General features: G+C 41.9%; 4 protein-coding genes and 3 long non-coding RNA genes across 7 annotated transcripts; 4 read left to right on the top strand and 3 right to left on the bottom strand.

Moving 5' to 3' along the window:
• Positions 1-61,378: 61,378 nt before the first annotated feature.
• CA12 (carbonic anhydrase 12) lies at positions 61,379-82,544 on the bottom strand. Its single transcript, XM_066328053.1, has 10 exons — positions 82,382-82,544; positions 80,355-80,375; positions 73,755-73,934; positions 71,979-72,121; positions 70,568-70,663; positions 68,436-68,499; positions 67,824-67,981; positions 66,646-66,772; positions 62,280-62,364; positions 61,379-61,608 (listed from the first exon to the last, which is right to left on the bottom strand). The coding sequence occupies exons 1-10, from the start codon at positions 82,542-82,544 to the stop codon at positions 61,524-61,526; spliced, it is 1,122 nt and encodes a 373-aa protein (XP_066184150.1). The 3' UTR covers positions 61,379-61,523.
• On the bottom strand, positions 69,210-69,613 carry LOC136366810 (uncharacterized). Its single transcript, XR_010744591.1, has 2 exons — positions 69,387-69,613; positions 69,210-69,342 (listed from the first exon to the last, which is right to left on the bottom strand). It is a non-coding gene; the product is annotated as an uncharacterized lncRNA (long non-coding RNA).
• A 14,798-nt stretch (positions 82,545-97,342) lies between the features above and the next one.
• USP3 (ubiquitin specific peptidase 3) lies at positions 97,343-137,869 on the top strand. Its single transcript, XM_066328794.1, is given in 16 exon segments — positions 97,343-97,540; positions 115,199-115,259; positions 116,963-117,094; positions 122,677-122,760; positions 124,331-124,412; positions 126,515-126,597; positions 127,160-127,273; positions 127,934-127,977; positions 127,980-128,046; positions 133,285-133,431; positions 135,240-135,346; positions 135,518-135,598; positions 136,263-136,381; positions 136,516-136,629; positions 136,739-136,806; positions 137,597-137,869. Coding segments are annotated over 16 exon segments (1,560 nt in total). The 5' UTR covers positions 97,343-97,449; the 3' UTR covers positions 137,763-137,869.
• A 3,875-nt stretch (positions 137,870-141,744) lies between these two features.
• On the top strand, positions 141,745-146,078 carry FBXL22 (F-box and leucine rich repeat protein 22). The gene is made up of 2 exons (XM_066328793.1): positions 141,745-143,657; positions 145,627-146,078. The coding sequence occupies exons 1-2, from the start codon at positions 143,323-143,325 to the stop codon at positions 145,970-145,972; spliced, it is 681 nt and encodes a 226-aa protein (XP_066184890.1). The 5' UTR covers positions 141,745-143,322; the 3' UTR covers positions 145,973-146,078.
• A 3,694-nt stretch (positions 146,079-149,772) lies between these two features.
• On the bottom strand, positions 149,773-232,977 carry HERC1 (HECT and RLD domain containing E3 ubiquitin protein ligase family member 1). Its single transcript, XM_066328792.1, is given in 80 exon segments — positions 149,773-150,431; positions 151,296-151,601; positions 152,536-152,688; positions 152,920-153,172; positions 153,599-153,675; positions 153,961-154,126; positions 154,297-154,466; positions 154,835-155,004; positions 155,298-155,436; positions 156,592-156,761; positions 157,428-157,530; positions 158,123-158,245; positions 158,752-158,907; positions 159,519-159,700; positions 160,162-160,300; positions 160,728-160,853; positions 160,975-161,040; positions 161,718-162,011; positions 162,314-162,487; positions 162,609-162,710; positions 163,221-163,367; positions 163,915-164,029; positions 164,512-164,711; positions 165,656-165,786; positions 166,605-166,805; positions 167,357-167,484; positions 168,743-168,870; positions 169,450-169,655; positions 170,445-170,658; positions 171,025-171,295; positions 171,487-171,661; positions 172,279-172,479; positions 173,685-173,737; positions 174,243-174,511; positions 175,693-175,913; positions 176,175-176,299; positions 177,021-177,252; positions 177,434-177,550; positions 179,116-179,276; positions 180,166-180,364; positions 181,043-181,818; positions 183,363-183,883; positions 184,361-184,444; positions 184,636-184,875; positions 185,518-185,694; positions 185,776-185,886; positions 186,119-186,225; positions 186,450-186,605; positions 187,550-187,743; positions 188,655-188,892; positions 189,440-189,560; positions 189,650-189,865; positions 190,180-190,451; positions 196,259-196,310; positions 196,581-196,701; positions 197,786-198,092; positions 200,049-200,220; positions 201,573-201,693; positions 201,790-201,904; positions 203,148-203,321; positions 204,161-204,382; positions 204,894-205,085; positions 205,611-205,743; positions 205,920-206,072; positions 207,386-207,607; positions 208,396-208,521; positions 209,069-209,234; positions 209,999-210,133; positions 211,223-211,394; positions 211,489-211,633; positions 212,446-212,573; positions 213,132-213,275; positions 214,854-214,950; positions 215,513-215,824; positions 217,462-217,656; positions 217,976-218,071; positions 219,267-219,670; positions 219,673-219,900; positions 219,903-220,220; positions 232,811-232,977. Coding segments are annotated over 79 exon segments (14,586 nt in total). The 5' UTR covers positions 220,195-220,220; positions 232,811-232,977; the 3' UTR covers positions 149,773-150,245.
• A 381-nt stretch (positions 232,978-233,358) lies between these two features.
• LOC136367253 (uncharacterized) lies at positions 233,359-237,904 on the top strand. Its single transcript, XR_010744655.1, has 2 exons — positions 233,359-233,474; positions 235,698-237,904. It is a non-coding gene; the product is annotated as an uncharacterized lncRNA (long non-coding RNA).
• A 489-nt stretch (positions 237,905-238,393) lies between these two features.
• LOC136367254 (uncharacterized) lies at positions 238,394-241,973 on the top strand. The gene is made up of 2 exons (XR_010744656.1): positions 238,394-239,804; positions 240,689-241,973. It is a non-coding gene; the product is annotated as an uncharacterized lncRNA (long non-coding RNA).
• Positions 241,974-263,421: the final 21,448 nt, after the last annotated feature.

Raw genomic sequence — 263,421 nt, 5'->3', positions numbered from 1 at the left:
CCGGCTCCGGGCACGGCGTCGTGCGTTTGAACAGTGGCCCTTTGCCCTGGAAAACCAAACCCGCTCCCACTGGTTCCTGGTGTCAGTTTGCAGGAGACCTTTTGCACTCCGAGGCCAGTCAGGATTCCCATCGGTGGTACCTTGGGTACGGGTGAAACCTGTATCGTCCCTGAATTCTGGCAGGCAGAAGTCTAGCAACGGACACGGCGTCTTGGATATGAATGGCGGCCCTTTTCCCTGGGAAACCGAACCCGCCCTCCCAGGTTCCTGGTGTCATTTTGCAAGAGACCTTTGGAACTTCCAGGCCAGTCAAGATTCCCATGGGTGGTACCTTGGCTCTGGGAGAGACCCTGATCCATCTGGAATTCTGGCCGGCGGAAGGCTGGCACCGGACACGGCGTCTTGTTTACGAATGGTGGCACTTTTGCACTGGGGAACCGAACCCGCCCATCCAGGTTCCTGGTGTCATTTTGCAGGAGACCTTTGGCACTCCCAGGCAAGCCAGGATTCCCATGGGTGGTACCTTGCATCTGGGAGAAACCCTGATCCGTCTTGAATTCTGTCCGGTGGAAGTCCGTCCGTGCACACATGGTATTGGGCACAATCTGCAGCCCTTTTCCCTGGGAAACCAAACCCGCCCCCCAAGGTTCCTGGTGTCATTTTGCAGGAGACCTTTGACAATTCTAGGACAGCCAGGATTCCCATGGGTGGTACCTTGGGTCTGGGAGAAACCCTGATCCGGCTCGAATTCTGTCTGGCAGAAGGCCAGTACCAGGCACGCCGCTTTGGGCATGATCTGCAGCCCTTTAACCTTGCAAACCAAACACCGCCCCCCCAGGTACCTGGTGTCATTTTGCAGGAGACCTTTGGCACTCCCAGGCCAGCCAGGATTCCCATGGGTGGTACCTTGGGTCTTGGAGAAACCCTGATCGGTCTCGAATTCAGGCCGGCAGAAGGCCGGCCGCTTGCACGGCATCTTGGGTACAAACGGCAGACTTTTTCCCTGAGAAATGGTGCCCGGCTTCCAAGGTTCATGGTGTCATTTTGCAGGAGACCTTTGGCACTCCCAGGCCAGCCAGGATTCCCATGGGTGTTACCTTGGGTCTTGGAGAAACCTGTATGGTTCTTGAATTCCGGCAGGCAGAAGTCTAGCAACGGACACGGCGTCTTGGATATGAATGGCGGCCCTTTTCCCTGGGAAACCGAACCCGCCCTCCCAGGTTCCTGGTGTCGTTTTGCAAGAGACCTTTGGCACTTCCAGGCCAGCAAGGATTCCCATGGGTGGTACCTTGGCTCTGGGAGAGACCCTGATCCATCTGGAATTCTGGCCGGCGGAAGGCCAGCCCCGGGCACGGCATCTTGGGTCTGAGCAGGGGACTTTTTCCATGGGAAACCAAACCCTGCCCATTAGGGTCTTGGTGTCATTTTGCAGGAGACCTTTTGCACTCCCACGCCAGAAAATTGTTCCATGGGTGGTACTTTGGGTCTGGGAGAAATCCTCATCCGTCTTAAAATCTGGCAGGTGGAAGGCCGGCCCCGGGCACAGTGTCTTGTGTACGAACCGTGGCCCTTTTACCTAGGCAACCCAACCTGCCCCCCCAGGTTCCTGGAGTCATTTTGCTGGAGACCTTTGGCACGCCCAGTCCAGCCAATAATCCCATCGGTGGTACCTTGGGCCTGGGAGAAACCCTGATCGGTCTCGAATTCTGGCCAGCAGAAGGCCGTTCTCAGGTACAGCGTATTGGGCACGATCTGCGGCCCTTATCCCTGGTAAACTGAACCCGCCACCCAGTTACATGGTGTCATTTTGCAGGGGATCTTTGGAACTTCCAAACATGTTCCATCATTTCCCATAATATCCCATCATGAACCATAAAATCCCAACATCGCCCATCGTCTCCAAACATCTCCCATCATCTCCCAATATCTCCCATCATTTCCCAGAGTCTCCCACTTTCTCCCAACCTCGCCCATCATCTCCCAAAATCTCCCATCATCTCTCAATATCTCCCATCATATCCCAATGTCTCATGTCTCATCAGATCCCAACATCTCCCATCAGCTCCCAACAACATTTCCCATCATCTCCCATCATCTCGCAGCATCCCCCATCATCTCCCATGATCTCTCAACATCACCCATCATCTCCAAACATTTCCCAATATATCTCATTATCTCCCAACATTTCCAATCATCTCCCAAGAACTCCCATCATCTACCAACATCTCCCATCGTCTGCCAGCATCTTCCATCATCTCCCAACATCTCCCATCAAATCCCAACATCGCACATCGTCTACCAACATCTCCCAACATCTCCCAACATCTCCCCTCATCTCCCATCGTGTTCCACACTCTCCGAACATCTCCCATAATTTTACATCATCTCCTAACATCTCCTGTGGACTCCCAACATCTCCCATCATCTCCCAATATTTCCCAACACCTGCCAACATCTCCAAATATCTCCCAAAGTCTCCAAATATCTCTCAACATCTCCCATCATCAGACAACATCATTCATAATCTCCCAATACCCCTCATCGTCTCCCAACATTAAATGTCCCATGATCTCCCAACATCTCCTATCAACTCCCAACATCTACCATTATCTCCCAAGATCTCCCAGAATCTCCCAACATCTCCCACCAGCTCCCAGTTCGCATCATCTCCCAACATCTCCCATTATCTCCCAACATCTCCCAGAATCTCCCAACATCACTAAATATCTCCGAACATCTCCCATCAACTCCGAATATCTCCGAACATCTCCCATCCTCTCCCATGAACTCCCATCATCCCCCATCATCACCCATCATCTCACAACAGCTCCCAACACCTCTCAACATCTCCCATCAACTCCCAACATCTCAGATCATCACCGATCATCATCTCCTATCATCTCCCAACATCTCCCAACATCTCCCTAACTCTCCCATCATATTCCAAAATCTCCCATCATCTCCGAACATCTCCCATCATCTCCCAACAACTCCCATCATCTCCCAATATCACCCATCATCTCCCAACATCTCATCTCCCATCATCTCCCAACATCTCCCATCATCCCCCAGCATCTCCCATCATATCCCAACATCTCCCATCATCTCCCAACATCTAATCACTCATCATTTCACAGCATCTCCTATCCTCTCCCAACAATATCTCTCATCATCTCCAAACCTCTCCCATCATCTCCCAACCTCTCACATCTTCTCCCAGCATTACCCATCATCTTCCAACATCTCATTACCCATCATCTCCAAAAATCTCCCATAATCTCAGAACATCTTCCATCATCCCCCAACATCTTCCATCATCTCTCATTATCTCCCATCATCTCCCATCATCTCCCAACACTTCCCAACATCTCCCAATATTTCCCATCATCTCCCAATATCTCCCATCATCTCCAAACATCTCCCATCATCTCTCAACACCTCCTATCATCTCCCAACATCTCATGTCCCATCATCTCCCAACACCTCCCATCATCTCCCAACATCTCATGTCCCATCATCTCCCAACATCTCCCATCTTCTCCCAATATCATCTCCCATCATGTATAAAAAACATCTCCCATCATCTTCCAACATCATTTCCAATCATCTCCCTACATCTCATGTTCCATCATATCCCAAAATCTCCCATCATGTCCCAACAACTCCCAGCATCTCCCAAGCTCTCCCATCATCTCCCAACATCTCTGCGGGTGATTTTGGCTCCCTAGAAGCCCAGAAAGCTGTGTAGTGTAGCTCGTGCCTCTAGCGTCCCGGGAAGAGGGAGAATGCTGCAAGCCGGTTTGGCTGTGCTCAGAAGGGGTTTCTACGGCTTAGCTCGAAACAGGATCTCTGCGGGTGAATGTCGCTCTCTAGCAGCCCAGAAAGCTGTGTAGGGTAGCTCGTGCCTCTAGCGTCCCGGGAAGAGGGAGAATGCTGCAAGCCGTTTTGGCTGTGCTCAGAAGGGGTTTCTACGGCTTAGCTCAAAACAGGATCTCTGCGGGTGCTTTTTGCTCTCTAGCAGCTCAGAAAGCTGTGTAGTGTAGCTCGTACCTCTAGCGTCCCGGGAAGAGGGAGAATGCTGCAAGCCAGTTTGGCTGTGCTCAGAAGGGATTTCTACGGCTTAGCTCGAAACAGCATCTCTGAGGGTGCTTTTTGCTCTGTAGTGGCCCAGAAAGCTGTGTAGTGTAGCTCGTGCCTCTAGCGTCCTGGGAAGAGGGAGAATGCTGCAAGCCGGTTTGGCTGTGCTCAGAAGGGGTTTCTACGGCTTAGCTCGAAACAGGATCTCTGCGAGTGAATGTCGCTCTCTAGAAGCCCAGAAAGCTGTGTAGTGTAGCTCGTGCCTCTAGCGTCCCGGGAAGAGGGAGAATGCTGCAAGCCGGTTTGGCTGTGCTCAGAAGGGGTTTTTACGGCTTAGCTCGAAACAGGATCTCTGCGGGTGCTTTTTGCTCTCTAGGAGCAGAAAAGGCTGTGGCCTGTAGCTCGTGCCTCTAGCGTCCCGGGAAGAGGGAGAACGCTGCAAGCCGGTTTGGCTGTGCTCAGAAGGGATTTCTACGGCGTAGCTCGAAACAGGATCTCTGCGTGTGAATTTCGCTCTCTGGCAGCCCAGAAAGCTGTGTAGTGTAGCTCGTGCCTCTAGTGTCCGGGGAAGAGGGAGAATGCTGCTAGCAGATTTGGATGTGCTCAGAAGGGGTTTCTACGGCTTAGCTCAAAACAGCATCTCTTAAGGTGATTTTCGCTCTTTAGCAGCCCAGAAAACTGTGTAGTGTAGCTCGTGCCTCTAGCGTCCCGGGAAGAGTGAGAATGCTGCAAGCCGGTTTGGATGTGCTCAGAAGGGATTTCTATGGCTTAGCTCGAAAGAGCATCTCTGAGGGTGCTTTTTGCTCTCTAGCTGCCCAGAAAGCTGTGTAGTGTAGCTCGTGCCTCTAGCGTCCCTGGAAGACGGAGAATGCTGCTAGCAGATTTGGATGTGCTCAGAAGGGGTTTCTACGGCTTAGCTCGAAACAGCATCTCTGCGGGTGCATTTTCCTCCCTAGCAGCCCAGAAAGCTGTGTAGTGTAGCTCGTGCCTCTAGCGTCCCAGGAAGAGGGAGAATGCTGCAAGCCGGTTTGGCTGTGCTCAGAAGGGGTTTCTACGGCTTAGCTCGAAACAGGATCTCTGGGGGTGAATTTCGCTCTCTAGCAGCCCAGAAAGCTGTGTAGTGTAGCTCGTGCCTCTAGCGTCCCGGGAAGAGGGAGAATGCTGCAAGCCGGTTTGGCTATGCTCAGAAGGGGTTTCTACGGCTTAGCTGAAAACAGCATCTCTGTGGGTGGTTTTTGCTCTCTAGCAGCTCAAAAAGCTGTGTAGTGTAGCTCGTGCCTCTAGTGTCCCGGGAAGACGGAGAATGCTGCATGCCGGTTTGGCTGTGATGAGAAGGGGTTTCTACGGCTTAGCTCGAAACAGGATCTCTGCAGGTGCTTTTTGCTCTCTAGGAGCAGAAAAGGCTGTGGACTGTAGCTCGTGCCTCTCGCGTCCCGGGAAGAGGGAGAATGCTGCAAGACGGTTTGGCTGTGCTCAGATGGGGTTTCTATGGCTTAACTCGAAACAGGATCTCTGAGGCGCGCAGGCCGCCTGTACCCTTTGCCCTGGGAGACAGAACGGTCCCCCCCATGTTCCCGGTGTAATTTTGCAGGAGACGTTTCGATCACCCAGGCCAGTCAGGATTCTCATGGGTAGTACCTTGGGTCTGAGGGAAACCATGATCCGTCTCGAAATCTTGCCAACGGATGGCCCGCCCCGGGCACGGTGTCTTTGGCACAATCAATGGCCCTTTTCTCTGTCAAACCTAACCCGCTCACCCATGTTTCTGGTGTCATTTTGCAGGAGACCTTTGGCTTTCCCAGGCCAGCCAGGATTTCCATAAGTGGTACATTGTGTAGGCGAGAAACAGTGATCCGTCTTGAATTCTGGCCCGCGAAAGGCCGGCCCTGGGCATGGTGTCTTGGGTACAAACGGCGGACCTTTTCTATGTAAAACGAAACTTGCCCCAGCGAGTACCTGGTGTCTGTTTTCAGGAGACCTTTGTTACTCCCAGGCCAGCCAGGATTCCCATGGGTGGTACCTTGGGTCTGGGAGAAACCCTGATCTGTCCCGAATTACGCTGCGCAGAAGTCTGGCCTTGGGCACGGCATCTTGGTTACAAACGACAGCCAATTTCCCTGGGAAAATAAAGCCGCCCCACTGATTTCTGGTGTCATTTTGCAGTAGACCTTGCGCAGTCTCAGGCCAGATAATTATCCCATGGGTGGTACCATGGGTCTGGGAGAAACGCTGATCCGTCTTGAATTTTGGCCGGCGGAATGCTGGCCCACGGCACTACGTCTTGGGTACGTACTGTGGCCCTTTTGCCTGGGAAACCGAACTTGCCCCCCTAGGTTCCTGGTGTCATTTTGCAGGAGACCTTTGGCACTCCCAGGTTAGCCAGGATTCCCAAGGATGGTACCTTGGGTCTTGGAGAAACCCTCATCCGTCTCGAATTCTCGCTGGCAGAAGACCGTCCTCGTGCAAGAAGTCTAGGATATGAACGGCGGACTTCTCCTCTGAGAAATGGCACCAGGCCCCCTAAGTTCCTTTTGTCATTTTGCAGGAGACCTTTGGCACTCCCAGGCCTGCCAGTTTTCCCATGGTTGGTACTTTAGATCTGTGAGAAACCCTGATACGTCTCGAATTCTGGCCAGCGGACTTCGGGCCCAGGCACGACTTCTTGGGTATGAACGGTGGCCTTATTCCCGTGGAAACCGAACCGCCCCCCCACGTTCCTGCTGTCATTTTGCAGGAGACCTTTGGCACTCCCAGGCTAGCCAGGATTCCTGTGAGTGGTACCTTGGGTCGGAGAGAAACCCTGATCCATCTCGAATTCTGGCCGGTGGAAGGCTGGCCGCACGCACATAGTACTAGGCAAAATCAGCAGCCCTTTTCCCAAGGAAAACAAACTGGCACCCTTAGATTCCTGGTGTCATTTTGCAGAAGACCTTTGGCACTCCCAGGCCAGCTAGGATTCCGATTAGTGCTACCTTGGTTCTGGGCGAAGCCATGATTCGTCTCGAATTCTGTCTGGCGGAAGGCCGCTCCCAGGCACGCCGTATTGGGCACGTTCTGCAGCCCTTTTCCCTGGGAAACCAAACCCGCCCCCCCAGGTACCTGGTGTCATTTTGCAGGAGACCTTTGGCACTTCCAGGCCAGTCAGGATTCCCATGGGGGGTACCTTGGCTCTGGGAGAAACCCTGGTCCTTCTCAAATTCTGGCTGGCGAAAGGCCGAACCAGGACACGGCATCTTGGGTAAGAATGGTGGACCTTTTCCTTGAAAAACCAAAGCCGCTTCAACAGGTTCCTGGTGTCATTTTGCAGGAGACCTTTAGCACTCCCAGGCCAGCCAATTTTCTAATGGGTGGTACCTTGATTCTGGGAGAAACCCTGACTTTTCTCGAGTTCTGGCCGGCGGAAGGCCGGTCTCGGGTACGGCGTATTGGCCACGATCTGCGGCCCTTTTCCCTGGCAAGCCAAGCCCGTCCCCCCCAGGTACATGATGTCATTTTGCAGGAGATCTTTGGTACTTCCAGGCCAGCCAGAATTCCCATTGGGTGGTACCTTGGGTGTGGGAGAAACCCAGAGCTGTCTCGAATTCTGGCAGGTGGAGTGCGGGCCCAGGGCACGGCATCTTGGGTACGAACGGCGGACCTTTTCCCTGGAAAGCCGAACCCGCCGCCCCAGGTTCCTGGTGTCATTTTGCAGCTCACCTTTGGCACTCCCAGGCCAGACAATTATCCCATGAGTGGTACCTTGGGTCTGGGAGAAACCCTGATCCATCTTGATATTCTGGCCGGCGGTAGGCTGCACCCGGACACAGCGTCTTGGGTACGAATGGCGGCACTTTCCCTGGTAAACCGAACCCGCCTATCCAGGTTCTTGGTGTCACTTTGCAGGAGACCTTTGGCACTCCCAGGCCAGACAGGATTTCCTTGTGTTGTACCTTGGGTCTGAGAAAAACCCTGATCTGTCTTGAATTCTGCCTGGCAGAAGGACGGCCCCGAACACGGCATCTTGCGTTCGTTCCGTGGCCCTTTTGCTCGACATAGAACTTGCCCCCGTAGGATCCTGGTGTCATTTTGCAGGAGACCTTTGCACTCCCAGGCCAGACAATGGTCCCATGGGTTGTAGCTTGGGCCAGGGAGAAACCCTGATCCGTCTTGAATTATAGCACGTGGAAGGCTGGCCCCGGGCATGGCTTCTTGGATACAAACTGTGGCCCTTTTCCCTGGGAAGACAAAGCCGCCCTCTCAGGTTCCTGGTGTCATTTTGCAGGAGACCTTTGGCACTCCCAGGCCAGAAAAATGTTCTATGAGTGGTACCTTGCGTCTGTGAGAAACCCTGATCCGTCTCGAATTCTGGAAGGCGGAAGGCCGGCCCTGGGTATGTTGTCTTGGGTACTAACTGCGAGTTTTTTACCTAGGAAATCGAACCTTCCCTTCCAGGTTGCTGGTGTCATTTTGCAGGAGATCTTTGGCACTCCCAGGCCAGCCAGGATTCCCATGGGTGGTAGCTTGGGTCTGGGAGAAAGCCTGGTCCATCTCGAATTCTGGCCGGCGAAAGGCCGGCCCAGGGCACGGCATCTTGGGTAAGAATGGTGGACCTTTTCCTTGAAAAACCAAAGCCGCTTCAACAGGTTCCTGGTGTCATTTTGCAGGAGACCTTTAGCACTCCCAGGCCAGCCAATTTTCTAATGGGTGGTACCTTGATTCTGGGAGAAACCCTGACTTTTCTCGAGTTCTGGCCGGCGGAAGGCCGGTCTCGGGTACGGCGTATTGGCCACGATCTGCGGCCCTTTTCCCTGGCAAGCCAAGCCCGTCCCCCCCAGGTACATGATGTCATTTTGCAGGAGATCTTTGGTACTTCCAGGCCAGCCAGAATTCCCATTGGGTGGTACCTTGGGTGTGGGAGAAACCCAGAGCTGTCTCGAATTCTGGCAGGTGGAGTGCGGGCCCAGGGCACGGCATCTTGGGTACGAACGGCGGACCTTTTCCCTGGAAAGCCGAACCCGCCGCCCCAGGTTCCTGGTGTCATTTTGCAGCTCACCTTTGGCACTCCCAGGCCAGACAATTATCCCATGAGTGGTACCTTGGGTCTGGGAGAAACCCTGATCCATCTTGATATTCTGGCCGGCGGTAGGCTGCACCCGGACACAGCGTCTTGGGTACGAATGGCGGCACTTTCCCTGGTAAACCGAACCCGCCTATCCAGGTTCTTGGTGTCACTTTGCAGGAGACCTTTGGCACTCCCAGGCCAGACAGGATTTCCTTGTGTTGTACCTTGGGTCTGAGAAAAACCCTGATCTGTCTTGAATTCTGCCTGGCAGAAGGACGGCCCCGAACACGGCATCTTGCGTTCGTTCCGTGGCCCTTTTGCTCGACATAGAACTTGCCCCCGTAGGATCCTGGTGTCATTTTGCAGGAGACCTTTGCACTCCCAGGCCAGACAATGGTCCCATGGGTTGTAGCTTGGGCCAGGGAGAAACCCTGATCCGTCTTGAATTATAGCACGTGGAAGGCTGGCCCCGGGCATGGCTTCTTGGATACAAACTGTGGCCCTTTTCCCTGGGAAGACAAAGCCGCCCTCTCAGGTTCCTGGTGTCATTTTGCAGGAGACCTTTGGCACTCCCAGGCCAGAAAAATGTTCTATGAGTGGTACCTTGCGTCTGTGAGAAACCCTGATCCGTCTCGAATTCTGGAAGGCGGAAGGCCGGCCCTGGGTATGTTGTCTTGGGTACTAACTGCGAGTTTTTTACCTAGGAAATCGAACCTTCCCTTCCAGGTTGCTGGTGTCATTTTGCAGGAGATCTTTGGCACTCCCAGGCCAGCCAGGATTCCCATGGGTGGTAGCTTGGGTCTGGGAGAAAGCCTGGTCCATCTCGAATTCTGGCCGGCGAAAGGCCGGCCCAGGGCACGGCATCTTGGGTACGAACGGCGGACCTTTTCCCTGGAAAACCAAACCCGCCCATCCAGGTTCCTGGTGTCATTTTGCACGAGACCTTTGGCACTCCCAGGTTAGCCAGGATTCCCAAGGGTGGTACCTTGGGTCTTGGAGAAACCCTGATCTGTCTCGAAATCTCGCCGTTGGAAAGCAGGCTATGGGCACAGCGTCTTGGGTACAAACGGCAGCCCTTTTCCCTAGGAAACCGAACCTGCCCCCCCAGATTCCTGGTGTCATTTTGCAGGAGACCTTTGGCACTCCCAGGCCTGCCAGGATTTCCTTGTGTTGTACCTGGGGTCTTAGAAAAACCCTGATCCGTCTTGAATTCTGGCAGGCGAAAGGCTGGCCCTGAACATGGGGTTTTGGGTACGTGCCGTGGCCCTTTTGCTGGACACCGAACTTGCCCCCCAAGGTTCCTGGTGTCATTTTGCAGGAGACATTTGGCACTCGCAGGTCAGCCAATTTTCTCATGGGTGGTACCTTGGGTCTGGGAGATAACGTGATCCATCTTGAATTCTGGCCGGTGGAAGGCTGGCCTCGGGCATGGCTTCTTGGATACGAACTGTGGCCCTTTTCCCTGGGAAACCAAACCTGCCCCCCCAGGTTCCTCGTGTCATTTTGCAGGAGACCTTTGGCACTCCCAGGCCTGCCAGGATTTCCTTTTGTTGTGCCTGGTGTCTGAGAGAAACCCTGATCAGTCTCGAATTCTCGCCAGCGGAAGGCCAGGCCCGAACACGGCGTCTTGGGTATATGCCGTGCACTCTGCTTGACACCGAACTTGCCCCCCTAGGGTATTGGTGTCATTTTGCAGGAGATCTTTGGAACTCCCATGCCAGCCAATTTTGTCATGGGTGGTACCTTGGGTCTGGAGGATATCGTGATCCATCTTGAATTCTGGCTGGTGGAAGGCCGGCCCTGGGCATGTTGTCTTGGGTAAGAACTGCGTCTTTTTTACCTAGGAAACCGAACCTTCACCCTCAGGTTCCTGGTGTCATTTTGCAGGAGACCTTTGGCACTCCCAGGCCAGCCAGGATTCATATCGGTGGTACCTTGGGTCTGGGAGAAACCCTGGTCCGTCTCGAATTCTGGCTGTTGAAAGGCCGGCCCATGGCACGGCGTCTTTGATACGAACGGCGGCCCTTTACCCTGGGAACTGAACCTGCAACCCCGGTTCCTGGCGTCATTTTGCAAGAGATCCTTTTGAGGTCTCTAGGAGCAGAGAAAGCCCCCGGCTGTAGTTCGTGCCTCTCGTTTCACGGGAAGAGGAGAATGCTGCAGGCCGGTTTGCGTGTGCCCCGAAGGGGGTTCTTTGGCTTAGCTGGAAACAAGAGCTTGCCATGCCTTCTGTGGTCTCCAACAGGAGACAAAGCTGTGGACCTTCCGTTTTACATGTAGTGGCATGTGATGAGCGTGTATTTTTAAAGTCAGTTGCGGTGGCCTCAGACTGTGTCTTTTGTGGATTTGCTCCAAACACGAGCCCTGCATGTATTTAGTGCTCCCTAGGAGCAGAGAAAGCTGTGTAGTTTAGCTCGTGCCTCTAGTGTCACGACAAGTGGGAGAATGCTGCAAGCCGGTTTGCGCGGTCTCAGAAGGGGACTCCCTTGCTTTGCTCAAAACAGGAGCTCGCCGTTCTATCTGCGCTTTACAAGAGCAGAGAATGCTGGGAACCATCGATCATGCCTCTCGTGTCACAAGAAGAGGGAGAATGCTGCAAGCCGGTTTAAGTGGTTTTCGAGGGGAGTTTTCAGGATTTGCTCGAAACTGGAGCTCTGTGTACATTTTGAGCTCTCTAGGAGCAGAGAAATCTCTGGACTGTAGTTCCTGCCTCTCGTGTCAAGGGAAGAGGGAGAATGCTGCAAGCCGTTTTGCGTGTGCTCAGAAGTGGTCTACCTTGCTTTGCTCGAAACAGGAGTTCGCCGTTATTTCTGCGCTTTACAAGAGCAGAGAAAGCTGGGGACCATCGATCATGCCTCTCGGGTCACGAGAAGAAAAAGAATCCTGCAAGCCGGTTTGGGTGGCTTTCGAGGGGAGTTTTGCAGATTTGCTCGAAACAGGAGCCTTGTGTGTATTTTGTGCTCCCTAGGAGCAGAAATGGCTGTGGACTCTAGTTCGTGCCTCTAGTGTCACGAGAAGTGGGAGAATGCTGCAAGCCGGTTTGGGTGTGCTCCAAAACGGGTTCTTTGGCTTAGCTGGAAACAAGAGCTTGCCATGCCTTCTGTGCTCTCCAACAGCAGACAAAGCTGTGGACCTTCCGTTTTACATGTAGTGGCATGCGATGAGCGTGAATTCTGAAAGCCAGTTGCGGTGGCCTCAGAGTCGGTCTTTTGTGGATTTGCTCCAAACAGGAGCCCTGCATGTATTTAGTGCTCCCTAGGATCAGAGAAAGTTGTGGACTGTAGTTCATGCCTCAAGAGTCTCGGGAAGAGGGAGAATGCTGCAAGCCGGTTTGGGTGTGCTCAGAAGGGGTTTCTATGGCTTAGCTTGAAAGTGGAGCTCTGTGTTTATTTTGTGCTCTCTAGGAGCAGAGAAACCTGTGGACTGTAGTTCGTGCCTCTGGTCTCACGCGAAGAGGGAGAATGCTGCAAGCTGGTTTGGGTGTGCTCAGAAAAGGGCTCCCTTGCTTTGCTCGAAACAGGAGCTCGACGTTCTTTCTGCGCTTTACAAGAGCAGAGAAAGCTCGGGACCATTGATCATGCCTCCCATGTCACGAGAAGAGGGAGAATGCTGTAGGCAGGTTTCGGTTTGCTCAGAAGGGGATTTGTGGCTTAGCTTGAAAGTGGAGCTCTGCGTGTATTTTGTGCTCTCTAGGAGCAGAGAAGGCTGCGGTCTGTAGTTGGTGCCTCTCGTGTCACGAGAAGAGGGAGAATGCTGCAAGCCGGTTTGGGTGGCTTTCACGGGGAGTTTGGTGGATTTGCTCGAAACAGGAGCCCTGCGTGTATTTTGTGCTCTCTAGGAGCAAGGAAAGCTGTGGACTGTAGTTCTTGCCTCTAGCGTCTCTGGAAGAGGGAGAATGCTCGCCCTTCTTTCTGCGGTTTTACAAGAGCAGAGTAAGCTGGGGCCAGGCAACCCCTCGAGTTCCCCCTTGAAAGAGCTGACTAATAAAGCCTTTCAAAGGAGCAGGTCTCCTGGCCCATTTTGAACAGTTTTGGGGACTCGTCCAGGATATAACCACGCCCAGAAGAGGACCCGGATGGGAAGGTGCAGCCCAGCCTCGGGCCTCTTGGACAGCTGGACATCCTAGACCAGAGGACGATGCTCGCTAGCCTCGTGGGACACCACGGAGCAGTATCGGTAAGAACAACTGGTGACGGGAGTGGAGACGAGCGAGTGTGGAGTGAATGAGAGAGGGCCCGGCAGCTCGGACCCCCCAAGCGAGTTTGGACTGCTGAGTACCACGTTTCCACACCCCCGCGAGGGGGCCGGCCGGGAAAAGCAGGAAGCGAGTGGACTGGGAGTGACTGAGGCGTTTCCAGGGGCGTAGGGGCCCCCTCCGGACGTGCAGAGGAATTTAGAGAGTGAGTGGCACGTCAAGGACGTGTGTGGCAGGACTGGTGTCCCCCCCCCCATTCTAATAGGCTTGGGCCAACTTCAAGAGTGCAAAATAGCTCGAGCAGGGTGAGGCACACACCGCACTGGCTGAGGTTATAGCCCGGGGTGTCACAAGCGACTAACGCTGGCTGGGGTAGCAGCTGGAACCCTAAGGGCAGGTTGCCCACACTACTTTCGGGGCTTGTGAGTGGACACTGACTGGGATAACCACCGGGGTGTGGGGAGAGAAAGAGAGCACTGGCTGAAGCTACGGCCTGGGGTGTCTGAGTACCGGCTGGGGTAGCAAGGATAGGCTGCTTTCGGTGTGCTTTGGATGCTCGCTGGGGTAGCTGTCGGGGTGCTGGGATAAAAGAGTCTGCATTGGTCGGAGGTATCTTGGGTACGCTTTCTGGGTTCGAGGGTGTCATATTGGTCGGGGGTGCCTAGGGAAGAGGTACGCTGTCCAGGTACAGAGAGGTAGAACTGGTCGGGGGTGCCCAAGAGGACGCTGTCTGGGTGCAGAGGAGTGAGAGTTAGGGAAGTTCCAAAGTGCGAGGGACTTAACAATAGGGTGAGTGAGTAAGTCGTACACTGTATGTCTGAGTCTTGGCCACTTACGGGGATTTGCCCGACGTACAGGAGAGAAAAGGAGTGCTGGCTAAGGGGTAGTGGCTGAGGCCCTAAGGGCGGGTCACGAGGCTACCTGTGGGGCATTCCGAGCACTGGCAGGGGTAGTGCCCAAACCCTGAGAGAGGTTCCCTGGGGCTACTTATGAGTGTTCAAAGAGTGAGTGAGAGTTAAAATTTGGGTTGCCCATCTTTAAATTTACATTTGTGTAGGGGCACCTTAAGGAAGTTTAGTTAAAACAAGGTCAGATAATTTTGCTTTGTGTTACCCTGAAGTAAAGTTTCCATTAGGGTAAGAGCACCGTAGTTTTTATTTGAGACCCAGTGAAAATGGGGGCATACATAAGTAAGCTGAGGCCAGTTGAAGAGGAAAGAGAGAAACAAAGGAATGAAAAGGAGAAGGGGAACCAAGAATAAGCTAGCCATAATTGGGACCCCTTAGGACATTTGCCTCCTCCTCCAGTTTATCCTGAAGTACCACAAACTATCCCTACTAATCCTCCAACCTCACCTGAAAATCATACTCCACCTTCCCAAACTGTGATCCCTGTTCCTTCCCCAACTCGCCCCCCTCCAGCTTATACCCCAACAAAACAATCCTTAATGATTACATCCCTCTTATCTAACCCCTCTTACCCTCTGCTGTTTCCTAACACTGGTCTAGCCTCCTCTCCTTCACTATCCACAATCCCTGCACCTCCTCACAGCTGGGAGCTGGGTCTGTCACCTAACAGTGCATCCTGTCAGGCAATAGAAAACCCAGAAGGACCTTGCAGTAACCCCAGGTCAAAAACCAAACTCTTTCCCCTAAGGGAGGTCCCGATAGGTGGGGCAATTGGAGGAATAGGGTTTGTCAATGCACCTTTAGCAATGTCAGAAGTCAGAAATTTTAAAAAAGAGCTGGGGAATCTAGTTGAAAACCCAGTGGGAATTGCCAACCAGATTGACCAGTTTGTAGGCCTGAATATTTATACATGGGGGAAACTAAACTCCATCTTAAATATACTCTTCAATCCAGACGAGGTTCAGCTGGTTAGGACAGCGTGGATGCGCATCTGGGAAAGAGAAAACCGAATGGGCCCCCCCGGTCACCAGAAGTTGCCAGTAGCTGACCCAGGGCGGGACCCAAACAGAGGAGAAGGGAGGAGACATATGGAAGACTATAGAAACCTGGTAATAAGAAGCATTAAAGAATCAGTTCCCTGGAGTAGTAACACCAAATTAGCCTTTGACAGGGCCCAAGAGAAAGATGAAACCCCAGCAGCCTGGCTGAGCAGGCTCAGACAGAATTTCCAGCAATATTCTAATTTGGATCCAGATAGCCCAGAGGGACAGATATTATTAAAATTAGTTTGTCACAAAATCCTGGCTGGATATCAGGAGAAAACTTGAAAAGATGGAGGACTGGCAAGACCGAGAAATAAATGAGTTATTAAGGGAAGCCCTAAGAGTATACGTTAGGAGGGAAGAAGAAAAAGCAAAGGCAAAAACCAGGATTATGGTAGCCGTGGCTAGGGAGAGTGTTAGGGATCTCAAAGAGGATACAAAGTGTGAAGGAAACACAAAATCTTTACCAGGAAAGGGAAGAGGAAAGAACCCACCACCTTGGGGTACTCCTCAGAGACCAGGAGAGACCCGAGCCTCTTATTATTGTGGAGAAACAGGACACTTAAAGAAACATTGAAAAAAAGTGTCATTTGATGAAGCTGTCATGAGGGAGCAGGAGGCATTAGAAAAATTATTGAAGGGAGAGGTCAAGGAGGATTAGGGGTGTCATGGGCCTAATGCGTTAGGGGACCCCATGAAACCTCAGGAAGGGCCCATAGTAAATTTTGAAGTAGGTCCCCAACATGAAGAGTTTGAAGTTTTAGTAGATACTAGTGCAGATAAATCATGTATCAACCGACTTCCAGTTGGAATTGCGATTGGAAAAAAAACATATGAAGTCCTAGGAGCAGAAGGGGAGTCTTTCAGAGCTTCAGTTATAGAAAATGTGGAAATTAAAGGAAATTCCAGAAGATGTGTCACTGATTTAGTATATCTATCCAAAGTAGACAATAACCTGCTGGGAAGAGACCTGCAGTTCAGTTGGGAGTAGGGATTCTTCCTAGAAAAGGACAATTTAAAAGTTATAGAAAAAGAAAAACTACCCCCAAACTGGTCTGCCCATTGTTGTGAAGTCCATGCCCTCAAGAGGGGATTAGATTTATTAGAACAAGACCGAGGTACAATCTACAAGACTCGCGATATGCATTTGGAATAGTACACATATTTAGAAAGATCTGGGAAAAAAGAGGCTATCTAAATTCAAAAGGGAAAGATCTGATACATAAAGAATTAATTAAATTGGTATTAGAATCTCTTACGAAGCCCCAAGAAACAGCAATTGTACATGTCAAGGGACATCAAAAAGGGGACACATTTGAAGGAAGGGGCAACCAAATAGCAGATCAAGCAGCCAAACTAGCAGCTCAAAAGCTGGGGGAACCAATAAAAATTCTTACCTTGAATTATATACCAGCTGACAAAGTAGGAAAACCAATGTATGATGAGAATGAATTAAAAGAAATAAAGAAGTTAGGTTTACACCAAGGGAAGCAAGGGGAATGGCTGACCCCAGATGGAAGAAAATTCCTAAATAAGGCAATAGCTCGAAAGATACTGGCAGAAATACACAACTTAACTCACTGGGGCACCAAAGGGTTGTGTGATCATTTCCTGAGAGAACACCTATGTATTGGAGTCTATAACCTGGCTAAAGCAGTTACTGAAGGATGCCTAATTTGTCAGAAAGTAAATCAAAAAGTAATGAGAAAGCCCACACCAGGGGGAAGACAAATAGCATTAAGACCCTTTCAGAGTATACAAATAGACTTCACAGAAATGCCTCCAGTACAAGGGTACAAACATCTATTGGTTATAATTGATCACTTAATGCACTGGGTGGAAGCTTTCCCTACAAAAAGGGAAACAGCACAAGTGGTAATAAAGATACTACTAGAACACATCATCCCCCGGTATGGACTGGTAAATAACATCCATTCAGACAGAGGCTCCCACTTTGTAGCACAAGTCCTGCATGGTGTTGTTAAAGCCTTGGGAATTAGGTGGCGGTTACATACACCCTGGCATCCTCAAAGCTCAGGGAGAGTTGAGAGGATGAATAAAACCCTCAAAAATGTATTAACTAAATTAGTAACAGAAACTGGAATGATTTGGCTAAAATGTCTGCCCCTAGCACTCTTGAGAATCCGAGTTAGACCAAGGTCTGACATAGGGGCTTCACCATATGAAATGATGTTTGAACTCCCTTTCTTACTAACTCCTTACAGCACTGGAGATTATTTAGAAGGGAAGGCAGCCACTCAAGAATATATAAAAACAATTGGAAAAACATTGGCCGGTCGTAAAAAATAAGGGTATCTTCCTCAAACCTCTCCCTTGGACACAGATGTACACCAAAAAAAGCCAGGAGACTGGGTCCTGATTAAATCTGATTAAATTAGAACACTGCCCCACTAACCCCCAAATTCGAAGGTCTGTTCCAGGTCATGCTCACAACCCACACTGCAGTGAGAACCCAAGAAAAGGACTGAACACACATATCCCGAGTAAAAAGACCATTGCCACTTCCCAGTGACTCTGTTACCCCAGCAAGGACTCCCTCCGAATGGACTACCATTAGACCCAGACACACTTAAAATAACCTTCAAGAGACAACCAAAGCCCAATTAAGAACGAAAGAAAACCCATTGTTTAAAATCTTTCCAAGTTATTATCAAAAGTTGTCATAAAAAATGTTCTCTGTAAGTTGTTGTTCTAAGTTATCATGAAGTGTTAAGCTGTTTTAAAGAGTTGTGATAATAATATCATTACAGATCTCTCACAGGGCACAACACAGAAGGGCTAATCAAAAACTGAAAAAGAAGTGGGAACACACTGAAAGGAACTCCATAAGGCCAGCTAGATAACTTCCCCAACCCAAGAGGCAAGACCAGGTGAGATCGAGACAGTGGTTCATACTGAACTCTTGGGAGGACTAATCATAGTCCTATTAATGAACAAACACACTGAAAGAGCTTGCTCTAAGAGCTACTATCCCACTTCCCCAACCCAAGAGGTAAGACCAGGTGAGATCGAGATAATGGTTCATACTGGACTCTTGGAAGGACTAATCATAGTCCTATTAATGAGCAAACACACCATCCCATCTATGACGGGGAGAATCTGCAGTCCCTTATAAGAGTTCACGCTCATGTGAATCCCACATGTTTTGATATAAAGCAATACTGGATTGCAAGAAATGCTGCAACATTTAAGCAGCGCCTAACTGGAGAGTGCCCTATAAGAGAATTGTTTTGCTTTGAAAAGTTGGACAATCCAGAGGGAGTTACAGATTTAACATGAACCCACTCAGTAAAAACTTACCTATTGATTAGAACCCCAAACTGAAGAACTAAGTGAAAAATATACTTCCATGAATCAGAAACTGCCAATTGATGCGGGCAAAGGCCAAATCAAAGAAATAGAGGGGGAACTGAAATGAATAAAATGTAAGAAACTCCCATTTTTGACACAGTCTGTCCTTTGTTAGGAAGGTTATGCTGTTTAAAATGTTATGCCAGTTGTACCCTGTCTGCTAAAAAATGTTCTGCTGTTTGTACCAAGATTTGTACCTTCAAAACCTTATTCCAAGTTGTATACCCCCTCTAAAACCCCGGGTTCCCTTCCCCTTCCGTCGGGCTAGCCATTCCCCGCCGGCTCCTCGAACTGCTGGCCCCGCCTAATAGGAAAATCCAAGGACTCCCATGGTGCACCGCTCCAAACCGAAGTGCAGTTGCTGGCAAAAGGACCCAAAAGCTGCAACCCAGCACAAAATCCAGATAAAAGGGAAACACTACAACACCGAGAAGACCCTTAGCTACCTAGGGACTGATTCTGCTTCTGCCGCCTTGCCATGACCACAAAAAGATTGAGCAAAGGTGACAACCCTAGACAACACAAGCCCAGTCGAGTTCCTGGGGATTCCCACGAGGCTGGAACTCCCGACTCTGCGGCAAGAGCAGCAGATTCGTCTGACACCTCATCCTCAGCGGCGGCCCAAACGAGAACGGCAGTAGGGGCGAGAAGAGCGAGAACGGCAACAGGAGCGGCAACGGCGCAGGCAACCCCTCGAGTTCCCCCTTGAAAGAGCTGACTAATAAAGGCCTTTCAAAGGAGCAGGTCTCCTGGCCCATTTTTAACAGCCATGATACTCAGCTTTGCAGTTTTGGACAAGAAGATGCTGATACCCAGCCCCATCACCCTGCAGCTGGTTCGGGTGCTTCTGCCACTCTTTGACCACATAAGGCTGCGTGCCCCCAGCCACAGCTACAGGGTGCCTACCAAACGCTTGGTGCCCTGTGGGTTTTTGCAGGCTCATGCCCAGCTGAGCCCTGAGCAGCCGATCTTCCTTCCTTTCATACAGGATAATGGCCAGGTGCAGCTGTTGTCCTTGCTCTTCTGAAAATTGGTGACTGTTCTAGTGGAAAAGAATAAAAAGGCCTTGAAGACACACGTGTGCAGAAGCCTGCTCCTGCTGTACTTCCACTGTCATGATGAGAATTGGCTTCTGGCAGAGGTGAGGATTCATGTGCTGCTGGTGTGTCCCTCTGGCTCAGATGCCTCCTGCCCTGGTGCCTTGCAGGCTTGCAGCTCCCTCCAGGCCTGTACACAGCCATGTGCCCTGAACTGGGGATCCATCTACACATCTCTGCTGCTCTCCAGGCCTCTCGGATAATGCTGATTTGTCTGGCCAAGTTCCTGAAGAGGAGAAATCTTAAGAACCTGCTGAAGAAGAAGAAGCTGTGGATGTTTCCTGAGTGCCTGGTAAAGACAGCCTGGAAGTGCCTCAGACTGGAGAAGCCCCCTGCCCCTAGTGCTCAGTGTGTGGGGCTGGCAGCTGTGCCCCTGCTCACTACTGCACTTCTGCCCTGATCCTGGCCAGTCTACTGCGGCCACTCTTTGAAAACATAAGACTCTGTTGCCGCTAGTCACAGGCACTGGCTGCGGCCCAGAAACATTGTGCTTGGTGGATTTTCCTGCCTTTCTCCATGTGGGTTGGAGAAGTATGTGCTTAGGTCATTTCCTCCTTCTTTCCTACAGGACAACAGCCATGTGCAGCTCCTCTCCGTTCAACTTCTTCAGAAAGTGATGGAGTTGGTAGTGGGCGAGGGGAAAAAGCCCCTGGAGAGAATTGTGAGCCAGAGCCTGCTCCCTCTCTTCTTGCACTGCCATGATGAGAACCGGGACATGGCAAAGGTGAGGTTTTGTGTGATGCTGGTGCATCCCTGGAGGGGGCTCGGCTGCCTCCTGCCCTGGTGCCTCCCAGGCTGCAGCCTCCCTCTGGCCTCGGCACAGGGATGAAAGTCCTGCGTCATGGACAGTGGTGCCATCTCGGCATTTCTGCTGCTCTCCAGGCCTCTCGGGAAACATTGCATTGTGCGACCAAGTTCTTGATGAAGACGGATCTCCAGGAGGTGCTGAAGAAAGAGCAGACATTGAAAATCACTGAGTGTTTGGTAAGGATGGCCTGGAGAGTATGCCTGCCCCTGGCGCTCAGTGTGTGGGGCTGGCAGCTGTGGCCCCTTACCCAGCACTGCAGCCAGGGGCTCCAGCCTGTGCCCCACACGCCGCTCCCTTCCCCGGGCCGCGCGGGCTCTTCTCCAGGCTCCGGCGGCCCCGAGCCGGGTGCCCGTGGAGCCCCGGCCCAGCGGGGCTGCAGGGCGGGGCGGCCCCGCGGCTCCCCGGGCAGCACTCGGCCCTGTGCCCGCTGCAGAGCCCGGCGCCGGCGGCTGCTGCCCGGGCCTCGGGGCTGTGCGGGCAGGGGAGGCCGGGGCCGGGCGCGGCGAGAGCCCGGCCGAGGGGCAGAGCCCGCGCCGACCCTTCCCTGCTGCCGCTCTCTGCAGCTGACAGACGACAGGAGCCGAGCGGCCGAGACCCTGCGCCAGGCCCTGCCGTACCTGGAGAGCCCACAGGAGCCCCTGCGAGAGGCGGCCCTCAGGTTCATCGGTGAGCCACGGGCCCGGGCTCCCTCCCCGGCCCGCCGCAGCTCGGCCCCCACCCCGACCCCGGCCGCTGCCCCGGCTGCGGCGGCGGCCGGGCCCGGCGCCGTGGAGCCCCGCCCGGCCTCGGGGCCGCCGCCGCCCTCTGGCAGCCGTGCCCTGGGGCGGCAGCGTGCGGCAAGGGCCCGGGCTGAGCCCTGCCGGGGCAGGAAGCCGTGTGGCCACAGGCTCTGTGGTCTTCTCAGGGATCGCTGGGCGGCACCTCAGGGGACGCAAACCAGACCTCCAGCGCGTCTGTCAGGGTGAACGCGGGCAGAGGGGTGCTGCAGGGGGCATAGGGGCAGAGGAGGAGCTGCAATCCGTGCCCCGGCTGCCGAGGGCTCTGCTCCCTGTGTGCGCTAGTGGTTTGTTAAAAAAATATGGATATTGATTTAATACCAATATTTAACTATGATGGACAAAGACTCTCTAACAGTTTGAAGTTAGAAAGTGTATGTTTGTTATGACGCCGGGCAGCGTGCGGGATAGCTCCCAAATACACACGCGCAATTTACAGATGCTCACAGGGTCTTTTTATGTACAAAAGTGTTGAATACCCAAAACACAAATGTATATTCATAACTCTGGTCCATCCCATTCCCTGCTTCATATGGTAATTAGCCAAAAAGCAATTAAGCATGTGTAGTTTGTTCTTTGAAATGGGTCGGTGGTCCTTCTTATGGGGTGGGGTCTCAAAATGATGGAGTAAGATGTGTCTTCCTCGCTTTGACTTTTTAACCTTTTAGTGTTGGTGACACCTGGATCCTGTTTTCTCAAGACTATCTGATTTATGATCACATTGTGTTCTTGGAGTCTATTGATTAAGTTGACAGGTCTCCTGATTTATCATTTCCTTAAATCCGGCTTATGTTAAAAAAAAAGGGAAGCTTACCTCAACAATGTCTAGTTAGGGAAGTCTACGTCAGCAATATTTAGTTTAACTAGATATTTAGTTTAACTTTAGTTTAACTAAAGTCCTTTATTCTTCAAAATGTAAAGGGAAATCTATGTCAGCAATATCTAGTTTAACTAAAGTCCTTAATTCTTCAAAATTAATATCTCATTCCCCACTTCTTCTTTAAAGTGAGTAAATTCCTTTACTCAGTATAGAGAGTCTTCTTCATCTATCCAAGCCGCACAGCTGGTGTCTCTCAAGACTAAGCCATATGCTTTTGATAGTGAGGTTAAGGTGGCTACTCGTCGTAGCATCCTCCAATTCCAAACAAGTATTGCAACAGATAAAATTAAACTTATACTAACTAAAATAAGCAACACAACTATGGGGTGGACTAAGGTGTTTAGTATACCAGTTGCTGTTGGAGACCACCCAAAAAGAACATCCCACCAATGATGAGACAAATGTTCTTCAAACCTTTTAAAAACTCCTTTGATGGTCTCTGTATCATGGTGAATTGTAATTAATGTCTTTTTGCCCCCTTCTCTAATTTCCTTTAAGATTTCTCTCAGTTCGGGGTGTTTCATCAATTGAGCAACTAGAGTCAAATTCATCCCTATGGGCACAGGCAGTATCCTCTGCACAGTAGTTAGGTTAGTCTTTATATATTGTTGTGCTCGATAGTTGTTGTACTGCAGGTGCTCGATAGGAAAAATCACATCCCTTAATTCTGACAAAATTGCAAACACACAAGTTGAATTTGGTCTCCCTTACAATTTGGCTGTTTATCCTTATGATGGGGCACGCTGTCCTTTGACAGACACAACCTTGTCCTGTATATACCAGTGAAGTTTTCTGTTCGCCTGGATGCATTTCAAAGTGACAAATATTTTGATCTGTATCTAAGCAAGTGTCTTTGACACCTTCTAATGTCCCCTCACATATGTATCCTAGTTGTCTCCTTGCAGTGCAGGGCTCTAGATTAACCGTTTGCCATTTTCCTTCAATTTCTTGACACCTATTTATCTCGGTCACATTGTACCTGCGTGGTACTGCATTGACTCTCGTTATGGTTAAGGGAATTACTGCAATAATTACAACTTTCCACATAATGTCCATACTGTTAATACATCTGTCCATGATTCCGAGTGAGCTTCAGCTTCAGTTCATTATCGCCTGGTGTGATCTTCCAGATTCCTTCTGGGGCTTTCTTCACTCGGGAGTGATGGATTCAGGCCTTCTGTTCCTTGACCTTGATTGCAGTGAAGGTAGTAAGAAGCACCTGGAATGGTCCTTCCCACTGTGGTTTCAAGGTCTTTTCTGCAAAAGACTTAATATATACATAATCCCCAGGTTGTATATCATGTACTGGCCCATCTAATTCCCTGTTTTGAGCTCCAGCCACATGTTTCTCAGTTTCTCTGAATTGTCTATTTAGTGCCACCTTATATCTATGTAGGGTTTCTTCCCCTACTTGCATGGGTGTTGTTCCATCTTGAACTGCATATGGCCTTCCATATAATATTTCAAACGGGCTCAGTTTCTCTTTTGCCCTTGGTTTTGTTCGAATTCGCAGTAATGCCAATGGGAGAGCCTGGGGCCAGGGCAAATTTGCTTCTTGCCCCAGTCTCACTATTTGTTGTTTAATCAAGTGGTTCATTTTTTCCACTTGGCCACTAGATTGAGGGTGATATGGGGTATGTAATTCCCAGTCTATTCCCAGATGGTTGCTTATTTGCTGTACAATTTTTGAAATAAAGTGTGGTCCTCTATCTGAGGATATGGTGGCTGGAACTCCAAAACGAGGTATTATTTCTTGCAACAGTGCTTTGGTTACCTCTCGGGCCTTAGCTGTTTTGGCAGGAAAGGCTTCTGGCCATCCTGAAAAAGTATCAGTTAACCTTACCAATAGGTAACGATATCCCATCTTCCTGGGCAGCTCTGTAAAGTCAATTTGCCATTGTTGCTTAGGTCAACAGCCTTTCTCAATTTGTCCCACTTTAGGCTTTGGGGTGTTTTTGGGATTAGTTCGGAGGCAAAGACTACACTGACGAGTTACTTGTATCACTGTACCCTGCAATTTCCTGGCCATGATTCTTTCTTTTAAATGGTTATACAGGGCATCTATTCCCCAGTGTGTTTTCTCATGTTCCCTCTGTACTAATGACCACAACAAATAGGAGGGTACTACAAGTTTTCTTTCTTCTGTCACAGTCCATTCCTCCTGGTTATAACTTGCCTTTTCTGCCTTAATAAGTGTCTTATTTTTTTTTATTGTATATTGGCTTACCTTCAATAGAAATTTTTCTATCTGGGATTAATGCTGCTTCAATTGTTTCATCAGTTGTTTCGCTTTTTGCTGCTTCTTTTGCCTCTCTATCCGCTAGCATGTTCCCCTCTTCCAACTCCGAGCTCACTTTCTGGTGTGCCTTGATGTGCATGATGGCTACTTTTTTAGGCAGTTGCACTGCATCTAACAGTCTCAATATTTCTTGTGCGTGTTTAATGTTCTTCCCTTGTGAGTTTAACAGTCTTCTCTCTTTCCAAATGGCTCCATGTGCATGAACTACTCCAAATGCATACCTTGAGTCCGTATAGATGTTAATTCTTTTTCCTTTTGCCAGCTCCAGAGCTCGAATTAAGGCAATTATTTCAGCCTTCAGTCCAGAGGATTTCTCCCTTCCCCCCCCCCTTTTTGCTCGGGCCACCCGATTTTTGTCATCACGCTGGGTGGTCCCGCGCTCTCCCTCTAGTTTTTTTGATGCCTTGTCGGGCAGCTACAACCCCCCCCTTTTCCCTTCCCGTCCCTGAACTTGTCAAATTCTTGCTTTAGGGGGCATTGCTGACACCAATGTCCCCCTTTCCCGCACAATGCACAAGGCCTATCAGCGGCTCCCCGAAAGGAGCGCTTCCTCTGAGCCAGGGTGCGGGAAGCCGACGGAACAGCCGATGGTCGGGCATCAGTAGCAACAGCGGCAGCAGCAGCAGGAGGTCTCTCCTTCCTTTGATCTCCTGAGGGCCCAATGAGTGGAACTCTTCGCTCGCAGACCTCGAGCATATCGTCCAGTGTAGGAGGAGGATTCAGCGGCAATGTAAGGATTGCAGCTTTGCACTTCTCGTTGGCATTTGCGAATGCCAACTGCTCCAACACCTCCTCTCGAGTCGCCTCTCGCCGAACCTGGATTTCGACAGCCTTGGTGAGATGCTCGACAAAGTGAATGAACGGCTCAGATGGACCCTGAAAAATCTTTGAATGATGCGGGAGGGGACCCGCAGGCTGCATTTTTAAAAATGCCTTTTCCACGGCCTCTGTGATTCTTTCTAGGACGGGGGGTGGGATGTCAGAAGCCTGCACCCTCGCATCTGCCCACCGGCCCTCACCGCTTAGGTGTTCAAGGGTGAGATCAAGCCCTTTCTCATCTGTCGCTGTAGTAGGATCTTCTAACAGACTCAGGAGGGAGTCCTGTAAAATACGCTTCCACGATCTCTCCCAAACCTTATATTCTGTAGCGTTCAGGATAGACCTGAAAAGGTACTTTAGGTCGTATGGGACTACTACACTCCCGGTCAATTGGGCATTTAACACTCCTCTAAAATACGGACTATCCCGCCCGTATTCTTTGAGGGCCTTGCACAGATCCTGTACTACCTTGGGCGACAGCGGTTGCCAGGATGGGGTGGTACTATTCCCTCCTCTTGACCGCCGGTATGTGACTGGAGCAAGCGAAGGGATTAGATCCTGGCCCGGGCCTTCCAGTTCCGGCTCATCCTCGTCCGAGCTCCAACCGTGGGAACCGGAAGAGAGAGCGTGGGAACTGGGAGGGGGAGCGTGGGAACCAGGAGATGGGCGTGGCCTTGGGCACTCAGGGGGAGTGGTCTGACACCCTGATGATGTCACCCGAGGGGCAGGTCTATGGGAGGAGCGCAAGGGAGGAGACTGCCAAGGAGGAGGAGCTCGGGGAGAGGGAGGGGTTCCGGAAAGGAAGGGGTTAGTCGGGGAACGAAAAGGGTTCTGGGAAGGAGAGGGGGTAAAGGCGGGAAAAGAATGCAAGGAGGACGACCGTGCCATGCGGTCGCCGCCATTTTGTGGCATCTCCCCCCCTGCCAAACTGAACCGAACACGGGGTTTGTCACTGGGGAAAGAACGGGGAAAGGAAAAATCCTGAGCAGCCTGGCCAGGGCTGCCGCAGGAATCCCGAGCAGTCCGGCCAAGACTACCCGAGCGAGGGGACTCCGGTATTCTAGGGGAGCCAGGGTTGGCGGGAGAAGGCTTCTGCCTTCCTGCCGCTCCCTTAAGAATACCTGCTTTGGGGTAGAGGGATTTGGGACTGGGGTGAGGAGAAACCGAACTGGGGGAAACAACATTATCTCGAGAGGGCTGCCTTTTCTCCACTCCCTTAATCACCAAAAGCGCAGATCGGATCTGCGTCGGCCAAAACATCATTTTTACAACTTGAACATCTCCCGATCGCGCCAATTGATCAAATTTTTCAATCACTGAGTCCCAATATTGGATTTCAGTGACAATCTCAGGAGATGTCTGTGGGAAGTGGAGGAAAAGCCGTCTGACAAACCGCTTCAGCTCACCCTTCGAGAATTTAACATTAGAAACTGACAGAACACCAGAAACTGTATAAAAAACCTCTTTCTGGGCGGTGGAGAGCCTGGCACCCATTATGGCTCGATGTAATTTCACCGCTCACCAACACAACCGGACAAACGAAAAATTAAAATCAAAAACCAGCGCCCCCAAGACACACTTAAAACCGGAGGGGACACCCAGAAATCCACACCCCCGGGGTGCCGCGCACAAACAAAAAGAGAGTCAGCAGCAAAACCACAAACCAACCACTTGTTGGAAAGGGTACTCACCCATAAAATCAAAAGCAAATATCAAACTAAAACGAACACAAATTTTCCCGGAGTAATTTCTCGGGAGAGGGCAGAAACAGTCTTTCCCCCCCCCGGGACTGCGCAGTCCAAAGCAGGCTCAAACGGAGCTGCTTTCCCAGATGAGGCGTAAAGCCTCCAGGCTCGAAGCCTTTACCAAGTGCGCCCCGTCAGGGGCTGACCACTTACCGCTCCGGGATGGGATCTTCAAAGCCGGCGGTGTTGGTCCTCTCCGCCTGGGGAAGACTTCTCTGGGTGCAGGAGAAGCTACCTTCCCCTCCTACCAGGAGCGCACCCAGGAAGGGCTGCTACGACTGGTAGGTGCGTGGCGTGCCGAAAGCCCCTGCAGTTCCGCAGGAATAAATTCCAGCGATCCAGGTATGCAATCCACGGGGTCCGGAGATGTCCTCGGGCCAACCGCGTCGGTCACCACGCTACTGCCTCGTGGTCAGCGGCCTCAAAAGGGCTCCACGTGATGGGCGCCAGCTGTACCGTTGTCGCGGCTGTTCCTGCCCTGGCTAACCCTGACACCGCTGCAGGAAAGGTACTCTCCAGTGACCGGGTCACCTTCGAGATCCTGTGGGTCCTGGCTGGCCCTTGGCTGGAGGCAGTGATGGCGCGAGAGAGAAAGGGGGGACGCTGTCGAGGGTCAACCAAACTGGGTTTATTTGCCCAGGGCGTCTGCCTCGACAGAGTCCAGAGTCATCCTTTGTGCAGTAACTTTTATCCCGGGGGTGGTACAGAGGGATGGGTTCTGTGTGGGTCCAATCAGAGGTAACTCAGGCGTGGCTCAAGACACAATAGACACACAGGGGAACAAACCAAGGTGGGGAAGGAGGGGAAATCTGGAATCCTGTCCTATCCCTCGAGGCTCTCCCTAGAACTTTCCAGAGGTAAGGAGAGGCCTCGAGGTGATAGGCAGGGCCCCTGGGTTACATAACAAAGGATTGACAGAAAACAGTGACTGGGGTAAACCAAGCGGGGAATAACCAAAGGGATACATGGAACAAACCATTATAAATAACTTCAAATAATAAAAACCATACATAACCAAAACACACTACCACACATGATGGCTACTTTTTTAGGCAGTTGCACTGCATCTAACAGTCTCAATATTTCTTGTGCGTGTTTAATGTTCTTCCCTTGTGAGTTTAACAGTCTTCTCTCTTTCCAAATGGCTCCATGTGCATGAACTACTCCAAATGCATACCTTGAGTCCGTATAGATGTTAATTCTTTTTCCTTTTGCCAGCTCCAGAGCTCGAATTAAGGCAATTATTTCAGCCTTTTGTGCAGAGGTATTTGTTGGTAATGGTTTGGACTCTATTACCTCTCTGCTTGTGGTAACTGCATACCCAGCATGTCTCTTTCCACTGATGACATAGCTGCTCCCATCAGTAAACCAAGTCTCGACATTTTCAAGCGGGGTATCTTTCAGATCCAGGCGACTGGAGTAGGTGGCTTCAATGGTCTCCAGGCAATCATGGATCACTGGTTCTCCCATACTGCCACTGAGGAAGGAAGCTGGGTTCACAATGTTAGTTACCACAATCTCAACATCATCTTGTTCCACCAGTATAGCTTGGTACTTCAGGAATCTCTGTGGGGAGAGCCAGTGCCCCCCTTTCGTTTCCAGGACTGTAGACACTGTGTGAGACACTAGCACTGTCATCTTCTGACCCAGGGTGAACTTGCATGCCTCTTGGATGTTCACTGCCACTGCTGCGATGGCTCTGAGGCACCCTGGCCACCCCTTAGCTGCCGTATCCAGCTGTTTAGAGAGGTAGGCAACTACCCTTCGATATGGACCTAGATTTTGTGCTAGTATCCCTAAAGCAATCCCTTGCTTCTCATGAGAAAACAAAAAGAATGGCCTACTCACATCTGGAAGTCCAAAGGCTGGTGCTCACATGAGGGCCTTTTTTAGCTGGTCAAAAGCTTGAGCTGCTTCTTTTGTCATTGAAGCTCTCTGCTTCCTTCCGTGATCAAGGCATACAGAGGTTTAACAAGTAATCCATAATTATAAATCCACAGTCTGCACCATCCTGTCATACCTAAGAAGGTTCTCAGTTCCTTCATTGTCTGAGGCTTTGGGGTCTGGCTTATTGCCTCTTTGCCATCTTGCCCTAGGGTTCTTTGTCTAGCACTCACTTCATAGCCCAGGTAAATTACTGTTTGCTTCACTATTTGGGCTTTCTTTTGAGATACTCAATACCCCTGCAGGCCCAAAAAGTTTACGAGGCTTACCGTCTAGTCCACGCATGTTTCCTGGGTCTGGGTGGCTATTAGGAGGTCATCCACATACTGGAGCAACTGTCCTTCTCCTGGTGGAGGTACCCAAGACTCTAAGTCCTTTGCAAGCTGCTCCCCAAATATAGTGGGTGGATTCTTGTACCCCTGGGGAAGCACACACTATGTGAGCTGGTTCTTCCATCCCGTTTTGGGGTTCTCCCACTCAAATGCAAAGATTTTCTGGCTGGCTTCATGGAGTATTCCAGCTGGTGGATGGGGTCCACCGCTTGGGACCCAGAGAGCCACAGCAACCCCAAAGGATGTCTCACTAGAAACAGCTCCTTAGGGGGTCAGAGCGCTCCTCAGCTGGCAGAGGGGCTTCTCAGCAGTGGGCAGAGCAGTGATTTTTCAGCTCAGTGATTTCAGCTTTCCGTGATTTCAGCTCAGTGCTCTCAGCTCATGCCCTTGTGAGTTAGCCCCTCTTTTAGCCGGCCGTGGTGAGAGAGAGAGAGGTCTCGTATGGAATTTCCTCAGGTGGTACTTTATTGAAAGGGTACCAGCGAAAGGGATCCAGGGACGAGGAACCTCTGCCGACCAGAGGAAACCCAGGGGTTTTTATGGGACACCAGGGTGGGAGGAAAAAGGGTACAGAACCAATCAATTGTAACAGATCTACATAAAATCCCGAGGGGGCTTGTGGGTCTCCAGACAGGTCACCATGGCTAGAAGGTTTGTCTTTGTCTTAGGGGCTCTGGGTGAAGTTGCGAAATTCTTCCTTGACTCCTCAGCTTGGCTCCCTCCAGGGCAAAGCAGCTGGGGCTCCGCCCACCCCCACAACTCCTCCTTTTATATTTAGTAAAAAAGCCTCACCAGCCGTTCTTTTAAAGCCGCATAGGAGGCATGAGAACATAAGCAATACGATAACAATCACAATGAAAATCCATAAAACACTTTTAACCAAAGAGGCCACCCATCCTGTCAATCCCCATTGTCCAAAGAGGTTGTCGATCCAGTCCAGAGACTTTTCTGTTTTTATGTCTTTTACCAATCCTTCTAGTTTCTGTATGTTCGCATGGATGGATGTTGAGTGTGAAGAAAGGTTGAAACAGCACATTCCATCAAAGTCCTGGCATCCGTGTCCATTGACAAGCAGCAGATAATCAATCGCTGCGCGGTTTTGGAGGGTTGCTTGTCTGGTAGTCTCTTCATCCTTTAAAAGATCACTTAAGACAGCAGATGTGGCATTGGCTTGCTTACTGAGCCAGCACCCCAGGTGATCTATATCACCAAGGGCTTTAAGCGCAGCTAACCAAGGGGTGAACACAGAAACTGCAACTCGCTCTACCCAGTGTATGTTGTAAATATGACTGTCACAGTTTGCATCATACTCTGAAAAGGATCTCTTTTGGCATGTGGATACCTTTGCTTTCCTTCAGTTATGTAGTAGTGTAATATTTGGAGTGAGAGTAGAAAGCTTTCTAAGGCTACAGGGGCCCCTTTGGAGGCGTGAGGGAATCCCAGCCCATATTCTGTCACCACAGATAAAAAACATCCTTTTGGGTAGCACTTTGGGGTGGAGAGTGGACATAGAAAGCATGTGACTGGTATAGTTGCACCAATCATGATTATTGTAGGCTTTATTAATTGGTGATATGTCTCTTCTGTAAGTGTTTTTAGCCTGGTCAATTCCTGGCCAGTGTTGATTTTTGTGTCTGAAATAGAATTTGATACAATATGTTGCCTTAGAGGACCCCAACAGGTTTAATTCTTGGGGTTCATCTTTGGCATCTGGCAGAATTTTGGTCCACTCATCCTAAGTATCTACTGAGTTGGGTCTCTTACCTGTGGTGCGGAGGATTTCTGAGTTAGTGATGGGCCAGTCATCTGCTACAAAGGGAATTCCTACCAGACATGTGGAAAGTGTTATCTACGCTTCCCATAGACAGGCACAGATTGTCTTGTTGGAGTGTTTTTGCTAGGGTTACCCAAACGTTGTGGCTAGGCTGTGGGACAACCCAGCTGCAGGCATGAGGCAAGGTGGAGAGCATCCAGGCAGCGATGAGGACAGCATCAGCGCAGATAGATTTCATCTTTGAAACAGGGATGGGGCTTCTGAGAGGGAATATAAGCAAGAGCAATTAGCTTTGTGGTGAGAGGGGGAGGGAGGTTTGGCAGGGGTTGAGGGAAGGGAATAATTTGGGGTGACAAAAAGGGGTGTTAAACACATAAACTGATGATCAACTTTTGGTCAGACTATTTCTGGCCTATGCGAAATTACCTGGGCAGGATCGTTACTAGAACACAGCGAAAGCTGGTCCAGGAGGTAGCACTCGAATCAGCTGTTTTCAGCTGTCAAAGGGGCGCAGCTTCTCCACTGGAATGCAGGGGGATCAGAATCCAGAGGTGGTTCGGGCGCCAGATATTCCAGCTGGTGGATGGGGTCCGCCGCTTGGGACCCAGAGAGCCACAGCAACCCCAAAGGATGTCTCACTAGAAACAGCTCCTTAGGGGGTCAGGGCGCTCCTCAGCTGACAGAGGGGCTTCTCAGCAGCGGGCAGAGCAGTGATTTTTCAGCTCAGTGATTTCAGCTTTCCGTGATTTCAGCTCAGTGCTCTCAGCTCATGCCCTTGTGAGTTAGCCCCTCTTTTAGCCGGCCGTGGTGAGAGAGAGAGAGGTCTCGTATGGAATTTCCTCAGGTGGTACTTTATTGAAAGAGTACCAGTGAAAGGGATCCAAGGACGAAGTGCCTCTGCCGACCAGAGGAAACCCAGGGGTTTTTATGGGACACCAGGGTGGGAGGAAAAGGGTACAGAACCAATCAATTGTAACAGATCTACATAAATCCCGAGGGGACTTTTGGGTCTCCGGACAGGTTGCCGTAGCTAAGAAGTTTGTCTTTGTCTTAGGGGCTCTGGGTGAAGTTGCGAAATTCTTCCTTGACTCCTCAGCTTGGCTCCCTCCAAGGCAAAGCAACTAGGGCTCCGCCCACCCCCACAATGGAGAGGGAGGCAAAAGAAAGCATCCTCCAAATCTAAAACAGTAAACCAGGTTAGTTTAGGAGTTAAACGATTCAACAAGGTATAAGGATTAGCAACTACTGGATACAAGTCCTCAGTTATCTTGTTAACAGCCCTTAAGTCCTGTACTAGCCTGTATGAGCCGTGGGGCTTCTTCACTGGCAGGATAGGACTGTTGAAATCAGACTGACACTCCCTCAGTAGTCCTATCTTCAGAAAGTTTTCAATAATTGGACTAATCCCTTCTCTCTCTTCTTTCTTTAGGGGGTATTGTTTGACTCTTACTGGCTGTTCTCCTTCTTTAAGTTTGATTTGTACTGGTAGTGCATTCTTTGCCCTGCCTGGTATGTCAGAAACCCACACTCCAGGAAACACCTGATCTATTACTTTCCTGAAATTCTCTTCCTTATTTGCAACTTCAATTTCTTTGGTTATCGTCATTAAACCTAACAGTTCTATATATTGTTGATCTTTTACCTCCAAAATAATTTCCCCATTCTTAAATATTATCTTTGCCTCCAGCTGCTCTAGCAGATCTCTGCCCAACAGTGCAGATGGAGCTCCAGGCATATATAAAAATCGATGAATTCCCCATTGTTTCCTCAATTTATACTTCAATGGTTTACAAAAATAAGCTCTTTCAGATTGGCCAGTTGCTCCTTTTACCATAACATCGTCATTGGTTACAGGTATTAGGGCCTTATTTAACACTGAAAATGTTGCCCCGGTGTCTGCTAGGAATTTTACTTCTTCTTCTCTTTTCCCTAGTTTGACTATAACCAGAGGGTCCTCTAGGGTAGGGCCCTCCAGTCTTCCTCAGTCTTCTTCTATATGAGCCACCACCTTTTCCCCTTTTTGACCACTTTTTCTATGTTTATTACCCTTTCTTAATTCTGGACATTGGTTTTTCCAGTGCCCAAATTTCTTGCAGAATGCACGCTGGTCTTTTCCCAGTTGGGGTGGCCCCTGTTTCGGTGGACCTTGCCCCTGTTTTTCTTTTTCTCTCTCTCTTACTTCTGCTACTAATTTCTTCATCCCCTGTTTATATCCTTCTTCCCTGTTACTAAAAACTCTCTAGGCTTGCATCCAGTAAAACTTCTAAATTCTGCATGTCTGGACCCCGGATCTTCTGGAGTTTCCACCTGATGTCTCTTGTAGACTGTCTTAAAAATAAATTTATTAATTGCTGTGTCCCTTCATTAGATCCAGGATCCAGGGTGGTGTGTCGGCGCATCATATCTCCCAGGTGATCTAGAAATTCACAAGGTGTTTGGGAAGGGCCTTGTTTGACAGCATATAGTGCTGACCAATTTATGGTTTTGGGGATTGCTCTTTCTAGCCCTTTTACTATTAATTCCTGGTATCTCTTTAACCGTCCCAACCCCTCATCATTATTAGGATCCCAGCCTGGGTCTTGAAGGGGAAACACATCTTTAACATCTTCCTGTGTTGTTCTACAGTCATCCTCGGCTAGGTGTTTAGCCACTTTCAAAACTAATTGCTTTTCAGTTTCTGTTAAGGCATCAAGCAGCAATTGGAGGTCTGCCCAATCAGGTAAATGCTGCTTAATTATAAACTTCATTTTCTTAGCAACCCCTATTGGATCACTTCGATAACCCTTAGCACTCTTTTCCCAGATCTCTAAATCAATTGAGGAAAAGGGAACTTTAATCAGTTTTGTTTCTCCATCAGAGGTCATTGCTTGTCTTAGAGGTGCTTGTATGACCCCTGTGGTTTGTTTTTGGGTCCTGGATGCTATAGGCCCTTGTGGAGGTAGTTTGGGGGCTGACGGGGGAGGTTCAGGTTCATCCCACTCACTGTCACTGCTAGGCAGTGGTGGGTATGGTTCAGGAGTGGGTGGAGAAACCCCTACCTTAGTTGCTGTCCTTCCAAGGGAAGATGAAGTTAGAGATGAAGCAGGGGAGGCTGGGGTTAATGGTGGTTCTGAATCTGCATTTCCCCCCACCCTCCCCCTTTCCTGTCTTTTTGGAGGTGGTTTAAGTATGTCTTCTGTCTCCTATTCCAAAGCCTCTACTTGGTATACCTTGTCGGGATGTGTGCACCTCTGATTTATAGAGCAGGTGCTGCAGCAACGTTTGGGCTTCCCTTAAGTAGCTTTATTGTTCTTTTCAAGGGCCAGTACTAAAGGATCAGATGGAGGCTTCATTTCACAATGCCTTTGCCACTCAGGGTGATTTCGAAGGCTGAAAAATGTATCTGCATAACTCACTTCTGACCACCTTTGTTCCCGATAGAGGGAAAGCATTAACTGTAATAGTGTCTCATAGTCCAGTGTACCATTTGCTGGCCACTTCACTCCCTCATCAAGTTTATAGAGTGGCCACCACTGTGTACATAACTTGACCTCCTGGTTTCTGTACCATCACAACCCACCAGCTCTTTCCAGTGTGTTAAAATGCACCCCAAAAGGCTTCCTCTGGCAATCTCTTTGCTTTCATTTGCCCCCATATTCAGGATCCTATTTTTCCCAATGCCTTTTGACACACAAAAAAGAAAAAAAGAAAAGAAAGAAAAAAAAAATTCTCTTTAAAAAAACCACTACACAATCAGCCAGGCACTTGACCCAAATTGCTGGTTATTAATCACTTATTAAACCGGGTCTTCTGTTATGCCTTGCCTTGCGTATATTACTACTAAAATAATTAAAATTAACAAATGTGAACTTTGCAGAGTATCAACCGAGTTCTCACAGGAATCCAACAATTCTACTAAAATCCCTCAGCCACCTCAGCTGGCACTAGGCTTTCCGTTCTCTGCACACAATCAAAAGCTGCTAGACCGAGTTTCCCTTTTCTGCAGGGACCTGGCTTCAAACACCAACAGTTTTAGGCTCACAAAAGAAACAGCTGGGGTCCCTTGCGACCCTAAACACATTCAATCAAAAAAAATTTAACAAGGTTTCGCCAAATTCTCACAGATTTCAGCCGGGACGTAGCACAGACCCTTCCACAGGAAAGCGGGGAAGCGGGGGTGGGGGGGGGGATGGGGGACACTTTGATCTTACACTGCTTTTCTGCTCCTCTGTGGTTGAGGACTAAGCCACCAGCACTTTAAGATACTACCACACACTGGCAACTGCAAACCTCACAAATAGATAAGAATATTTCTTTTTAACTAAAACATCCACTCGCCAAAACCTCTCCGCGTTTTACAAAGAGCTGCGCAAGCCTAGATTCCTCTGCGGTTACCAGGGAAACAAATCACCCCCAATCACCGCCGCTGTGTCGGGCATTCATTTTGAAAAGGAAAACCCCTTACCCTTGCTTGGGGTTTTTTTTGTTTGTTAAGCACTCAAATCTCTCCGCTTTCTGAAAGGTATTCTTCTGCGGATTGGCGGGAGTTTTAAAATCTCTTATAAACTTGCAAAACTTCCAAAAACACTCACAAAGGTTAGTAACACGCAGCAAAATCACACAAACCAAAACGTGTACCACACAAGTTTCACAAACCACAACACATACAGTACACGAATGATTCTTTTCCTCAGCTAAGCGCACACAAACACAGACACGGATCCGTCAATACACACACCTTCGGCGCAGGACCACGACCCAAGACGGCACCTCCCGCGCCCCAAAACATGGACTAGCCTTTCAGATTATGGATCACCAAGGCGCACCTTTAAACTACAAGCCGAAATCGAAGCCACCGCTGTTCCCAAAACCAACAAAACCTGCAGCCCTGGGGCCGCCACTGCCCTCCCCTCCATGGGACGGAGCCACAAGTTACCAGCTCTACCTGGAACACAACCAACCATTTACAAGACTCTGCAGAGTTTCCAAAACCCAGTCAGGCTTCTGCTTTGCATAAGACGTCTCTTATGACTTATAAGCTGCCTCTATTCAAAGGTACCTGTTCCCAATATTTTAAACATACCTTTTGTCCGTAGTTCCAGCAGGCTCTGGTCTTTCCCCGGAGCTGTCAGCGGGGCCACGGGACCCCTCTTCCCAGGAAATTCTGGGCGGGCGCCCCGAGGGGTCCCAGACCCCGATGGCCCCCTTGGCCAGAAAGAGCAGTGTCCTGCCGCGGTCGCGAAAATGATTTGTTAAAAAAATATGGATATTGATCTAATACAAATATTTAACTATGACGGGCAAAGACTCTCTAACAGTTTGAAGTTAGAAAGTGTATGTTTATTACGACGCCGGGCAGCGTGCGGGATAGCTCCCAAATACACACGCGCAATTTACAGATGCTCACAGGGTCTTTTTATGTACAAAAGTGTTGAATACCCAAAACACAAATGCATATTCATAACTCTGGTCCATCCCATTCCCTGCTTCATATGGTAATTAGCCAAAAAGCAATTAAGCATGCGTAGTTTGTTCTTTGAAATGGGTCGGTGGTCCTTCTTATGGGGTGGGGTCTCAAAATGATGGAGTAAGATGCGTCTTCCTCGCTTTGACTTTTTAACCTTTTAGTGTTGGTGACACCTGGATCCTGTTTTCTCAAGACTATCTGATTTATGATCACATTGTGTTCTTGGAGTCTATTGATTAAGTTGACAGGTCTCCTGATTTATCATTTCCTTAAATCCGGCTTATGTTAAAAAAAAAGGGAAGTTTACCTCAACAATGTCTAGTTAGGGAAGTCTACGTCAGCAATATCTAGTTTAACTAAAGTCCTTTATTCTTCAAAATGTAAAGGGAAATCTATGTCAGCAATATCTAGTTTAACTAAAGTCCTTAATTCTTCAAAATTAATATCTCACTAGGGCTGGCGCTGCCACAGCACACACAGAGATTTCAGGGCCACCTGTGGCAATAGTGTCCAGTGGGTTCGGCCTCATCCCCGTGAGCCCTCCTGGCCATGGCCAGAGCCCGCAGGGATGGCCCTGGCACGGGTGTCTCTTTGGGTCCCCGCGGATGCGGGGTCTGACCACGGCCCTGTTCTCTCGCTTGCAGCCCTCAAAGAGATGGCATATGACATCAGCCCTGCAGTCAGAAGCCTGGCTCTCGGAACAGCCTTTGTCTTGCAGGCCATAGAGAGAGCTCCGCGCTCCATCCTGCAGATGCTGCAAGATCAATTCCGTAGGGCCCGCAAGAGACAGTCTTGTCTGTGGGGCCGTGGCCTGCTCTGCAGCTGGAGCTCTGAGGAGAGCTGATTTGAGAGGCTCTCTGTCTGCTGGGGCCACCTGAGCCAGTGGGAATTTTTCTTTTCTTTAAGATTGTTTTTATTTCCCTTTGATTTTCTTTTTTAGGACATATAGCGTATGTAGTCTATATATATATATGTAGAAATACAGAGTCTGTTATAATCGCCAGAGTCCCAGGAGCTTTCTTTTGGTGCCCAGGGTCTGCAGGGCACAGGGGAAGAGGGGAAAATGGCTCCTCGTGCTCAGCAAGCTGCCCAGACATGCAGTGGGGAAGGGAAAATGGCCAGAAGCCCCTTGGCCTTTGGTGCTTCTGCTGAAGCCTTAATGCTGCCGACAGAGCGGCTGGGCAGGGGCCGGAGCCTCGGCCGTCCCTGCGGGACTGGTGCCTGGAGACGGGCACGAGCCCCCTCCCAGCCAGGAAGTGCCATCTGTGTCCTCCTGCCTGTGTACTGCTGGCTGGATTGCTGAGGGCTCTCAGGTGCCTCTCGATGCGGCTCCTCTGGAGCTCCGTCGGGGCTGCGCCACTGCCTGGCAGGTTGGCCGGGGCTGGGGGAGACCCTGAGGGGACGGGGCGGTGGGAGGCCGCGAAGGGATGAGGTGCTGTGGAGGCCCTGATGGGACAGGGCAGCGGAAAGGCACGAGGGCCATGTGGGAGGGAATAAGTGGCAGGAGGACACTCCAAGGGGACAGGAGGCCCCTGAGGGGCTGGCCTGGTGAGAATTCCCGAGCAGTTGGGTGTCAGCAGCCATGAGCAGCCCCCCCAGCACCCACCTTGTTCCTGCCACCTGGCTGCTCTGGCTCTTCCCCAGAGAGCCTCCCACGCCTGTGGCAGAAGCCCTCGAGGCTGGGCCTCAGCAGAAGGCTGGGCACAGCTCCAAGGTGCCCAGGCTGGGCTGGCTGGGAACAAGGAAGACAAGGGGGCCCTGCCAGGGCACGGCCACCGGGTGCTGCCAGGGCAGTGGGCAGAGGCAGAGCTGGCAGCCAGCCGGGGCCCCTGCGGCTGCCCAGGCCACGGTGCCGAGACCAAGGCCCGCTGACACAGATGTTATAAATGGTAAGAAGGCAATTCAAAATAACAGAATTTATTTAGCAAATTTCAAAAAAAAAACAATTAAAAGCCACAATAAATTCGGACAACATCGATCGAATGCTGGGTGGGCAGAGTGACAGTAACAACGGTACCATCCAACCTCAGCCACACACTCTAGGTCCTGGTGTAAGGTTTTTTATATGGCTTATTTCTCCTGAGGCTAAGTCCATTCAAAGTCCAAATATTCATGTATCTCTTTATTTCCAAGCAAGGTCTTGAAAGGGGTTCCTGTAAGTATGAAAAGACGTTGATAGTCTTCCCAGATCTCGTCTTTGGGGTGCTGATTTGATCATCCTCTGGATCCCCTATCAAGATTGATATCAGATGTCGAGCAGCTGTGAAGTGGAAGCCCATCATTGATGAATGGGCCATCTCCAGTCCAGCTATGTCATTTCTGTTGCAAATGTTGTGGTTTTGCAGCTTGCACCACAGGTCTTGGAATCTCAGAGATGCCCTGGAGTAGCTTTTTAATAGACCAAATCTTTGATACACGAATTTATCCGTTACATTTACCACACAGAACTCTGGGCCCACAGAGCCTCTGCCTCATGGGGAGGGCGGCGATGTCTCCTTAAGCATGGAGGCCGAGTCACTGCTGCCCTGGTGCCCCTGGAGGCCACAGAAACAGCGCCAGGGCGTGCACAGGAACAGCAGCAGCCCCAAAGCTGGCACCTGCTCGCCAAGGGGTCCACACCAGCCGCGATGCCAAAAGGGGGCACGCTACGGGCACCACTGCGTGTGGTTTAGCAAAAGACTTCAGCAGAATTGGCCACAATGGCTTTTTTTTTACTTGCCAGCCTCACAGCTGCAGATGGGCCTTTGGCCCTGACTGACTTCAAGAGCTGTGCTCAAGGGCAGACTCACCTTCTGTCATCCTGATCTTTTTCAGCCTTCTGATGTTTGCATTTTTGAAGTGGAGTTTCTCACAGATTTTCATGTAAACAAAGTGATGTTACGGTAAAATGTCCTTTTTGTTTATCATTCCTCTCTTGAGGAGGGACAATTGATGAACTTCTAGCTTGACCAGTGGGTTGGAGAAGGTGGCAACCTTATCCTCCAATCCCTGGTTGGTGTCCAAAATCTATATAAATTGAAGTAGGAAAATAAACTCCCCTCTTTTTGCCCTGATGACCTGACTGTGAGTGTCGTTCATTTCCTGTCCTATAGCGACAGCCTTCCGCGGGCAGGTGTCCCAAGGCAGCGGCACTGGTGCCATCGTGAGAGGGACAAGAGGCCTGCGCTGCAGCTGCTGCCCCTCTGCTCCATGCAGGCACCTTAAAGACAAGTGCTTGAGCATCCAAACTAAATCCTGGACTGGCTTGGAACAAAGGAAGGAGCAGCAGGCGCTGAAGAAAAGCAGGCACATGTGGTCAATGTTCAGGGCTGGAGGGAAGCACTTTGGTGTCTGCTGAGGCGATGGTCCACTTCATGACCTCAGGCTTTGCTGCTAGAAGGTCCCGATTTGCTCCTGCTGGAGCCTATTCCCCACCCGTGCAGGGCCCTCGATTGTTCCTGGATCAAGTCTGGTGGACCTGTGGCAACGAGTCTGTTCCGTGTGCATCTGACAGCACAAAAGGGCAGCACTCGTCTGCTTCCAGCACTTGTCTTGGCTGCTCCTTCAGGGGCCTGGCACTGTCATCAGAGACACAGAAGAGCTTCTCTACCCAGAGTGATCCCTATGGTCTGCACTCCCCCAGGTGTCTGCCTTGATGTTCCGTGGGGACCTCCCTGTTTGTGGCAGTCCACTGCCATACTCAGCAGGCACCCGGTTGTGTTTGGACATGAGCTGCCACAGGCAGACAGACAGCAACTGGAGTGCCGAATAGCAGAGGCTGGGCCAATTCTTTTTTTTCAGAATGGAAGCACCTCCGTTGGCCTGCCCTCTTCTTGCTTTGGGCCACACAAGCTCTTTCCCAAGCATCTGGGGCTTGCTTCCAGCCCCAGCTGGGCTCATTGCTGGCAGCAGGGGCCCACTGTGCCAGCATGTGCCAGCCTGGGGGCACAGGGAACAGCACTCAGGTTCCACATAGGATTGACAATGGTGCTTCCTTCTCTTCAAGGACTGACCAATAATATGGCCATTTATATATGTTTTATTAGTGTTTTATTTTAAAATATATTAGTTAGTTATTAGTGTTTTATTTTAAAATATATTTTTGGGGTACTGTTTATAGATAGGTCCTTGTACTGTATTATTTTTCACGAATTTTTGTTATTGTAAGGATTCTCACACTATTATGGGAGAGAGATACATATCTTTTTAGGTAAGAAACAATTTATTGTATACTGAATATTGATTTTTATAGAGACCAGTATTGAAATTACTTTAACAAATTTGTGTTTTAGTGACTTTGTCTACTTAGTCTTTTCATCTTCTGTCTTTAGCTGAATTTATTTCTAGTTAAGGGATATCTTCTTCCTAATAAAGTAAGATGGGGATGAGAGAGAAGAGGGAGTATCTAACCTCCCAGGATTAGACTTGGATGAATGTTTTACCCTTGTGGTAAGGAAGGCAGCTATACACTTGAAGTTTAAGTCAAAGGAGTATTGTTTTACCTAAAGGAGCCTTGGAAGTATTTTATAATGGGAGATGAATTAGATGTCTAAGTAAGGAATTAGAATAATAAAATAGTAAATTGAATATCACAAGCAGCACAAAGGCATGTGAAAGGCTTGAAATGTCATCAGGAGGTTAGCATGACAAAGGTGATGATGGTGAAGTAGGAGTAGACATCCCTGTGATCCCTCCTCAAGATCACCATAAAAGAACATTAGATGGCAATATTGCTTCACAGAAAAACTGCAAGAAGAAACATGATACACCTGTATCTGAGGAAATCATAGGCTGAACTCAGCAGACCGGGAGTAAAAATTGTAGTTTGCATAAACCCCTGAAATCTTTGTTTCATAGGCATCCTTGGTGAATAAATGACTGCTTGTGTCCAATACTGACCAGCATTGATAACAGGGTTTTTCTTCAACAACACCCAAGGTGCTGAAGTTTGAACCTTTTGGGTCTCTCCTTTGATTCAGTTCATATGTTCTGTAGTTCGTTGTTGCTGCTCTTCTATAAGTAAATTGTCCTTGTTTGTCACACCCCAACTCTCTTTGATACTCCTTTGGGCACAGGCGGCATTTGCAGAGCTTGCAGAGAGCCTGGGCCAGGATTCCTTCCCCCTGTTCCAAACGAGGGGTTGAGATCACACAAAAAAATCCCCAGCAAGGGGATCAGTAAAACCCCAGCTTTGATATTTAGCACTAGCCCAACAAAGTTCATTCGCAAGATTCACTATGCTACTGGGAAGATGGTTAAGACATACCAGGGGATAAAAAGCAACCATAAACAAAATCCAGTCCATCCAAACAGAAGTGAACTGAGAACTTTCCGTATGTGTTGAGTATGTGTGTGTGTTCAGGTCTGTGTGACAAAGGGATGGTGAGGGCAAGGATAAAAACCAACATGGCCACAAGGCTTAATAGCACTCAAATTGAACAGGCCTTAAAATTCACTGCAACCTTAAGATTTAACCAAGGAACAACAGGTAACAGCAGTTTGTGACTGCTCGGTGCGTTTCTCAGGGTTTTCTCCTGTGCTCCCTGGCTAGTGCTCCCTTGGGCACCGAGTTTGCAGTAGTGGTACGATTCAGTGTTCTGAAACACATCCTCGATCCAGTAGGTCCTTGCCGCAGCAGCAGCATGAACAGTGCAAGGAATAAAGGAATGGAACTTCAGTAAGAGACTTAAACTGGGTTTTATTAAATTCAAGTGACTTATTTCCATCCAGGAGTCAGCCTGCCTAAATCAACTGGACTTGCTGGTTTTCACCTTAAATATGTGAATGGGGAAATGGGGAGGATACAGCTTGGAACCAATCCAGAATGGGAAGGGAGTGACCCCGAACCTAAATGACAATCCATAGAACAAATCAAGAAACAAAGCAGGGAGGAGAACACGGACCTTAGCAATCAGCTTCCTCAACTTCCTCACAAGAACCTTCTGGACACTAGGACGAGGCTGTGGAGTGATGACAAGACCCTTAATTGTGAGTAACATCTGACAATCACTGAGGCAGACCAAAAGGGGTTTAACATGGGGGTACAGGGAGAAACCGTTGTGAAACAGTATAAAACAGGGAACAAACACAGAAAGAAGGTAAAACCTCAGAATACACCACAGCAGTTAACTAACTTTTAATAGAACTGATTGGGGTATCCAAGGTACTTAAACATCCAAGAGAGCAGCATTTCTCCCCGCTTTGCCAGAGCACAGGCATACCTCTGTGTGTGCACAGAGGGGAAGAGTCAGGGCACGGTGCCTGGGAGAAATTCCTCTTGGAGGCAGTGAAATGCTCACTCTGGATGCTTTTGCATCTCCCCAAGGGACCAAGGGTTCATCCTCGAGCAGTGGGGGATTGGCCCCAGATCCATCGTTGTTTGGGGCTCCCCCAAATGCAGCAAGCAGGAGAGTTCCCAGCTTGGAGAGGTCCCACTGCAAGGGAGCTTGTTGGGTACCGCTGCAGCCCAGGAGAGCTCCAAGGGGCTCCCTTGGGACCACTGCTTATAGGGTCAGAAGAGATGGGCTTTAGTCAAAACAGTGTTTTGTCCTGGCCACAAACTAGCTCAGAAACTTTCTCTCCAAGTGTGAGAACAGGGATGTTGTGCCATTCAGGCAAGAAAAATAGTTTCCAAGGCAGGAAACAAACAGGAGCCCTGCGTGTTTTCTGTGTTCTCCAGTAGCAGAGAAAGTTGTGGAACATCATTTGTGGCTCTAGTGGCACGGGAAGAGGAAGAATGCTGCAAGACAATTGGGGTGTCCTCAGAGGGGGATTCTGTGGCTTTCCTCGAAACAGGAGCCTGTCGTGCTTTCCATGCTTTCCAGGAGCAGAGAAGGCTGCGGACCATCGTTCATGATTCCTGTGGCTCAGGAAGCAAGAGAATGCTGCAAGCCAGTTTGGGTAGCCTCAGAGGAGGGTTCTGTGACTTTGCTGGAAACAGAAGCCCTGCATGCTTTCTGTGCTCTCCAGGAGCAGAGAAGGCTGCGGACTATCGTTCATGCTTCCTGTGGCACGGAAAGGGGGAGAATGCTTCAACCCAGTTTGGGCGTCCTCATAGGAGGGTTCTGTGGCTTTGCTCGGAAGAGAAGTCCTGTGTGCTTTCTGTGTTCTCCAAGAGCAGAGAAGGCTGCGAGCCATTGTGTGTGGTTCTAGTGGCACGGGAAGCAGGAGAATGCTGCAAGCCAGTTTGGGTGTCCTCATAGTGGGGTTCTGTGGCTTTGCTCGAAACGGGAGCCCGACGTGGTTGCTGTGCTTTCCAAGAGCAGAGAAAGCTCTGGGCCATCGTTCATGCCTCTAGTGACACTGGAAGCGGGAGAATGCTGCAAGTCAGTTTTGGTGCTCTTAAAGGGGGGTTCTGTGGCTTAGCTCGAAACAGAAACCCTGTGTGTTTTCTGTGCTCTCCAGGAGCAGAGAAAGGTTTGGACCATCATTCCTGCCCTCAGTGGCATGGGAAGAGGGAGAATTCTGCAAGCCAGTTTGAGTGGCCTCAGAGGGGGCTTCTGTGGCCTTCCTTGAAACAGGAGCCCTGTGTGTTTTCTGTGCTCTCCAGGAGCAGAGAAAGCTGTGGACCATGGTTCATGCCTCTAGTGGGACAGGAAGAGGGAGAATGCTGCAAGCCAGTTTGGGTGGCCTCAGATGGCGGTCCTGTGACTTTGCCAGAAACAAGAACCCAGCATGCTTTTGTGCTCCCCAGGAGCAGAACAAGCTGTGGACCATTGTTTGTGCCTCCAGTGGCATGGGAACAACGAGAATGCTTCAATCCACTTTGGGTGGTCTCATAGCGGGTTTCTGTGTCTTTGTTCGAATCAGGAGTCCTGTGTGCTTTCTGTGCTCTCGAGAAGCAGAGGAAGATTTGTACCATCGTTCATACTTCCAGTGGCACGAGAAGTGGGAGAATGCTGCAAGCCGGTTTGGGTGGCCTCAGAGGAGGGTTCGGAGGCTTCACTCCACACGGGACGCCAGGGTGCTTTCTGTGCTCTCCACGAGAAGAGAAGCCCGTGGGGTATCGCCGCCACCTCTAGGACACCGGCAAGACCGAGAGTGCGGCAAGCCGGGTCGGGTGGCCTCGGAGGGGGATTCAGTGGCTTTGCTCCACACAGGACACCCGGGTGAATTCTGACCTCTCCATGAGCCAACAAACCGTGAGGCAGCGTCTGAGCCTGCAAGACCACAGCAACAGGGAGAGTGCGGCAAGCCAGGTCTGGTGGCCTCGGAGGGGGGTTCAATGTCTTTGCTCAACACAGGACGCCTAAGAGCTTTCTGTGCTCTCCACAAGCCGACAAGCCCGTGGAGCAGCGCCAGCACCGGTAGGACCGTGGTAAGCGTGCAAGTGCGGCAAGCTGGTTCGGGTGGCCTCGGAGGGGGTTCGGTGGCTTCGATCGACATGGGACACCCGGGTGATTTCTGAGCTCTCCACAAACTGACAAGTCTGTGGGATAGCACCTGAGAATGCAAGACCACAGTGTCTTGGTTTGGAAAAGACAAGTATCTGCCAGGGAAAGCTGGAGCTTCCCTTGGAATGGAGAATGTAAACCACCACTACCATTCTTTTTCCCAATTATAATTTTTTCAGTTAAAAGCTTTGAGGCAAAGGATTTTGGAAATAGAAATAGCAGTTCTTTACTAATATATAACAAAGCAAACAAACAAACAAACAAAAACAACTACAGCACTGATAACCAAAACAGTACCAAGAACTTCGAGGGCTTTGCTTCACAAAAACCCAGGGCAGTTTGGTCTCGGTGCCTTTGTAGGATCCTCAGAGCACCAAGCTGGGAGCAGTGGACAAAGAGTCTCGGTAGCTGTGAAGTGGCAGAAATGTCTCGGCAAGGCAGAGGGATGCAGGATTGCTGTAGCAAGAGGAGCAGCACTGATGGAACCACGACGGCGGGGCAGGGCTGTCCCAGCTCTCACAGGGTGGCAGAGAAGCTCAGAATTCCATGGTGAGCAGATGATGGCAGATTTCCCAAGACTGGACTGCAGTGAAATCCTCCAGCAGGAGCACCAACCCAGCCGTGCTTTCTTCCGGAACGCCGAAAACCAGAGAGAGTGGCTACCTGAAGCTTTGCCCTTTACCTGTCTCAAACTCTGACCCCCCTCTGAGCTTCGACCACCGCTTTGTTTTGTTAAATAGTCTTAAGTATGACATTTAGTCTCCTTGGTAACTTATGGGGAAAAAATTCTTTGGAGTAAAAAGAAACAAAACCTAACCCCCAACACAAGGCAAGAGGAAGAGTGTGGCAAGCCAAGTCAGATGGCCTCGGAAGTGGGTTTGGTGACTGTGCTTGACACGGGATGCCTGGATGCTTTCTGTGCTTTCCACTTGCAGAGAAGCCAGTGGGACAATGCCCGTATCTCCAGGAGCACAGCAACAGCGTAGATAGTGCCAGCTGCTTCGTGTGCCTCAGAGGGGATCTCCATGGCTTTCCCCGACATAGGACACCTGGGTGCTTTATGTGCTCTGCACGAGCATATAACCCTCTGGAGCAGCATCGGTGGCCCCAGGAGCACGGCAAAAGAGAGAGTGCTCCCAGTCAGTTCGGGTGACCTCGGAGAGCGGTTCAGTGGCTTTGCTCGACACAGGGTGTCTGGGTGGTACCTGTGCTATCCACTAGCAGAGAAGCCTGTGGGGCAGAGCCGGTGCCTCCAGGGGCACTTCAACAAGGAGAGTCCTGCTAGCCTCTTCAGGTGGCCTCGGATGAGAGTTCAGTGGCTTTCCTCTACACAGGATGCCTGGGTGCTTTCTGTGCTCTCCACTTGAGAAGCCTCTGGGGCAACACCGGTGCCTCCAAGGGCTCTGCAAAAGAGACAGTGCTTCCAGCCTCTTTGGGTAGCCTCGGAGTGGTCTTGGTGGCTTTGCTTGACACAGGACACCTGGGTCCTTCCTTTGCTCTCCAAAAGCTGAGAATCCTGTGGGGCACTGCCTGTGCCTCCAGGAGCACGACAGCAGAGGGAATGTTTTTAGCCGGTTGGGGTGGCCTCGAAGGGGGGTTTGGTGACTTTGCTCGAGACAGGACGCCTGGGTCATTCCAATGCTCTCCTTGAGAAGAGAAGCCTGTGGGGACGCACCGATGCCTCCAAGGGCACTGTAAAAGAGGGAGTGCAGCCAGCCATTTCAGGTGGCTTTGGAGGGGTGTTGGGTGGCTTCCCCTTGTCCCGTGACACAGGACACCTGGGTGCTTTCTGTTCTCTCCACGAGCAGAGAAGCCTGTGGGGAAGTGCCGGTGCCTCCAGGAGCACGGCAACAGTGATAGTGCTGAGATCTGATTCAGATGGCCTGGGAGGAGTGTTCAGTGCCTTTGCTCAACACAGGACACCTGGGTGCTTTCTGTGCTCTCCACAAGCAGAGAAGCCTGTGGGGCAGTGCCAGTACCTCCAGGAGCACAGCAACAGGGAGAGTGGTGCAAGCCAGTTTTGGGGGCCTCCGAGGTGGGTTCTGTAGCTTTGCTTGAAGGAGAGGCCCCTTGTGTTTTCTTTGCTTTCCAGAATCATAGAAACTTTGGCAAGAGCACTGTTGCCTGTAAGACCTTGGGAAGTGGGAGAATGCTTCAAGCTGGTTTGGGTGGCCTCGGGGTGTGGTTCTGTGGCTTTGCTCGACACAGGGTGCCTGGGTGTTTTCTTTGCTCTCCACGAGCAGAGAGGCCTGTGAGGCAGCGCCGGTTTCTCTAGGGGCACGGCAACAGGGATAGTGCTGCCAGCTGGTTCCGGATGCCTTGGAGGGGGGTTCGGTGGCTTTTCTTGAAAGAGAGGCCCTTTGTGTTTTCTTTTTTTCCATAGAATCATAGAAACTTGGGCAGCAGTGCTCATGCCTGTAGGACAACTGGAAGTGGGAGAATGCTTCTAGCCGGTTTGGGTGGCCTTGGAGGGGGGGTTCTGTGGCTTTGCTTCAAACAGGAGCCCTGTGTGTTTTCTGTGCTGTCTATGAGCAAGAAGCCTGTGGAGCAGTGCTCATGCCTGTAAGAGCATGGGAACAGGGCAAACACTGTAAGGCAGTTTGGATGTCCTCAGAGGGGTTTCTCTGGCTTTGCTTGTGGCAGGATGCCTGTGTTCTTTCTGTGCTCTCCACAGGCAGAGAAGCCTGTGTAGCATCACTCGTGCCACTGCCAGCCCTGGAACAGAGAGAACACTGCGGGCAGATCTGGTTGCCTCATTGGGGTGTTTTGTGGTTTTGCTTGGAGCAGGAGTCCTTTTTGTTTTCTGTGCTCTTCAAAAGCAGAGAATCTTTTGTAGTGCCACTCGTGCCTCTGGCAGCCCTTGAACCGGGAGAACGTTGCATGTGAGATCTCAGACATCCTCATGGTCTCCTGCTCCAAATCTCAGCTCAGGGAACTTGGTCTTGGTGTTACTGCTAGTTTGTCAGTGTTTTTTTGTGTTTTTTCTGTCTCCTATGTGCAGTTGATCAGGGCCATTCTGAGGATCCCCTCTTGAGCAGTGATGGCACAAAGCCTTTTCCATCTGCCTCCCTCACCTACCCTGTTCCTCAGCACTACAATATTTACTCATGTGAAGCCCTCCTACATCTCCTCCCCATCCTTGGATCTGGCACTGTCAGTTCTGTACTCGGTGGAGCATTCAGCCCTGAACCCCCTCATCTACAGCCCGAAGTACCAGGAACTCAAGGCTGCAGTGTGGAGACTGATGACTGAGTGGTTTTCTGGAACATTAAACTGCTTTCTAATTTCTGCAGATCACTTGTAGTAAAAGTAATTTTTGATACTTCTTACTGGTTTATTTTTGAGGTTCTTTTACTTTGTTTTAGTTGTTTAGTATTGTCATTCTTTGTGCCAATTCTCATTTCTTTCTCTCCACCTTCACTGTGGCCGCAGACTGTCAATGAGGAGCTGCTCTCTTGGTGGCTTTAAATGAACTAAAGGATTTCCCAGTCAAGTTTTCTGCAGAGATCCTTCTTTTGTTGCCTTCTCTGGCGCTGCAGCAGCAATGTCTGTGTGCAAAGCTGGGGGCAGATCAGTGCTGGCAAAGCAACTCTGCCAAGGAGCCTTTGGTGTTCCCAGCAGAGAAAACCTCTGTGAACAACCCCAGGGTTGCCGTGGGCAGGGTGGGAGGAAACAGCATTGCTGGTGCTCTGCAAGGTCTGGGGAAGACAGGAAGGTGTAGCCCTGAATCATGCCTGACGTATTTTGGTTTTCTGAAATTCCTTTCACAAGGAATTTTCTGTAAACAAGAAGCATGCTTTGGTAAGTGCAAATCTATTTACATTTTTTCCCTAAGAGGCACTTCTTCTTGATGTCCCTCTGGTCTGAGAAATATGATTAAAGAGTTTTGTCTTTGCTTCACCAATCAAATTGGTCTGTGTAGAATAGTATTTTAAAAGAGACACATCCCACCAATAAAGAAAACATTTTCAGCCTTCTGAAGTCAAAGTCTTTGTGTCATTGTAGTGTACAACAGTGTCAGGAAGGAGCAGTAGAGCAGGGGTTGATCCATCCCCACTGCGCTGGACACCCCAGGGCAGCGTCCCAGAGCGTCCTCATGCACCTGCCAACAACATCCCCCCTTCTGCAGCCCTGGCCTCTCCCCCAGCTCACACAGGGGCCCCATCCTTGCAGGCACAGACACGGCAGCACTGGCTCAGGAGCCCCTGTTTGCACTGCCCAGAGCAGGCCTGAGCACCCCCATGGTGTTGGTGTGGGGAGATGAACCTGAGGGAGCACAAATGCCATCAGCCGCTGGGGCCAGGAAGGGGCTGGGGGACAGGAGGGAAACCACTCAGCTTTGTCGTGGCCTCTGAAGTCAGCCAGAAAGTTTGCTCCTGTGACATGTGAGTTTCTTGTCCCACTGCAGATGTTGTTGCTCAGAGCCAGAACTGCCTGGCAGCCACCCCCAGATTGCCCTGAGCATTTCCTTTGCTTTAGCTTTGCTTCCTTTGCTCTTCCCTGATACAAATATCTTCCTATTGCCCACCCCTGTTCCCTCCCCAGCAAACAGCCCATCCCTGTTGGCCCTTTTCTCTTTGGCCTCACTGCCCATTTCAGTTCCTGAGTTGGCACCATGGGAATGTCCCCTGGGGAGCAGGATCATCCTACAAGTGTTTCACAAATTTTCTGCAGCGTCCTACTGTGCCTTGTATTGCTCCCTTGACAGAGACCCCACAGGCCAGGGGGGCACATCTGGGCTGCTGTGTCTGGCTGTGGGGCTCCCTGTTCTGGGCCATGAGGAGGAGCTGCAGAGGCTCTGCAGGACTGACAGGATGGGCTTTGGGGCTGTGAGGAGAAGCTGAGGGACCTGGGCTGCTGCACCTTCTGAAGAGGAGGCCCAGGGCTCATCCTGCAACTGCTCCAAGGGTGGTTTCAGAGAATCACAGAATCAGCAAGATTGTAAAAGACCTTGGAGATCTTCAAGTCTAACCTGTGTTCTGACACTGCTTTGTCTCCTCTGAGCCTCCTCTTCTCCAGGATAAACATCACCAGTTCCCTCAGCAGCTCCTCACAGGACTTGTGCTCCAGACCCCTCACCAGCCTTGTTGCCCTTCTCTGGACACGCTCCAGCCCCTCCATGTCCTTCCTAAATTGGGAGGCCCAGAACTGGACACAGTATTCGAGGTGCTGCCCAACCAGTGCCAAGCACAGGGGAAAAGTCATGGCCCTGGTCCTTCTGGCCACACCATTCCTGATCCAGGCCAGGAGCTACTAGCTTTCTTGGCCACCTGGGCACACTGCTGCCTCATGTCCAGTCTGCTGTCTTCAGTTCCTGCAGGTCCCTTTCTGCCTGTCTGCTGTCCAGCAACACTTGTCCCGAGCCTGTAGCACTGCAGGGGTTGTTGTGGACCAAGTGCAGGACTTAGCACTTGGACTTGTTAAACCTCACATTGTTGGATTTTGCCCCTGAATCCAGCCTGTCCAGGTCCCTGTGCAGAGCCCTCCTACCCTCCAGCAGATCAACACTTAGCCAACTTGGTGTCATTACGGTTCCATGAGGCTCCAGAGTGTCACAATGACATGCATGATTCCATGAGGCCTCTCAATGTCACAATGTCCCTTTGCTTCCGTGGGACCCCATGGTGTCACAAAGTCCCTTGGATCCTTGGGCCCTGCAGTGTCACAAGGGTGCCTTGGTTCCCCAAGGCCCTGCAGTGTCACAATATCCCTTTGCTTCCATGGGACCCCATGGTGTCACAAAGTCCCTTGGATCCTTGGGCCCTGCAGTGTCACAAGGGTGCCTTGGTTCCCCAAGGCCCTGCAGTGTCACAATAGATTCTTGGTTACATGAGGTCTGGCAGTGCAGCCAATGGTCTTCTTGGTTGCACAGTGTCATGTCACAATGATCTTGTGGTCACATGGGGCACCATGGTGTCACATGTTTCCTTCATTCCATGAGTCCCTGAAGAGCAACACTGGCCCCTTGGTTCCACGGGGCTCTGCAGTGTCACAGTGGCCTCATCATTACACGAGGTCTTGCTCTGTCTCAGTTCTCTGCATGGTGCCACAAGACCCTGCAGTGTCACAGTGGTCTCTTGGCTTCAGAGTGCCATAATGAACTCCTTAGTGCTGCAGTGTCACCATAGAGCCCTGGTTACACAGGGTCCTGCAGTGTCACGAGATACCCTTGATTCCATGGGGCACCACAGCGCCCCATGTTCCCTTAATTACAAGAGTCCCTGTAGTATGAAGGGACAGTGTGAAGTTTAAGTTTAGCAAATTTCTGTAAAATTTGGTCTAATGTACCCCCTGTTAAATTTTGTTACGGTTTGGTCTACCATACCCCCTCTTAAAACCCCTCAGTCTTTCCCTGGTGGTGAGTTTTGTCAATCACCCTCTAATCCTTCCCAGAAACCTGGAAAATTCTGGTAGGGCGGCACTGTGATTTGGCAAGGTCTCTGTTACCACTCCCTGTATTATGTATAAGATGTCCTGCTAATTGTCTTCTTGTTCTGGTCACTCCCATTCTATCTGGGATTGGTTCTAGATTGCCCCCTGCCCCTTTCCACACCCCCTGTACTTAAACTGAAACCCAAAGCCCAGGACCCCACTTTTCACGTGGGCCTTCTGGGTGCAATAAAGCCTAGTTGAATCCTATGTGAGAGTCCACCTTTATTGCACACTGATTGCCACGCTTCTGCTTGAGGTTCAGACTCACTGAACCTAAAAGGAACAAAGCTGTACCCCTGTGAGCTATCCGGTAAGCAGTTCTGGACACCTGCATAAGTCCTTGCAATGGAACAATGGCCCCTTTGATTCCATTGGGTCCCAGAGTCTCACAAGGGTCTCCTTGGTTCACAGTGGCTCAATGGCCCCTTGGTTCAAAAAGGCCCCAGAGTATCACAGTGGCCTCTGTGGTTCCACCAGGACCCAGACTGTCACCATGGACTCCTTGCTTCCATTTAGCCCCACAGTGTCACAATGGCCCCTCGCTTCCCCAGGGCCCTGCAGTGTCACCACCATCAGAGAATTAACCAGGTTGGAAAAGACCTCTGAGAGCATCAAGTCCAGCCAGTCACCTAACACCACTTCATCACCCAGACCATGGCACTGAGTGCCACATTCAGTCCTTCCTTTAATACTTCCAGGGACAATGACTCACCCACCTCCCTGGGCAGCCCATTCCAATGCCCAATCACCCTTTTTTGGGGAAGAATATTTCCTAATGCTCAGCCTAAATCTTCTCTGGTGCAGCTTAAAACTGTATCCTCCATCTCATCACTGTTCCCTGGGAATAGAGCCCAACCCCCACCTGGCTGTACCTTCCTATCAGGGAGTTGTAGAGAGTGATGAGGTCTTCCCTGAGCCTCCTCTTCTCCAGGATAAACATCCCCAGCTCCCTCAGCTCCTCACAGGACTTGTGCTCCAGACCCCTCACCAACCTCGTTGCCCTTCTCTGGACACGTTCCAGCACCTCCGTGTCCTTCCTAAATTGGGGGTCCAGAACTGGACACAGCACTCGAGGTGCTGCCCAGCCAGTGCTGAGCACAGGGGAAGAATCCCTGCCCTGCTCCTGCTGGCCACACCATTCCTGATCCATAGGAGTCCTAGGGGTTGAATGAGGGAAATAATTGGGAGGGGGTGGGGACAAAGTCTGATTGATTGTCAGCTGTCGCCGACCGCCCAGTTCCCTAGCTGGGATGGCCTGGGTGCCGCGACCTTCCCAAGTGAGTCGCCCACGGGGAGGCGGCCTCAGCTCAGGCGGCACAGGCACTCCTATAGAGTGATCAGCTCTTTTTGTGAGATCGCCACAGCGATCAAGCCTGTCAGCTCTATCCAGGCTACAGCTGCTGATGCAGCTGTCTTCTAGGCAGGGGTGACCCAGGTGGCGCGGGAGAAATCACAGGAGCCGGGGTCTTCTCCAGGAGCCTTCTTTATTCCTTGCCGACTCTCCGAAGAAGGACCCGAAGGTCCGGAGAGCCCGGTTTTTATTCATAACTTAGGGGGTGGGGTTTGCTAAACCAACCAATAGGGATGCGGATTGAAAAACTATCCAATAAGGGCGCGGATTGAAAAGTTAACCAATGGGGCTGCAGATTGAAAAGTTAACCAATAGGAGAAAGGATCCAAAACGGACCAATCAGGGTACAGAGTTGAGGAGAAAACACAACCACCAATCAGGGGTAAGGTAACCAACATATCAGGAAGTAAACTTCAAACTGTACAGGGTCAAACAACTTGGATAGAGAAACTCAAGGGTTAGGCTCCCTCCATGGGAGTGCCTGGAGCGTTGCTCCCTCCGCATAGTCCTTAGGAGCCTCCACAGTCAGCCATGAAGGGTCTTGATTTTAATTCAGACTGCATTAGAAGATGCTGGGGTGCGATATCAATTGGATATTGCGGATATCAATCTATAAACAGGAAAACAAAACAGGACAAAACAGTTCTCTCTGCACTGTTTTCAAGATAGTATATTCACTTTGAATACACTTCTGAAATCTGTCAAATTAACCACAAAAGAATTGAAAACTTAAATTATTCCCAGGGGCCTTTCTTGTTCAAGTGTTTTAAACAAATGTTTATGAGTTTTTCTCACTGAATTTCTGAATCTAAGAGCTCAAGAAAGAAGAGACCCTTGGAGTAGGAATTCATCAGCAACTTCCAAGTGGCTGAGGATTCATCCTCATCAGAGTAGGAATGAACAGAAATGGGCACAGCTTTCTGGATACTCCAGCTTTGGGATGGGCTCTGTGACTGGAGCAGGAACAGTTCTTGAGGGCCCCAAGGTCAGGGCTTTACCCTGTGCCTTTGTCCCTTCAGGTTGTCATCACTCCCCGGGTGTACCACTTGGCTGGCCCCCTCCTTTGCTGACAGCTATGCATCCTGCCTGGCACCTTCTTCAAAGACATGCTCCATGCCCAATTTTCTGGTGAGTCCACAGCCAGGGGGATGCTCCCAGATCTGGGCATGGCAGGGCCTGGCTGGGCACCAAAGGTTCCCCCCTTTGCTGGGGCGGATGCAACAAGTTCTTCATTTGGCTGTCAAGGTGCTTTTTTGGCTCTGGGCAGCTGCTGAGCATCTGGATCTGCCGTGGCTGGCTGCAGGCTGCAGGCTGGGTCCTGCCCTCCTGCTCTGCTGCCAAGGGCAGCAATGATGGGCAGCTTTGGGCCCCACTCTGGGCACGGCCAGCATGGCCTGGGCATTGAAGGTGGCTTGGACAAGGGCACAGGAGCCTTCAGCTGATGGGTGGTTTCTGGTTTCTGTCCTTGCAGCCAGGCCCTGCGGGTGCTGAGGCTGCTCTTGGCTCTGCCAGGTAGTTTTGATAATTGAAAATAAAATTATTGCAGTCTTAAATAATAAAATTTAGGAATGGTAATTTGAAAATTTGTTTCTTTGGTGCATATTGAAGATCAAACGTAAATAATAGGGTTAACTCTATTAACCCTATTAGTTAACCCATTAACTTTTTTTCATAGGAAAGGCTACCTTTTGTTAAGAAAAAGAATTTAAAACAAAGTTATATTTCATTTATCTCTAATGCTGTAATTTCAATAGACTCCACTTTTTAGGGTGAGACACCCTAAAAATTTAGAGTTGTGAGATTTGCTAGAGGCCTAACTTTTTCTAGCAAAGCAAAAAACTGTTCTTTCTATTTATTAAATACATATGGAAAGCAAAGAGCAGAAGAGGAAACTGGTGAAAATTGTCTGTGCCACCTCTTTTGCTCTTTCACTTTTTGTGTAGCAATTCCAAAAGGAAAAGCCCTCGACAGTCCTCTAGAGGGGACATGACCTTGGGTTGAGTGAAAGGTTACTAGTGTTTTGTTCCATATATTCCTTCAAGAAAATCACAGAGGTAAAAAAATATAAAACCTAGAAAATATTTTGCTTTTGTCTATATTTTTCTAGTGGATGAATTCTTGGGAGATTTAGTAAGACCTGCAGTCTGTCCAGAAGTAGTTAAAATTTAGCTTTATATGAATAGCTCAGAAATATTCTGTGCTGGCAGTCTTTAGGCAATTCACTGTATAAGTGAAGCAGTGAACATAAACTCATAGGATCAGGGTGCCTGTGCAAATATGAGATATGATTATTAATTGAAGAGAACAAGCTGCTATTTGAATTTATCAGTAAAAAATAAGATGCATCCAAAGAGACTCAATTTTTATTCACAAGTTTTGACAACTGTGTATTACTAATTGATAGAAGTCTCTTTAGTAAGCTATTCTTGCTGTTGCTTAAAAAGCATTTGGTGTTCCTGGGAAGATACTTGGGTCAATAGTAAGTAGTAAATTTATGTTGTATGTGCCTCCAAGAATATTTTATATTTTTATTTTTCCTTGTTTAGGATAAATTTGGAAGGAAACCTCCGAATAGGGGCCCTTTGGGAGGCAAAGCCAAATGGCCCCTCCTCCAACCAGTGCAAGAGAAAATCTCCTCAGAGAAAAGCGGAAAAAACTATTTATTTAACAAACAAAGTGCCCAGAAGCATAAAAAAGGAATAATATGAAACAATGAAACCTCTCACCTTTCTGAAGAGAGAAATTGAGAAAGTCCTTGCCGTGGGTGTAGCTCAGCTTGCTCAGTCTCTTATCAGTTCCTCCAGCACTGGAAAATGCCATCCTGGGCCCCGGTGGGCTGCAGGTGTGAGCTCCCAGCGCTCTTCTCGGTGTTTCAGTCCAGAGCAGGTTTAAACAGCCCCAAGAAAAAGAGAAAAAAAACCAGTCCAGGGAACCTCTCTGCCTCAGCTAGCTAAACTAACTAAAAGCAAGGGAGATCTCTGTCCTGCTGAGTGTCCATACTTCAGACGAGCACAGTCCAGGACAGAAATGTGTAGGAGTGAATGCAGTTTCTCAAACTCCGTGCGTCTCCTTCTCCCTGCTTCGCTCTCAGAACCAGTCTTAGGGGTACAGAACACAATATCCAACATAAACAGAGCAGATGATTGGTAATACAAGGATCATAAAGTCACCCTAGGACATATACTAAAGACCATAGATACCTAGTTTGGTAGAAAAATAATCTTTGAGTATAACACTTGACTTTCAATTCTTTGTTCCATGGTAAGTGTTCTGGCATTCACATTTATTTTTACATTTCCTTTTGCTATTGTTTCCAAACTTGACTGTATGGTGTTGAGAGGAAGTGAAAGAAGTAACAACTTTTCTGACTTTCTCATGTGTCAGTCACCAGATGGTGCCATTTAACTTCTCTGGAATCAGAAACTGTCTTACATATTTTTAGTCGCAGTTGCTGGTTGTATTTTTAAAAGAAAACAATTGATCACCTGAGTTCTTTTTTTGAAACTATTGCTCCTTTTTTTTTTCCTGATGTAGCTATGTACTTGGATAACTTAGGCCATTCTCTGTACCAGCCAAACTGTTTGTAGATAAGGAGACACCTGCAGTCTTGTTTTCCAGAGTTCTCAGGAATTCATCAAGGCTACTGGAACAACAACAGGTCTAAAATAAGGATGAAGAGCCTGAGAAACTGTCTACAAAAAATGCAAAACTTGGATAGAGGACACACACCGTGATGATGGACATTTGACCAATTAAGCGCCCTGAAGGATGTGTGCCTGTCTGATGGACAAGTGGCTTAGCCAATCAAGAGACACCTGTACGCGTGAACAGTAGTGCTAGAAACTATAACTGTGGCTTAATGTAACCAAAAAATCAGCTTCCGTTGGAATCATATTGATTCATTTATTCAAGGGTGCATTTCCCCCCTGCATCCTCGGACTATGCAATATAGATGTTTTGACTGAATCAAACTAATGTATTAATGAACATGTGCAAAAATTTTAAGTTCTGTTCTTTTAAATGTTCATAAACTTTCAGTTTTATATTTGTTTACATGTCTTACTGATGTAACAATGAGACTAGATTTGACAAAAATACATGTTTTAAATATAGAATTGTTTGAGGGTCTTTAAGTATCTGCAGCTTATGTGAATTTCAATTCACCTGCTTCTTCGGTTGAGGCATAGTGGTTTTCATCCACTTACAGCTATGCATTTCTCTTTGTACTGAGAACTGAAAAGAGCAGAGTTAAAAGTGGTCCATTTATATCTCTTGTTGCATTCCTGTATTTCTGTATTCACAGAAACCACTTAGTGCAGTTTCATGTAACATGCTAGAAGTTGTTTGGGGAACTGTTATTTCATAATTTCACATAGAAAATGTATGTCACACAATATGCTGACTAGCCAAGGTACAAGTTATGGATCTTATTTTCAAGTTTAACCACTAAATTTCCTGTTTAGCAGGTCAGAAATAGAGAGGCTTTCAATACCATTTTTGCAAAATGGCTTGGACGGCTTTTTTGTGAGAATGGCAAAGTAGAACTTTACATTCACAGTAATGCTCATTAATAGTAAAATTAATTATTTTGAGAGATCTTAACAGTGGGTTTGACTTGCTGGCCATCAATTTTTTCTCAGTGAGAAATGATGCTATGAAACTGTAGCTGCCATGTTATGGTTGAAAGTGTTTTACAATTAGACAAGGTGCAGTGTGTGAGGTTTGTTATGGAACAACTTTTTCAGTTTGAAAAGCAACAGTGAATGCTTAAGTTGTGTAAAGCTGTGTTCAGTCAGTGCGTTACAGTTCTGAGTTGGAACATGGGCAGAGCCTCTGAAACTTTTACCATAACCAAGCAATCTAAAACTACCAAAAGTTCTGACTGGTTGTGTGAGTTGTTTGGTTTCCTGAGGCTTCCAATCACAGACTCTTTGTTCCCTCCTGTATATTTTGTGAAGAGCCAAGCACATCCTAAACATGCGTGGTAAAGAAATGGAGACTTCAGCATGTCCTGGAGCTAGATCCTTTTGTTGAGTCAGCCTGCATGTTCTGGCAGTTGGACACCTCTCCGCCAAGGGTCGCACAGCCCTGTAGGGCCATCCAGAAAATCACTCATGGTTTTTATCCACTCTGAAAGATGGACATGGTGACAGATTTTGTGTGTGTGTTACAGTCTCCTTTTGCTTTTGTTGGGCTTAATTAAAGTACAGGGAATTTGAAATCTGTCTGTAAACATTTCCTGCTGAATATATGGCCAAAACTGAAACAAGGTGTCAGATTTTACTTTTTAGTAATGTTTCTGATTATCTGACATTTTTGAAATGTAGAATATATAAATATTGCCTGCTTTTAAAAGTCTGTATGGAAGGTTAAGCTCCAATCTATGTTTCCTAGTGATTTTCTAGGCTTCTTTAAAATGGTGCCTTTTCATTTCAGCTCTCCAGCTCTTTGACACCAGCCATCTCTTCTCATGTGAAGAGCTTTGGATGTTACTTACATTCCTAGTACCTGGTTCAGCTATCTTTATTTTTTTAAATATCAGTATTTTTTTACTTTTTAAATTGGCTTTTGTCAGGCAGCAGTGTGAAATGCACAGTTCGAACATCCCATGGGTACCCCACATCTGGGCATCTTAATTGTTCAGTTGTTGCTTTCTCCCGTAAAAAGATAAATGATTCAACAATACATTTATGTGTTTGATTAAGGGTAACAGATTTAAAAATGAGGTCTTAAACTCAGTTAAGAATTAGTGTATTGATCTTGCTACAGAATTAATGAAAATAATTTTTTACTTCAACACATTAAGCTTTGCAGTAGCAAAGTTACACTGTTTTCTTTTCACCATTTTAGCTGAGGTTGAAAAGGCTTTTTGTCCCCTAAAGTTTCTATATCTAATATGGTTTTTCAAAATCTGCTTTTGTTCGGCAATAATTTTCAGTGGTATATATTAAAAGTAATCTTTTGAGGTTTGTTTTCATACATTAGAGATGATACTTGAGGAATTTTTTGTGACTCAATATTTCCTTGGCAAATTTTGAAACATATTTAGTTATCCAAGATGTGTTGTACTCTTACACTCTTCATAGTGGAGAAGGTGTGAAAATATCATGTTATATATCATGATCCCACTGCACACTGTTAGCAGAGTAGTCTTGAGACTGGTCAGCCAGTTCTGACAAAGTTCTACCAAGTTGACTTTAAACTTTGTTATATAAACTACGATAGGATATCCTGGACTAAGCTCTCCTTTCTGAACTAAGACAGAAAACTTGGTCGCTACTGTTTTGATAACCTCTTCCTGAGAGAAGGAATTCTTGCCAGAACCAGGAAGTGGAACAGTCAGTAAAGCACCTCTGTGAGGATATTTGTATTTCCTGACAGGAAGTGATTACTCTGAGGTTACACAATCATGCCCTGAGGGTGTTGTCACACATAAGAAATGGAAAGAGAACTTTACATACCTTGTAGAGCCTTCTACTTCACTGGCCCAACTTATTTAGCCTTCATTTCTGCTACTGGAATCTCAGAAATGGGTCATTCAATTTAAAAAAGAAGTGAATTGAGATTTTTTAAAATGTGGTTTAGTTTATTATGGTAAGATGTTAGCTACATCTGTCCATCTGATTATGCTTGACATTTTTCCTGGACATATTGTGCATGTAAGAATGACAAAAGAAATCTGCTGGAAACTATTTTAAAAAATCTGATCCTTCAATAGGTTTATTAAATGACAGTGGCTTCAGAGACCAGAAAACCTACGGGCTTAGATTCTTTCAGCTTAGACACCACTGGCAGTGCAAACTGATAATACAATATTAAAGAAAAACAGTAATTCCCATATGCTTGCATTTTCAAAGGCAGCATAGATTTTATAGGAGGCCTCTGTGCAATTTGAGAGTGTTACAAGTGGGAGTAGCAGGAAAATTATTTGTGTGAATTCCTCTTCAGTTTGCTCTTCTGCTTAGGAAACAATTCTGAAGGAGACATTTTCTGCCCAATGTGTAATATATTTAATATGTTTGCTGGTACTCTAACAGTAAGCATGTAGTGCTTGGCTGAGGTTTTTATGCTTTTTACAGGTATAAAGGATGCTACATGAAAAAGAGAGTGATTGATGGATGTTTCTAATCAGCTGAGGTAAAGATTAAAATACACAGTTAAATGTTACTTTTGTAAAAGAAACAAGAGAAACCAAAGAAACAGCAAAAAATTATTATGTCATTTTGTCTTTAAACACCTTTATTCAAAGAGTAAGTTATGTTCCCTGTAGCACACAAATGCTGGCTTTTAAGTAATTTCAAACCATTCAGCAAGATTATCTTTATGGTGCTTGTTTATGTGGGGTAAAAATGCTGGCATATGCAGTGTACTCAGTCACAAGATTGTGCTCCTCAATTTCATATACAGTTAGTATTAATAAGTTATTTCTTCTTGCTCTCAAAAGCCTGCTTTTGACATCACACAATTTTCTTGGGGATGGAAGACGAAGAATCTAAAGCACTCTATGCTAAAACAGTCTGAATCTTCCATCTTGAAAGGAGGAAAGCACATAGGATAAGAGTTTATTTCTTTAAAATCACAGATATGGTGGTGCTGCAATTGACTATAAAAGGGATCTAAATATAAAGTTCAAATTGAATTTTCCCCAGTAGCGCTTAGCAGCATTCAGACCTGAAATTATTTTAGGTATAATCCTGTGGTCTGTCACCTCCAGTGTGCATACTGAAGTATATTTCATATTTGCACTGTAGATGTGAGATTTAAGAAGAATTCTGTATGCATCAGGGTAGGCTGGATACACCCTTTTCTTCCTGAAGTCAATGACATTCCACAGTGTCTGCAGTGGAATCAGGTTTATTCTTCTCACTTCCAAAAATGCATAATGAAACTCTGACTATCTAGCTTTTGAGGTCTGGAAAGGTAATTTAGATTTCTTTCTAGGAATTAGATTACTAAGAGAAGTAAATCAGAAAAAAAAAAAGTCTACTGTGTAATTGCAGCTGTAATATATACTGTAAAATCTATCCGGATTTTGTGGTTAAATGTCAAGTTTGCTTAAAAGCAGCAGCAACTACATTATCTTCACATCACTCATACACACTATAAATAAGACCAGGATAATAGGACAATATTCTTCTCTAATTCGTGTGCCAATGAGAGGCTGACTTTCCTAACAGATTTGGAGGCTGTTTAATAGTTGGAAAGTGAGCTGTTTCTCTAGTAGTAGTGTTTTCTTAGCACTGAGTTCCTGGGCTTGAACCCTATTAATAATCCATGTGGCTTTCATTGCATTTACACTTTTCCTCTAATATCACAATTCCATTGGTGAATACAGTGGCATCATGTCCTGTGCTTTTCAAAACTGTATCTGCTGAACAACCCAGTTCAAATACTGATGTCAAATACAGTTTGCCCTTTATCTTGTTTATATTCATGCTGCTAAAACCAATACCTTGTTTTAGCAGGGAAGACTGTTTGTAGCATGATGAGTGTCTTCAGGTTTGAATGCCTGTGGGAAAATCTGTGCTGACCAAACCATAAAACTGGAATTTAGGATTAACTATAGAATGAATTAAAACACCCAGACTCAGTAAGCAGCAGACATGAAAAGAATGTGACTAGGAATTCAGCTCAGGGGGATTCACCAATCACATCTCTCTGGAAAACAAGAGCTACAGAAAATTTTTGGCTGGTATGTGTTTTTAAAACTCTCTTGAGGGTCATCATTAGCCAAGGACAAGAGATGTGTTTCACCAATCCAAAATAAATCAGTGTTATGAATGACAAGGGGCTTTAGTGACAAAGCAGGACATTAAATTTTGGAGATGTCTTCTTCCTCCTTGTACATGCCTGGTTTGTAGACGACTCCTCTGTTGTTTTCACCTCCTTTTTTGCAGCTAAAATAAAACATATTAAATAATTGTAATGCCAATGAAGGAAAAGCACAGTTAGTTACTTAAAGTTGTCCATTATGCATGTATGAGATTATTTTTCTCTGTACTGGTGCAAACGTCACAGTAGCTTATTGTTTCAAATATTTCAGAACACATTTTGTATGCAAGGTCAATGCTGAATGCAAAAGGAATAAGGCAGTAGGAAAATTTGTAATCTTAGATTTTTTCCAGGATTTGTCTTTGTTGGCAAACAGTGGCTTAAGGATCTTTTGGCAGTACATATTTCTTCCTCTAAAATGTTACAACCTTTGGGAGAGGTTTTCTTAAAATTCTGTCCTCCTTGTTTCACTTACACTTCCAGGAAAAAATGGAAGGATCCAAAAAGCAATTAGGAGCAGCAGTGCTAGCAAAAAAAACAAGAAAAGAACAAATGGCATTTGAGAAACAGAAAAACTGGGTAAGCCTCTTATTGACCCAGCCTAATATGACACAGAGGAAATAATGTATACAGTTACAAAAACAAATGAGCTTTTGTAGGAAGATACTATGTATTACAAAAGATCAAACCTTACCACTATAAGAAATGTGCAAAGTTTTGGACGTACAAGCACTTCTCTGCATCAGAGGAAAAATATGATTTGAATTTTTTGTGATGTTATAGCCAGATATCTTACCTTTTCTTCTTCAGTAGCCAGAAGGTTACTGCAAGAATGATGAGAACTCCAAGAATGCAGGCTATCACAATAGAAACCACAAAACCTAGGAAAAGAGGGAAAACATGCACAACTGGTAATATTATTGCCTTGAGTGGAGAAGGAGAGTCTCTGGCCTATCATAACGTTTGCATTCTGCATCTGCAACCTTTTTACAGTGTGGTCACACCACTTCGTGACTATGAATGGGTAACTTTGCATAGATGTTCTCTGTAATGTCCCGATTCCACAGCAGGATCCACACACAATTCACAGTGCTGTGACATGGGACACATGCTGAAGTCACAAAGCCATTGTGGAGGCACAGGCACAGCAGGTCATAGCAGGAGTATGATTTTTATGCTATAATAAATTAGACATCATAAACAAACCCAAAGAATTAAACCTAGGCAATCCAGGATATTAAATTCAACACCTTTTGTTTTCTCAAAGAGAGCATCACTGAATGTGGACAGCTGAAGTATGATATGCTTTGCTGTTGAGAACATTGCTTAAAGGCACTAAAGAAGGCAAAAATTAATTCACAATATTAGCACAAAGAATTGAGTGATCTTTTGTTTGCACAAAGATTTAAGGATTATCATGCTATAGTTGTTAGTGAGTTTAATGCACATTTTTGGCAATGGAAGTATTTTTTATTTATTTTGGCCTCCACAAAGATCCTGGAGGTGACTTCCCTTTTCTTAACTGCATTTTCTTAATTTACACTTTTTTTTAAAAATATTTTATCAAATGATTGTTTCTCTCTAAGCAACATCAGAGCTCTTTCAGAGTCAAACTGATGGGTTTCATGTATTCCATCTAAATATTTTCTCCTATTAAATCAGCTGTTGATAAAGCACAAATGTAAAACGTGGAGTTCAACCATATTTGACCCATTAATTTGAAATCCAGCTGAATGGAAGAAGCTCACAATCCAAGGAATTGAAGAAGAGCTGTTTTACAAAAGGTGAGTTTTGTTATAGTAAAGGTGTGTCAGATGGACAAAAAAATATAACACCAAGGAGATAACTGTAGAAAAAGAACTTGTCTTTCGAAGAGGAAGGCTAGACAGCATTTCTGTCTGATGAGAGCATCTTCTCAGGAAATTTAGCTGGGTAGTATTTCAGCATGGTACCCTAATCAAAGCTAGACATGAGTTCCTGTTTAATTTGTGGGCAGTGGGTGGTTTGAACATCATAGCAAATTCCAGCTGTATGCATGTGAAGATGATGTAATTTGAATAAATTACTGATAGACAAAATATATTATAAACATATGTGAGTTTTGCTGTGTAATCCTTAAAGATTAGAAGCTTTTTGAAATGTGTTTCTTTTGAAATAGTGAGAATGAATTTAGGATGACTGAACACCTCAGTCATTTTCAATTCTGATACAAAATACAGGCTAGTGGCCTCATCTTGTGTCTGTGCTCAAGTGAAAGTGGCAGCTCTCAGGCTTGTCAGTGATGAGGCAGAAAAGTTGCTCTGAAACCTGCTTAGTAGGGGCCTAGGTGTGCACAACAGGATTTCTTTTACAAATTCCAGTGGCTGCCTGGTCCAACCCTTGACTCTGCGCATGGCCTTTCTTTCTGTTCCTAACAGGTGTGCTCCATTCCTTTTTGAGGTGCAGCTGACTGCATCAGGCTGGGCACTTGCAGCACCCAATTGTACTTCACTGGACTTTGACAGGACTCTTTTTTTCTTATTTTTCTTTTTTTTTTTCTTTCCTTTTTTTGCCCTTTAAGGTGAGGGGCTGCACCTGTGAGGGAGCTTTTGTGACTGAAGTAAGTAGAAGGTGGGATTACAGGGGTAATGAATACCCTTTTTGAAATTTTGATCATTTTTTCTATGGTTCACTGATAGAGTCAATGAGCTTTTGTAATTAAATGTACTCAGATTGAATATTCATTTAATATTTCTATTAAAGTAGCACTGAAAGCAATGTCTTTCATAGCCATAGAGACCGGTTCTGGAGTGTGAACAGCAGGATGGGCAATAACCCCTACAGCTTAACTGTGCTAAGTCATGCCAGCTTTAAAGATACATTGAAAACGCTTTTATGGCTGGTGTCATCTCTGCATGGGAACCAATAATGGGGCTTAGCAGAGGGAGAACCAAATGTTATTATTTGATTTGGCTCTGGTTCACAGCAATAATTTTGAGTAAGTCACATCTGGGTCAAATTTTCCCCATAGATGGGAATAAGAATGCTTACACTATTTCTGTGAAGTGTTTGGAAGATTCCTGGATGAAAAGTATAATGTCAGATTTTCAGTTATTGGGATCATGGGTTGCAGCTCTCTGCCTTCTATGATTAAGCACTGAGTGTGATATAGAGAGAGATATAGTCAGGTGCTGAAAGATCAGCTTAAGAAAGAGATGCAAAACTGCATTTCTCATTTCTGACTGACCACTCAGACTCAGCAGATCAATGGCTATTTGTGGTTAGGAATTGACAACATACACTTACCAAGCCCACCAGTAGTGAATTTTGATAGATAGAGGATGAGGGTATAAAATATAAAAGCTGAATCGCTAGGTGAACCTGTCATGGTGACCCTGTCATAATCACAAGGGAGCTGCTCACTCTGCAACTTCCCGTACTTTCAGGAAATATTCCTGCAGTGGCATTGCTATAGTAGATTGTTTGTGCAGGGATTTAAGATCTGCAGAGGAAGCTTTAGTCTCAGAAGCATAGAAGCTGTATTGCAAATTCTGCTGGTTGAAATCATTGCACATAATCTGCCTTGAGCAGAGATTTGAAGAGGTTTATTAAAATAGCCATTCTGTAGCCAACTAGCTCTCTAGTCCGCAACCAGTGTTTGAGACCAGAGATCTGAGAAGGAAGTTTTAACCTCTTTGTGGTCATATAAGAATGACATGGGGGGACATTCTTCTGGTTGGCCAATCCATAAAAGCAGAAAAAAAGGCTGGCATACTCTAGTTCTTTCCCTCTTTTACTATTCAGTCATCTTTTCATTTGCTCAATATATTGTTAAGCAACTAGTATCAGTTCATATATTAATCACAGAGGGGTTAAAGACTGCTGCTAATTTGGTAAACTTGTAGTCTTCTTAGGTATTATGTTTAGAATCTAGCAACAAGAGAACTTCAAGTGTAATTCTCATTTTAAGAGATCAGCCAACTTTTGACAACAAATCTAAATCATCTCTGACTTCAGAGATATTTTGCCCAGTATTTGTTTTCACTGATCTGTAATTTTCACTTTTCTCCTTTATAGCTTTCTATTAGAAGAGATATGTTATGAAAGGATCTGTCTGCAGAGGGAAATGGCAAGAACAGCTACTGCAGTGTGCCTGCAGGGAACTGTTTCTGTTGTGTGAAAGTGTTCAAGAGTGTTGTGCTCTTTCATCTAAACGGTGAAGAAAATGGCAGACAAAGTTGAAATTATATGCTAATACATTTTATTAATTTGAAAGTTTACTGCTTGGCTAATCTTTCTGGTGAAATCTGTTTTTTCTTTTAGAAATCTTTTAATTTCAAATAGTGTAGTGCCTTGCCTAGATTCACGTGCCTTGATTGTACATGCCAACTTCACAGATCCTTAAGAGTACTTGTTTGCTAGACAACAAAAGTTGGAACAATACATTTTGCACAAACAGCGTACTCAAAGGCCTTTCTGTGGGATACAGCTCAGCTTCTCACTACAGATGCAGACTTTTGTGCAAAGTCCGCCACCAACTTATGTGCCGTCATTGTGTAACACTGCAGAGTTAACCTTTTGAATCAGTTCTTCCTCATAAAATGGTGTTGACTTTTTTTTTGTAACACTGAATCAGACAATCCAGTGTTATTAATTATATTTATCTGCCAAATTTAAATTCCTCAAGGACCTCTTCTGATTCTGTGTAAAAAACTCTGCCCCTGAAAGGCAAGATCAAGCATAAGATCAAGCCTGGCCTTGATGAGAACCAGCAAATGTCACTGGTGAGACAAGGCCACCTTAAGCACTTACACTGGTTGAAAGGGCTTAGCTGTGGAGCTGTTTAGTATTTACAGTGACAGCAAATACTTCTGCCAAGCATGACAAGGCCAACCATATCTTCTTTCTTTTATCTCCTTGCCTTTGATCAGAAGGGTTGCAGGGCTTGACTGATACCCAATGTGGAAAAAAAATCTTACCTACCCTGGGAATACCTTATTCTCATACAGTTGCCCATGCACCAATGCAATATGAGAAGAAAAGGCAACAAAGTGAACTGCAGGGAAAGGTGACAGTTGTGTTTTTGTAGTGGTACAGTGCAGTAGGACTGCCATTCCAGCTCTTCATGCTTACACAGATCACTGTGCAGTGTTTCTTTGCACAGGAGCATTTATGCAACTCACCTTCATGGAAGGAGATAAAAACCAGCCTTTTATGGAATTCCTGAATGTTTCTGAAGTTATCCACCATTTCCAGGGGTTCTGGGTCATCACTCTCTGTGCAGTACATGGCTGTTTCCAATGCCAGTAACTATAAAGGAAAGCACCTGTTCAGCTCCCAGAATACAGAGAAAGCAGTGCCAGTGTGTGATTGCTGGGAGTGTTTGAAAAAAAAAAAAAAAGGTGCAGTCAAAGGAGAGGAGATATATTAAGTAATAACTAAGTCTCATGTGGCCTGTGAACCCAAATACAAAATAATGTGTTAAGACTGTGATATCTCCAAGTCGATACCTGTATTTTGTTTTCCTTCATGATAAAACTACTGCTTGCTATTAGATTATCTGCCAGGAAAACTGGATGGGAGGAAACATAGACTTTTCCAGCATGCTCTTCTTGGCACAGTCTAACTCCTAAGCAGTATTAAAGGCTACTTTTTGAAAGAACTCTGTCTTGGAAGAGACATGGTCTGACAGAAAAGACAAAGGTAAGAATGTATTTTCAATGAAGAAATAATAATACTATAATAATAGTAATAATAATATTGATAATAATATTTCCCTCGATGTCTATAATTAGGTAAATCAGAAGATACTGATTGTGAGTTTGTAGTCTAGGTACGAGTTTAGGTAATGAGCAAAAGAAGTTAATTAGATGAACACAAAAAAAGTAATTGGGAGAAAAGTTAGGGAATTCATGATGGATACACAAGTTTTTAGAAATTTTCCAACCCACCCGTGTCCATCAGGATAAAAGTAGCACTAAAATACTTGGTGAATAATGTTCAGACATGAACAATAATCTTCAGGTAACTCATGGAAAGACTTAGAACAGGGAATAAGTACATAATGAAAAATCAAAATTCTTCTCACTTGACTGGGATTTTTTTCAAGTTGATACTGTACCAATTGCTGTGCAGCTGTCTCTCCTTTTTTCTGGTCAACTGAGAATTATTGTGCTAACAACAAATAGAATGGGATATTGATTTATCAGTCAGTTCTGTGCTGTTCTTTCCACTTCAAGGATTTTAGCAATGGTCACCTTTCAGTTTTACAGGAACATAAGAGAAATTCAGGAAACGAGAATATGTATTTACTCTTCTTTAGCAGACACCAGTCAGGGAAATGTGCTCTGTTGGAACTTGCCTGTTCTTGAGAAATTTTAATGGGGTGTCGGAAAACTGTCCAGAGAACACTCGGGTAGCAGGGAGGAGTAGTCAGGGATCCTTCGTAGCGATAATACTCATCCAGTCTGTTAGGCAGCAGTTCTTGAATATTGAAACCGGGAACCAGGACCTTCTGATCTAAAAAAGGGGGTTCGTGTTAAATATTGCATCATGACTACACAGGTAGTGTATCAGTGAAGTGAATTTGCTTTTTGGTAAGTTGGATATTTTCAGTGTCATATCACTAGGATAAGAAAAATACCTTTGAGTAGAGATGATCCCAGTTTAATAAGGACTACAGATTTTTAAGTTTCATATGTACAAATCTTTTCTGAGACACCAAATCAGAGTCCTCTAAGATAAACTGTGACCATATTAACTAAAAAACAACATGTGGAAGAAATTGATTAGTTAGAATCATAGGGGGCATGCTAGCCATAGGCTCTTCCCAGGAATGCACTGCATTTGAAAGCCTTTCACAGTTTGTGGCAGATTTGCCTGGGATCTCTGGACTGTTTCTTCAGCCAGCTCAATCCCTCTCAGGATGACATCTGATACTCTCAGACATTCTCAGTCTGACTTAGCCACTCACCCTTGTATTTCACATTCCAGAAGTGCCTGAAGATCTTTTCATAGGATGGGTTGAAGGGTCCAATCTGCAATGATCATATTATCAACAGCTGTGCAAATCATCAGTCTGAATATGGGTCTGGGCTTCTAAAGCAAGAACCTCCACTGTCCAGATATTCATGTACTAGAATGGCGTAAGTATTCTATAACTGAAAACATGCTCTCTGTCCTTAGAGCCTTGATAATATTCCTGCTCCAGGCCTATTAGAGCTGCTGTGTTTTATTGCTGCCTTTACAACTGCAGCGCAGACCTTTTGTATGCATTAAGCCTATTGCCCTTGCCTGCCCCAGAGTGTTCTGCAAGTGAAGAGAAGTCCTTTCCTCTAAGAGCATTGCAGGCAGAAGTCCTCAGCTGCCAGGCTTCTCAGATCATCCCTGGGTTCCCAGTCAAAGCCACACTTTTCCATTCATAAGCATTTTTAATCTGCTGCTCCTCACAGTCCAGAGAGGCAAAGAATGACACTGTTGAGTACCACAGGGCCACAACTCAACTATCTGGCAAAGGCTATAACTCATCTATCACACAAGACCGTGTTTTTCAACTGCTACCAGCAGATTTTCAGTCTAATAATCAATGCCTTTTTTATGAATTCTTCAGAGCTGGTGCTTAGCAACTCCTCTAACAACCAGACATAATAAACTGGTGTCCTTACATTAAGTGTGACAACCTCCAGCTGTCCGAAAGGATTTCCAAGACATAATCTCCATTGTTCACTTATTTGATTTTCAAACACCATTGTGTTACATTAGGGTTACAGTTTTGGAGACAGGCACATGACTGAATACACCGAAGGTCATGCGACAGCAGCCAAGGTTTATTGATGGTTGCCCTCCTTTACAGAGGGTTCAAAATTCCTGTGCTTGAACACCTGATTGGTCGAGGACTCAGCACAAAATTCCTGTGCTTGAACACCTGATTGGTCAAGGACTCAGCACAACCCGGTTCCCTGGCCAATGATATGTCTGCATTCAGGATTGAATGGGATTGGCTGGGGTCCCCTCTTTGAGTTCAAATCCAACCTCTCATTGTCATACCCAGGGACTTATTTACTTCTGCTCTTGAACGAGGTAGGCTAGTCGAGTTGGGTTTGGTTATGGCCAAATTTATCTGTGCAGCTTCAGACCAGCTGCAGCTGTCACACCATTGCTTAGAAATAACCAGAATCCCAGTATTATTCCCTAACATAATATACAATATTTTGACACGTTTCACAGCTACAACTTCCAAATGAACTGAAATTTAACACAAAATTACTTTCAAAATCCTAGAGATGTTAGGAAGTGAGCTTGGGTAATATTAATAAGAGCTTTGTTTGCTAACAGGAACATTATACTTTTTGATAGAAATATGGAAACTTGTGGTTTCAGTTTCTTATGCTGGAGAAAATCCTCTCATTTAAAAATTATCTTTACAGTTATCCTATTGAGGAGTTTTAATCCTCAAGAAAAAGAAGAATTATATATATACAAGCTACTAAATATTTTTCTTTTTGTTTAACATTTATATTATCTTCATATGTGGGACTTAAGAGAGGAAAATTGGAAAACTGTCCTGGCATCTTAATATGTCACTGAATGTATTCGTTTTCTGTAATCTATGATTCAAAGAATCTGGGAAGTTAGCAGGGAGAAAACTGTGGTTAAATCCTAATTACATACAGTGGTCAAAGGCAGGGTTGTGGTTGTGTGTGCCTCTCTGATGCGTTCAAACTGTTTCATGCTACACTAGGCAGCTTTGAGTAAATGAGCTTGAAATTCACTATTGTCTCTTGTTCAATAAACACTACCAGTCATTAGTTTGTAAATGAATTCAAAAATGGATTTAACATAGCTGAAGTTAATTTACTAAAAGACGTGAGGAAATACTCAGAATTCCTATTTTTGTAACATTTGCTCCTGGTTTGGTATATGCTGCTAGAATCTAACCCTTTTGGGGTTTGTTTATTTTTTTGTGAAAGAGGAAAGGAAGAAACTTTATTCAGCTACTGTATTGTTAAATAATGTAGGTAATTTTGTACAATAAAGGTCTTTCATAACTGAATGATTGAAAGCATATTCTAAACAAACAGAAAAATAAAAGATTCTGCATCCTACCTCAAGGAGAACAGCCAAAACAGCCAGTCCGTCTGGTTTGTCCATTGCTGCTGTTATATCTGGGTATTTCTCAGAGTTGTAATGTACAATATGCAGCTACAACGGAGGAGATACTTTGTTACAATAACATTTGGGTCATACTCACATTTATGCTTCACAGTTAAAAAGGACCATGCAGCCACCTCAGAATAAGACAATGCAGGAGGGTCCTTCAGTGATTTCTGGCTGCAGCAGTAAGGTTTCTTTTTTGAGAAAGGCAGAAGATCCTGGGACTCACAGCCCTGCTGTAGCTGAGTTACACACAGCCCACACAACCCCTCATAATGAGGGGAGAAAGAGGAATCATGACTTCAGCACTTCAAGGCATCTTGACTGGGGTACTAGTAATTTTTTCTGAAAAAATAACAACTTAACACTCTGTCCTGGGTTGTAGTTTAGGATGTATTCTATCACCATCTTCAGTTAATGGCCCATCAATGCCTTTTGCATGACTCAGAGAAAACTCCCTCTGGGAGTTATCTCTCTCTTTAATGGGCCATCAAGGCTCTCTTCCATGACTCATCATCCCACTGTGAGATGCTCTGCCCGTGAAGAAGAGCCAAGCATTCTCACCTGGATATAAACTGAGATTTGGGACAGTAGAAGCAGCCCTCACCCACTGGATTCCCAGAGGACTGGAGCTACCAGACCTTTCTACAAGATTTCTGTTTCAGGAAGACCACCTTGTCTGGACTGTTTCCATCACCCTGATCAGGTTGTATTCTGACTCTGTCAGTGGTTTTTCTTTTTATATTTATTTTATTTTATTTTATTTTATTCTATTTTCCTTTTCTTCTCATTAAATTTTATTTCTGACTTAGAGCCTCTCACTTGGTTTTTTTTCAAAACCACAACACACTCCAATATTTGGAATGTAAACCCCAAAGTGCTAAATATAACTCAAGAAGAAATGGATTCCTAAAGTGCTGTTATGCAAGCAAATTATTTGGACTAGTTTTTTAAATAATTTTGAGGTAAATACCTGATTGGTACTGCTTATCAAAATCTATTCCTAAATCCATTATTTAGAAATTAGAAAAGATAAGCAGTTCATCACTGTAGAGAAGAAAGTGAGTAAAGGTAAACAGAGCAGCAGTGTCATCCAGCTAAAAGTTACCTCAAGTAACCTGGTGCCAGTTCTGAGTTTAGAACCTAAATTCCAGGTCCCTGACTTAGCATATCTGAATCCATCTTTTTTTGTGGTGCACAACCCATTTTTTTATATGCCCAGATCATAAATACTTGGCTTATGTCAAGAACCTTAGAACCTTACAGCCTTTTACAGTCATTTACCCAAGAGACAGATCCCACTTTGACACAATGGGACCTGCCCAACCTTCTTTGCTTCTTTCTCTGATCTGGCCTGCCTTACCTCTGCTGCAAAATGCCTCCCACTGACAGTGTGCTCAGAGCCTTCAGATTTGTTTCTGTTTCCCCAGTGCAGGTGAAGTTGAGACGCAGTGTATTCAAACGGGAGGTTTCTGATGGACATAGCTGGTGACAGATACATTTTCACTGTAAGCAGACCAAAACCAGATAGGAACAAATGATACCACAGATCTCAAGAACAAGTCAAATAAAAATACCATCCCTAAGAATATTATATATAGAACATGAAAAAAGCAGATTATTAATTCAAATCCATCTCAGTCTGTGTAAGAGATAAACACTTCTGTTCTCTTTAAGCCTTTCTTGGTAGATCAGGATTTAGAACACAACCATTTCTATTTTCCTAAATATGTGAATTGAATGTGACAATTGTTACTAGTGGAAATCTTTCTTCTCTCTGAAGAATGCGAATTAATCTCAGAGATAAGTCAAAGCAAAATTTAGCCTTGTGTACCTTCTTTCAATCCCCTTATAATGGTTGAAAATGGCTTAATAACTTTTAATATTTCCCATGGTAATTTATATCTTCTGTTATATTGAACTGTGCTGCCTCTTAATCTTCTTTTAGGGGAACATGACAAAACCAAATAAACTCCCCCCTTTCCTTGCTGCTCCCAAAACCCAGAACACTGATGTCAAGCAGCAAGATAATCCCAGACCTTAAGAATGAGCATTTCCTCTCTTGACACGCTTGAGGAAGACCTTTGCTTGAATGACCCTCCCTTCTGCTCACTAAGGCTCTCTGGTGGGAAAGGCAGGCTGGCTTGTTGGGGCTTTTTTGGTGTAGAAATTACAGTACTAATTCTCAACCCAGCATAAACTTCTCAGATGTTCACTTGGAGCATTTGGTACTTCATAAAGCAATGGCTTATGTCAAGATGGGTTTCTTTTCAATTTATTCGTATTATTTTCCAGAATTAATACAGTTTGTTTCTGGACTGTCCTGAACATGTTTTTCAGGAGAAAGAAGGCTCAAAACCATAGTGAAGTAACAGTTATGACCCTATGTATTTTAAGCTTCTACTGAAGAGGGTTTTTTGAGCTCTACTGTTTTCAGTCTAGCTGAAGTAAGTGATTGTGTCTGGATGAACTGGCTGGTGAAAGAACATCAATTACATATACAGAAATTACTTGACAGCTCAATACTAAGCATTCTACTGGCTTCTTATAGCTGAAAGAGAAGGTAGCAGCAGATGGTATAATGATCAGTCCAACGGAGGCTAATTTTTTGTTACTCAGAGGTAAATTAATTTGTATCTAAGTGAGTAGGATGCATCTCTACTGCTTTCCAGGAGGGCACTGACCTTGGAAATGAATTCCCATTTTCTTGAGATGGTTATATCTTTGTCTCGGCTTTCTTTAAGAAATAATAACCCTTCATAGTTTAGGGGTGAGATCTGACAGTTGTAGGACAGGTTCTCCAAGGAATTTGCTTTTACCTGTGTGACTGTTTTGGGAGGAACAGGCTCTCAGTGCTGTTCTTTTGGCTCCTTCTGCACTCTGGCACCCTTAAAGTACACAATGACAAGATATGCTTCTCTACCTATTGCCTGTCACTTACATCAGCCTGGTGCATTCAACTGTGACAGTCCAGTCTTTCACTCAGGACCAAGAAGGACTTTAGGAAAAGAAGGCTTGCAAGGAAAGGAAAGCTTAATTTCATCTAATAATCAAAGTAGTCCAGCCATGAATTAAAAAACCACTGAGTTCTTGAAACTCTTTTGTTTTACCATTCCTTGCTGTCTGTGAGCTGCCTTACCTGAATGGCCATTATTGATCAGTGTAAACTGGTCAGTGGAGGGTACGTTATAGCCTATGAATTCTAAAGGCAAGAGATTAGAATCATACTGGAGAATATCTTTGTGGAAATCAATTGGTGATTGGAATACTCCTCCACAAAATGGGTATTTCTTTGGCCAAGCCTTCTCTCCATTAGGACCTGTGTGAATTAACAGAGTCACATTTGTCAAATTTTTAGTATGCAATTAACATAGAAATTCTTCCATGTCGGCCTTCACACAAAATTTGGAAAAGAAGCCTTTTCTAAATTTTTAAGACTTTTTTTTTTTTTAAGGACCTCATTAAAGCAGAGGTAATGAAGGCTATGATCATTTTTCTGAGGGTCTTGTGACCTAGAGACAGGTCTGATTATATCAGACTCTCAGACTTTTCCTTACTGTACAAACTGTCTGATAGTACAAACTGTCTGATAGTATAAACTGTCTAACAGGATTGCATAGTCCACAGTGAAAAGCTAACTTGCAAAAAATTGAAGGTGTTGTGGTAATTTGATCTACAATAATTTGCTCAAACTCTGGTGAAACTTTTTTTCATCACAGCTTTTTACCTGCGGTAAGATCTGCAAAGAATAGATAATATCAAGAGAGATTTAATTTTGCCTTTGATTTAATTACACATTAACAGCTAGTAGCTGTTTGCAAACTGTAAGATAAGATTATTTGGATTCAAATACCAGAAGAGGTACTTGCAACTTGTGTTTCTCCTTGTCTTTGAACATTCATCATGATTCTTTCCAAGGCAGGAAGGTCCTTAGGGATCATCCAGCCTGGTCTATGTAACACAGGACATTGGGCCTCCCTGGATCAATTTCTACTTCCATGAGGCATTTCTTTCAGAAGAGAATAAACATCTACTCTTCCTTTAAGCATTACAGATAAAAGATACTTCATTAGTGCCCAATGGATAATTACTTGGCATTTTGCTTTTCACTGTGCGCCTGCTGTTCCCATACTTTTGCTCCTCACTGAAGCACTTATAGAGGATATTGTTTCTCACTTCTCTTAAACTACATAGACAGAGTCCCTTGAGGCTTTGGTTAGAAGGCTTCTTTTCCAAAACTAATATTCCCAATGATTCTTTGAAGATCAGGTCATCAGTAGCAAAGCAAGTTCACATATTTTCTGAAGGAAAATAATCACTTTATTTACATGAAAGACAATTGCCAGGTAAATGAATAGTGGGGGTGAATCTGGCTTAAACACAGTGCATGTGACAGAATCAACAAGATCAATTCTGGTGCCTAAAGACAGACTTACTTCCTTGGTAAAGCTGTTTAAGATTATTCAAGGCAGGTTAGCAGGTAACATTGTAGTCTGAATACTCAGGCTCAATCAGTGCTTTTCAGCATAAATAGGCCTTACTGTTGTTGTGACTTAAATTTTTGACTCCGGTTCACTGACAATCACATCAATTTCTTTCTTCTTACCTCTTTGTGATACTACCCTTAAGTTGCTGCAATTCATTTAAAAAGCGAATAAATCTAAATGCTGACATTATAGAAGCCTCTCCTCTACCTATTTTTGGCAAATAACAAATACATCCAGAAGAGCATAAATTCCATACTATGGGAATACATAATGAATATTTCCCAGGAAAGTATGCATTAGGATATACCAAGAAATAACAGTTTCTTAGGTTCAAACTTGCTGTGCAAGACAATGACACTGAAGTTCAACACTTTACAAGAAGCTAAGATTACAGCAATGTCAGAAAATTGGTGAGAAGCCTTTATTGTAAAAAGACTTCAATAATTTTAAAAAGTTTGATAAGGTACTGAGTTTTCAAGAAGATTTTGATATATTACAAATCATAGCTTTGGAGACCTGATAATTAAATAGGTGATTGGTGTATAAAATAGAAGTCTAGTCCCAGCCAGGGAGTCATGAAGAACCAATAATTTTTTCCAGTACTGTGTTTGTGTGACTTGAATGTCTGGAAGAGCTGGCAACAGAATATGGGAACTTCACACCTACGTTGCCAGTTCAGAAGGAAAACTTTTGTCTTTTCTATAAAATGATGCAGTTCTCACAGTCTTCATGTACCTTCACCTTTACTAGCAGTTATCCATTTTTTGGCATAAATCTGCAACTCCACTCACAGGCCTTTAAGCTACAGAATGTTTTGCTTATTTCTCATTCCTGCTCAATTGAAAAAACCCAACAGAACCAAACAAGACTTCTCCTTTGGTATGAACCCAGTTTTTATAGAAATTCTGTCTTTTGTCATGTACTCTTTCTACTTTCAGTGCCTCAAAACTCCTGTCTCAAAGAGCTGAGCTAACTGCAGCTTAATTTTGCATGTGAAGCTGGGATTTCCAAGGTAGATAATCCACACAACTGGAAGGCATTTCTCCGTGAGGTTTGCTGAAAAAGAATGATTGATTGTGAACCAGATTTTCCTTTTACTGTGCCAGTACACTCAGATAAATTCAGTAGAAATCACATTGTGTTTACAACGGCTTTGTCTGATCACCACTAAATAAAGAACAGCATGTGCATGTAAGATTGGCCTGTGTTACATGTCCCAAAAGATACTAAGGTAAGAAGTATTGTAAAATTATCTTCAAAGTTAATTTCCTTATTGTGTGATGTGTTTGTGGCCTGGGCATTTCAGAAGTATTTGCTGCCATGAGGATCCCATCAGGCCTGTGACAGCAGAGCGCTCGTGTCATGGGCCTGTTCTACCCCCTCAACACAATAATTCAAGTGTTGGAGTGAGCATGTTAAGGTAGGGAGCTGCCAGCATCAGTGGAAGTAGGACTGTTCCTGCTGCCACTGCTCCCAGTGCTGCCAAGAACACTCCTTGCCCTAGGGAGTGCAAACTCCAGCTGCTCAAATCCAGCTTGTGGACTGCTTTGCTAGACACAAGTGTGCAGGACCGTGTTCCCTTACCACTCAAAAAATATCTCTGAGCCTGACTGTGTCCTCACAGCTTTTTCATAAAAGATGTCTGAAAATAAAGCAGGAGTGTCTGGCTGCCCACTGCCCAGTGAACTGAGCAAAACATCCTCAGCACCAAAGCTGCACATGCCCATCATACCATCTCCTTTGACTGCTTTGTACTTTCCAGCCAGCCCCACAGCAATGGTGCTGCTGGGCAATGCAGTACAGATGTTCCTTCATGAACAGTGGTGTTTGCTCTCAGGATGTACACATTGGCCCATTTAAAATAAGGAGAAAACTGCCCTGTGAGACATCAGTGGTACCAACAGACTGTTGCTCTGGTGATCAATTAATATTCATGTTGCTCCAGCTTCTCACACTCTGAGCAAGTTCTCTCGATCTGAAGTAATGTAGTAAAATGCATTGGGTCAGTAACACAGGGAATGCCTGTGGAATTTTTGCAGCCAGGCAGTGAAACAAACCCCCACAGGCCCCCGGGGCTAGCTCAATTTCTTGGGAGGCTTTGGGGGAATATTTCAAGGACAAGACAGATGATCCAAAAGAGGCTCTTACCCCCAGGGTTGATCCAAGATGTTTATTCCAGGAGGGGAAGGGAGGGGAGAGGTCCAGAGGGCAAGAAGGCTGGAGGGCAAGAGGGCTGGAGCCTTGGAGGGCTGGAGAGCAAGAGGAAGAAAGAGGAAGAACATGGCCATATCAAGGCTCCTGCTCAGGAGAGATGGCTGGACCTCAGCCAATTGGGTCAAGAAAGGAAGGAAGGGTCAAACTACATGGTTACAGGCTCCAGGGGTCCTGGGGAAAATCCATTCCCCAGAGAAATACAAAAAGGCAGAGCACTTTGCCCTGTTTTCAGCCAGCTGGAAACTGAAAAGCTGCTGTTTGCCCAGGGCTGAGGTGGTGGTGAAGGCTGAGTCTAGGCTCCGTGCCATGGTTATGTGACCATGTGGTTTCCATTTTGCTTAGTGCTCAGTAATACCTTTCTGTGCACACAGAGCCAATACGTGTGTATCTTCCACACGTCCAGAGGGACACTTGTGAGATAGAGCAATTGCCAAGGGCTGTAGCTGTCGCTGTTACAGCATTCAAGTGCTGTATGAGAAGTATGGGGCACGTTCTAGTGTGTTCACTAAAGCTGGCATTTCTGAAGGGGAAGTGGAAGGGTCTTAGCACAGGTTCTCAGCACCTCACTGAATGGGATTATTCAGGCAACAGCAGAATAAAAGATTTTTTCAAGTACAATTAGCCAGATGTCTGTTGCCATCAGCTCTTGCGTCTTCACTGCAGCATGAAGTTGTCTCTTCACACACTAAAGTACATTAATAATTCTGTTTGCACTATTACTGCTAAAGCATGTTAATATTTCTGCTATTTTTTTAGCACTATTACCTTAAACTTGTCTGCAAAGCTAGTTTTCTCCACTGTAGCTGCTTGTCCACTCTGGAGGGATCATTCTGGTACTCTGATTTCATTCCAGCCCACTTAAACTACAGACCCAGAACCCAAAGAATTAAAGCCTAACATCCACTTATACCAGTTTTTTTCTGGGAGAGAAGACTTCAGCCTGCACCACAGCCACACAGCAGCATTGCCAAAAGCTGCCTGCACGTGCTGTCCTGAGGTGTGGGGCATTGGAACCACTCTTTTAGTTCTTTTACTGAAAGTACTTTCCTTATGATACTCTCAATCTACTCTGTCCATGTTACAGAAGGTGGAGCTGCCCTTCAGAGAATACAAAGCAAACCTGTGTCACCGAGGGTGGAGGGCTCAGGCCTCATTGCTGTGTGGTGTTTCTTCCAGGCACTTTTTCTTGAGTTATGTACAAGGGTAGTGAAAACAGGAAGAACAAATAGCATTGCTGCAGTTTGGCTGAGGAAGAAGCAATCATAGGAGAGATTTAGCCTTTATATTTGATGTATCTAATGCAGTAGTTTTGATTATAAGCAAGGCAAACTCACATTTCTTTGGAAAGCCTGTTCTGAATAGATAAGGCCAGATCACATATGGTGTCATCTTGCTTTGCCACTATGGCCTGAGGTACTAACACTGCATCAATGTTCAATTTCACGTATTGTAAAATATGTTAAATACTCAACAAATAGAAATCTCTGACAATGAACACTCAGATTTCTCCTCCACCCTTAATCTTGTACCTTGACCCTCATCTTGATATCAGTCTGCAGTGTGGTTATAATGGCTTGAATTCCTTTCCATTCCTGTTGACCTAATTTCAGTGAGAAGCACTGCAAGGTGTTTTAGGGGCAAAGGTACACAGTGGAAGATTTAGGATGCCATAAAGAACCAGTATCAGTAGAAGAGTATGGTGGTGCTCTTCCCTGGCTTAGCACAGTCTCTCTAATAGCTATTTTTCTCTGTAAATGCTCTACCTCTGCTTTTCTGTACTATTCTGTACAAGTTCAGTTGCCATTTCAGTTCCTTGAAGTTGCTTTTTTATATTTTCTTTTATATGTTTTTCTAGATATGTTTTGAAATTAGTAGTTGAAGGAAAAAGATAATCTGTTTTGTGGACCTTCTCTCTATCCTCCATACATTTAGAATGTAGAAATCAGACTGCAGTATGGAAGAGCTTAACAGGAGTTGATGAAGTTGGGCACTGAGAATAACACACTTCTAAATCAACACTAGTACCCAAATTCCTAGGAAGGGAGACGTAACTAATTTAAGCAAGGATTACCTTGGGAAGGAGGGCAAAACTCCTTCTTTCATGGTAGTAAAAAAGTCTTGTTTTCATTACCCAGCAGGGTTACATTTATTTGATGGCTGCTGTCGAAGTGGAAAACCCAGGCTTTTATTAAAGCTGTGCCAAGCTTTTTCCCTTCTGGAATGTGAGGTTTATTTATGGACACTGGCAGACAGACATGCAGCTGACAGTTCTCCATCTGCTTATATGAAGCAAGTCAGGTAAACTAGAGCACAGCCAAAGGGTGGAGTTCCTAGCAGCAAGTTCAGTCTCAGAGGTTCTTTGTGTTGTCTTGGAGCAGCATCAAAACTTAAGAACAAGGATTTTTTTCTGAGATTCTCCGTACTGTGTGGGTATTTGGCATGTAAAATGCTGCTCTGAATGAGGAAACACCTGGCTAAAGCATTTGATCAATTAAAAGAAAAATGCTCGATTTTTTTTTTTTTCCTGAGCAGGCACCAGGTCCTTCTGAGTTAGTAGATGACTAAAAGGATTAGTTACAATTTAACAATGCTTTCCTAAAGATGATTTATTCTGCTTTGCCACTGCGGGGATCTTCAGGGACCTGAGCCTCCAGAAACAGAATACAGGTGACTTGCTGAACTCTGATTCTACTTGAAGAAGAGGACTCGTGTGGGTAGGGAGAGAATGCTCTTTGGAGAACTAAGCTGGAATGTGCTGCTGGTCCATGACTACTGAGGAAACAGAGGGCTTCAGAGACCCTCTGCAGTTGCAGGGCCAGTTTTATTCTGCTGAAACGTTTATCATTCCAGAAGGAAATTTAGAATTCAGTAACTGATTCTCAGTCACCTAGATATGAAACTTGGTAGATGAATAACAGATTTCAAGAAAATTGACCAGATTCAAACCTGGGTAAGGATTGTGACTGGAATACATTTGGCACGTTGTCCTTAAAGTGCAGAAGACAGTCATAACTTTGTATGTATGAATTAGTACTTACCAATGTAAGACCAATTGGACCCTGTTTAAAGACAAAGGAAATATTAATGTATTTGAAATTGATATTACTTTGTAAAGAAACAAATTGCTACTTAAACCAATGCATTTAATGTTGCAATACTTTTGTCTTTCTAGTCCCAGCTGTTGAGAAAAACATAGCAAAACACAGACACTTTCAAACTTTTTGACACTATGAATCTTTCTCACTCAAATTGTAACTATAATTATCCCTGTGATCCTGCCCATAGGGGTGAATTTCTTGTGGTCACTTAAATCTTGGGGCAAAACTGCTCTCAGTAATTTTTTTTTTATTATTATTTTTTTAATTATAATATCCACTGACTTTGTCTGTAGGTATACCCCTGGGATTTTTCTCTGGTTAGGAAGCCAAGGAATATAACTGGAATGTAACTACGGGTCCTCCTATGCCTTGCTGAGGAGTTTGACAAATTGCCAGTTGCTACACTGAGAAGCGATGGACAGAAATTAACAAATGGACCTTGAAAAAAGGGAGTATGACACATGAATGCATATAACTCAGAGAATCCCAGGGAGGGTGAGTGAGTGTTCAAATGATCAATAGTCATCCACTGCTTAAGGGACTGAACTTGGGACAGTATCTCTGCATGGTTTTGGAAATGTCTTGACTTACTAAATGCTCTTTTTAATAATTCTTTCCTGGTCCTACCTGAGCAAAGTGGTTTTTTTTTTATTCTGCCAGATAATGAAGTGAGAGTCAGGCAGATTATCACACGGTGTCAAATTGGAGGATTCACAACTAGAAGTGAACAATCAACAGCTCTGTGTCTGTGAACGCTGTCCTAGCTCTTTGTTCCTGTTAGAATGAGTATTGATGAGTGACAAAGTTACATGGCCATGCATGGCAAAAGAGGCTTCTAGAGCCAGTGTACCTGCATTTGACTGATCAACATCCAGGGAGAAAATACATTTCCAGTGTCACTTGAGAGCTGTGAATGGTTGTAAGTGTGATAATCTACTTGGAAAGATGTCTGAGACAGGCACATACTCTAGCTCTTGCTATTTCTTGGTACTAGGTTCCTGAGACAGGCAGTCTCCAGAATTTTCCTCAGGATGTATCATATCTTTTCAACACATCCTTTCAATTCCAAACCTTCTATCTGGTCACAGAAAGCACCTGGAAAGCATCAAGCTTTATTTATTCTGTTGTTCTGGAAAGCATCAAGCTCTAGGAACCTCTGTCTTTCAGGTGGGATATTCTGATATAGAATATAGGCATTTTTCAGAGGACATATGCACAAAATAAGAAGACAACCTTAAAATTTTGAATTCCATGCCTTTTGCTGATCAATGCAAAAAACCTGGTAAAATGCTTGTCCTGACAGATCTCTGCAGGAATCAACATCTCTGGATTATGTTTGAACCTCCTGGATTTTCATCCCATGAATATACATGCTGAGTAAGTGCTCTCACACATAACTTTACAACAATTCCCCTCATATCCTATAATAACACTGGGTAGATTATAATTAGTTTGAAAAAATGAAAATTGACTATAATCAGTTTGAATAGATGAACACTGACCCCTAGAAAGAGGGTGAGGAGTGCCAACCTCCTGAAACTAATCTTGTTTCAATATAAGAGAATGACTTCTAGTGTATGGGCTGCTTTACAGAGGTTGCTTTTTTTCTCTCTGGTTTAAAAATAAATAGGCAAAGGGAAAGGTGTGATGCTTATGCTAACTCTGAAATGGCCAGTCTCTGCTTCATTTTATGAGAAATAAAAAGATCACAAAGCAAAGTATATTGAGCATGCAAGAAGTCTGTAATGCCTTCTAAATCACAGGACACATTTCTCTTCCCTGTACATGTCAGAATACTTATTCTGAGAACTAGAAATAAGGATAATAAATCTAAACAACGTCAGACTGCAACAATATACAACTTTGAGCATGATATTGAATAGTAATAATGAAAGGATGCCATTTTCTGCATAAATAGCTGCCCTAAGGTAAAAAAGACAATAAAATAGAAAGCTGAAAGACTTTACCATTCAACGGCACTTGCATTGAGAGCTGTATCTTTAGGAAGAAAATAAGCACAGTAGCCACTGTGACTATATTGAAGCTCTTGGCTGACATCTCAAGGAAAGTCTTATAATATTCCAGTAGTTCACAGGTTTCTTTGCACTGAAGAAATTCCCTTGTAGACATGTGGCAAATAGCAGAATGCACATATACAGAGCTTCTGCTAATGAGTTATTGCCCTCTTCTCTCTCCTTGCTGTTGGGACTGCTTTTTATAAAGCTCCTGAGACTCAATCCCATAGAAATGATGTAATCAGATCTGCCTCTATGTCACAACACCCTCAGAAAACTGATCATATCCTCAGTACGTCAGTTTTAGTGAGATCCTCACAGGGCAGACTCCAGCACTTGGAGAGGGAATTTAAACATGGAACTTGAGACATTATTTTAGAGACAAAAATGCTTTAAAAAGTTATAGTCCTATGGGCTATACCACAGTAGAGTTTTTCTAGCCTGTTTCATAGATCCTCCCTCAGCTCCCATTTTTGATCAGTTGGATGTAGTATAATGGTCCACTGTGAGGACAGGGGGGAAGGGAGGAGAAGTGAGGCTCTGTGTGGGACTGGTAATAACTCAAAGGGACGATGGACACTTCCCATGAAAACCATCCAACTTCTCAGGAACAGATTTTTTTTGAGCTGAAGGCTATTGGAACCAGGAGGACACATGAAGTAGGGAGGACTGAACATTCATGAAGCAATAGTCCCAGAATCTGATATTATTCAGGACATTATGAAGAGGTGGAAAGAGGAGCACAGGGTATAAGTTAATGTCCTCTTCTGTCAGTGATTGAGGAATAAGCTCTTAAAATGAGGATAGCTGAGGAGCAGAAGGTGGGATTGAAGAGACTATTTGCTTTATTTGAGTACATTATTATTTATAATTGTTATTAACTGCTTGCTACATTATCAGTAACAGCTTTGTCATGTATTAGTATTGATCGGTCAAACTTTATTTTCAACATATTTATCAACTACTGTGTAATTGCTCAATGCTATTAGACATGATTATTTTTTCCTACCATTTATGAGTTGATAAGGGGAAAGGAAAGTTGACTGGAGCATGACTCACTTCTGCCTAGATCCCAGGCAGGGCTGTACAGCATGGTCTATTGCTGCTGTTCATATCTAGCCCAGTCCTCTCAGTCTAAGTAGAGAGAGTCTGCAGGGAGCAGCAGCAACTAATTAATGTCTTGTAGCCTTTTAAGAAGCAGCTGTTGTTGAGAACACTTCCTCTCATACTTCTCCTTAGCATTTTGTAAACCTAGATCGTAATTCTGCTTGTTTTGGTCCAGACAGATGTAATCAAGAGGAAGAGGGTATAAGCTATAGAGAAAATGTTTTTAACATGACTTTGCAAGTGCCATTATCAAAAGCAAGACACTATCTACCACATGGTAGTATTGGTACAAAAGGCATGCTGAATGTGCCCAGCATGAGAGCTGTCAGCACACAGCTGTTGCTGCATGCAGGACCTTCCTAACCTGATGGAAATTTGGAAAAATATTCTATAGGTTTCTGTAGAATTAATGGTTTTGTCATCAGCCTTCACATAGCTGGCAGCCTGTCTGACAAGCTGCTAAGGTTGGTATCAAGAGCTAAAAATTACTCGCTCTACAAAAAGACTGTGTTGTGTAGGTGGATATGGACTGAGCTATCTGCCAAACTGTGGTTTTTTTATCTCCTTCCTTCATCTTTTCTGCCAGTGTTCTTGAGACATTCACCATGGTGAAGTATACTCTGATTCTTAGAATCTCCCTCAGACCATTTTTGTGTTTTCACACTCTGTAACTCTCCTCCCCCAGTTTTTGCTATAGCAGAAGCCATTTTGGCTTCACATCTATGAGAAGAGTTCCAGGCAGTGCTTGTGTTTTCAATGCCTGATGAAGAGAAAGCTGTTGCTTCCAAAATATAAGCCATGGGAGAAAAAAACCTGACACAGTTACCTGCCTGTGTTCTGCACAAACCACATAGGGATTGCATTTTATGTTGAATTTAAGAAATTTTAGTTTGCTAGCAGTCAATTTTATTTCTGCACCAGGCCAAGGCAGAGACAGAGCAGCATTTTCATGGACTGTGAGGGCTGATAAGAAGTAGTAGATTTGCATCCCGAGTATGAAGGTTCAAGCTGAAATTCTGCAGTGTGGGTTTATCAGTCTTTAACTTGCACTGTCCCCTAATCTTAGTGGTGCTTTGCCAAGGCAGTAGTCATGCAAACACAAAGATGTGATAGTGTAAAGTGTACAGGAAAAATTCAAGACAAATGGGTGAGATGAGGCATTCTCATTAGAGAGTACATTTCGAGTTTTTACTTGCGAATTCTGTGAGCATTTGACTGACCACACTCACTCCCTCTTCCTGATGTGTTTAACTTAAGAGATGAAGCTCTAATAAAACAGAAAATAAGGTCCTCTTGCCCGCCATTCAGGTGCTGGGTGGGGCTTCCTGCGGCCCTCACGGTGTGATTCAAAGAAGGCTCTAGGGTGTGCAGTGGCCTGGGGCATGGCACATCTTTGAGAGCTTGGCACATGTGAGAGCATGGCATGTCTTTGAAGGCATGGTACACCTTTGAGGGTGTGGCATGGCAGCTCGCACAGCAGTTCACTTAAGCAAGGTTGCAGTCACCCTCTTGCTAGTGGATTTTTGTATTTTGTGTTGGGGTTTCATTGGTTGGTTGGTTTTGGGTTTTCTCCAGCAATGGTCTCCCCATAATCAAAAGCTATAGCTAGTAAAAATGTACCAACCCAAGCAGAAGCCACCAAGAAGGATGCATCTGTCCAGAGACCTTCCTGTAAGGAGTGTTTGAGCCTGTCACTAGCACCAGGGGACAGTGTAAAAGACTCCTGCCTGTGGTGAGAACAGGTGAATAATCTGCTCTGTCTGGTGGCCGAGCTTAAGGATTAGGTAGAAAGACTAGGAGGTATTAGGGAAAGTGAAGGAAATAGGCCGGTGAAATTTCACCCTTCCATCCCTTAGAGAAGCCCACCAGGAGTCAGAGGACCCCCATGCCTCCCTCAATCAAGCAGGAGGAGGAGACCTAATAGATGGAGAGTGGAAACGGGTCCCTCCTCAGGGAGGTAATGAAAATTCCCCTTGACCCCCATCACCCATCCAGGTGCCACTACAGAATAGCGTATGAGGCCCTGAATCCAGAGGGTCAGCCAAATGACACAGAAGAAAATAATCTGCCCAGAGAGCCTCCCAATTTCACATCGTCTGTCAGACAGATTACTACCTCTATCATTAGAAACAAAAGAATGGTAGTGGTAATAGGTGACTCCCTTCTGAGGGGAACAGAGGGCCCATATGTCAACCAGACCAAACCCACAGGGAGATCTGCCCCTGGGGCTCGGGGACAAGATATTACCGAGAGACTCCATGGGCTGATCCAGCCCTATGATTATTACCCACTGCTGACAGGGGGTCCAGCCACATGGGCTCCAGCTATCTATTAAGGGCAAAAGGATTCTAGCCCATGAATTGGCCCAACTCATTGAGAGGGCTTTAAACTAAGTTCAAAGGGGAAAGAGGATGCAACCATGCTCTCCAGGAACAAGCCTAAGGATGATAAGCCAGAGTCAGGGGTGAAATCAGCAGCCCAGATGAAGTGTAAATACACTTAAGCACTCAACATGAGTAACAAAGGCTACACCTTGAATGTTGTGTCCAGCTGTGCCCCTCAGTTAAGAAAGGATGTTGAGATGCTTGAACCCATCCAGAGGAGGGCAGCAAGGCTGGTGAGGGGCTTGGAACACAAGCCCTATGAGGAACAACTATGGGAGCTGGGGTTGTTTAGCTGGGAGAAAAGGAGGCTCAGGGGTGACCTTATCACCCTCTACAACTCCCTGAAAGGTGGTTGCAGTCAGGTGGGGTCAGGCTCTTCTCCCAGGCAACCGCTGACAGAATGAGAGGACCCAGTCTTAAGCTTCACCACAGGACAGTTAGGTTAGAAAAAAATTCTTCACTGAAGGAGTGGTTGGGGAATGGAACTGTCTACCCAGGGAGGTGGTGGAATCACCTTCCCTGGATGTGTTTAAAAAAACGACAGGACATGGCACTCAGTGCCATGGTTTAGTTGATGAGGAGGTGTTAGGTCATAGGTTGGACTTGATGATCTCAAAGGTCTTTTCTAGCCTAGTTCATTCTGTAATTCTGTATTCTGTTCTGATGTGAACAGTGTCAAAGGTTGGAGGAGACGCTGATATTGCATTTCTTTAAAAAAACTTTTAGCAAACATATGGATAAATGGCTATAACAAACAGACTATGGAGCCCCTTGTATACTGTAAACAGAAAGCAAAGAGGGTCCATTGGATCCAAAAGAAGCAATTACCTCACTATCTGCAGTAACTAAAATCAATTTGGGTCATAGGGCCATCTCATGGGCTCTTACCAGCTCCCTACTTTAGGAGGCTGGTGAGTGTTGGGGGTACTGCTGGCAATGGGGCCCAGTGAGAGTGCTTGGATGCCGGGCTCAAATAATACAAACCCATGGGACTGCTGTATGTAAGCAAAAAGTGTAACCCCAGAGCTGTCTGAGGAAGGACACAGCACTGACAGACAGATGTAGCACAGTTGTCTCAGAAACCCCAAAAGTGCTTGAAGAGTCTTGGGTGTCAGGCAGTTTGCATGAGGGACACCAAGAGCCTTATAATTGAGCCCTGCTTTCACATTTGAACTGTGCTGGAATATAAGCTTTGATGTCTATGTTTGAAATGTCAGTGCATGCTGCCATTTAATCTATTCTCTTGGAGTCTTTAATTGTGTACATAAAATATAAATAAAATACATTGTTCAGAGCTGCAGTATTTGTTGTCTTTTTTTTGACACTGGTTCACTTAGAAAGTTCAACCTATTGTTAAACTAGCCATTTCCAAATTACGGATTTTTATTATTTGTATCTCAAGCAAATTCCTTGTTTCCTTGACATGATTATCCTTCAAGCCTTTCAGTCTTCCAAACAACATTTCTAAGGTACTGTGAAATTCAGGAAATTGTCCAGTATCTTTGCTTATTCACATCTTGAATGTGCATCCTGAGGTGCATAATGGTAGATATTTTTCTGCTGTGTTTTCATTTTGGTTTTGCCTCATTTTCATTACATCTGCAAGTTTTCAAGATAAGAACTGCTTTTTAAGAAGAAAATATTCATAATGCAGATGATGCACAAAACCAAGATACTGTTCCCTGGTCATCGCAAGCTATAGAGTTAGAGCAGAGCAAGAATTCATAAATCCAGTGCTCTGCCCTCTAAATTATTCTACCTGTTGGAATTTCCTATATGTTAGCAATTTCCCATCTGCCCTCCCCAAAATATTATGCCCTTCTGCAAGAAGTTTCTGCTGTGGCAGAGTAGCCCAATGAAGCCATATTCAAGAGTTCTTGCATGTCCTGAAGTAAATGCTAAATGAGCTGGGAACTGGTACGCTGAGCAGAGCAGCACTCCAGGATTTTCTGTAAGAGGTCAGGCACTCTTGTTTGTGATCACTTGCACAAATTCAAACCAATTTCCCCAACATTTTTTCTCTGTTCAAACTAATATTCAGATTTAGTGCTTGTCTTCCCTGAAGTCAGCTCTCAAACAGATTTACAGGAGCATGTAAGATCACATTAAGCACAGACCTAAAGCTCCCTCTAAATGCATATATTGATTCTGTTCAGTGTATGTCTTCAGAAGGATTAATTTCTCTTGCATTTCTGAAATGAAGTTAACCTATTACAGTAAAACATGACTGTAAAGCAACTTGACTTCAGCTCCCAGCTGTTGGGAAAATCCAACTTGTGTTTAAACAGTAGACTAAACTATGATGTTTAGAATAGGTTAAACAGCACCCATAAAAGAAGCAGACTGTATTTACAGTGTCTGTGACTACTACCAGTTAGAAATATTGCAAATCTTGGCATGCAGGTGAGTCCAAACTACAAATATATTCCCAGTTAATTTCAAGGCAGTACATTCAATTTCTGAGAAAAAGACCTGTTAAATATCTGCTTAGTTGCATGTGGGGAATGTATGTAGTAAATAACAAACTGATTACAGACAAAGTTAATTAAGCTTTTTGATGCTGATAGATATGGCTTAACAGAGGTTCTCAGTCATAGGGATGAGGTGGATATGCTGCTTTGGCCTGTAGGGCATGGTGGCTGCACGCTCTGCAATGGCATGGCTCATTCTCTGAATGAGTGCAGGAGGGTCACCTTAGATGTGTGTTCCTGAGGCCCACACAGGGGACTGGGCTGTGTTGTTCATAGTGATGGCTATGAATGTTATGCAAGAAGATTCGTTGTCTAAAATAGGCTCCAACAAATTTCCTTGTCACCAACCAGGATGGTGACCCTGGCACCACATGACAAGCACAAATGGTATCCTATGTTAGGAAAGGTTACCTAGGAAAGTTGCCTATGACATAAGAATTTCAAAGACAAAATGTTTTTTGTGGTCACTGCTGTGACTAACATGGCTTCTATGTAGTAATTTCAAGCTGAGGATTTGCCTGTGTGGAGGGGATGAGAAAGGATCCTTGCAAGGTGGCAACAGCCCAGAACAAATTTCCAGCAAACCTAAAATGTGAATTCATGGTGTGCTCAGGTGGGCTTTATATAACAACTAAATAATAGGTATATGCTTGTAAGTAACTATATTTGTCCTGTCTGTACACACTGAAAAGCCCAAAAGTGTGGTTAAAAAAGGGCTCAAGCAAACAAGTCACAAAACAGAGTACAGCAGAGTGAGGCATTCTGCTAAAGATGGAACACAGCTTTCTCCTCACTGCTTTGCGCCCCTGGATCCTTCCAAAATATGCCTCAGAATAACAGGATCGTTTTTGTTGCTGGCCTCTGCTGTCTGCTTCATTCACACACTATGGTCATGGTGTTGGCTTGAGCTAGAGGTAGCCAGGCTAAAGCCTTGCTGTAGAGAAGACAAAGGCATTACACTGGCTTTTGTCTTGGTTCTAAGCTGGCTACAGGCTAGAAGAGAGTGAGCTGGGCAGGGTGCTGGGAGTTCCCATGATGGCAGTCACTTTCTGATTCTGGGAAATTAGTTCCTCTGCTTAATTTCTGTTTCCTACATGTCTGTGAGTATCTGTAGGTGCTGCATGCCTTCAAACATTGCAGACAGCCAGGCCCATAACGGAATATGAACCGAGGCAGTGTGGAAAAATGGCCAGTTTCCTCCTTCCAGTTGTGCCCTTTGCTCTGAGCATTGAGGTTCACTGCAGTTGCTGCTGCACAGGATACAGAGGCTCCTCATCACTACTCTACCAGCTCCATCAACACAGGATGGCTGGCTAGAGTCCAACCAGAAGTCCTTCCATTTGTCTTGGAGTGTGTGTCACAGAGGGAGGGTTCTGTGCTTCATTAACTCCTAGTTTTTCTACTACAAAAAAAAGCCCAAATAACAAACCCAAGTCTGCTTGTGACTGGAAAAGAAAGGAAAAAAAAAAAAAAAAAAAAAAAAAAAAAGCAAGGAAACAAATGCCAAAACCTCACTTTACATCTTTTTCCAAAATACCTTTAATTGTCTGGAGTGACTCACTGACTCTGCTACACATTAAGAGATCTTAAAGGTATATTTTAAAATAAAACTAGAGAGATGAATATTAATTCTGCTTCAGCCTCAGCTCCAAATGTATTTATGGCTTAGTGTTCTGGGTTGAGCCTGTTCTAACCAACATGAGAACCTATGCTTAAGAAACTACAGGATGATTAAAATAGCAATCTCTTTGCTGTGGAGCTTCAAATGCAGAAACTCAAGGCAGGCTGTGCTCCAAGCACTATTTTTTTATCTTTGAAGACATAAAAAGCTTGCTTGGTTTGTCTGGCTGGTAAACACTGCTAGTCATATGTTGGCTTTAAAAGCTAATGTGAAAGAAGTCAGTGTTGTAGTTTCCAGAAATGTAAATCCTTCATAGTGACTGCAAGCCAGGGAGTTAGGAATGAGGAGAGAGAAATGGGGGGCCATCTTTTTGCATGAAGGCATGAAAAAGTTTTAAATTAAATGTATTCTGCTAACACTTTTAATCATATGTCCCAAAAATCCTATCAAAAATATTAATCATCATCTAGGAATGCAGAGTCCCCATCTACTGGCCTGTGTTCCCTTTGAGAAGGCAGGGCACCAGTGGTGCAGCTGCTGGTTTGAAACCTCCCCACAAGGAGCTTTTTCAGGCTTTTTCCTGGAACATGGAGCTGTTGGAGTTGTCTCACCAGCTTGTTTGCTGCAGCAGTTTTGTGGCCAGAGCTGCAATGTGATATTTCATGCACAGTAATAACCGCGTTATCATAGTAGATAGGGTCAAAGGGACCAGCATAGCCCAGCACTGTAGAGTGAGAACACTGATAGAGTGAGGCTATCACTGAATATCCACTCCTATTATAGAACCAAGAAATGCTGCAGCTGTTTGCTTACAGAGGTGAATGGGAATGATATCTGCACTGACAGCAATTCATGAAGTTTTCCCACATTATCTGCATTTCCACATTTTCCACAAATCTGTCCAGATGATGGCAAATCAGATGGATTCTTTAACTTCACTTTTAATTTCAACCCTTAGTAATGCATCTTCACAACACCTGACATCTTGTAGTCAGCTGAGTAAATATAATCTCAAACTACTGAAATGCTTGTAGGTGTCTCTGAGAACAGAATAACTTGTAAACACTGTAATCAGCATGTGCCAACAACAGATACAAAAGGTACACAATGCACATCCTTGCAGGAAGACCTTTGCACGTAGTCCTAAATCTTACCTTCCTTGCACAGAGGTACCTTGTGGTTTAATATTGCTAATGCTTATACAGCACCATCAACAGTATGTGCTCCTTTTCCCATGACAAGGTGATGGACAGCTCTCTCTGTAGGAACACCAGGCGTAACTCTGGGCATTGGCAAAACGAGCTGCCTTGAACAGCAGCCTGCTGGCAGCACAAGTGCCAGTGCCCCAACCCCAGCCAGCTAGGCTGGCTCTGGTTATCGGTGGTGTTCAGGCAGAAGGAGGGAAGTATGGCAGGATGGATGTGGCAAAACTTGGGGTCAGCATGATCAGCGGCTCAGTAACTTGGGAGTGTTTGGAGATTGGCAAGACCACTTTCAAAGTTTTAGTTCTACTTACAGGATGTCCCGACAGCTTCTTATTTCAGAACAAGCTGAATATCCCCCTTTCCATTGAGATTTTGCCATCTAAAGTTTCAAGGTCCAGCTAGAGCAGAAACATTTCAGAAGGCCTTGTTCAGTCCTTGAATTCACAGATGCTAAGTGAAGGGAGTGAGGAAAGGATCTCTGGGCCAATGGTCTCCTATTTCACAATTCAGATTGCTACTCAACACCGTGAAAAACTGGGCCTGAAGAGTAACATAATAATAAATAATGTAATCCTAGTGACATGGCGAGAAAATTCCTGTTTCCCGGAAATGAGCTGTTCTCCAAACAGGATAAAATGTGGCCTTTTGCAAACACAAGTCTCATTCAACTTAGTTTATCAGTGAAGTACGCATACTGTATTTATGTATGCTGACAAGTTTATCCAGGGATACTTTGCTTTGGAGTGAAAACACTTCAAAACCAAAATGCTCTGAGATGCTGGCACATTTTGTGTTAGCATTTACAGTTCTTTGTGGACAGTAAAGTAGGACCAAGATCTAATATGTGTGCAGTACAGTACAAAATTCCTTGTACAAAACTGGAAGCAAATGCATGCAACAGAGAGACAGGTGGGATGCCTTTGTAGCTTAGAGTAAACAAGCCAAGCAGAAATAGCTTGTACAGTGTTTTGACTATTTTTTTAAATATACTTGTATTTCCCTCATTTGCCAAAAATTAATGAGTAAGTCATGTTCAGTTGTGATGAAGAGAAATTAGTTCTCTTGGCTATAGAATGTTCTATTCTGCTGGGAAGAAATAAACTCTGTTCATCTTTAAAGAAGTTTAAGCGGAAGTACAGAATCATTATTTTCAAGACTGCCTTTGGGAATAATGTAATATAAAGTTTGTATAACAAATACAGTAAAAGCTAAATGCCAATGACATGAATTAGTACTTCTGGATGTCACCTTGATGCACTTGCATTACTGAGCTGGCTCTGCAGGACAGCAAACAATTGATGAAGCTGGTGTGGAAAGCTGCCTGACACATGAGAATTTGTTTAAAGGCATTTGTTTAAAACACAAATTAAAAATAACTCTCTCTGTACGAATAATACCTTATGTGAAAATCATTAAGTTTATTTGTACCATTTGCTCATCACATCTTCATTGGTTTGTTCAAAAACACCTACCACAGAGATTACTCACATTCACTTTTAGTTATCCCTGTACATTGTGCCCAAGCTGGGATACTGCACAACAGGCAAGTTTAGGGCAGAACTAAAGCACTGCCTTTTTTTTGTTCAATGAGATGCTTCTGGATCCTTGGAAGTGATGTAAATTAGTGTAGGCTCTTAGAAATTAAAGAAATTAGATCTCAGATATATATTTGAATTATACTTTAAAAAATAAACACAAACTTCTCTTCCAATGTAATCTGTATCAGCCCAATGCCAAAGTCAATCTTATTTCCCACAGGGAACAACTCATTAAGAAATTAGGGATGCCTCCATATTACTAGAGAGATACCATGACTCCATGGCAGCAGATGTCCCGGGAATTCTTGCAGTGCCGGTGGAGTAGGGAGAGTGCAGAACTTGCTCTTCGGCCCCTGGTACTTTGCTCAATGCCTTGTGTCACACCGCCCTCAAGGGGTGTGCTCAGCAGTGTTCTGGGCGTGATGGGAACCATTTACACGCTTCAATCCCAGGCTCTGAATTCTGTCACAGATGCTTGCTCTGGGCATTTGCCTACTTTTAAATTGTTTGTCCTTTACCTTGGAGATCTCACACTTCAGAGAAGAATCTTGAACCTTGTAAAGGGAGGTGCTTGTGTTCTTACGATCAAACACTGAAAAAGTGTTTGAGCTTTATTTTCAGAGGCCATACAGGAAATGGGAATATATTTGTTAATGAGACAATGTGCCAGCAGAAATGTGCTTGTGGTACTTAATGTGTTCTAGTGTAGTTTCATACACAGCTGCCTGCAGCTAAACTTCTGTCCACTGCAGACAGCATAGAACTCACAGAGCTGCTTGGCCAACTTCAGCAGAGATTTTATTAAGCTGAGACCTTGTGTTATCACTCACCTATATTCTGAAGCTTTCTATTGATATTTTGCCTACCAACATCTGCCTCAGTGCTGCATCTGCAGCAAGTAAAGGAGTCCCTTATGCTGGGCTTTTGTGGTCTCCATCACTATTGCCATCATACCTGAATGTTTCAGTGCCATACCTTTGGGAAATCAGAGGTGAAAGCCCAATCTATCAAGTTGCTACGAGGTCTGGATTGGCATCTGGTGTGTTCAGAATAGTCACTGTGAGAGGTTGTGTGGAGCTTAGTTACCACTTCGGGTTAAATCCAGTGCTCAGAGCAAAAGGCTTGCTAATATTAATTTCAGTTGAGTGCTCAGAGCATTAGCCAATCTCCCTCATTCTGAATGAAAAGAAACATGCCATGGGAGATATTCTTTCTATCTTTATGCATTTAATCTAGAAGTGGAGGATGGATGTGTATCCATAGAGATAGGAAAAGTCCAATGTGTGTGCTTGGAACAGAGCTGGCCTCTATTCAAAGCTGTAGTTGAGAAGGATATTAGTCTTCAAACAAGCAAACAGGTCTACTTTTTAAAGTAGAGGATGTTGTGTGAAATATCTCTGTTGTAGGAAAGATGATGATGTGCTATACAAAATAGAAAATTCTAATATACAGTGCTAAATTACAAGCTCCTGTTCTGCACTGATTATGAGCATGCCTGTAGGATTTATATTAGCTACCATCTAAAGTACTCTGATCTGAGGAAGGATGAGAGCAAGAGATGAGACTCTGGTTCCAAATCAAGTGATTTGTACTGAAGAAATCTTACTGTAAAAAAAAAAGGAAAATTATATAATATATTATATTATAAAATTATAGCCAGAGCTCCTACTCCAGTTTTCCTCTACACTCAACATGAACACCTCACTGCAAGCCACTTAAAACTACCCTTGTTGTAAGCAAAGCTCTTGAGATTTGAGTGCTGAGAGTTGCATTAGTGATCAATTATTTTTCAGCAGGCAAAGAGGCTGGATTACAAACATGGTTATACTGATCCTTATGCATCCTTACATGCATTATGACTCCTTAACAGATAAAATCATCCTTACTTATCTTGGCACCTAGAGATTAAAAAAAATTAAGAGCTACCACATTTACCGTGGGCATGGCAACTAAAACAAAGAAATGAGCACATTTTTGCACAGAATTACACTGTTCAAAGATTAATTGAATGACTATCAACCCACAAATGAAAAAAAAGAAAGAAAACTCCATTATTATCTTGCAAAGGAACAAGGTGTAAAGTCGGTAATAGCAGTGCTAAAGTGAAAGTAGACAACCAAAAGCATATAAACTTGATTATTTTACTATATTTAATCTTGCAAATATATTGTTTTCTTACTTTGAAAGATTAAATATACTGCTAACATAATCCACACAGAGGTAAGAACGGACTGTTTTGGTTAAACTGTTTAGATTTATACAGTATAAATGCTGGTTTATACTGCTTGGAGAAGGCCAAGTGATGCTGGTACAAGAAGAAAGTGAGAAGAGCAGACCTAATTGAAGTTTCTTACTTATTGTTTGTGTGTAAGGATGGGTGGAGCACAATACGAGGATTAAATGTATGTACTCTTTGGTTAGAAAAGACAACAACTGTACTCAAACTGCTTCTTGAATTTAATGTATTGTCAACATTGCATTGTGCAAAGGATGCAAAGTAAACAAGAGGACCCTCTGGCTAATGAAAAACATGCTAACATGATCACCTTTTTAAAAGTTCCTTTAATTTGTATAAGTAATTCTTCTATGTATATCAAGGTTTGTATATTGTAGGAAACAGATTTAAATATTGTTTTCAAAGTTAACTTTTTCTCTACTTGTATCCACTTGTTCAAAAAGTATATAAATATATGCTTGCGACTGCTGTTAGGTGCATGAAAGGATGAAGCAGGCAGCAGGAGATCAAGCAGGAAAGCTCTACTTTATTTTTCTGACTCCATATATATACAATTTTACAAACAGGCCAAGATTGGCTACACAGGTAGCCACCTCTTTGACCTCGTTGGTGAACATCACCATCAATCATCTTTCTCCTCCCAGAGGAGAGGAATGTAAACAAAGATATAATTTCTAAAAACATGCATAGTTTACTTGAAGCTGTGTGAGAACATAATACAAATAGTGAAAAGCAGACAAACTTGAGGCAACATACGCTTTCTGTATAACCTGTGAAATTCATGGTGGGAATGTTACTTACCTAACAGATCAAATATTATAAGCTTGAAGGGTGGTGGATATGTGAGGAAGATCTATGGTTTTGTGTCAAGGTAACATTTTCAGCCATTTAATTCACAGTTGGGTATCTATGACCTAATGCTGCTTCTAGCTACACACCTAGAAATGCAAACTAATTCCACGGAGTGTACTCCAAGTAGTTTGTGATGCTGTGAAGAATTGGATCTTTCATGCTCTGAATTTTTCCCCCTTGTGTAAACAGGGTAAAAAAGAATAAAGGGTAAAAATAGCATTTTGCCAAGGAGATTAGTGACCACCAGGACATCTTTGATATGAATATTTAAAGTATCTCATCTGAAAATCCATACAGAACTATCAGTTTCTAAAATATTCATCCATGAAACAGTGCAGTGCCACATAAAATACATTGAGATAGATGCTTTCCATGCCTACACAAAGGTCACACAACAGGCAAAACCAGTGACAAAACTGTTTCTCACATTAGTTATGGTAAGAGAAAGGGTCTAAAAGTCCTAAGATGCAGCCATTGTCACAGTTCCTTAGACTAAAAAAATCCCCATTTGTATGCTGGTGGACTCCATTTTCTCTATTTGAAAAGGAACTGCATATTGGTATTGCAAATTGCTAAGTGATAGAACAGTTATTTTGCATTGTCTGGTAAAGCTGCAACACAACATCAGTACTTTTATTACCACTTAAAGGTCACAATCACAGAGTAGGAAATTCAGTAACAAGCTAAATTTGAGAGCAGGTAACCCTTTAAAAAAAACCAGATGGCACATGCCTCAGGCAGTGCTTCTTACAGAACAAAACATTGGTTAATAGGATGGACATGAGCTGGCAATCAGTGCACGCAGCCCAGAAAAGCAGATGTGTCCTGGGCTGCAGGGGAAGGGGGATTCTGCCCAAACTCAGGCGAGAGCTCACCCTCAGAGCTGCCTCCAGCTCTGGGGGCCTAGCACTGGAAGGATATGGAGCTGCTGGAGTGAGTCCGGAGGGGGCCACCAAGTTGATCAGAGAGCAGCTCTGCTGTGAGGAAAGGCTAAAAGAATTAGGGGTTGTTCAGCCAGGAGAAGACAAGCTTTGGGGTGACCTAACTATGGCCTTCCAGTACCTCAAGGGAACTTAAAGGAAAGATGGGGCAGGACTATATGGCAGAGCATAAAGTGATAGAGGACAAGGGGGAACGGGATCCGATTGACAGAGAGCAGGTTTAGATTAGCTATTAGGATATTCTTTACTGCGAGGGTGATGAAGCACTGTCAAAGGTAGCCCAGAGAAGCTGTGGATGCCCCATCCCTGGAAGAGTTCAAGGCCAGGTTGGATGGGGCCTAGAGGAACCTGTTCCAGTGGAAGAGGGTGGAAGCGGATGCTCTCCAAAGGTGGTTCCAGCCCACAGCAGTCCCGGTCTCCGGAGGCAGGCCGGGCCCAGGCCGCTCCCCGCCGGCCTGCGGCGGCCGGCTGCCCGCAAAGCCCGGGGGGTGGGGACCGCGCGCGGAGTGGACGGGAAGGAGGGCGGCTGTCCGCAAAGCCCGGCCCGGCCGAACGCGACGCGGAGCGGGAGGCCGTCCTTAAGATGGCTGTTGTGCGCAGAGCGTCACCGCTGTAGCGCCGCGAGGAGCCGCCCGCCCGCCCCGGCCCGGTCCGCCGTGCCCGCCATGGAGTGTCCACACCTCGGCTCTAGCGTCTGCATTGCGCCCGACTCGGCCAAGTTCCCGCAGGGCTCGCCCTCCTCCTGGTGCTGTAGCGGTGAGTGCGGCCTGCGCTGCATGGTCCTCTCGGCCCGAGGTGGTCCGGCCGTTCCTTTGTTCTCGCTGCCCGGGGGTAGGAGGGCGTCTCGCGGACGGGGGAGGGCCTGGGGGCGCAGCGGAGGATCTGCCCCGGCCGCCACCCGCCGGGGCCGCCCCGCGGGACCCTCTAACGGGGGCTGCATCTTCCAGCCGCCGCCGCGCCCGCGGGGGAGCCGCGTGTGGAGGCAGGAGCAGGGGCTGCTCTTCTACCCCCGGACCTGACCCGAGCTCCCGGCGCAGCGCTGTCCGGCCCGGGTCGGGCAGCGGACTTTGTCCCGGCGGCGCTCTGCGGGGCTGCGCTCCGCGCTCCTTTTGTCTGCCGGAGGAGCTGCGTGCTCGGCGCTGCCCCGGGACCGGGGCTGAGGGGAAGAGCAGCCGCCAGCAACTGCAGGGTCAGTGTTTTCTTCAAATCAGTCTGAGGTTACTTTCCTCTTTTTCTTTTTAACATACATTTTTGGAAGGACTTTAGAGAGTGTAGTTTTAATACGACTGTTGCGGCTGAAGGCGTCGCTTGGGACCCCCGTTCAGGCCAAGGAGCGTCTCAGTGAAGGTAGTCTTTGGGGGTTTGATAGTTACGCTCACCTTCCCGTGAGTCGGTAGGAGTATAGAGGTCGTCTTTTTTTAGTACTTTGCTCTTTGACTTAATAATGCAAATAACCTGTCGTCTCTGCTGTCCCTCGCATAATCTGGTTTGTTCAGGGGCATTCCCTTTAACTGTGCCATGCACCAGGTGTTTTAAATTTAGCTCTCTACACAGATAGCCCCCGATGTTTGCTGTTGTTGTTTGTTTTCTGTAGCTGCGTTCAGTTGTGCTCCGTACGAAAGCAGATAGAACCACATCGGTTTAACGGGGGAAGTAGGCCTCGCTTAGAGTAGCAGCGGGACTTGTGCCTGTGGGCAGTGGACAGGAGAGAAAGCCTCCTTTGGGAATGACCGACCGAGGAGCACTGAAGGGCTGGATGTATTTTAAGGTGTTAATTTATTTTTTTTTTTTTTTTCCTGAAGAAGCATGGTTCTCCTTTGTCTTGTAGTTTCAGTGCCTTCGTGTGGGTAGGCTGCTGCTTGCTTAACTTCTTCCCTGATTGCAATTTCCGGGAGCCAAGGTGTGGTAGTGTTACTGCTTCCTTTTGCAAAACCGGTTATTTTTCTCTGTAATGCGTTTGATTTAGAGGGTGTATGCTTTACAGTGGAGTCATGTGGAGAAATGATTAGAAGGAAAGGAATACAGGAAAAATTGTTGTCCCTAATGTTTTTTTCACACACACACACACAAAAAAAAAAAAACAAACCAAAAAAAAACCAAAACCAAACCAAAAAAAAAAAAAAAACCAAAAAAAATCCCAGCCCACAAAATAAATTGTCAAGAAGTTGTTATCTTCAGAATATCAAGAGTAAACGGAGTTGTCGACAAGGAGCATATGGCAGTAGGGAACCACCCTTCAGAGAACTTCAAAAAGTACCAAAACTAAAAATATATGCTGAGGTATTAATACAACTTCCTAGGTTAAAATAATAGCCAGTTTATGGCTACCCTCTTACTCATTCTGCTTCTCAACAAAGAAGTTTAGCAGTTAGAATAAACCTTTCTTTATTGTTCAGAGGAGTTTCTCCTAAACCTGCACTTACAGGGAGAGCCAGCTGCTTCGCAGTCACCTGAGTTATTTTACAGCACTGAGGCAGGAGGAAGGTGTAAGGGCTCTTTGGGAACTGAATAATGATGGCATCGTATCTAGGGGAGTTTTTTGTTTGTAATGCTTTTTAAGAAAATAAAGATAAGTCATACAGTACTCACAGAGATGACTGTTGAAGTCTTAACAAGTGGCTAGAGGAAAAAAGCTAGATACATTCAATTTAAAACAGTCCAGTGAACAAACAGGAGGCTCTTGTTAATTTAAAGCAAATGAAATTGTGGCTTTTTTTTTTTAAATAAATGTTGCATTTCTACTAGTATAGTAAAGCTGTAGTGCCTCAGTTCTCACTTCCAGCTAGTAGTATGTGAGTATTGTTACATTAACTCTCTAATAAGTATGTAGGGTACTGTCTTCTTGTTTGTACTTATTTTGGTGGCCTAAGTTTTTTTTTAAAGATATGTAATACTGATTTATGTCAAGTCACAGTAGATACTATGTCTTATTTGCTGGGTTTGTTTGATGTAACTTTGTAATATAAAATTAAACAGAAAATGCTGCATGTAAATTAATACCTTGTCAAAATTTAGTGCGTTTACTACTGCTTTTGATGCTGTTTTCTAAGACTGTGTGGTTTTAGTTCTATGTGGTGGTGGTGTCCCACTTACAGAAAAATGGAAGGCAGTTTTCTGCAGTCTGTAATTACAGGGCATCTCTCATAAAGTACATTGTCTTAAACTAAATCAGAACTTGTCAGTCCTGTTCATAGTTGCTGCTGACCTTTCCAGAAAAGGATAGTGATCCAGGAAACTTTCTGGCAGCTACCTGATGTGTGAGTGATAACAGAATGTTGCAGAATAGGTTGGAGAGGGAGTTTTAGTTCAGACTGCCCGTAGCTATTTTTATCTTATCTGGTGTTCTAGAGATTTGTGGAGCTGTAGTTACTATGCTGAGTAATGTACACTGGTTAAGTATCTTTTCCTTGTCTCTGCACAAAAACTCTTTATTGCAACAATAACTTCACAAGGTAATAGGTAGGAGGCACTTTTGAATATTATTACTTGGTCCCGAATATTGTGTCACTGTAGTGGAGGAGTGTTTCATTTGGTGCTAATATTTGGAAGCCAGCCTTACTGATGGCAACAGATTGGTTAGAGGAGCATGTACATCAGCCTAAGCTGCTCTGTTGGCCTGAATGATTTTCTGTTGAAAGCTTCCTACCGGAGTTACTTTGGGGGCCTTGTGATGAAGGAAGATTCCTAAAAAAACACTGAGAGGAAGCATTGACAGCAAGGGTGTGATCCAAATATCAATGGGCTTGTGTCGGATTATACCTTTTTCTGACCCAGAGATGGGGCAACTGAGAGGCATTTTAAAAACTTTTATTCTATTTTCAGTCTCATGTGAAGGGTCAGACAATATAGATGTTATAATTCAGGCCATCACAATCAGAAGCCAAACTGTTTCTTAATTACAATACGTTATAAGCGTTTCTTGGCCTATCAGCTTTTGCCACAAAATGCTGTTAATGCCTTAAAGCAAATCATTTGAAATTGCCATTCATGGGTCCTACTACAGTGTACCTTTCATAGTTTTATTTCTCTGAAGTATCTAGTCTTATTTGTAAGGCTGCCATTTGAAACTTTTTTCTAGTTCCATTTCTCTCAACAATATCTGTCCTATTTCGTAAAATTTCTATGTCAGCATTTTCTATCTTGAAGTTTGCATACAGATGCATACTAGCATACAGATACATACTATGTGAGCCTTCTGTCAGGCTTTGAGAATTCTCTACAAATCCATTTCCCGCATTTCCCCCTCTCTCAAACAGAAAAAATTGTAATGCAGTATGTTCATTTTTAAGTGTCTCTATATCTTCTGTTATGTTCCTGGTTAGGTAGTTTGGAAGTCAGAGAGTTTAAGGCCCTCCCGTTCAGAAAGTGGTGTGCTTTCCCCTGGGTATTTAATCCAGTTAGGCCTGCTCTGTGAAGTAAGCAGTGCAGAAAGCACCATGTATTTGCTTTGAGAAGTTTCAAGATTATTAAAAGAAAGTGCAGAATGTTTGTTTTTTGGTTTTTTGCAGGTCTGTAGGCAGTTTGTTCTTGTAATTGGGCGTTTAGAAGGAGATACGTATGTAAAGTAGAAATGGAATAGAAACTGAAAATGGCTTTCAATTAGTACTGTCATGTGAAATAATGTGGGTAGATGCCTGCTATTTCCAGTTGGAGTGCATCTTTTAACGCGCTTTAATTTCTGAAACTCGAAGTTGGAAGCAGAGTAGCTGGAGGCATTTGCAGTACTGCGTCACAGACTGAAGCTGTTGCCTTAGTATGATGTGCCACACCTTCAGCATTGTTGCGCAAATGTAATTATGAAAAGTACTCTGGAACAGCTCAGTTGTGGTATTTTCCAACAGCTTTCCATAGACTCATCAAACCACGGTGAGCCCTGTCTCACCTAAGTGAGATTGCAATCTTCTAGGCACACCTGTGGAAGTCTGGAGAGGTTGGTTTTTCTACTTTTTTCTGTGTGGTTGAGGATTCATTAATTGTTCTCACTGGGCTTATAGGTTGTTCAGTGTAGAATTTGAAGTCCTGTCTTTAGAAGAACAACTGTGGATTGCATCTGCTGAAGTAGAGATTCTGTGATTTTTGGTTTTTTTAAAGGGGAATTGCACTTGTGAAGGATGCTTAAAACATGCTTTTCAGATCACTGTCAGTTTAATACTTCCCCCCCAATAACATAATTTTGTTAGGTATTGAAGAGCAGTTCTGGCCATAGACTGGTTTTTCTTGTAAAAGCTGAATGTACATGCCTGGCATTAGTGTTTTGCATTCTGATTTCTGTTGTCTAAGAGTTGTAATTGCATCAGTGGTCAAAAACATTTTGTACATTGTGGGATTTGGAAATGACACTGGGAATATCAAAGACAAGAGAGCCAGCACGAGCAAGCTGTTTGTGATCAGTGATTATGATGGAAATCCACATGCTGAGTTAATGACTTTTTGTGTGTGTGTTAAAATTACTAAAATATTTGTTAAATTCAGTTTGTTCAGAATAAGCCCAGCTATCCCTGAGTGCTTATTTAGATTTGAGATCAAATGTTTTGGGCTGAGTAGAACTTTCACAAACATGACTGCACTGGGTCATGCTGTTCTTGATGGGTTTTTCTTGTTTGCTGCTTCCCCACCCACTCCCCATCAGGTTTTGTTTTCTCACTTAAATTAGTTGCGCTGTTCTGCTTTCACTGGGGTAGGTAACACCATTTTGCTTCACTGTAATTTTTGGCTTCGGACCGTGGCAGTCAGTGCCAAAACAAGTACAATGTAAAAGCACAGGTACAGACTTTACCCTCTTGGCTTTCTTTTTTATCCCAGCTGCTTCTTAGTGTTGCTTCTCCGTTTCCGTAAGTATTTGTGTCTCTGTCTGCTTTTCCAGTTTTATTACTAGAGGTCCTGATTTCTTTTGTCTTTTCACAATTACTGTAATATAGGAGGAGGGAAAACTTGCTGAACTGGAGAGGGGTAGGTAGGACCTTATTCCTAGGAAAACTTCAGTTCTTTGCATGTAAACTCAGGGTAAGATCATGTACCTAATGGTCTGTGTTGCACGTGATATGGTTATTTGTCACCCTACATCTGGAAAATTAATTTGGCCTGGAAATTGCCAGATTTGTTCTGAAATTTAAATGACAAAGTAAATGTATTTTTAAAATTACCCCTTTTTATTCTGTCATTTTAATTTCAGAGTTGGGTATTCTTTCACCTTTTCATTTCTCTGGGTCACTGCTGTACAAGAATGCTTGTTTGTAACTCTATAGGCTGTTACATCTCCCTAGATTCATTCCCTGGCTGTTGTTTTAAGTTAGCTTGTTAGATTTGGGTTTTTTCAGACTTAGTCTTGTTTTCCTTAAAATTGGTTGGTTGGTGGTTTTCTGTGTATTTGTTTTGTTTTTGGGGTTTTTTTTCCTGTTTGAATTGGTTACTGATGTGTGAACTGACCATGGGGTCAGCAGCCTGTGACACAGAGCACACTGCTTTGGAACCAGTTGTTAGAAGATGCATATTTATTGAGATAGGATAAAAGTCTTAATTTTGGTCTCATAAGTTAGTTGGAAATATAATGGGGAAAAAAAAAGCGAGTCTGTCCTTTCAGATGCTTAGAATCTTTTAAAAGTCAGTAGATTTAAGTTGTTGGTGATTTATATTTTCTAGATTTTCTTTTCAAAAATTTGTTTATACTCTACTCAGTAATCATAATCTATCACAAAATCTGGACATTACCTTGGGGAAGAGATGCTTTAGAGGAAAGAAGTAGACATTTAATACGTTGCATTTGAGAAACTAGATCTAATCTTCCTGATGATTTTGAAGATCAACTTTGAAGGGCAAATTTTATTACTGACTGTTGTAAGTATTCAGTGCTTTGAAATGACTCTTCTAAGTGTGCCATGTAAAGAGACAGGATTGTCTGATCCATTGTGGAAGCAGGATGAGACACTCGTGTGAATGGCAGACTCTTGATTTACCTCAGATTAGGGCAAATCTCATTACAACTGGTTTTAACATAAACAGGATAATTTTCACTTGCCTTTCCCAAGCTCTTCAGGGTATGCAGGAGTTAAACAGTATCAGTGCATTAGGCTTTGTTTATCTGATCATGTCAAGGTGCTTAGGCTGACACACTTAGACTCGTTAAATTTTTTTTTTTTTTTTTTGTCATGAGTGTCTGAGGTTGACAGAGAAAGTTTGAGACCCAATATTTAGATTGAAATTAAGCTTTGAGCCATTTCTCATTTGATTGGTTTGATCATCCTTCATTTAGTAACCTATTTGTGCTTTGCTTTCTATTTTAACTAATATTCCTTGCCTAGATAAAAAGTGATTAAGGCCATTAAGCAAAATATTCCATGAAGATTAGAAAGCGCCATTTAATCAAAAATGTGGATCTGAAAACTAGTTAAGGTTGTTCTGATCTATACTTCAGTATTGTTGGAGGAAACAGATTTTACTGCAAAGTGAATTGAAATTGCTCTATGGTGCCCTTGTTATGGGAGTAGCGTAAGATTTTGTCCTTAAAAATCCTTTTCCTCGATTATAAGAGGATATGTTAAATGGTACTTGACATGATGAGTACACTTGGCATTTAGCAGTCTTATCTGGTATGTCAAAGCAATCCTCTGGGGTTACCCCCTTTGGAATATCTTGCATAATTTTGGATCTTGTAAACGTAGTTTGAGATTTCTGTGGCAGATTTAATTACCCAGGTGAATCTAATCCCAATACCTCCAAGCAGCCTGGCAGAACAAGGTGGTGGTTCTGGAAGTTGGCCTGCCCCTGGGTGGTGCAAGCAGAAGGCTTTTTGCTTGTGAAGCAAGGTGATACCCTCAGGTTTGGGTGATACCCCAACCATGGGAATTGAATGTCCTTATCAATATCAAACAGGGAAATACTAATTTTTCTAGATAATTCTTAGATTGGAATATGAGCATCTGCTTGTCTGTGCCAAAATAGGTGTATTTTCTCAAAATTGCCTTGAACCTTTTAATTTTGTAGGGTTTTACCCTTCAGTTCATGTTTTAATTTGGTAATGTTTTCATCCACTAGGCATTTCTTTCTCTCTCTCTCTCTCTTTCTCTTTCTTCTTTTTTTTTTTTCCTTTTTTTTTGTCGCAGGGATGGTTTAGTGTGTCTTTGCTAGTATCGGGCAAGTAGGAATGTAATAGTGGCAGCTACAAACAGATTATTATTACATGTAAATAAAGCAAGAAGACTTCTTTCTGTCTTTTCCCTCATTTCCCTCCTGTTAACAAACGACCAGGGCAGGAGATGATATTAACTCCTTAAATGCCTTTATTTAAGAAGGGGAAGCTCGAGGGGTGGCCTACGCCACTGCTGCTCCACCGAGGAGGAGGTCCGGGTCAGTCCTGCCACTGCCCTCGTTGTTGCAGAGCCGCTGCAGGGCCGGGAGTTCGCCCTCACGGGTGTTCTCTGGAACTGAATTTGGCACGTCTGGTCTAAGGTCGTCACCTTTGCTCAGTTCTCCTTTGGTCATGGCGAGAAGGCAGAATCAGTCCTCCGGTAGCTGAGGGTCCTCTCGGTGTTGTAGTGTCTTTCTTTCATTTGGATTTTGTGTTGGGTTGCAGCTTTTGGACCATTTTGCCAGCAACTCCACTTCCTCTTGGAGCGGAGCTTCATGGGAGTCCTTGGGTTTTCCATAAGGGTGGCAACAGCAGTTTGATGGGCAGGCCGGGCACTGGCAGGGAACAGGAAGTGGAGCAGGCAGAGGGCAGGTGGGAGGAGCAGCAGAGGGCAGGGGGTGTACAATACAAGGGGTAAGGAACTAGGGTCTGGGATACAAACTTTCCAGAGAAGGTAAGGGGCATGCAAGTTGCTGTGGATACCAGTGCACTCAACAGTAACAAGTAACAGTAACCAAGCTTCTAACACTTGAACAACTGGGAGTCCCTTAATTTTATTCACTTCACCTCCTATTTCCGGCTTGAATATTTTGACCTGCTATTAATTGCTGACTTACTCAAAATGACATTACACTGCTGGCTTTGCTGTTTTTTTCTGGCTGCTGTCTGAAAATGAGCACTTATGTGTCTTACTCTAACAGAAAGATTGACTAACCTTTTTTTTTATTTGCAGATGCTAGTGCTACACTGAGGAACAATATTTGTCTTTCTGTGACGGCTAAAAGCAGTCAATTTTAAACTATGTGTATTTAAATTTGTATGCTAATTAGTTATCAAAGTAGCCAAACAACTGAAAAATGGTTTTAGCGTGTAAAGGAGAAATAAAGGCAGTATTTTTTAAAAAAATGTTTTTGGCCATGCCTGCTAAGATCAGGCTGCCTCTTAATATTTTCTCTGTCTGTCTTCCCATACTTTTCACTTTGCTTTCAGGCAAGATGTGATTTTTGTGATATATGCAGGAAGATCAACTGCTGACATGTCTGCCTTGTCCTGAAGTTTGGCTGGACTTGTAGAAAGATTAAATTCTCAGAAGAAATGGTGGTGATGTAGCCTGGGAGCCGAATGTCTGTGTGTGACTGGCAGCGCTGATTCTGTCGCTCCTTCCCTTACCCAGAGAAGTAGTGTAGTGAACTCGAGGTGTCTCTGTAGCGCTGCTGGGAGTGACCTGACTTTGGTTTGGCACCTCCTTCCCCCCAGTTTGTTCAGCCGCTTCCTGGGTCCTGTTTACACGGCCTAGAAGTTTTCCTGACCTCACTGTCTGCTTTTCCATCACTGCACTGAGAATACAAGCAAACAAAAAATGCCTGCGTTTTTGTAACATCACCGTTTCTCAAAGTGGAATTCTGATTACATAATCAGAATACCAAACTGAAGCCAGTGTGGTTGAGTTTAGGAGAGGGGAATTCCATGCAGATGAAGCTGATTGTGTTGTTCTATGACATCCTTCAGCGTTAGGAATGTGTTGAGCACTTCAGTGAGCTACTTATTCTGTGAAAAGTTGTGCACCTATCCCTGGTTTATATTGTCACTCAGGTGTTGTTTAGTATATCTAAATTATGTATGGTTTTCCACTGTAAATGGGAATGGTTCGCTGTAGCCATCTGTGAAATTTCTTCTATGAGACTAAGCAATGCTTTTATTTACCACGAGGGGGAAACTGCATTGATGCATATCACTAAATGATTTGTCTTCTTGCTAGAGACCCAATCTTTCTGATTTTGGTTGAAAGATAAAGACAGAGGAAGCAACTTGGGGTTTTTCCCATAGCTGCAAGTGAGGGTTATTTGTATCTTTCTTTAAACATTCTTTGGAGTTTTATTTTAATTCCTTTGCATTTGAATGTGATTTGAGTCTGCCTAGGTCTTGATACTGTTGAGACTTTTCTTCATTGTGAAAGAAGGCTTTAACATTTTTATGTGTTTAGTAATGCTTACCAGGAGACTTGCTTCCTTGTGAAATCTCTGGCTTTGATATAAATGCAACTGAAATTTCCTTAATCTTTCCTTAACTTTTACTTTAGTTATCTGCTTGTTAGCTCATTTTAAAATAAAGCATTTTAAATAGTGTAATTGAAAACCTTTTTGCCCTTCTGTCTAATTTCGTTTTGACTAGAATGCTCTTTTTCTAAAATATGCAGTAAAGATGTCTTACAAATGAAAGTTATATAACACATTGTTAAATAGATTTATTTTTTTTCTTACGGTTTAGAGTTTAGAGCAAATTCAATGAATGTGTGTGAACTTTTTTTAATGGGTTAGAGGGAAGCAGAGAAAGAAACCAGCTGGTTTTACTCTCCAGGTTTTAAAGAATACTCCCATTTGTTTTCAAACTTAATTTCAAAAAGTTTTTCTAAGTGTAGAACATGTCTCTAGTTTTACAAAAGCCTCTAATGTTCCTTTTCCCTTTGTTTAGAATGGGGCTTTTGTCTGGTCAGAGGTTAAAAAAATACTGCTGCAATATTTACTTCCTTTTTCAGTCACCTGACTTTCATTACAGTTATTTACCTGGAACTGACTGGTCTTCTTAAATGTTGAGCAGATGCTTTTCCCAAATGCATATAAGCTTTAAACATTCCCCACCCAAACAAAAAACCCACAGTTATCAAACCCTGCACATTTAACTCTGTCTTTAACTTCTAAGAACCTATTCCTAGATTATAAGATAGTTGTAGTGCTTCTGCACTTACTGCACTTCTGGGTATGTTAAGGCCTGTCCTGTCGTTTTTGATACTTTTGATTCCTTGTGAATGTAATCATACAATAGGGTCAGATAATAATAAAGCTTGTGTGTACTCTTGAAGGAACTGCCATTTAAAATACACAAGTAAACGTCAGAAGCTGAGAACATGATCTTCACAGCAAAGTTGTGTTGGTGTATTTGTACTTTATAGTAAGGAACTTACATTGCCTGTTGGGGATTTTTACATGCTGCTGGTAAAATTACTGATGTGCCTTGGAGGATGTCTATATTCTTTAAGACTTCTTTGTTTCTGGCAATAAAATGTTTTTTTTCATGCCAAAGTGTCTGATTCTGCACATATCCACATACCCTGCAGTCTTGACTGATGTTCTGTGATGAAGACGAGATGTAATTGTTGCCTTGAGATGCCGTTTATTGTGTAAGCTGGTTTATTAACTGAGTTTGTGGGCCAGGAGGAAAAAATGCATATGGATCTCAAATGTTCTGTTGGGGGTTAGGTTTGTTCCTTTTTACTCTAAAGAATTTTTCCCCATAAGTTACCAAGGAGACTAAATGTTGTACTTAAGACTATTTAACAAAACAAAGCGGTGGTCGAAGCTCAGAGGAGGGTCAGGGTTTGAGACAGGTAAAGGGCAAAGCTTCAGGTAGCCACTCTCTCTGGTTTTCGGCGTTCCGGAAGAAAGCACGGCTGGGTTGGTGCTCCTGCTGGAGGATTTCACTGCAGTCCAGTCTTGGGAAATCTGTCATCATCTGCTCACCATGGAATTCTGAGCTTCTCTGCCACCCTGTGAGAGCTGGGACAGCCCTGCCCCGCCGTCGTGGTTCCATCAGTGCTGCTCCTCTTGCTACAGCAATCCTGCATCCCTCTGCCTTGCCGAGACATTTCTGCCACTTCACAGCTACCGAGACTCTTTGTCCACTGCTCCCAGCTTGGTGCTCTGAGGATCCTACAAAGGCACCGAGACCAAACTGCCCTGGGTTTTTGTGAAGCAAAGCCCTCGAAGTTCTTGGTACTGTTTTGGTTATCAGTGCTGTAGTTGTGTTTGTTTGTTTGTTTGTTTGCTTTGTTATATATTAGTAAAGAACTGCTATTTCTATTTCCAAAATCCTTTGCCTCAAAGCTTTTAACTGAAAAAATTATAATTGGGAAAAAGAATGGTAGTGGTGGTTTATATTCTCCATTCCAAGGGAAGCTCCAGCTTTCCCTGGCAGATACATGTCTTCGCAAACCAAGACATGTTCTGATTTGGTCCATTCATCTTGGTGGGAAATTCTTGGTTCTAGTATCAATTTTAACAACTGAGTGCTTCATGTACTGGATTTTGAATGTAGAGTGCATGGATGTTCCTTGCAGTGGAACCTGCAGCCTAGCTGAAAGCTGCAGCTGCTAGTCTGGGTGAAAGTTTCACTCTACCTCTTGCTTTGTCTCACTGTTCCCCTGAAGAAGTACTTATTTGTGGGAAGGAATTGTTGGGCCTCCCTCAGCACTTAGAAGTTGTCTGTAAAGAAGATCTTGCAAGGGTAGGAAATGCATGCATTAAACTTGAGTTGTTCACATCTTGATTTAAAGAGGATTTTGTGGAGAAAACTCCTCTGCTGATTTATTTGGTCTTTGAAGAGACTTGTGCCAGCATCCAAAGGGAGTTCCAGAGCTGTGAATTCCAGCAGTGGGCAGAACCTTTTTGCAGCTCTAGCATGTAAGCCCAGAGGAGGGACCATATCCAATGCGTTTGTCTCCTTGATGTTTCTCATAGATTAATAACTTGAGGGATTCCCTACTTAGAACACCAGCTTTCATGGGTGACTCTCAGACACATGTCTGTTGTATATTGTGTATGCGAAGTTTCATGTGTTCAAATCAGAGCTGTTCTGGCAAATCACGTTACAAATTTTGTGTAGAGTAATGGCTTTTGAGATATCTTCCCCTTGGCTCCAATTACAATTATTTAAATGACTAAGGTGTATGGGCTAGTAGGCTCAGTTCTGATCTATGCTGGTAAAATTCTTTCGGTAAATGGTAAATTTTGGTAAATCTCTTGTTTTCATCTGTGAAATAGAAATGGGCTTTCAGAGGAGTGCTCTGAATCCTGTAAATCTGTAAGAGATGTAAAGACTGAAAATCTTTCTGTTTGAATTGCTATTACTAAAGCGATTTTTATAAATTTGATAATACTTGTATAGAATTTTGTGTTGTCACCAGGATTTTTGCTTGCAAATTTCTCCCACCTTTACTTCCAGATTCTTGGAAAAGATAGCTTCTGGTCTGATTCCTTAGGCCTGACCTGTTGCAGGAGAAGGGTCATGTTTTACAAAGAAAGGTTTTCTCATTTTGGTGTGTGGATTGTTGCTGTTTTTTATTTTGCATGCTTTTTTTTTTTCTTTGCATGTTGGTAGTGGAGATTGCCCAGCTCTCTTTTGCTGCAATTGTCAGGTTCTTTAAGGAGCCAAATGGGAGTTCCGCTACTAAATCGTAATTAAACAGGACACTGAGAGATTTTTAGGGAAAAATTAAGGCAGAGGTATGGGAAATGAAAAGTAGTCCATTTCTTGTAACAGTATTGTGGGTCTTTTGGATAGGCATGTGCCTGTCACATGATACAGCATGCTGCATTTATGTAGCATAAGTATGTGTTTGTCACCAAATGCTCGTGTTTGTGGGATGATTTCCTCAGCACAGTGTCAGTGTACCACTGGCACCACAAGTTTATATTAAATATGTTGTTCCTTCTTCCTATATTCCTATATTTAGTTCCTGTATTTCATATATTGTTCCTTCTTCCTGAGCGGAGCAACAGTGGGGGGTTTTTATTCAGTTCAGCTTGTTTCAGTATAGCTGATCCATTGTGTGAACCCAAATGAACTGACCAGAGGTCAGTTAGTCTGGAGATGTTTCTGTGCAGGTCACTGTGTTATTGAGGTGTATAATTGGGCCAGGAACATGGGAGTGCTGCTACAGATCCTTTTGAGAGCTTAGCCCAGGCTGTCTGGTCAAGGCTGTGGAGACTATTTGGAATAGTTTAGTGACCCTAATCGTGTTTGTATTCAATGTGCTGTTAACAGAAGGACCAAAGTATTGCTCTTAATGTGCTGATGTTTGGTGACCTTTTCTTTAGTGTAGCAATGAAGGGCTATTTTAAACCCTGACTGTAAGCACAGTTCTCTAGCAGCTCTGGCCAGGGGTCATTTGCACTGCGTCGATCGAACGGCTGCTGCCAGATCTCTAGTGGACACTGCATCTTGCAGGTTTCTGAACTTGGCTGCTTTACAAAAACTGCTTCTTGTTTGTCTCTTCCTCTTCCTACTGCTCTTTTCTATTACCAGTTTCTCAGCTATACAGTGTGGTGTTTAAACAAACCCATTCGTTCCACGTGTCTGTTGTATACTTTTACATAGCTGTAACTTTCCTACAGTGATAGTCTGCATCTTTGCTGTGTAAGAAATGCAGCGTTTGTCAGGAGCAGTCGTGCATCACACGAGTGCACTTGGAGTCAGTTTTCAGTACAAAAAGAAAGTCAAGTTTGAGAAGTACATATTTGCATGATCATGGGGGTAGGATGGGGTGGGGACCCTGTGGTGAGAACTGTGGTTAGCTGTGTCTTGCTCATTCTACTTGGCATAACTCAGTGAACCTTATCTGGGTGATTTGCAAAAAGTGGAAGCTGCGTAGACGTCTCTGAGTCTTTCCCAAAGCTGCGTATGAATCTTTGCTCACTTGGGGATAGATGGATATTCCTCTTGATTTAGAGAGGGCTTTACAGACTGTGTAACACATCACTATTCAGATTTTACTTAGATAAATAATTCTGTAAAAGAATTCTTCCCATTACACGATGAAAAATTGTGTTTCTAAGCTTCTGAATTAAGATGATTTTGATGTAAAGTGGCAAATGGCCTCAGATAAGATTGTGACATTGCAGCTTTGCTTTCCCTTTTCTTTTGACGTAATAGTGTTGTCTTTGCCTGACTACTTGAATCTGTTCTAAAAATACTCAAATTGAGGCAATTGGTGACTTTCAGTAGCCAAACTTTCATTCAAGCTGAGAAAGCAGCCAGTTTTCCTTGGTCTGTATACCACTAAATAAGACATAATTGTTTTAATGTGGTTACAATGTTTGAACATAATTTAAATCCAAAGTAAGGGATGCTAATGTAATGCTCCCCTTTCTTTTTAAAGTAGTGCTAAAAGAAAAACAATCCAAACACCCAAATCCCAATTGAAAAACTGATTTTGGAGCAGATATATCTGTACCTTTACAAAAATGGTTTGAAAGTAATTTCTTATGATTTAGTGTAAGTGTCTGACCTGAAAGTCCAGAACACCCAAGTCTGTTTTGGGGGTCAACTTCTGGGGCTGTGTAATGTTCTTCAAATTGAAAAGGGATTTGCTATGGATCTCTCCCTCTCACTTGTGGTCTACTTTGAATCTTACTGCATTCATGTCAGTACCCATCTGAAAGGAATAATGTGAAGTGTCTTTACACATGAAGCCAAACTGTCTACCTCTAGTTTAGATTATAAGTAGTTCTGGACAGGGACTGTGATTTTGCTGTGCATTCCATGGATAGAATCCTGATTAATGCTGGAAGCTTCCAGCCTAATGTAATTTATAACGTAGCAAGATTGTAACTGCTTCAAGATCTGAACAGAGGAATGCCTGGAGATCCAGGCTTTAATGCGACTATCTGCTGAGCCAACCTCAGAGAAATACAGAATGCAATCTCCAGCAATGTGTTAAAAAATCAGTTGGGTAATTCTCTGAGAACAGAGCAATTGGAGGTCACAGATTTAATGCTGCATTCTGTGTTTATTCTTAGTGGGAGTCACTGCCGTGTGTTGTGAGTTCTTTGTGGGTGGAGATGTTTGTGGAGAAGATAAACTACACATTTCTGATGTGATGCAATTGGAGCAAAGTTCTTCCTAAAAGTTAAAGTAAACAAATGAACCATCTTTTCCTATTCCCTGATACGAATGACAGAAAATTTTAGTGTATGCGATTTTTTTTGTGTTGTGCAGCAAGTTGGACTTTTTTGCTGGCTTTGTGCAGATCCATTAAACCTGAAGAATGAGCACTCCTTCAGTATAATTTAACACTTGACAAACAAGCAGTACAGGTATTTAAAGTAGCTGAATGTGAAATTGCAGTTGTCTGGTAGGGGCGGGAAGTAGGAGTAATGGTTTCCATCATAGTGCTTTGACCTACTGGTTGAGAACTGGTTCCACGCATAGATGATAACATAGTGAAAGCAAACATGTTATTGCACAGTAGGATATTTCTGCTAGGATTTTAATCTAGGAAGACCTTTTTATGTTCCTGGCGTGGAAAGTGCAGGGTAGTGCTTTCTTCACACAGCACTTAAACACAGATTAAGTGCATGAATGGTTTTGGCTTCTTTTTCTTTCCTTACAGTTAATACATTGCGTTGCAATTTGTAAAAAATATAATAAGCAAATAATATTGTACCAGGCTAGAGAAGTGTTTCCTTTAGCCCATTTTTAATTGATAATGGCTGTGTAAGAATCTTCCCTTTCTCTTCTGTTTGCCAGTTGTGAATTTTGGATTTCTTGGTAACATTTTGGTCAAATTAGACAAACTTCTTCCACCTTCCTGAGTTGAAATGTAAATCAAAACAGCTCTACCTGAGTGCCCTCTATCTATTGCAAGTTGACCACCACAGCTGTTGGAATAAGCAGCTTTAGAAATAGAAAAATTGGGTTTTGCAGAATAACTGAGACGTGAGAAAATCTGTTTCTCAAGTAAAGTAGCTAAAGAAAGCAGTTCTGGAGTCTGGACTAAAGAGTTTGAAGAAATTATTTCATAAAATATTTCTGGAGAATCTGCCTTTTTTCTCCCCACGTAACATGGCAGCATTCTCATTTTAATCATGCTTTGGATTTAGCTTTTGAGTTGAAATACAGCACCTATTTGTAATAATGAATTCAAATGCAAAAAACAATTGTTTAAAAAGCTGTGTACTCTTTCTTTCCTTAACCAATTGAAATCAAAAAGGTAAAATCTGGTAGTGGAAAAATATATTAGCTCTTCTAAATAGCTAAGCTTGTCAGTTCTCTGCAGAATCAAAATTGATCCTTTTTAATGAACGTTTAATTTTATAAACAAACTGCTTTTCTTAGCTTGGTTTTCTCTGGTAGTCTTGGATCTTAACAGTTTGCTATGTACCATGGAGCTTGGTGGACTGTATTTTGAGTGTTGCTACAAGTCCTGAATTAGCCTGCTTAGATGATCCTACCCTGGAGCAGCTTCTGTGCTGCTTCAGTTCTTGTTTTAAGATGTGACTCCAGAAGGAGAGGGCTCTTCTCAAACTTTCCCACAATAAATAACAATATAAGTAATTTACATGTAAAACCAGGGTCAGTCCTCTTCTCTTTGTCTTTCTTCCCTCTGGCCTCACAGACCCCCATGTTCCCAATGCCTTTTTTTTTCCTCTGTGACTCTCTACACTGGCTGCTCCGAGCAGCAGAAATTCATGGTGTATAAAATTTATGGGTCTGGTATCATACCCTTTTGTATTTTGGGGATAATCTAAGTTGTATTGTATTTTTGTTTTCTGCCATCATAGCAGTGCACTTAGCATTTTATTTTAATTTTCTCATCATATTAGTTGGGTATTTGTAAGTGCAATACCATTTTTGTAAATTCTGTGGTAATGGCTAGTTGTTAACAAGTTTATTTCATTTAAATCTAAGTGTTGTATTTCATTGCATCCCTCTTTCAGTGACCTGCTGGGTTGGAATTAGAGTTGGAATATCCCATTTCTATGGCTCTACCCTGGGATGGTGTTTCATCTTTTTTTAGTGTTTGCCTTTTGTTTTGTTTTGTTTAAGCCCTTTAGCTTAAAGCATCCATATTTTAAATTTAATAGACTTAAAATCTGACAGTCAAAAACTCAGATAACCTCTTCTGATGTCTTGAGTAGATTGTGAAGCACAGCACTGGTGTTGCATTTTAACCTTCCAGCTGCTTGTTCAGGACTGAGGATAAAGTCATTATGGATAAATTTTATCAGCACTGCAGTGTAGGAATACACATATAAATGGTGTGTATTATCATGCATTGCATAGTAATTTATTCTGCGTGCTTTCTTGCAATACCTTATTTTAAATGGTTTCTTGTAGAACAAGTTTTGTGGAAAGTAAGTGCTAGTAGCTTTTGTCCTGTGTTCACTGGGCTGTTATTAAAAGCCAAAAGTAAAAACTGGAAGGTTTACCAGTGTTTTTGTCCTTTTGGTATTGTATTTTAAGATCAAGTAGACTTCATTCATTTGACACTTTTTTCCCTAAATCTTTTATAGTGTGCCGGTCAAATAAAAGTCCCTGGGTCTGTCTGACATGTTCGAGTGTCCATTGTGGAAGGTGGGTACAGTGTTAGTGTGCAAATCTTTTAATCAGACCTACATCTTTCTCCTTTCTTGTTTGACTCTCTTCATTCAAAATTTCCCTGAAATAAACCTTTCATTATCTCATTTAGTGTTATGATTAACATGGTTCTTTGCTACTTTGTGAGAGTCTGGAGATTATATTCAAGATATGGGGGGTTTATTTCATTATTTTTTTTGAGTAAAGTGGACAGTAAATGTGATTGCGCTGTTCAAAAAGTGTGCGGAGAACTGATAATTTAGTAGGTTATTGTGAAGTACCATTCTGTAGAAGAGGTTTCTTTTGTGATAAGATAAACACAATAAGAATTGTGGCAAAGCCACAAGTTGGCACAGTTTATTTTGAGAGAAACAGCAACTATTCAGCTGAGACTGAAAATAGCTTAAATGTACTGCAGTGTAGTTTTGGACCTGAAGCCATAGCATGTAAGAAATAGCTGCCATCAGAATTCCTTGAGGTGTCACTTTGATGTGAGTATTAATTGAAGTACACCAAATAAATTGTAGAGGATTTATACAGTCAATGCTGTTATTTGTATGTCAGGATAATTGTAGAAAATGTGCTTCTGCATAAATGTTTGAGATGCACATATGAGTGGAATGCAGTTAGTGTTGACATTTAGTATCTGAGATGTGAACAGGTTTTCATCTGTTGAGTAACATCTGTGCTGGTGTGCTTTTATTCTGGGAAAGCATCATTAAACTTAGTGACTTTTTTCTTTTTAAATGGATTGAATGAACTTCAGGTTTTTGTTTGATCTGGTTAGCACTAAGTGCCACAGTTTTAATAATGTGTCTTATTAAGAGTTTTTAACACCAACCCTTTTCCTATCTCTTTATTTAAGAAATTTATATTTGGTGAGAGCTTGGTGAGAGGGGGAGATATTGCACACTATTGCATACCATGAAGTAAAGAATTGGAACATTTTGATTGTTACTAATCTTAAAAAATTACTACTGTCTGCAAATGGCCTTTCTTATGTCTAATTGGTAGACGTTGAGTCAGTTATTTATGCGGTTTGTTTTGTCTTTCCAAATTGCTCCCATCCTTAGAATGGGAAATAATTAAATGAGAAGATAAAATATACCTTAGGGCTCTTCCATTTATAATGACTTTTTTTTTATTATTAAAGGTGCTTAATTTCCTATATCTCAAACTTTGAGCATGAAAATGCTCATTGTGTTAGCAAAAGAGCTGCAGGATTTTAGACTACTTATTCTCTTATGTAACCACAAGCTCCAGAGCCCTTCAAGTTCATGAACTCAACTGTAACATTAAATCTTGCTGCAGAATGGGAAAGCTGAAAATGGGGGTCAGCACTCTGTTAAAGGGATCCCAAACACAAATGCTGGGGGGAAAAAGGTAGAGCTGTAAGAAGAGAAAAAGCAGTACAGACAACTAACTGCACTACAGGTATGGAAAAAGGGAGTTTAGGATTTTCTCAGGCATGGAAGTGCATTTAAGAGCACAGATCCTGGTCAAGGAAATGGAGGGGCTAATTTGGACCACAGGAGAGAGTAAAGGGAGAAAACATTGGAAAATTTAGCCAGTGTTTTCATACAAGTGAATTGTCTTTTTTTAATTCTGGTGTAAATATTGCCTTTTTATTCCTGTTGTTTTTAATGATTGTTGATTAGCTGCTTAGAAATATAAACTTCTTTCTTTTACATTTATTTTAGATATGTGAATGGCCATGCAAAAAAGCATTACGAAGATGCACAGATTCCTATGACAAATCATAAGAAAACAGAAAAACAGGAGAAAGTTCAGCATACTGTGTGTATGGATTGCAGTAGTTACAGTACATACTGGTAAGGGTTTAAACATTGTAACTTGACAGCTTTTTATATAGAAGGTGAAAACATCAGACTCTTGTGCAGCATTATATTACACACATTTCTGAGCATTTTATCTTTTGATTTCCAGACCTGTCTTTTTGGAACACTGCTTTTTCATATGTGTTGTAGCACTGGCTGTAACTAAACTCTCACATGTCAAATGTCTTAAACAAAAGAAACTTTTTGAAATAAGTGCTATGGGGTTTGGAGTTGCTTCTGTTTGCTTTGGGGTATGTGGAGACCCAAACCTCTTAATTGCAAAAGCTGTTTGGTTGTCATTACTCCTTCCATCAACCTGGTAAGCCTTTCACGTATCCTTTATTTGTCAGGATTCAGAATGTAAACCATTATTACACTGTAGTTCCTGCTGAAGAGACTCTGAACTCGAGTTGCTTGTGTGTGTACCTTCTGTGAGTCTGGGAAAGCGACAAATCCTCTTGGGAAGCAGCCTCAAGTCTCTGGCAAGAGTAAGGAAAAGAATCAGAAATGTTTCTTTAAACAGTACACTGGCCTCTGCTGATTACTTCTGTGGGGTTCTTGCAGTGTGATAAGCACTGTTTAAGGAAACTTAATATCAGTGTTGCTAATGTTGGATTTCCCACTGTCCTTGTTCCCCAGAGGGCAAAGACTGGGAGTCAATGCCAATCACTGCTTTTTGCCTCAGCATCCTCCATCCTCTTGCCCCTTAAGCAAACCTGTTGACAGGTGGTTCCCCATTTGCAGCTGCTCATTGGTTTCTCATGTGTGTTGTTACTTGTGCAGTGTGGCAGTGCATATTTGAGCAGCGTAAATCTCAGGAAAATCCTTGTTATGGTCTTGTAAAATTACTGGATATATGGCTCCTTTAATGGGTATTTTGTTCAAATAGTTGGGTGTCTTTTGGGGTAGTTCATTAGGGAAAAAATCTGTTTGATGAAGTTTGGGTATCCAGTTTTTTGAGGAATGCTTCTGCAACAAATATTTTTATCCCCTGCAAGTAAAACCCCAGTTACATGATTTCACCTGAAGAAATGTTGTTCGGAGCATCTCAGAAACTGCTCAGATGGCGCAAGCAGCTGTAGGCATTTAAGCATAGAAGAAAAGCTTGAGTAGCTTTGCGATGTAGCGGAATTTTGCTTTTATTTGCATTTTATTTTAATGACCAGCATTTTTATATGCTCCTATGTGAATACATGTGAAAACAGTCAAGTTTTCTAAGAGATATATATGCACAGGTTATCAGCCTTGCAACAGGAGTGAGAAACTAGTTTCACTTTCCCAATTAATACTGGTAACAGCTGAGTTCTGTATTGTGGCTTTTTGTTTTGTTTGAATTATGCCCTGTCTTCCAGTCATTTTGAAGGTAATAATCTGCAGAGGAATTTTAGCAGGGTATTTGAAGTCTTTGGTTTTATCTCCATTATTACAAATAGTGTTCGCAGCTTGCTGAGGCTTTATGAGTTAAAGCAGCAAGTCTGAGCACCCTGCTGACCTTATTCCAAACCCTATGTGGGCCTTGCAAAATGCCAGCAGCCAGATTGGGGGCTGTGGGATCTGTTACTAACCCTAGCTGTGCTGGGGAGGGCGGGCAGACTTGCTCCTGGGGAGGTGCAGGTTTGTGGGAGCCCAGAAGGGAAAGCAGTTCAGCATGTGATGTCTTTTCTGCTGTAGTCGAGGGCTGAGTCATCTCTGGATGAACTGGAACTAATTGTTCAACAAAAAATGATATAAGCTCCCTAAGCTTTGCCTTAGGGAGTTCCTGCTGTGGGTAATTCACTAGCAAATTATAACTCCTGTGCTAATGTGAAGCTGAACAAGTTTCAGAAGCAGTTTATCTTTGTTTTCATTTAGGATATTTCAGGGTTTTCCCACCTGTTAATCAAGGAAAGATACTTGAATTTGTTACTTCACCCAACTGAAATGAGCACAGAAGTTTAAAGATGAGGCAGAAGGCATCCAGATCAACTTTTCCCTCTTTATTTTGGACAGTACTGTGAAGGCTGCCATCAAATAGTGGTGCCAGTTAAAGCAAATAGTTGGGTAAATTTGAGACATAATTAGCTATTGTGGAGAATGAATAGGTTTTCAATACCTTTGAAAGGCTATTTGTGAGCTGCAGTGTAGACATGAATCCAGTAGACAGTGCTAAGTTTATGCCATGGTAGTTCTTTAAAGTGAGCTTTTATGTAAAGATCAATATTTTATGCTACTGGTGTGGGCTGCCTCAGTAATTTGAAAGTGAATAAAATACCATCCTAAGACTTAATTGAATTTTACTTCTACTTTTAAAATAATGCAGATATTATGATGCAGTGCTGGCTTTTATATTTTTGCAGTTCTGTTTACTGCACAGTCGAGTAGGATGCTCTTACTCCATTTTTGTCCTATGGATCCTAATTTACTGTGTTCCTTGGCTCACATGATAGTAGCAGTGAATGGGCCTGTATGGGCTTTCTAAGAAGGCTGCATTTGATAATTTGCTTTCCGTTGTCTGTGCCATAACTGTCAGGCAGTCTTTCCCAGAGGGTTTTGTTGTTGGCTTACTCAGTCCTCCTATTCAATTGCTCAGTCTTACCAGGGGAAAAGTTGAGCGAATTTTTAAATATTTTATTTATTATGAGAATACAGATCTCTTCTTGAATCTTTGGTCATTTTTGAGACAATAGATGCCATACTAAACCTCAGACTAAATTACGTTTGAGACCTTAACTCCTGAGGAGAGTCCTGAATCACACTTTCTGCAGATAATCAGTCTTTAAGTTAGTTCAAAAGTACTACACACAAAGAGTTTCCAAGAAGTACAGATCTTTTTTGTCTTCAAACTGTCATCGGGTGCTTTCTCATTCTGTGGTTGTTTTTTGTGTATGAGAAGTAAAATGGTAAGTGTAAGAACCCTGCTTTCCTGAAAGAGGACTCTTGTAAATTGGTTTTCTCTGTGCTATTACACAGACAGTTGGCATGGAAGAAGAGAGACTCGCCTGTTTATAAATTTGCATAATATGTTTCCTGTGTTCATTTAATCTCAGACACAGTTTGCACGTCAGATTTCTTACCCTTTACTCTCCTTGTTATCCCTTAAAGGGGCACAGTTGTGTCAGGGGCCTGTGTGTTTTCCTGGCTGGTGTAAAAATAACCAAGTGTCAAGGAAATATTCTTTTTTTTGTCAATGTGAAGATGGTTCTCTTTAAAAAACAAACCAGACTTACTGTGCTGGTGCCACGAGCATTGGAAAATGAGATTGCTTAGTACTATTATTTTGCATTCTACAGTCAGTGAAAATAAGAAGTAAAAAAGAGTAAAAGTAAAAGCCTTTTATCCAGACAGTAAAACTTGAGGTCTTTATTTACTCATACAGGATGTTGGCATAACTAAGGAAATGTGGGATTTCTTAATCTTTCCTATCCTTCAAATTCTTCACATCTAGTCAGGGCTTTTAAATACAGCAGGAAGTTCTGTCCCTCCTAAGCACTGTAACAGCACTAAGTGCTGGTGTTCCCAGAGCAGTGCATACAATCACTGGCTCAGTGCCATTTTAGAAGCAAATGAGGCCAGGCCTTGGAGGCAGCAGAGGTACTAAAAATAGAGTGTATAGAGGAAAATACTGTGTTAAGTCATATAAGGGACCCTCTGCAAGGTATAGAATTTGTTCTGTGTTATTGCTGTTAAAGCATATTGTAGAGCTGCTGTATCCAAAAAAGGTGTTTGTTAGTTTGCAAGAATCCTGAGCATCACAAATTAAGCAGCTGTTTTGAATGCCAGCTTCACATATAGGATGTAATTTCTCATCAGTTTACCCTTAAGGTGTATGGGCTTAGCAAAGTTAAGTTACTAAAACAAAAACTGCTTCTAAATCTGTTTACTTGGTTTATTCATAATAGATTGGAAGTAATGCTGTTATTTCTAATAGTAATGCTGAATCCTCAGTGTTGCAGGAGAGGTAGCTTAAAAAACCTACCAGTTAAAAAGAGAAATAGAAGTTTGTCTTGATTCTAAGAGAAACTTACAATTACTTTTCCAGGATTGGGAGGAACTTGACATTTAATGATGTATTTGGTTTTATTCTTCTGTCTTGGGGCAAGTGCTAAACTGGTATGTAAAAAGAAGGTTAATGTGATCTTCAGGGCATGGGAGCAATGAAATCATCTTTCAGTCTTAAGTTTTCATAGAGGCTTTCACTGAGTTCATATCTGCTTCCATCCTCTGATTTCTCAACAGTAGCTACTCCAGCATTAGTAGCAGTGTGACTGCACTGGTGCAGCGGGGGTGACCCTGCTCAGGAGTCCCATGCTGGCTGGGCTCCTGTGCTCTGAGTGTTTACCTGGGAGTGGCAAATGCAGGAGCACCTCATTAGGTCTTTGTAGATGACTGAAAAAGTTGACAAGGACTACTGAAGATATGGCTGAATAATAAGCACATTATTACTGACTTCTTCCCCCTCCCAAACTAACTTGGCCTATGGCCATCTTTAAAAATGTTTAAAAAAAAAAAAGGAAAAAAAACGGTAGTCTTACTAATTCCCAGATCTTGTGTAAGTACCCATAACTGCTGCGTGCATTGTTTGGATGTCATCAGAGTCATGCTATTTTTTCTTCTTAGAGGCAAAAAATCAGAGGTCCTGAGCACACTGATCTTAGGGACTCCATTCAGTGGCAAGGAGCTTTACCTTCTCAACTCTGTAGCCTTTTCAAGAATGTAGTGTTTGAAGTTGTGCTGGCAATACTGCAGATTTATGCGATAAAGAATGTTGTGAATTCCAGTTGTGCCTGAAGTCAGTAGCTTCATTAAATTAGGAAGCAAATGTGGATCTGCTCCAGCAGAGGAATAGTGTGAGGTGATGATGATGTATTTTGCATTTGAGTCATTCTTGTGCCAAAGGGAAAGGAGAGACATAGCTACAGTTCTGTTATTAAACATATCCAAACTTAGTTTTCCTCACAGGACAAGTTTACTTGCCTGCCAAAATTTGAAGCTGTAATTTGACACTTCACAGTATGTACAGAAACTGATGAGTGATGGAATGATATTTGTGGTTAAGCACGAGGTCCAAGTTGCCACAGACTTCTTGCCTGACTTTGGAAAACTCAAGTGATCTCTTAGTTCATCTTCCCTGGTGTTTTTTCAGTAGCACAGACTGTTATGTTTTGTACGTATCTGTTCAGTACTTCAGGTTTCAGTGATAACTTTACAATGTTAAAATAGTTTAAAAATTAATAAAAGCTTTGTTTCCTGTTTACCAGGCCTTTTCTGATGAATGGGTGGATAGACTGCTGAGTCTGGTTTTGGTTACACTATTTCAGTTTTTCTTGGACTGGAATTCTGGCTTGTGCGAGGGAGTCCATGATGCTTTTGATTTCCAATAAAGAACTAAACTAGAAGAAAACCTGTGTAATAAGATGGTTCCTGTACCCTCTTCTGCTGGAGGGGGGTTCTCGGAGGGAACCAAGCTCAGTGTGAGATGTCAGTTCTTCTCATAGTCTTTCACTGTATCCCTTTGGTGCTTCCCACATCTAGGCTTTTGCGGTTTGATCTGCTTCACTGAGGTGCTTTGCATATCCTGAAAAATGTTTTTCTTGCAGTTATCGCTGTGATGATTTTGTAGTCAATGATACCAAGCTGGGCCTGGTACAGAAGGTCAGAGAGCATCTACAGAACTTGGAAAAGTAAGTAGTTTGTTTGCATCCGGTCTGCCTTGGGCAGACTTATAATAGTGCATCATTTAACTGGTATTTGTTTCATATGTGTATATGTATCTAATTACATGTATCTTAATCCTTCTATGTGTCTGACACCATGTTTAAAAACCTTCTCATCACTGAGCAGAGATGCAGAACAAACAGATTTGATTCATCATGATCATATGTCTTGTTTTTTATACAGTGAATCTTGCAGAAGGAGGAATTTCTACCTAAATGAAAATTCCTGTCTTTTTCCATATAAGTGAGAGAGATTTTTGAGAATGAAACAAATAGTGTTGTCAGAGCTTTGTCAAAGAAACAGAATAAGCTGCTTTTTATCACAGAAATTCAACAAGTGCCAATGGAAATAGTCGTCATATTAACTGTACAGATTGATTTGCTAGTAAAAAAGATTAAGAAGCCTTATGAACTTGGAACTGCACAGAAGAGACATTTTTTTCCTTTGCCTCTGTCTGGTGCTGCTCCACTGGAAAGCAGATAATCTGATCTGGGTGATGTATGTGCCGTGGCCAGTCCTAGAAAGCAAAGAGTGCTTGCACAGTTGGCCTGAAAATCTTACCTAATGCCAAGCAGAAATACGTGTGCATTCAGTGCTTCCAAATACATCAGAATGCCCCTGAGTTCACACAGGACTCCTGCTAAGCAATGGCTGTGATCTGGGGAAATGTCTGGATCCTCCCTGAGTTAAGTGTATTGATTACTTGGTAGGTTATATTAATATTTTCATTATTTTCCATCCTCTTTTGATGACCTTGTCAGGTACATAATGAGATGTAAAAGTGTTTAAACATAATGAGAAATTAATTGGAAATATCCAAGCAATCTAATTTCTTGGGAGGTAAAAGATACACTGCAGGCATCCATTCTGTGTAGAGGTGGTTTTTGAATGCTAGGACAGCTTTTTAATAAAAAAGAAGGAAAAACCTACCGACCAAACCCTGAAACAAGCTATAATTTCATGATCAAATTAGAGAGATATCATCAACTTGTTTAATTGAGGGGGCATTAATTTCCATTGATGTGTGAAAGACTAAGTGATTATTTTTGTAACTTAGTATTACACAAATGTTTAAATTTCATGTGTTTTTATTTAAGTAAGAGAGGCCAACTATAATATGCAAGTGCTAACATTCCACGTATTCTTGATTGTTGGTAACTTAACCTGGTCGTGATTTTTTTGGAGTAAAAGCCTAGATGATTCTCCTGACAGAAGTATTTAATTTCTTTGACTTAAGAAAAGGATGAATGTTTTAGATGACAAGGAACTGTTAATAAGGCCATTGTTGAGGGCACACATCTCTAGGCAGAACATCCTGCATTGGACCTATGGACCTACATTGGGCTATGGGGCTGTACCCCCAGGGAGGTGCAGGCAATTTCAGACTGCAGCAATGGGGAGAGAACCTGTTTGCTGTCAGTGACAACTGGTGACAGATGGAATCACACTCTCAAACATGAGTTGATTTTCTCTGGTCCATTCCACACAATACGTTGTTTTTGTGGTAAATAACCGCTTTTAATTGCTTTCCAACAGTTCAGCCTTTACATCAGACAGACATAGGAAAAGAAAACTGTTGGAAAACTCATCTCTGAACAGCAAGTTATTGAAAGTAAATGTAAGTACAACAGATATGGTAGAGTGAGTTTAAAGGGTTTTTGTAAATCTACTGAGGTTTATAGTTGGCCTAGACCTGAATTCTGCTTGGTGCACTTAGCATCATCTGGCCATACACCTTCACACACAAGCATGACTCATACTCTGCTGCATTTCTGTTGATGTAAACTGAGCTTTCCTGGGCTTTAGAAGGGTTTCATTTCAAGATGGAGCTGTGCTTTTCTAAGCAGGCAAGGGGCTTTTGGTTTTTTTATTCTCCCAGAAGGCGAAGGAGGAGGTGCACTCTTTTGAGGAAGGCTAAGAGTAATTGTTAGTAAAAAGTGAAAAAAATTACAAGTCTTTTAAAAGCGTTAAGTAAAACTTGCTTTCAAGAGGAACTATGGACTTCTTTTCTTCTCCTCATTTCATCTTCTGCTATTTTAACTTCAGATGAGGATAGCACCCAGGAGAGGCAGATCCAGCTGTAGCTAGATGGCTAAAGGGCTGCATTGTTTCTTCCAAACAAAGAATGTCCCAAGTCATATGTCTCATTTGCACAGATTGGAATCAGGGAGTTTCTCATTTTCATAATTTCTCCCAGAATTTGTGGGGAGGGTAGATACTGACCCAGCTGTATTCAGCTTCTCCATTTTCACCCTTGGAAAAATGGGGGAGACATGGAGCAAAACTCTTGGGCTGTGGGACAGCAGTGTCATCAAAGGGAGCTAGAGCAGCAGCTCCTTCAGCCATAGGAACAACTGCCTGAGAGAATGGGAATAAGCGCCTGGGATGGAGCAAAGCAGTTGTTTGCTGTTTGGCAAAGTCTGGAGGGATTTAGTTCCTTTAAAAAATCCACTACTACGGTCAGTTTAGGGTTTTCTGAATGTGCTGTCTGCCCTTCCTGTACTGTCCAAATCTTGCAGAGATTGAGGAAGCCTGGGAGAAATAGTGGGGCTTTCTTGCTGTGGCGGTACACAGCATCATGCTCTGGAAAACTCACAGCCAGTAAAAACCAGAAGAAAAATTCCAGGCAACATTTAGATAAGGACAAGACAGAATTAGAAAGCATGAACTAAATGCTTATTCTTCCTACTCTGCTGTTTTGCCAGTTTTATTAATACTTCAGTATTGCCTCTAACAACAGATTATCTTTATTGTCAGCATCTTGAATCTTCTCTTGAACTGCAGGGGCAACGCTGTGTGCATTAGTGCTGTGCTGTGACACTTGGAGCAAGAGTGAGAAACAAATGTGCTCAGGACACTGTGATGTTTCACTTTGAGATACTAAAAGATAGCCCAGCTTTTAAATTCTGTTAGAACAATGAAGAATGCCCAGACATTTGATGAACTTCCAGTGTGGTATTTTGTAGACAATGGAATGTCTCCAAGAGTTGCAGATTCTAGAGTCGTAATTGCGATGCTGTCCACATTTTTCTTCCCTTTCCTCCCCACCCACCCCGGAGATAATTTGACAAAAAGCAAGCTTGTCTGTGGGTTCATTGTTCTAGGCTGTAAATGGTGTGTATTTTGCTTCTCTTTTTCAAAGTCTTCGCCTTTTCTTTGCACAGTCCAACTTGACTGTTTATTTCCCAAATAAATGCTGTTGTCTTTTTCAAAAACCATTCTGGCCACCACAGAACTCCGCTGAGACTTAGACTAATGCTCGTGACTTAAAAATGGAGGTGGCCAGACTGTGCATTTTAGACATGGGAAGTGATGGATGAGGATTGGTACTTTAACTTTTCATTTTGCAAAGGCACTGCAGGGAAATTGCTGTCCAGTTCTCATTGAACACTACCTGGAGTGTGATTATTTAACATATATACACACAAATCCTTGGCCTGTGATTAACTCTGTGTTGTCCTATTCTAGATTTATTTGCACAGGAAAAGATGTAGTATAATTTTCTCTTGACAAAAATGAGTAAGAAACAGTTTTCACGTCAAGATGAAGCTTCAGGGCAGTTTGAACTGCTGAGGTGGTTGCTTTGGCTTTGCAGCTGCACTCAGTGAAGTTGGTTACTGTTCAGATCTGTGCTGATCAACAGTGATGACCCTGGACTGGAGAGGGGGAAGTGGTGGAGCAAGGATAAAACTTTCTTTAACCCAACTGTTCTCATTCTAGGGAAGCACCAATGCCCTTTGTGCCACAGGCCTTCGGAACTTGGGGAACACTTGTTTCATGAACGCAATCCTTCAGTCGCTCAGGTAACTTCTGCAGCTCTCCCACCCTTCTCAGGAAGCTTGTGTGCTGTAGCATTGGGCAGGTGAATTTGGCAGGTTTCCACAGGACAGAAGTGTTCCTGAATTTGCAGGAGTGGGTGTGTGTGGGTCAATGAAGTTGTTTCATGGCGTGAGGCACATTCTGTGGTGCAGCATTCTAGAAGAAACCTGCCATGTTCTGGGCAGAAGGGCAGGACATGGCCGTGCCTCTTTCACTGCCAAGGCCAGTGAAATATGTTTTCCTCAGCAAATGCAGGTCTGGGTTGTAGGAAATGATAGCTCAGTCTGGCGGGGTATCTCTTAGTCAAAGCAGAGCCAAAATGTAATTACTTTAGGAAGCTGGGATGCCAGTGATATTTGCAGATCTGCTTAGTTACTGACAAAAGGTATTTGCTAGAGTATTTTTTGTCTCTTGAACTGTTTGTGATTGCCATCCTGTATCACTGTATGAAGTGGTGTTTATGCATTTCAAAGAACAACCTCCAGAATACATAATACCCTTCTTCTCTGCCCTTTAATGATTTCATTCTTATTTCCTTTTTCCTAGTAACATTCAGCAGTTTTGCTGTTACTTCAAAGAGTTGCCTGCAGTGGAGCTGAGGAACGGGAAGACGGCAGGGCGGCGAACTTACCACACCAGGAGCCAGGGGGACAACAATGTGTAAGCTGTGTGGGCCTTGTGAGCTCTGAGCTGTGTGGGAAACTGCAGGTTTGGGCTGCTAGGGCCACTGGATACTTTTGATATTGCACAATTCACAGGGGACAGAGGCACAGAACAATGTAATTGTCTACAAAGAAAGAAACTCCTATCACTTGCAGCTTGCTGTTAAAGGTCTGATGCTCCAGGAAGAGGCAGTAAGATACATCAGGTAGTGCTGGAATGTGGCATGTTACATCATGTTAAGTCCTCCTGACACATGCTCAGACATTATGCTACTGATTCCAGCTAAAATAGGGTCATGAGGATGTGATTGCAAGTCAGCCTACTACAGAAAATTCAGGAGTAAGTGATTAACCATCTGTAGGTTGTTTGAGCAAGTGTTAAAGGGATGGTGTTACCAGAGTCTGCACTAAAATGGCAAACAGTGCATAGTGTTCACAGTGAGTCCTGAACATTTGAAATAGTTTTCCGAAGCTGTGTGTTACAGCATTATGGGGTAGGTATTTGCACAAAAGTCTTTGAAGCTACGGAAAGGGATATTTACCCAGTCGTTATAGTCTTAACCAAGCTAATTTCTGCTACCTGTACTGTTGAATAAGTAGACCTCTAAGGGTTATAAACACAAACCCAAATTAACACCAGCTCTTACTTTCTTTACAGTTCACTTGTGGAAGAATTCAGAAAGACACTCTGTGCTTTGTGGCAAGTAGTCAAACTGCGTTTAGTCCAGAGTCTTTATTTTACGTTGTTTGGAAAATAATGCCAAATTTTAGGTAAGTTTTTTAAAAAATAACAGTATTCTTGATTGCGATCACATATTGCTGGTGTCCTACTCTAAAATGAGCTGCATCCACAGGATGCACTCTATGCAGCTTTCCATATGCCTACAGATGTGCTTTTAAAAGGATCTTTGCTTTGGTCAACAGCTTTCTGTTCATCAGTAGTGCTCACTTTTTCCTTCTGCCCTTCTACCCCATGTAGCAATGTCAGAGAGGACAGAGATGTAAATGAGAAGCTGTGGTAGTTGTACCTTTGAGCTAGTGCTCTGAAAGAATCAAGCTGGTAGGTGAGTGCCAAGTGCAGGGTCTTGGCAGAACCCAATCTTGGCTGCAATAAGAAAATTATGCAGTCATATTGAAAAAGATATAGTACCTACAGGCCTAAATGTAAACATAGTGACTGAAACTTCCTTGATTCTCTCAAAATATATTAGTTACCAGCTGGACGTGATATAAGGGCTGTAAGAGAAAAATCCTGTGGATAATAAGCATTTTGGGCCCATACTGACAAAACAGACGAAGAGAAAGGGGAAAAAGGTTACCCAAGTAAACCCAAGTATTGTTCCTCTCTAAGGTCTCCCTGTCCTGGCCCCCGAACCTCTTTCAAAGGAGCACTGAAACCTGTTAAGATATATTGTGATAAAGGTAAGTTGCTGTCATAGTTTAACATAGTTTGGTTTTTAGTTAAGGAAAAAAATCCAGCTATAAAAACCTTAACAGTTTCCTTTGGACCTGACAAAACCAATTAGCTAGCTGATTTGAAATACTGACACCCTGTTAAGCCACTTAAAAAAGCTAAATATGCCTCTGTGAAATTGCCATAAACATTTAGAAAATCCCATTCAGAAGCACAGAAACAGCTGAAATCACCACTGCAAGCCCCCACAGCCACTGCCTGGCAGAAATCATGTGACCAACAAGAAAAAGCCATTTCCTAATCCAAAGCCCAAATAAAATTAACTCTTTCAGTGCTATAAAATTCCATTTTAAAACAAACCTACAAACATCGAGGGAAAAAAACAGCCAAAGCCCAAATGAGGGGAAAAAAAAAAGGCACCTTAGTCTTAAGCTAAAATTTTCTTATAAAGCTAGGATGAACATACAATTAATACTTCAGACTCTTTTTCCCTATAACTCAGAAAATGCATTGGAGAGCTGTAGCATGCTAGCCACAGCCATGAGCAGAAGCACCAATACTGGTGATTTGATGAAAAGCTTAAATGGAGAGAGAGAATGGAAGAGATGAAAACCTCGCCCCACAGATAAAAGACAACCTCTGTTTCCCAAAATAGATGAAGAAACTTTTGTCTCTATATTAGAACAGCCATCCTTAAAATTTCACCCATTTCAGTTTTGAAATGACCCATGGTGATAGTCGTGAAAATACTACCAAGCATAGGAGAGACTTCACAATTGTAAATATCCAGCGCAGCTGCTATTCATGAAATTAAAACAACAAAGAACTGTTTCATGTGAAAAAGTCTCCATGACATGACAGGAAAAGACTCCTCTCCCTAAGTAAACTGAAGGGAGATTATTTTAAAAGTAATAAACTGACTGAAAATACCGAAATTTGTCTCTTTACACTGTCAGAGAAAAAAGAAAGAAGAGTTAGAGGGAGAAGTGTTCTGAAGGTTTATTTTTTCTTTTTTTCTTTTCATTCTGTTAATAAAGTTTTGTTGACACCTTTGAAAGTTTCGAGCCTGCTTTGCTCTCCTCCTAATCCTTAGCTTGCAGCAAAAAAATGAATAAATAATTCTGCTGAGTACACTGGAATTTGGCCAGTGCTAAACTCACTACATCAGTTGGTGCATTAACTGAAAAACTTAGATTGGTGAACCAAAACCACTACAGTTGCTCCATATTCTCAGATACTTAAGATGTTCTCTTACCTGTTATATCTCCAGCAGTGCTGAAAAGATGCAGTGAAAACATCTGCTCAAGGAATAACCCAAACAACATAAATCTGTTCACATAAATCTGAATCTTCTTCACACTGCCACTTACATTTCATTTGGCTTACGAGAATCAAGGAAGTTTAATACCAGTGCCTGCAAGTAGTGACCAAAACATTATAGGCAAACAAACATAATCTGTTATGTCTGTGGCCAGTTTCCCTATTACAGTCTTCTCTAATTTTTGTTAGACAAAGCAAGGAACCTGTTCCCTAAAGTTCCTCAAGCAAATTTTCAGCACTGTGTATTCTACCACAGCTTTTAAAAGAAAAGTACTGTTGTTGGGTTCTCCCTCTTCCCTTTTTATTCCCAGTTTTAGGGAAGCATGTCTGCTCATAAAATCAAAAGGACAATACAGTCAGCTGCTTTTAGCAGGTCCCCACTCCCAGGTGTCCATGGAGAAAATTGTTCAGTGCTTACTTGAACCTTGTAAAAGCTAACAATGTTGAAATTACAGTTGTGTCTTGTGTGCTCCCTGGGAGATGGGGAGAAGAAGGCAGATGGATGGATGTGTGGAAGAAAGATAGAGCTAGCAGCACACCAGACACTTTGGAGTGTGCTAATGGAGTTTGAAGTAGTGGGGCAGGGGAGGAGCAGCCTAAAGATGGTTCAGTTGTTTTGTTTCAATGAGATTTTGGCTGTTAAAGTGGAGGACTGTGAGTGCTGCTCTCCCTGAGGAGGATTATAGAAGAAGCTGCTGCTGCCCTCTGTATTCCTCTGCCTCACACTGCAGCAGGGAGTAGAGAATGCCATTTGTAGTTAATAGAGGCACACCTGGAGGGTCTCTGGGCTCTTCTGCTGCTGTCAGCAACAAGTCCTGCTGCTCCCTGGCTGCTGTTGTGCTGTGTGCCAGGGCAGTTCTGCAGCCACATGCCAAGTTGCAAGATGTGCGTTTTGCTGATTTACTGCTGTATAAATAGTGTGCTCTATTTTCCTGGTAACTGATCCTCTTTATATCCTATCCTCTTGCCACTGGGATAAAGAATGTTGAAGGTGGGCTTTAATTCAATTGCTTCTGGTGACTGGACATCAGTTTTGTTATACAAGCAGACTATCAGAATAATAGTCTCTGCTATTTTGCTGAAGGGCTTTAATGTAATTTATTTTAAACAGTGCATTGTCCATATCATTGTGTCCTTTTAAAGATCTGTATCTATAGTTATGCTTCTTAACAAATCCAATGAATTTTCCATATATAATTAACATACTTACATGCAATGATAAATACATGCACCAGGAGCACAGCCAACAATGTGGAACAATTCCAGAGGTTTATTTGTTGCAGAGCAAGTGTGCCAAGATCTTTTATGAGAAATTTCACATCAAAAAGGTGTCTGAAGCAAAGACTTTCCATACATTTAATCTTTGGCTGTTTGATGTGGTTGCTTATGTGGTTATTGAAGAAATCTGTATTCAGTAAACTAAGCAAACCCTGTGGTACCTTAGCAACTTCAAAGCCATGCACAATTAACATGCAGCTTTGAAGCAGAATTCAGTTTTTACTACTTTGTGTTATCAAATGTATAATTACTTTGCAACTTTGGGACAAAAAGTCATATTTTTGGCTGTACAGGACTGTGGCCTGTTGAAGCACAGCAGTGTTTCTGTGTGCTGGGTTTTCTCTTGTAAAAGGTAGGCAGTGCTGCCCATGTGTCTATATCCTTTATTTTAATGCTGCTGGTTTGGAAGAAAGCATCCTACAAGGAGAAAATTTTAATTTTTATTCTGTTAGGAGAAAATTTTAATTTTTATTCTGTTAGCTCTTAGCAGTACTCTCATAGGACACATCTGTGTTCCTCACTAAACACATCAGCCTCACATTGCATATTTGCATTGAGTCCATTTGCATTTCTCTCCACATCTGGGTACTCTGCTATGAGTCTCACAGGATTTTCCCTCCCCTGAGCACTCGCATTAAAAACCCATTCGCGCTTCTCTCCCAGACATTCCTACCTAAAAGTTATTGCCAGCACTTAGGTGAGGTAGTGAGGTGGAAAAGGGGAGGCCTGATAAAACAGCATGTGAGAATGGACAGAAGATGGAAGGGAAGCCAGCTCTTGCTGTGTAGGGATCTCTGTAGCTTAGGCCTATGATGACCTGCACATGCATGTGTCAGTGTTGCACAAAGCTTTCAGTGTTTCACTATGTATCCTGTCCTGCTTTGTCTCAGTTTGCAGCTTAATGGCAAGGGAACAGCAGTTATTTGTTGAATTTGATGCATGATTTAGCTTAAATAACTTAAAAAGCATGTTTTAACCTGATGGCTTCTCTTGTTCTTTTCGGTAAGGTTTGTTAGTAGTGAAATAATGGTGATTGAGCAGCATTACTGCTGATGGAACAACATATATGAGACTGCCCTGTCCTACCAAATCCAAATGCTCAAGAGATGCTCTGAGTACCCCACCATTACCTCCCTCTCCCGGAAAATGAGTTATGCAGGAGAGGTGTGCAACTCCAAGCATGGCTCATCCTAGAAGAAATGGTGCTCTCATCCTAATTATTTTAGACTTCATATTGATGCTGAAAGATGCACGTGGAAAAGAAACCTAGAGACTAAATTCCTGTCTTTGGTGAGGAGGGGACTAAACACATAAACAGTTCTACCTGCCAAAGTGAGTGGGATCAGTGACTAAATGAGCACCACTCAGAAATAATGACTCCGCAGCCCACATGAAGAATACATTTTGTGGTGTCTTTCTTTTGAATCTTACCAGGTTTGAGATTACAATATATTGACCCTAATCTGTGGCCAATTCAAAGTAGGGACAAATAGTGCCCTGTCTGAATGAGATTCTAAGCAGTTCTGCTGAGGCACAAATCATAGTCAGTACCAAAGATGACAGAGGAGAAGCTACTGCTGCCATCCATTGTGTGTTTCAGTTAACAGGGACCCAGTCCTGGGGTGCCCCTTACACAGGTGGGGCTGGTGAGGCCAGATAACAGTGTGGCAGCTCCATTAGGCTCAGTGTGTGAGCACATGGCAAGGTGTCTGCTGCTCCCTGCTGCTTTCTCTTCTATCTGAATTGTATATTCTTAAAAGTTTCCCCAGTCTCACAAGAGGCATGCAGAAAGCACGAGCTGCAAAGTCAAAATCACGTAATTTGTCAGGACATTGCCACACCTTTCCAAAGGCTACTTGGAAAACTTTCTTGGTACCAAGCACATATGGAAAGTCTGCTTAGTATGATTAAACAAGCAAAGGTTTTTTCCTGCGACCCTGGTGCTTGCTATGTGTTGTCTCTAAAGCAATTTTGTTGTTGTTTCCTTTTCTCTTAAGGGGATACCAGCAACAAGATGCCCATGAGTTCATGCGTTACCTTTTGGACCATCTACACCTGGAACTCCAGGGTGGCTTCAACGGTGTTTCACGTTCTGTAATCTTGCAAGAAAGTTCTACCCTGTCTGCAAGCAACAAATGTTGCATGTAAGAAGTGGTTTTTAGTTTCTTCGAAGCCTTCATGCCTTAGCATGGGTCTGCGTGTAGTGGCTCTGAAATTTCAGATTCAGGGTTCCTTGTTTTAAGTGTTCTTCAGTGCTTCTAACTTCAGGCAGTGCAAAACTGCAGGTTATAAAGATGAGCATTCTGTAGGATCTGTGTCCCTTCAGAAGGAAGTGTCTTACTTAGGTCAGCAGTTTTCACAGGTGTGAGTGAGCATACAGGCTAAGCTGTAAAGACATTTTAATTCACTAGTCTTTCAAAAATAAAGAACTGTATATTCTATACCCCATAAAATTCTTTCTTCTCTCCAGACAGTATCATTTTCTTAGAGTGACAGACTGAATGGTGCAGGAGCAAAAACAACCATTTTGATGTTTGAATTATCAGCAGACCTCCTGGATTAGTGACTGAGTAGTGAAGTTAGAGCTTGAAGTCACTTTTCCTGCAGATGATCTCATCACTTGACACGTGGTGCTTTTTTATCTGCATAATTTTGATTTTAATGCTACTGTGTACCTTGAAACAGGTGTTTCACTCCTCTTTCTCTACTTCTCAAAATACTGTTTTTTCTGACCTCTGTCCCAGCTGTGTTTTCTCTCAGATTGAAACTCTCGTAAGAGAGAAAACCATTTGGTCCCTAAGTCATTGATTCCCCACACTGAACTTAAGTTTTCCCTTCTATACTGATTAGGACAGAGTAAGCAGGCCTGACAATGCAGGGTTTTATAGATGCTTTATTAGGGAAAGTGTAGAGTTCAGACTGTGCTCTTAACTGCATTTGTATTGTGTTGCTCGTGCTTAAAAATCCCCCAGAACAATCCTAAAATATTTGTAGAATTGACATGTATTTGATACCTAAACTGATTTTACTTTGTCATTATTTTGGATGTCAGAATCCAAGGAGAATTTAATCTTTGTTCACCTATCTACTGTAAATTTGTCTTGAGAAGGGCTGTTCAAATGTATAGTGAGATGGTTGGTAAGCTGCCCTACTGGTGAGGGCACTTTAATGCTTCCAGTAAAGTAATAAATAGGCTGTGAATGCTCTCTTCTTGTGCACCTGTCCTTTTGAGTAGCTATTTTCTCCTGCTCAGGAAGCGTTCAGATTAGCTGTAAAGCTGTAGGTGGAGTACAGGCAAGGAACACAGGCCTCTGCAAGCCTTAGTGTTGTATAATGTAACTTAAAATTTGTTTGATGTATTTTTTAAATTGGAGTATGAAAAGCAGGCCCTTTACATAATCTACTAAAAAAATTCAGTCATATGAAAGCTTAGAGAATAGTGCTGAAGTTGCACATTGTTTATCATGTCTTAATGCAACTTAAGCTTTTGTTGGCAGTGAAGTGCAGAAATGTGCTGAAAGAAATTAAAAGCACATGTAAGAAAGGGTGTAGAGCTAAAACAAAAATATGCTTGACTTACCTAAGAAGAAAGAATTTTTGTTTCAGATAAAGTCTTAATTACAGGGCTAAAATCCTGGACCCGTGTGAGGGTCAGGTACAGCTCCACTATAGAAATGCACCCAACTGCACCACAACATAGACAGTTTGAGCATCTGCTTAGGGGCCCCCAGTTCACCCTTTTTTAGGTCCAAGATAAAGCAGTATAGGATCACACACACACGTGTGATGTACCCCTGGGCGGCTGTAGTGCCTGTTCTGCCTGGAGCACCCAGTCCCTTTTCCATGGGCTTGGCTGGACACTGGGAGGTATGAGCACCAAACATAGGACAGGTGTTGGGAATTCAGCTCAGGCTTTCTGGCTGACTGTACTTCTCTGATGTGGTTTGTCTAGAAATGGAGCGTCTACTGTTGTCACTGCCATTTTTGGAGGTATTCTTCAAAATGAAGTCAACTGCCTAATATGTGGGACTGAATCTAGAAAGTTTGACCCATTCCTAGGTAAGGTGCTGCCTCTTGTGTTCCAAATACCGTGTGACTTAGAGCAGAAAATTAAATCTCAAGCTTGATAAATTTAGATGTCAAGAGGACAGACCTGGAGTTTCAGCCTGAAAAGACCAGACATTGTTCTATTCAGCTCTAATTTTGTTTTTTAAATCATTGCTTTTCTAGACCTTTCGTTAGATATTCCCAGTCAGTTCAGAAATAAACGTACTAAAAACCAAGAGAGTGGACCAATGTGCACACTACGAGGTAAGAGTGCCTGGCTAATCGAATCATACCACACCTAAGAGGATTTTCTTTCTAGTCAGAGCATTTCTAATGTAGTTCACTCTTCCAGCCACTGATCTGCAGTGTTGCCTGTGGGTATTTGCTGGGGCTCTGTCCTTTAAAGTATGTGCCCATGCCCATGGCTCTGGGGGGTTCTGCATTTAAACCGCATCAATGCAGTCCAGCAGGTTGGCCAGCAGTGCTGTTACTGACCTCGGTTTATACAGGATGTTAGTTTTTACAGATATGTGAACAGAATTGTTGAAAATCATGGAATATCTAAGAAAACCATGGCTGTTGTGTCTGTTCACTTTGTATCTAAAGCCAAACAAGCTTTAAAAGTTGAATATTCTATGTTAGAAAGTAATTTGTCTTTGTTTGAAAGCAGTTGTGCTTGAATGTTGGATGGAATCTTGTTTGCAAGATGGGGATTTTGTGAATGCCTGTTTTTTCTTTCAAACTACTTCTAGCAGCTTTCAGGAACGGGGAAGATTGCATGTTACAACATGTTCTATTAAAACATTATTACACAGCTTTTTTGCTGCTCAGATGGATAATATAACTAGAATGACTGCAGCAGATGAACACACCTATATTGTTGTACTTTCATGTTAAAAAAATCACTTAATGCATCTGCTTTTCCTAGATTGTCTTCGCAGTTTTACAGACCTGGAAGAACTTGATGAGACAGAGCTATACATGTGTCACAAATGCAAAAAGAAACAGAAGTCCACAAAAAAATTCTGGATTCAGAAACTACCAAAGGTTTGTATAAGCATGGGAAATGACAAAATCTCAAAGGAAATAATGGTTCAACCAAGGGCTCCTCCTTCCATGGCTACTGCAGTGTCCAGCATCAAGTTCAGCCTAACACACCTTTTGTAACTGTCCCCCTGTAGGTGCTATGCTTACACTTGAAACGCTTTCACTGGACAGCATATCTGAGAAATAAAGTTGATACATATGTTGAGTTTCCCTTGCGAGGCCTAGACATGAAATGCTACTTGTTAGAGGTAAGAAGACCTACCATGACATGATTTTTTTCCATGACATCTGTCTTTATTACAAATTACAATGGGTACTATTAAGATTTGAGTTGTTTTCTGGTTTTTCCTACCACAGCCTGAAAACAGTGGCCCAGAGAGCTGCCTGTATGACCTCGTAGCTGTGGTTGTGCATCATGGCTCAGGGTGAGTACATGGAACCAGCCTGTCCTCCTGGCACACACCTTCTTGCACTAAGGTACATGTGGAGTTAATGAAGAAGTTTCCATCCCTAGGACATGTATTTTAATTGGGGGAAATAAGCTGTAGTTTGTAAATCAGCAGGAAGCCAAACTGAATTTATTTAGATAGAGCCAACAGAGTTAGGCTTGTGAATGTCCCCTGGCAGTCTTTGGGGTTAATGACTGCGTGTGTGAGATGAAAATACTCTAGTGCCTCTACAAATGAAAAGCCCTTAACCAAGAGCAGGAGTCAGGGGGCCTTCCAGAAATTAATGCCTCATTTTGAATTCTTACTACAAGATAGGACTATTTTTTCCTCTTTTTTTTCATTGGAAGGTATGTTTTCATTTATGTTAATGGAAGTGTGTGAGCATGCTTGGAACAACTGCACCCCAAAGATGTGTATGGTGAAAGAGATCATCACCATTACCTTTCCTGCTATAGCAGTGAAGGCTTATAGGCACACCCCAGAGCTGGCGTTGGGCATATTTTGAAGTAAAGTTACTGGGAGTCTTTTAACTTTTCCCAGCCCTGGACAGATTATTGAGAGTAACAGTAGAAGGGACAAGATAATATGTTCTTGTAAAACTTTAATTTGGAGAACTTTGAGCCTCACAGCTCAAGAAGAGAAGCATCTGCTCTGCAGGGCTGTGAGTACCTTCCTTCCTTAGGCTGCTGGCAGTCCCTTAGAGAGAAGGTGCCTCCCTTAGGAGTGAGGTGTGTTGCTGACTGTTGTCCCTCTGCCTGCCCCACAGCGTTGGCTCTGGCCACTACACAGCGTACGCGGCGCACGAGGGCCGCTGGTTCCACTTCAATGACAGTACCGTAACCCTGACCGACGAGGAGACCGTGGGTAAGGCCAAGGCCTACATCCTCTTCTATGTGGAGCGCCAAGCCAAGCCTGGAGCAGAGAAACTTTAATACCTCCTTTGCATTCTTACTTATCAAGTCCACCGGACAAACATTTCCATTTTTCCATAAATACTTGATCCAAGACTTATTAATTTCATTGTGCACTTTGCAATTTCCTCTTGTGGGTTTTTGTTTTGTTGTGTCAATGGTAGCATTTGAATTACTGAACTTGGACACAAACTAACTTTTTTTTAGTTATACCAGAAAACCTCAGCAGATTTTAATTTGCTGCTTTAGTTGTGATAACTCAATTTTTTTATATATATATATATATATATATATATATGTATATATATATATATATGTATATATGTATATATAGTTTCATGAAATAGTTATTTGACTTTTTTATATTAATGTTTTCAGTTCTCACTTTCTAAAGGCACATTTACATCAAAAAACCTCTGTCCTCCATATAAGCAAGATAAATGTGCTTTTGATCATGAAGAGCAATACAACTTCGTGCTGTTTTCAGTCCTGATTATGTAGATATGATTTAATCTCTTTAAATCAAGGAATTGTTTGCACGTACTGTTTTCCCTCGTGCAAGAAACTGAAACAGTGACCTCTGACCAATGTTGTTTGCCTGCAAAAGAGAGGTGATGTGGCATCATTGAACAGACCAGGTAATTGCTGCTATATTGGTGTGTATTCAGGCTAGTGAAGTCCAGGAATCATTGTAAATAAATAGTTGGTCCAGTTGTATCAATACTGCAACTGAATACTGCTCTGCCCCCGCCCTGCATATTTGAAACAATGATCTTAAATGTACCTGTCTAAATTACATTTAGGTTGGTTTTTTTTTAACTGAACCTGAAGTGCATTAGACATCTCTTGGTTTAGACTGTCATCTTGAAATTTGATCTTGAACACTTACGTGCTTGAAAATTGGGGCAACTTCCTGGTAGTAGAACCCCAAGTAGAGAACTCTTTAGTTCCTGGTGGGAATTGGAAGTACAGCTAGGCTGGGGTTTGTGAGAACAGGGATAGGTCTAAATTTTACTCTGCTCAGTGGCTACACTAGGAAGCAGGAAGCGACAGATGGTGTTGCAGGTGCTTTGCATGGAATTGCTCTATCAGTTCAAATGCAAATTCAATGAAGGATGCTCAGTTTCTCACAGCAGAGCCCTCAGAGGGGAGGTGCTGAGCCGCGTGTGCATGTGACTGGAGCAAGCTTAGGGAGCCTGAGCTCGGGCAGTTCCTGTGGCATTTACACACTGGCCCAGGGTGGCATTTTTGTTCAGTCTGTAGGTGAACATCAGAGGCATGGTGCAGTTTCTAAAACCTGCCTATGTAATGGAGAAAGACTATGCTAAAAAAACCCAAACTGGTCTTAGCTCTACTGTTGATGAGTAAAAATCAGCTACTATGATGGGAAAGGCAGACAGGAAAACCACTATTGCAAAAGCCAGGAATCTGACAGAAAATATGAAATTTGAGAAATGTTGCATTTCTGTTTCCTCAGTTTACTCTTTCTGGCTTTGGCTAGACCTTAGGCTCCCTTGTCCCAAAGAGCTGGACACTCCTGAAAGCTCATTAAGAGGACCATACAGTTCACAGAGAGTCCCACCACCAAACAGCAGCTCTTAGTTGTGTTAACAGAAAATGCAGTTGTCTGAAAACACACAAGAACTCCAACTGTGAGTCCTATTTTAGTTATTGCCCCTGAAGGACATGGGGGAGCAAGGGTGGCTGGAGTGGAGCCCAGAGCAGCCTGCAGCACAGGGAGTGCACAGCATTGCCTTGCCTTGGGGTCTTGCTGGCTGTACACAAGCCAGGGAAAGGACAAATCACATTCAGGCGCTTGGTACAGGGCCATTCTTGAGAGCTTTGTTACAACATCTTAAACCAGGAAAGGGAAAAATTAACTTCATCCAAAACTGCAGAAATCGTTCAGTATAGCTAATGGGTTTTAAATATGTACAGAGGTTAAGACTCTAGAGTAATCTGACACAGTGACACAGTTATAAGGATGTTGTCTCCTACTTAAGATGAACAATAAATACAACTTGTCATTGCTTTAAACTGTAGATAGTCACCTTCCCTTTCTTACTGGCAGAGCCTTTCTTCTAATAAACAAGATTAAGTTGCTGATACTTACACTTACACAGGCAGAAAACAGGAAAGCTAAAGCATTGTACCACATTCCTGCCCTTCCTGCTGCTCACAGGGAGCTGTGCAGATGCCACCTCTAGCTGTGTTTTCTCTGCATGCTGCTTGGACCAGATTTCTTTAGAATTTACCTTCACAACTATCTCTGGGCCAGCAGCAGTTGAACTTAAAATAGTCAGGTGTATGCAGTGTTCTTGCTAAACAGTGATGTAAATGTGCCTTTCTGTATTTTTAGAAATTTAAATTTCTCATCTTCAGCAACATTCACTTATTTTTATCAACTTCTACTTGACAGCAATTGTTTGGGTCAGAGTTGTGTTCTCAGCTGAGTATTTTCTTTCAGTTTCATTTGCTGTGTCCTACGCAGCTCCTGGGTAGTGGTGTCTCCAGGAGGGCCATGTGCGGCCAGCCTGGGAACATGATGCAATCACAGCAGGTTATCCTTGCAGCAGGTGCTGCTCAGGACTCAGCCATATGCTTTGCTGGAACAAGTACATTGTAAATTCTTTCCTAATTTAACTTTCTCCCACTGCAAACCCTGATGGACAGTATGAACAGTTTGTTGTGGCAACACAAGTATTTCTCTTCCTGGTGGAGAACTTTGCTTATCCACTGTATTCTATTCAGTGTGGTGTCTGAAAAAAAAGAAAAGTAACTAAGCACTGAACCAGTAACATATACTGCACCTGGCCTAGTATTACCTTTTTAACCTAGCTTGTATATCCTATATTTATCTACTAGCTTGGGGGTGGGGGGGAAATACTTCTTTCATTTAAGCCAAATGTTTCTTTTCTACTTACCGCTCATCATACTACACACTAGCTGGCAAGAATTTTTTTTCTTGCTTAAGCGAGACTGCTCTGCAAGCAGCATCTGTTCTCTACATTTCAAAGACTTGCATCTTTTTCACCAAAATGTGTCCAATCAAAGCCTGTTCTTTTGTTAGTGATCGTTTAGCCACGTATACAACTGGAGCCAAGATTTATGTCAATCAAAACTGCAGAATGTCCAGCTCCTAAATGTCAGCAAGAGAGTTTAAAAGTTTGAGACAGGCAGGGACAGTGGACTTGTATCAAAAGCAGGAGGCCATTTATGAAGATTTTACTAAATCAGTGGGAAGTGTAACATGTGGTGTTCAGAAGTTCCTCCAGCAATGTTTCATTACTGATATGTCTGTGTCTTACTGATGAGGTAATGGGCACCTTGACAGCTGATTAAAACATGCTTTAGGATATTCTGAAGTACTGTAGTGCCATAGTTGTAATTGTTTACCATTAAAATCTCGTGTGTAATTTTCAGAGAGGATTACTGACTCTGCTCATCTTGTGTGTTTTCACAAGCATTTCCAGGATGAATGGGAATTACATCTCATCACACAGTGTGTTTATGGAAAATGTGCCATTAAAGTCTTTCCCTTCCTTAGAAAACGAAACTTCTTTTGTCCTTCTACAGGCTTGCAGAACATTGATGTATGTCTTCTGAACACAAAAGACAGAGTACTGTACCTTGCTCTGGGAAAATATAACAAAATAAAGCAATTGCAGTGTTCCTAACTCCATAACACCTCTACCAAACTTAGCACCTAACCCTGAAGAGGACATCCCATTCCATTTTAAATGCCTTGTCACCCAACTGCTGTAAATTTTTATGTCACATTGTGGTGTGTCCCCTCTGTCTGCCAAGAGTCCATCCTAACATCCTTGTCATTCAACTTTGCTGGATTGTTAATTTGGGGGATTTTTTTAAATTAGTATTTTTAAAAATAGTATTCCTGTATTGAGAAGTCTCAACTGTTTAAACCTGCTCAAAACCAAAGGTAAGTTCTTGAGAATGAGGAACAACATGTGCAGGCACCCCTTTTAAGCTGCTGTTTTCCAGTGAACTGCATTACCTGGTATGTGCAATCTTGTCCTTTTTGTGGCACTGACCAGAGCTGTTCCTGAGGGGGGAGGGGGAACAGCAATCTCCTTATCATTTCAAAGAAAAGATTAAATGACAAAGCATATAAAAGCAAGTTGTTAAACACAGCTTACTGTATATAGTAGAAAGTTACTAACTGAAGAACGAAGCAGAAAGAATTGCCATTTCTTTGTGTACACCAGCTGTGTTTCAGACACACACATTACTCAAGCACTTCTCAAGCTATGATTGTTGTGAACTACAAACAAATTTCAGATCTTGTTCTTCAGAGTTGAATTTTAAACTGCATTCTCGGGGTAAGAAGGAAGAGGTAAAACTGGGTCCCACTCAAACTTGTCTTGTATTAAAACACTCCTAATTAAAAAGCCAGAGGTGCATTAATTCTCCCAGCTACTATTTGTGTGCAGGCCACTTGAAAAACTTCCCCAGTGCTCTTTGCTGTAACTTTTTATGGATTTGTTGAATATATTGATTCTCATTTATTTACCAGGCAGAAGATGACTAAAAAATACCATAAGCATTTTTGATTCACAAGCAAAGTTAAAGGGATGCTTATTGCTTTTAATTCCAACTTGCCCTTGTAGCTTTATTTTTCTTCTAGAATCAACTTTCTGCTACACTTTCTTCAATTACTGTACGACAGATACTTTTACCTGGAAAACCACTTTCGTATCTCCTTTTTCCACCAAAGGGTGGAAAACAGGTTTCTGTGGTAATGGAAATAAACCTACAAAAACAAGACAGCCAAACTTGCAAAATGCACGCCAACAGAAGACATCTATTAAAAGCACATGCCCACAAGGAACTAAACATAGCCTTGCTGTTTCCATGTGTGGCTGCCTCTGTGTCATTGCTTCCCTCCTGCAGAAGGTGGGGACACAGCCAGCTTTGTACATAGAATCGCAGCTCAGCCTCAAATAACTGGGCAGGAAACTGCCCTTGCCTCTGAGGCTTGTAAACTGAACTGCAGACTGTGTGTGTGCTTCAAGGCCACAGAATGTTTCAGCTCCTTCTAAAAAACAGTTCATGAAAGTTCCATTATCCATATAACAGTCCTTGAACATGAATCAAATGTGCAACCTCAGAAAAATCAAAGAACAAATTGATTTTGCAGTGTGCAACACTTCTACTCTTTAAGTGCTGTTCAGAAAGCCAAGTCTCCCGAATGAGAAACGCTGGCAAAGATAATATGCCTGGCAGCTGTAGCTACAGCTCCACCCCACTCCAGTAACTCAGCTCAAGAACTTTGCTGAACCTCAGGAGAGTCTACAAGGGGGGAAAAAAAGATCCCTTTTAAGGAAGCATTTCAGGACAGTCAAATTGTACATGCTCATTCCATTTCCTTGGACAAAGGAAGCACAAGCTGCATATATGGTTCTTTTCCTTTCCCTGTTCTGAGCTTCTGCACCAGTTGTTAGCCAAAAATAAACCCCATTCCACAACCATATATGTGCAATAGGCTCCTGGAGAGTGCAAGTTCCCTCCAGCACTGCTGTTACTCCACAAGGCTAAGACACTCTGCCACTGCTGCCAGGCAATGCACATAACTCAGCTCAATCGGGAATGCCTTGTACATCTCTTCTCTTTTCTGGACAAAAACAGTAGGAAAAATCTAGCAAAAACATGTCACAAGTTGCTAGAAGTATTTCAGGATCCTTTACTGTGGTCTTTGTTGAACTTTTATTCTCCAGTGGAACTAAAGAAGGATAATTTTCTCCTGGGACCTGCTTTAAAACACTTATCCATTTGCTGGTATTCAGAGAGAGTCAAGGTGTGTAACACTGAGGACTGGATGAAAAACAGTTTCCAGAAAGACTTCTGTAAGAGGCATGAGAACACTGTCAGTGATTTTTTACTAGACGTTTGCAACAGGTATGTTCTGTGGGTGTGAGTGTGCAGTAACTGCCTTGAGATGAGTGAAGTGAGAGTTATTTTAAATACTCTCTAGTCCCTGCCTGAAATGGAGCATGAAGTACATGACTGCTTTGCCTTTACAACTTTAATGTAATATAATTTCATTTTACAGTGGCAATAGTGTATACTTCATATAGATTTCTCTTAAGTCTACATTTTCCTTCTTTATTTCTAAGAATTGGTTATTATTATGGGAAGGTGCACTCCTGCCTCCCACACTTGCTGCTCAGCTGAACTGCACCATTCTGGCAGAGTCTGGGGGTGTGCCTGGAGCAGAGTCCTGATTTCACTCATCACAACCAAGTTCAATTAACATGTTACTAAGTGTCAGCTTTAGTTCAGTCAAAGAAATAAATATTGCCATTATACTAAAGTTTAAATTTCTACCTGCTTCTAAACTGCAGTGAGGGAAGAGAAATGCCACCATGGAAAAGCAACTCTGGGTGCACAGCTTTTTCTTCACAGCTCTGCTGCTGCAAGGCAGCTCCGAGGACACAGCAGAGCAATGATAGGAAGAGGCTCATGGGGTAGAGCCAGTCCCACTGTGTGTGGGTTGGCTTGGTCCCAAAGAAGAGCCAAGGGCCCATAGCAGTGCCTCCCTGACACAGTGCACCTGTGCCGCAGCCAGCCCTCAGCTTTGGAACAACTGAAAAAAGCCAATAAATTATGGGATAGTGACAGGACAGAATGTGTTGGTGAGGGCCAGCAGCAGTCCTATCTCAAAACAAGAACTGAAAAGCAGCTTCAAAAAAGGGATTAAATTGCAAGTGCCAGATTTCTGAAGTAAATGTTCTAGAACAGTTGATAAAAATATGGGTTAATTAAGGAGGAATGAGGATACGTATGCCTAGGAAGGATAATGCAAGGTCCTGCCCCTTTTTGCTGCAACCCATTGAAAGCACTACCAGTCAAAATTCCTAGCACTGTGTAGAAAGAAAAATGCAGATTAAGTATCAAGCATTAAGTAGCTTTTCTTCCTGAGTTTGAAGTAATTTTATTCTGTTAGAGCCTTTCTTGGCTGCTGCCAGCTTTTTCCTTCAACTACTCCTAACAGAAAAGAGTTAAAAGAAAAAAAATATCTTTCTAGAGTTCTTATGAGAGTAACATTAATACAGACCTGTGTGTGATGCTCTGTTTAGCTAAACAGGTGGATGCTGAACTGCTACTGCCTGGAGAGAGGACTGAACCAGTAGCCAGTTTGCAGGCTGCTGCAAAGGGCCCTGCTCAGCACAGCAGCTGCTCCAGGACAGCTCCTGTACAGCATGAATAGGATATATATAATATACAGTGGGGATAGGCCTTTCCTGTACTTCCCCAGGCCTACTCATGCAGCAAGAAAAAGCTTTTTTATTTGTTTATAACAAAAAAGTTACCAGTTTCACTGACTCAAAGGAAAGTTTAAGAGCTGTGTGGGGTTTGAACATCAGCACTCTTTAGGAAGCACCTATTCAGTAAATCCAAGGAGATAAAATATATCTGTAATTCCTGAAAATGAAGAGTGGGAGGGCCTTACTTGCTCACACTCAGCATGTCTGCACAGCAATCTCTTCTCTCAATTGTCCTCCACTTCATCCTGAAATAAATCTTCTCTCTACTGGATCTCCTGTCTGTACCTAGAGAAGCACAGCACCATCCAGCTCCTTAAGCAAAAATGGTGCAGCTGGAGTTTAAATATCTTTCCACATTCCCCTGTGCCAGCTGAGCTAGAGATGTTGCTACCAACAGAAACAGCAAAGGAGACAAGCTTTGCCTTTAGTTAGGCTGAACATTAGGACTCACATGTGCGCTCACCTACTTGTGCCTCTTTGCCCCTCCTGATGAAGAGAATGCATTTTTCCAGCCTTCATAATTTATTCTTGATGCTGTTTGCTTCTGCAAGCTCTGTGATTTATTTCTCCCATCTCACCTGTCCCCATCCTACTTTCAGATGCCCTAATCTGCTGTCTCTGACCCTCTCAGGATGTGGCCATGTTACAGACAACTGCATTTTGCAGCTTCTCAAGAACTGCCCAAACCTGAAGAGCCTCAAACTGGAGAACTGTGTGCGGATCACGGACCACACCCTAAAGGCAGTGACCCTCCATGGGGCATCACTGCGAACGCTCCATGTGGATTTCTGCCGCAATGTAACACAAGCTGGGCTAGACAGAGTCAGGGAAAAGTGTCCTTCAGTAATGCTGAGAGCAGAGAGAAGTGCTAACATGATCCCAGACAGTAAGCCAGAAAAAAAGCTGATGCTTGAAAAAGCATCAAGAAAATTGGTTCAGTTTTAAATGCAGCAAAATAATCAGTGTGGTATTTTACCTCACTCAGGTGGCTACTTCTGTGGACTCTGGTCAAGTCCAAACAAATGGTTGCTTTGTAAAGAGTGTACTGGGAAAATGCTTTGTAAAGAGTGTACTGGGAAAATGCATGCATCTCTTGGATGGGCTTCAGGAAAAAACTGTTTGCTGTTGTTCCTTGAAACTGGAAAACACTGCATTGCTGTCACAAAATGCCAGAACTGCTGTTTTGGTACCCTCCTGCTGCAGACAGACCTCACTAAGAAGAGGGAAGCAGCATTGAGTTTATTAAGGCCAGATAATTTGATGGAGTTCAATAAATTTTATGGACTTTTAAGAAAAAGTTTAACAGTAGTTTAACATGGTGCAGTAAGTTTGATGGCAAGGTTCCCTGACTGCGTGGAGGAAACAGAGTGTGCTGAGGCAGAATGAGTCACACAGGGACTTGAAAACGCAACATTAAGGAAGAGCCACCCACTGGGTCACAAGGTTCAGACTGGACCCTGCACTTTCAAAACTCCTTATGTAATGGGCAAGGGCAAAAAGTCACAGCAGAGAGCCTGAGTGACTTGGATTTTCACAAATTTCAGGGCAAAAATGATTAACAAACTTCTGTTAAAGGGTATATCCAGACAGTTGTTCCATCCGCTAAGGAGGATAACCACTACCTGAAAGGTCTTTATAGCAAAAGCTAGATGACCAGAACTTCCTCAATGATTAAGTGGCAGCTGATTTAGCAGGCTTTTTTATTTAATGAGGGAAGCATGGATTCAAGGCACACAAAACACAGTTTGACCCTCTGCATGATGTACTTTTATAAGCAACCAAGTTATATACACCATTTTTTAAAGCTGACATTAGAAGTGCCATATGAACAAGTGCTAGTTCAGAGAACTAACCCCCAAGAAAAGACAGGGACTAATAGCCTGTAGTTTTAAATGCTAAATTAGGAACACACTACAGATCAGCTCCATATAAACACCCATTTCTAACAGTAAAGTACAAAACCAGGCGCTATTTTCATCCTAAAGCACAAGGCTGTCCCTTTCCTGCACAGCGTACTGCTACCTGGAAGTGAAACTTTTTTTACGTGCTTTTGCAACTACGCCACCGTCTACAAAACTTGACACCAAAGAAGACTTCACAGCTCTCAACATAACTGAATGTACTTACTTCTTCCAATCCTGGTTAAGTGATCCACAGATATCCTTGGTATTCTCTAATTTGGCTGAGCTAAGAAATAAATCACAGCATTGCAGCAACTTAAGTCACACAATGCTGCAATTCTAGAGAAATACTTAATCTGTATGAGCATCTGTATTACACTCACTCAGAAAACCAATAAGGAAAATACATTATTGCATCTTCATTACTTAGAGATATTTAACAGCATGGACACTGTAAAACTGGTATTTTATTAGCTCCTTCCTAGACTTTAAGTAAGGCCCTTACACACCACCATCTAAGGAAGAAAACTGAAGTGTGGACAGGGACAAACAGCAATCCCCACCCAGCACTGATAGCTACAAAAGGAATTGCTGAGCTGAACAATTTTACTGTGATGTGAAATTGGGAAGCTGACACAACTTTTACCTTAGATACGCAACAGCAGTTCCACACACTGCTAACAAGCCAAAGCAAGGTATGAATTTATACAGTCACGGCAGCAAGCAAACACCTCCTTGTGGCACCAGCTCTCCCAGCACGCTGTGGTGAAAGACATGTCTCTGTAGGTGTAATAGGAACAGATTTTCAAGCAGCTACAAGATGTGAAAGCACACTTGCATCTGTCTACACATTACTTAAGCCTTTTTGCCCATTTTCGACCAGGACTAAGGAGGGAGTGGGTTGACAGGGTATTTTGTGGGGCTTGTGGTCTGTTTTGGTTTTTTAGTTTTCTTTTATAGAGCTAAAAAGGTTCTTCAAACACTCTCCACTTGATTTCTTTGCCTATTTGTATAAAAATGCTCTAACTTAACTACTTTGTTCTTCCCCTCCTTGAATAGGGATATTTGTTTGTGACATGGTAAAATCTGAACACCATTGTATTGATACATTTTTTCAGCATCAACAATGAATTTTCTTACTTCACAATCCAATTTAAAAATTGAGCATAGAAAACAATGACATTTTAATTTAGGGTTTTATGGAGGATGGAAAAATGTATATGGTTTTCTTTAGTTCCAAGCCATTGAAGTTCCATCAAACACAAACCTTTAATCAACATCCCCTCTGATATTACTGTAAACTGCCTCAAAAAAGATCTTCATTATCCAGAAAACCAACTGCACAGTCCATATAAAACTGTCATTTTTAGGCACAGTTCTATTACTTTCTGTGCTGATTGAAACAGGCTGAGAAATCAGTGCCACTAAGTCAGACAGACTGATGAGGTGTAGAAGGCAATAATACAGGACTTAATAGAATAGTTTCCGCATTTATTTAAATACTGTATTTTATACCTATTAAACCTACACATTTAGGCCAAGATGTGACTATACATCCTCACAACACAGTGATGAGACCCCAGCATCTCCGTCTAATTTGAAACCTAATACACAGTGAGGCAGGAAGCCAAATCTGCATGACTTCAGAGCCCCAAGACCCTCCTTCCCCCAACTCCTGATCACCCTCAGATGTTTCACTGCAGTGTGGTCTTTGATCATAGCAAGGCTTGTGCCTTTTTTAAGAGCCAACAAATAGTCCTGAGAGAACTTCACCAGATAAAACCCAGATTTGCAAATTTTTACAGTTTACCAAGCCCTCCCTTTGAGCACTGGCAGCTAGCAGCAATACACCAGCTCAGTCTTGGACAACCAGGAAATTTCCCAATCAATCTTTGCTAATGCACAACAGACACATGAGAGCAAACAACAGGAATTTCTATCCTACACTCCAGATGGGGATCAGTCTTGCCCCCAGGTGAGATGACAATAATAAACGTTTTCACCAGCCCTCAGTCCCAACAGAATCTTCCCAAGGAGGTGAGGAAGGAAGAGGCTGGGGGAAATGGGCAGCAGACCAGCTCTGACTGACCTGGGGACAGCCTCTCCACTTTTTCTCCCCAACGTCCATCCTGCTCTGAACACCCAGCAGTGTTTGTAGCTTGACATCAGCATTGTCTCTTACAGAGACAATGGGCAATTACCTATTGCCCAGCACTTTCCTAAGGCACAGAGCAGAGACCTCCTTGTGCAGTACACACTGCTGTCCTAACCAAACAGGAACATCAATCACTGTGTAAGCCAAACCATGCTGATTACAATAGTTACAGTTTCAACAAAATGAGACCAAAGGCAGAACCAAAAATGTGAATAAAATCCACAGCCTTGACTACTACCCTGTCCCTTTAATTATAATTTTTGTGTACCCTGAGCAGGAATCAACTACATTAATGTGTCCATTAAAAATACTATTATTTTTTTCAAAATATTTCAAGTTTTCTGAATCAAGGAGGCAGCATGCTGTTACTGTCAACAACTACTCTGGAGGAGCAAAATGTTTAAACAAAAAGCAAGAAGGAACCAAGCACAACATGAACTTGTACTGCAGCACAAGGAATGAACAGCTGACCAGCATGAGGAATGAACAGCAGGACCAATACACCTGACCAGCCAGGGCCTCAGGCCAGGAGAAGGCAAAGTACAGGGCTGTACAGCACAGTCCAGCAGGGTAAACTTTTTAAGATACTTCAAATGTCATACCCTGTCTCAACACTGTGAGATATAATTTCCTGAGACAAAATATAAAAGTATGAAGCTTGAGTAAACCAACCAGAGTTCACAAATGCATACAAGCAACCGAGTCTTGAATTTACTTTATTTTTCTCTGCAGAAAGAACCCTGCACAGGCAATTCAAATCAAAATAAATATGTGAATATTCATGTAAAACTGTCCTGGCTAATGAACAATTATACACAATGTACAACTCTTCATGTTCACTGGGAGGGCTTACAAATGTACTATTCTCAACAAAAATGCACCAAAATGTCTCCATGCAAACTTATCAAAAGTGACCAAAAAAGGAGAAAATACTTACTGATCATACTTTTTTGTTTTTCCTTTTTTCTTTTTACAATCACAAAAAAATAAAAAACATCTAATTTTTTGTTACATTTAGAGTAACTAAAATGTGGCCACCATCTAGTAAGATCTGGTTTTTATACTCCTAGAACATCTATGGTTACTGTAAAATTATGTCAACGATGAATTGGACTTAGGGCAATATTTGTAGTAAAAGGAAGATGATTTTGTTCACAGAACGTTAATAATCTGTGTCTGAGCCCTCTGCATTGTCCACATTCCGGGAGAGCATGTAATTGTCCATGTCTATAGACCTGCAATTATTGATTGCATAGCGCAAACGCTCTGTCATGATTAGTTGACTGGAGTAAGGTGGGAGCCTCAGTTGAAAGAAACAAGTCTGTGAGGTAGGCAAGCTGTCGTAAGGCTGTGGAAATGGATAAAAGGTGGGACACTGGTAAGTTGTGAATGAAGTTAAAAATGCAACATATCCACATTTCATTGCTCCTTGCCTCTATCATTTTCACATTCAATCTCAAATTCCTTTTAAGAAGCAGATTGACCTCCCTTGTTTACAGCATTGGTTCAATCCTTAAATATGTCCAAAACCACTGTAGCACCTACTCTGCAAGTACCTCAACCCACTGCTGAATTCAGCCTTTTGAATGACTAGTATGACCACACTGCTGTTTAGCAGCCCACTGCAAGACACCAAACAATGTTCAAATTACATACCACAGGTGTGCCTTAGCACAAGGCAATCTGAGAGACACCTAACCAAAGATGACAAACCCCTGTTAGCTGAGATTTTGTCAAGTTTTTGGTTTGTGTTGTTCACAGAGAATGTGCTTTCACTGCAAAAAAACCCAAAGTAATTCCAAATAAATGCATCCTGTATGTAAAACAGTACAATATAAACTCCTTGCAGTGGTTTTAAAACATTTAGAGTTCACTAGTGGTCATATGTTGCCACTTTCACAAAATTAAAACTTAAAAACAGAAAGAAAATTACTAAATGAACAGAGATTGGAACAGTTACAGTAGACAAAGGTTTGTGTCTTGTCTTGATCTCCAATAACCAATTGCACCAATTAAATTAAGATGCAATCCATGAAGCTATGTCCTTCTACACAACAAAAATGTCTGAGTTTATTAACTTAGAGCACACCCCATCCCATACTTTTTCTGTAAATTTATAATTATGGAAATTGTCTCCTAGTGCCAAACCACAGACTATAATAAAGAGGAAACAGTAATAACAACAACAATAATAATAATGCCAGTGTCTTACCCTATCAACCTTCATTATTTGGAATCGCTGAGAGATATCAGCTGTGTTGGCTGGCAATCGAGATCTTCCTGACACAAATCTCATGAAAAGGACTCTCTCCTCATTCGAAAATTCTTCCAGGGTATGCCAGAACCACTGCACCAGCTGATGCTGCTCATCAACTTCTCTGTATCGCACAACCTTCTTCAGAACCTCAACTGATATTTCTGGCATTCCACAGACCATCTGCTCCAGCTGCTTGGCAGTCAGAAGGGACAGCAAAGGAACGGGAATAATCCAAGACATTCCTTCCCTGACAGCAGCCACCTATTGGCCAAAAACAGGAGAGATGTTTGAAGTGCAACTGTCTGATCTCTGCCACTTCCTGGACCATCCAAACACAAAAGTAACTTCTCAGCTAAGAAATGGCATTGAGAGACAGAATTACCAATGTCTTCCACACACACAGTTACAGCAAGGGCTGTACTGTTTCTCAAAATCAAGGAGATTATTACAGATATTTTTAATTGCAACTCCACATTAAAGAACACCTGATCCAAAACAGAACTATTTAAAAAATTACAAGTTGGCAGCACAAAAAACAGTGGCCAAACCAAGCAACCATGTTAATACAATAAAGACTTTGTTCCAGCTCAGGTGTATGGTGAGAATGCTGTACTTGTTCTGCAAGACTTGGGATCTGGTACCTCGGAGGAGGAGGCTATTTTCTAATGCAGATAATATCACACAGATATTTTTACCTTATAATTAGAATACTGCTTTCACAAGGGTCCCTATACAAATGACAAAAAACACAGAACTATGCAAATACATAATGAGCGCTTCCCAAAACATACCACGAAATATTTTTGCTGGATTTGTGTTATACCAAAAGAGAAATGGCTCCAAATTAAACAAATGTTTGTAAATAAAATTTACTTTAGCCAGTCCCTGTGTTGTTCACATGTCCAGTTAGGGTACCAGCATGCAAAACTGCAGGGTTTTTTCTCAAACTGGGACACTCAAATGGAAGACCAGCTCTGATTTCTAACACTCTTTTGCCAACTGAGCAATTACTGAGAGAAAACAAGACTTAATTTTAAAGAAGGGCCAAAACAGTTTGTGAGGAAGAAAAAAACACAGAGACCCAGAAAGATGCAGAAAGTCAAGCTTTCCTTATCACTGAATAAAATGTAATGGAAATAGGCACAAATTCTCTGTTCCCACTAACAATGGGGCCAGGTCACAATGAAGTTCTTACCTGCCGGTCCATTTCATGGAGTCTGTACTCAATTGCCCTCTCCACATACTCTTTTCTGTTTGAAAAGGTAAGTGGGATACTGTTCCCTCCAGGGATTATGGGAACCATTTTACCATCAGCACTTTGACCAACAAAAGAATCTAAAGGAATCATCTGTTAAGCAAAACAAGAAAAGCGTAAGTCACTCCAGCAATCCAAGTATAGCATTTTACTACAAGTCATCTAGAACTACATAAAGTAAGATCACAAACTATTCTAAATGTACACAAAGTGCTTGTTACCCCAAAAATGGAGATGGAAATTATAGGAATACTGATGTGAAGGTCATGCTGATAAAGTAACTGCTTTCAGAATAAATCTAAAAGCGCCAACTTTCTATCTTACCTCATGGAAATTTTCTTCAGTAATCCCACTGTCTTCAATGTGAAGAATGCTGTTGAGGGTCTGCACATAGAGCAGATCTACCTCCTCCAAATCCTCCAAGATGAGTGGGATACAACAAAGTTGCTTCCAGACCATTGGAGCCAAATGAAGATCTAATGGCTTTTTTGTACGAATAGCTACACCCATGAGAATGCCCAAGAACTTAAACTGCATCAGATGTTCATCTAAACATGCTGAAGGGTTAAAGAGAAACCTGAAAGGACAAAGAAGCAGTGAAAAGAGTATTATTTCTGTGCTACTTCACTATAAGTAAAAGGGAAAACCCTTCTAAGTACAGCACAGTAACTACCAGCACACTTAGAAGCAAGATTATTGTTATCTTTATAAAATAAGATTATTGTTATCTTTAGCTGTTAAAACATTGGAGGCTGAGGGAGGCAGAAGTTCTGAGCACAAAGTCTGGCATCTTGGTATTACTCTGAATTCTGCCATCAGCAATCCAGCAAGCCCATATTAAAGCCATGCCCTGGCTCCACAATGAAGTGACAACATACCCTGAAGGAAAAAAACACACTAGAGACAGTCATGAAGTCTCATCATTTGGTATATAACAGTCAATAGAAGATTTGGATTTTCACCCACTACCATCTGCAATAAAAGCAAGTCCTGGACAACTTACCTATCCCTGTTGTAGCCTACTTCAGCTGTAGCATTTGGGGAAGGAATTAGTAGGTCTACTATTCCGGTTTCCAGTTCCTTAAAAATCAACAAAAAAGCCTTCTTAGAAAGAGGGAAAGAAAACTTATGACAGAACTATTCTGACATAGCATTACAAGTCAGAATATCTCACTTCAGTGATGATTACTCCTTACAAATTAATATGAAACACTGAGAGAAAGTAAACATGGTAGGATGATTTTAAGTAGTAAAGACATGTTTATTTCAAGACCTGTATTTATGCCAGGCTACAGTATTTTTTTTCCTGTGACTACACTGTGATACATTCCCCATTACACATTTCCAAAATATTCACAGATGTACCTGACACATTTCTGTAATGGTGTCATCAAACACTCCACCTGCATCATCAGCTCCCTCTCCAACTAGTTTCACTTTCCAGGCACGAGAGGGTAAGCGAAGATCTGACGCATTCAGCTTTACCACTTGCCTTGCTATCTGGACAAAAATGGGCTTGCACTTCCGACCCCTTGAGGGAAAGAGACAGCCACAAATATAACTCACAATCATGTAAAGACTCTGAGTCACCCAATCAACAAAGCTGTCCAGAGAGAGCTCAGAATGCCAAAAGAGAAGGCAATGTATGAATCTCAGTATGTACTCAACGTGTAACCCAAGGCCTGTGAGAGCAGCACTGACCTGGTGGAGATCCTTTTCACAGTGATCTGGGGCCCGTAGTTCTTGCCCTGCACCATGGTTTTGCCAATGGAGCGCACCATGGGCAGGGTGTACACCCGTGGTGCCAGCAAGGGCCTCAGCTGTCCCTGCACGATCCCCCATGTTCCAGCATTATAATGAGATGTACTGTTCTGCAATAAAGCATGAATGAGAATAAATGTATCAATAAACGATATAATTCCATTTTTTACAGAATAAAACCCTGACTAGCACTTCAGTGTTTCAGGAAACAGGCCAGCATTTTTTGGTTTTAGCTTTGAGGCTAGCAAACTTTTGGAAACTAGAACATTGACTTGTCAGTGATAGCGTAAGTGAAAATATAGAGCAATACCTTCACAAAGTTTGCATTATTCCAGAATTATTTATTTTTAAGTTGTTTTTTTTTCACCAGGAAATTACAGTGCCTATTACTAAGGTCCACCTGGATCTGGTCAGAAACTCTCTGGCAAAATAACACAGCCAAGCCGTGTTTTTTCAGTTTTTTCAAATGGAATTTTACCTGGTTATTGGGACTGAGGTTAAGTAATCGCCATGAAGAGTACATGAGGTCAGAAAAATGGTACAGCAGTCTCAGCCTTGCTCTCACTGTATGAATGCTCACTTCTTTCAGTGCCCCATACTGGGGTGGAATGGCATCAGGTAAACCAAGCTGCAAAGGCACCGAAACACCTGCCACAAAAACAGAAACCAAGCACTGTTTGAGACAGGGGAGCTGTATTGCTTTGGCTGGGATGAAGCTGATTTTCCTAGCAGTACCTTTCCATTTTGCTCAGCTGCCTCCTGGGGCTAAACCATGACAAAAGCCAAACTAAGAGTAAGATAGTTTGAGAATCAAACAAAACAAGGTATAGATATAAAACCAAAACCAATTCTGTCCTAAATATTCAGAAATTCTTGTTGCACTCACATCCCAGGAGACACTAGGACTAAAGAAAATGCCAGACAAAAGCTCAGTTGCTCACCTGGAGCTCGAGGGGGAACAGGCGGAGCTGTCCACGCTGCGCTGTGGCAGCGGCCAGCCGAGATCTGCCGCACATTCTTCCCCTGCAGCACCGTCACCAGCGTGGGCTCTCGCACATGGTTGGTGTGGCCCAGCCCCAGCTGCCAAAAGGCAACAATCAACAACTGATTACATTTCTACAATTCGCCAAGCAAGAATTCACAGCAGATGGTAAAAAATTGTATTTGCTTACAGCATATATTGTGATTATAAATATCTGCCACACATATATGTTTTCACCTTTTTCTTTTGACAAAATACTGCACCCTCCACCCAATAAAAGTTACAGATCCAGGTGTCAAAGAGACCTAAAACCAGAAGAATTCTTGAAAAATCTTTCCCAGACTGAGGATCTGATCCATTCTGCTAAGTCCTGTATTGCAGTCTCTCATACATAGACAACATTTTTGTGCTAGAGTGCAAATCCTGGTTTATAAAAACACAGTTTGTGTAAAGAGAACATTTACTGAAGCTTTTGTGACTTTTAAATGAGTTTCATATAATATCCTAATTTCATATTCTGTGAGTTAAAAATTTCATATCAAGAAGTATATTTTTCTCCACTTCATATAATACCAGAATTTTGAACCACAAGGAAAATCATATAAATAGCTTGCAGAATGAATTTCTCTACATTTTTACACCAGTTTTTCTCTTCCAAAAATACTAAGTACCATATTCAAAAAAAACCAAACAAATAAAAGTAACTTTAAAAAAACACCTCAAAGTTCCTCAAAAATTATTCCAAAAACCTTGCTCAACCAGCCTTCTCAAAAACTCAATCCTAGAACACCACACCAGGATGAAGGCTGCCTAAATTCCTGAAACACCAGTAGCTCGTACATCAAGAGACTCTTTCTTTCCTGACTTCAAAAAAATCACTCCTTTAAAAAGGTTCATTTATTTTGCCATAATGAAAAGCATCTAAAGCGGTCAAAAATCTGATTGACATCAACCACAGATTTTATTATATTGAAGAGACTGATGACAGCTTAAGAATTCGAAGAAAATCTGCAACTTTTAAAAAAGCTTGGATTAGAGTAATTTGGATAGCATGCTTTGAGCGCTTTCCCAAACTGGTACCATGGAAGAGCATAGAGAGTAAACAAGAAAACAATGGAAACTGCCTAAAATATGATCATGCTTAGGGGTGGGTGAAGGAAAAATCAAAGCCGCCTTTTCCACCAAAGGGAAGCCATACCCAGCACAGCTGTGAAGGGCAGCTGTGGAGATCAGGAGCAGAGAACAGGGTGTACCTGGCCTTCGGAGTTGCTGCCCCAGGCGTAGACGTCCCCCGTGGAGGACAGGGCCAGCGTGTGCTCAGCGCCCACGGCGATGTCCTCGATGAAGACCCCAGCCAGCAGTGGCACCTGCTGCGGTCGGTTGTGGTTGCGGGCGCGGCCCTCAGGCAACCCGATCAGGCGATCTGCAAGGGCAAGCAGCACTCAGGAGGGTTTCACTACAGGCACAAGCAGGGAAGGGACAGACAGGCATTCTGTACAGTCCTGGGGCTGACACGCAAGGGGAACCCTTCAGGGACAAAGGGCACAGGTATTCTCTGCAAACCACTGCTGCCTACAGTGCTCGTTTACACTGCTTAAGCTGTTGTGTACATGGTCAGTGTGAAGCAAGAACAAATTCTACTAAACTAAGGCCCCTAGTTCTAAATGCACGGGTTTGTATCAAACACGAATTAACTGACTTCAGAAGTTTCTGCATGGTTAATTCAGTGCACATGGAAATCCTCCTGCCCAGATTGTGTGTAAGTATGAGCGCTTAATTAGACAATGTGAACTCTGAAGTAACCCGATGTTTTTGGATGTGTGAAACTCAATGAAGTTTTAGGAAAATGCTCTTCAAAAAGTAAAATGAAAGGTTGTTCTGAGAACAATAAACGAGACAGAACTACAAATCTGGACTTCAGGCGTATGTTAAAATCATATTGTTCAAGTTTCAAAATTCACATTAGGGCAGCATGTTTCTAAAATGTAGCGTTAGGTCAGTCTTAGAAATATGTCTTAATATTTTTCCTTTTCACCCGCAATATACACAAGCCTATATATGGAAATGTTCAAAGATCAGTTTGTCTTACCTTGGCCAAAAGTATACACATGACCATCTTTTGTCAGTGCAACAGAGAACTGAGTTCCACAGGCAACTTTTTTTATTCCAATTCCACAAAGAATATCCACTTTCTACGGGGTAAAGCAAAAGGAAAATCAGCTATAGTATTAAAAAGATATAAATAGAAAACAAACACAAATTTAATCTGTTACTCCTGCTTCCAAAAAAGAAAATTTTTTATTCCCATTGTGCAGCACAAACATTTGTAGGAATATTTTAATTAACACTTGGAAATTAATACAGGAAACAGAAACACTTTTTTTTTTCAATGGAATGAACCCCTTATTCTATGTACAATGATTCAAAATACCTTTTTTTTGTCTAGGAGGGAGGGTGAGTGGCATGGCAAGAAGTAGATGGCTGTGTAAACAACTACTCCCCAATTTCCAAAGAAAAAAATCTCTCTTCTCTAAGATAAGCCTAAGATCTAAGATCTAAGATCAGATTTTCACTATTTGTACTGCTACTGGGACACAGCCACTATGATGTACATTAAATGCTTGAGAGTACCAGGCTCAGCATAAGGTATAATTAGAATTATTTGTGCCAGACTGTGTAACAACAGCACGGAACTAATAATGACTGGAAATCACACTCTCTCTGTGCAACACCTTTAACAGCACTGAAAGTTTATGCAAATAATCATTTCCCTGAGAATCCAACCTGTGGTGAGGACTTTGCAGTGGAATTTCCCAAGCCAAGTTTACCATAATCTCCATCTCCAAAAGCCCAAACCATTGAGCCATCTGTTGACACAGCCACAGTGTGATTGAGGCCACAGGCCACCTGGGTAAGAGAAACAATGTTATTACCACTGCTTTTGCTGACTAACTCAAACAAAACAACTACCTTTAAGAAGAAAAATTGTGCTTTAAAAATGAACTATCTCTCTAAAACCACTAAACTTCCATTGCTTATTAGAGAGTCTTCAAAACATTATGACTGAAAAAATACAGCAGTATTTTTTCAACACGTGCTTTCTCTCAGCTCACAGAACCAAAGGACAGTATTATGGCACACACGTTCCCTTCTTAAAATTACAGAAAATCACATGAACTCATCCTTAAAAATGCCTAAATCTTCAAATGGTAAAATGTTAAAAACACAGGCAGTTTTGCAAAAAGAGGATCAAAAGAGTCAGGAAAGTAATTATTTTAAAAAATCCTGCATAGTCAAATTCTGCCATCATAATTAAATAAAAGCAAAGGTTAAAAAACACAAGTGAACACTTAAATATGTTAAAAACACGAGCTTTAAACTAAGATACATTACTAATTTTGGATAAACCATGCCTGGCCAATCTGGTAACCTTCCAGCGCTGTCACTCTTTCTGGAAGTTTCTTATTGGAAGTATTTCCAAGCCCCAATCGACCATAATCACCATTTCCAAATGTAAAAAGTTTGCCATCTGCTGTTACCACAGCTGAGTGTTTGAAGCCACATGACATCTGGAAGCAAAATATGCATTATTTTAACACACACTTTAGATCTGGGTGGAAGTTTATATTGACTATTACATGTACATATGTAATACCTTTCTTGATCCTAAACTACATTCCTTTTTAAAGAGCTACATTACAGACATTTCAGTATAAATGACTTCTCCAGCAACTCATCTCTTAACTCTTTTCAATGGCAATGTTACAGAGAGGGACTGGAGAATATTTGCATGAAGAATTTGCTGTGCGATTACCTAATTTTGTTATAAAGAAACTCCAGTCAAAAGCAAATATGTTTTTGTGCATTGTTAATAATTAGGAGGAGGTCTTGGTGACCTGTTTTGTAGGTCAAAGTCACCTGACAAGGAAGAGAAGCTTATAAATCATGTCAGCATTTTGATCCTCTTTAAATCACCCCCTTCCTCCACGATTTTTGTACTTTTAGTCCTCTCCAGTACCAACTATCAATTAATATCTCTGTGGTATTGCCATCCTCTAACTGGAAATGGCCACCTTGGCTCATAAAGCCCAGAGATGTAAGAAGTTGCCTGTTTTCAAGCAGCTCTACAGCACTGGGTTCCCAGGCCTGCAGCTGGAAGGAGACAGAAATATTTTGAAACCTGCACAACTTCTTCTCCTTGCAGAGCCTCGATCTGCCTCGGCCTGCGCTGCCTATCGCTGTTCCCGTGGCCCAGCTTGCCATAGTCCCCATCTCCCCAGCTGAAGACTTCCCCGCTTTCTGTTAAAGCCATTGAATGTCCGTCGGACCCACAGGAGGTCACCAACTGTGTCACAACAAAGCCTGGCAAAGACAAGTGAGAAAACAAAGCTTAGCATCACTTATAACAGGCTCTTACATTTATTCATGGGTGACCTGTGGCAGCCAATTAGGTATGGGGAAAGGAACAAGCCACAATAAGGCTTCTTCTTATAGCAATTAATTTATTTTCATTCTGAACAAAACCTTTGTTTTCTTATGGAGAACCTGGGCTTCTGTCCTGCTATTAGTTTTGAAATTAATTATTCCTCATTTGAGCAGAGTTTTCCCTGAAGCCTTCTTAAAATAAAGGAATTGTAACATAATGCCATGTAAATCTTAAGGAAATATGAAGATCTTGTTTATTTGTTCAAAATTTTAACTAGAAACTACAATATTTTAATGAGCAAATCTACAGAAAAGCATCAGCAGAAACAATTACACTAACTACCAAAATGCTTATTTGTGCTTCATCACTGGATTCCTCTCAAACCTAACAGCTTTACCTTGCAGTGCTGAAATCACAGTTAAGACATGAAGATCATCAGAATTTCCTTGTCCCAGTCGCCCATAGCTCCCTTCACCACAAGCCAAAACTGTGCCATTAGCTTGGATGACAAAAGTACAATTCTGACCACAAACAACCTAGGTTAGAAAGACATGAAGGAATGTTAATAAATTATATACTAAATGCAGCAATGTTGTAATACTTGCATTACAGTGCACCATTTCCTTTTGATTTGTTTTCTTTGCAAATACATCAAGACAATATTCTATCAAGTTAATGTTATTTCAGAAAGTGAAACCGGCACATATATTATGTGAAAGTTGTGCAGGTATTTTCAAACCATGCCCATATAAAATAATGCTGTGTGGTCAGATTTCATGAAGTGGCTTCATGGTTTGAATTTGTCAAATAATTCAAGATTGCCTTTCTAATGAAACCCATGTTTTGAGATACTCAGAATTAATTCAAACAAAAAGTTCAAAAGACATTTGGAGAGGGATTTTGACAACCTGTACAAACAAAAGATGGCAAGTGATGAAATCATGACTGGTTCTAAGTGATCACCTGCTGGGCCTGGGAGAAGGAAGGTGCTGCCACTGGGATCATGACATTTCTGCCAGCCTCTGCCAGCTGCCCGTGCCGTCCTGCTCCCCACAGGTACACATCACATTTGCCTCCCAAGTGCCAATCCTAGGGAAGAGCATGAAAGGAGGCTTTAGAACAAGAGCACTTTCAACAGCTTTCCACATTTCAAAAGAATAACAACGCCTCCAAAACACCCCAAACCCTCCAAACCATCAATTTTACTGACCTCTGGCCTTGATGTTGCCCAAGACATGATCTGTTCATCCATGCCATTGATCCACTTACTGTTATCCTACACAGCAAAAGCCACATTTACCACATTCAGCTCAAGAGATGCACATTATTTTTCTGTTAAACAATACATATTTTCCTAAGAACACTATTTACATCTTTCTAAACAATTTAGCAATAATAACAAATGTGTGCAGATAGAAATGACACTGTTATCCATGACTTGCAATCAAAATCAATGAAAGAGAAACTAAATTCATGATGAAGTAATCTTTTTCCACTTACTGATGCATAGGACTTTTTGAAGTTTCAATTGTAAACACTGGCTTGAAATGTTATAAGCTTTCTTATAAAAAATGCTTTCTCAAAAATTTCTGGTTTGGCTCACATGAAGAAAATTGACACAAGGCAAAACAATTTGGTATGGGAATGTGACAAAATGTTACTCTTAAAATAGCACTACAAAGCTCTACAGTTCTTCCTATCACATATGAAAATTATTGTCATCGTTTTGGGTTGTTTGTATTTTAATATGTAAATGACTTGCATTTATCACACACACACATACACACAGAGCAATCTTAACAGTATGTTCTAACAGGTTAATTAAAAAATACACTTATTGCTGGTGCTTATGCCACTAAATATAAATGTTTACAGTTCAGAGATGTTCACGGCATCATACCACATGCTCAGTAACAGTACACTTGGCTGTTGAGGCAATACATCAGGCTTTACCATAAGGAGAGTAAGCTCATCCTCGGGAACAGGCTCCAGGTCGGGGACAGTGAAGGACTCTGGGAACTGAGCTCCCTTGGCCAGGGCTTCAGCAGCTTTTATGGTAGTGGAGAAGCACTCAAGCCAGGCCCATTCTGTGGGGTTCCAGGCAGAGGGGTCAGGGAGGCAGCTCTGGTGGTGAGGGGGCACAGGGGGGTTGCAGAGCAGCTGGTCCAGGTGCAGCCCCACGGCCAGTGATGCCAAGCACTGCATGTAGGGACTGTGAACCAGCTGGTCTCCACACACCACATGGGGCTGCAGGGCAGCAGGGAGAGAAAGGGAACACCCAGTTAGAAACACACATCAATCACTTCAAAATACAAATCCTTCAAAAATAATCCTGTAGAAAAACACCTTCCCCCACACTTAATCAAAATTTTTCTAATATTTTAAATATTTTCAAATTAGGAGACTATTGGCGCTGAGAATAGTGAAAGATATTTCAAGTAGAATGTAGCAAAGTCTTCTGGGTTCTCTGGTGAAAGACTGAAACAAGCTGAGATCTAAACAGTAAACTCATGTCAGCCATGAATGCTATACACTGGCATTACTCATACCTTTTCATAGGCATACTGCTCCTGCAGCATCACGGGCAGGCGCTCCAGGAACGCACGCATGCACGGAGCCATGTTCAAGCCCAGAACTCCCTGCTGCTTCAGCGCAGTCCTGCACGTCGCCAGCACGTGATTGGAAGAGATCCACTCTGAGGTGCAGTTCACCACCAACACGTCCTGTTCAACAGCAGAAATTAAAAATTCACAAAGCAGGATCATTCAGCTCCACTGATATATCATCAGCCATCTTGGCCCATAGGGGCCAGAAAACATACAGGTTCAAACATTTCTGTCTCACCTTTGATCTGTTAGAGCAGGCAGCTACTCCAACCTCAGGGATCCACACTGCAGTCTGGATAGCTCCAGACCCTATCACAACACTCTGCAATACTGAACCATCCTAGGGAGAGAAGGGATTGGAGCCAGGTGTAGACACAGATACAGTTCTGTTCAAGTGCATACACATTCCTAAGGGATGGTATTCTCACAAGCTTTCAACAACTATTTAAAAACTGAACTGCTTAACCCAAAAGCAGAAACCCTACTTTTTTATCTTATTAAGGAGATAATATAACTAAGGATTTAGAAGTGTGTAGTAATCCACATTATCTGGCTCTTTAAAGAGTCCTCAACATAAGAGGATATTGTTCTTTACTATAAAGAAAGTGGTTGGTTCCGCAAAGCCTAACTAATGTGACTGAAGCTACAGAGTCACTCAATACTGAACTATAAAGTACTTCAATGTTAAGTACAATTTCAATTTATATTTTATTATTTATGAACATTATTTTACACCACACTTTAGCTAAAGTATCTAACACATGGTGAGGCAGAAGCTAGTCTGATACCCTGACCGTTTCAGATACTCTTACTAAGAATGAGAATCAAGCCACACCAAAGATGATCTTACCCGTAAAGACCAGATATTCATGAGGCCACCAAGGCCCCCAGACACCAAAGCCAGCCCATCAGGACTGAAAGCAACAGTGCGGACAGGAGTGATGTGTCCTCTCAGCTGGAATACACACTTCACTTCCACTGCCTTCCTGTATCCATCCTGCAAGCAATTGCACACTTATGGAACACTGCACTACTACCAGGAAATGGAGCAGCATGATGGCATCTGTATTCTGCAAAAAATACTGATCACCCCCACAGATGGCAGATTTCCATTAAATAGTTAAAAAATCTCCAAGACCATGACAGTATTTTATAGGTATCTTGATCACATTATCAGCTTTCCTCCCATTACAAAATGCCATCAATATCAAAGACTACATTATAGTTTATGTAGGTGAAAAACAATCTTCACTCTTATCTACAAGAAACTTTTAACCCTCACTAAATTTTAGGATAATCTGATCAATCTTTACAGGACAGAAAACAGATCAAAATATAATGTTTAGTCTTAATCTTAAATAAGTTTTTCAATTCCCTGTTCTGAAAATGCCTACACATACACAAGTGCAATGTAATTTTTTTTTTTAGCAAGTATCTTCTCTCAGGAAATATTGACATTCAGGTAACTTGCTCACATTATCCTCCTCTCTCAACTTCACAATGAGCAAAGAGAATTTCTTACACACCAAATTTCCTCCTTTTACCTTAACACTTGTTTCTTGCTCCCACCATCCTTCTGTGCAAGCTGAGCTGGACTGCAATGTGATTACTATGTCCTGGGGAACAGTCCAGACACACACCAAACCATTGTGGCATCCCCTAAAGCATGTCAGGTGACATTAGAAAAACAAAATAAAGATATTAACTAACAAAATATTAGTGATCTGGTATTAACTTACATACCAGTAGTCTTCACCACCTTCCTGTAAAACTACATTGCATCAATTGATCTAAAGTAGAAAGGCCTGTCCCCAATGGGTAAATGCATTTTTTTCCTATTCCTCACACCCTGTAGCTTTTCCATTTCTACTAATAACATATTCTCAGAAAAAAAAAATTTGGATGAAACAAAAAATTTCCAAGCAGGACCAGCACCCATAGGTCATGGAGAAAACAGCTGGTAACACAACCAGGGTCACTCTTTATTTGCATTCTGGAACCTCATGAATCTCATAGCAACTGACTTACTGAAGGAATATGATTTAAAAAATCCCAAACCCTTTTCTTCGCTATAGACACTACAGACTGGTAGAAAAGACCTGCAAAAGAGCTACAGAAACAACAATGAAACAATGACTTACGTAGCTAACAGAAGCTGGGCCTTGGGTCCTTTCCCTGGCAGAGCACACCAGGCAATGCCATTCACCAAGGCTGGGTGGGATAGGGAGTGCAGGCGCCGCCAGCAGCCCCCCAGACACCCCCAAAGCTTCACTGTTTCCTCTTTGGCACAGGTCATGAGAATCTTACCAGTTGGATCCCACTTCATACTAACAACCATATCCTATAGGATTAAAATAATGAAAAGTTGGTAGGAACTTACACAGTAGTGTGGAGGAAATTCAACTCTCAGAGCTAATGTAACTTTAAATTATTAATAACAACAACAAAAATTATTCTCGTATAAATCACAGATAGCGAGTTGCAATTATAAAGTCATAGTGACACATTTCAGAACTATCAAAATTAAAAAGACTTTAAAAAGTTTGCTGAAGGAAACTAAATGAGAAACATAGAAAAATACGTTTTCTTTTCACTGCAAACCCTTCTTGATTATTTTTCCCCAGATGTAGCTTTGAGTCTGAGGTGGGAAAGGAAGATAGCCCACAGTAAGAAGGCAAGTACAGATTTATTGCCACAATGTGCTCCCTTCTGTGATTGCCCTGTTTCACACACCCAGAGCAGCTTTTGGAAGCACTCAACATGCTCTTACTACACCTACATTTCATTTAAGGAATTCTCCTCTTAGGCTAACAAATAATTCATGGACTATTAATGACTCATTAGTACATACAGGCCAAGCAAAAGTTCTAGACTTTTGCAAGTGCATATTTAGAAAAATACCTTTTGCTTTGTACAGGAAGCTAAACAAAAACATGTGACATGATCAAAATCAAAATTTATTATGAGCACTTTTACCAAGTCAAACAATTACTCTTTTAAATCCAGTCAATGCACAGCTGTGTGCTTAATCCACTTTTGTCACTGTATGTACATACACTTCACAGACTCTGACAGCAAAGAGGGTATCAAGTTTATGTTTCTTTTTTTGTACATTTGGTAGACTGTTCCTTTAGATACATTATTTTAATATGTTTACCAGAAACACGTGTGAGTTTCTAAAATAATTTGCACTTGTCTTCATAAATAGCTTTCTAATAGAGACAACAGCTTAAAGAGATTTTACCTACAAAAATTCTACATTCGTTTAAGAACGACCAGCTCTACCTTATGTGCATCAACGAGAACAGCTCCTCCTTTCTCAGTTGGTTCCTTTGTTCCTAGGAGCAATTTTCCATCTGAATAGCCAACAGCAAATGGTCTGTCTTCACTGAACCAGGCCAGGCATGTGACAGACACTGCATGAACAGACAACACGAACACTCATTAACCTGAACTGAACTTCACTCCTACCAAAGCGTTTTTTGCAGCGCAGTTGTCTAAGCTATCAAGTGCATAACAATGTCCACCACAGCCAAGGCTACTTAACATATCCTGGTCAGAAATTTTTCTTGAATTCATACGGTAAAGATAAAACTGAGAGCTACTGTAAAGAAAGCTGTTGAGAATATTTTGTACTAGTTTTCTCATTCTCCTTTTTTTGAAAATAATGGAATTTATATTCCTGGCAGAGTGAAAAGAACTATACCAGGTCAAACAAAAAGGGTGGACTGAACCTTATTCATGTATCCGAGATAGGCTTCTAAAAAATGCTCTGAAAACAACTTGCTTTCTTAGCAAGAAGATACTGCTTCATTTGATTCTGCCAAAAAAATCTGTGGGCTTTCTGAAGAAGCAATATGCAAAACCACACAATACCACTAAAGATGTGCTACTTCATGTTCTCTAGGACTGGAATAATAAAGGTAAAATGGCAATCATTGAGGAATTTAAATGACACTGTGCATGCTATCTGCAGACAGAACAGACACTGCAGGGGACCTCCACTGATTGTCTGCAACGGCAAGGAATGGCAGGATTCTACCAAGTTACTACAAACTGTTGGCCTCTGCTGTGGAGGAATCAGAGGGCAGATAGAGATCCCACAGACTTTTCTGCTCCCATGAACCAGAAATAATATCCCATGAACAATAACCAAAAATGGTTATATACTTCCTTAACAAAACATGGGAGTATGTTCACAATTTTAATTTCAAATACTGATGCAGTCTCTTACCATCCTTTCTGTAGCAGTGTTCCAGTTCCAGCCGATGCATGGCTGAAATATCCGCAACTTCAATAAGAGCCAGAGATCCATCCATGCGCCCAATTAACAACAATTCTGAAGCATCTCCTGTCCATGCTGTAGTTGGCCCTTCTTCTGGCCAGGCTAGAGCAGATACCCAGTGAGGCTGAAGATCTAATAAGCCTTTTCCTCCTAGAAGACAAAAAAGTCTGTTAAAACTACTTCATCTTCATAAAGAAAAGAAAACAATAATACTTCCATGGGGAAAAAAATCGAGAGATCTTATTGAGAGCTAGGACATATCACAAATTCACCTAAGTTACAAGAATACAAAACAATGGTTCACTTATCTACGCAGACACAAAATCTAGGTAACAAACCTCAATGATCATTCAACTTAGTTTTGTTAAAGAAGGAAGCGGAATTCTTCAGTACCCAGTAAATTTATACTTTTCTTGGGGACTGTCTATTACCACAGGCATGGTAACTGGTGACTTTCTTAAGTGCAAAGCAACAGAATGAACCTTCCAATACTACAAATTACAGGAATTAAAAGTCCTCCTCTTGAAGATGTATATCACACATCCACTTGGGGTTAGTGCCTTTCTCAAACGAAACAGGTTCACAAGACACTGTGGGAGATGGTAGGCATTTAAACTGGGGGAAACAAACATGCAGTGACCTGGCAGCTCCCCTAGAAATATGCTGGACCAGGAAGTGCCCACAGGCAACTCAGAACATACCATTGACTTGCCAAATGTTCACCATCTTTTCTGTAGCTCCAGCCAGGTACTTGCCGCTGATACTCCAACAGACAAGAGATAAACTAAGGTCACTGGGTGATCCCAGACCTTCTTCAGAGTCACCTTCTCTGTAATAGAATAAAAGAATGAAATTAAGAAGGCATTTCCCTTACGCAGACAGGAAAACCTAGAACGCATAAAATATATGAGCTAGAAGCCTGAGTCCTGCCATCACAGCAGATTTACATAATATATTTTTCTGCTTACAGTACTACATTCCCTATAAAGCCACTTCAAATTACAGAATGAGATACTATTTATTTCTAAGAAATTTCAAGTTAGGTTTCAAATGGAAACTCTTTACTTTTACCTACTTATTTCTCGAATTTAACATCTTCAGCAAAGGCAAAATTTTCCGGGAAGTCATTAAATGAAACAATAGCTTGGACAAGAAATAAAAGAGGCACATCTTGCTATCAATTCTACTTTAAACTCTTCCTGCTGTTACAATCCTGTTACACTGTTCTAAAACCCCATTTTAAAGTCTGCTTTGCCTAACTGTAACAGGGCCACAGATAACTTTAATTGCCCATAAGGTCATACACAACAGCCACATTTTTAAATTGCTTTTGGTACCAGAACAATGAAGGCTATAATACTGTTATATCATTCTTGTTGTTCATTTTAAGGCCACATCTAACAGCAGCCAGCAAACAAGAACTAAGCCAACCACTAAAAAATAGCCACAAAACAACCTAGCAGTTCACTATTGCTTCTTCATTCTTCCAAGTTCAAATCATCTACGCTTCACTAAAGGATCAGATTTTAATTTTTCCTTTTACCGTCTTCTTTTTTGGACACACCCAAATTGATGGGTGGGATGCCAAGAGCTCCGTGTTGTGCAGCACTGGAGAGTAGGAGCACCAAATGACAAAAAAAAGTACTTCCAAGACACTCATGTAGAAATATATTTAGTTCCTGTATCTCAGAAATGAAATTTCTTTTTCTCACTTGAATCAAATGACCAGACTTGCAATGATCATATTATATGCTGGAGCTGTCCACTGGAACCCACTGAATTTACCTTTCTGCTATATGAAAGTCCCATACCATTTTTATTTCACCCACATCTCCTTATATCAATTAATTAAGGATGTTTTTAAACAGCATTGACCTGATCTCTTTATGGAGACTCTTACATGGTTGACATTTAAGTTCTGTTTTCAGTTTTAAGCTATTTCATTTATTTTGCATGCCATAAACACAGCAACAGAAAACAAATGAGAGATTTTAAGTGCAGGAGATAATGAGAACAGCCAACCCCACAGTATCTTGCATGATTACAGCTTAAATTAAATATCTGGCTGTTGTAAACAATCAACTTACAGCTTATTGAGCACACAGGTCTGTTGCAATGAGTATTGCTTCTTTGTCACATTCCACACTCTGATGGTGCCATCATTCCCACTTGTTGCCAGAAGTCCCTTTTTATTGCACCAAACACATGTCATGACCTACAAATACCAAAATAATCATGGCAAAACTGGAATTTAAAACTTGAGTATGTTTGCTCACTAATATTAAGCAAACACTAACCAATGAGACAGTGATTGAAATACCCTGTAACAACCAAACTAGATTTATTTTTCCACTTTTACAGCATTATTTACAGCAATTAAGCAGGCTTGATAGGGATGCCACACTTCATACAGCCCCAAGCTCCACAGGTCATTATTGCACAGAATATCGCACAAACATGTTAACTACTGAACAAATATGTCAACTACTATGACAGTAAAATTAATGCGAATTTTGATCTAAGGAAATATTCTTTATTTATTATTCTTTAAGAATATTCTGCTGACTTAATATACCATGGGAATATTTTCATGACTCCTTTAACTGAAGCCTCCAAGAAGCTGAACATTCTTGTGCAGAGGTGCAATAACTTTTCAAGCAATAACTTTTTCTCCAAAAAATTACTTCCTATAGGAAAACATTTCAGTCAGCATAATTGTAAAACAATACCATTTTCCTTGTTCTGCCTTCTGCCAAAGAGCAGGGAGTGTGTGCAGCACGGGAGCCGTGCTTACCCTGTTCTGGTGAGCCTCGAGCTTGATGAAGGAGCACTTGCGCAGGTCTCCGCCCATGTCGGCGAGGGTCTGCGGCACGCTCTGGTTGTCGCGGTCGTGCGCGGCCAGTGTGCGCACCAGCTGCTGTGCCGCCCACTGCCGGTGCTGTGAGGACAGGCGCGACGACAGGCAGCACGCGGCCAGCGCGTTCGCCAGCTCCAGAGGGCCTACAGCAGAGGGATCATAGCAAGGATGGGCATACAAATGGGCAATTAAACCTGCTTAGACAAAACAGTGAGATGATGCCTAGATGAGTACGCATGTCGACACAGCAACAGACAGCATTTCCAGAAAGAGATTAATTAGCATCTTTGCAGAACAATGTAATCATGTGAACTATAGTAAATACACTCTTCTGATACTAAGACCAAAATAATCCCTGTTCAGTTTTCACAAAAAAAACCTTAAGAAAAGAATTTCCAAGAGCCTTATTCCCACCATATGAAAATGACTGGTCAAAGAGTGAGTGCTTTCTAAAACAGGAAAAGCCTCCTCTGACAGAGACTTGCCACTGCCATTGCCCTGTCCTTCCCTCTCTATCCCAACACCAGCCTGGCAGGAGGCACAGCTGTTGCTCTGTGGCTCCCTGACAGCTCAGAAGAGAGGCAGCACAAATTTCTGCCTCAGACACAGGACAGCATTTGGGTAGTAGCAATCAGCTGTTACCTTCCTCAATTTCATCAGGAGGCATAACCAGGCTCAATGTCTCAGCTCTATGGCTTTGAACACACACACGTTCTGACTATATTTTGAAGTGGTGAAAGATGCAATTTTGGAATAAGACCATATTTCTAAGTAAAATGTGTTTTATAAATTGTAACATTCATTTGATCAAAGCAAGTTTTATATATTTTTAAAAGCGTATCTATTCACGCATCATTCTAGCAAGTCTCTCCCTTACATACAAATGAGGAACTGAAGATCTAAAGATATTTAAAAGCAAAGCTGTATCATACCTTTCTTTTCAATTTCAGCTTTATCATAGTTTGGCCTCAGTTTGGCGCCTTTGTCAGCCAACAATGCTACAAGCGCCTGAGTAACCACAAAATTTGGAGATGTGACAAGTTTGTTTTCTTCTGCAATTCCTCTTAAAAAACTTGGCAAAAGTTTTCTCTGAATTGGATCATCAACTGTTGTTAAGTTCACACCAGTTGCTGCAGAAATCAAATTCTGAAAAAAAATAATTGGTGAAAAATAACCAGAACAAACAGAACGATCAGATTTAAAAACATTTTCAGTTGCACAAATTGTGCACAGTTTTACAGATTTTAATTTTTTTTCTGCTCTCTACATATAATTGACTTAATTAAAATAACAAAACTCTAACAGAAAAACCCTATGAACAGAAAAAGCACATCCATTTTCCCCACTTGAAAAGAGTACTGAGCAAAGACACATACAGTTACTCGATTTTTGCAAACAATCAAACATAGTCCTGTGCAAAGCCATAAAAAAGGATTCTAATGAGATCGTCCCAGCTGAGAAGGTAAAAGCACAAATAATCAAAGTAGTCTCAAGGAAGTACTGAAGTCCTACCTGTGTACATAACTGCACCAGCAGCTTTGCAGCACTGGGAGTGTTTGATGCCAAGCAGCCAACCGCAGTGCTCAGGTAGGCAAGGCAAGAGATGGGCTTGCTGGCTTTACTGTGGATGCTCCTGGATCTCTCCGTGGAACTTGACACTGTGGATGGGCTCGTGGAGAGGCCTGCCCTCCCTGCTGCTGCCAGGCACATCAAACGAACCAAAGTGCGGATGTCTGTCAATCCCAGGGATTCAAGGCCAGCTGCCAGGCTACAACTGGAACCACTGTTGCAAAATGGAAATAAAAGTCCTTGGTTCAAAAGAACAAGATCAACAGAACTTTTTCCCTCGGCAGCATTATGTAAGTGCAGACATGAGAATCCCTTCCTAATTAGTTTGAAATTGCATCCTGATCAAACAACTCGGTAACTGGTTACAAAACGAATGGTAGAAGTGTTGCCAAAGATGCCACAAACCTGACAGACAGAAGTGAGAGTGCTCTCATAACCATTGTTCTTGCCAGGAGCACTTGGGCAGCAGCTGTCACTCTCCTGAGAGCCATGACACGGTCGTGTGGATTTACCAGGGCAGCTGCTTGTTCCCCTAAGGTTATCCTACCAGAAGAACTTTTTTCTATGGAGCCGTGACAGCCTTGGAAATAATAATGATTTGCATTAGTGTTTAGAGAAAAACAAAACATTATCATGTAGTAATAAGCACAGAGAAGCCAAGTCAACCTAAGTTACTGATTCATTTTTCATTATTTCATACATACAGAAATACAATAATAATGACCAAGAGGAAAATACACTCCTGAAATACACTCCATAATTATATTATTCCTGATTTTCAAAGAGACATGAACACAATCTGACGTATTCAGTCTTAATTCCTCTGATCCACTTTTCCATCAGAGGGGGCTATTTTTAAGTCCCAGCTTAAATCCATTCATTGAGTTCTGCAAAACATGTTACTGGCATCTACTGTTTGACTACAGTCACAAGTTTTATTGGCAAAATTCAATTCTCCTGTCAATTCATAATTCCTCACACTCCTCTCTCTAATTTTCCTATAATAAAAGGGCAGTCCAGAGCCAGTCCCCACTTTCTCATGGTGGCAGGCAAGAAATACTACCAGGATGTTCCTATCTTGCCTCTTGAAAAATCCCACTAAGAAGGGGAGGAGGTGACGACAGTTGTTATCATTATTGTTGTTGCTGCTGATGTTATTATTATTCTTTCTTTAAATGAAATGGATTTCAGATGTACCTATTTGCATCAATGTTTCTTCCATACTGTTGGTGGCTGTCACCATTGCAACTGAAGCACCCAGAGGGTCACTGTCAGGGAACTGAACAGGTTCAGGTACAATGCGTCGATCATTTAACCCAAGAGGCCCAGCCAGTAGTTCAAACTCCTCTTCTCCTGTTAGCTTTTCATCTTCATCCACATCTAACATGTCCCAGTCTTCTAGAATTGGAGAAATATAATTGGACTTGGTTACAAAAGCTCAAATATGAAATAATTTCAATTAATTAAAAAAAACAAACAGTAGAAGGTATGAAACGTGTACTGTAATCTACAGCATAGCATTAAAAACTCATCTTCTGATGTTGGCATAGACACAACCAAGTAAATCAGAAAAACAAAGTCCTGTTCTTGCCCTTCTCTATTCAACTTGATCTTTATACTGCACAGAAGTTTTATGGAAGATTCTCTGAAGTATCAAACTAGCTGCTCTTTAAAAACACAGACATTAGGGATCATCACATACAGCACAAGACAGCTCCAAAACCTGCAGTACAGTGAGAAGTGCAGGCATACAGTCGTGCTTTAAATCATGCGTATTCCAAAGGACTGAGTGGTAAAGATGTTAGAAATTTCTAGTCTTTCTGTTTATCAAAAAAGCATGCATTACTTCATGGGTTATAACTGAACACCCAGGATTTTGCTTTTCATTCCTTGGGAATTTAAAAAAACCCAAACAACAAAGAGTGACTGCTTAAACCACAATTCAGTGAGGCACTTCCTTCACTTGCCAACCATTTGCACACAAGTCACCTTATATTTACTGATCTCTCTGTCTCACTCCACACACAGTAGAATCAGAACACCTTTGATCTACAGCAGACAGACTTGCCCTAAGTACTGGAACACTCATTTACTCTCATATAGGCAAATGCAGTACATCACACAATTGTGATCACAAAAGCTACAGAAAGGACCAGTATTACAGAACCACCTGGGAAAGGTTTTCCGCACACATCAGAAGTAATCTATTTAAAGTTAAAGCCACCCCCAGGATGCTCTCAGCTTGGACACAGGGAGAAAAGTTAAGAGCAAGAGTTTTGGGACACTTAACTTACAGTAATCAATTTCTCCCACAAAGGCAGAAATATATTTGAAATATATTTGAATGTAAGATCTTGTATGTGCAGTTCTAGATGTAACATCTCACAAGACCTTATCAACCCCAAGTTAGGTGTTTGCCCTTTTAGCTGCTTACATGAAAGACAGGGGAAAGAAGCCACAGATTTTTCTTTTCTCTTATTTGAACTAAATAAATCCCCAAAACTAAAATACTGTATCAAACTGGAAAACATTTCAAAATACATCTTCAGGTTTATTTGCACGAAAGTAGAAAAAACAAAACCCCCTTCAACTTAAAAACATACCTTCATAGACACTGTCTTGTTTACCTATTAGATCAGGAGCCTGGCCTTTGTACCTGTATGAAAAAATAAGAAAGAAAACTACTGAGTGGGTCTATTATTTTATAAGTATACATTACAATTTTAAATTTGGTTCCCTATTAAGTCTAACTTTATTGTTAGGTCTACATGTATTTACGAATGATTCCAGAAAAGCCTAGTAACAGAGAAACAGATAAAATGGCTTCTGAAAGTGTGCATGGAGAGGGGAAGCATTTCGCAGTACGAATGTGTAAAAGGTCAACAGAAAAAAATGCTAGAATTGTCAGACAAAATTGAGTTTTCAAAAGTCACTAAGTAGGAGGCAACATACCAAGAAATTATTCCTCGTTCTTAGTTTAAAAACCAGAAATATCAAATCAATCTTTTTCTAGATATGCATTTGTCAAATACAGAGAATAATTTTAAGTATCAGAAAATCCTGCTAAGAATTCTTATTGCCTAAATCAAATTCTTAAAATGCTGATGGTTCATAACCATGTTTAGTTTCCTTTCTTTATCCACTGTCTTCTATTTCTGTACCTTTCCGAGGCCGATGTTTTAGATTTGCTCTTGAGGGCCAGGTATTTCTCTCTGCAAATGCCACACAGGAGGTAGTAGGGGTTCCCGCTGCCGCACTCCCCCCCAAACCAGCCGTCCACATAGGAGCCGTTGCTGCGGTAGCCCTGGCGGTTGGCGCTGCGCCCACAGCCAGGGTGGTTCCTCTTCATGTGCTGGTTGAAGCTGACCACGCTGGATTCACACAGCTCACAAACCACCACTTCTTCTCTGTCTTCAGACTCGCAGACATGCTGCACAGCAAGATTTTCACATGTCATTTGTACAGAATAATTTCTGCACCTTAGAGAGAAAACATTCCAATATCCTTAGGTGGGTATCCCTGCACATTTCTGCCACTGAGTGATATTTATATGGTTGACTTGTACAAAAGCAAAGCAGAAACATACAATTTATGACATAATGAAGACCACCTCAGAACAGAATAACATTTGGAAGTAGAGTTTCAGAGGAGACAATTTCCTATTTCATGTTAGATTGACTCAAAATTCTTGACAGTGTAACTTTTCATTAGTAACCTTGTCACATTCAACACTGTCTTTATCTGGTTCTCCTCCCAACTTGTCTGAAACTAGATCTAACAAAGGAAAAGAATCCTTTTTTGCATTCAGACAACCAGATTTTACACTTACTGAGCAACAAAAATTACCATTTGTGTCAGAAAATATCAGGGTTTTATCTCAATATGAAGTCCACTTTTCATAATTACATTTCTGTCCTAAGTCAGTAATTTCATTGAGATATTTCAGTGAAGCAAGTGCTCTGAAAAATTCAATATGCATCCTGCAATTTGCTTCCATATCAAAGCTAAGTAGCATCATAATTAGGAGATGAAAAGCTGAGTCTTATGACTTGATTGCCTAACTTGACATGGATAATCCAAATATTAACAAAGTGCTGCTATTATATTTGTTTTCCATCAATAGTTTTTTATTGCTCTATACAACAACTCAGTGAGGACTGTCACCACATCCTTCCCAGAGAATGGAATACATGACACAATTAAATTAAGAAAAACTGATTTAAGTGCAAATTATGTTGCTACAGATTGGATACTACTAGCAGTAGCAGGAGAAGAAATATTTACAACTGTTTGTTGTCTCACACAGCTATGCCATCTGGAACACCCACTTGATTTCTAATTGGTATCATCAGAACAACTATATGAGTTCTGTTCTCACCTTTCAGGGGAGGGAGGAGAAAACTACATGAGGAAGTGCAGAGCAAGAAACACAAAAAATCACTATTCTTAATCTAGAAGTGAGGCTATAGAATACAAGATGACTTTAAGCACTGCTGGCACTTAGTAAGATATTTTCAAACAGGCTCTAAACATACATGTTACTTTTAATTTAAAAATATAAGCATGCAAAAAGCAGTAAGTCAAAGCAGCCCCTGCTGCAGTCACACACACCCAGGTAGGCCAATCCAGTACCTCTGGGATCCACATTCCCAGAATATCATTATCACTAGCCAAGTCTTGCCCAAACATAGCTTCCATTGCTTCATCATCAAGGTCAATCTCCAACTCCTCATCCAAGTTGAAGTCATACAGTGCCCCTGGATCTTGCTGCAAGGAGATCCCTTCCCTGCGGCTCTGGTTCCTGTGGGCCTGCACTGAGCGGTACAATCCCGCTCAAGGTGGGAAAAGAGAGAAACAGGAAAGCAGGACTTTTATTTTCCATGGCAGAATGGTGGCTGTACTTCCAACTTCCTTTCTGTTATAACTCTTCTGCTAAACAATCTACTTATCACCACATAAAACTCTTAAATATACATTGGTATATATATGAGAAGGAGTTTTCCAAACATAATTTTATCTACAGTGAAGTCCCAGTCCTCCTCCTATTCATTTCCTGGATAAGCAAAGCCCTTGGAATTCTTCCAGTTCCTTACCAGCACGTGCCAGCAATGTTCGGGCAGCTAAATCAAATTTGTGCCTCCGTGTGACAGATGACCGACTTCGTGAGGGAGGGCCACTCGCTGCAGCTGCATTATCCACATGATCCAGATTATCAGGGCTACAGGAATTTGGAATTTACAGGTCAATCAAACCAAGTTGTAGAGAAACCACATACAGTGACTAAGTAATATTTATTAGCATTTTTTCCTTTCTTTAATGGATGAAAAAAAGGAATTGGGAATTCAAGAACCTTGAATTTCAAGGAGCACATACATACTGTTTTGACTACTACTGTTTTGAGGGCTACCTCAAGCAAATTAGATGCAGCAAAGTCAACACCTAGTACCTAAGCATGGCAGAAATTTTGAGAGAGCACTCAATTTTATACTAGGTAAATTAGTAGCTTGAATAGTTAATTAATCAGCTTGAATTAGTTTTTTCTCCTCTCTCAAAGAAATAAAATCATCCCTGTTGTTGCTGGCTGAGCCAATTCACCTTTGGCCTTACACATGAATTTGGCAAAACATGAGTTTAATGAAATTTTGCTTTATTACTTGGTCTTTTAGCTAATGCAACTATAAGCCCTCATTTTTTTCATTCTTTCCTTTTTTTGTTGTGAAGAAAACATGCTCAGTTACATTCTGCCCCAGTTCTGCACACAAACAGCACTAGAAAAAAATGCACCATGTACACCTAATTTAATTTCATCTTTGCTTCTGCTCATTCTGTAACAAAATTCAAAAGCTGCATTATAAAGTAACGCTCTGTCAGCAACAATGAATTTGTGAGATTTCCAGTTTCAGGAACAGATTACAAGCAATTAAAGAAAATTATTTGACCTCTCACTAAAGCCTTCCTCCATTTCAGTGGCATCAGCAGAAGGGATATCACCTGGAGACTGCAAATAACAGTGATCCCCAGATTTCCCACCACTGCCAGAGACAATTGTCCCATGCCGTGACTCTGGAGTCCCCTCTGACTGAGGCTCTTCATCATCCTCGTTTCCAGGGTGCTCAATCATCCACATGGCCAGCACTGTGATGTTCTGTGCATCTGCTTCTCCTCTGGCACCTGAAAGCAGGAAATCACACTCTGAAACTGTATTTTAGCACTGATGGTTACAAAGAAAAAAAAACACCTGTTTTTCCACAGAAATGGTTATAGAACTTAAAAATTAAGTATTCTACTGGAAAACAAGTGTTTCATACGCATCCAATCTTTCAGTTAAACTGATATTATAGCTGTAGATTACCTGTAGCTTCCATAGCTTTTGCAATCTGCCTGAGGGAGAATCCCATTTCTAGCAAGGGAACAGCAATGGCAGGAGGAGGAGGGGATGTTGAAAGTCGGCTGCTTGGATCAGACAAAGCTTAAAAGACAGAAAATGATAAATGTAAACCACATAAATCCTTCTCTAGTGTTACTTTATTACACCTTACTTTGATATATCAGCTTGAACTAAGGAAATAACTACTCTCAACTTTTCTTTCACTTTCTTTCCACAAAGCCAAGATACTTTATGGACTTAATTCTTCTCCGTAACATAGGTTATGTTGACTGACTCTGTTCGATCAAGTAGGATATTGATGATATGCAAAGAACTACTTAAGAAATTTCTATTGTTTTTTATTTTGAGCTGTATCAAATTATCTATTTGATCTATATTTAGGTAGCTCAGATAAAGTTATCCTTGTCCAAATCATTAAGATTCCCAAATAGTGAGATCATTATACATTCCTCTTAAGCTACAGAAAGAGACCTCAGCTGAACTGGGAACGTATCTGAAAAAAACTCTTTGTGGATGATGGCTGTATTTCTGTGCAGAGTCATTCAAGGGATTCTAAAAAGATCAGTTACTGCCCCAAACTCAGAGTTTCTTTCTGACTCGCCATAAAAGTGATGTCTAATCAGTGAAGACAAAAATGCACTAACAGAAAAACACTGTTGTAAAGACACTATCATGACTAGAAACAAGTAATCTCATAATTAAATCAAAAGAACAAAAAAGGAGACATGAAACAGAGCAGACCAGTTGCTATGCAACACATGAATACTAAACCTCACAACTAATAGCACAGATATAAGAGCAAGAGTAAAAATTACTGGTGTGTCGTAGACAAGGTAGAAGAATTATAAAAGAAAGGCCTCATAAAATCAGGCCTGCTCTGCTAAATTGCCAAACTTAGCCTGTCACTTCTTCTGGGTAATTTGTGAGTTCCTATGAGAAAACAATCTTGGTGTATGAGCTCATCAGCACAACAACATATTCTTGGATTGAAAAACAAATGCACCTGAAACGGCAAGGGATTTGTCCCGTGGTTATCAGTAAAGTAAATACATTAAAAATCCAAGAATAGAGAGACTTGATGGACAAGTAGAATACCTTTTACTAACCAATAGAATAATTGGCAAGAAAGTTATTAAACAAGTTGCACACGAGGTCTGTAAAAATTGTGTAAAATGAGTTGTGTGACTAAAGAATTGGGCTTTTCCTGAATGAAGACAATGAAGTCTCGACTGACTTATTACAACACTGGCACATGTACCATAAAATATACCTATTCTTGTATTCTGTGTGGTATACGATCCAACAAAAGCTAGACAATTACTGCACTTATTTGAAGCACACAACCAAGGAAAGAAGCCCAAATCAGATGAACATTTTGAAGCAGTTTCCAATTATACTTCATTGTTGGTTTTGTATCCAGTACATAGCTTTTAAAAACTCATTTTGTTTGCTTGATAATGCCTACAGTTATATCATCTGTATCTTTTTTTCCCCTAAAATAGAAACTAAAAGGTTTTCAACAATGCTTTGCATGTTAGTTTGCCTTAAGAAGAAACTCTGTTGGATTTCAATCTCTTAAAACACAGCCCCATAGCTCCTGTGACTTTCCTAATTTGTTCCCATTTCTATTCCACTGACAAGTTTACCTGTGCGATTGGCAGGCCTTGTAGATTGGGAATCTGGAGAGGTCAAACTTTGTCTCCTTCCAACTTCATCTGAAGGAGATGTTGGTAAAGAAGATATTGGAGGAGTCTGAGCACGTCGTGCTGGAAGCACAGTTGTAGTAGGATAACTGGAGAACATTTGCCTTGAAAAAAGAAAAATATACATTTATGTTGAACAGAACCATGCTGAAAAAGGTCTGACACAAGAAGAACATCCAATTGGAGTGCACTTGGCAAATCCTACTTGACGCAATTGAAAATGGTAAGACACAACACATACTTTGATGCAACAGCTCATTCCTACCAACTTTATCTGTACAGTTAAGTTCTAAGCATGACATTAAAAAAACCCCTCAGAGACCAGGAGCTGTCCTAGGAGATAAAAGATAAATAAACACTTTTTCCATTTCCATAGTTTGCTCAGAACTCAGATTGACTAATAAATCAGGTATATATTTGATTCTCACTGTCCTAGTATGAAGACATTGTTCTGACTTTAATGGAAAGATGTCTGCAAAACTTCTATGAATTAATAAACTTAGAAAAGTATGTAAGGTAAAGCAGATTTCCTTCGACAGTACAAATTGCCTCTGCAAATTTAGGAGTTTATCTTCCATTTCAGTATGTCAGGGTAAGCTGAACAACATCTTAGCTTTACAGAATGTTACCTACCAAGATCTATTCTAGTTTGAGAACCAAACATTCAGTAAAAATGCAGAAATTCAGAGACTTGTAATTTGAACTATACCAAATAAACATGAGAACTGAGGGACTACTTAAGGAGAACATTTTCTCCTTCTTAAAGAATTCAGATATTACACTTATATACAGTGTATAGCAAAAGCTTAACAGCTGTCTAATAAAAACCACAAACCCTGAAAGGCAAAGTAACATTTAAACTGTGTCCCTCTACAGAGGCAGTTCTTGGCAGCATTTTCAAAGGCTTAGGCAGCTAAAGACATATATTCTACATAAATCACACAACTGGTTCCCTACACCCAGAGAATCATACATGCTGATAGGGCGTTCTACCTCAGGAGACTGAGAGGCATAACACCAGGTGATTCTGAAGCTGGAACTGTTTCTGTATCAGTTACTGGAGTAGTAGCAGTAGTGGTATCCTCCAGAGAGCTGCTCATGAAAGATGTTGTGCTAGAAGCAGAAGGGCTGGTTGTAACTGGTGTTTGGGCTTGCTGAGACTGATCACCTTCTTCTACTTGTTGCTCCACTTCTGCAACAGAAAAATAAGGATGTTACAGCAACATTAATGTAATTGTGTAGATCAGAACAGTAGCTATGGCTGAACTTTCAACTTTCAAAAATAACTATCATTATTTAAAATTCACCCCAGAGAAAGAAAGGAGAGTGCAGATTCTGCCACTAACTGATGGACTTGAGTGAATCAGTCCAGGAGCTCTTGCTATTCTCACAGTGATACAAGGTAAATAGCAAACAAGAAATTTACTTACGTCAAAGTTTGTGATAATCAAATTTATAGTTGCAACAGTTTGGATTATTTGCAAAACAGACAAAAGGGGAAGAGGTCTTAGGTATAAAAATACAGCTGATGAACTATACAGCTATTTTTAATTCACCTGTGCAAGTAGAATTTTTAAGGGGTTTAGAAGTGCAAATCCTTCTGACAAGTATATAAGTATTGCTCACTTTTAAAAGTATCAAAGACATTAAAACCTCTTATTTCTGATTGATATGCATTGACTTGTTACTGAAATAAGGAAATAGGAAAAAAGCAAAAAACAATCAGTGTCATATCTATAAAACAGCAGAGTTTTGCAAAATTTCTTTGTCTGATTAAGACTCCCCCGAAGTACAACCACTACAAATCAACAAGACTATGTTAACTGTATTATCATTGTTACTATTAATTTTAAAAATTTTGAAAACATACCTTGTTTAAGTCTGCCACCAAACTGGTCCTCCAGCAGCCCATGAACCACTAATTTGTAGATCATGGCCTGTGCCCGCTCCAGGTCTGCCAGCCCCAGCGCTCTCTTGATGGGCGAGCGCATGACCGCGCGTTTCACCATGTGCCGCATCAGGAACTGCAGCGCTGCGCGCAGCTCCACGTCCTCGTGCACCACCGGGGACCCCGCACAGTCAGAGTTGTGGCCGTTCTCTGCCAGCACTTTAGGGATTAACAGCAGCTCAGCATACTTACTACAGCTAAGAAGAACACTAAGTGACTTCATAGCACCAAGATAAAGGTAAGACAGCTGTACAGCTCGGATCTCCGACTGCACTATGTCATGACTTCGTGGGGTGTGTTCATGATTCTTTTTTCTTCCTTCAGCAGGTTGGTGTTGGGATTCCATACCTAGGGTTGATGGTTCTAAAGAAAAGGAAACAATTTCATTTTCCGACTTAGAGGCTGTAGCACTGTGTCCTTTGTTATCATCAACACTTTGTCCTAATCGTGTATCCGATCCAATGTCACCCTCCATTTTCTGGTCCATTTCCCCTTTATCATCAGATTCATGTCTGTGTTTTTTCTCATGTCTCTTGGTGCTTTGCTTTCCCGTATCTTCGTGAATGCCAGTCAGATAGGTAAGGTCCAGCAACACAGTAGCTGTCAGCCCACGAAATCTTGCAACATCAAAAGGCAGTGGTTCACAGGGCTCCAGATTATACAATGGAGTATCACTAGGCGACCAAAAAGTTGGGAAGCTTTAATAAAGATCAGAATGACACAGGAAAAAGCAAGTGAGGGAGAGACAGGAGGAACGTACAGGAAATAATGTAGGCAAATAAGATGTAAAATATATTTAATAAAACAAACGAATTCTATAAATTAAATGTAAACAGGGGAAATGAGGTTATGATCAGAAAACGGGAGATATGGTTTCAAAGCAAATGCAACAAAGCATACACAGGTTTTCAACAACAAACACTGAAACCCAGAAGCCTCACAGAAGCTATCAATTCTGTGCTGACACAGGCTCTGGAAATATTTTTATCAGAAATATGTAATAGACTTTTATTAAGAAAAAATATCTGAAGGTAAACATTATCATCATACCTGAATGTTACCAGATATAAAAGCTTATAAAGAAAACTTCTAAATATCAAGGAAAAGCTTTGATTGACTACAGCAATTCATCACCATGAGCACACTACTGAGAGCTCAGGACAATTCTGCCTCTGGTGTGTCAGGACAGATCACCTGGTGAGGACAGTGACCTTTGAAAAGCATGGGTCAGAAAACCTAGCAGACACATTTATCTATCTGTCCATCTATATTCAGTGATATTTTCTGGTACTATTTAGGACTGTTAAACTTGACAAACTTTCACTTGAAACAGGACAAAAATTCAGCAGCACATTATTTCCATACGCCTTGTATTTTCCATATATCCAACAGATAAATGACTTTTAAATCTTCCTTTTATTATCCCAGAAAGTTTTCCCATCTTACAATGTAAACTTCTACCTAAAAACAAAAGCAAGCTTTAGCCTGGTTTTAATTAAAAAGGTATAAAATGAACCTAATTAAATGCTTTACCAAAAGCTTGTTTATGTTCAAGTGCAGTTCCACATCACTCAAATAAGGCTTCAAATTATTTTAAGGGCACTCTTTAAGGCTATACTGTAACACGGGCATACTTGAAAGAATTAATATCTGAAACTAAATCAACTGCAGTTCAGTATATTTAGTCAAAGTGACAAGAGCCTTTGCAAAGACAAAACAGACATAATGCTGCAACAGCTGGAAAAGTAAGGTGACCTCGGCTATTTCAGAACATAATTGTAACTGGCAGAGAAAAAAAAATTTAAAAATCCCTGCTCAGTTTCTTCAAAAGACTTCTTTCAGCTATAGGCAGATGGAGTTCAAGAAAGAAACTAATTTAATCAAATCTTTTCCACACAAAAACACAGGCAGTTCCTGTGAGAGCACCAAGAAGCTCAGAGAAGCTTCACTTCAGCCTCCTACCAGGTGCTTTCCCTTTGAAGGCTTTTCTGCAAGACAGGTGGGAAAAGGAGCATCTCTTTCCAGTCTTGAGCACGCAAAGGCAGGTGGGAGAATGAACACTACTTCAAGGCAACATTAATTTCAGTATCACTGAAGTCTACGTTTTTGATCAGTAAAAACTAAAATTAAAACTAAAGTAATTGATCAGCATGATTCTAATATAAAGCATAGGTTACTTCTGAGGATTTTCAACCACAAACCACTACTACTAGACAGTGAAAAGTGTAGGAAATGGGCATACCTGATAGTAATCTCTGCTTCATCCCACTGGACCTTGGCAGAGGTACTGCCCTCTTTCACCACTCCCAGCAGGGTGGCATGACGGCCTGTTTGCTTGTGGACACATCGACCTCCAACTCTGAGCCCAGCATCCACTCCACCAATCACTGCTAGGACAGGCCACACCTCCACACAGAGCATCTTCAGCTGCAGCTCCGAGAGCTCCGCCAGGCCATGCCGGCTGTGCTTGCTTTTCTCCTCCTCTTTGTTTTCTTTCTCCTCTCTCACCTCATTCTCTTCTCGGCTTTGAACAGAGCGACTTTTCTTCAGTTTTTGACCTGCGTCCTTAAGGCATGCTTTAATTTTATCCAGCCTTTCCATCATTTTTTTATTGATGCAGTGTGTCCAGCGGTCTGTGCGATGCAGGATTCGAATGAGCTGGATTGTGGCTTCTGCTAGCACTGCAGCAACAGGACTACAGATGGGGTCACCAGGCAGCAAATCTCTTGGGGTCCCACGCATCTGCATGTCACAGATCTTCACCTGTTTGAAGAGAACAGTTTACAAGTTATCTTCCCAACGTACTTCAATAAGCTCTTCTTATAAATACTGGAGATGCCTGCTGAAGAGAAATAATAATTATTAGCACAGTCTTTTTTTTTTTTTTTTCCCCTAGGAAATCCACCTTAACACTGAGCAAAACCTCCGTCCTTCAGACTCAAGGATGCTGAAATTACATATTTCATGATTTCTCACACAAGACTATCTAGAAATCCTAATACTGTGCTCTCCTTGGTTTCTAAAGAATAGAATGTGTTGTGTAGAACATGAAGTCTTTAAATCTATTCTAAATACTAAAATACATTTAAAATTTACAATAGATTGTAAGAGTTAAACACTGTGTATTAGCAACGCATTTTGGCCAGTAATTCAAAGCAACACCATACAGGCTGCTCTGATGGATACTGACTTTACACAAGCCTAAACCAGTAAACCTCCACAGAAGAACATTTAAGTTACCTTCTCTCCTGGGTTACTGCTATAGAACATAACACAAGGATATAATTCAGCTGCATCCACATCTTCAAAAGCTAGTTTTGGCTCCTAGGGAAGAAACAAAACAAAAATCCCGCAATCTTAGAACACCTTAACAAGCAAAAATACGAAACATAACAAAGTTATGTCTGTATTATAAATCTTCTAATGTTGAAACCGCCATGTTTTAACTCTCATGCTTATCCATGCCATATTACCACTGCAAAATAGCCACCAAAAAACTAATTGATGTTAAATACCTCTCCATTTTTACCAAAGGAAATAGTTCTTGCTTCCATATCTAACACACATGTGATGAAATCTCCTTGGGTAAAGCTTGACAGAGTCAAAGTCTGCTCTCCATTGTGATAGAGGTTGCCACTGTAGGCTCTGTAGAGCCACATATCTGAGGTAGTACGATGGTTGAAGTCATGTACAGGCCAGCGAGACACTCCCACACAAGTGCCTTCATTGCCTCGGTTCTCCTTCACAATGTAGAACTAACAGGCAAAACAAACACACAGGGAAAAATGTCAGGAATATACACTAACACAACAAAACAATGAAAATCTTCCTTACACATACGCATGTCTACTTTTAACTGTTTTTCACAGAAGCTTTTAATGAGAAAAACAGTAAGTTTATATGGTAAAACCATGTTAAAAATCCCTCCAAATGATGTATTAAACACTGTTCTTGTCAGTCAGGCGGATGTGTCCTTTTGCACAAAAACCACATGCTTTGTAAAATCTTTTTATACAAAAAAAATCCTAAACCTACATAATTCAGCAGGTATGTTTTGCAGAACTGTACATGCATGCTGACTATGGACCTTAGGGACAATTACTGTTACCCCTAATAACACATAATACACGTTCACAGTCTAAAATCTGCATGCTGAAACACTCACATCCCACCACTCAAAAGAAGCCACAAACTCCCCCCTTGGGACTGAAAATCACAGAATGATTTAGGCCAGAGAAGATCCTTACAATCATTGAGTCCAACCACAAATGTAACACTACCATTTACTCAAGAATCATGTCATAAGTGGAAAGCACAGGCAGCTGCTGTTAATAAATCATAGCACACTTAGAAAACAATGAGAGAGAAGGTAAGAAATACACAATTATGCAACCTACCTTCCACTGGTAACACCCAGAAGTAACTCCAGTGGATGCTAAGCCATATCCTTTGCCTCCACTTCCATGAGTTAGAATCTGCCCATTCTCCACTATGCAGCACTGAGCTTTCTCAGGATCAAAGGACACTTCCTGGATGGGAAGATTCTCATCTTCATCTTCAGACTCTCCTTGCTTCTACCAGAAATAGGACAAAACATATGTGGTAAATGTAATTCAGCTGCATTCAGTCATGAGACAAAGTACAAGCACTGTTACCTGGAGCTTCATTTCTTGTTCTTTCTCTTTTATTTGAAATGCATGTTTGGCCTGGGCTATCGGAGTCTCCCACATGCAGTCAGACAGAAGTGAGAACAATCGTTCAACAACCTGGGGCATTGGGACAGAATTCAGATAATTTTAACTCCAATATGAGGACAACAGCAACATTATATAATTTTACTTTGTTTTATAGGTATAAACATCAAAATATTTAATGTTCTTAGATTAACAAGTAACTACACTGAGCCTTGCTTGATTTGGATTTTGAAACCTATGAAAAATATAGAAGTTTAAGAGACTTTCTGAGGAAATGTGAAAGTTTATAACAATATATAAAGACCTGAGCCATCTGATCATCTTCAACGCCAGATTCACAAGCAGGTAACACAGCTTCTAGTACATGAAGTGCGAGCAGTCTAGTCCTCAGATTGCCAACCAAGGGAACTCCTGAAGATGGAAGAACATGCCAATATCTTAAAGTTACTTCTGCTTCTGGCCTGCCCCTGGCTCCATGCCCCCAGTGCCCAGAGTGCAAACTCTGTACACCTGTACAGCAGTTGGTTTGAACTGTTAACACTCACTATGTAATACATGTTCTAAAAGGGCTTAGTTTTTGGAACCACGCTACAGAAATGCAAAGTAACCATGGAGCACATTTGACATGATCATACCTGAGCAACACTTCTGGGAAGCAATGTTAAGAAGGACTTCTGTCCACTTTGGAGATGCCATCTTGGACTGAATTGCTTTTGAAGACACAACTCTACGCAGGAAAACAAGAAAGTCTCCCAGGTGCAATTCTGCTGCACGTTGCTTTCGGAGGGCAGCTAGGAAGTTAAAGCAAAGTTTTCATTACAGCCTTAATATAACAACTTGAATAGCAGTCCTGGTTACTGGGAACCACCTGTTCTGCAGGTAAAAGCACAGCGATCAGTTATTATGTGGTGACTGGCTCTTAACCTTGGCTGGCTGGCTGGCAGGTGCCCACCAAGCAGTGCTCTCACTCCTGCTCCTCAACAAGACACGGAGAGAAAATAACATTAAACTTTTGTGGGTCAAGGTAAGGGAAGGAGACCTCTGTGAGAAGTCCTCATATTCTAATTCCTTATTAATTATCTTATTAATTAATCAGAGACAGCATTATTTATAAGTAAAGACAGTTAAAAGCATGAACAAAAACATATGTACACTTAAAACCGAGCTACAATTATAAATTCTTCAAGCACAATTTCCACCAAAATTCAAAATGCTCATTAAGGGATTGCAAGCTACCTAAGGATACCAGTATATCAGATAATCTTTTGTTGCAGCAGATTTTTCCATATGACACAGCAGAGTTACCTTCTTGCCACCCACTCAGACTATAAAACTGTGTAACACAAAGCAAGTACAATAATTTCCTGAATAAAGCTGTATTTACTTATAGTTTGAGATTTAGATAATTAAATTCCTATGACCACATTTATGAAAAATACCACAATCACCAATGCATTTTTCAAGGAAAACTGTACTCTCTTCCTAATTCCAAACCCAATGAAGTAATTCTTATTCTCAGCTTGCTCCTATCCTTGCAGTTTTGTGGATCAATTCCATATAAAGCTGAACTGAGTACAAAATCATTTGATGACTTTAATCTAATTCACAGAATTAAAAATGACCGAACAAAAACCAATACACAACAGAGTGGAAGAGGACCTCAGTATTCAGTGGTTTCTCCTGCTACATTTCCTGGTATTTTACAATTGTAACAGAAATTATGTAAGATATTTACCTCTGAAGTCTCTCTTCTCATTATCCCCATTCAAATCCACCTTTTTTGATTCCACTTCACCTTCCTCACCTTCCCCTTCTCCAAAGGAAGCCATCAGCATCACACCAGCTTGCGATAGCAAGTTCTTCAGCTGGCTGCATAATAAATCCAGCAAGGACTGTACCACCTTTGGGCTCAGTTTATCTGCATAGGTTCTGTACACACATGCACACAGAAAAAGTAAGAGGACTTGAGAGCTGATCTGAAGAACAATAATTGCAGCAGGTTACTTTTCCTTATCCTCCACTACAGGCGTAGATTATTTTTATTATTTTAACCCTATTTTTAAAACAAATTAAAATGGTCTCATCTTCGGAGTCAAAGGGTAAGTTTTCAGTCTTTTCCAGGGGAAAAAAGGAACACATCTGTTAATTAATCGTAATTCCACTGAAATTTCTAAAGATGGGGTGCTGTTTCCATGGGTTTGGGGGATTTTTTTGGTGTAGGATTATTGGGCTGTTTTACAGAACAGATTTGGCAGGTAAATGCAACGCATTGTGCAAAGACTGAAAGGAAGATGCATGTACTGAATATCAAACAATAGTCTTGCTTCAACTAGAAAATACTTTCTCCACTGGTGTTTTCTTTACTGATTAAGACTAAATACTTAAATATTGCTAGGACTTTGCATGCTGTCCCAGGCTCTAGCAGAGACGACTATTTCTCAGAAAATTATTTCATATTCTGAAAAGAAGCACAATGTCCTGCTCTGAGGAACTCCCACATTATCAGTATTGCTTTTACACAAATGATTTTTACACAGCAACAGAAAGTCTTATCACATCAACTGAACACACCTCCACACAAAGCTGAAGTGGACATCACTAGAATACAGCGTTTACAGACTACAAAGTTGTGACTGAACCTGAACTTTTCAGGTTCAAACACTAACAACTGAAAAATATTTGTTAGTCTTACATGCATCTTTCCTATGAATAATGTGACTACTCTTCCACCCAGCCCCTTTCACTTATGTATTTCTAAGCAACATTTTTTGTCCTTACATATTTTTCAAGGGTGCTGATAAGCTCAGTGATGAAGTTTCCTGAAAGCAAGGGACACTCACCCTGTGGTGATAGCCAGGATCTGCAGCAGTCTCGTGCTGGCTACTTTCAAAGCTGTGCTGAGCTGAGAAATCCCAGTTTTGGGCAGCAGCTGCAGGGGCTGTCCTAACATGGTGTCTGTGCCACACAGCTGGGACAGCACATTCAGCAGCCCGGTGGAAATGGCCAAGGAGACATCAACTGGCTGATAGTGCACACTGAGAGCAAATACTGTCACCAACAGAAGACGCTGTTGTGCTTCTAAGATTAAAATAAAGTTGTTTTTAATTAATAATATGTTCAGAGTAAGAATAATAAGACAGAAGATCAGCAGATTATTTTTTAAATATAATTTAATTAATTAAATTATCAAAGTAAAAGTGAGCCTTGTCAGACACTTTGAGGTAGTCTTTCTGATGAATCACTGCACTCTTCTTTAACTCAATGTAGCTCTGTGTCAAAACTGCCCAAGAAAGAGAAGCATGCACATCTAGTTTATAGTGATATATATGTTCTGAGACTAAATCTCAAACCAGAATATTCTCTCTAAGGCAAGGATAATTGGCTGAAATACTTCATTTGGTACTTGTTTCACACTGTTTCTCAAAGTGAAACACCAAAACGACCCAGATAAGAATAGCCACTGGGTTCTACCAACAAATGCAGATTTCTCTCTTTCACGAAAAGATGTCGGATAGATAACTCAGTGAATTCTGGTCACTAATACCAAAGTCTGCCTTGGAAAATATACAAGCTATTCTACTGTACATTAGAGAACATCTGGTTTGCAAATCTGCTTTTCACTTACCTATGTGATGCTTATTAGCTTGCAGAGCTCTTTCTAATGTCGCAGATAATTGCTGGTAAATTTTGTGCACAGCCACCTGGATTTCAATTTGAATACTCCTCTTGGCTGCTCTGATACCATCCTGGGCCAAACAAACAAATAACTATTATGAAAAATAAGACATTTTTATCACTGGGTTATTGAAACAGCAGAAACTGCTGAAGTACACACCTGGTAGTGATGCAATCTTACACTCTCTCCTTTGGCCCCTGCATGTCCTACAGTGCCCAGACCAAAGCAGCCAGCAAGAAACTGGAGTCTAACAGAAGTAAGCAGTGAAGAAGACTGAAATCCTGGTACTTGGCGGCTTCCCATTAATGGCACACAGCCTTTTTCCTCCATTCCTGATAGAAGCACCAAAATCTGATGAAGTGCTTCCAGACGAAGCTAAAAATAAAGGCAGGCAAAAGGCAATACTAAGTAAGTAGCCAGCACCCCTAGAAATGGAAACTGGATCATACTGAACTGTAAGCAAGGATGAGTGAGGTCACTGTTTTCTCCTTCACATATTTCTTTAAAATAGGAAATACTTTCAGTTTTGTTTTAGTTTGTTTATATAATGTCCCCAATTCCAATTAAAATATTTAACAGAAAAGAAGGAAAAATTACTTTAACAGAGAATTTGGACACTGTTTCAAAAAAAGTTCCTATAATGAACATAACATATGAAGAATAAGAACAGCAATTAAACTGAAATTTACCTCAGCCCTCAACTGCTGCTGCTCCATTGCAATTATTGATGCTTGTGGACTGGTGGACATACTTTCCTCTGGTTCCTTAAATCCTGGAGAGTTTCCCACATCTCCACTTACAAAACTGACAGCGTTTTCAATCAAAGTATGAACTCCAAGGGATCTTGAGAGATCAAAATCAGACTCAACAAATGAGTAGGAGGATGTGTATAACCAATCTCTGCTGTGTTTCAGTCGAACCCACGAGTCACTCAGAGATTCCATTTGACTGTGTATTGCTCCTAAAGGTACACAAAAGGAAGTCTCATCAAATCCAATTCAGGCAACACATTTTGGCAGTAGGTAAAGACTGAGCTGCTGCTGCTACTGACACAGGTGGAAAATGAATATTCATGTTAATTATACCATGCATTAAGCAACTTAGAGCAAAACACTTGATTTAAATTTAGAGCAATTTCCTTAAAGAAAAGGCCATATTTCCTTAAAATGTTAAGCACTATTGCAACAAGCTGACAAGCAAAAAAACAAAAAGAAGCCACTCAAACTGCTCAGCTTAAAGCTAGAACACTGAATAAAAATGCTTTGCAGCTAAATGACATAACAGTAAAGAAAATATTTTCTACCAACACAACTTAGGCACTTGGATATTTACTTTGAGGTTTAAACATAAATCAAGAGTGGTTTTAGTTTTAATCACTTCATTTCATAGTTTTGAAAAAGCACAGTGTTATTTCGAATGAAATATTTATGGAATTCATGACTGCAGAAGAGAACAGAAATCTTTTTTAGACTAATGGAGAACATTTACTTCGACTCAAGACAGATCCATGTATATTAAACACTGTCTAGAGTAAGTGCTAGATCTTTTTCATCTGACAGTTTCACAAGTCTATTTTCAAGTATTTCCTATCATCCACATGTCATTATCTGAAACTTTACTGCCACTAATAAATGGACTTCTTCAAATGAGCACTGGTCATTAGTCTGCAGTACTGGAATTTACCACCACAGGTTTGATCTCATTTCCCAGAGAGTTTTGCTAGAACTCTCTCTCTGGCATAAATGAGTGCAATGTCACTCAAGTCATAACTGATAGGCATCGGTTAGTATCTTCCTCCTTTTGTACGTGCTGCTTGTCCACTTGTACTTGCAAAGTATTACAAGAAGGCACACTCTGCTCAGAAGAACTTCCCATCTGTACAGAGAGATAGTGTCTTGAGACCTCTGTAGGAACCTAAATTGTATTTAAACTCACTTTGAAATTTTAGTTTGGATTATTTACTTAATGTACAAAAAAAGTTTAAATATTTATTTACCTTGTGTACAGTAAGTTATAATTTGGAGAATCACAACCTGCTCATAGTACTTGTACAAATCTGTATTATTTCAGTTTTAAACATCTTTCTGCAGGGTATCAGCTTCAAACATTATTAAACATCACCATTTTCAGGGAAAAGTCACACAGATTCATAGGAATTCATTTGTCCAAAGCTTGCTTTCATCAGTAAGGCTAAGTTCCAATGGTAACAGCCAGACCCAAAGTTCAGGGCCTCCTTTAAACACTGCCTACCTGCAGCAGCTGCTCATAGGAACAAGCAAAGACAGACACAGAGGTTTTGAACTTGGGGTAACTTTCCTAGCAACCTACAAAACTTTTTTCTTGAAGTAAAGACAAAATGCCATTATTCTCCAATGAGTCAGCATCTGTGGGTCACAATTTGCGCATTCATGTAATTTACAAATTCAAAATACCATGAAATTTTACTTCTCTTTTGTCAGCCAGGTTATTTAGCTGCCAAAAAATTAACTATCAGGGCTATAAATTACAAAAACCTTGTTCACATCCCATTTTGTTTTTAGTAAATACAGTTAATGTGCATTTCCATAGTACTCCTTATACTTCCTACTAAGCAGACTGCTATGGTTTCAGAAAGAATCATCACAGTACTGAAGTCATACAGACTCATGTTTATTTTGGATAATGCAAAGATCATGTTCAAACACTTCTTCTCAAAGTGCAATCTAATTTGCTAATCTCTGCTGCTTTACATAACACACTAAGACTCCATGGTTTACAGAGAACAACCTATTTTGTCATGTTTACTATGAAAAAATTTAAAGAAATTCTGTTACTCTATTTTACCTCAGTTTATACCTGGCAATAATATTTAAAACAAAAGACAGATTACCTTACTCTAATTTTAACATCAATTCTTAAAATAGTTGCTTTAAAGCTTTCTTTTGAAATCTAAGTTACATGGGGAAGTGGTCAGTGAGAAACATTAGATAAATAAGACGGAACAGAATGAATAGGTGCTAAAATTTTGGTTTCCTGTAGGAAGTGATTTCCTGGCATGTGTATGGTTAACAGAGCCCATGAGAGAGATAAATGAAGCCTCCGATTACCCACAGGAAGCACAGCTAAACCACTTCCAAGTCCACAAACACTGCCTACACAGCAACAGCTCTTTCCAAAAGCTCCATAAGCCCTTCAGCCTTTGTACAGCACGAGAGCTCAAAGCAGCCCACAGTGACTTCCTTCCACCTGCTCCACACTGGACTACGTTACAGCACAGAATCAGAGCATTTGTAAAGAAAAAAAAAAACAATTCCAGTGGCTTAAATCATAAACTTTATGATTTAAACCTTCAGCACATTTACAGAACATCAGAGGAAAATTTAGTTTTGACAGGCAACAAATCTCATAAGAAACTCAACCATGTATTAATAAAACCCTCCATGAATTCATATTTGAAGAAAGGATGAGATCTTAGCTAATTAAGACCTTAGCAAGAATGTTTAAATGTTAGACCAATGTAAAATTGTTTCTAATTTGGAGAAAAGTGCTATGATTATGAGTTACAGATTAAATGTAAAATAATAGAAGTTATAATTCAAAGGAGAGAGTTTAAACACAAATATGGCAAAAAATCAAAGGAGCATACTTCAGAACTAAAAATGTTTAACCATTAGGGCACAGAGAAATAAAAGTAATTTTTTCCCTATTGAAGACGCTACATATCAACAGAAGAATCAAACGTGTAACTACATTGGAGCTCAGTTTGATTCTGTGTAACATCAATCACACAGAACTGATTGCGGTACAGCGCGTCCAGAAGCCTCTACAACCACATGAACAGAGCTGCATGGACGAATAAACCTGAAGTTTACAGGTAAAAGAGAAGTTTACTTGTCCTTATAAGCCAGCTTGTAATAATGAGTTTTCTAAATGAATGTGGCACAGATGCAATGCATATTTATAAAACCAAAAATATGTAGGGAAGCTATAGAGATAAAAAATAAACATGCCATCAGTTACTTGCTTGAAGCTCTTCTTTTTTCTGGGGCTCAACTGGCCAAAAAGGAGTAAATACACTACACCACACAAGAATCAGAAGACAAAAGCAGACATTTGAAACAGAAAGTAACATGCTCATAAAATCTCTGCCTCATATTATTCTGACTTAAACAATCAGTCTCAATCAATACAATATACCAAGCACCAGCGAATGAGGAAAAAATGCTATATGTTTGACATGAATACAGCCTAGATAACAGTCTAAATTCTCCACCTTCGAGGAAAAAAGAAATAATCCCCTGTAGCACAGCTGTATACATTCATGTGTGTATTCTTGTACATTCAAGTCCCTTCCTTAAGCACGATTTGTCAGTTTTCAAAGGCAGAATTCATTATTGCAAGTACACTAAAATATTTCAATTCAAATTTGGAATTCAGTTAAGTTGCTGGATTTTTTGAGTAGCCCAGTTGTGTCAGTAAGGCACAGCAGTACACACAAGTACATTGAAATTCACTGAGTTAAGTTGTAGGTGATGAAAAGCTGATAGTGGAGGACGCTCTCTCATTTGTAGCTGTTTATGACTGCCCTGCTGGCTGTGCTTTCCTTACTGCAGTGTACCTAAAGTGAGGTACAGCATCCACAGTACACAACATGTACAACATATGCAGGCACACTCTCTGGATCTGCAAAATTGAATAAAATAATCTAAGCAACAGAAAAAACAAAGGACTTAGATACAAGGGGAAAACAACAATGTGCTGTTCATCATCCCTTACTGCAGAATTACTCAAAAAGACTTTTCCTGTAGGGATGGATGGAAAAGTTTACTAATACAGAAATAACTGAATAATAGCAAGGAACATGATACTCAGATGATCGTCAGGCTAAAGCAGGGATAGCCCAGTTCTCTTTCTGAACAGACAGACTAAATTAAGAAGCCAATTAGAATAAAGACTTGACTGAGTGGATCATTAAGGTAAAAGAGAATGTTTTCCCTTCCATACTCATACTCCAAGACCATAGGAACTCATAGTATTATCTCCTTTATTGGTCACAGCACACTACAAGAATGAAGATAAAACTGAAGGGGATCACAAACATCCATAGCTGACACTGACTGCACGGTGCTGGCCATGTGACAATGGGTGGACAATCCAAAAAAGCAAGTTACACCCTCACCAAACACTGGGACATGCTTCAGTACTAGGAGATTACTAGGATTCACAAAACAGACAGGTCACAAGAGACAAAAGACCATAAAGAAGACCACTGAGCTGATCTTTTCCTGACCCTGACAGATGTTGGAAGAATGTTTCCCTCTAGGTGCACCCTGCATTCTCTGACTCTGGCACTGGTTATCAATAAAAACTGGCATATATATCATCCAGCACAAGCAGACAAGCTTTCATTACTGTGTGCTGACTCCCAAGGAAGTCTTCCAGTACCAAAACAGAGGCATCTGTACATATTGTGACAGCTATTTGAGCTGCTTTTTTAGGTTCTGGACAGATTGACTGTCTCTCCTGTTTCTCCTCAGTGTTCAGACCTGGTAGAGAATGTTCTTGCTGTAATAAAAGTTTTGATGAAGTCAAGTCTTGCACTATTCCTCACTTCCTGACGTTCACGACCAAAGCAACATCAACCTAAGCAACAGCCCAGGAACCATGAGACATACTGTACTTGAGACCAAAGAGACATATTGTACTTGAGACCAAATCCAGGATCATTTCCTAGGTTACTTTTAGGACACAGAGGATATCAAATAGAGTTCCATGTCAGAGTAATGGCAAAGCTAAAAATGCTGACTTCAAAGAATGTCCTACAGATCAGGAGTTGACAGAGGCCTTCTGATAGATCTTCTAACCCTGAGGATGCCATGATACATCTGCTGTCACAGTAAATGTAGCTTTACAAAAGCATTTCTTTATTTGTTCAACTGTTTCAAATGATGATGCATGGACAAGGCATCTCTTCCACACTACTTAAATACTGAAATCTAATGGGTGCTGCCACTGACAACATCCATTAAGTCAATTCCAAATGACTTTAAAAGGTATGAAACCTCTGAGTACTGTGCTCAATGATGAAGCCTTTTAAACCAGAACTCTTACCTTACCCCACAGTATCGAGGCTCCTGTTACTGAGGCATATCGTAACTCAACCTAAAAAACACGTTTGCACAGTCCCATGTTTTTTAAAGATACAGAAGACCTGAGTCATGATTCTCAGACAGATTCTGCATCATTCAGATGGAAATGGGACTTTTTAGTCCCTCTGTCACCTTCTATCAAGGAGCTCAGTGAGATTCTCCAGTATGAAGCAGTAACAGAGCAATAGAAAGCATGGTTGCTTGGTTCTGTAGGCATGCTGGTGTTCAAAGGATGCAAAGTAAAGCAGTGTCTTCTGAAAGAAATTTCTCCAGGTTCCAGCATATTTTATGGTAAACATTTGTTGTTAGCACAAGAATAGAATGTTCCACATAAACTTCTCTCACAATATTTTATTCCTGAAGTCACATGAGTGAAAACAGAATGCATGTTTCTGATCCACTTAACAGAAAAACTCACTTGTTTCAAAGGAGCATTACAAGTCTAGAAACCAGAATGAAGAGTTATAACCAAGAAAGTACTATAACCAAGCCACAAAGCAACGGAACTTCACACAATACAGAGTAGGTAACAATTATTTTAAATCTCAATTTACCTGTTATGTAACTGCAAATATAGTTTAACTTAAGAAACTCTAACATTTATCTGGTTAGTATTCACTAGGTAAACAACAGAACTTACCCCTCTTCCTGTGTGATGCTGCCAAATCCAAATCAACATTCCGTCTTCCACTCTAGATTAAAAGATTAATAAAAGCCTCATTTCCTCAGGTGATCATATGCAGCGCATAATATTAGAGTATTTACAATTCATCCCTCACCCATAATAGTGAGACAGTTAACACAGCTATAATTATTTCAAATTTGTTTTTTACCATTAGTGCTTTCTCTTAACAATGATGAATTAATGTACCAAAACATAGTGCTAAACAAATGTTTCAGACGCACTTCCCATCTAAACAGTCTATTGACAATCCCTAAATACATCATGCTGATTTACCTACCAGTGAATAACCTTCCTCATCTGATTCAGGCTGAGACAAATCAGACTCACTTCTTGACTTCATCAGTCTGTAGCTTGAGTTTGCATGGATTGAGCGACTTTCTGCTGTAAGACTTTCACTCCTGCTTTCAGGTGCACACATGTTCAGATGCACACACAAGAGAAAAAAAAAGCTGGTATTACATAAAAGGTAAGAGTTGATAGCCAAATTTAATAGATGCCACCGTTTTACTGGGAAAGAGTCTATCACAGAATACCACAAGACCACATTAAAGAGGAAAAGAGTGGTATGATGGCTTTAATTATGTTTATAATGGTTATTTATGACAAAGTAAACTTTGTTACTTCTTAACAGCCTTACTGGTCAACTGAACAAATGTCAACCTCCAATGAGTGAGTGCTCTAGGGCCTTGGTAAGCATTACTCAAAGTAAACAGAAATACTCTGAGCTGAGAGAACAAGAAACAGAGTAAGTGGGTGAAAAAGCACTGAACTTATCAAAAACCCACCCATAAAATGCATCCTAAAGTTGATATGCTGGAGATAAAAGCTATTTTGACAATGACAGAGGCAGCCACCCATGCTTTAGGGACTGGATTTCCAAAAAGAGGCAAAAAGAATAAAAGGGTACCGAATACATAAAATTTTCCTCTTAGATATCTTAGTACCTTTCCCATCAATATCTTAATTTAAAATATCAAAACAGGATATCTAACAAGTCTTACCCATGCCTATGGTAGGAATATTTATAAAAGTCAATCATGAAAAACATTTTTGTCATAATAGGGTTTGAATCTTTTGTCTTAAACATACACAATTTTTAAACATTCCTATATAGGACATTGTCACAGTTCAAAACGCCACAAATATGGTAAAAAAATCCAAACACAAACAAATTACAGGAAAAATAAACTATTTTTCCAAGTGCCTCATGCTATCTGTACACCTGATGATCTGAACAATTTATCACTAAGCCCAACTTTGAAACTTAAATAGGGTCAACACAGAATAAAACTCTTCAGGCTAGTTAGCATGGCCAAGGAAAATTGAGAAAAATCATTATTTTCAACAGAGGCATAACACTACTCTCAGCAGGAATTTTCTTCTAAAAAAACTGCAATAATCCTCAGAGGAAAACTGGGGGTGTATAATCAATTCTAAAGGCAGCAGAGAAGAGTTAACCACGGTGCAGTCAGCAAAGCCCACCTGGTCATGAGCCCGATGCCCTCCGGACCAGCAGAGGGAGGCTGCTGGAGCTGCCCATCCTCCCTTCGCTTCTGCAGCTCCTCAATGACAGGGCTCACGCCCAAGATCAGCAAGGCACATCTGTGGATCACAGAGTTGCAGGCAGCAGTGTACACATCCTGCCCTTCTGTCAGATCAGTGCTGATCCTTCGTTCCTGCTGGGACTGAGTAGGTGGATCATCAAGTCTAGTCCCTGTCCCCGTGCTCATCCTATCTCGATCCCGACTGCGAGCTACTTCACGGGCTGATAGGAAACATTGAAATATTTCTGTAACATGCAACACAAAAAGAAAGTCTTAACTTCTAGACAAGGACACAGAGAATAAAATATTCATCTACATCTTGGGTCAAAACGGCCCCACTATAAGGAATAACTAATATTTTTCTAACAGTAAAATAATACGATAATAATACAGTGCCATAAAAGAAGTCACACAAACAAGTTAAATGAAGCATTTGCACAATGTTAATTCAAAAATGAAGGACAATGCACTTCGACAGAACACCAAAACTTTGAGTGTCTTACTGCAAACCATCTTCTGTTTGAATAGCATCAAAGAGAAAGATTATTTCACATTTGCCTTTTAGTAGATGCATATAAAATAATGCTTCTATAAATCGGTTATTGCAGACACCAGAATATCTCCAATTCGATGCTGGAACAGTTTCAGGCTTTTATTAGCTTTGGGCAGTACAATGAAGATTCTATCAGAATTCTTAGACTACACTTTACTTAATGCGGCTGTAGCCTAAAGGATCAGAGTCTTCTGAAGAGTACATGTGAGAAACCTCCTCATCTATGTCCAAAGAACTAAAGTTCTCTTGATTTAATCATTTTAATTTTAAATGTTCAGGTCCCCTTTGGAAAGGCAAAGGTAAAATTAAATACTTCCTTCACTGATATGAATAGAACTCCACAAGTAAGGCTCAGCATCCCTTAGGAACACAAGTGAGAGAGTCATCTTCCTACTTATTTGTGCATGTAACACTATTGTCTGTCTGGATGTCTCTGGATACATTTCCTTTATTGTACCCAGAAGCCCTGTCCAGGTGAGAGCTCTGAGCATTTGCCCAAAATAACTGCAAATCAAGCAGTCAAACATACTGAATGTACTGAGCAGGAACCACAAATCAGCTTATGAATAGTCACTTCAGCTCCACTGCACTGTCCATGGAACGACACATCCTAAAAAACTAAAGGTGTAACATACGTTCTGGTCAATAAGGTCCCAAAGAGAAATGTGGGAGTCCTAACAGGGAACTGTCAGCAAAACAAGAGATGACAGCAGAGACTGGAAAAAGATTAACGTTCTAACAGTATCCAGAGGAACAATATTTAGAAAAGAAAACGAAAATTGTGCAGCTATGGAAAAGAGTTCAAGTCAGCCAATTTCATTCTTTAAGCTATATGCATTCTACAGAAATGTTCCAAGGCTAACGTAAACGCTGTCTTGCAGAACACTCAGTTCACAACAGAGAAAAAAAACCACCTTGTGCAACTGTCTGTTGCTTTATTGAAACTGCAAAAATTAAGGGTTAACTACCCCTCAAGCTGGACTACAAGCCCAAATCAGTGTAACAACACTGATTTGAAATTTTGTGAAATTTACTTTTTTCAAGATATCTTCTGAAGAATTAAACAAGACATTTACAAGGCCCAGGAAAAAATATGGCAAATCCTGCTAAAAATACCGAACTCTGACTAGCACCTCCACATTTTTAAGAGCAGAGATATTCAAAGGCAGACATGAATTCCAGCACAGTCCACTATTATCAAGAGTTTTGTTTCCAAACTTCAGAATAACATTACCCTTCAAAGCTTACCACGTAAAATAACAACACATACAAACAAAGCCAAAATTCTGTATCTAAATACTGATGAAAACTCAGAGATCTAAGGATGAGAACCTTAGAAAAAACAAGATGAAACCAAGTAGTCTTGTAGACAGTGCATATACAAGTGCTGGTATATGTCAGATGTCCTGCATTGCAGCAAACTAGCTTAGTATTCACATTCCTTTGTATCTACACACTTTTCTGAACCACAAAAATTACTAATATCATTGTATAAAAACAAACCTCTCAAAATGTTTATGCAGACAGATCTTCCATAATCTTTAAAATATTTTTTTTTTATTTTACCTCAGAGAAAAAGACACTGTCCTTCCAAAGGACATGGCATTATTGACACATATGACATTATATTGACACACATAGTACTTACTACCCGCTGTCATAACTTCATGCTCTCTTTCCTCCTCTTCATCTTCTTGTTCTGGGTGTCCTTCCTCTCTGTCACGTTCTGCCTGCTCCTCCATTTCTGCTTCTTCATCAATTGTACGAGTAAAAGAATGTTCTTGAGTATCAACATCAGCAGATTCTTGATTATCTAGCATCTTGATAAAAAAAACACACATGCAGTAAAATTAATTCTCACCAAAACAAAAGATGTATGTACAAGGACACAGGTATTGAATAATAAGAGACTTCTTCCTATCAAAAAATACTTTCGATATTGCGTGAAATAAACAATGACAGTTGTTAACATTCAAGGTTTTAAATACTTAAGCTGGAAAATTTAATTTTCCTTTTGTAACCATGGCTCAGATGATCTGCAGAAAAATGTCTCCTTGTAGTGCTTACTTAGACACTGTGGTAAAACTCTGACATTTCAGCACCAAAGCCTTTAGAAACCATAAGCTTGGGTATACCATGCAAAAGTAAACCAGATACTTTTTCCAAATGGCATTAAATCTGAAGCAACAAATCTACTGCATATATCAGATTTACATCTGTAAGTTTGAGGATTTCTGGGAGTAACAGAACTGACTGCAAGCACACCCAATACTTTCAGAAGTGCTGAGTCTCTTGCAGCTATGTTAAACCCCTACCCTGAGAAAGGAAGTGGGCAAGATACACACGTAATATTAATCAAAAGCAGGACACACATCTACACTATTTTAAAGTGCACAAATGGTGCTTTAGAATACATCTAAAAAGCCTCTTAATCCTGATGTTACATAAGGATTTTGTTCATAAAAATACCTTCCTTGTAGATTGTAAATCATAATTAAATATCCTATCAGAGAAACCTGCTCTAAGGACTGCTTTGTATTGCCAAACAGTCCCTAACCCTGTAATTCACTGAACATGTCCACCATTAATGCCGATATGGCTTAATAAAATTTTTCAGAAGTCGCCACTTTCAGGCCCAGTGCTCTTGTATCAAACATTCACATAGGGCTGACAAGTTGCTCTAAAGTAATGTTAGGACTAAGAAGATAATGTGGCAGTGCAGGAAGGAAGAAGGCGTAGGCAAGGAAGGGGAAGAGAGAGGTTCATAGAACAGAGGCCCAGATAACAAAGCTGGATTCAGGAATAGCAGCCAGACAAAGCTGTGGCCTGCTCAACACAGCTGAGCCATCTCCAGCTGTTTCTATGTGCTGCAGGGTTTCTATGGCCCACCATTCTAGAGATGGGAAGAGAGGGAAATCAAGCTCGAGGCTGGGCTTGGGTCAAATGATGCCAATCAATCACTTGCTTTAATATCACATACTCCAGACAAATGGACTCCTAATTATACCCTGCCCATTTTCATTTGGAAACTCATTAAGATTTTTCAACAGGATAGAAAAAAATACTGTAAAAGATAGATAATAAATAATAAATACTGATAGAAAAAAATTATGTAATATTTTCTTAATAGCCAGTAAAGCCAGAAGAACTGCAAAGAGATGCAGAGCCTTACCCATCTGTCTCTGGAGGATGACCTGGTCTGAATAAGCTCCATGTTCTTGCAGGCAAGCAAGCGACTCCGAACTTTATACACACAGCGGTAAACTTCTGCCAAGGCCTTGCCAGGCTGGTACCTATAGAAAATCACACCCAAGCCAGAAAAAAAACCCACATGAACTTCTTTTCAAAAAGTCAAGCTGAACTTTTAAAAGCAGCTTTAAGCTACTTGCCTGCTCTCACCACAAGCTTGACTAAGTAAACTGGTGTGTTTCAGAAGAGCTGCAAGGACAAATCTCGACACAGTGTCTAGGAGTGATTCATTACTTAGAGTTGCAGTATCCCAATCTGAAAATAGAAATGATTCATCAAAACTAGCTACTGTTCCCAAAAAAACAAAAATATTTGTTTTTTCAATATTGTATTCAATATCTTGAGCCACTTAAGTTCCTTTTTTTCTGAGGAACTGACTTGTTAATTTAAAAAAAAAAACTTTTCCCCACTTTAAAAAGAACCATTATGAAAATAATATTGCTCCACTATGAAATAACTGAACTGCCAAGCAAACCTTCACAAAGCACCAGAATTTTCCACATGGAAATTAAAAGTTACTGTCCCCCTTTTTCAAAAATATGTTTATAATATATTTTTCTGTTAAATGTTATCTACAAATCCTTATGAACTGCTGTAGAAATGACAAAACGTACCTGGCCATAGGTAAGTCTAGTCTAACACACCTGCTCCTCATCAAGTTCCATGACTGCCTGTGATGCTATGCTAACATGACCATACAACTTCCAGTCAGGTGAACAGAGCAGACCCACATCAACTTCTAAGGAACCCAGTTCCACAGCCTAAATTATACAGATCAGCTCATTCAACTCAGATTGTGCAAACAGATAACCAGCACTGTTTTAACTGGAATTCTCACTTCAGTGGAATCTCACAACAGAATTCCCTTGCGTTGTTCTCAACAGGCACACAACACAATTTGCTCTTTTCTTCATCTAACTCAGCTTGGCCATACCTACAGAAAATTATCTCTGGATGCAGCAGTTACAGTACAATTTACAGTGCTCAGTGGATCTCATTAAAATGATCCTGGAAAGCTTGAGCAGGAAATCCAGATTTTAGGCAATAAACATGAAAAACTATTACTACTGTAAGACCAGCCACCCAGAGACTTGAAAAACAAAGGATGACTTACCCCTTCATTCCATTCCTAACATATTTTACAAGTTACTTTGCCTTCCCTCATCTTCTCCCCTTTAATTTTTCTTTTTTAATTGCAAGTTTCACCCTGCTCTACTCAGAAAATAGGAAGAACAACAACTCACTAAGCAAACAAGTTTCTTCTTACCAGCTCAGAGGGGAAAACAACATTGAACTACATGTTTGCCAAGCACTAAAATTAGTGTCAAAAGTAAGTAACAGAAAAATAAAAAAAAAGATCACGGAACATAATAATAAATTAAGTTTACCATGCTGTAGAATTAAAAATCATTGCAAAAGAAAATACAGAATTATGCTAGGAGCATAGCTGGAGGATTTAACTTACTTGCAACATACACAGGTATTTTCAACACCTTACCTTTACTGACAGCATAGTCCTGCATACTGATCCAGAGACTCCTTGCCGGCTCTTTTGTACAACCCAAGGCCAAATCAACAAAGACTGTGATCTCTGGTCTCAGCTTATAATCAAAAGGCTTCTGCTCCTCATTTCCAGACAGGGCCACTTCTAACAAGGAGCTCATGCATTTGTCTAACAGAATGGAAACATCAAAGAAATTAAAGTCTGCAAATTTTGAGGATTACACACACCTATCTAAAAGCATTTAAACCACCTTTCACCTTCCTCCTAGTTAAAAAAAAAAATCAAGACATATTGTCCCGCCTCAAATTCACCTTACATAGGGAAGTGACTTAAAATACAATCTACATAAAACCTGTGGAGATTTAGAAGCATTATGCAACTATTCTTCAAGAGCATAAATCCATATAATTAATTCCACCAGAACTGCAAAGCTATACACTTGCAACTACTGCTTGGACCCATTTCAAAACACTCTCTTTTAAGTCTTGAAGTAGTCTACTCAGAACTGGAGGGAGGAGGAGATGTGAACTAAGAGGAACAGTGCACAAAGAAGCAAGTGCTCCATTCACTGAAGGGATGACAGGAACTCCACTGCTGAGTTGTTGATAATTCTGGTAGATCATGAAGAATGACGTTTGCTATTAATAGTATTGTTTCTAAATAATAAAAAATCATTTTGCAATTAGAATAAAATAGAAGAGATTTTTCCAAGAAATAAAATTAAAAATCGAGTTCCTGGAGTGTAAAACATTTCCAAATAACTGTGCCAAGTCTGTAGTCTTTTACTGAGAAATTGTGATTTTTTTTTTCCTGTATGCATTTCCAAGACCCCTTATGAACTACATCATAACTTAAATTACCTCTTTGAACTTTTTGTTTTACTACAAATAGACAGGAATATTGGAAGGCAAACCTTAAATACAGAGACTTCTTCAAACATCATCAGAAATTTCACACCTGAACTCGTATTTACACAGACCATGAGGTGCTGGCACTGAACAGCTCACCTAAATGAGGAATATCCATCTCCACTCCATCGCTGAACAGTGGGGTTTTGAGCCAGTAGGCCGTATCCTGCTCCTCGGGGGACACTGGAGGGCCCTGCAGCATCCCCCCCAGGCAGCGCCCAATGAGCAGGGCCACTGTCCTCTCCAGGTCCACCAGCCACACCCACGACTGGGCAGGCTGCGGCAGGGGAACACCTGTAGGGTCGATCAGCTCAGGGCCACCTGCAAGTTTTCACTGCCAGGTTAGTCACCCATGCTCAAGTGTCACAAACAATTCCAAAATTCCAAAGCTAATGGCAGATCTTGTTAATATTTCCCAGTTAATCACAATTTTGCCCCTCAATCAGCAACCTTCCAACTGAAGAAACAGCAGCTAGGACAAACAGATCACTGAACATTGGAACTACAGCACAGCAGAGGCCACCACCATTCACCGCACAGCTGTCATGCAGTAAAGGCTCTTTTAAACTCTGCCCAAGAACCTGCTTTGTTCTAATACATCTCTGTGTTCTGATAAACATGTATAGATTAAGGATACAACCAGAAACAGCACTCAAAGCAGAAAAAAAATTTCACAGCAAGGAATATTAATATATTAAGAAAATTGAAAAGGAGATGTAGCAAGACACATAGTTTAAAAAAATAGCCATCTTAAAAGGGAGAGCTAAATTCTACTATAAAATGTGCCAGTGTTTATTTTTCAGATTAAAAGCATGTTTGTTATTACACTTACCATGAAGAGGCCACTGTAATTCCTGGTCTTCCAAAAGGGCTGCAGCAGGCAAGAGTCTGTTGAGACGATCTAAAGGTGGCAGCAGATCCAGCAGGTAACTCAGCAGAGGCCGAGCTACTGACACTGGCAGCAGCAACAGTGAGTTGACAATTTGAGAGAGCATACTGCCAGCAGCTGATACATAAATCACATCTGCAGAGAAAAACAGAACCTGAATTAGTTTCAGTTATGGAATTATGTATGCACAATTTAACAAGTCAAGGAATTGCATCTCAGCTATCTTAGGATGTCTTAAACAATAAAGATTGAATTGATGGGTTTGTTTAATAATTATTAATATTTTATTTTAGTTACATATTTTTCAGTAATCACAATTATTGTACTTTTAAAAAGAGAAATCTAGAACTAATGAAACTGGAACAATAACGAACACTCTGTATGCTGTTCACATTAACATTCTGGAGTGAAGGTGAACAGAATGGAGAATTCACAATCTCCAACCTGTGCTTCTCCTGCACAAAAAATGTCCTATCAAAAACATGAACCAGATGCAATTCCTGGGTATACACCTCATCTCCTTCTTTGAGGGGAGACTTGGGATGCCTAATTTACACAGATATAGGAAAAAGAATAGATTTTTTTAATTCAAACCTGAGAAAAAAAAAAGTGCCCTAAGGTTACAGAGCCATCATTACTGATTTTTCCATGGACAGTTACCTCTCAGTTTTTCCCCAACACTACCATTCCAGGAGCTTTCCTTAAGCAGTGTTGCAGAACGGGAATAGATATCTGTAGCATGAGGCAATAAAAGCTGAAGGTGTTTGTGAAGCAGTGCCACACTGCTAGAATTCTAGAAGGAAAAAATACAAGAGTAGTTCTGTAAATACATACAAAGGATTCACTATTTAAATCACTTCAGCTTTCAAATACTCACAAGATTTTCAAAAGGAACCTTACAACATTCTGGTGCTTATGAATACTGGATTATTTTTTTCTCTAGTGAATGGTAGAAATAAGGACACACACCTCAGTAACACTGTTAATGTGACAATAAGCCAGCAATTGTTTCTGTAGGGAACATAAAAGCTCATGCAAATGAGCAGGTTGGCTGTTTTCTGATGATGATGTACCAAGTAAAAATTTATCACTGTTTTTTTCCAGTTCTCCAAAGGCTTGATCCTATTAAGAGAAAAGAGGGAAAAGATAACAATTAACTCTGCTTCACGTGCTGTAATACTTTATTATCACCTAAAAAGAAGCATTTTTATCTTTACTATGTCCACCTGTAACTACTGGAGAAAATGGATAATACAAAGTGTATCATGGGATAAATAAACTTGAAATTCCATTTGTTTATGATGTCACAGGAGTGACTGTGGTAGCTATCAGGCAAACATTTCTTAAAATGTTTCTTTCACATGGAACAATGCTTTTATGTGGGCCTGATATTTTTGAGTCTGAAAGATTTTTAGCCTGCTAGCAGCTGCTAAAAATCTTTCAGACACAGAAATATCAGGCCCACACACTTTTATTCCTCACAAGGCTAACTAGATTAAAAAAAAATCACTTCCTAATCTAGCTTCCAAAGCACAATGTGTTAAGGAAAAATTCCTTAGGTTCTGTTGGGGGCTGATGCATAAGGTATTTCACATTAGAATTCCTGTTTGCACTATCTAGGATGGCAATAGAAGGAGAACATAGATGGCTGCTTAACTTCCTTTGGAATCCTTTGGAATCCTTTGGAATCCTTTGGAAAACCTCAGTCAGTTTTAAGCAGCCAATTCAAAGCAGACAGCTCCACCTTGCTGACTGAAGGAGGTCTAGAAAAAAGAAAACACTGCCACCCTGCACTTAGGAGCTCCACACTGTGTCAGGGAAGTCCAAATCTCTGATTTCTTCTCTTTGTTGAATTCAACTGGCTGGTTGAATAAAAAGCTTAATCAGTGATGTGCTCTCACGCTCCCCTACACTCTCTAAGGCAAACAATCTGGCTGACACACTGTGTTTAATAAGACCTGTTCTTACTGCACTATTACAAGGTAGTTACCACCCTAGTGGAGTTAATTAAACAGATTCATACTCCTGGTGTCTGCTTATTGTTCCCTGGTGGCCGAGATTATACTGACATACACTGCATACAATCAATTTATTTCTTGTGTTACATTTTCTCTTCCCAAAAAATCTGAAGCCAAAGCAAGAGCAATAGAAGAGTCTAATACAAAACCAGCTGCATTTACATTAAGTCACGTTAAACAATAAATATCACTATAGCAGTATCAGAATCACATCATTAGAGATGATTTAACTGACTTTAGTCCACTTAAGGACAAATACATGTGGCACTGTTACTTTAGATAAACAAAATGAGCATAATTTCCTTAACATATGGGGGGGGGGGGGGGGGGGGGCGGAGGGGGGAGAATAGTAAACCCTTCAAAGTATCAAAGATTAATTCTAATTTTAAAAAAAATTAATATGAAGCCTGTACATACTGTATAAAATCCCAAGTTTCTTAGAAGAGTCTTCATTAAGATTTCAGCTAGATGAGTATCTGGATGACTGCTCTGGACAGCATATGCTTGATCAGAAGGGTTGCCATAGCTGATACACAAAGAGGAAGTTTCTGTGGTATCAGATGGGGAGCTATAACCAAGCAGGGAAGCTACATGGGTGTGATCCTGCAAGCTTGTCAGAATGATGTCCAATTGCATTCTCTAAAGAAGAATGTTTAGACACAAAGTTCACACTTTGTTAATAAACATAAAATAATGAGCTAAGAAGAAAAAAAGGTACCTAACGAAAATATTCTAATGGGACACAGAAATAAGCTGGAGGCCTTTACCAAAATACTCCAGGTTTTCCTGAAGATATGCACTATTAGAGAATGGATAAATATACTGAATTAGATTTACCATGGCTAGTAAAAACCTGAGATTAAGAGAGAGAGAAATCAAATTGTCAACATGGTGGGCAATGAAGGTAAGACACTGAACCAAACACTTTTCCCAGTATGTCCTGGTTTTCTGATCATTTGGGAAAACACGTGGGAGACACACAATTTCTCTACACTGTTCATAGGAAAAAGGATACAAAAAAGAACCTTGCAGTCATCTTTCCAAAGTAGGGTGAAATCCATGTAGGAAAAGCATTATACAAGTATTCATGCCAGAAAACACTTAATTTTCCCTTACCAAGGCTTGTTCAATAATCTAGTATTCAAAATTATCTATCTCTAGGCTTGTCTGGATACACTACCACAGCAATTCCTAAGCTCTCTGTAGTCAACCTTCACTTGAGAAAATGACCAGTGCTCCCTGCATCACTCCCTTCTGTTTTAGCCAGTCTGCCCTACAGATTTTGTTATGCTGGGGTTTGCACTGCATCTCTCCAGAAATGTGCTTGCCCTCTGCAAATGAGGCTCGCCTCATAGCTCAAAATGTTCTCATAGAAAAACCCAAAGCAAACCACAACTGCTCTCAGGCATATTTTTACTTGACCTTACCTGTCCTTTTGATAAGCTTTCCCACCTATCAGGACCTTGGGGCAGAAGAGAATGTAGCAATTCCATTCTCTCTCGCAATGGAGGAAGTAGCATAGTTGCTCCAACTGACAGTGTCTCAATTACAACCTAAAATTAGAGCAGCCGAAAATACTTCTTCAGTGGAGAAGGGAAATAATCAAGCCACCTGTATCCTTAAAAAATACCGTACATCACACATGATATATCCCAAGTATTTGCTTAATTTCTTTTAATATCAGAATTCTACCACACAATAGCACACTAATCTTTTATGCTGCGATGCAAATGTGCACTACATTGAAGGACTGAAACAAGACCAACGAAAGTTGCTCTTTCCTATAAGAGTGCATCTTAGGAGAATTACTCAACCACAGTTGAGTCAGTTACTCAATCCACAACAATAACGTTTCAGGTTCATTATTACAGGGAAGAATAATTTAGAAGTTATAAAATAAGGCAGTTTTTTGAAATTCTTATGCAAACATTCTTTTCTGCTTTCAGATCATAAAACAGTGATGGGGACTACATTTTTTAATTTTAGTGAGTAAAACTGCCAAGTCAGATTCGTCCAGAAAGTCTGATAAATACCTGGCTGCACAGAAAAAGAACAGAAGAAAGTAGTACAATTTTCACATGTAAACAAGGCATTACTTACTTCTTGAATTTCATCAGGGACAGAAGAGTCCATCAGTCTGAATAAGAGATTTCGAAGAGGACCAGCCTGCCGGCCAAGAATGCTGGTGGCTACACCTCCAGCCAGTGCAAGTGCAAGGTGGTTAGAAAGCAGCTTCAAACACAATTTAAGAAAATTGTGATGTTCCCTGTAAAAGAAATATGTATCTGTTAAATTCTCCTATTATTAGCATTACTCCCTTCCACTTATTTGTGCACTAAGCTTTTAACTGTTCCTTGATTTTTCATACCAGAAAGGCAAGTAAATTCCAACTGGGTGCTTAAGGAAACTCCTCTGAGAAACTTACTACCAATCCCATTAAAAGAACAAAAACTGAAACCAGAATATAGAAGTGTCTTTGTGGACAATGGCTGTAAGAGGAATTTACTTTAGATTAATAGTCTCATGAATTATGAGGCAAAGCCATCCCAAAATACAGAAATAAACAAAAATATGATACAGAGGAAAATAAAAAGACTTTTAAAAAAATAATTTTTCTCTCAGAAAATTTAGGAGTACAACATTCAGATTAAAAACAAAATGTCAGGATATTAATTTCTTGTCCTCTTAAAAAAGTTTTGAAACACTGGTTACAGGAGTACAAACTGACAACACAGAAACAGTAAATACATTTCAATTCCATAGAAAAATGTGTTGCAAAGGAAAACTCAGAAGTAAAGCATTTAATTCACTGCATAATGAAAATAAATTTCAGACTAAAGATCCTGCTACATTGGAGACATTGTAAAGCTCCTTTGTTAAACAACTGCATTAGAGTAACTCCACACAGATGACCCCTGAATAAGCAAGTAAACCAGACTTATACTCGTTAGAGAATAGATTAACTAGGGCTAAGCCATGCACCACTGCTGTAAAGAAAAAAACAAGTATAAAAGTCTGTGCTATATATACCTTGATGAAGGAAAGGGAAGAGGAGGAATTTCACTGTTGATTTTGTCACAGTAGTGCTCAAGAAAAGAACGAAGATGTGAAAAGGTACTTTCTTCAAGATCAACACAATAAGGTCTGTGCCATGCCACAACTTGCCTGCAATCAAATATCAAAGAAAATTACCCTCTAGAAATCTTTAGCTGCTTTAATAAATTAATAGTTTAAACAGGTTCAATACTACTGAATACACTTAACTACACCAGCTTCTTTCTTAGAGCAAACTAATACAACTATGACAACTTCCTGATCCATGAAGGTATTTTTTGCACTCTTTTCTGTGAATCTCTTTACAATCAAACGCTGCACATCTATGGACAAAAATACCTCAATGGCATAAATCTGAAGCCATATGCATTTAATCTGATTCATGCAAAGGCTGACTAGTACTCACAAAGCTGGTTTTAGTACAAATGTCAGAGACTTTGATAAAATGCAGGGAGAATTCAAAAGGAGAAATAGCACTTAATTCTATTGGAGTCTCACTATTTTCTTAGTTGATAGGTCCCTTGAAAACAAGGGCATTTTAAGTTCTTCTCGAATTATTGTCCAAATATTAAGTTTTTCTGTTCCTTTGTGTTAGTCCATACATAAAAGTTGAGCGGTTTACTACAATCACTTGCAAACATCTTTGGTGTAAAAGTACTATTTATTTGAGTTATTGTATATTAATAACCAAAGTATTTATTTAGGTACCTATTTTCAGTTTAACATATACAGAAACTTTTTAAGATCTTTAAATGCAGTAATTTATCTGAGCTTCCTCTTTCCCAAAATCTCCTGATTAGTGTATATTTATTACACTAAAAGAAACTTCCTAAGCCATAAAAAATACCCCCAGAAGCAACAAATAAAAAATACTGAGTTGTTTCACCTCCCACTGATTACCTTGTCAATATTTAGTAAATAGAGGTAGGTTTTGTCTAAGTACGTGTAAGAAAAATTCATATATAAAGAAGAAATGTTCAAATACATGGTGCTAATACATTTTCACTTGTACCATGCCATATGTAACATTTTAGAGGAGGGCAGAAAGAGGAGAGGAAGATGACTTTCCAGACCAAAACATTACAACCAGAATGCTCGACACACATGATGTGGGAACACCTCCAGGAAATATTTAAATATATCCCAAAGTGGACTTGCATAAGAGAATAAAATTGTACCTGTCCCAAATGTCATTGTTACCTGTCCCTTGGAAGAGCTGTCCAGGCAAGACTATGGGATGTTCCTGCTGAAATCTGTTGAATCGCAACTCCATCTAAACCACTTACTTTCTTTGGTTTAGTAATGGGGCCAGTAGAATTTCCCTGACCACACTGTCCCATTGAATTGTTACCCCAAGCATAAACTTCATTATCTATAAACACAAATAAAGTAGAAAACAAAAGCTGAGATACAACTGCTTTTGATCAAGAGGAGAATTATGTATTTTTACAGCTTACTCTCTTTACCATGAGAAAGTGCCAAACAGTGACTGTCACCAATGGAAATGTCAACAATTCTGGTAGCAGCCAGCTCTTCAATGAGCTTGGGTCTGAGAGCAGTCGCCTCCGAAGAGCCACAGCCAAGGCAGGCCCCGCAGCCCCACGCATAAACCTGGAGCAAAGGAGCCACAGAACAGCTGCAGGTCATACTTGTGCTACTGCTGAGTTTAGGAAACAACATCCCAGCAAACCACCTGCACAATGACTGCAATTAGACTTTCAGCACAACTGAAAAGTGCACAGGACTTTCCTGACTGAACACACATCTCACACAGTGTGCATTCCTTCCCCCAGCCACCGAGGGGCCACAGAGCACACCACTGGGGATGCTGCTGCAGGAAAACAAACTATTAGAGTGAATGTCAACATTCCACCGCATCTGAGTCACAGAGCTGAGGGTGGGGAGGCCAGCTGGGTTACAAGTGTGGAAATGCTTATTGAATGACATGTATCCATCATGCTGGGAAAGGCCCTTGTTTGCCATCTCAACATTTACCTCCAAGCCCTCCTGAGATTTTTCAGACTAGAAATAAAACTTGCAGTTTACACCTATATTCTAATGTACAAATACATTTTAAAAAACTATTAAATTACTTAATCACCTTGAGTTGTTTACTATATTAAAAATTACAAGCATTTCAGTGCTGTTTGTTTCTTGAATCTAATTTGATTTTACACTGGTACATTTATTAACCTAAAATAATGACTAAGAAAGAATCTTGAAAAGTGTGGTTTAGATGACTCAGCACATTTTGAAATACTCTTGTGCATTAGATACATCAATCTCTAATCAAGAGCTTCAATTTGACTTAAGCACCAGTTGAACATTTTCTCAACAGTCAAAACAATAAATATTAAAATAATGTGAACCCAGACCCTCTTCACCAACTCCCATAATTTGAGTGAAATCTTGGTTTTGCCTACCTGCCCTGTTGATGTCAAGGCAAGCGAAGACTGACTTCCAGCACAAACTTTTCGAATAAACATTCCTTGCAAAGCTTCTATAACTTTAGGTTTATATACTCTATTTGTATCACCATGACCAAGCTTGCCTGCAAAAGGAGGAAACATAACTGGTAGGTATTTTCAATGGATATTGAAATGGTAGGTATTTTCAATTAAATGCACCCCAAAAGAGGGGTTTTTTTGGATTTCCAGAAATGTCAGAGTGGATTTTTTAAATTAAAACCTATTACAATTTTTATAAAACCTATTCTCTTTCAATTACAATTAGTAATTAGTAATTACAGACTTGAATAAATATATTTTAATTATAGTCTATTTTAAAACTAAAATACTAATCCCAGGCAGTTTATATGTAATAGTTTGTAGGACCTGTCGTATCATGAATGACCTTATTTGAAAGTCATCAGCACAGCATTTTTTCCACAATTGTTCATCCATACACTGACCTTTCTGCACTGAAACTCCTCCCATGCTGAAAATCTTTTTTTTAACCCTATAATCTTGCAGGTGAACTTCAGATATTGTATTTAGATTTTTAAAGGATCACTTCCTTGAACAGCTACCGAACAAATAAAAACCAGAACCAAACTGCAAGGAGTACTGAATAAGACAACAATTACTACCAAAACATTTGTTTTACCCACCATTGTCTCCTCCTCCAAACGACCACACTGTTCTCCCATCTTTGGACAGAGCTATCGTGTGTGAACTGCCACAGGAAACCTCTCCTACATTGCTAATATCTTTTACTAAAGTTGGAATGTTGCGGCTGTTGCTGTCACCATGACCTAAGGAAAAAAGAAAAAAAGTATTTTCTTTTTGTGAAAATTAAAATGCTACTTCTGTTTTACAATCATAAGATTTTGCAAATTCCACATGTATTACAGTCATCACAAATTCTGACGTCTGCCAACTTTTTGGGAAGATTCATAGTAAGGTTTGGAAGACATCTGTTGTAAAGTTAAACATTTAATCTTTATTACATACTCCAGAACACCTGTTCATATCTCACTGCCTCTAAAACTTACGATTTTCTACCTAGCTGAAAAGAAATAAAAAGAATTGCTAGTACGACTGCCTTCAATATCAGCTGATGAGGTAGCCAGACTTCCCAATACTGGGCAGCAGGTGTCCTGTACAGCGTGAGGAAGCTGCTGGAAGGACCAGCCCTCTGTCACTCCTGCACATACTGCACACACTGAATAGACCAGCCCCTTAGCTGCCTTTAGGCAACCACAGTTCTAACGGGTCCTTTCTGCAGAAACCAAGTACGTTATAGCTATCACCTACTTTACAATAGGTTTTATTCCTACTATTCCAGAAATTCTGTGGATATGGAAGGAAAATGGAGAAGAGAAGAAAATTAATATCACTGGTATCCATAACTGATGAAATATGAACAACTTCCTATTTCACTCAGTGAAATGTTACTTTCTAGCTATGTTCTGGAACTCGCCATTGCACACTCCAAGACCCACAAAGGATATCAAAACTCCACAATAATCTAAAACTCAAAGAGAACATTTCCACAATTCCCACCAAAATTCCAGTTAAATGTCTAACACAGAGTTCTTTTCATAACAACAGTGATACACTCAGAACTTATATTGATTCCTGTGAAAGCTGTGACTGTCAAACAGTGTCCTCACTTTCCACCCCTGCCATTTGCTGGCTTTTTACCCCTCTATACTTGATGATTGTGACATTCAAAGAAAAAGAAAACAGAAGGTAACTAAAGCCCAACTTTAAATAATTTTCTGTGCAAAACCTATTCTGAACCTGCTCAAGAAGGATAGTTTTATACCAGGCACAGCAGCTGTACAGCAAAGATGCTGAAACAGACAAGTGAACTTAAGCAAATAGTAATACAAGGTTTCTTGTTTCAGTTAAATTTAACTTTTTAGATGTATTAAGGTAAAAGGACACTAAGCCATTCTGGAAAACTTAACATCAAGTATCCTTATTATAATCAGACCCCTGATATTATTAGTCAGTTATTCCTGACTCTTCAAAGATTGTGATTCTACCATCACACTAGATGAGATTTATCCAGAATTCCAGTTTATTTAAAATATCTACTGTTTACATTCCAGTGGCACTAGTAACCATATAGTCTTATGAATAAATAAAAGCAACTTGCCTTGAAATGAAAAATCTTTTTACAAAATCTCTGTAAAATTAATTGCATTAAAAACTGCATTAAAAACTTTTAAGAGCCTCTGCACTTGTCAGCTGTATGCACACACCTGAGTATATGCATATGTGTACTTAGAGGGGAAAATTAGAGAACAAGGGAGACAGATGTATAAAATCTTTACTAGACACAAGAATTTTCCCGAAAGCATCTAATGAAATTTTCAAATTACCTAATCTTCCAAAGTCTCCTTCTCCCCATGTGTACAGCTCTCCATCTTCTGTAACAGCAGCACTGTGTCTGTAGCCCGCCGATACACATACAACCACCTACGTTACATGCAAAGAGAAAGATGAAGTTTTTACACAAATCAAGTGGGGTGTCTGAAGGCTTGGGAGAGTCAAGTTTCAGAAGGAATCTGCCTAAACTAACTTGTTCATTCACATGGATTATGTACACACAATCTTTGCCATCTTTTCTGTTTATTTGATAAGGGGAAATTAGTACATAAAAAGGCAAGTTTATATGTAAAACTACTAATGCTTTATTTATCAAGCAGCTTTAGCATCATGATATCCTAGTCTTACAGGAGAAAAATGCAGCATCAGTGGATGTTTAAGACACTAAACAAGCTGTATGTGAAAGCCTCGATATTGCAGCAAGCAAAATTGAAACTGCAATTTTGAATGAGTTTGACTTAGGACTATGAGAAGCTTTCCTGACAATGCCACTGCCCATAAGCTCTGGTGTTTTGCTGAAAACAAACCCAGCCTCAAAGAGAAGTCTAGAAAAGAGACAGAACTTTTTCTTAGGATTTTATCTATTTCAAACTTTATGCAACATCCCAGCTGAACAGAACAAAAAACAGGTGGTATTCTATACAGAACATACCTTCCCTTGCAGGGGACCCTGAATAAGTTTGGGATATTTCTGAGTTGAACTATTTCCATGTCCCAGTTTTCCGTAGTCACCATCACCCCAGCTGAAGACTTCCCCTTCTGTTGTAAAGGCTAAAGTGTGACCATCAGATCCTTTTGAAGATGACACCTTTTTAATAGACCTGTGAGGCTCAAAAGTCAATTTTTTCAGTGTGGACTGATTGTTGGAATCTCCCAGTCCCAGTCTCCCATAGCTGCCTTTCCCACAGGCTCTAACAGAACCATCCGTAGAAATGACAAATGTACAGTATTGTCCAGCTTCAATCTACGAAGAGAAAAAAGAATGTAATAGAGAAATGAAGAGATTAGATAAATCCAGAATTTACATATAGGTCTTGAAGTCTGTATTTTTTAACAGAATTTCAGGTTTCTTCAAATAACATGCTGCAAAAATTAAAATCCTAATCGAAAATTAATTTGGATTTCAGCAAGTAGTAAAACTAAAATTCTTGGGAAATATGTTATGATGAAATCTATTTTCATAACAGAAATCTATTTTCATTAGGTATGTAAACAGTGATTATTTTATTTGTATGTCTTCTACATACTACAGAACTTGGGCTGCATTCAGATCTCCAAAACTCACAGATGGAAATACTAATTTTTTTAAAGGCAAAAAAGACAAAGTAACAGCATAATAAAGCACTGTAGGTTTTGCTTAATTTTAACTGGTACCAAGCAGTAATATTACAGAAATACACCAAATGCTAAAAATCCACTCACTTGATACTATAAACTTTAATTATGTGAACATAAAAGAAATAAGATTAAAAGCTTTTAAGAAAATAAGAACTTGCTCCTATTGGGAAGTCAGTGCTCAGCTGAGGAAAGACTCAACAGCAAACAGACCAACACAGAAATCATTCCCTACAGGAATCTTAACACAGCTGAAGTGCAGAGCAGGTTCTATTTGAGGCACAAAGGCACATCACAAAACAGCCCCACACAGGTGGCCACAGCCCTATTTAATGAGAATTAATGTCTTCATACAGATAATCCTATAACCATCATCAATGAAGGCTAAGTAGAAAAATCACATAAATTTGTTGTACAGATGTATATGGTACAATTAAAAGAGTAATCCACTCATTCAGATCATGCATTCCATTCATGTGTATTAGTTTTTTTTTAATGTTTTTAAAGTGTGCACCTGAATGCACAAACTTGCTTTATGAGGTCCAGTCCTGCTATCCATTGGAATATAAAATACATCAGTGACGTCCATAGAAACAAATCCAGGAAACGCACCTAACTTGTCTAGTGACCAAAAAGTGCTTTTACTTAAGTCAACACTGCAAAGCCAATATAGTACCAGAAAAGCAAACTATTATATTCTGGGTCATGCATCAACAGAAGTGCTCATTTGCAACTGCAGAATCTGTGACTGAGAGCAGAAAGAGCAGGTACACTGATGTCCAGAAAGCTAATTATGGTTGCTGTGTCAGCAGCTAGCCCAATTTGGAAGTTTAAACTTGGCAAGCTTGGGTGTGCAAACCACCAATCGAAAGGAACATGGAGTGGTTAAGACACCTTTTAACTAGCAATAAAAATAAACAAAACCAACAAAAAATAAAACCAGAACAAACAAATAAAAACCAAAACAAACCCACCAAAAACACTAAAGGCAACTACACTTGTTTCCACAGAGCAAATTAGGTAATTCAGTCATTCTTGTTACATGGATATTTATCTGTGTGTGTCACTAAAAACATACCAGAATGTTTTTCCTAAGCATCAATAAAAACTAGAGAGATATTCTCAGGAAAACCTGTGTGACCAGTTCTGAGAATCATCCCTTCATTACAACTGGTCACTCAGAAATAAAGTACTATTTTCAATTTCATACTGTGACTATGAAGCTGCTGAATGTTACATAATGTACCACTAACAAATGTCACTCACTGTCTGTGCATCAGAAAAGCTTGGAGCAAGCTTGGGTTGAAGTATTTTCTCTTGAGTTCCTTCTACCAGCTGGTGACTGCTGTTACTGCCCCACACATACACCTCACAGGTCTCTGACACGATGGGAGCATCGCCAGTTTGAATGCTGTCAGGGCTGGCACATGTCCTTGAATAGTCTGAAGCCATTCGACAAACCTGTTCAAACCAGAGATTTATTACACAGTAGCATTTTATATTTCTTCCTATACAGACACAGTATAGGAAGTCACAGTGTTTAAAGCAGCTTTAACCGCCCCACAACATGGGAACTGCCTAAAATACAAATCACCACAACCGCCTCATTAGCTTGCCCAAATGACTGTGTCACTACATCTTTATTTTCCAGTGTTTTTTGCACTTCCTCTAAACTAGAATAATTTGGCCAAGACTGGACCACACCCCCTTGTGCATACCAATCACATGTGTGAGGAAGAAGTAAACTACAATAACTTTAAAGGTTTTTTTCAAGACATACCTCTTCAAATAAACACAGAGCTGCCTCATACAGAGAACATAAGCCATCAGATGTTCTAGTAGGCTCCCTCCATTGACTTCGATCAGCAGATGATCCCTACAATGTTTAAATGTTGTTATTAGGAGAAACACCTTTCCAGTACAACAGTCCACCTGAACAAAAATACATCAGGGATTTCTTCTTATCGCTAAGCAAAAATGAATGGCTCTTTCTGTAACCGTAAGTACACTACCTCTCTCCTGAGCTGTGATACCTGCATACACTTCAGGAGAACAAAACTGTCACAAGTGCTAGTCCAACATTTTTACTGATTCAGTCTTGTAAAAGTATCTGGGTTCAAGTTATTTCACCCAAACCTATTTTGTAATGAAATGCACGTTATTTGTCTTTAAAGTGAAAATTAATTTTAAATTACTAATGGTAATTAATTTTCTGTTCACATATCTTTCATATTTTGGTCTCTAATTGTATATATAGGCCATAACCAACAACAAATAAAGTTGCCCATCACAACATTTAATTCAATTTGGACACTGCTACTGCCATGCTCTTCTCATGGACCCCATTCTTCAAAATATTTTTTAGATCTTTTTTAGATATTAAAGTTTATGTTTATTAACAAGCAGTACCAACCTGAAAGAAAAGAATGACCACTTGAGGGAAAAAGTCATTCCCTGTTTCAGTCTGAGCACCATGAGGCAGAAGCTTGTCACAGCTTTTGACTGTGTACTATGCAATCATTTCATATCTTTCAAAACAATATTCACCTAGGACCTGCAGTAAGCACTCAATATACACAGCAGAGTGCCCCACTTCCAATTCCGCTCATTTTCTATCACATTAATTTACAAGCATCAGTAAAACTGCTGAACATCCTAAAGATGTATAAGCAGAGGTCTAGGTGAATGGGGGAGCAGGCACGTGCAATAAAAGTAACAGGAAACAAGGTATATTGCAGAACTTTGAATTTTCTAACTTTTCTTCTATGAACTTAAATGTACAAGTCCAAGTGGATCAAATACGTCCTCAATTCTTTCCCTGAAGCTAGAGCATAACACCAAAAATGACAACACCGAGATTATCTTGCTGTTTCACCTTTACCTATGAGGAAACAGGTGGGCTGGAAGGGAGAGAAAGAGATGGTGAGTAACAAACGAAATACAGGGGAAAAAAATCACAAAAAAAACCCTTTCTAACATATTCAGCAAACTGGCATTCAATGTGGAGAAAGTATTCAGTTAAGAATGCAACTACATCGCAATGCAGAAAAACCAAAGCTAGTTATACCCACCAGAGATCGTCGCATCTGGGTCAATATACTCATAAAGCAATCAAAGCTGATCATCCCTTCTGGACTTTGCAGCAACTTGGTTTTCTCCATAGTGTTTATTACAGCTGAAGCACCTAAAGCCATTTCTATCCATTCAAGAAGGTATCTCAATGCACCTCGTTGGGCAGCTAAACCAAGAAGCAACTCAGAAGCTAATCTACGACCTAGAGTATCTGCCCCAGAGTTTGGAATCGTTACTCCTTTAAGAAAAGTTGTTACTTGTGATAAACAGTCCAAACCCATTGGTGGAATCTTGCTTTCATTTGCTAGAGATAAAGGTGGTAAAGAGCTCACAACTTCTATTGCAGTATGGATAACATCATTGCAGAGACTGAGGCCAGGTCCCGTCGCAGGCATCATCCAGCTTGTCTCAGCAGTGCAAATAACAAGCTCAATCCAGTCCGAACTCCCATTTCTATGAGTGCATCTGTGCTTGACCTTGGGCGTTCACTGACAGAGTGCACATCTGTGGATCCAGAACTGCTTTCTGGTGAATGCTGTTGCTGTTTCACCTTACCCTTATCATGATATTTATTAGAAAGTGCATAGAAGACACGCTGCAGCACAAGGAGACGCTTTCTAAGAGCTCCAGCAACGGAGAGTCTGAGCACACCATCTTCGCCAGTGCCAGCTGGCTGCTAAGAAGGGCATCCAAGTAGTGGTCCTGTTCATCACTAGATAGAGATTCCCTCTCAAAATCTGGTAACTGAGGTCCTTTGAGGCAGAGAACCTGCTGGGGCAATGGCACTACTTCCTTATTGCTAACTAACTTAGCATACAAGACAGAAACCCCCTCCCTTGTTGCAATAGATTCACTGTCTTCTGTGATCCAGGAGCTGTTTAGGTGTTCAAGCCATTTCAGCTTCACAGGTGGGACCATAGCTGCCATGCTGGTTTACTTCTTTGCCATTAGTCCTGAAGATGAAAAAAAACCTGTCAATAGCTATGCCATATTATCTACAGATCTTATCACTTACAGCATAACAAACCCCAATAATCCTTTCAGAAGGTAAGCAGCAAAAGATCAACCAGTTTCACCATTTGATCTACATGTATGTGCAACTTACTTATAACACGATGTAAGAATTTTAATGCAAGTCAGTCTGAATTTTCTAAATCCATACGCACAGAAATTCACACAAAGCAAATTTAATTCTGCTAAGTGACATGAGGAGCATTTAAAAGATTTAGATTTAAGATTTAGATCACAAAGGTGCAGGGCTGATAAGCATACCTCAGCACTGTGATCATTTGTGTCTGCAGGATCATCCATGTAATAGTATGATCTTTTGCTGTTTGATATGAATAAAAGATCACAATTCCAAAAACATACACTGAGTTCAAAAATTTTTCACATACAAGAACAAAGACCTATCATAAATAGTTGAGTCCACGGTTCTCCTAAGTCTACGTCTGAGAAAATTCTTAAAAATTAATAAATTAAAAGAACATTCTGATCCCAAAGTGACCCTGGAGTTACTAATTTTAATGCCAATGGCATTTAGAAATTCCGTTTCTTCAAGAAGATTCTTGAGTCAACTGTAAATTTTGCCAAGGTAGTTTACAGCTTAATATGCTAAGAGGCTTCCTCAAGGTGTGTGTTTTCAAACTGCTCATTTTAAAAGAATTTTTGTTTAAGTAATGCTTTACCTCCTATTGTACAAAACAGATTTGTTTCACTCCTGCTTTATAATCATTAACCATGGGTTACATAGGTTCCGAACGATCACTTTCTGTTCTTTGACCCTTTAAGTCCTAATGTATCACAACTTCATGAAAAAGTACTATAATTTCCTGAAGGAGAGTTTTGTGTCCTTTGGTATTGTGAACCCTATTTGATTTAATTTCAGACTAAACTCCTAGGGGTGGAGGAAGTCTCTCCCATGTAGTGAAAGTCCATGCTGCCATGGTTGTAGGGCAAGGGGTAACAGGCAGTGCAACTTGGTCCTCATTTTGTCTTGACATTTCACACTTAGAAAACACAAACTAAAAATATAAACTACTACAGTTATTCTGCCAATATATCTGCCAAAAAAGAATACTGTGTGCTATTAAGCACCCGCTTTTAATTCAGCCAAATTTCCCCTGCAATACATTAATACCTTCATAAAAAGCTTTATGTGAGGCCCAGTGAGCCCTAACCAAGTAACTTCTGTTGCACTACAACCGCCCCTTACCTGCGTCTATCCAACAGAAACTGGTGCGACAGCTGTTTAGTATCATTCAGAGCAGGGATCATTCCTTGCATTTCACACAAGACACACCTACCTACACACACCACAAAACTCCCCAGCAGCTCAGCCTCCAAGTGACAGAAACAGGTACAATCAAACCCGGGACCCTGTTTACTAAGAAAGGGCAACGCTGTCTCATTTGTTGGAAAGGATTTGCCAACTACCATTTGATCCTAATAGAAACTGTAAGGCAAATTAATGAAAACGTCCCAACTCTGGTCTTATGTGGAGTTTGTGCCTTCTCAAGAGGTAAAGCATGGGGACGTAGCTCCATTAAGAAGTTCCCTGAATAGACTCATTCATGGGTTTTATGCTTTTACCAGCTACTCTTCTTTCAGAAATTTCAAAATGCGCTCATGCACCTCAAAGGCGCAAATACTGCTGCTTTTCCTGGAAAATTACAGATTTTTTTCCCTCCTGCCCTTGTATGCATCTCTAGAAATAGAGACTGAAGCTTGATGCTGGGATCTTAGCAGTGCCCTAATCTCCTGCACCTTTCAGAAGAAATCCATTGGTCCGCCTTGAAAATAACATTCAGTTTCATGTGACCATATTCACCAGACACTGCTGATAATCCTGGGAATACTCTCTGTGTACAAATGTAAAAGATCTCTATCTTGGCACGTAACGTACAGATCACGGAAGTCAAGCAGAAATGACATTCAGCACAGTGTATAGGAAGTTATTTCTTCCAACTCATTGCCACAAATACAAGCTTTATAATTGCTCCAGAGCCTGGATGCAGACATCTCAGTTCTTTTTAGGGCAGACAAAAAGAAAATACATTTGGCTTTGAAAACTCAAGTGAATACTCACTGCTGTTTCACTGTATCTGACCACTGGAGGGTCAGGCGAACATGTGGAAGGTACCAAGTGTGCAGGGTGGGCCAGTCCCACAAGTGTGCAGTCCCACACACTTTCTGAACATGCTGATCACATGTCCAAGCACAAAAGAAGAATTCAGAAACATATGACAAGTGAGAAAAGTACTTTTCTTTCATCATCATGAATGTGTAAGAGTCTAAATATATAGCAACAGCTTTACTTTATAAAACTATTTCAACACTGGAACACTTTAAACACCTCAAATTAAGTACCCAGAACTTTAAAAAAAAAAAAAACAAAAACAAACCACCAGCTCACCTGTCCTTATTCCTCCCTTTCTCCTCCTGTTCCTCAGAGGAAAAAAAATAAACTGAGAATGTGCAACACAACTCACTTGTCTTATCTTTTAGAACCACAGTTCCTGTTGAGGAAATCACCATTTTGGGGGAGTAAATGTTCACATATATTTTACTGTTGCCTATTGGTAAGTCAACTAAAATAGGACTTAAAATTCATAGCTGAACAAGGATTCCAACTGTGTTACCAAATTTAAGACCTATTTTAAAAGCTTACTCAAGGGAACCATGGAGACAAAATGTATATATCAAACCCTAATAGCCAAGTTCTGTGTATCCTGGATGTAGAATTTTTCTTTCAAAATAGCAGTGCCAGCAACTTGAGCTGCAAGGGAAGACATGTGAAGGTAACTAAGCCTGCCTTCAGTGCTTGTTCACCCTGAGAACCACAGCCAGTGCTGCAACTGAACTCAAGGAAAGGCTGAGGTTCATCAAATCCTCTACTGGAACATGTGCACAAGCACAGGGAGAGCTAGCTCCCATCACTGCACTGGACACCAACTGCTGTTTGTTTCTCTTATATCAGATGAAAGGAAATGTGAGGAAAATAATTTTAAAATGAAATCTGTGAAAACACAAGGAATATAAGCAGGGAAGGCTTTTGCCTGAGCTAAGAGGAGAGTAGAACAATTAAATTATGGAAGAAAATATTTTTAAGAGAGCTCTCTTTTAACATCATAAGAAACATGGAAGTTACCTGCAGCAGAGACAAAGGTTCTTTTTCCTTTTATCAGTCCATTGCTTTAAATGTACCCAAAGGTGAACCTATAAATTCCAAAGCTGAATCCCACTGCAGACTGAATGTGCATCCCCTGGGTTTCAGGTTCTGTCTCTTCAAGCTCAGAAGTCACAACCAGGTCCTTCTGGCCTGTCCACTGTTCTCCCCATCATGTAAACAAACACACCACACAGCAAAACTACCACTCGAAATCTAAGTGCAGAATCGAGTCTCCACATCTTGAAAAAAATAACTAAGCATAGACAGGAGATAATAGGATGCATTTCAAATTCAAAGAAATCAACTTTACAAGCAGCACTAATGATTGTGAAACCATAATAATTAAATGACTGGCATCCATTTCCACACAATCAAGAACTCAGAAAGACAGCTGATGACAAATTCCATTACCCCTCTACTCATTTATTTCTCTTCGTCTATTTAGTTTGGTGATGATTTTTAAGAAGCTTTGGCTTAGATGCGTTTCTTGCACGTAAGGAAAAAATAAACACAAAACCAAGAGCCTACAAATGTTTGTCAGAAAGGCAGTAAACATTAATAATAACTGACACACTTAAGGTCTTCCCTTTTGAGTAAAAATAGGAAAAAAGAGGGAAGTTGTCATATTTCAGGGAAAGCATGCAGTCTTCAGTGGCCTAGCAAATTATTTTAAAGAACTGAAAATACGGTATGTTATTAAAGAGTTTGGTTTTCCTTAAATAGGAATCAATTCAGCCTGAAATCACGAGCTAATTTTTACAGGTCACTTAAAATATTAATTTTTGTGGTGGAAGCTTGCCTGCAATAACTAATAAATCACACGTATTAAAAGTGTGAATGGCCTGTTGCAATTCATTACTAAACAGAACACACTATTGGACATATTAAAATTAAGTTAATATCACTAATGGAATAGGCCAAACAGCGAATTCTTTAACTGAGAAAAATTGCATCTTTTTTATGGAAATAGAACTATTTCCCTGTCTCAAACAAGAATGAAATAAGAGACTGGAGATGCATCTAACTACATTTACTTATTTCCATGAAACAGAAATAAATTATGAGGGGATAAACTATGAATGCTGTTCCTTCCTTCTCTCTGCTACCACAGGAATTTGATCACAGAAACAGAAAGAGGAATTTGATCTTGTCATTAACCCAAGATTGCTTATTTCATATATACAACAGCAAGTGACTGACTGCATGGATGACTAACACCTTAACCTATAACTGGCCAGGAGATACAACAAAATAGGTATTCCACTACAACTCTTCCAATATTTTTATACATACATACATACATATAAATGTAAATATTTTTATTTGGGTATTTAAATTAGATCCTAAAAATATCTGTGTTTCATGTATAAATGTATGAAGCAGAAGTAATCTTTCTTCAACAATTATTTATTTTCAAAGGGGAATAATTCTTGCAAGGCATTTCAGTTAACATCAAAGTGAAATTATCAAGAAAATTATGTAGAAATTTTTTGTGTTTATATAAAAAGTGACATATGTAAAGTAAAATGGGACTGAGAAGTAACAGTAGATTTTCCAGCCACTTACCAGCATCTCCTAAATTAGCTATGGAAAGAGATTCTTCTAGAAAGGGAGTAAGCAAACACTAAAGAGTTCTCATAAATCCTCCTGGTTGGCTCAGACATGAAGACTGTCAAATCTTTAAGTACAAATATTTTTATCAGAGTTTTACTACAGCGTTGCTGTTAGGAACATGAAAGAACAAGACAGGCAGCAGGAGTCAAGCAAGAAAGCTCTATCTTTAATTTCTCTGATTCCATATATACACACTTTATCAAAAGGCAAAAGACTGGCTACACAGGCTTGCCACCTCTTTGACCTCGTAGATGAACATCATCATCAATCACAAGACTCCTCCCAGAGAAAAAATATGTAAACAATGTAGATATTTCTAAATATTTACACAAAGCTGTGTGAGAATGTTGACTACAAAGATTCAATCAATCAGAAGGCAAGAAAACTTTGGGCAACACTACAGCTTCAGGAAACCAAGAAGTTTTTAGGTCTTCTCACTTTGAGTTAAGTGGGACAGCTTTGATCACCTTCAAATGCAAAAATAGGAACTCATGAAGGAGGAAAAAATCATTACTGAAGAAGTTGGTAAGGGAAGTTCTCAACTTCAACACAAAGGAGTGAGGACTTGGAAACTGCCCCAAATACTCCTATATTTCAAGAGCACAGGGGGAGATGAGAATAATTTACAAAGGACTTCAGCATGGGGTTGAATGTTAAAGTCTGTGAAGCTATGATGATTCTGTTTCTGAGTCTAGAAGAAAAGGCAGGTGTTGGATAGTATACACACACTTCCCAAAGGAATTTCCATAGTCTTCCCTTTCCATGTCAGCTTGGAAATTATGGGAGATACCTGAATTTGTCACCCAAGAACCACCTCCACGAAACCAACAAATTTATCCTAATATAAATAAAGTTCCTTTCTAGGGTTTAGATTTGAAAAATGTTTAGAATTTAAAAAAGCTCCTCTGAAGTTGCTGTGTGTACATCTAAGGGAAAGATTGCAGGGACAATTTAAAGAAAGGTGGAGATTGGGCAGAAGCTCTACAGTGTGGCCACATTACACTCTGTAGCTCCTTTGAGGAGATCAGGCAACTCCAGAGATGTAACACAAAATTCCTGCAGAAAAGGATATAGTATGAACATCACAACAAGAAAAAAATTTGAGGGGGTTATGTTTTGTTTTAAAGGAAGTTGTAGAAAAGATGCTTAAAAAGTAGAAGGCAGGATTATTATCTTGCTGTTTTAAGTAGAGAGTGTAACAGCACAATTTCCCCACACACCAAGTTTCGCTTCTTGAGACCTTCACACACACACTCAACTTATCAACAGACAGAAGCTGCCAAAACATGTGGAAGTGAGGCGCTAATTTTACTGAGCTTTTTTTCTCTTTTCCCCAAGACACAGTACCTCTACCTCATTGCCAAATGCAGGTAATCACTGGCATTCCAGCAAGAAAAATAGAAGTCCAAAAATAAAGAGGAAAAAGGTACAACTGCTGCTCAGGCTCTGAAAAGGAAAATCTGAATAATCAGATCAGAAATGCAGGTAAACCTTGAAGCACAGTGATTTCCCATTGCTTGTACAAACCTGGGAATCTTCCTGCTTAATGGTTATTTTACAGCTTTGTGCCTTCCCCCCATACGAAGTACAAAGAAGTAAACACTGTAATACAGGGATAAAAAGCAAAATTGATCTTATATAAAGTGTTGTTAAATGAACACAGCAAACAAGGGGAATGTATTTTAACCTAGTCTTTAAGCTAGGTAGAACTTCTCACAGTCTATGAAGATTTTCAAATGTATAAAATGCATAAAATTAAATATGTATCTTAAATCAGTATGAAGAAGATCCATTTTCTCAAATCAGTGACACTAGCACACACACTGAAGATATGACAAGGACAGAATTTATCAAAGCTACATACTACTAACAAAGCTACTACCATGCTTTTATTTAACTTAGTCTGACTACAGCAGGAATAAAACACACACAAAAACAATTATTTTGACAGAAGCCAAGTGCTCAGGCTCTCAGAACTCCAGCTAAAGTAGCTGAAAGCTTTATTTTCGTTAAAGTTTTTCAAAAGCTGTAGTTATAAAGCTATAAATATTGTATCTCCTAAAAATCAAAAGTTTTCTCAGAGGAAAAATAAACCTCACAAGCACTTACTCTCTCCCTCTCTGCAATCAGCAATTTCAGCAACATTTGTAAGATGCCGACTACATTTATTTTATGGGAACCTAACTACAAAAGCCTGTAACATGTGAAGTCTGTCTGTACAGTCAAATCACAGGCAGGAAACACCAAAATTAAATACGCAGATCTGGATGTGAAGCTGAATTCTATTCACTGCCTGCCTGCAATGTTGTACCACACGCATAAACAGAGCTCTTCACTGTGTTTTCATTCACAATAAACTTTCTGAAGTCTGCAACAGTTCCGTTTATTAGTTTCAACATGAGGGGCTCCTAGGTTACCTCCTGTCCTCAAGGTCCCTTCAGCATGATATCACCTGGGTGGGTTCTAAAAAGGATTAGAAAATTTAATATTTAAACAGATGGCAGCCAGATCACACTACAGCTCTTGATGCTGCTACAAGTAGTTAAAGCTTTGCTTGCAATAGTGAGAAATTAACTTCTGTGATGGGCCAGAATAATCAAGCCTTTTGTGGCTCAAGCAAAACTCTGGAAAGATTTCACAATCATAATAATCAGATAATTCTACGAGCTCATTAAGAATATAATTCAATTAATTCACTGACTACTGAAGAACTTTATTCTGGGACGTTATTTTAGACAATTTTTGATATAGCGTAAGTTCTGATTTCATTGCCAACCACAGCTCTGGAAAAGCTAATTTACTTAAAATATGACAGAAAACCGAATGCAATATGTTTCTATTTACTGCCTCACTGATGACAGTGTTACAGCTGTATTACACACATCGAATCTCTTCAAAGTTGCAACATTTTACTTTCTTAGCAAAGAGCACTTAGAACCCTTCTAAATTATTTTTTGATTCAGATACATGTAACATTGTTACCACTAAACCAAAGTCTGTATCTAAGCTTACTAAATTACTATCTCAACATTCTGTCAAATTCCTAACCTAGGATTCCCACCCTATTGTAGGATGCCATAGCTAAATGTGGAATTCAAGATACGGCTGTACTTTTATTTTATGCAACAGAAGGTCTGTTCTCTGGTTTTGCCAACTTCAACTCCTAACAGTTCCCGACATTCCAAAAAATGACAGTTTACCTCAAGTTTTTATCAGTCCAGTCTTTCATACTTCTTACAAAGAAGCCACGAAGTTCCAGTAAGAATCTTGTTTCGCATACTGACAGCCAGCAGAGTGCAGCAACTTTTGCAATACTTATTTCAATTTTAAAATCTGAAAGTACAACTAAACCAAACTGATTTGTTTCCCTTTTTTCATAAATAAGGGATTGTATATACAGGATTTAGCAGCAGGTACCAGACCCCCAGACAGTATTTACAGCCTTTTGAAAGGTGATTTATATATTTAAGAATATATAAAAGTAATTAAAATCCTGCCTTGTCACATGCCAAATATATGAAATGTACAGAAATGGCTACTATCTTTTCTCCTTGTATTAGCCTCCTGCTCAGCATATGGAAACCAAATGAATGACATCATCATTCATAATAAGATTAATTATGCAAACAGCCATCAACTTTTCTTTCCAAATACTGAATTCCACCTAACCTTGTACTGTTAAGTAAGCCATGGTAAGGTTCTACTTGATATTCTTCCAGATTTAGTCTTCCTACATGATTTTAGGTTCCTGTGGGATTATTTATTTATTCATTATTAGGTATAGTATTGAAACCCATATAACCCTATGCTTTCAGCTGGTCACAACTGGTCACTCCAAAAACCTTTTCACAGAAACACTAAAGGAAGACAAAATTATTTTTAACTTAATATGAAATTAAAGCTAATTGTCCTTTTGCTGTTAGGGTTTAAAAACAAAAGTGATACAAAAACCTAATTCATGGTTTGTCAATGTAAACCCCTGGGGGCTATACAAAATCTACCCAAGCAAAGAAGAAACAAAAATTATCATTATTGTTCAGCAACTTAGAAAAATCAATTTAATCCATTACTTCTTCAGATGCTTTAAGGTTACTGAAACAAAAGCTGAGAATGCAAGATGCTCCACATACACAGTCATCAAAAGCAGTTTGTGAAGAAGAAGCAGAAATCCCCACGCATCAAAAACATCCCAACAATTTGAGCAAAGAAAGGTGCCTGATCTTGAATAGAAAAAGAAATGAAAACTCCGGTGAGGTTTTAGCACTACCACTCTCCCTAACAGGTACAATCACTTGTACTTCTACTGTGTAGTTACAGTATTTTCAACCACCACAATACATAGAAAGAGACATTGTCTTGCAAAAACTACAAAAATCTTGAAGATGTATTTACTAGAAATCATGATTTGAAATAGAGAAACTCAGCAATGGACAGGCGAGTGCAATATGTACAGACAGTGAAAATTCAAACACTTAACTTTCAAGTTAGCTGTACATAAGCAGAAAGGTGGACTACAGCCTACAGAAAAATAGACAAGACAGATAGAGAGATAGATGGATAGACAGACAGACAGACATAAAGGGGACATATAAGAGCAATTGAGAGATACCTGTTATCAGGGCCTGTGATAACAGGAAACAGTTTTAAACTGGGTAGGTTTAGACTGGATATAAAGGAGAGATGTTTCAATGAGGGTGGTGAGACACTGAAGCAGGTTACCCATCTAAGTTGTGGATGCCCCACTGTGTTAACACTCCCTGTTAGTATTTTTCTTGACTCAGAGAATTCCTGTTATCTAATCGAAAAAGAAACTTCTGTTGTGTAAATTCATGCATTTGTAAGGAAATGTTTAGAGGACGAAATTTCAGTATTATCTAGTCCTGACAGCAAAAAACCAAAAACATTACTAGTAAGGAGGACTAAAACTGCAGGTTCCTCTTTAAGCAGTAAATTAATTCCAACCCCCAGCAGAGAAGAAGACTGCTTGAGCCACCTGAACATCCTCCCAGCTAGCTTGGTGACATCAGGTCAATAACAACAGACAGTCCAGGCCAGAAAATATACCTAGCCAGTTCCAAGGTCACAGTTATGCTTGCTGCTGATGGGCAAATCCTGTAGCCACTGGGCTCCGGGTGGGCTTTGTTTTCTTTTTTTTTTTTTTTTTTTAATTAAGAATTTACAAGGATTACTCGGAATGACTAATGCACAGCAAACAGCTGCAGCACACTGGCACTTATTTCAAGCAGCCCTGTGACAGCAGAGCTTCGATTTCTGAGAGCTACTTCAGATGTTTTTAAAGAGCTAATACCTACTAGATTTGCATGTTTCAGTAGACTGTCAGTCACTACAAGGAAGACAGGTAAAAAGAAAACCTGGCAGCAATTTCAGAGTTTGAGTACTTCTGAGAGCCAATCACGGGAAACACAACCAGCACACAGTACTCACCATTCACTACCACGACTTTGAGAGCAGGAAGTCAAAACAACACTATAGAATTGCATCCTACTTTTAACTAGAACATACCAGTGCAAGATAAAAATCTCTCGAGTTACATGAACAGAGGAAGATTAAGTATCTGTACAGGATCTAAGACTACTGTACTGAAAGGCTAATGACTTCCTAACAACCTATGACCAGAAATCAAATGCCTGCTCCACCAAGCCTACCTGAAATACATATAATTTGTTTCCATTATTTATTTTTAAAATAGGGATAAGTGTATCTCTACCCCATGAGTATTACAAGAATAATTACACTAAAAACAGAAAGAAAGATTGGAATACTATATGTGTCTTAATGTCTTTAAAAAAAAGTACTTAAACATACAAAATTTCACTACTCAAACACAAATATTGCTAATTTCCCATGTAGCTTTCTCCATCTTTAAAATGGTCCTACTATAGCCATTACTGATAATTTAAAATATGCAGAGCACCCTTGTACTGTTTCCTTTGAAAAATAAAGATTATGGCTACCTCAGATTGGTAAATTAAAGGCAAAACTAACAAAGATCTTTAGTCAAGTCACTTAAACTGTTTCCTAATCAACTACTATCCATTTAATTCAGTTCTGAAAGAGCAGAACGATCAGTTTTCACTAGTAAAGTATTTTTCGATTCATGGATTAAATGAATTTTAAAATGCTGTGTTATAGTCTTACTATGCCAAGCAGTCTCTTGGCAAATATAAGTCAAAGACTTTAAATCCCTACACTTAATTAACAATTAGATAAACACCTCCTTTACACAGTTTCCAAAAAAAAAATTCAATGCTCCCACTTCCCCTTCAACTCATATACTTCGAAACACAAAAACACATCTAGTCTTACTGTTCAAAGAACAAAACATACGTGACATATTTAAATAAGAACACAGGAACAGAGAGGGAAACCTCAGTAGAGATTTGCACAAAAACCTTTAAGATGTTTCATTTTAAAACACAACCAACTGTGATATAGCCACCTAACAAATTCCTCATAGGTGCAAGGATACTGGCAATGTCCTTCTGTTCTGTAGCATAACACTGTACATATTATAATCTTACATGCTAAGAAGAGATTCCTCTCAGAATGGGGAAGCAGTAGCAGACTAACTAGATATAGAGTCCACCTTTCCAGATTAAATACCTCATATTTTTCCTCAAAACTATGTGAGACTTAACCCTGAGATACAGGTCCTCTACAGTCTCACATCCCAATGGAGCAGATGTGTATATACGAGGTCTCTAACAAGGAGCATTAAACTTAGCACAGGTAAACTTAGAGCTCTGAGGTTTTATTATGAAATACCACCACAGAACACTGGACTAAACTACAAATCTGATCGACCTCATGACACAATATGCATCTGTATATACACAGATACATACAGGATATGTATACATATATACAGAGCATATGGTTCCAGCTACAGCAAATGACACCACTCATGAGGAAACAATCAGCTTAGATATGTGACAACAGAAATGAAAATGTTTCCACTGAACTAAACCTCTCATATATACACTGTGAAAGGGCATAGCAAATGAATTCTGCCCTTTAAAAAAACATGAAAGGCAGCTTGTGTACAGCAACATCTGAATGAAATTAACCATATGCAGTCAAAAAAAACAACACCCTGAAAGACAACAACAAAACACCTGCTAGGACTTCACTTTGAAATACAAAAGAAATCATCTCTAAGTAAAAGTATACACATAATGTTTCAGTATTGCAAGCAAAAGCCAGCAAATATAGCATGAGAAGACGGTGAAATTCAGATGACAGGTCTGGAGATACAAGAACACCCACCTACAGTCATGCACACAGTGGATGAGGGCAAACGTGACAAATTTCAGGCTAAATTTTGTGACACCTGCGGGTCTACCTGGGATGCGGAAAGTGCGCGGCCACACTAAAATCGCATTCATGAGGTTCATGGGGGAAAAGCACGGGCTCCGAAGACCTCAGCCGAAGCACAGTGCAGAATTCGTACAATTTATACCGCTTTGAATAGACACAAAAAAAGCCCCTACGAAGGGAGAAGAGCTGCCGGAGGACTCCCGTCCTTCTCCCACCCTCAGCAACAGGGCAGTGACACCTGCCTCCCTTTTTCGTCACGGCTCCCCGCACCTTCTCCCGCTCCCGCATGCCCGCGGCTGCAGCTGCTGCCCCGCGGTGCTGTCGGGCGGGGGAGGGCGCGGGGAGAGCCCCCGGCCCTGGGCTCGCCCAGGCCTCCCGCCCCTGCCCGCGTTCCTCAGCCCCACGCGGCCGCGCGCTCACCAGGCAGCGGCGGAGGGAGGCGGCGGCGCTCGGCCAGAGAGTCCCGCGAGGCCGGCGGGGCGCGGGGAGCGGAGATCCAACCGCGGAGATCCCGCCGGGAGCCGCGTCCTCCCGGCCTGGATTGTCACAGGGAAAACATGACGCGGGCGGGGAGCCGCCGATCTCGCAGGGCTACCGCGCGGCTCTCGCGAGAGCGCCGGCCGCGCCCCGCCTCCACGTGCCGTGCGCGAGCACGCGCGACTCGCCCCTGAGGGCGGAGCGGCGGCACAACCTCCGGCGGGCAGAACCTCCGGCGGGCACGGCCTCCGGCGGGCAGAACCTCCGGCGGGCAGAACCTCCGGCGGGCACGGCCTCCGGCGGGCAGAACCTCCGGCGGGCACGGCCTCCGGCGGGCACGGCCTCCGGCGGGCACGGCCTCCGGCGGGCAGAACCTCCGGCGGGCACGGCCTCCGGCGGGCACGGCCTCCGGCGGGCACGGCCTCCGGCGGGCAGAACCTCCGGCGGGCACGGCCTCCGGCGGGCAGAACCATCGGCGGGCAGAACCTCCGGCGGGCACGGCCTCCGGCGGGCACGGCCCGCGGCGGGCACAGCCTCCAGTGGGCACGGCTTGTCGCGGCGAAATGGGAGCGCTGCTGGCACTAGGAGTGGAGAAAGTACTCAAACGGTCAGGTTCATTGGTCTGCTGCAGGCGCCAGGAAGAGCAGACAAATGTTTTTGCATAAAAACGACCAGAAAAACAGATCAGGGAAACGAAGCACCTAATTTAGGGGGGGATCCTGATAGAATTGATGTATTGGACATCAAGTCAGTGAATAGAAATGGATGCTGTACGCAGGGACAAAAAATGCAGAAAAGGCAGAACGAATCACATCAGTGGACAAGCAGGAGTATATTAAAGTGTTTGCTTAAATATAATGAACAACGTAACAACAAATAATAAAACTGTAACCGAGGAATGAAATTCCAAGTCTAAAGAGGGATAAAGGATACAGTGAACACTGTCACAGGCTTAGATGGTGGTAGTAACAATGGTACATCAAGATCAGTGAGGCCACAGTGGCAAGAAACAACACAGTGAGAAATCTCAGTTATAGCCACATGAATTGGGGAAGTCCATATAATATTAGGGATGTCATAACTGAATCAGTAAACATTCATAGACTAAGTAAGTGGGAAAGCTGACAAGAAGCAAGAGGAAAACTGTGCAAGAAGGGACGGCATATGTTTCAGTACATCAGCCTAAAGCAGAAATGCAATGGAAGCTTACAAAGATTGGTGATGTGAAATAGGTGAACAGGAAATGATTGTTTATATTCTTCCAGTGGAAGAATTGGAACAAGAGGAACTAATAGATGAAAAATTCAGAACGAGGAAATTAATTCATATTTCTTCATTCACATATAATTAAGATGTAGAACACCGTGATGTAGGACGAAATGTAGCAGAAGTTTACCTGGACTCAAAAAGAGACTGGAAAAATACAGGAAAGAAAAAAAAATCTGTTTACCAAAGACATCTCCTCTGGCTAAAAAATGCCACAGCCCACAGAAAGCCCTACAGTATTTGGGGACACTTTACTCTGTGCTTGATCCTGCCTTTCCTTCCCAAGGCATGTGCTGGTGGCTGGCTCAGGGCATGGTGCCAGTGGACCAGAGATCCCATCCTCATATCCTTGTCCTATGGCCCCTGTCTCCTGAATCTCACCTCAGCAGCCTTAATGCTTTATTCTGAGTTATGAAGTGTTAGGGGAGGTCCCTAAGGGTAAAGCTCAGCTCCCTGGAGGGACTGTTGCATTTCATGACATAAGTTCCAACCAATAAATGTCACTGGCCACCTTGGAGACACATCCCAGGTATTGACGGCTTTTCATTCTGCCCCCTAAAAGGCAACTCAGGGATGCACAGTGTTTTGCATCAGAATAAACCCCAAATGCCTTGCTTTGTAAAGTCTGACTCAACCGAGCTAAACATCTCAGACTAAAAAAAAAAGTCTCTGTTAGCAATTTACTTATGTAATATCAAGGATGATGGTCAAGATAACCCATTTTTGTTCAATAAGTTAGAAGATTTTAGTTTTACTTAACTACACCATTTTTAGTTTATTTAAACTACACCAGCTAATCTTTTTGTCTAAAGTCATAGTCAAACTCTGCTGTGAATGAGCAGCTTCTTTGGTGATGCTAATAAATACCACCAAAAATGGGTAAATTATAAAAAACATTTTAAAGCATTCCTTAAGTATTTTAAATATGTCAGCTAAAGGATGCCGTGTAAAAAAATAAACTAAAAAAAAAAAATCAATAGATAGATGAAAACACATTCACTGGAGATCTGCCATTCCACAGAAGAGAAAGCAGAATAGACAGACACACTCAGCAGTGTGTGCTCTTCTCCATGCTCACATGCCCCACACCCACACACATTAGACACATGAAGACAAAACCTTATCATTAACTGCAGCTTTTATGGCTTGCAGGCTCCACCTGCAGCCAAGCATTCTACAAGTCTCAAGGAATTTCTTAGGTTTACAAATGTCTAATGCTTTTAAGTTAGTTATGAACACTTAAATATTATGTTCACAAAACTGCAAGGTTTTCTGTTTTGTTTGTCAAGTCTTGAGCCAGCCCATCAATCAATCACTCTGCAGTACTGAGAGTCAAGGGCTCTCCCCCTGCCATTTGCCTGGATGCAGGTGCAGGGCTGGAAGTGGGTGCAGGGGCTGTTCCCAGAAGCTCACTGATGTCAGAATTTAGGTTACACTGCAGGAGCATTGCTATTCATCTTCGTGAATTCTCACATGAAGCTTGTCTATTAGGTAGCAACTGTTAATATTTGATATTAACTACAATCTTTGATAAGTCACGTCACTTCCATAGTTTCTCCTTCAGAACTGGACCCCCAATGCCTGACCTACTATCTGCATCTACAGCCAGCTGGACTCAGGAGCTTCTGAACTGGAATAAACCCCAGCATGGCAAGTGATGCAGGATGAGGAGGTCTATTCCATCTCCCTGTACTAAGCAGGCAAGTATTGTCAGATTACTGAGAACCTAAACAAAGCAAACAGCATTCTAGCCTACTAGTAGGTCTAGTAGGTCTGAAAATAAGGCTATAAATAAGGGGAACAAGTCTACATTTGCTCTGACATTACCAATGGCTGTCACAACAATTCAGCCACCTCATCTGACAGTCAACTATCTTTAAATGAAAACATAGCACTTGCATCCTTTGGAAATTGCAGAGGTTCCTGAAACTCATTTGTGTACCCTGAGGACATACCAGAGGAAAGATGAGCCCTCCAGCCACCTCCAGCTATATATTAACAGAGTTAAAGTAACAAAAAAGTTGAGAAGAGTTTTATGTGACAACCCGATACATAATCCAGGAATACCTGAATCACAGTTTTTCAGTGGGTAACATCATTCAACCTCTCCCCCTCCTTCACAGCAAGCATAAGCAGAAGTATTCAAAACTACAAATCTCAGGAGTTTAGCCCATATTGTCCCTGACTGCAGGACATTCATCCTCCATTTCTATTTCCAAAATAGTTTCCATCTTAGCTTCAAAGCATAGAGGGAGGCCAAGAGAAAGCCCATATGATCATGGAGATTTCAAGGGAAAGGAGGCTGTAGATATTACCTCTGCTATCTCTGTGCTCTCACCTCTTCTTTAAAACAGAAATAATCCTCCATGATGACTGCAGACCTCTCAAGTCCCACCTACAGTTTTCCTCCTTCCCAGCTTCCCTTGGACTAAGGCAATTTTTTCCAGCATTTTGCTCTACAAAACCTGTTTTACATCAATGATTCCCTATTACTTTGCATGAGTTACTGCATTATTTATTAGTCTAAAATGTACTGTTATGTATCCCATCAAATGTAATCCCATCAAATGTACTTTTAATCTGAAGCAATGGAGAGAAAGGCATGATAATGACAGAACAATGCACAATTTACATCAAATGTTTTTTCTGAAACTGTTAGTGATTATCCTTTACTTTTTTAGTAACCACATTTAACTCTTCATCCTCTTCTAACCCAAACATTTCACCAGGGCTGTGACCAATTCCACTCTCAATATTTTTGTAAGATCTTTTTTTATAACACAGTACCTAGGGCAAGACCCAACATTGAGCATGAGGCTATGCTATTTATCTAGGGCTTATTCTTAACTACTTTTCCACAATGCAGGATAATTTTGATACATTTCAGAAAATGGGAATTTATATTTGAAATACCTCAATTAACTGTGGTTTGATTTTACTGACTTCTCTTTTTCCAGCAGACTTTGCTAACATTGGCATGCCTTGCTGTTGTCATGGTAATGAAAGGAGTCTGTACGGTTTGGGGTGTGACTCAGAAGAAAATTTATACAGAAATGGGCCAACAATTAGAACAAAAGACATTGAATGTTTCTGTGCCACCAGTTAATAAATGGTCAACAGAAAAGGAAGAAAGATCCCAAATTAGAGCAAATGATACTGAACAAAACTTGACTGGATAGAGGACATCAAATTATTATTACTATTGACCTTCTCTTGCATTTAGGTCTCTGTGTGGGTATAGCTTTAAGAGTAACTAAAATCACAGTGATCTGCCTGGGCAGTTACTTAACCAGAACAGACCCCAGATTTGCCCAAAGACATTACGTTCTTAGCATTTAGAAATATGAGGATTTTTGTATTGTGGAATTATCCCAATAAAAACAGTCTCAAAGCCCTCATCTCTGTGAGGGGTCCTTCAAAGGCAAGGCTCTTCTCATGGCTCACAATTTACATAAGGCAAAAGAGAGGCAAGTTTGCCAATTAAAAGATGAGGAAAGGAGCTTGTGGCAGTCACTGAAGAGGTGTGGACAAAGCAGTTGCAAGCACTAAAGCCGACCTACACCAATCTATGAAGTGCATGGAAAAATTATTTTTAGCAAGGCTTAAAATACCATTCACCTATGTCTTCTGTATATTACTCATGTCAACACTGGCTCTTTTCCTGTGCGTCCAAGGTGTGTGAGGGAAACTGTTATTAGATCATTTGTCTGTGCAGGGATGCCAAATGTGAAAGCACTGAAATATATGCATCTGTGTCAGTCCTGAATTTCATCTTCTGACTCATGTTCTGGAGTGGTAGTTCCTCTGCCTGGCATTTCCTGTTCATACCAAGCTGAGCCATACTAAGTGTTATTTATTAGAATGCAATCTAAAGCCACATCCCCATGGCCAGCTGGCTCTTACCCCAGTACAAATCATCAGTGCCACATAATCAGCAGTTTCAGAGCTCACGATTGCAGGTAGTCATGTCACTTCTACTGTTGGACTCAACTGTGAAATGCTGAGTAGGAGCCAGTCAATCTGAAGTAACCTCAAATTTAAGATCTAGTTCAATCCATGGCTATCTTTCCCTTTTTTTAGCTATCCAGTAAGTTTTTCAAACTGTTTTGCTCAGCCTAGCTTTGTATCAAGGTTCCATACCTCACAGAATACCTTGGCCAAGCCAAGACAGAAAACATTCCAGAGAGCAATTGGGGAAAACACATGGGAAACAAGAGAGGTTTGCACTGAAAGACAATGAATGATAATCTACCAGGGAAATTAGAAGGATTATATGTGAACAACTAAGTAACAACTGAATTCATACAGAAGACTAATTCCAAAGTAATCTATGCATGGGTATGAAACATTTTGAGCATATATGGCAAGCAGGTTACTAGGATTTCAAGAAGATTAGTAATTCTTTTTAGTTCAGTATTGTAACACCCAGTGCACAGCCACATTGTAGCTTAAATATTGTGTCACAATAGTACCTATATAAAGATACTGCAGAGAACTAAACAACAAAAGAGAATGAATGCTACTTTGACAATCCATCAAAGGATTGCCATTCCCAGCTGCATTCTTATGGGTTGTTCACAATTCCTTTAGGGTCTCATGAGTGAATTTTGGTGCTATGCTGTCCTTTAAAAACCCCCATTGCTCAACCCTGTAGTGTGTCCCCACTTCCCATGCTTTTAGCAATACAGTCAGGAAAAGTGCCTGTCAAAATTGCTTTCCTCTGCCATGCTCTGCAGTCCTTCCTACTCAGTGAGTAAGACTTCCTTTGAATGAAAACATGAAAAAAAAGGCAGCACAGAGCTCTAACAACTCCAGCTTACTGCTGGAGACTTCCCATCCCTTTGCATTTCGAGTGGAGAGGTTATCCAGCTTCCATGGCCCTGGAGCTACAGGAACAAACAGACCAGTTGCTCTTGGCAGGACACAGGGGGATGGACCCAAGCTCCGCCAAATATAGCACGCAACAGCTATGTGGCCATCCCCAGCAACCTCAGAGCCCTCCCAAAAGGGAGCACCCACAGGGTTGCACCAGTTAATATTCACAGAGAATTGCACAATATCAAACTGGGCTCAGTAGCAAAGGAACGCTTGAGCTGTTTCGAGCAAGCACTGTTCTGGTTTCTTCAGTGGAATCCAAGACAGGTGAAAAATTTAGGAAAGAAAGACTGAAGTTTATACAATTCATAAGCACAGCACTGATCCAGTCTCCATTTTCATAACAAGAAAAAAAGCCTTTATTTAGAGGGCTTCAGTTAGAGCAAAAACTTCCATTTTTTTCATTGAGGCCATCTAACCTTGAGTAAGTCCCCTTCCTTGTTATTTCTCTCTGAAATAAGTTACACATCTAACTACTGGCACAGGCCTGCTTTTAAATTACTCTGATCTTTTTGCACAAATGCAAAATATTATTATCCTTTACCACAACTGTTCCATGCAAGATCCTATGCGTCATTTCTTTCATCAAGAATTTTATTTTGTAAGTCAGAATATACAATAATTTTATAAAAGGCATTAACAAATATTAAACCTAGGAAAAGCATTTCTTTATAATTTATAATTTTTTCATAATTGTGATTTATTTTTTCTTTGCAGAATACAAATGCATAAAAAAGATAAGAGCTGTCCTCAAAATTAGCAACATTCCAAGACCATGATTACACACAGTACTCAGGTAATTGAAGCCTGAAGCCCTCAAAGATACTGTAAAACATTTTCTCTGTACAGCATATTCAAATGCATTTCTAAAAATGTTTAGCATTTTTAGAAAGAATTTTTTTTCCATGTTATCTAGATCATTCCTTAGAATAAACCAGATAAAAATTAAAAAATCAAATTTTAAGAAAAAGTCTTTTTGGAAAAAACCCAAACTTACAACTCTATTTTTGTACCAGAATTCCTCTTTCTGAACTTGAGCTACAAAAGCAAATTTGATCTTCCTTTAAGTTTATCTTCCTTTTCAGTTCTGACAGCTATGTTTCGTACTTGCTCATGCTTCAATCCACCATTTCACTAGTTTTCCCTCTCTTTTCCTAACAGCTGTTTGTCTAGTCCTCTAACCACTGAGGTTTTTTAACTGACTTTTCTGTGGCTTCTGTCAGTTCATTAACATTTTTCTAGTCTTTAACTCAAAGTGAATATTCTAGCTGTAGTCTGAAAGCTGTACAATGAAGAATTATCCTTGTGCTTTCATGAATCGATGACTCCTCTGTAAGGCTAAAAGCAGTTTTTCTCTTCCCACTGTTTTCACATTTCCTCTCATTCCTTTTGTTCTTGCATTCAATTTTTTTTCCAGCAAACACCACAAGACAGATAATATCCTCCCACAATTTCACTTTGAGATCTCACAATATTTTTCAAAAAGAATCCTCTTTCCCTTAGATGGGGGGGGGGGAAAGTTACAAGTAGGATAGAGTTATCCCAATCTGTCTAGCACAGGCTGTATTTCACTTCAGCATATTACCTAATATTCTCCTTTTTCAAGAAAAACTCTGTTCAGAGTGGTCTGTGTAGAAGGGACTAGTAAAGTTCCAAATTGCTTTTTTCTGTCCCACACAGCTCCTTGGGCTGCTTCCACCACAATATCCGGCTGCTGCTGGGCAAGGAATGTACCCACTCACAAGGGAGACTCAGAAGTGTAAAAGTCACTTTCCAAATGAATACTGAAAAGAAATATTTCACTTGGAGTGCTATCATCATCTTCATTTCAGAGAGGTAAAAACTAAGCCTAGACAGATGGAGCAACTTTTCCAATAGCAGGGTTTAACCCAAAAGCCCAGAACTCCTTCTACATGTATCCAGATTTGTATGTGCCATGAAGTTCTGGACTTGACAGACAGAATCACAGAACAACCAACAGACATTTCCTCTTTGACATAGCTAATTCAGCCCTAAATCACCCAGAAAAGAGATGAGTTAAAACATTTATGTCATAAATGTTCATAAAACATATCATAAATAATACACTATAAACACTTCAACCAATTCCACAATGAGAATTATGAAAACAGGTAGGACATGATAAAACTAATTAAAAGAAAAAAAATAAGGGAAGTAAAAGAAGAGCAAGGCAAATATACAACAGACAATTCATTTAAAACCCCATCCTACACCTACTTCTGAATTTTCTCCAAATGAACTATATCAAGCTCTACGTAGTTCGTGATAAATCAATTTAATTACAGAATCACATGGAAAAACAATATTAAAAACCTTTCACTCCTCTTCCCAAGAGTGAAACCGAACTACCACCCAACACACCTTAGTAGGTTTATTTTTGTTGGATTTTTTTTTTTTTGGTTGGTTGGTGGGTTGGGTTTTTTTACAGAGAAAGAAAAAATAAAATAACCTCAAGTTTTGCTTTGAAATGGAAAGCAGTTTCATGATATAGAAACGTTTGGCTAGAGGAGTAATTTGCATATTTAGGATGGGATGTAAGTTACTCCTATTTGTATGTTATGGATCATTTTTTGATCTAGCTTAGAAATTCATTATGCCAGTTTTCTGCTTCCAGCTGAAGCACTCACCAAGTTCCTACTCTCTGCTATTGCATACAGAATTCACATATCAATGTACAATTAAATACCTGCTGTACCAGCCTTTGAGCAAGGAGACGCTTTGGGATCCTTTTCGGTCCTGCTGTCACACTTTTATTTCAGTGAGGCTATCCAGTGCTGAATATTGGTGCTAAGAACAAAGTCCAAGCTGTGGAATTAAACATACTGATAAGAGGGGTGCCAGAATGGCTCGTTTCAGCATGGTAACATGGGAGTGACAATAGGGATCTCTTTTCTGTTGTTGTAGGGTGTCACAGAAATAAAAACTTCTCTTATATTGGAAGGTACCAGGACATGATATATGGACAATGCCTAAAGACAGTGCATGGGCCTACATCCACTGCCATCTCCTACACCTCCCCTAATGTTTGCCCCCCACACTGTCTGATACAGTGACCCTTTCCCACCTCTCCCAGCTTCTCCTCAGTGTCATTCCCCTGCTGCCCTCATCCACTACCCTTTCTCCCCTTTTTAAGGACATTTTCCAATTTGTCTCTCTCTCATCATGTGAACACATGACCCAGTCCACTGCACTGCAAGGCCAGCCAGCCTACAAATACACTTTAATCTAGCTGGTCTCTGCTCAGTGCACACAACATGACCAGTGCAGCAGTCATTCCCTCGCACTGCCAAGGGACCTGTGTCATTTAGCCTGGCACAGTGGAGTTTCAGTGGAACACTGTGATCCAGTGCTTGGAAAGGCAGCATGTCCCACTTCAGTGCTTGTTTACATGAGCCTCAGGCAGAGGAGAGGCTCCAGCATTGGCTGGGTACAACAGAACTTGAGGCAAGCACAGGAGTGAGACATTTTGATATTTTATTTTGTCTGCAATATTTTCAGTGCCTGGATTCTGACTGGCCCACCATAATTCACAAGTTTTCTGTAGGATGTATAGCCATACACAACAGAGAACAAACTATTTTAATACTTGGAGATGCCACTCCAAGAAATGTCTTTAGCTCTTCTTCCATGTAACAGGTGTATTAAGAAAAATATGCCAAAGGAATTAAAACCAAAACTGATGTCATCCTTTCATGCAGCAGCTGAATAAAACAATACAAATTAATATTATTGTTCATGTGGTGCTGGAAGAATGATTTTTAAAGTTCATGACTGAAGACAAAACAAAAAAAACCTCAGCCATTTACTTTGGCCACAGTTTGGAAGCGATGCAACAGTCATGACCCTGCTAAACCAAAAGCAGCAAGACAATTAAAGCAACATGGATAACACTTTTTATTATATTTGCACGCTTCATGTAAGAGTGTCCTCCTTGAATCAAAAGCTGAAATGCTACAGTGAAAACAAGGAATCGACACCACAGGAAGGTAATGCAGAAATATTGTTCACAGCTGCAGCAGTTTTGCAGGAAAGTAATTTGGGACATATGGATTGAGAATGCTGAGAGGAAAACCCTGCTAAGGATTTTAAAGAGAAGGTAGCATGAAGAAACAGTTCTTGCCCCCAGAATTCAAAGGACAAGGTATAAAGCAGAAATTTTTTATAAATACACTGGTACAATTAGTGAAAGACAGAGTGATCCCTTACACCAGGCCTGGGAAAAAGGTAAGCTCCCTGACACAATACCCATTGTACTGAGTATATAAAATATATAATATATAATAAATAATAAATAATATATACTATATAATATATAGTATATAATATATAGTATATACTATATAATATATAATGTATAATATAATATATGTACTGAGGATATATAATACCAGAGTACTCTGCTTGCTGGTTATTCATGACTGGTAACTCTTGGGTAGAAACCCTGTGAAGACCTGTAGTGATGCTCTCCAGCACCTCTCTGCCAGGATCCCTGCACAAACCCAGCCCATAGGGTTTATCTTATGATCCCATGCCCTGCCAAGGAATTATGGGGATGAAATTGTGCTAGAGCTGGGCACTGGTGAAGAGATTAGACTGTCAAGAACATGGAGCAGGGAGACAAATAGACAAAACAGCAGTGAAATATTAGAGGGAGGGCAGGTATCCGCCTGTCCGTCTTTTGAGGCATATGGGACATTTGAATTTTCAAACCAAAATTCATTCCATTCCTGGCTGCTCTAACATGTCCCAGGATCCACAGCCATGCCTAAACTGAGGCAGGACAAATAGAAAGTCTACAGCAATGAAGAGAGCACAGACACGGCCTCTTCCTTTGAAGCAGGTGACTGAAAAGGATTTTCAGGTTTTGCAAAGACAGGAATGTTTGTTTCAAAATAGAGAAAGAGTGCAGCATAGGTCAAAGCTCCTTCAGAAGAGCATCTGGTAGAGATGCGTCACCCTGTCCTTCAGAGAGCTCAGGGTCAGACTTTTAATTTAATTCTAGATGTTCTCCTCTATCTGAAAATAATGCTTTTTACAGCATGAGAAATCAAGCTGTGCTGCTCAACAGTTTGACATATGTATGTGACATGGGAGAAGGACTGCAGGATAATACAGAACAGGAAACAAAGGACAGTTATTGGATCCCAGTGGACCAGCAGGGCACAGCTCAGGCATGCTGAAAGCAATTAGTGCCATGGGAAACAGGCCAGCCTGCCCCAGCCAGCAGCCATCCCTGCACAACAGCTACAGGGGATCTGCACTGCAGCTTGATATGGTGCCAACCATTAGGCACCTCCAAACACACAATGTCACTTCATATTTAGGGATACTGGATCAGACAACAAAAAAATACCACCTAGCCCAGCAAATGCCCAGCAACTACTCACAGTAGCGAGTCATAATTTCTGTATCTTGCCTATGAAGTGATCATATGCTTAACACCCCTTCAGTTACAGTTCAGTGAGATGTTAAGAAGGTTTTAAGCCTATATTTAAAAATAAGCACAAATCTAGTCTTTTCATGAACATGCTCAATTTTTGTGAGCAAAAACCCATGTGACAAAATCAGTCAAGTTGATCGGTGTCCTGCTAAGCCTTAGAGGATATTTCACACCATTCTGAAAGCTGCCCACGACTAGACAGTGCTCAGACACCACGTACAAACAAAATAAGGGATTTTACATAGAATACTGTAAAAAATTCATTACTTTCTATTATGTGTTAATTAGATGAGCCATTTGAAGACCAGATACAATTTTATTACTTTATGTCTCAATTCAGCATTTGGATCAGAAGAGATCTTGACTAACATTTTATAGCTCTCCATATAACTTTCTCTGAAGTTGCTGCCCTCAAAATCACCATCCTATTTACATTTTTACTGAACAAAATTTAAAAGTAAACACTGTCACTTCCAAAGTGCTTAAGACTTAACAAGTGCTCAGGCGCAAGCCACACATCTGGCATGAACTGTACTGCCTGAGAACAGTTTCAGTGAGTATAAGAAAGCTGCAATAGTCATTAGAAAAAAAAATTGGTAAGGAGAGAAAATCTTTACTTCATGTAATTAGAATACTAGGACATTAATATGATCTTTCTTTTGGCTGGCAATAGCTGTACATAGCTATAAAGTACAGGAAAAGTTTACAGCATAAACATTATGGAAGCTTGATTAAAAGCATCTGCATAAAAATTGATTTGAAAAGTACACAACATTTTATAACTTTTCAATTTTTTTTTACTTGGTCATTTTAGATTTTTTTTCTTTTTTACAAAACTTTTGTGTAAGCTGCAGCTGTCACAGCCTTAAACTAAACTTAAGCAAGTCACACATTTTGATTTCCAAATAGATTTTTCTTGATTTTATTAGTTAACTTAATAACTAATTCTTATTTTTCTTAATTACTGCACATCACCTTGCAGATTTAGGTTTAACTAGTTTCAAAGCAGAGTGAGATAGACACTGGTACTAACCAAAGCCAAGAGAAATAACATTTCATCTACCTCTTAATAATACTTACTATACAACAGTTTAATCGAGCTCCCTAACAAATTTGATTATTTTTTTTTTTTTTATTTTTTCAGCTGCTTGATCAGCCTTAAATTCAGGTGCAGAAATTCAATAAGGAAAACACCTTTCAGAACCCACACTCAGGCTCTGGACAGGTGTAATGTATAGCATAGCAAGCATTGCCATGTGAGGTGTATTTACTTGAATCAGAACCATCTGTGCTGCTCACAAGCAATGGAGAGAAATGGAATCAGACTGATTTAGTTATTTAGGGGCACATGTTCTATCAGTTTGCCAAAAAAGCCCAACTGAGGCTCATTTGATGCTGAAGTAGGAGACATGAATAAAGATACTAGAATACCTGTTTGAAAGGTGGCTTTTGAAAGGTCCCACAAAACACAACTTTTTCTGGAGGAAAAATTGTTTGCTGCACTCTCAGAAAAGGGATTTTCACTGAGTCTTCTGCTAGGGAATAGAAAAGAATCTAATTCTTTTCACAGATGTTCTCTGGGTGCAGACTCAAGAACATAGGCCAAACCATGTGGGGACTGCCTGACAAGTCTCCTTCAGGCCTTTAGTCACCCTTCTGGAGCCCAAAGGATTTCCTCCATCAGCCCTGTTACCTGGTGGGACTGGGAATCCCACGTTCCCATCAGTGCCATTTGGAGTGGTAAGGGTTTTATCACTCAGGGTGTTGCTTCCAGGCTATGTTTTGCAGAAGTGACAACAGAAGGAGAAGGAAATGCTACAACTACCACAGCCTCAGAAGAGTATTTATCTGCCACTTGCAGATAAAAGGTATATTGCAGATAAGTAGCACCTTGTCAGCAGCCTCCCCTTAAACATACCGTCCATTGGATATCTGTTAATGAGGCAAAAAAATGTCTCCCTAATAATCATCACTCCAAAAAATCCATCAGGCCGCTTCAGCTATGTGCAATGGATCGCTTACTAAGATACACAGAGCAGCTCCTGAACAGCTAGCAGCAACCTCCAAAATTCAGCCCCCTGATTTTTCAGCATGTGTTCAAAGAAGCTCTAATGTTCACAAAAAACACTAACAAGGACAGGTCAATCCTCTTCCTTGCTAAAATTCACCTGCTAGACTGCTGATCTTTCTCTCCCAAATTAGCATTGTTCTGCCAGAATCTTTCATATTTCCTGCAGATCACGTAGTTTATTAAAGATCAGGCATCCCCTTTTATATGAGCAGTAACAACATCAACAGATGCAGACAGACACTTCAGATCACAGCAGGTCGTAAGTATTTTAATTAATTTCAATTACAGAAATTGCTTGAAGCTGAGGCATACAGACTGCTAGTGCAGGTTTTGTCATGAAGAGCCTGTCCCAAAAGGCATTAAAAGTCATGTCCCAAACTTGCTGGCAGCATTACCATTTTTGTCACATTCAGGTAATGATGGGCTTTTATTTTGGTTTAAGTTGACAGACAAGATTTTTATTGCCCTCTTCTGTTAATAACAGTTTACTAGCAGCACATAGGTTCAGTAGTGTGAGCTCCTGCTTCATATAACTTTAACACTAGACATATATTATTTGCACAGATAGTTCTAAAGACACATGGGCTTGGCATGACATCCAGTGGTGAAACAGCCTCCATTTCCCCACAGGGCTTTTTGGCTCATGTAACTGTTAACCGAACTTATCAAAAATGAAACCAATCTGAACACTCCATTAGGTTTTACTTTACTTAGTGGAGCCAAAGCCGTTAAACAGAATAAATGTTCATCGTTATCAATGGAAAAAAAAAATTCTCAATCTCATTTCCAACAGTCTGTAGCCTGTTGATTTTCAAAACAAACAGAATGAACATCTGGAATTCTTACAGTGACTTTTAAAATAAATAAACAGTCAGTGCTCCTTGAAATGAAAAGTCTGAAAAATACAGTTTGGAGTGAGGAGAACAAAGCAAGAAATCTGCGTCAAAAGAGAGTAAAAAAGGAACCCACAGACTCTCTCAAACATAGCCCCTTGTCTGACAATTTAGAGAGGTGTACTAGCACATTTATCTTCATTCTTCTCTCTAGAGCTTTTGTTCAGAGGTCTTTCCCTTTCAGGTATTCTTACAGAAGATCACTGCTGTTTCTAAAGTGATTGAAACCCCACCTCCCCTGTCCTATCTGCCCCAAACCATACTTTCCTAGGTAGAAGATACACACTGAACCTTTTCTGCCTCCTTGCCACTTGTGGATGCAAAAAGCAAACTTTTCGTTTTCATGAAAACTGCATCAGTTTTTTCTACAGTGTTTTATGAAAAGTGAAAGCCGGCACTTTCCATATGAACATATGCATCTCACTGATAAGGTTATCTCAAGCACGTAGTCTTGTGCTATGCTATGCAGTCTGTGCCATCTCAGGTGCATCCCACCCATGTTTGGCAGGCTCTAAGAACTTTTCCATTAAAAACAGCAACTTTGCTATGTGCTAATGTTCAAAACCCTTGGTGTGACTCTACAATTAGTAATTAGCATATCCAACAAACTGACTGCTCTCTGAAGTGCTTTCAATCCCTACAAAAAAGACACTGAAGAGCAGGGATCCACTACACCAGGTTAAACTAAACCACTGCAGGTGCTTTTTCCAACCATTAAAAAAGAATTTTAAAAGCTTTTCAAGTGCTTTTCAGCATATCATCATAGCCCGAAAATAATTCTACACATAATAGAAAAAAAAAAAACCAAAAAAAACAGAAAAACCAAAACATTTCCATAATTACTAATGGGCCCTAGATGACTCACAGAATAAAAAATGCATACCTGAAGCCTTCAAGGCTTCTTTCCTTCAGTGCTGTACTGGACAATTGGGAGAGTGTCTACCTCTGGAGGCAGCCCTGAACTGTCAGCTGGAACCAGGCATCAAGCTCCTCCTGTGGGGATAGCCAAGCTCTTCATTCAGCACAGATACCAGAGGTGCTGCAGCTTCTCTCGCTCGCTCTCTGCATGTGGAGGTTGCTCAGAGCACAGGGAGTGAGCATTTGTCTCTACCCTGGTGTTGAGCTCTCAGCTGAGAAGGGGTGAGACCTCGAGTAGCCACAAGGAACACAAAGACTATTTTTGTATTTTAGCTCAAATGCCTTAAGCACACACAATTGCAGACTAAATGGCCTCAGCTTTCAAAGCAAAACAAGGTGACACCCACTGGCTCTAAACATGGAAACCCAGGAAATCAATTTTGGACTGGAGCTGCTACAGCTAACTAGAAAAAGAAACTACAGGACTGTTAGGAAAATTAATCCACAAATGCCAGAGGTTTATGTCCAGAAAGGAGACAGAGGAGTCCTTTTACTTTATCTGAATAAAGGGAGAGACCATAGGGCATTTCCCCTGGGGTCTTTCAAATTTTGGAGGACGCAGCCTCCTACTTTATCTTAATTTTCTGGCCGCATTTCCCTCTCTCCATTGGCTGAGGTACTTGAGAGTCACAGATTTCCCAGAGTGCCTAATACCTGAAGTCCCTCTTTAATGTATAATCCCTCTTTTAATTTTTAATTCTTATGGAATTTATGGGCTTTCCTATTTCTTTCATCTTTCAATATCCAGTTTCATTTATTAGCAAACCTACAGGCAAATATCTTGTTTTCCATTCATCAGTCAGTGGAATCCTTCCCATTGTTTCTTTTATCTCTCAGTGCTAGTTTTATCTACCAGCAGATCCACTGCTTGTTTGTAAAGACAAGTCTGTTGTTCCTCTCAGTCCCTCCTCTTTAATTTTTAAATAATTGTCTTTACAAACTTTAGTTATCATGGACTTAATTTTTTGTTCCTGGGTCTTTTTTGGTTTTGCAATTATTTGCAGTGACATCAATTCCTGTCTTTTCGTAGCCATCTCTGGATCAGTAGGCATGGCTACTACTTGCATCCCTTTGATCACATGTTGAATAAGTTGTACCAAGCAAAGGATCATGCAAAGTAAAAGATTAGAGTTGCTACAGCACATAAGAGGAAAAAAAGCATTTGTTTAACCTATAGTCTACCAGGTAACCATGAAAATGTGTCCCATTCCCATCCTTTCCATGTTTGGACCAGTACACGAGCTAACTTTCTTATTCCTTTTGTTATTTGTTTCACCACTTTCCCATTGTCATCTATGTGCAAACAGCAGTTTGAGTCATTTAATTTGCCACACACTCCTCCTTCCACTAATAAATAACCTAATACCATCCAGTGTTGAAATATTGTATTTCTCATCTAAGTAGATTCGTCAGCAAAAAGGTCAAGAGCTGTAGCTATCTGGTTCATTATTACTGCAAAGACAGCTTGTAACCTAATTATCTGATTTAAATTATAAATGGGATCTCTGGCACTTGATATTAATTCATTAGGATTCCACGTGGCTGGTCCATATTTTGTATGATTCATTCAGGTCGCGACTCATCCTTACCCCACTTTTGAGTGCTCCCTTCCACCAAGGATGTATCAACTTACTGTTGTTTTTCTCTAATTAGGTTATCATATACCTTGATTCTTAACTGATTTTTCTGAACTTGTGGTGGCAGAAAGAACAATGGTCTAATATAGCTCACATAACATATCCTTGACCAGTTTGGGGGTAACCTGCAGTAAGTATATTGGCCACAAATCCAGTAATGCCCTTTTAAAGTTCATGTCCTGTTGGCAAAGGGACCTTTCTAATTTTCATCAGCAATTGGTGGGTCAAAATACAGTTTGCTTCTGGGCCTAGTGGTCCTCCAACAATAGTTGCCCCACCATAAAAATCACACTATTTGCATTTTCAAGCTGCTGCATGAGGTTTCCACTGGCAGTTCCATCCCAGATCTGTTTTGTTAGATCTGGACCAGAACCTATTAAAAGGAGCTCGAGTTCCATTCCAGTGTTGCCACTTCCAATGACAGTCACAGAGAACATGCGTCCTATTTGTGGAATTATCTTGGGTGCAGTTTAAAAAGAAAGGGTCAAAAAACTAATCCTTTCCCACTGCTTTACAGCCTTCAAAATCCTTTCGGTAACTGTGGAAGGAACACCTTACCCAGCTACCATTAGTGAGCTTAACACACGTTTGATTCTGTCTGCCTTGATATCTGGAACAATCATAAGGAGGGCAATTGGAGGTCTAGCAATTTAAACCCAAAGATAAAGTCCAGTCACAAACGCTTTTTCCCGCATGTATGCTTCCTGTTCAATTTAGACAATAAATTACTTTTTCAGAAGAATGAAGCCACCATGGGCTTCCTTCTTCATCTCAAAATCCTGTCCCATTATGAACTTCACTCAGCATGCTAACCCACCTCCTGGCCCTCTGCACACCCAACTCTTACTAAGGTTAAGGGTTTTAGCTACTTCTTCTCTTAAGGTTAAAAAATTATTCTCCCACTTTTGGCCTCAACCTAACTGACAATATAAAGGTAAGATTATTAAGAGAAACATTGACAATATAAAGGTAAGATTATTAAGAGAAACATTCTATTGGTGTAATCTAATTCCCTAACTTGATTTTCACTTTCACAGGTGGTTGTCTTCTACACCACCTGTGGTGAGTGAAGGCACAGAAACAGCTTAAAATAAAGAAAACAATGACAGCGGGGATTGACCCCCAGTGACTGGAGATCCAAGAGGAGGGATGCCTACACAAACTATTTCAGCAGGCTGTCTGTGAGTAGGCACGTGAGGCTTCTCCCAGTGTCAACATACTGGCTACTGCTCTGGTCCATTCCTGTGGAGTGTCAGTCATGGCTTATGTCATGGTTTCACATTCGCCAAATTTCGTTAACCAACTGGGAGATAGGATTTTGAGAGAAAAAGGTGAAACAGGCACAACTTAAAAGTAAAAACAGATATATTTTATTAACATATACTAAAGAAAAAAAGAGAGACAAAACAATGAGACATTCAAACACCTTCCCCCCCAAACTGTTCACTTTCCCACACACCACAGAGAGAAAACTATGATTTTCAGTCAGTTGCCACCAATTAAACACGATCCTACATCACCTTGGGAGAGGAGCCTCTCTAGGGTTATGGAGAACACACCATAAGAAAAGGTCTGGTGGCTTTCAAGGCCACAGATCTGCAACCGCCCAGAATTTTTGCAGATTCTGTGCAGTCTCCCCCATATAACAGCTTTTCACGCTGTTCATGGGCTTCCACATGTTTGGGGTATCATTTAAGAATGCATGTCTAGTACAAAACAGAGATTCTCTTCCATCTCTCAATTCACTTCTATCTCAAAAGAAATAGAAACTTCTTTATTCTTTCCCATGAGCCAGGGACATATTCCATTCAAAATTCCCAGTTAAAACCCATGTATATCAATACACACAACCCTTTGGCTAGAGTTTGCATTCCCCCAATCAGTATTAGGATATTACAAAAACAGTCAATTTTTCCATAATTTACATCTAGAGAAGTCTGGTCAGAAATGTTCACTTCCTCCATCCCATCTTCAAAATAGTCTTTCTCAGTTCTTTCACTGACTTTGTCTCTCTACATTTCAAATCACTCTGTCTTACATGGAGGAGGGAAAAGAGTTAATGTCTTTGCCCAGAGGTTTTTTTTTTTTTCTCCTATCCAGCTGACTCTCCGAACTTCAAGGCTGCAGTGACAGAGGGAGGAAGGTGGGAGATGGAGTTGATGGACGACCCTCCTCCACCCCTGGTCAGATCTCAAGCGACTCCAACTTGGATCAACTCCCTGGAGCTCTGGAGAAAAGTTCTTAAAAGTCTCTCCTCCTTCGGACCAGCGGCTCTGGCAGCCAAGGCCCAGAGCACAGCCACCGTGGTCCTGGCACAGGGCCACACTGCTGGTCTGCACTCCTCCTCCTCCTCTCCCCACCAGAGTAGCCGGGAGGGGACAGAGGGGACACGGCCAGCCTCACCCACTGTCCCATGGGCAGGGCCCCCCGCTAAGGCACGGCAGGCCTGGCCCCAGGGGGACCAGCTGAAGTCCTGATTTACGAGGTGATGTTAGCTCCTTGCCAGCCAGAAAAAGAAAGGGCCGAGTCACTTGGGATTTTTGATTCAAGACTGCGTTTCCAGGGATGTAGAAAACACTCCCATTCGTCAGCCAAGCTGTCAATCCATGCTAGAACTTCCTTAGGAAAAAAAACCCTTTCACATTCATGCTAAACCACCACAGCTTCTCATCCTTCTCTTCCAGCTGAGATGTCCAAACCTCCAGAGCCTCAGAGACCTTGGCCTGAGTGTGGTGGGTCCACCCGTGTTCTGCTGTCTTGACAGCTGTTTCTGTGGCCAGTAACACTTGGAAAGGTCCACACCACTTAGCCACTAATGGTGCGTCTTTCCACGCTTTAACTACGACGTAATCTCCTGGGTGGACGTTGTGAACAGCAGAGTCCAAAGGCAGGATCTGTGCCAGCTGAGCTTCCGGTCGAAGAGATTTCACAAGAGACAGTATCCTGGCCACATGTTGTTTTAAATATACATCACTTATCTCTAACCCGCCTTCCCCCCCCAGCTGAAAATGATAAGGATAAGGAATTCTAAACATAAATTCAGAAGGAGATAATTGAATGTCTCCCCTGGCTGTTATTCTTGCTAAAGCCAGTGGCAAGAGCAGTACCCACTGTGTCTTAGTTTCTATCACCAGCTGCAGAAAGTGGTTTTTTATTTCTTCATTCATCCTCTCAATCTGACCCGAACTCTGGGAGTGCCAGGGGGTCTGGAGGTTCCATTGGATCCTTAAAGCAGTCATAACTCCTTGAAGAATTTTTCCTGTAAAATGAGTTCCCATATCTGAATCTATTGCTTCCATAATCCCATATATTGGAATTATTTGTTCCAAAAAATACTTTAATAACTGATCCTGTAGTTGCTGAAACTGTGGGAAATGCTTCTAGCCAGCCAGTTAACTGACATACTATTACCAGAAGATAGTTAAACCTTGCCACTCGGGGCATTTCAGTAAAACCCACCTGGCATCTCTGGAAGGGAGTAGAGCCCAAGGCCTCCCTCCCCGGCAAGTTTCTTTTTAACTCTGTTACTGGCTTTAGCACAAACTTTCAATAGCTTACTTTGCCAGAGTAAAAAGACCCACAGCAGCATAGATTTTGAGGAAGCCTTCTGCCAGTCCTCAACAGCTCCAATGACTCCCCTCATGAAGTTGTTTCAATAACTGTAAGGCCTGAGCTTTTGGTATCCACTGCTTTGTAAACCAATTATCCCTTTTTTCCTCTGCCCCACTCTTTTTAATTATCTCAGGTTTCTCTGGTGGAAAAGACAGTTTCTCTAGCAGTGATGCAGTTACTGGGAGCAAGGGGAGGATCTTAGAGATTCCTGGCAACAATGCAGCTTTTTGAGCTTCTTCATCAGCCAGCTGATTTCCCATTGCCTCTTCCGAGTACCCTGCTCAGAGCCCTTTATTTAATGTGTATTATTGCTACCCTTTTTGGTAAGTTCACTACCTCCAATAAGCAAGAGATTAAGTTCTCATGAACTAACTTCTTTTCTCTGCAAGTTAATAAACCTCTTTCTTCCTAGTGTTTCCCAAATGCATGCATCACCCCATATGTCTATTTAGAATCAGTAAAAACATCCACTGTCTTGTACTGCTACAATTCACTGGCCCTCACAAGCGCATACAGCTCTGCTGTCTGAGCTGACCAGGTGGGTGGTAACTTTCCCCCTTCCTTTGTTTTCCATTCACCATAGAATATCCTGTAAATTGTTTTCCTTCTACCACCCTTGAAGACCCATCAATAAATACATTTTCTCCTTCAGGCCAGGGAGTATGTGATAAATCTTCCCTAGCCCGGGTCTGGAGATCTACCAGCTGAATGCAGTAATGAATTTCTCCCTCTCCCCCATCTTCAGGGCCTTCAAACAGGAGGCTGGGTTAAACCCTCCCCCATTTCTAAACTCTAAATCCTCTTGTTCCATTAAACAAGATTCATACTGTAATAACCGTGGGCTGGTCATCCATTTAGAGGCTCTCTCAGTTAATAAAGTTTTAATTTGATGTGAAACTTTAACAATTAGATAACCCCCCCACCCCCACCCCCCCACCCAGTCAGCTTTCAGGCATTAGCCACCATCAGAGCCGTAGCTGTGCAGTTTTGCAAACGATGAGGCCAACCTCTGGCTACCGGCTCTAACAGCTTAGAAAAATAGGCAACAGGTATCTGTGTTCCTCCATGCTCTTGCACCAAAATTCCTTTAGCATGACTGTTTCACATCCACATATAGTTCAAATTCCTTTTCTGTGTCCAGAAGAGCTAGGACTGGGGCATTAACCAATTTGTCTTTTAATTTTCTAAAGATTTGCTCTCCTTCTGGTGTCCATACCACGGGATTAGGACTGTCTTGGGTTAAAAAGTCATATAAAGGTCTGGCTACCACAGAAAAATCTTGTCTATACTCTGCAGTACACCGCCAACTCTAAAAACTGTCATAACTCCTCTTTTTTTTGTCTGGGGTAATGGTACTTGTAAAATCCCTTGTATTCTTTCTGGATCAATACACCTTAACCCTCCAGTCAGAATGTGTCCCAAATATTTGACCATTTTTCCTACCAACTGTGCCTTTTTTTCAGACACTCTCAGTCTTTTTTTAGCAAGAAAATTAGGCAGCTTTACAGTAGCCTCTTCAACCACCTTTTCCTGTTCTCCTAATAAAGGCAAATCATCCACATATTGAAACAACTTAACTCCTGAGGGTGGAGTAAACTCTCTTAAAATTTTCTGCAAAACTTGCCCAAACAAAACTGGCAACTCGGTATATCCTTGAGGGAGGACTGTCCATGTCAATTGTTGTTTTACTATTTTCCCTCTTTCTTGTTCTCACTCAAAGGCAAAATACTGTTTACTATCTTCTGTAATTGTACACCCCCAGAAAGCATCCTTCAAATCCAGTACTGAATAGTACTGATGTGAAGAAGGGATCTGATTCAGGATTGTATAGGGATCTGGAACTGTGGGATGCCTTGATTTGACAATTTCATTTATTATTCTTAAATCCTGCACCATTCTGTAGGTTCCATCTGGTTTCTTAACCAGCAGGATAGGGGTATTATAGGGAGACATACACAGCTCCAAAAGACCTGCCTTTAGCAGGGACTCAATGACAGGCTGTAACCCCTTCTTTCCCTCCCCTGAAAGAGGGTATTGCTTTTCAGACACTACTTGTCCTGGTTGCTTCAAAGTAATTTGGAGGGACTCTATATCTAGTTTTCCATATTTTCCTGAGGCTGCCCACACTTCCAGATTTATTTCTGCTTAAGCCTTCTCAGACATTTTACACAGACATTACAGTGTTGGACTCTGTGTCATTTCTTACAATACTAGTCTGCATTCTCACTTTAGCCATCAAATCCCTGACCAGTTAATTACAATCCCAATTAGAAACAAACAGGAATTTGTGCACTTCAAACCTGTCCTCCACATCTATTAATAGCGGTTGAATAAAATGCACTCACTCATCCTTTCCACTCACTCCTTGAATGACCTCTGATCTTTTTGACAATTCCCCCCATTAGGTATAAAATTTAAGGTGGATCGAGAGGCCCCTGTGTCTACTAGAAAGCACACCTACTCTTGATCTGGACCCACCTTAAAAGTTAACAAGGGCTCCTGAGTGGTGGGCTCTTGATATAATGGGAGCCCCTGACACCCCTAACAATCCATTTCCATTATCCTCTGGACTTCCTCCTCCTGAGGATCCAGCTGTCTCTGCAGACACTCCCTTTTCCAATGTCCTGCCCAGCAGATAGCACTCTGATTCTTTCCCAACTGCTGCTTGGGTTGGCTCTCCCCTGCTGAGGAGGGAATGCCTCTTGCCCCTTCCTTGTGGCCAACTCCCATCCCCTGTCCCAGAGGACCCTTTGGACTCAGCAGTTCATTCTTCCATGGCTGCAAAAACTTTGCCATCATCTTCGCCTTAGCCTTTATCTTTTTCTCATCCCTCCTTACATGTATCTGCTGTGTTTTTCGAACCAATTCCTCCAGAGGCTTGTTCTGCCACTCTTCATCTTTCTGTACCCCTTTCCTTGTATCAGGCCAGGCTTTAGTAACAAATTGTACTTTCAGCAATGTGTCAAAGGCTGGCCCCTCAGGATCCATCCCCCTGTGCTTCTGTAAGGTGTCTCTAATCCTCTCTAATCAATGAGAGGAGCTTTCACGTTTTCCCTGTTATAAAGACATAGCCTTAGCTACGTTGTTAGTTCTGGGAGCTGCTGATTTGATTGCCCTAACCAAATAAGCACAGTAATCGCGGAGGCGAGCCAGATTGGCATCGTTATTTGTGTTCCACGGGGGGTCCACCTGGGGGATGGCCTCATCCACTGGAGTTATATTAGGTCCATCCCCCCCAGTTGCCTGTGGATGTTCATGCTCCCACAGCTGCTGAGCTTTCTGCAAAATCATTTGCTTCTCTGATGACCCAAACAAAATTCCCAAAAGAAAATATCAATCTTTCTATGTACAATCTGCATTTCCCCAACATTCCTCTATCTTTTCCCCCACCCCATGGGATCATCTGAATATGGGGGTAATTCTTTTTTCAACACCTTTACATCCTGGGTAGTAAGTGGTACAATAACAAGCTCAAACCCTCCCCCTTGACCCCCTAAAGGAACTTGGTGGAGTGGCATCTGGTGTACCTCTGTTTCTTGGGTCCAGGGGGCTTCTGAGGTCCTCTTCTAGTTTTATGTGGTGATATGATATGCAGCTCCCCTCCCCCTACACCATTATTACTCTCAGGTGGGGCTGTAGGAACAACATTTTCTTGATCCCTTTGCTCTGGAAGTTGAGGATAAAGGGGACCTGCAGCTGGTCCTGGTTCAGCTGGCAACAGTGGAGGACAAGGCAGGGGAAGGTGCTGTAGAACATCCCAATACTCACTGGTTTCCTCTCCCTTTTTTTCCCCTCTTCTCCCTTTTTTCTTAACACACAGATTTCTCTTGTCTAAACCATATTAATCCACATTCCTTTTCAATCCATCCTTTCCAATTCTCCTCTAAATACTCCAACAAAATTTGACACAAACAAATCCTATCTGTTCCGTAAGATGGCCATTTAAGCCCCTTTGGCAACTTATACTCTGGCCACACAAAATAACAATATTTTACCATCATCTCCATAGTTACCTCTGAGTAAATGCATAATCTGTCTCAAGACCCCAGCATTCTCTCCCAAGGGACTCTCTGCGGGTATTAAGGGATCATCATTCCTTTTGCCAGGGCCCCCTCCCAGCTTTACCTTTGCAACCCTCCATGGGTGCTCTGTTTTACCTGTGCTACCCTCCATAGGTGCCCTCCCAGGTTTGCTCTCCAAAGATTCCATTATACTCACCAGTAACATTTTCACTGGTCCTTCCCTGCGGACTCTTCACAGACCCCCCCTGGCCCGCCACTCATCTAATATCTTCTTTTCCATTCATCAATCAGTGAAATCCTTCCCATTGTTTCTTTTATTCCTCAGTGCTAGTTTTATCTGCCAGCAGATCCACTGCTTGTTTGTAAAGACAAGTCTGTCGTTCCTCTCAGGAAGGAAACAAGCAGCTTTTGCTCCAGAAAGCAGAGGCTTCTGAAGAACAGAACTGGTTCAACCTCACTGTGTGCAACTCTGAGACATCTCTGTGTGCAGAAAACACAGCTGTCCCTCCTGCAAGCAGCACTACCCAGGTTCCTCTAACTGCAGTCAGAAAATAATCTGGATTTACCAACTACAGCAAAAGCTGAGGTTCTTACAGCTTCAAATACTATTTTTACCTCTCTATCAGTAACACCAGGATACACTCTTCAAGAAAATCATAAATTGTCTTACATGCTCTAGAAAGCGCAAAACTAGAGATCTAAATAATTTTATACAGTTTGCTCTGCTAATTGATCAGTCACTGAATTTATCATGGTTCCATTTAAAATACCATTATAGTGACTCTGCATAAATAACTTTGGGAGATCATATATTGTACTGTACATCATATTTTTTCCAACATTGTGCATGTCAAATGGAATGGCTCTATGAATTCAGTCTTTAGGATTAAAAAAAAAAACAAGAAACAAAAAAATCCAAATGTAGGTCAGTATTTGCGTAACAGCACAACCTTGAGCCACAAGTCGCAAGTCTGTTAACCAGCAGGGTCAACTTCTGACTCCTGGCATGACATACCATGTTTGGTAACTGATCTGCCCCCACCAGCTGGCTTTGGATCTACTTCAATTACACAGCTGCCTGCTTTATGTAATTCCAGATGTCTACAAACTCCTGTAGAAGTTCTTCCTGGAGAATAACCAAACTCCAGGAAAGGATCTGGAATCTCTAATTTGTTGATTTGTGTTGTAAGCCCCCTCAGGGATGCACTACAACAGATTTGCTCGTAGGAGTACAAATCCAGGCACAGACACACACTGTGCAGGGGACACAGCATTTTTAAGTATTGACTTCCAATACCACTGACTTGCAGAGTGCTCCTGTGCCAGACTCAGAAGCACCTTTCTTCCTGCTTTGATCCAAGTGCAGATGCAGGGAAATGGAGCACTCCAGATGACAAAGTAGCATTACATATTCCCAACTTTTCATGATGGGCTTTGAGTCATCCACATTTCAAAATCAGACTTCACTTGTTGCAGACTTCTGAGGACTTAACTTTCTATGCTGCAGCTTTTAAATGCCCAGCATGAACTAAGACAAGATTAAAGGTGCAGCACCAAGACCAAAATTCCATCCTTATGTTGTTTTCTCTTGAATTGCATGACTAGGACTAAACTAAATTTAGCATTTCCCATCCTTTGCTAACTGAATGAGAGGCTCTAAGGTAAAAATTAGAAAGGCTTTTCCATACTTCAAAATAGCACGTCTAATTAAATTCAAATTTCATAAAAATACATTACAACATATTTTATAGAGAGAGAGTAAAAAGATTTAAAAGATAACAGAATTACCTAAGAGCTTTTTTTTACCAAATAATTGTTATAATTAAGACAATTCATACACACACAAGATACTTCAAACAATTATTTTTAACAAAGCATTGTATGTAGCTCACAAGGTTCATCCTTGGGAAAAATATGTTTTAGGAAATGCTAATGTGGCACTATTTTTCTTAGGTTTTTGGTTGAGCAGATATATCCCACCCTTAAAAGGCTGTGACTGAGCACAGTTCCAAGGAGAACAGGAAAATGTTACATCTCTGAGATGGATGGTCACAAGCTGTAGCAAACTGCTATAAAAAGCTAATGCTCAGTGACAGTCTCTGCACCTACCCTCAAAAATAACAGCAAACTACACCAGCAATAACACTGTGAGGAAACACCTGAGCAGTCTCTGGCACAAGGAGTTGCAGGTAGAGCCCTAGGTCCATGCTTGGGCTCCTGGATCACCCATGTTTCTGATCTGGATTACAGTGTACACAGGGCATGGTCACAGACCACTGCACACACCAGCCCCAGACCCACAGCAAGATCAGCCATTCCTTCCCATCTTCTCACACAGCCAAAGCCCATTCTCCATTCCATTAGGGCTCCTCAAGGCTTCTCCTCAATCCACCCTTCCCTCAGCAAAGTTGCTCATGTGACAAGGACCACAATTCTTGTCCATTTGAAACCTTCACATTGTGAACTCCTCAGAAGCTTTGTCTCAGGGCCAAACTTCTGCCCCTGAGCCTCAGCAACACACCTGGTCACTCTAGCTGTGGCACAGGTCTGGGCATCCCCCACATCCCCCTACCCTTTGTGCCCCAGCTGGACGAGGTTTGCTGTATCACATCAGGTTCATGACCACTTCCAGCTGATGGTTCCCTGCCAGCCCTGCCCCAGAACAAGGTGCACCTGACCCACTTAACTCCTCTCACTGAAACACAGAGGCTGAGAATTATGTATTACCTACCATCGGAGTACTGAAGTTGTTAAAAGTTTTGTTTATGTGAAGACAGAGTAGACACTTGGCGATCAATACAGAATGTCAGTCAGTTACAGTGACCACATAGAAATGAGAGAAGAAAAAAAAAAGCCTCCGAGTTCTTTGATTCTCAACTGGACATTGTTAAATGTTTTCCCTGCACGTACAAATTCCTTGATTTACATACAAATATACACAGGAACAATATCTCTTATGAAAAGAAACAAAGGAGCAAGTGAAAGTTAACGGAGTAAGCCAGCGCAGCGGTGAGGAGGGCAGCAATAGCAGTCTCCGGGCTTACCTGGCTGCCGAGGGTGCGGAGCTCCGGGCTGCGCCGTGAGCACCTGGCCCTGAGCAGGAGCCACGCTCCATCGCGCCCCCTCGGGCCGCAAGTCCATCACTGCGGGCCAGGGGCGGCACAAACCCGGCCCGGGCCCGGCCCGCTCCCTCCCGCTGTCCGGAGCCCTCGGGGAACCCACAGCCCTCGGGCTCCGCTCCCAGGCTGGGGAACACACGCACACACCCGGCCTGCTTTATAACAGTTTATTAGCCAATCACAGGAACAAACATCTCTGCTCTTTTTGACAGTCTCTACTATTTCCAGGCAGAAAACCAAACCAAAACAAACAAAAAACCCAACCAAAACAAACAAACAAACCACCCCCCCCAAAACAAAACAAAACAACCCCACCAAAAACAGACCAGTGTTCCTCTTAACAAAACTTTTTGTAGATTAAAAAACATCAGCAGTAAAATAAGAATAAAAACAGCCAGATAGCCATACTTCAATAAAAATACTAGTGGGCTTTTGTGAGTTTTTTTTAATTGTGCTTTTTCTTTCTTTTCCAGACTATGACTTCCTTTTTCTCCAGGTTCCCTACTGCAAAACAGAAAAATACATAGAAAATTATTTTTTTTCCTCCCAGCAAAGCAGATTTTGTAACATAAATTCTTTTAATGTTCCTTTTCCTTCTATGCCTTCTTTTTACTTTTTTTTTTTTTTTTCTCTTTTTTTTTTTTTTTTTTGGCCCCTTACTGAAAGGAACCTGTAGGTGCTTGTTCAAAACCCACCAGTGGTGAGTATCAGCCCAAGCCCTGCACGCAGCAGGTGTCCTACCAGTGCTGGAAGCAGCACAACTGCACTGTGCCTTCTTGAGAGGGCTGAGCTTCACCTCATGGAACAGACAGGGCCATGAACACATAGAACACCACAGCTGCAAAGACACTGTAAAGCTTCCTAATGCATCACTAACATTAGTCCTGAGAACTAGAGGTTCTACACTCACCGCATGCTCCTGCCTGGAAAAGTCAGGGAATAGTTTGGCTGGACACGAGTGCTGTGTGTTGCGGTTTTTATGCAATGAACTTGCTTGGGAGCAATGTAGAGTGAGTGAGTTCCAGAGAGAAAGGCCTGACCTTAGCTCACCTGGGCACAAAAATGACTGAAGACTGAACAGTGAGCTGTCTGTAATGTCTTTGTTAAAACACCACCTTACATCTTTATATAAAGGTAGAATTAATACGCCAGAGTTTCACACAGCTTTGCACTCCTCTGTCTGCCTTTCTGTTGTGTCCCATCTTTCTCAATAGTTGCTAGGATTTTACATGAGAATGACCCCATCTCCATGAGAGGACAAACCTGATCCAACAACCTAACACCTATTTTAAGCAGGGCTTAATTTTCAGAAGTGTAATTTACATACACATCCCACAATCTCAAATTTGAAAACCAAATGTGTTTTTAAAGTCCAGAAATTCCGAGAAATACCACTGACTTGGAGTCTGGTTTTCCATCCTTGGAAAAGCAGGAAGCAAGATTTGGTAGGTAAGCTGGGCAGCTTTCTATCCAAATATATGTATTTTAGTGTTCTCTTTACGAAAGATTCCCTCCAGACACTGCCATGGTTTAACCCTGGTTGGCCACTAGGCCCCACACAACCCCTTGCTCACCTTCCCCTGGCCCTGGTGGGGAGGAGAATTGGAAAGCAAACCTCGAGGGTTACTTTGAGATAAGAAGAGTTCTGTAATTGAACTAAAGCAAAATATAACAATAATAAATAGTAATAAGGGAAAGGGAAACAGAGGAATAAAACCCAGGAAAGACAAGTGATGCACAACACAATTGCTCACCATCCACAGACCAATGCCCAGCCCATCCCTGAGCAGTGGCCTGTGGCTCCCAGCCAACTCACCCCCGTTTACATACTGAGCATGACATTCCATGGGCTGAAATATCCCTTTGACCATTTGGGGTCAGCTTCCTTGGCTATGGTCCCTCCCATCTTTTTGTGCACCTCCTCATCAGCAGAGCATGGGAAATTGAAAAGTCCTGACTTATGGTAACCATTACTTAGCAACAACTAAAACATCAGCATATTATCAACAACATTATTCTCATACTGAATATAAAACAAAGCACTGTACCAGCTACTATTCCAGCTTAAATCAGGACACACTGAAACCTCAGGTTTCCCTGTTACTGCTCCCTCTTAATATAAACGTTACTGCAACACTTCTTGAGAATTCTGTCTCAAGAATTACACAGAAAGTTCAGAAATAAACCTTTTAATTGAATATGAAGAGAAGCCCATGCCCTGCACTTTATCCCTTGACTAGTACACGTCACAGGATATGGCAGCCCAAGATATGAAGTAAAAAGAAATTAAATAAGTAGTATAAAAATGCAGCGCCGTATTTGCAGAAGCACTCACTCTCCAGCTTCCACAATTCATATATTCACATTCTCTTTCCTTTCCACTAACTTTCCCAGTCCAGGATCACCTCCACATCCCTCTCATACTCTCCACTGCTTTTTTCCTCCCACTCCCTCTTTCGTTTTATGTTTCTTCCATCAAATCCTACATTCTGCCTCTCTCCTCCCAAGCTTCTCATGCATTTCCTGCCTTTCACAGAAGTAATTTCTTATCAACCACATTTTAGGCTCTAACTAAGCAAAGATAAAAAGTTACAAGTAAAAGTAGCCTACTTCTATTTCTTTCTTAGAAACTGGAAGCCATCAAAATTAAGCTGATACTAGTTTTCAATGCCTTCTACTC

Source organism: Sylvia atricapilla, chromosome 13, assembly GCF_009819655.1.
Source record: "Sylvia atricapilla isolate bSylAtr1 chromosome 13, bSylAtr1.pri, whole genome shotgun sequence".
NCBI classification, from domain to species: Eukaryota; Metazoa; Chordata; class Aves; order Passeriformes; family Sylviidae; genus Sylvia; species Sylvia atricapilla.
Note: the sequence above shows the minus strand (reverse complement) of the source record. Positions and strands in the feature narration are given on the sequence as shown.

Excerpts from the sequence above, each read along its gene's own strand:
- CA12 (XM_066328053.1), bottom strand. The coding sequence starts at position 82,544 with ATGTCTACAAGGGAATTTCTTCAGTGCAAAGAAACCTGTGAACTACTG. Across the intron at positions 73,935-80,354 it reads GTCCAATTGGTCTTACATTG|GTCCTAATGGAGAGAAGGCT; the intron begins GTAAGTACTAAT and ends TAATTCACACAG. Across the intron at positions 72,122-73,754 it reads GATCAATAATGGCCATTCAG|TGAAAATGTATCTGTCACCA; the intron begins GTAAGGCAGCTC and ends GTCTGCTTACAG.
- FBXL22 (XM_066328793.1), top strand. The coding sequence starts at position 143,323 with ATGCACATAACTCAGCTCAATCGGGAATGCCTTGTACATCTCTTCTCT. Across the intron at positions 143,658-145,626 it reads TTACTAGACGTTTGCAACAG|ATGCCCTAATCTGCTGTCTC; the intron begins GTATGTTCTGTG and ends TCCTACTTTCAG.